Here is a 266,885-nt window from a genome sequence, read left to right on the forward strand (position 1 = left end):
GCTGATATCTATCCATCATTTCTACGCTTCCCGATAAAGTCACAGCAGATAAACGAAACTTACCATAATGGACAACCCACGTTCGACATGTGTTATATGTGCCACAAATACTTGAGCTAAATTTGTTCAGCATATATAGATTATAGCAAATGCAGTGCGCTTTATTTACAAATGTGGAACGTTGATTAATTTTGCTTATTGTAGAGTCATTTTAGGAGTACATTTGATTTAGCTCTCACAAGAGCGGTTGTATTTGGTAAAGAATGTTAGAGCACCTGGCACTATAGAGCTACTAAATGGAAGTATCTGCAATAGAGCACAGTAAAGCACACATATAAATGCCTTTTATTACGATTTATCCTGCTACTTCAATGATTGTAATAGTTGTTTATGTAACTTGAGAACATCACAGTATTGTCATATTTTTTTTTTTGCTCTTTTAAATGACTGATTCACTGTCACTTGTGCCATACTAAATGCATAGCGACCCCAGGAAAGCGAGGATTTTACTTCACGAATGCCTAATGGAAAAAAGCGTGAGGCCGGAAATCTAGGTCACAGTAAATAGAATGCGTATTTTTTTCAGTCACGAGCTTGCTTCAAAGAAACTTGATGCCAGCCACAATTGGAACACTTCGTGAAGCAGGCGCACAAACGCGCGTCACACAGCGATGGCTGGGTTACAGGAGACATCCAGAGAATACGTGGGTGTCATGCAGAAATTAAACGGGCGATGAATCTGCTGTGTCAGCCCATCGCTGTGTTTGAGACTTGCATACTCTCCAGTGCATTCTGGTTCTCCCTCGTATGTAACATAAGATTATTGCTTTTCATGTAAAAAAGTGACAGCATTTTTAAACCAAATGCTTGTCTAGGAGATTCTGCATGATTTTTTAATGCAGGCCACCTTTTGTTTTAATGAAAATTATTTTCTGCATTTATTGAACGCAGAAATTAATTTTCATTAGAACAAGAGGGGGCCTGCTTCAAAAAAATTATAATAATAAAGAAATAAAGAAAGGCGTCAGGCAAGGAGATACGATCTCTCCAATGTTATTCACAGCGTGTTTACAGGAGGTATTCAGAGACCTGGATTGGGAAGAATTGGGGATAAGAGTTAATGGAGAATACCTTAGTAAGTTGCGATTCGCTGATGATATTGCCTTGCTTAGTAACTCAGGGGACCAGCTGCAATGCATGCTCACGGACCTGGAGAGGCAAAGCCGAAGGGTGGGTCTAAAAATTAAGTTGCAGAAAACTAAAGTAATGTTTAGCAGTCTCGGAAGAGAACAGCAGTTTACGATAGGTAGCGAGGCACTGCAAGTGATAAGGGAATGCATCTACTTAGGGCAGGTAGTGACTGCGGATCCGGATAATGAGACTGAAATAATCAGAAGAATTAGAATGGGCTAGGGCGCGTTTGGCAGGCATTATCAGATTATGAACAGCAGGTTGCCATTATCCCTCAGGATAAAAGTATATAATAGCTGCGTCTTACCAGTACTCACGTACGGGGCAGAAACCTGGAGGCTTACGAAAAGGGTTCTACTTAAATTGAGGACGACGCAACGACCTATGGAAAGAAGAATGATAGGTGTAACGTTAAGGGATAAGAAAAGAGCTGATTGGGTGAGGGAACAAACGCGAGTTAATGATATCTTAGTTGAAATCGAGAAAAAGAAATGGCTGTGGGCAGGATACGTAATGAGGAGGGAAGGTAACCGATGGTCATTAAGAGTTGCGGAATGGATTCCAAGGGAAGGGTAGCGTAGCAGAGGGCGGCAGAAAGTTAGGTGGGCGGATGAGATTAAGCAATTTTGCAGGGACAACATGGCCATAATTAGTACATGACCGGGGTAGTTGGAGAAGTATGGGAGAGGCCTTTGCCCTGCAGTGGGCGTAACTAGGCTGATGATGATGATGAATTTCTGCGTATGGCTTTAGAAATGAGAAAGAATTCGGGAGTGAAAGAACGTAGTGGAAGATATTACAGCCCACTAAACTTACAAATCTCAAACAACAGAAATATACATAAATATATGCATTGTAGCATACTGCATATGTTTGCGACAGGGTTTTCTCTTCAATGCCTAAACTTTTCAAATATAGGTTTTATTTTGTTGTTGCTTTACAACAAAATTCAGCGCCGTAGAGCACAAGAATGACACCTTCGAGCGAAAGTTCAAGCGCCAATATTTCCTTCTATAATAGGATTACCTTTTATGATTTTGAGGTTGAGAGCGCCAATGCTAAACATGGAGCACAAAAACTCTGTTTACTAGATTCTGACGTGCCCACAAGTTATCACTGCAAGAAATGGAAAGTACAGTCCTCGATTGTAACACGAACCTTGATTTTTGCGCTTCAAAAAATGAAAAATGCCACACACTTAATCATTCTTTAGGTGAGCAGCACAGGAGAGAGAGAGAGAGCAGGAGAGAGCGAGCAGGAGAGAGACAGCGAGAGTGAGAAATAGATAGATAGATAGATAGATAGATAGATAGATAGATAGATAGATAGATAGATAGATAGATAGATAGATAGATAGATAGATAGATAGATAGATAGATAGATAGATAGATAGATAGATAGATAGATAGATAGATAGATAGATAGATAGATAGATAGATAGATAGATAGATAGATAGATAGATAGATAGATAGATAGATAGATAGATAGATAGATAGATAGATAGATAGATAGATAGATAGATACGTAAGGAAGGCAGGGATGTTAACCAGTCCAGAATCCGGTTGGCTACCCTACGCTGCGGGAAGGGAGAAGAGGAAGAGAGAGAAGAGAGAGAAGAGAGAGGTTATAAAGACGTGCAAGGCTGGTACTTGAGTCATAGCCGCTCGTACAAGCTAGGCGTTCTCAGAAAGCACAAGGTTATCAATGTTATCCTCGCATCCGCAAACGTCACACGCAGGACTATCAGCCATTCCAATTAGTGCTGAATAAGCTTTCGTGAAGGTAACTGCCAGCCACAACCGACGCATAAGAGACGCTTCGCGTCGGTGCAGTCCGGCCGGAGGTCTGAGTTGCAGCGAAGGGTTTATAGTCTGCGCAGCCTTGTGTGCCTTGCATGTGCGGCGTCTGCTAAGGAGAGCGTGCGTGCTGATGGTCGCTGTCCAAGGCCTCCAATGATGACGAACTTCTGGCGCTCGCAGAATCTCTCACGCATTGCGGCGAAGCATGTCTTCCCAAATTGGGAAGTCGGTATACTGCATGTTGCAGTTTTGGCTTCGTAAGCGGATTTGAGAGCATATTTAATATTTTAGTAAAACTTTTTCCCGGAAAATCAGTGCGCGTAACAATCGAGTAATTATGGTATGGTTTTGGGCCAGTAGCTCACATAGGAGTAAGAGATGAAGTGCGCTTGCTGAAGTAAAGGAACACAGCGGCGAGAAGAGTCGACTGGCGGCTCAAGTAAGCTGGAGCCATCCATCATACAGTTGGAAAAGTGGTGACAACGGAAAACACTCAAGCTCGCCTGAAGTTTTCGAACCGGGCAGGAATGGGGCAGCCCTTGTTTTTGGTTGGCGCCTGGCGCTCGTCAACCGCTGTTCAATTTTATTTCCGTTCGTGTTTTCTCGCTTCCAGTCTCTTGTCCATAGCGACCTACATAAGGTGTCGCCAGGGATAAAAAATCTCTCCATCAGACATCGGAGTCAGAATAGAACTTCACAAACTTGGTTTCTGAAGAACAAGAATTATTTCTTTGTCTTTCCTGCCCGGGGGCAGCTGTTATTCGTCATAAGATTGAGGCGCTAGTGCAGCCGCAGTTTCGCACGAGGGTCACGAGAAAGAAATATGGCCTTTGTGTTTTTTCAGGCACACCCAGTTTGCTGTCTCAGTCATGTTTGGTATTATAGGAAACCAATCTTGCCCTACTCCTTTACGTTTTAGATGTCTGTAGCTAAACAACAATTATATTAACCTTCTAAAAGTGTACTTACAAGTACGTACCGTATCTTGAACTGTGCGTTATGTTATCCGTGCTAGACGGCTTTACAGCTACCCACAAAGCAGACTGCGAATTCGTTGAGATGATAATGTTCGAAATATCGAGGCAATCTTTATTGTTATATATTGTCCGATTATAGCGATGCATCTCAAACGCCCGTTAGCTGTTTTACTAAAGTGACAATTCTGTTAATGCACATCAAGTACTATGTTCTGGTTGAAAAAGAAAGAAAAGTTGTGTAACCTGAAAAGAGAGCCTGAATAAGATGTGTAAAGGAACTTTTCAGTCGAGCCGTCGTTTAGTAAATTAAGGCTCAGGGAAGCTTCAAAGCTTCCCGAGTGGTTTTCAGTTATAGATGTGTTTGAGTAGGATATGACTTTATGAAAGAAAAAATGCTGTAACCGAAACTTGGGGGTTCAACTTCTCCTGTAAAAAAAAGGCAATTTTGTGAGTATGGCAGAAATATTTCTGGTCGTACGTGACACTAATGCACAGTGTGCAGGGATAAGTAGATTTTAATGAAAAGAAAGGAGATGTCGGCCTGGAAAGCGTGTCTCTAGCCTGCTACTCTTTGTTGAGACAGTGCGAGAAAAAAGAGAGAAATATAAAGTAGGTCAAGCCGACTTGCATCCTGTTTGCTACCCTACACAGGATGAAGGTAAACGTACTGATAGCAACCTGCACAATAACTAATAAAGTGCCTCTCCTCACCTCAGTACACGCTGTTCTCATGTTTGTGCAAGCGATCCTCGCTATGCTCTATGGCCCAAATAGCAACTATTGCCCACTAATTAATTGTTTTTCAGGGCTATGAAGCATACTGAGACGATTAATACTCGTGCGTTATATCACATCTCATAGCGGAGTTAGTGAATGTCGCCTGAAACGTGAATGCTTGTCTTCGTATGCCTAGTTCTGCTGAGTGGCGAGCTTATTGAGCGCACCAGACAATGCATGTGCGAGCTGACAAGCCATGGCCTTTAGATTTCCACAGTGCTCCACTAATTACAGAACTCATTAACCAAGGCCAGTTCGTTTTGGAGCGAAGCTGAAAAGAGCACGTTGTTCGTGTCTTCCCAGCTGAGCCAATTTTTTGAATATGCTCTTCTTATCTTTATTATACGCTTTCAAAAGCCGCATGTACTTCAATGAAGAGCTAAGCTTCAAACTGCGCTTCGAAATAAAAAGGAGCGATGTTACCAAGCAAGACAATGTTCGAGGCGTAGCGTTTGTAATAGAAAAAATTGAAAGACCAAGGGACAATGTCCAAGCATGCTCATGAAGTTTTCCAACTATAAGTTATACTGATTAGGTAATCGAGCCTAGCTTCACGGTTCCCTACCGAAATCTAACGGCAATTTTCCGAGCACAGGACCTTAATGAGAGACCATCGAGGGGCGCGCTAGTTTGCAGCATTGATGGAAACGTCAAGACGCCTGAAGGCTTGAAGAACGAGCTTTAAAAACAAGTGGTCGTTATGTTCGGAATACTAGACGGAGCGCTCACTTTATCGTTCGTAATCGTACTCGTCTTTCGTGTGCTGGACGTTTTCGGTCCAAAATGAACGATAACCACCTGCCTCATACTTCCATATTACTTTTCTGGATCTGCAGTGTGTCTGGATCTGTGCTATTGCCTAAAGCTTGCGTCGCTACCATCTAGCCTAGTAACATTCTTTTTGAAGATCTAGTTTGCTACTTGCACAGCTTGCCGAGAGCATGTCCATAGATTTGTACATCTGTAGATGTGGACGGCCTCGTTTGCAAAGTAACATTCAGTGACAAGAAAAAAAAAGTTATTGGCGAAACTCGGCTACGGGGAGCCATTTCCACTGAAGTGACAGGTGGGTCTTTTCAACTAGGATACATGCCGGTTACAGAAAGCAACGGCCTTTAAATATCTAGCTAATCAATATCCACGACTATATGCAGCAACTCGTGTACGTGTGGCTGTGCTGAAGACAGAGATAAAATATGTGGAGACCTGGAGTAGTGTCAAATATTTATTTGATCGCGCTACGAACCTTCACTTGCGGTTCGACATTGCTGCGCGCAGCTTGCGCGTAAATTTGGGCACATGTCAAATCCGGCTACCTGATTCAAGGCTAAACGAGTTCGATTGGGCGCTCCCTGAAAAAAAGAAGTCAAGCAAGCTCAATTTTTTACAGACTTCGGCTGCCGCGTTATTTATCGAAACATTCTGGCGTTACTTTACTATCACCTGAGGCAACGTCATGATCGGTGCGTCAGTGTACGTTAGCGGTCGGCCTTTGTTGCCATGACGACGTTTAGGCTGCACTTCCCATAGTAGACCGGTCATAATTTTGCTTCCGTGTTTACAGTGTCTGCCATGAACGCATAAGCCTACTTTAAAAGCACGATCCATCAATGTACTTAAAGCAACCCTTTCTTTGCACGTTGCTTTCATGCCTGCTGGAGATGTTTGCGTGGTTATATCTAGCATGATACTACATATGACAAGAAAGGTGTATCAAAGGACGCATTCTTACCTATAGTACGCATGCACACAGCACGCGCAAGTACCAAACGCACAGGGTTTCGAAGGTGAATAAAAGAAAAAAAAACAACTCAGGGTAAGAGACATCTAGAGTGTGTTTTTCAGGCCCGTATAGTGTTCCGGAGAAAAGACACGAGCTTTCAAGAGAAAGCGAATGAAGCACAGCATGTTCTATTTTTTTTTTGTTCCTGAAATAAGGAAGTCACCCTAGTGCAAGACGAGCCTGGTCGTCACAATACAGTTCATTCCATTCATCCACGGGACATTTCGAGATGATCGATCCACGCAGTGCAAGCTAAAGCTCGCACCCAGTGGCTACGGCGTCCCGCACCCGAAAACGGGTTCGATTCCCTGCCGACGAGGCCACACTCCGATGTTATACAGAAGCTATTCTATACATCGCTTTGAGGGGTGTTCATTGAAGGATTACAGGTAATCAAAATTAATCAGGATTATTTCAGGTTGTACTTATGAGCGTCCGTTTGTCCTGTTTAGGTGCGCTGCAACATTTAGATCGTTAATGCTGTTTAAGCCTCAGTTACAAGTAACCAATTATTTTACACCACAGTGACAGCATAAATAAACTCGTCTCGTGAGTTTCCTATTTAAAGCGAGCCTGCTCAGATAAAACAGCCTCCCAGGTGAATTATTGTAGTGAGCATCATTGCAGGCATCGCTAGGCATGATAGGTAAGGAACTCTGATCCTGTAGCTTATAGAATGCTGCACGCGTTCACTGCCAGCCAATGCAAGGCCACTTTCGAACGCAGGCTGAGAAAGAATGTCTTCGCGTTCTGGCCGTGAACCCAACGACGTGCGCACAGAAGGACTATTGGGCACTTCCGGCGGGGGAGGACGTTAGTTCCGGTCTGCAGCGCATACGGCGGCCATTCGATGCGCCAGGATGGGCACAGGCAAGTGCTTGCCTCGAGCTTTTGCCGATGCTTATTTCATAGTGCTGTATGGCTAGGAAGTACTCTCGTTTTTGGCTTTCTTTATCTTTCATTCATGGATGGAAAGAATTGTGCAGTTACTTCTCGTTGCACTTGCGACACAGCGAGCAATAGACGAGAGGCTCATTGCCTCCTTAATAGGACTCTCTATAGGTGGATCGACGACGTAAGAGCCCAGCTCTTGATGGTGGCCTGCTGCTGCAGCTATTGCACGACAAACGGAAATGCCATTAGGGAGGCGTTCCTCGTCTGTCTGCAATATCGAGCGCATTGTGTAGCAGCATGTGTGTCTAATCGACGTAATGCCTGTTCGTGTAGTGGTTGCTTAAGATGTAAGGTGCAGCACGTATATCAGGTCACTGACCCGCCGCAGTGGAAGATTTAGAGGAATTTACTGATTACAACGGTTCTCTAGGGCTGGATCTGTGCGAATAAGAGAATCTTATAGTAGCTAGCAGAGAGACTAAGTGTCATGGACAGGTTACATGGCAATGCGGAAATAGGCAGGTATGTATCGATTACGCCTTATTTTCAGAAAGAATCTTCGAGCGACTGGACCAAATGACGGTAGATTAATATGGACAAGATAGCCTAAGTTGCGATCATAACCGTTCAACCTCAAAACCTTGGAAAGATACTAATACAAAACGCGAATCAACAGCATCAAAATTTCTAAAAATGAATGAAAATCAAACAACAGATATTGCAAAAGAAAAAAAAAAACAGAAGGAAATGTAGGCGCTTTCTACGAGAGACTGGAAATATAAGTAACAGGTAGACGTTATGCAGGAGGAGATAAGATAGACACGGCAAAATAATTGCTGGATTGGAAAGAGGAAACCACGGAAGTGGAGGAAAAGGAAATAAAGCAAGGTATATAAGAGCGTAAGCAGGCGTCTTGGGATCATGAGAAGCCAAAAAGTTTGCGTTACACGAAGCAGAGGTGCTCCTTAGATGGAACAAATACCGAGAAAAGATAAGCGTGGCAAGTAAGCTAGTGCAAGAGAACATTAAATGCCTAAGTGAACGTCGAGTGCATAACGTTCGCAAAAGATTCAAAGGCGCACCGGAAAGGTTTTTTAACCATGTAAGAGCACTCGCCCCTTTAAGTCAAGATTAGCAAACAGCTATGAGGGATGAAGATGGTAGCATCTTCGAAGAAGACGATGCGCTGCCGTATATTATAAACGTTAGTAGCGATAAATTCGGCTCAAAAGAAAGCGCAGTTCTGAATCAGACAGATCCACGAACAACAGAGAGAGCAAAATTTAGCATAGAGAACGTTTACTGAAAAAAAAAAAGAAAAACACGTCCCTAATAACAGGTCCACACGACCAGATGAAATGACGATACAGTTAAACAAAGACCTCGGTTGAAGGAACACGGCACTGCTGACTAATGCCGTTGAGCAAGGGATGAAAACGAAGGAAATTCTTGTTGGATGGCGCGAAAGCAAGACGAACTCCATCTGGAAAGGCAAACGGGATAAGGATAGGACGAGCTCGTGCAGGCCCGTTACAGTAACGCCGCCCTGATGCACGGGGTGTTTCACTTGAGCCAAACTTTAAAATTATACACAATAATGTTACGCAGCTGGGAAGAATCAAGGTAATGTTGTTTGCCGTCGCTTGGAGATACTCAAATCAATTTTCATCTCATCTAATTAGATATATAATCTTAATTATGTAATTAACGCTTCAAATATTATAATTAGATGAAAAGTTTCCATGACAAAAATGTAGATCAACGTGAAAAACTCCCGATACCGCTTTCTGGCGCTCAATACGTGCTACGTGTAAGTGTTCTTTCTAGCGTGAAAGAACCTCGCGAATACACGGAAAGTGCCTCGAGCGGCCAGTCGCGCGATTTTGCCTGCATTCGCGCGCTTCGTGGTTATGTGGCATGGCGCAGTGGGGTACTCCGAATTATTTTCGACCACTCGGAGTTCTTTAACATGCACCCAATGCGCGGTACACGGCCGTTTTCGCAATCGTCTCCCATCGAGACGCCTTGAGGTCGAGGCGTAAACATCCACGCGTTGGGATGCCGGCACTGCGAACAGCGGGCCCGCGGTTTCGCTCGGAGTCACGTTTTCCGTCTTTGTGCACTCGTTCGAGGCACGATGCTCAGAGGAACGTCTTGCGTTGCCGCCATCATCGCGAGTCTATCGATATTGCTGGTAATAATGATTAGCTATCGGGAAGTAGCCTTAACGACGTTTTTTGCAGCAACTTGCAGCTTACGAATGGATTGGGCAGATGCGAAGAAAAGTTTATGTATGTGTGAAAGATAAAGTTAATTTGTGAGAATGCCTCTGTCCTAATGAAGTTGGCTTAGCTTCCACGCGTAGACAGCAGCCGAGTTGGCAAATGTTTCTTTTCCTTCGAGTAATTAATACAGAACTGGCGGTGAGCCAAATGTTACAAAGCGGCGCAATCTCATTCTATTACATATATTACAACTCCAAACGTCTAGTCTGTAAGAAGCCAGCAAGTTACACTTCGCTCAGTGTTCAGCTTTTATTTTAATAAAGTAGATAGGGACATTGGTGCTTCCAACTGATGAACAAGGACAGTTTACGCTGAACAGTGCGACGATATTCCTTGCACAAGTGCACGTGGCGCACAATCTTGTGCTAACTAAGCGCAGACAAAAAAAAAAGGTCAAATCTTTATATTGTGCTCCGAGAATGATTTGCATCAATGGAAGAGCACTGCATTCTGCCCGGTGGTTCTAAACGTGCGCCGAGCCATGTCACGAAAAAAAAAGTGCATTTGCGAAACTACCGTTTCCGCGCACTGAGAAGGTGACGGCATCCTTTAGCGACCGCAGTGTTATTCTTAGAAGGGGTCTTGCTGGCGAACTCGATTTTCTCTTCTCTAAGACGCCGTCGTTTCTTGTGCTCCGCGTGTGTGAGCATCTTGCGACTTCTCCAGTAATAGTAGCGAGCTAGCCTGACGGCCGAAGTGGGGGATTCAACAGAAACGGTGATTGTGCGGTGCCCCTGAAACAACGCTTCGGCGACGGAATTCAAGTGGCACGGCTGAGTTGATAAGTGCAAGCGTCTCGCATTGTTACCAGCTCATATATAGCGATCGTCTATCCTCGTTCTCCTACATAGCGCAACTCGTGACACGTAACGATGTTCTCGGGGGGTGCGCAGACTGAAAAATAATTATTTCGAAGAATCGCTTATGTATGAACACCCGTTTTAGCCCTACATGTTTGAAGCGTTTGAAGCCAAACTGGTAACTATAGTTATTATTATTTTTGTTTCAGTTTTGGTTCGGGTTTAGGCACGTTCTAAGCATATTTTGCGTTCGATTTCATTTACGGCTAGAATACCGGTTCGGGTACGGTTTTCTGTTCGGATTTGGTTCGACACCCTGAGGCTAACATCACTAGAGAAAATTAAGGGGGATGACAGGCAATATCTTTCGAGGAAACGTTCTCCTATATTGTTGCCAAAACTACTTCATTTATGGGAGAATATGTCCTCCAAGTTTCTTGCCGAAACGAGAGCTAAAAGTGCTTCAAACGCGTTGCGAGTGTTACCCCTCCTCTTCTGCCCCCCCCCCCCGCCTTGCTAGAAAGGTAGGATTGACTACATGGCGACTTGCGCAACTCCTTCAAGAAAGCTGGAAAAGAGCAAACAACAGTTTTATTGATTTTACAATTGAGAGTTGGGGTTTTATAACGTTGCGCTCACGAGGGCAAACCCTATGAAGATCGCTAGCATCTCGCTCAGTTTCTCAACAGAAATCCCTATATAGAGAGGCTAGAGTAACTGACAGTAATAATTATGCATAGGAATTATTGGTAACTGACTGGTTATTTAGTGTCCGTGATCAAATTTTGGCTTGATAAATCAGGACGGAACACATAAACGCAATTTAAAGGGCCCCTCACCAAGCCCTATAGCAAGTTTTAGTTATACGCTGAAAGTTGTTACATGTCCTGTAGGGAGCGTTGTGCCGCAAAAATTTCTTCAAGTCGGCTCATTAATAGCCGAGATAGAAATATTTCAGTGCCGCGAACCTATGATTTCAGGAGGCTAGCTTCACTGCATAGTGAGACACTCTCTCCACTCGCCCCGTCTAGCCTCCGCGATCGAAATTCCTTCACTGCGTTCTCCCATTCTCGTTCGCTTTATTATGCATTGCAAAAGAAAGCCGCTATGTTATTGCTGTTCGTATAGTTGGCATCGAAAGTGAGGCAACTTCAACACTTTTCAGCGCTCTGAGGGGAGCGAAGAAAGAGAGAAAAATGGCACGAGAATGAGAGTCTGGAGGTGAATAAAGTAAGAATTATTTTAATTTCCTGCTTTCCTCAGCTTTCGTCATTGGCTGTTATGCCGCGAAGCCTTCATTAGCTACTTTTGGCCACTCGCTGCGACGGATTATTAGAAACGAATATAATTTTTAAGAATGCTGACATAATCCGCCTTTGTTACTGTAATGAACGACATCGAACGTCGATGAACCCTTTCTTGAGCACATTATAGAGAAACGCCTCGCAGTATGGTGACAATCCTGAAAAGAACAAATCGAGTTTTATACCACCTCCTTCCCGTAAAAAAAAATAAATTAAGTAATGAGAAATGTAAGCGAATCTTATATGCTGTTTGCTTTGATTGATGATAATTAGTGGTGAGGTTGACGACAAATGTGTCATTTCTTCAGCGTTTAGTCTAACACGAGGGTGGTGAGTTGATGTTAAACGTTACCTTGCGTGCACCTCTGCTGTCTGTCTATGTATTACAGAGAACACGCAGGGAGGCGTGCTTGCTTGAGGCTGTAAAATAATTAAATTATGGAAGGGACTCCGGAAATTTGCACCACCAGGGGAGGGGTTCTTTACCGTGCAGCTAAACCTAAGTACACTGGTGCTTTCGCCCCCATGGAGATGCGGCCATGGTGGCCGGGATTCAATTCCGCGACCTCGTGCTTAGCAGCCCAACACCATAGCCACTAAGCAACCACGGCGGGTACCTGAGGCGTTGTTGTGCGTCATTCTTCATAATCTCTCAGAGTGTTGAGCATTGTCATCGCCTCACATGGTGCATTGCATCGTGGCAGCAGTGTTAAACTTTAATTGAATTATGGCGCTCTACGTGCCAAAACCACGATCGGATTATTAGGCACTCCATAGTGGCGGACTCCGGCTTAATTTCGACATCTTGGCGTTATCTAACGTGCATTTAAGTCTAAGGGCAGTAGCATTTTAGTATTTCACTTCCGTCGAAATGCGGCTGTCATAGTCTGGATTGAACATGCGACCTACGCCAATGCCATAGCCATTAAACTACCGTGGTGGGCACAGAAGGGTTGAATTGACGTGCGACCGTTTCCGTAGTGTCGCCTGACCCTACGGTGTTTTAATGCGGCTTTGCGCCTGCATACCCTGCGCAAGCTGTCCGCTTGTCAAATTTGCATGATGTTTATTTTGCAGAAATAGAAAAAGCTTAAATTATGGGACTTGACGTGCCAATACCACTACCTGATTATGAGGCACGTCATAAGAGGACTACAGATTAATTTTGACTACCTGGGGTTCTTTAACGTTCACCTAAATCTAAGTACACGGTTCTTTTTGCATTTAGCCCCCATCGAAACAAGATAGCAGAAGCGTACTGTACCATACCGTACCTTCAGCTTGCCCGATACCGCGGTTTCCTTAAGGGTCTTCTCATGTCATTTTTTCTCTCTCCCGCCCTCTACCCCTGCATGGGAAAGGCGTCGGTTCTATTCGTTCTCTGCATCCCCCCCCTTTCTCTCTACAGTTCTGTCTGTGGACTTGCACGTTTGTAGAAAAGTGTCCGTGTCCGTCCGCCTTACCTCTCTTTCCCGATGGAAAGGTAAGCGCTGTAGTTTCCGCAATGCTTTCGAGGAAGGTCACGGATAATGACAGCTGTCAAAAGATGAACGTGGCAAGCTGCAGGAGCTCTCTGGGCTTTGTGCGCATGCGATGTGGTGGAAAGGTCGAAACGAGTTTCTCGCTTGGACTTTCCTCTCTGCCACGCTCCTGCCATGTATATGCACGCTGTGAACAACTCCCCGACGTGGCCTGCAGAAACACGGCAGCGCAAAAGTCGAAGGAAGCGGCAAAGAAATCTTCGCTTTAATCTAAAGCTTCACGCTGAGCCTGCTTCGCGAACGTTGCAATTGACTGGATGCCTAACGGACCGTGATGGGCCAATTGAGCCTTTTCGCTGACTCCCTATTTACAGGCTTACTTGAAGCAAAGGTTGAGGCACGTCTAGACCCGGGAACGTGTGGTGCGAGGGAAATGGAAGAGACAGAGAGTAAAGCGGCTTATACTGTCTTTCGCAGAGACCCTAAGACTAGATGGGCAGTTGGGGTACGGCTGTCTTCCTAAGACGGCCTCCGAAAGCTGCAGTTCACTTTCGGTTAATCAAGAGTGCGAACTTAGCGTTTGCTGTGTTGCTCTGCGGGCACGTTTTCTTTTTTTTGAAGAAAAGAATCCAGTAGGGAACGCAGCAATATATTCAGTCGTTTGAAACATCATAGTTTGATTCTTTGCTTTGAAGCGAAAGAAATAGGCGCTCACACAGACACTCAAGTGCAATGCATGGTCCTTTTTTTTTCTCTTTTTCTTGGAATGGGAGCGACACCTGCGGCGATGTTGTGCACCCTCACCGCGTTCTTGGTGCACGAGAGTTTTCCAGCTACACCGCAATGCAGCCGTCACCGCTTCGTGGTGTCCACATAACGCGTTTCGCAAAGCTTCGTGTTCTGTTCTGGAGCAGAAAGTTAGAGCACGCGATTCAAACTATGCGCGTTCGAATTAAAGCGAAAAAGACAGTAGGCAAGTTCAGCGATTCTTTCTGCTCTGTACTCGCTTACTGCGAGAGCAGCATTTTCTTTCGCTCAAAACCACCATGCTGTTTGCTCTTGCTTGCTTGTTCCTCAAGTATTGCGCACAACCACTTCGGCTAAGAAAACAGCGGTTATAGATTTGTTGGTTGGGAAGCGGGAGTCCTGCCGAAAAGTAATATAAGAGCTAGCTAAAAGTTATACTTTGAAAGAATAGATTATTCCATGTATTATTTAAATCATAGACATAAATTTTATTTTTAGAGAAAGAAAAGTCTTTTTTTATAGATCAATCATTTTTTACTTTCCGGTGAATGCTCCACACAGACTTTGAGACCGGTGGTAGGTACGCTTCCATATCGAAGGTCACATGACGTGATACAGTACCGCACAAGAATTATATCATGTGTATAGCCTAAAATGTGCGTTTGACAAGATGGCGATCGGTTGGCGAACAGTTCTTCGTCGTGTTGCTCGTGAAAACGGCATCGAGGACACATGACAATGATGATGATAAACAACAAACATGGCACGAACTCAGAATTGAGGAGGCTTCAAGAATCACGCAGTTGGTGGAAAGTAGTATCGCAACCAAGAGCAACGTCGCCATTGGTACATGCAAAGTTGCTGATTTGTAACCTGTGCCATCGATTATCTTTAGTTTGTTTTCGAACAGCTGTGTGACTCTTGGCGCATCCTCCATTGTGGTTACGTGCTATGTTTGAGAGTCGTTATCATAATTTCCACACGTCCACCTCCTTTGTGCCGTTGACGCTGTTTTAACCGGCATTATGAAGGGTAATTGCACGCCAACGCACTGCCATCTTGTCAAAAAGGTCACAGGCCTGTTTTAATCCTTACCCACCGTGGATGCTTAGTGGCTTTCATGTTGCGCTGCAGAACACTAGGTTACTGAAGTACTAAAGCGCCAAACAGACGACACAAGAAAAGACACGGACGAGCGCTTCGTCCGTGTCTCTGCTTGTGTCGTCTGTTTGGCGTTTTGGTACTTCAGTAACATGCACCAATTAGCCCAACAAAACGTTCTGCTAGAACACTAGGTCGCGGGATCAAACACCGGTCACGGTGGCTACATTTCGGTGGGGGCGAAACGCAAAAAACACCCATGTACTTAGATTTAGGCGCATGTGAAAGAACCCCAGTAGGTTCAAATTATTACGGAGTCTCCCCCTACGGCGTGCCTCAAAATCAGATCGTGGCTTTGGTGCGTAGAACCCCATAATTTAATTTATATTTTTTTCTAATAATTATTCTCATCGCATGTTCTAATCTCTGTTTAAGACGGCCGTGGTCAAAATTTTGTTTTTATTAGTCATCTTGTGGTGGCAAAGCTCAGCGTTAGGCGGCGGCCAGGCGGCGAAAATATAATGTCGATGGCGGTAACGGCCGTCGTCTGTCAGCGTAACAGAACGGACAGAGAAGGCAAACGACATTCCAAGAACTGGACTGCTGCTGCAACAAGATTTTCTCTAAAATAGCAGCTTGGGCTCGTTGGTTTTCCATCCTGGTGTTAACAGCGCAAAACGTTGACGGTACACGAGACGAGAAGACGACACCACAGCGATTGTGGTGTCGTCTTCTCGTCTCCTGTCCGCGTCTACGTTTTGCGCTGTTAACACCAGGATAAGATTTTCGCCGTGTCTGGTCAGGCTTGCTGATGAACAACATCGTGGTACCTTCCCCAAGATTAAAGACAGCTGCAGGAAAAACACACTGCAAAGTGTATGGGGGGCTTTACTCGGGACAAACGAATAACAGCGTGGTGTACAGCCTGATCCCAGCGTATAAGGAGAACGAATTTCTCCTGCTATTGTTAAAATTTTACAGGCTACTGCCGCGCGTGAAGCTTTCTCTAGAAGACATTCACGAAAACAAGATCTACGATGCTGCACTTTCTTATTACATACTTTCACGCTGTTGTGCGCGCTCACTGAAATATACATGGACTCGCTCACTTTCGTAAAAAATAAAAAATGAAATAAATAAAAATAACTCCTGTCTGTGAAAAAAAAATTCCACGGTAGACATGGCTGCATCAGGTCACCATTAAAATCTGATATGCCTAAATGTGAGTATCTTTGTTGAGCACAGAAGAAGACGTTAGCTACTCATGAACAGAATAACAGTAACTTCTGTACGTAAGAACAGAACGTACTTTGCAGGACTCAAGTCCATGCATACGTCATCCGTTGCTATGAGCAGCCGTGAAACCATGTCAGCCAATTATAGTTCACTCTTGGTTCTGAATAGGTCTGCAAATTCTACCTCGAAACCTGCCATGCAAGCTCCAGCTTTGGCTATATATTCTACATATATTTAGTGCAGCAAAGCGTTGTAACCCTTTGACGGAGCTGCCAAATTATGCAAGAGGTAGCCAAGGAAGAATCCCTTGTGGTAGTGGAAACGGCAAGGGAACGGGTGCCTTTATTCTAGTCTTCCGAGACATTTTGCGAGATGGGCTTGGTTCCTATGCAGAAAGCTCGTTATTTCCTAGCAAGGCTTTCTTCCCTGCACGAAACGCTCCGGAATCTTATCCAAAAATATTTGACCAAAGTTGGTAACTTCATTTTTCAAAACAGAACCCTTGCTTTGTGCCGTTAAAGCCCAAAGCTTCCCTGAGTCTGCAAGAACACCAGCACTCCAAGTGCGCTGCATGCATTGCCTGTCCACTCGTCGTAACCACTCTTCGTCTGCTGTTGAGGTTAACAAGCAGACGAGAGTGCAAGCACTCACTCTGAGGCGTCCCTTTATCTGGGGTTTCCATACAGGTCGTTCCAATTCTACATGTCAAACTACGTTTCTCTAGATGATGTAAAAAAGAACTACACATTCACTCTGTGGGAATTGTGCTTGACATCTCACAGAAATTGGAGGCATTTACTGAGCTCCGGCATAGTAAAACAAGCTCAATATTTTTTTATGTTTTCATTGATTCGAAAAGGCTAAACAGCTGTCAATGGCCGCGTAATCCCGCAGTTAGTTTATTGGTGAACCCGCCTGTTGCGACATCTCTTTGATAATACTTCCGCTGTCAATAAGAAGTGTAGACACTAGGAAAACACGGCACTGCGTTTTCTCGTAGATCCTACGCAATCACGTGGATCCTATGCAGCAGAATAAGTTTATTGATGCCAAACTATGTAGCCACAGCCGGTAGTTATCATGTGGCTCATTTTGTGTTTCACCCCACGAAGAAATGCGACGCACGCGTCTTTTATAATGCGACGATCTGCGTTTTTGTATGCCATTTAGCCTAAGTGCAAGCGGGTGTTTCCGAACTTCTGCCTTTGCATTAGGTATCACTCGGTGAATTCATGCTAGACGTCAGCACCAAACTGTCACGTACCATCACCTAGAGAGCATGACACATCACGGTAGGGGTAGGTTGTATAAGACACAAGGAATAATAAGAAAACGAGTAAAGAAACTGAGACGAAATGGGCGTGAATATAGCGGCGTCGAAGATCCGTTGTGCATCGCTCCAGAGTACATTTTAATTATTTTTAATTATGGGGCTTTACGTGGCGAAACGACTTCCTGATTATGAGGCACGCCATAGTGGAGGACTCCGGTAATTTTGACCACCTGGGGTTCTTTAACGTGCACCTAAATCTAAGTACACCGGTGTTTTCGCATTTCGCTCCGATCGAAATGCGGCCGCCGTGGCCGGGATTCGATCCCGCGAACTCATGCTCAGCAGCCCAACACCATAGCCACTGAGCAACAATGGCGGGTCCAGAGTACATTGTGCTATTTGAACCAACTTTATACGTGTTCCTTAAGTGGAAGCTTAGCTAGGGAGTTCCTGCCTAAGCACACGAGAACGGAGAATCGTATTTAGTCGTTATCCACCGCACCAAATTTCCCGAGGTTTGTTGCATCTAACCTCTGTCGAAAGCGCAAATTTAATTTATGTGCTTTACCTGTTTTAGATCGGCTAAATAAGCGCTGTTTTTGGGAGATCTAAAACGGGCAAAAGGGATGTAATTTACACCACTCTTCATTATACGAATAAATTGTGAGTAGTCATATCATAAGAAGCCAACAAGCACACCAAGGAGAACATAGGGGAAATTACTTGTGCTTGATAAATGAAATAAACAAACTATAATTTAACGGAAATGAAAGTGCATGAAAAAAACAAGTTGCCGCAGATGAGAAACGATCCCACAGCCTTCGTATGTGGCTTGCGGTGCTCTACCAATTGAGCTACCGTGGCGCTGTTTTCCCATCCACTTTCTTGAGTATTTATGCTTCCTAGTAGAACCCCGGGAGTGTTAGCCAGCCCCTCCACTCACAGACCTTGGCGGCTGACGTGGAACATCCTTTCTGTCTCAGGCGTCACGAGAACGTGATCTTTTGGGGTGAAGGCAATCAGTCACTAAACTCCCGCATGCTACCTGAAAGCATTATTGTTGCCGGATTCGAGACCCTGCTATATGTAATAAACGAGAAGAAAAGGGGTTAACCGAGGGGGCCCAATTTTTACTAGTCATATGAGAAGAAGCCAACAAACACTGACACCAAGGAAAACATATGGAAAATTACTTGCACTTAATAAATGAAATAAAGAAACCATGAATAAACGGAAATGAAAGTATATGAAAAAACAACTTGACGCAGGTGGGGAACGATCCCACAAACTTCGCATTTCACGTGCGATGCTCTACCGATTGAGCTACCACGGCGCCGTTTTCCCATCCGCTTTCTTGGGTATTTATATTTCCTAGTAGAACCCTGGGAGTGTTAGCCAGCGCCATTGTGGGTAGGGCCTTTCAAAACCCAGGTAAGCGTCAAAACAGTTTCTCCTATGTACTCGTATCAAGAATATCGCATGATAGTCCGCTTCAGATGTTCCAGCAGATGCAAGTTGCAGAACTTCGATATCTGCTTTTTTGTTACGGGTTTGTAAAGGTAGTGCTTAAATTTCTTAACTTACCAATTCGCAGCACTTTTCGTAAAAAAAAAACACGAGGTCCTAAATCAAAATTCGGATTTCTACAGTTGCTAGAATTTAGCGTTCTCTTTAAAATGGATGGATGGATGGATGCGAAACTTTAATGAATGTCCTGAGGTGCACGACTCAGCGCGCTGCGGGCGGCTCCCACGTTGGGTCAGTCAGGCCATGCCCGACCGCCGCATCGTGGGCCCTCCGGACAGCCCATAGTTGCGCCCCGGCATCGGGGCTCTTGATGGCGGAGAGCCACTTCTCCTCATTGATTTGTTCTGTGCCTCGTAACGAGGGGCAACGCCAGAGCAAATGGTCTAGGCTAGCGATGTCATTGCAGTGCCTGCAAGAACTAGTGGCACAGGTGTCGGGATAAAGCTTGTGGTATAAAGCCGGGCTGGGATACGAGTCTGTTTGCAATAATCTGAGGGTTAATGCCTGCGCTCTATTTAACTTCTTGTGTGGAATGGGAAAGTCACTCCTGCCGAGATAAAAGTGCTGAGCGATTTCATTGTATGTGCTCGGTTGATCTGTGTTCTCCACCACTGCGGGCTGGCGTTGGAGTTCTCCGTGGTCGTGGAAAGCGAGACCTCGCGCCTTGGAATGGGCCAGCTGGTTGAGCTTTGTGGGGCCTCCCATGATGGATCCCATGTGAGCGTGGAACCACGTGAGAGTGTGGGTGGCGATGCTTTTGCCGTCGAGGATGCGACAGGCTTCCTTGCACACAGCGCCAACGCTGAAGGCGCAGATGGCTGCGCTGGAATCGCTGAAGGTATTGGCAGGCTCGTCGTCGAGGAGGGCCAAGGCAACGGCCACTTGCTCGGCCGCACGCGACGACGTGCCTCGTAACGAAGCGGCGTTAACGGTCGAACCCCTGTGGTTGATCGACACTACCGTGAAATTGTTGCTGTTGCCATACTGGGCCGCGTCAACGAAGCAGCGGCCGCCAGGGAGTGCAAAAACATTTTATAAGATGAATTCAACGGTTGCCTCGCGAGAGCGTATCTGCGTTTTACACGTATTTGAATTGTAAAATCAGAGTTGATTCCTAGATAAGGTTCCCTCCTAATCTTTTGGCCTCGCATTTATTCATGCCACAAAACGACTCTTCGCTTGTGTGTCGCCGGAAGAAAGCCAGGACTTTCTTTTCTCGCTTGTGTGATCCGCAAGCAGTAGCGCAGTATGCGAAGAAAGCGCACCAAGTGTCGTTGTTATGCGCACGTGACTGAGTCGCCGTGCAGGTCGACGCAACGGCGTCCACCACCAGCAGCACCCGCCGCGGTGCCCGAGGCTTCCTGCTGTTGCTGTGCGCGAGGTCGTGGCTTCGATTCCCGCCCTCGGCGGCCACATTTCGCCGAGGGCGTGGTGCGAACGCACTCGCGAGCCAAGTTTGTCTTCTCGGATTTAGGAACATCGTCATTTATTAAGAAATGCAAACTGTGAAGCAGCCGGCCATCTTTGGCCAATGACATGACGCGAACGACGCAGGCTACCATCCCCCCCCCCCCCTATTTTTTCTGGTGGCTTTCGAGCGGAATCTCATCTGTACTTTGTAGCACCTGAATAACCTTTCTACGGCTCGATATCTCTCGAAAAGAAAATACAGCAAAGACACGGTATGTACTTAGTTCTCCATCTTGCTCGGGATAATTTCTAGATATGTAGTAAAAAAAGAGAGAAAAAGAACTTTGGCGAGCTGAGTTCAAAGCCCGATAACTTGTGGACGATACGTAACAAATCAGGTAACAGCGTGCGGAGAAAAATTAGGAGAGAAGATGTCAGGCAATTATTTGTGTATTTAAACCTAAAATATTCATCTGCACACACATCATAATTGTTTGCAAATGCAAGACCGACCTCCTTTATTCATTGAGATTGTATTCTATATTCTACGCCTTAACGATGCTATTCTTGGCCGCCTAACACGGCGGTGCACCGGGCTTCTCGACTATGAACCCTTCCGAAATAATGACGAGTGTCGTCTCTCGCTGGTCGTCTACACTGCACACCGGGGTTTCCAGCCTCCTCGAAGTCGTCCGCTCCTGCTCGCCTTTTGTTCTCCCACGAGTGTCGTCTGCGGCGTTCTTTTGTTCTTCGCACGAACGCGACCGTTGAAGGAGCAGCGTATGCCGATCTTGTCTGCAGGACATTAGCAATGCAGATCTCTCTTCCAGCGACACCACCGGACACGCTACTGATTCTATTACCATCTTTCGTGCTGCTGCTTCTCGTGGAGTTCCACTCTCCTTTCTCACTCCCAATTTTATCAGCGCAATCCGCGCGTTACCCCCCGCATAGGGTTGTCTCAGTTCTTTTCTTTTAATTATTGCTATTTTTATTTTATCCCCTGCGAGTGGCGCAATAAAAAGCGTGATATTTTTTTTTGTTCCTTTTGCCTCCATGAGGCCGTAATACGAGAGAGATCTTGTACACTACGCTTTAATGCGCACTCTAAGAGCGCTTAGTTTCACATCTTTCAAATTCGGGAAGTATCCGAACGAAGACAGATGTATCGGACATTCTCTGTCAGGCGGAAGGTCGACTTCGAGAGGAGTAAAATTTACAGCAGCGAACTCTAGCGCCAGGCGTCATGGTAAGGCAAGTGTAACACGAAGCATATAGGGCTGACGTTAACTGTATACTCACATTATCCCTCAAGTGAACCCTCAAGTGCGCTACTAAGGACTGCAAATGAACAGCTTATAAATTCCTCGTCAGACCATTACTAGAGTACGCCTCAGTGGTATGGGCACCATACACTGCACTTGACATTAGTAAGCTTAAAGCCATACAAAAGAAAGGAGTTCGGTTCATTTTTTGCCGATATGACCTCAACTTTTCTCCCTCATCACACGCATGCGCATTGTCGATAGAATCCTTGGCTCATCGACGCACACTTGAAAGTATCACTTCGCTACATCAGATTGTACACGGCCAAAGTTGCATTCCTGCACCGATTTCCTTCAGTCGTCCCACTGGGCCTGCCACGTGTCGTTCCCACCAACTTATTATTGTTCCTTTCCAGTTTTTTGTAAATTGTTTTAGGTATTCCTTTTTTCCAAGCGCTGTTGAAATTTAGAAAAACAATTTGCGGAAAAAACCCAATGAAGGGTTTTTGAAAGGATTCTCTAACCACATTTTGTAATAATGCTTCAATTCGTTGTACGTTGTTTTAATGTAGTATCTGGTGTATCCACTCCTGCTATGTCTCATGTATCGAGGCAGCAGTATCTGTAAATAAAGAAATAAATAAATAACTAAATAAATAAATAATATAAGATCGATGGTACATTCGGACCTAACAAAAGTTAACTAGATTTCATCTTGAAGAGGCAGCACTAATGGAACGGTCGTCAAGAAAGTAAGACGAAAAAAGACAGATCGCGGCATGTAGTTCCAAGATGATGAATCACCGATTCGCCCAGTTATTGACCTGGTCTAAGCAAGAGATCGAAGCCCGTGTGGTTTACGATTACTCAACATATAGGTGTGACAGTTGTCTGTAATAATAATAAAAATAAAATAATAATAATAATAATAATAATAATAATAATAATATTTATTGACACACATCCAAACACAATACAAAGAAACGGGCCTGTCTAAGTCTACGAGGACTTGTGCGACTAGGCCCGGCAGAGTCGGTACAGCGATGTGGTTACATATTTACATAAAAACTGAAAAGGTAGACATATACATAATAACACGTTTTTTTTTCTACTTTGAGAAGAATGTTTGGTAGTATTACCCGTTAAGAGACAATGACATAAAAGAGAAACACATCAACAACTTAAGTAAAGATCAGGAGTAAATTTCACCGTTTCATCAATAATTTCCTCAACTGTTTTTTCGAAGTTGCCAAGAAGAATTCATCGGCCAAATCGTTAAATATTTTTGGGATATATACACTTCTTCTCGCTTCACCATACTTAGTAGTGGAATAGGGTACCTTAAAACGTTTTTTATTTCTTAACAAACGAGGTGTATCGTATGCCTCTTTGAATTCATCGCTCCAATTATGCCGCATAATAACAGTTCTGGTAAATAAACCCTCCAATGTGCAAAATCCTAATTCCTCAAAAATATTATTGTCGTTAAGTTTACTACCATAAGCCACATTTCTTAATATATTTTTTAGTAGTTTATCAATCCGATTTTTCCAGTGTTCTGTACAAAAGGCGAAGATCGTTATCCCATACCTCAGCACACTGTACGCAAGTGCATGCACTATCATTTTCTTGACTGGTAGAGGTACTAAACCCTTTATGTTGAAAAGTAAATATGCAACACTACGTAGTTTCCCACACAAAAATGCCATGTGATGTTGCCAAGACATGCCGCTGTTGAACGTTATACCCAGGTATTTGAATGTCTCCACATATTCTACAGCAGTACATTTACATGAAATACAATGTTCATTATGCAGAAATATTGGCAAGTTCATTTTTTGAGTTTTTAATGGACTACGAAAGCACATGATTTTGCTTTTCTTAGCATTGATATAAACACAGTTTTCTTCAAACCATTGCATAGCATTATGGACCGCATTTTGTAGGGCGCTAATTGCTTCTTCATAATGCATATGACGAGTGAGTAGAACTGTATCATCTGCATATTGATACACAGTAGCCTTTGTAATTATCGTGGGAAAGTCGTTCATAAATAAATTGAATAAAAGAGGGGACAAGACGGATCCCCGTGGAACACCAGCTGTAATATATTTTCTAGCGCTAAAAATTTCTTTACTGCCCATGACCACCTGTGATCTATCCTGTAAATAATTGCAAATAATATCAAAAAAGGGTCCCCTGAAACCCAAACGAAACAACTTTTCCAATAAAATATCGTGATTTACAGTTTCGAACGCTTTTGCTAAATCTAAAAACAAGGCACAACTATACAGGTTCTTATCTAGAGCAGAATATAATTCATCTGTGAACTCTTCTAACAGTGTAATAGTGCCTCGCTCAGCAACAAATCCAAACTGTCTTGGTGTTAGGATTGAAAATTTCTTTAAGAAGGAAGTCATGCAATCAAACAGAAACTTTTCCAGTATTTGAGAGAGTATAGGCAAAACAGAAATAGGTCTATAGTTTTCAACTTCATCTTTTTTTCCTGCTTTATACAGTGGCTTAACAATCGCCGTTTTTAAGGTCTCCGGAATTGATGCGGTGCTTATAAAACCATTAATCATAAAAAGCACTATGTCTGCTAATGTATCAAAATTTCTTCTTAGTGTGGCCACAGCCAACCCATCTATGCCCGGCTGTTTATTAGGTCGGAAACTAAAAATTATTCGCCTCAGATCTTCCTTCGACAACGTGGGCAAAAAAGCAGATGCTTGAACAGTATGTTTGAGTGAGCAAGTGTGTCTCTGCGACTGCGTAGTGTTAGAAAAACGCGTGAAAAAATTATTGAAATTATCTACAACTACATCTGGCTTCTCTGAAAAAGATTCCAAGAAATTCGCAGGTGCCGCAGTACTGCCTCGGAGCGTATTTATTAAAGCCCAAGTTTTTGCAGAATTTTTGTGTGCTTGATTAAATCTGTCTACGAAATACCGCCGTTTTGCTGATCTCAAGAGGGCAACGACCCTATTCCTCGCAATCTTATATTCAGTTTTCAAATCTTGATTTTTCGGCGCACGCCTGCTCCTTTTCCACAACCAGTCTCTGTTGGAAATAGCTCTCATTATGTCGGCTGTGAACCAGGGGTAACTTTTCCTTTGTTTTTTAGTTATTGTGTACATAGTAGAAAGCTCAAATTTTTTCAGCTGCTCACAAAATTTTTCATAAACTTTAGCATAATTACAATCCTTAATCATTTCCGCCCAGTTAAACTGTGCGATCAAATGATCAAATGTTCTCTTGTTTAAAATCTGCACTTTTAATTGATTACCGTCATGTTTTTCTTCTGATTTGTCCTTTCCGGGCAGGGGTAAAAGTGTCTTAAGGCGACATGCGACAAAATAGTGATCCGCTATCTTTTGCCTTATGATAGATGACTCTAAAGAATAATTCGGTGCTCTTATTGCTATATGGTCTAGACAGGAGGATACTAGTCTATTTTGTAAAAGTTCTTCTCTTGTAGGTTGATTTATAGTCACTTGTAAGCCATAGGTTGATAAGATGGAGAGGTAATCCGACACAGTAGTCGAACTGATGTTCAATATATTAATGTTTAGGTCACCCGCCAAACAAATCTGCTCTGCTGCTTTGTGGCCTTCTAAAATTTCCTCAAGTTCACGCAAGAACCGTGTGACACTGATTAGGTGGACGATAAATAGCTATCAACAATAATTCTGTGTTCGTAAGCGTAATTTTTACTGTCAAACTTTCGGCGTGGTTTAAAGAAATGTCTGTAACCACAGTGTCATATCTTATCTTAACAAACACTGCTAAGTCCCCTCCTCGTCGTTTCTGTCGTGACATGAAATGGGCTTTGTAACCCTTTAATTTGTAAATGTTAGTGCAGTCCTCTGGTACATTTGTTTCCACTATTATAAATGCATCTACTACATCTGCGACTGATTCCGCTACCTGTCTAAATTCCTCCCAATATTTTCGTAGACTTCTGATATTAATACTAATTACTGTGAAACCGTGTTTACAGCTGGTAGCAAATATATCTTTGAACGCATTGAAATTTGAGACAGGAAAAATTCGTTGCCATGTTGCTTATGAAATTTTAAGAATATCGGCTAGACTTAATTCGAATCAGGGGTGCATCTTCATTCTTCTTCACGAAAATACTTCCGCCCTTGACCCATGCAAATTTGTAGTTCTTTTCTTTTGCTGTAGTTCTAGCTCGCCAAAACAGATTTCGGTTCATTCTTGTCAGATTATCATTGATGAAAAGCCTCGGCAGTTCACCAATTTGATGCAAGCGTCTTAGCTTGCCCCGCGCATCAAACCACGCATTCCTTGCGGTCACGGAAGAAAAACGTACTAGAACTGTTGGGTTCACCTTATGTTTGTTTGGTAAGCGATGCACCGCCTCGATATCAGAGCTACAGAAATCTGATAGCTCCAGTTTGCTGGCTATGCTCGATAAGACTTCTTTTAGGTTTTCCTCGTGTTTGACAGGTAGCCCTTCGATTTCCATATTTACTTTTCTGCCATACTGTTCGCTCTCATTTAGATCCTGTTGCAGCTGCTGCAGCTGTTCCGCCTGTGTTTCCAGTTGCGTTTTCATGTCAGTAATTTGTGCTTCACGCGCAGCTTCCCGTTCTTTACTGGCGGAAAGCTGTGCTAACACCATGTCGTATTGTTTAGACAAAAAGGAGACTGTTTCTTCTAGGTCTTTCATTGTTATGCTCAAGTTTGTGAATTCTGCCTTGAGGAGGAGCAGAGAATCTACTTTTCCATGTAAAGTCAGCAAAGAGGTCAAAGTTTGCTTAATACCTGCCAGCTCTGACATTAATGTGGCTTCTGAAGTGACTTCGTCTGGTAGAGTCGTACTCGCAGACTGTGAGCCCGCCCCCCCTCGTTGCTTTACCGCGCGACACGTTTTGCACACCCATGATTCACGTTTACTTTGACTCTTCGCTGCGAAAGTATTTTGAGCTACACCTGAGCAATGTTGACCCAAATGATATGGGTTCCCGCACTCCGAACAAGTAATGAAACGACCATCGTCGGGTAGTAGTTTGTTACAAGCAATACAATTGTCCATAATAACACTCAACAAGATACACTCTGCAGTCGGCGGCCAACACCCTTAGTTAGATTCACAAGGTAAGCACAGTACCTGTAAAATATGTGCGTTAATGTCCGGTCGTTGAATCGCCGCCGACTGCAGAGCGTCCCGTGCTGCAGGCTGTTTAAGTAGGCGTTTCTGCCAGGGTTTCCAGAGGCTGGTGTGATTTTGCAAAGGCCTTCTGCGATGACGTTTGCGAAGTGGTGATGGCTTGAAAACCGGATGAAGGTCCAATCCAGCAGGAAAATGTTCTCGGATGATAACACGTGCGAGCCTGTAAAATATGTGCGTTAATGTCCGGTCGTTGAATCGCCGCCGACTGCAGAGCGTCCCGTGCTGCAGGCTGTTTAAGTAGGCGTTTCTGCCAGGGTTTCCAGAGGCTGGTGTGATTTTGCAAAGGCCTTCTGCGATGACGTTTGCGAAGTGGTGATGGCTTGAAAACCGGATGAAGGTCCAATCCAGCAGGAAAATGTTCTCGGATGATAACACGTGCGAGTCTGTAAAATATGTGCGTTAATGTCCGGTCGTTGAATCGCCGCCGACTGCAGAGCGTCCCGTGCTGCAGGCTGTTTAAGTAGGCGTTTCTGCCAGGGTTTCCAGAGGCTGGTGTGATTTTGCAAAGGCCTTCTGCGATGACGTTTGCGAAGTGGTGATGGCTTGAAAACCGGATGAAGGTCCAATCCAGCAGGAAAATGTTCTCGGATGATAACACGTGCGAGCCTGTAAAATATGTGCGTTAATGTCCGGTCGTTGAATCGCCGCCGACTGCAGAGCGTCCCGTGCTGCAGGCTGTTTAAGTAGGCGTTTCTGCCAGGGTTTCCAGAGGCTGGTGTGATAATAATAATAATAATAATAATAATAATAATAATAATAATAATAATAATAATAATAATAATAATAATAATAATAATAATAATAATAATAATAATAATCACCAGCCTATCTTTATGTCCACTGCAGGAAGAAGGCCTCTCCCTGCGATATCGAATTATCTCTGTCCTGCGCCAACCGATTCCACCTAGCACCTGCTAATTTCTTAATTTCATCAACCCACGTAGTCTTCTGCCGTCCTCGACTGCGCTTCCCTTATCTTGGCACCCATTCTGTAACTCTAATGGTCCACCGGTTATCTATCGTGGGCATTACATGGCCTGCCTAGCTCCATTTTTTATTTACCTAATCCCTGTTTGCTCTCTGATCCACACCGTTCTTTTTCTGTCTTAACGTTACGCCTAACATTTTTCGTTCCATCGCTCTTTGCACAGTCTTTAAACTTCTTTTCGAGCTTTCTTGTCATTCTCCATGTTTCTGCCCCATATGTCAGCACCTTTCTTTTTAATGATAGTGGTAAGCATCCAGTCAGGATCGGGTAATGTCTGTCGAATGCGCTCCAACTCATTTTCATTCTTCTGTAAGTTTCCTTCCTGACTCGGAGTGGCGCCTGACAGCGGCAAAAACGCCGAGAGCAAGTGGGGCTATACTAATGCTGGTACACCCAAATTAGGAAGACCCACTAAGCTTCACCAACACGACACTCCCTCACCAGAACGGCAATTGACCTCCCTGGTGCAGTATTCGGTGACTCCCTCCCAAATGACTCTATGAATTGTCTGTAATGGTGAATAACTATGAAAAAAAAACTATTAATGTTTTAGAGCGCAGGAGTGTTTATCGCGAGTACACCACATAAGTCAAGTGAAGGTCACTGTCAGTCACTTGAGAAAAATATTTACTTATTCGTATATTTATTTCTTAAGTACCATCGAAACACATAGTGTAGTACATTATAACGGGGAATGAACGAAAAGTAAATATATAATACAATTTGAAGAGCACAATGTTGTTAAACGAAATGCAGCTTTCACAACATCGGTGTAGTAAATATATAAGCTATCTATGGCGATTATAATATGGGTGATTTGTTAGGCGGTACTAATGCAAATAGCAATAAAACAGCGGAATTGCAGTTCTAGTTGATATAAACGAAATCACCGGGATTACAGATACTGTATTTCCTAATGACGCAAGTTGGTTGTATAATTCGATAGAAGTTCTGAGGAGGAACGAACCTGATCACGTGACAGCGTTACTTCAGTATACGTTAGCCTCCTGTTTGGGATTACCGCCTCCCACGCGCGAAGGGCACCTTTTGCCGCGATCTTGTGTCGAGCGTGACGGTGTTGTGATGCGGTCTTCTCGTCGGAAGGGGTCAGTGAGGCTGCTCGGCAGTGTGAACATTTTTCTGTGGGTATATTTGCCTACAAGGTAACGTGAAGAGGCTGGAAGCACGAGCTTGCTGCTGCTTCAGTTAATTTTTATGTGGCGCTACGAGCGATGAACATTCCTTTTTAAAAATTCTGATAGACAGCAAAAACAACATAAGCAAATAGGGGATAGCGTAATACCAAACTCAAACACAAGGTTTAAGCTAACCCTCAAACAAAACAACATTCGTACACATGCACATTGTCAGTACGTTGAGGCTAGGTGGCACGTGTAGGAAACAAATTCCGAACAACGTGTACCGTCCCGATTCCCCGTCCGTCCTACGCTTTCCGTTCCCCCGTGCCTACGGAGTTTCACTACGGCGTGGCCACCTTTTCAGGCGGTGTGTCACAATAGATGTCGCCGAAAGCAAAAATAACAGTGAACAAAAAAAGAAAACATGGAGGACGCGTCCTCTTAAATTTTTGACCAAATACTTTGTTTCTTTCGTTCACGTATTATGATGTCATTTCAAATTTTTTTTATTCACAATAAACAAATGAGCACAGCCATTTAAAACCTGACAATTATTTCTCAGTGAAAATCTTGTATTGATTAGATTAAGGCGTGTTTTACGTCATGAAGACATCACCATTTATCTCTGTATGCGTGAAAGCTTTCCGCCCGGAAACGTGAAGAACTACGTGAATAAGAAAATACGTAGAATTGTTTGCGCTTTTAGGCAGTTTCGTCCCTTTGTGCGGCAGACGCGACAAACTTCGATTCGGATGGACTGGCCCTCTGCAAAACAGGGCAGCTGTCGCTTCCCCTCCCCTTGTCCTCCACTGCCCTTCTCTGTCCCGCCACTTCCCCTAGCGGACCTTCGATTTCCTATGGACTCGCACTTCGCCACTCTTCTGTCAGGGTAGAGGCCAATCTTTGGTCCATTTTTTTTACCCATGTATGATTCACCCCTGTTTTGTTTAGGCTTCTCGAATGCATTTTTATTTTCGTCCCGAATGGCTGAATTTCTTTTTCTTTTCTTTTTTACGTGGTTTTATTGCACCACCCTGCTCGTTCGCTAAACGCCGCTGCCCTGCTGAGACAACATAGGTAAGGGGACGTGAACAGAAAGAGACAGCACGGTTCCTCTTTACTTTGTTTTCTGCTCAGAATTTGCTATCTCCATCGGCGGCGGCGTCTGCGCCGCTTTTACCTTCTGTCGTCTGCTTCGCTTCTATAGCACGTCGGCTGCGTAACTTTTGTCTCCACTCGCTTGCTTCGTTCTATAGTACGCCGTCTGCGTCGCTTCTGTAGTTTGTCGTTCGCATTGCGTTTTGCTCGTTTGTCGTGTGCTTCCACCGTGAGGCCTCGTCTGCAGTGGGCGATGGCGGGAAGCTTCGCCGGTGCGAGTAGGAATCAATTCGGAGCCCTCGGTGATTGGTTCGCCAGTTAAAACCCTGCCAGGTCAGTTCTTTTCTTCTTTTTTTCTTTGTGTCTTTTTTTTAATGTGCCGGTACTTCCCTAATGCCCGGGAATCGAAACCGGCTCTGCATAATGGCTTGGGTCTTCATCGCTAAGGCAATGAGTTCGACCGTTTTCGCTTTTCACCCGCCCTTCGCCATGCGGTGCCGAATGCGCTGATATGGGCCCTGCCTGTATTGGTGCGCCTCATAGACGAAGCCTCGCTATCTACTACTCCGTCTGGCGATTCTATCGAGATTCACAAGTCAATATATGTGAAGCATTTATTTATATGTTTTTGAATAATCATTTCAAGATGTGTATTACAGATGTAGAGAAAGGTAGTGCTTCAAAGTCTGACAACGCTTGTGCGTCCAAAAAATGCACTGTAGACAAAGAGCTAGATGGCGGTCCTATCGCATTAAATGTCGTCGTTCGAAACAGTTGTGCGGTTTCAATTTTATGAATGCGATGGAAGCAGAACGCAAATGCGAGAAAGGAGGTCGCGCTGAGCTCGGAACGACAGACGGAGCGATTCATACAGGGACACGAGAAAGTATTTAACATATGCCCAGCAAGAACCACGGCTGTTGCACAGACTTGGTGAAGTACATATTTTTCTTTAGTACAGCAGACGAAACCTGGTGGTGACTTAAACGACCAAACACAACGGTTTACTTTCCCTTCTAGAGCGGAGCGGAAACCTTTAATTTCGATGTATCTTATTCCATCTTTCTTAACTCATCAGTCAATTTTGACGCAAACTTCTATTTACATACTATGTCAAACTTCAGCATCTAATGACGTACTTAGCAAATATTTTCGTCTTTTTTAGAGCGCAGCTCTTTGGTGTCCGTTCCTGGGTTTCGCGTCGTCGTCGGCGTTGTCGTCGGCCTCGTAACCAGCTCCGCCCCCCTTTCATCCCCCCAGCGCTAGCAGCGACCGACTGATACCGCTGGATGCCGCTGACGCCGCTAGAGAGTCAAGATAACGTGACTGCATAGAACACCGTCGCCGCCATGCAGAAAGAGGAGGAAAGGGTCCCCCCCCCCCCCCCCCCCCTGTTCTTGTGTGGCGGATAGGGTGCTCTTCAGTTGCCGACGCGCCGGTTATTTCACGTAGGCCCCGGCACGTCGACGAATACGTGACCACCTTCCCACGGCTAGACCTGGTTCTTAGCGCTGCGGAAGCGAGGGTATCATATTGTTTGTGTCGGCATCGGCGGCGTTGTCCCTGAAACCAACTCCGCAGCTGGGGTTGACTCACTATCGGCGTCAGCGGCATCAGTCAGTCGCTGCTATCTCTTCCCTCCTCCCTTTATCGTGTTGTCCGCTTGCTGCGCGCGCTTCTGCCCCCATCGTTTGCCGCTGGGTGTACACGCCGCCCCCCTCCCCCCTCTTCCTGCGAGTCTCCGGTTGTCAAAGCGCCGGCTCGAACTTAATTCCTTTCTTAGCTCCTCCTCCAATGCAACCCCTGTGCGGTGGCAATCAGAGAGCCAGATCGGTGGCGGCGGATCTGTATATGTGCACCGCCCGAGCCGAAATTGCCGCTGCCGTTCGCCCTGTGTGGTGGCTATTTTGCTGCGCTCAAATTTCGCATTAGGAAGTAACGTAATCGTCGATAATTTTTTTTCTTTTCTTTCCGTATCCCCTTTATATTATCAGATTTCTTCCTGTCATACATTTCTGGCAGCAGATGTTGTGGCTCTGCTCATCGCTTGATCATATTGCTGCGCAGATAGCGCAACACTTATTTACAAGGTAAACACCAGAAGAAACTGCGAAAGAGACAAAGTTGGAGCATGCCAATTCGTCGCCGTCATTCTGGTCGTCTGACCAGCAGCACTGGCGCGACGATACGATAGTCAGCTCCCTATAGAGACGTCAACTGGCGTTGCAAAGGCGGCTTCGAAAGGGCAAGTGCTCAGAGTGAGCTTGTGGGCCCGTGAAAAACCGCAGCACGACGTGGCCGGTGTCGCACGTGCAGTGGCACTGGAGATTGAGGAGAGGTCCCGTCGGCGGATCCAGAAGGAGCAGGGAAGATGTGCTGTCAACTTTCGGGAGGCCAACGACGGTCGGAAGGACCCTGTCAGGCCGCAAACGCACGAAGGCACTTCAAGGCAACTCGTCCTCCGCTGCCGTCGCTCGGCAGACTAGAAATAAAACACAATAATAACTTCCCTTTGGCCTTCAGAAGAAATTCATTCATATTTAGCCTCTTTCATGCTTGAACAGCTAAAAACCTAGAAACAAGTGATTTTTCACGACGTGGAACTATTTTGTACTGACCACCATGCTTAATTTCCTTCTTACGTCATTAACTTCGATTGCCTCGAGACCCTCATGCTTTTGTTTTCAGTTATAATATACAGGGTGTCCACATAAAACCTTCCTGATTTCAAAATGAAATAAAAAAAAATAAATTATTATACCTAGAAACCTGCGGTTTGTGGCATCATGTAAAGCAATTCAAAAAGGTTTTCATTTATTTTTTCTAACCTCTTGCTCTGTTTCAGGTGCTGAATAAATCTCAAAAATGACAACACCTCAACCGTGTGCCCAATGTGTGATGTGGTACGCGGAAACGAAGTCACCCATTGGTGTCTGGTGGTTTCCGTACAAGTTCACGTCGAAAATTACGTTGGACTGCAATGTGTGACTTTGTTTCCACCTACTACACCACACATTAGGCTCTCTTGAGGTTCTGTCATTTTTTGTATGCATTCAGCACCTGAAACAAAACAAGAGGAATTGTTTCGAAAAAATTGCCACACATGATGCCACAAACCGCAGATTAGTATGTGTCATAGTTTTTTTTACATTCATTTTGAAATCAGGGAGATTTCGTGTGTGACACCGTGCACATCGTTCTTGTGTTCAACGTATTGTGTACAGTTTATATAAATGTGTTGCTTGTATAAATTTAACAGGATAGCTGTACGGTGCGTAGCTCGGTTTGTCTTTCTAGCATTGTGATATTTTTGTGTTAACTAATTGTTTTAGTATGTGACATGTCATATTATTTGCCTATGCTCGAATGTATCCCAAGTAGCCTTAGGCTGCGGATTCATTAATATTTATTTATTTATTTATTTATTTATTTATTTATTTATTTATTTATTTATTTATTTATTTATTTATTAGATACCTCCATCACCCATGCTGGCATTACAGCAGGGGGGATTACATAATAAAGGAAGGAACAAGTAATCACATACATAAAGCGTGATAAAACGCATCATTGTTTACAATATTAACAATGTCAGGCGAAAGAGCATTCCATTCTCTGATAGTCCGAACAAAAAAAGAATACCTAAAGACGTCACCCTTGAAAGGATACTCGCAGACTTTCAGCGCATGGTCGCATCTCAACGACGTATAAGTAGGCGACTTAATATATCTTTCTCTCTGAATCCCTGTTTTTGAATAATAAACAGCGTGGAAAAATTTCAACCTCAGGTTTTTTCGCCGGTCTTTTAATGCCTGCCACGATAATTTAATTTTACTTTCTGTCATACTTAATTTTCTACTATAGTCATTAAGAACAAACCTAGTTGCTATGTTCTGCACTCTTTCAAGCTGTTCTGTGAGATCGGCCGTGTACGGATCCCAACAAATACAACCGTAATCAAGTAAACTACGGACATAAGTGAAATACAATTGCTCTTTTAATTTATTCGGTATTTGACTGAAGTTACGGCGGAGGAAACGCAATGAACGTATTGCCTTATTTTTAATATGCGCAATGTGCCTGTTCAATCTTAAGTCAGACGTCATTAAAATTCCTAAATATTTGTATTCGTCAAGTTTCTTTACTGCCATATTACTCAAGGTATAAGTGCATGGCTCAAATGCGCGCTTCCTTGAAAAGGTGATGTGAACACATTTTTCAACATTTAGTGACATTTCCCACGTATTCCACCACGTTCCTATAAGGTCTAAGTCAGTCTGTAATAATGAATTGTCATTTGCGTTATCTCTGACTCTATAAATGACACAGTCATCTGCAAACATTCTAAATGAAGACGTAAGATCGCTTTCAGTATCATTAATAAAGAGTAGAAATAAAAGGGGACCTAAAACTGATCCCTGAGGAACACCTGAGGTAACTGGAACATATACAGAAGAAAAACCGTTGAGCACCACAAACTGCTCTCCTGCACGAAGATATTCGGCAATCCAAGCTATGACACTATTGTCCAATTTGTAGGCCTTAAGTTTTGAGATGAGAAGATCATGTGCAACGACATCAAAGGCTTTTTTTGAAATCTAGAAATATGCAGTCTATTATTTTGGTTTTGTCTATTGCCGAGGCCAGATCATGAAAGAGTTCTACTAACTGTGTAGAGCATGAAAAACCTTGTCGAAAACCATGTTGACTAGAGCTTAGAATATTGTGCTTAACTAAGTGCGACATGATTGAAGTATAAATTATGTGTCCCATTAACTTGCATGGGATACTTGTTAAAGATATCGGTCTGTAGTTTTCAACGGCACTTCTCGATCCGCCTTTGTGAATGGGTACAACCTGTGCCAGCTTCCAATCACACGGTAAACAAGACTCAGATAAACACTTTGTAAATAACCGAGAAAAGTAAAAACAGAATATTCCAGAACAGTTTTTAAGAATCGCTGCCGGAATATCATCAGGGCCACAAGCGGTCGTCGGCTTCATCTCCTGCAGTAATTTACGCAAACCTTCTACACCAAATATAACCTCAGGCATTTGTTTAATGTCCATTTGGCAGATCACATTAACACTACGAGAACGCCTTGGTCTAAATACTGACAAGAAAAAATCACTAAAAAGTTTCACTTTGTCTTCATCAGCGTCAATTATGGTTTCAGAGCTCTTTAAAGGGGGGATAGAATTGTTTTCTTTACCGTTGCACCTAACAAATCTCCAGAACTCTCTGGAATTTTTGAGCAACTTCACACCAAGGTTTTCGAAATACGTATGCTTGGCTTGCTCCGCGAGATTCTGAAAGCTTTTTTTCAAACATTTCAGTTCTAACCAAGTATTCGGGGACTTCGCTCTCCGAAACTTGAGATAAGCTCTCCTAATTTTTTGTATTAGCGTGCGCAGCTGGTGATTAAACCAAGGCTTATCCTTTTTCCGTTTAGATGAGATAACATGAGTAGGAACAAATGTATTGCGCAATTCAAACAGCTTGTCTTTAAACAGCTTCCATAACTCTTCAATGCTCAATTCATCAACTAATGCATCAAAGGTAGGAAAATATGACTCAAACGCCGAAATTATAGCCGCGATATCAGCCCTCTTATACACGTAAATCTTTCTGTGTTCCTTCTTCGGCACGGACACATATTGAACGTTTATATCAGCAGTAAAAACACAATGGTCACTTAAGCCGGGAAGTACATTCACATTTGTTAAAATGTTAGGGACATTACATAAGAGCAAATAAAGTACGTGACCTGTGCTGCCGCTCCGTGACGCATCACGAATGTACTGTTGAAACGAAAAATCACAGACGAGATCAAAAAAAGCAGAGTACACATGGCCAGTGACCGACGCTACCGGGTCATCGCACGACCAGTCTATACCCGGAAGATTAAAATCTCCCCCTAGTATTATGATATCGTTTCTCAAGCGTATCAAGGAAAGCAGATAGCTGAAGAAACTGGTCGTATGACGTTCCGGGGGGACGGTAATATGATCCAATAACTAGACTTTTCCCATTAGATAGCCTCACTTTGCAAAAAACAGACTCAAGATCGGCTTTAGAACCTTCCAGTGGAACACACGATAAGCTTGAGCGAACTAGAATAAATACCCCTCCCCCTCTTGCTCCTCGATCGCGTCTGAAACAATGATAGCCATCTGGAAAAACTTCAGAATTTAAATATGTCAGTGCAATGCATTTTGTAAAGTGTTTATTGTGAATAAAAATTAATCAATCGGTAATTCAGTCTGCGGGGTCCTCCGGTCCAGTGCCGAACAGTGTGGGCCCCCGTGCGACGCATCGCCGGCTGGCCACGAATGTGCACTGGGGTGAACTAACGGGCGATTTCTAGAGGTGAATTGTAATAATTAGAAGATGCACCACTGCCGGGTGAAACTTGACTTCTGTCCACTTTGTCTTTATATATGCTTTTGTGTGCCGGTGTATGTCATCTCCCTCTCTCTCTACCTCTTGTTGCCCTCGGGGGCGTCTCTGACTCTGTGCACTAGGCTTGTTCTTCGAACGGATTCCCATTAACCCGTGCCTCTGCTTTTCAGCGACAATGTCTTGTCTCGCTAGAAGAGAAAATTCTTATAAATACACACGTAAAAGCTGTGCCAAACAAGCAGAAATTATCATATACGTTGGTTTATAAAATAAAAAACTGCCAGGAATACTGCTTTTGTTTTATTAATGAGACATCGATCATATATGGTATAGAAATGGGAATGTTTGCCCTTGCAGCTGAAGGTGGGAGTAGATTTTAATGAAGAGAAAAGAGGAGAGGTTGGCCTGGAGGGCGTGTCTCTAGCCCGCTACTCCGCGCTGGAGAAAGGGGAAGTGGGAAATAGAGGGAAAGGTAGGTGCCAGGTGATTATGTTATGGTACAATGAGTTACTGTATACAACTTGTCCAAGATGCGGACCGCACTCTAGATACAATGCACGCAAGAGTAATCTTGTCCATACAAAAAGTTATCGCGCAAACGCATTTCGCATTGTCTGCACGTCTCACAGGTTCTAGAGGCGATCGTCTAAACCAGTTCCACGTAGAAAGTTCAAGATTGACTGCATGGCACGTTGGACATAGTCTACTTTTCTCCACATGCCTAAAATCTTTTCTTCCGAAAAGGGGCGGGAATGCAAGCAGTCAACACTAGACTTAAGTGTTCTTTGTTCGGCCGCATATTGAGGGTACATGCAAAGTACTATTGTCTTGGGAGTGTGACAGAAGCTACAGTCAGGGTCCCGTGCTTGTCCAATCTTGTGAAGGTATCGGTGAGTGTGCGCCACACCCAGCCGTAATCGATGGATAAGTGTTTCCTGGCCTCTCCGCAGCCGAACTGGAAACAGGAATCGTAAACCACCCTCAAGTCTATGGAGTTGGTCTTGCTGATGTTTCGGATTGTCCCATTGTGGCGCCATAGAGGTTTTGATGGAGTTATGAAGCAAGACGTTGATGTCACATCGAGATAAAATAATTGTTTTAATGTTTCAGTCAGTGTGCGCCTTTTTTGCTTCCGCGTCAGCCTGTTCATTTCCAGCTATTCGACAATGGCTAGTAATCCACTGCAGCACGATGGTATGCCTGGATCGAGACGTTTCAGCTAGCAGAGACATCATATCATAAACCAGTTGACGATATGCGGTTCTGTGACTCATATAATTGCTAATGAGTTGCAGTGCTGGTTTTGAGTCACAGAACATTGTCCACTTCTCGAGGCTTTGTTGCAGTATGCAGCGAATTGCTTCTCGAACGCCGGTCAACTCAGCTGCTGTAATAATAATAATAATATTTGGGGTTTTACGTGCCAAAACCACTTTCTGATTATGAGGCACGCCGTAGTGGAGGACTCCGGAAATTTTGACCACCTGGGGTTCTTTAACGTGCACCTAAATCTAAGCACACGGGTGTTTTCGCATTTCGCCCCCATCGAAATGCGGCCGCCGTGGCCGGGATTCGATCCCGCGACCTCGTGCTCAGCAGCCCAACACCATAGCCACTGAGCAACCACGGCGGGTTTCAGCTGCTGTAGGCGACGTTGTGTCATATCTTGTGCGATCCCCATTCCAGGTACCGTGTAAGCCGCCGCGGAGAAGGTGTGTGTCACAGAACCATCTGCAAAAACATGTTCGGTATATCCAAACATGTAAGCAATGTAAGGTAACGCGAAATGCTTGAGCCCAACAAGCGGCATATTTTATTCCATCGATCGAGAGTCTCACTGCTGGCTTTTCTATTGTCCAGAGTGGAACTTCTGGTATGTCATGTGGTTCGAAGCCCGACGGCAATAAGTCTTGCTGCGACAACACGGCTTCTGAGTAGGCGGCGACAGGCCGTATGCTTGTGACGTTCGTCAGTGGATGATTCCTGTGTCTACTCAGTAGCCTTAGATGCACTGCCTCATGTTACAGATCAACTCGATCTGGGCACGCGCGTGCCTCTGCAATAGTGCCCCAAGTAGACGCACATGGTGGTAGTTCAAGGAAAATTCTCAGTGCGCGAGCTTGAGCACATTTAAGTGTGCGTACAGCAATTGTACTAACCCCAGAAAGTACAAACGCACTGTAGCGGAGGTCGCCAACAAAACGTACCTGTTAGAGCTGCAGAAGAGATGGTTTGGATGGCCCCCACGATTTTCCAGGCATACGTCGAATTGTTTGAGTAAAGCTGTTGAGCTTTTTGCCTGATGCAGAGATGTGCTTCGACCAAGATAGGTCGCGGTCGATGATGACTCCGAGAAACTTGTAGTGGGTTGCTGAGGGTATAAACTTCTTATCAGTCAGAACGAGGAAGCAGGCCATTGACATCCGTGTGAATGCCATAGTTACACTTTCTGTCGGTGAGAGCTGCAGTACTCGGCTGTTAAGGTATGTCGACGTTATTGACACCGCACGCTGAAGGTTCGTTTGCATTTGAAAGCGTGTTAAGCTCGTCGTCCACATATAGATGTCATCTGCGTACACAGAGAAAGAGGCTGGGCTTGCGAGTTCTTTGACGAGTCCAACGAGAACAACATTAAATAATGTTGGGCTCAGTACACCTCCTTGAGGCACTCCAAGATAGATGGGGTGGTTCCTGGTTTCACCGTCTAGAGTTGTTATCAATATCATGCTCTTTTAAAGATAGCTGGCTATCCACTGATGCATACGTCCCCCGATACCGTATTCTTCAAGGCCATTTAAAATTGCAGCGCGTAGAACACTAAAATCACCTTTAATATCAAGGACGAAAGCAGCCGACAATCGACGATGACGTTCCTGATGTTCAATATTTGTTACTAGGTCAATAACGCTGTCGATTGACGACCAACCCTTTGGGAAACCTGTCATTGCGCCTGGATACATGTTACGCTTCTCCAAAAACCACCGTAAGAAGAGGACGGTCGGAATCCCATCGATTATTACCCCTGCCACAGAAGGAGCCGACCTGAAAAAAGTAAATTCCATTGTTCTGTCTACAGAAATTGAAAAAATTCTTGGCGCATCGCCAGTTAGGAGCCGATTTACTGCTCAGGGAGCCCTGCTTCTAGATGTACACACAGAGGAGCACGTGAATTCCGTTCTCAGCTGCAAGTCAATCTCAGGGACTGCAATCTCAGCACGAGTGCCCAATTCGTACCTACAAAACACGTGCATTATTAGAGGAGTACCGAAGTGGTACACTGACGAGGAACTGTTGGTATACCTAAAGCCACAAGGTGTTTACCATGCAAGGAGAGTTACGCGACGCGTTCAAATTTCCAAATCTGATTGGGAGTCCAGGCGAACCAGCTCCGTGGATCCTACGTTCGCTCCAAATAAAGACCGTCCAGAGAAGATCAACTTCTGCTTCACAAGACACGAGCCCATTGACTACCTTGAGACACCACTTGGGTGCTTAAGGTGTCAGCGCTGTGGACATGTGGCCAAGTACTGCCGTGGTGAGCAGCGGTGTAAGAGATGTGGGTGGAGGACCACACGATTTCAAAACATGCGCGTGCAGCGAGAACTTTCTATGTGCAAACTGTAGTGATGGTCATCCAGCTAGTTATAGCAAGTGTCCTACGCGGGCAGCGGCAATAAAGCATAAGAAAACGTTTATCTTGGGGCCAACAGGAAAGGATGAGAAAAATACGACGAAGAAAAAGAGAAAGTCACAGAGAGTCAGACGAAATCAAATGGAGCTCAAAGAGTGAAACTGATTTTCCAAGCCTGGAGCCTCCTACGGGAATCCAGGACACAGTGGTGCCATCGCGCAGCGGACTGGCTAAAGCAGTCAAATCAACGAACAGAGGCCCCGTAGACGAGAAGACTGCTGAACAACCGGAACAGCGAAGTTACGTGTCTGCACTGCAGCGGCCCCAATCGCGTTGCGCTGATAAAACACCACAGGAGGACTGTCAGCAGATGCTACGTGCTCCCTTCAAGGCCTTGCGATCACACATAGAGAAGATGCCGGCGAGCTCGATGAAGGAAATGCTCGAAGTAGTCCTGGCTCTCGAGTCAGTGATTCCAAGCTCTGCCTATTTTTAGAGCACCTAACAATATGGATGCGGTCAGGACACAATGTTCACCATCTCGTCCACAGGTGCCACTTATTATGCAATGGAACTGTGCGGGTCTTGCGTGCCATTTACCTGAACTGTCGCTTTTCTTACGCAACATGGCTGTGCCTATATTGGCCCTGTCCGAGGCTGGTCCTCCAAGTTCCAGATCAATTGCTGGTTATGTCGAACATGAAAACCAAAGTATTCCGACATTTCCGAATGAAAGCGCCAAGTTATATATGAGACGTGAAATACCACATTAGGTTCTACCAGTTCAAGACCTTTGCGGCAGTGCTTTGGAAGTCACTGCTGTACAAGTGCGGCTGGGAAACCGAAGCCTCAGGGTGGCCTTCGTATATGTGAGCTCTTGCCTGAAGGTCTCGATGGGAGAAATCATAAGAGAACTCTACAGCCGCTGCGCAGCTCCGAGGATTATATGTGGGGATTTTAACAAGCACCATACTCTCTGGGGCGACAAGGTGAGTGATGCACGTGGAAAGGAAATTGTTAGTCCTTTAAGCACCGAGGGACTCTGCGTGGCAAATGACAAACAGCCAACGTTTTTTCGACCACCGGCCTCCTATAGTGTCATTGACTTGACGTTACATTCAATGGACATCCTCGCATCGTCAACGACTAGCAAAGATAGAATGGGCAGTGATAATTTTCCTGTCTTCGTTAACATTGCTGGATATAGAACCAATGGCCGAAGATCCTGTCCTGTGACGCCTTGGGATACGTAAAGGGACGGCCTAAGCGAATCATCTGGAGACCTGTTCGCGGACATGCTACGTAGTAAGAGATTGGCTACCACTGAGCTAAGGTTCCCCGACCACTTCCCCGCTCCGGATCTAAAGCTCAAAAATCCATGCGCTGCCCGTAGAAGAGCGGAACGGAGGCTGATGAGGACGAAGGGCGACCCACCAATATAACAGGATTAACGCAGTGGTTCGACGTTATACAAGAAAACTAAGAAGAGATCAATGGGCATCATTTTTTGCAGGCCTATTGGTCTTCACGACAGTTCCAAGGATATGGTGGGTCGTTAATAACATTGCGGGAAACTTTCGACCAAACAAGCCATTTGAAGCCCTAGCATTGAAGTTAGGCAAGACACTCGCTCGTCTTGCGAATGCCTTCGCTGAAATTTACACTTCCGGCAGGTCAGCCGGCACAACCAACCCGCCTCCGCCCCTATCGTCGTCTCTAATGGATGCTCCTTTCACACTCAGAGAGCTGGAACTAGCTATGAGCAGCCTCCGACGTCGCTGTGCGGTGGGACCTAACCTTATCAGTAATCAGACGCTGACTAACCTACCGGTTGAAAGACGACGTGATTTACTGGCATTTTTTAACCGAATCTGGGCCAGTGGGGCTGTCCCACATTTATGGAAGGTAGCATGGGTAGTACCGGTTTTGAAGCCTGGAAAGAATTCTGCAGCTCTGGACTCATTACAGACCGGTATCACTGACCTCGTGTGCAGCGAAGCTAGTGGAGAAGATGGCGTGCACAATACTCACTTGGTATGTCGAGCATGGTCGAAAACTACCATTGTGCATGACTGGGTTTCGGCAGCGTCTAAGCGCTCAAGACAATGTGCTGGACCTACTAAGCCACATAGAACATTACAGAGCGGATGGCCTGTCGACACTTGCTCTTTTCATGGATGTTTCTAAGGCTTACGACTACGTGTCTCAAAGAGCCATCATCAGCCAGTTACAATTTATAGGCGTAACGGGTCATCTCTTGCACTTCATGCGTACGTTCATCAATGATCGTCGCATCAGAGTTCGTCTCGGCGACACCTTGAGTGATGAAATACGTATATTTCGCGCCGTGCCACAGGGGAGTGTTTTATCTCCCTTATTACTTAACATTGCCATGAGTAGCCTCCCAAGAGTACTAAACCATCGAACCCCAGTGAAGATATCCATATATGCCGATGATATCTGCATATGGGTCTCCGGCTACCAGCATCGCCGCCTCGCACGGATAGCCCAGGGAGAAGTAAAAGCCATTCAGGGCCACTTGGCAACGATTGGATTATCATTATCAGCAGAGAAATAATCATTCGTACTATTTCCTGGAGTGAAAATAAAATCTACATGCTTGACGCTGAATTTGGATGGATACCAGATTCGACAAGTCACCAAAGACCGATTTCTGGGCGTTACCTTAGACCACAGGCTACTCTGGCGCCGCGGTGTTGACCACGTTGTGGCGGCATCGTCACCCAAGCTACATGTGCTTAAGCGAGTCGCTGCATACGCTGGGGCAACCACCCGACGTCGATGCTACGGCTACATACAGCGTTGGTTACCAGTCGAATCCTGTATCAGCTACCTCTGATGTCACCCTCAGACAGCCAATACGAGCGCTTAGAAGCCATCCACAGAAAAGGTATCCGACTTTGCTTTGGAGTCCCTCAGCCAGCGTCAAACGAGAAAGTGCTCTACGAAGCTGAGTCACGCCCTCTACGACTTCAGGCTTACCAGGCGTTCATGATGCAGCTACTACGATTGAGTGAGTCTACGCCCGGTAGAGCCCTCTTACGATGTACAGGTAACAGGCCGCACTCACATTGTTATGCAGCACTGAACACGCTTCGTGTATTAGGATTGCGCTGTTCGAGACAGAGGCAAAGGATAGAACCACCCTGGACATTCGAGGACATCACATGCAACTTAAGTTTACCAGAATTGCAATCAAAGAGCTGCATTCTATCTGCAGAAGCCAAGTCATTAGTCCTGGAACACCTGAACACGACTTACCCGAATCACCTACAAGTATACACAGATGGCTCTGTCAAGGCAGACGAAGACCGCTGCGCAGCTGCATTCTATATTCCCTCTCTAAGATATACGTGGTCTGGCCGTCTGGACTGTATAGCCTCGTCGACAGTTGTGGAAGGCGTAGCAATAGCTTCTGCACTGCGCAAACTAAATACTTTGCCTCCGCAGAATGTGGTTGCCCTTAAGGACTCAAAGGCCGCATTACAAGTACACCGTGGTTTGCCATCCCTCAAGTTCGTACGCAAATCACTAGCCATCGTGAAAGAACTCAACAACAAAGGCTTCACAGTAAAATTTCAGTGTATTCCCTCCCACATTGGTATCTCAGGAAACGAAAAAGCTGATGCGCTTGCATACGCAGCGCTCTATCATCCTCCCAAGATCAAGGCTCCAAAGAGTAATCAAGTGCAAAAATCTGACATTCGAAATCACATTGCGTCGCTTTGGATTCCACCGCATAGGCCCTGCGTAACCAAGAGATTGCACCGAGAGGAAGCCTCGCTTCTATGTCGAATAAGGACAGGGTCTGCTAATACACCGGCCTGGTTATTTAAAACGGGGCGAATCAATTCTCCGAACTGTACAGCATGCAACGAGACAGGAGACATTGAGTATTTTTTATGGTCCTGCCAGCAATTTCAAGATGAGACATCCTCCTGAAGAATCTGAAAACAAAGACCTTCCGCATGCGCGCCTGCAGCACCTTATTATTCCCGAGGGATTTCCTCTGTTTTCCTCGAATATTTGTGACCCTACTACCCCAAGGATGGTGGTGCGCGTTGAAGTTACCCACAATTTTATGAGGTCCTTGGCTGGAGTCAAGAACAAGTATCAGGTGTCCAGAGTCAAATCTTCCTTTGGGAGAAATATAGCCACCAATGATCGAGATTGTTCGGTGCTTTAGCTTCAGTGTCATAGAAACGTACTCGTTGCTATTATGCACCAGAACTTGGTTTAGCGAATACGTGAGGTCACATCGCACGCACAGTAAAGCTTTGCTAGGATTTCCACTTGTCTCAGACTCGAGTTGTTCGTATCCAGAGAGTCTAAATGGCGATGTCATATTCGACTCGCATTTACCAATAAGTGGAAATTGATGCTTGAGCACTCTCTGTTTAAAATATCCTATAGGCGACTCCGCAGACTTCATGCGTTCCACTGATATATTACGGCACAGCTTATCCTTTCCTGCAGTGATAACCTTGAAGTTGATGATGCCATGGGGTTTGCTAGCTTTTATATAGCAGTATGCACTCGTTCTAGGACGTCGAGAATTTAGAGCACAGCGTTGGCAAAGGGCGTCTTAACTCCTATAAGCAGCAATCGCAAGCAACGAACTGACTGTACAAGCATTGGCTTGATTTGCCCATCCGACGATGAAGGTTCATTTTCATGCTGGCGTTCCGGCTGCACTTCTGTACTTCGAGATGGAAGGCCATATAGTAGTGTCCTCGGTTTTCAGAACAGTAGACGTGGCTAAAGGTGGTCCTGCCGTTTGAGGAATAGCAGGAGCGCGCGACGACTTTTCAGGGAGTACAGGTTGTCGATGCTGATCACCTTCTGCGATTACGTGAGCGCCTCTGGCGGCGGTGTACCTTGGTAGCCACTTCTCTCTGTGTAGATCGATCTTATACCATTTTCCTTAACACGGACATTTAAGCCTTTAATTTTGGACAATCCTTCGACTTTGCCGCGTGTGGCCCATCGCACTTAGGGCATTTCAAGTCAGAGCCAGCATACGTCAACTCATCGTAATCACCACCACAGCGGGGACATGTCGTCTCGTTCACGCGCACAGCACTTACGTGCCCGAGTTTCTGGCATTTACGGCACTGTAATGGCCTAGGGACGTATTGACGGACAGTATGGAATGCCTCACATAACCTACTTTTACATGTGCTGGTAAGTTGTCTCCCTCAAAAATGAGCTTTATGCACCTGGACTTTCCAAGGCGGTGTATGTCTGCGGTATGGGCAGTTCAGGAGATTAGCGTTGGTAGATCGCCATTATCAATATCTGTATCTACATCGTAGATCCCACCGGCGGTGGTTCTGCTTCCATGTACGATGAATGAGCGAACAAGTAGGCCATAGTTTCAAAGTGGCGGCGCCAACATTGTTCTGACTTTACGTATCTCTCGTTATCGCGGTTAAAGAAACGCACACACGCACACACACAGAGCTCAACTCCTAGTAAAGTAGACGGCGAAATGCTTTGTTTTTCTTTTATTTTTCCTCCTTGCCGAGTCCAAGCAACTGAAATGTGCGCAATTTTGTAGAAAGGGCTTGAAAATGAGAGATTGTATGTCTTTATTTTCTGTTGTCCTTGCTTAATACTGTGCTGTAACGGCGACGCAGCGATGCTTGCCCGCTCAACCCTCGTGTCCAGTTTGCGTAGCCAGCTGCCGGCCATCTTTTGCCCCGGCCCGTTATTCCTCCTCCTCATCATCGTTCCTAATTTTCTCTTTGCTTTTGTGCAAAGGCCTCTCTCCTAGGGAATGCGAGAAGCGCGCAAGCATGAACGCACCGCCGTAGCGTTGTTGCTATGAGCGCTTCTTTATTCGCTACTTTTAGATGCAGAGTTTCTTCATCATCTCGTAGGCTTCTTTGCCTTTGTTTTCAGGTTGGTTCAACTAAGCCTTCCGAGCAGCATCCACACTCTGTCATGCGACTTCCGAAAGGTTGACCAAATTGCCTCTGGCCGTTGACGAACGGTAAGTTCGATTACTATGCTCTAAGAACGAAAAAAAGCGTGGGAGAAAGTAATAAATAAGGTCAAAATGGTTAACCTAATGAAAAACGAACAGTTTTCTACCCCTGCCATAGAGAAGGAAAACTGAGAAATAGAAATAGGTGTGTGTTGTCATCGGTCGAGTGCGTCGTCGAGCAGTAGCTAAAATATTTGCATGCCGCTGCTGATGGAGATGAATGAACCAAAAGGCATCGCTTCGTATATTGCACCTAATCATTCTGAACTGTTGTTTTACCACATAACTGTGCTCTAGTTTGTGTGTCGTCTGCGAATGTAGTCTCTTTCACTGGCCCATTCCTTCAACCTGCTTCTAAGGAAGAGAGACATGCTGGCTTTAATAACAAGCTGAATATGTTGTTAATCACATCGCGTGCTCCATACTCTAGGTGCAGTGCTATAAATATGGTATGCACAGAGACTACACGCACACCAAAGACAACCACAGACACAAAGCAAAGCTATTCACAAAATTTCGTAGGACCCGACGTGGTTGCTTAGTGGCTATGGTGCTGTGCTGGCAAGCACGAAGTCGCGGGATCGAATCCCGGCCACGGCGGCCGCACTTGGATGGGGGTGAAATGCGAAAACCCCCGAGGTACTTAGATTTAGGTGCACGTTAAAGAACCCCAGGTGGTCTAAATTTCCGCAGTGCCTCGTAACGGCGCGCCGCATAATAACAAAGTGGTTTTGGCACGTAAGACCCCATAATTTAATTTAATTATAAGTTCGTAGGGCAGCCAAATTAACAAAGCCTAGTTAACCTCAATCCCTACCATTATTGCCTGCCCTCTGGCTCTCTTGCTCCCCACGCACCACTCACTTCTCTATTTTTCGCATGACTGCAAACTGTGCTGTTGAAGGGAGAAGAACAGTAGCATTGATGTGAAAGGGAAGCTCAACTTGCGCCTCCAGTGGCAGTATACGTGACTGCATAGCCACGTGTGTGCAGGCTATCTTTCCCGTCATCAGCATCCGCCATAGCGCTCTTTCCCCGGTGCAGTTTGCTAAAATTAGTTGTCACAGGCCGACTTGTTTGCCTTGCTACAGATAAATTATCTGCCTTGTCTCCCTGAGTTCACTTGCTCGCTGGAGTTCCAGCATTTTTATTTTATTTTACTGTCATTCTCCCGCTGGTTAAAAGCTTACCTTTGTTTTTGTTTTTAACGAAAATATATCTTTCTTTTTTATTCGGTTATTGATAGATGCAATAGTGTGCTATCATATGGGTATACACCAATAATTGCGGCCACAGACTGTCACGGTCATCTGTAGTGTTCGTCACGCGTTAGCTATTTATTTAGTATAAAACTAAGTAAACTGATGAAGAGGACTCTGCAGTAGGCACACGCCCTCATTCTTGCCGCAAAATGCTTATTGCCATCTGGGCACTACACATAAACTTTGATTACGCCTTCCCATCGTAGAATGGTACTCTGGACAGAGGATCACAACAAGCGATTTTTTCGTTTGTTCTTCTACTACTGCTATTTGGTGAAGGAACACCCATTACTGTTCACCGTATATTCATGACTATCTGAGGCTACTTTGTTTATTCCTTCTTTGTATTGTCCTTTATGTATATTATAAGGATAAATATTCTTTTAGTTTCCCTGCTGCTGGTGAAGCACGATTTGGCGCCATACTTAAAGCACAGACGAATAAAGTGATGCCATGTCTCACGACTGAGTTTCTATGTTTGAAAACGTCTTGATTGTGTCTTTTCGAAAGGGTCATTTCACTTTGGGCAATTCATCCTCCACCGGAATGGAATGTGAAATTAGGCATGTCAGCGTTGTGTACCTAGGTGGTACTGAGGTGGTGCACCACCCGATGGCGATGGGGCTACCGTCTTCACTGGAAATCTGAAAAGTATACCCGCATGGAAATCAGGATCCTGGGTCAAGCTTAAAGGGCCAGTCGTGTCTCAGTGGGTTTTGGGGGGAATCGTTATAGATATGTGTTCAATTTTTCGACAGTATTGTTGCCACCTGCCCACAGCGTTCGAAAATGATGCAGTGGCATAATATGTGTCGTGTAGTGTCGCAGATCGGCTTGCAGAAATAGTCTTCAATTTCTACAAAAGCCTAAGGAGATGGTGTGCGCGGGCCGTGTCACTTTGGAAGCGGCTAGCGATCGCGTGTTGGGTTCGATTGAATGACGGAGGCGGTGCCCAGAAATAATAATAATAATAATAATAATAATAATAATCTTTATTTTCATCGGGATGATGGAAGAGGTTGTGGGTAAAAGCTGCTCATAAATAGCTTGACAAAAAGCCCACAGCCCCCTTCTACAGGGCAACAACAGCAAAGCAGTGAAAGACACACGCAAGTACACATACAATCTCTTCGTAATTTGGCAGAGACAAAAATAACAGGATCATAGAAACAAAGAAAATGGAACAACAATCAATACAATAAGTGCAGAGGGTCTAAAGCTGTACAATAAACACAGGATTAAGTATGCACATTATAGGAATACAGGTGGAGTTACTAAGAATGTGTGCAGTGAATCTGTCGTAATTCCCATTTAGATAGTTTAAGTAGGTCAGTCCCGGATTTTTTGCAGTTGTTTAATAGAGTTGGAAGTGTGAAGGATAATTTTTACATTGTGTGATTGGTTCTAGGAGTTGGTACAATCCACTCCTCTTTATGACGGGTAGTGTAAAACACAGTGCTCTTTTTCAGTAATGACAACTCATGCAGATATTTAAGATGATTTTTTAGTTCGCGCTGGAATGCAAGCGCTAGCTTATAATTGTAAAGATTGAATACTGGTATTATGCATGCTTTGGAGAAAAGACCTTGCGAGTGACTGTTGCATGGTAGATTAAAAAGTACTCTGATAAGCTTTTTTTGAAGTATAAAGATCCTTTGCAAATTTTTATACGTGGTTGTGCCCCAGACCAAGAAACAGTAATTAAGATGACAGAAAAATAGGGAATTATAAAGCAGGATCTTTACTTGATACGGGAGATATGATCTGTAATGGGAAATAATGCCTACTGCTCGAGCTAACTTAGTTAGAACAGCATCAATGTGACTATCCCATAGCATGTTCTGAGAAAATGTAACACCCAGAATTTTAATATTATTTGTGATTTCTATTGGTGCGCCCCCATAACTTAAGCTTACATGAGAATTTAGCTGCCTCAATTTAGTTCTAAATATTACAGCTTTCGTCTTATTAACGTTTATGTTCAGATGGTTTACTACTGACCACGTTTTAAGCTTAGTAAGGAGAGAATTCGCATCATTGTGTAAGATATGACAGTCTGGAGCAGATAGAAATACACTAGCGTCGTCGGCATACAAAACAAATTTAGGATTAGTAGAGGGGTTAGTGAGATCATTTATGTAAATGTTAAAGAGAAGCGGACCAAAAATGCTGTCCTGAGGAACACCTTTAACTATAGATTTTAAATCAGAACGATACGTTTCGATTTGAACGAACTGCTGTCGAAAACTGAGATATGATTTAATAAGTTCAAGAAAATGACCTCGGATTCCATACATTTCCAGTGTCTTCAGCAAAGTTAAGTGATGAATACAATCAAATGCTTTAGAAAAGTCGACATAAGTACCTAGTACACAGTCCTTTTTTCCAAATTCAGACAAAATAAATTGCTTCTGTTCCAGCAAAGCTAATTCGGTCGATTTGTTCTTCCTAAATCCATATTGAGCATCTGAAATAATTTGTGTAAATCAAAGAACGAGCAAAGCTGATAATGGATAAGCTTCTCCAAGCCTTTGGAAAATATGGGTAAGACAGAGATGGGTCGGTAATTATTCATATCATTAGGATCACCCTTTTTGAAGAGCATAGTTACTTTAGCGATTTGCATTCGCTTTGGAAAGCATGCACTTGCTAGGCAAAGGTTAAAAATATGGGTTAAATATGGACATAAGATATCCAACACATATTTCACCGGGCGTGTCTGAATTCCTTCAGCGTCGCAACTTGAACTATTATTTAAAGAAGAAAAAACTGAGGTAACTTGATCCTCTATCACAGGGCTTAGAAAAGCAGATGAATTATTTCTAGCGGGCATAAAATTGTGAAAATCTACAAGTATACCTTGATCAGAATAATGAAGTAAATACTGATTAAAGGAATCTGCAAGGGCGCAGCCAGACACTTCACAGTCATTTATTGACAGCTTCTCGATTCTAGGTGAAAGTTTCGTGCGTTTAAAAACAGTGTTCAACTTTTTCCATACGAGGTCACTTTTCTTTAGGTAGCTATGGAATTCAGAGTAAATGTAACTAGATCTGCTTTTTTTAACCTCCTTGTTTAATTTATTTCGACACGCCTTGAATTGCTTTGAGATATCAGGATCTTTTGTTTGAATAAACTGATGGTAAAGCATATTTTTTTCATTGATTTTTCGGCGCAATTCTGGAGTTATCCAAGGTTTGCGGATTTTTTTACCTAGCTTAAAAGTTTTCATTGGAAAATGTCGCTTGTAAACCTGCAGGAACTGGTTGATAAATTTTTCATACCCTTCGTCGGCATTTTTTATCTTCATTACTGCCTTCTTGTGGAATTCATTTTCTCTCGAGCATGTGCCAAAGGAGATCTTCCTCTACGTCACAACATTTCTGTACTCCTTGGCACCGGCGCTCGCTTTCATCAGCCCATTGACGACTCACCCACGCCTACAACGTTATTATTCTTTGCACATAATAAAAAATCCTTTTATTGCCACCGCATTAAAACAATGCAAAAGTCTAAAAGTTAAGCGAACTATAAATACTTCGTTTAGGGCAATACAATGGACACAAGAAAGGCGACAGGACAAGGCGCTATTGCGCTATGTATTGCGCTAAACGAAGTATTTATGAATCCGCACCAACTAGACCGGCAACGCATTAAGGGTAGTAAGACATCGCTAGGTAATCAATATGCATTGTGGGCAATGTTCACGAAGAAATAGTTATTCGGAAATTAGGGGCCCCAAGTACCTGATTTCTAGATAAAGATACCTAGATAAGCCGAGTATTTGGAAAATAAGCCTCCTAAATTTTAACGTATATGTAGCAACGTTAAATTGGGGTCTGCCATCCAACCTTTTATCTAAAACTGCGGCTCACTTCATACCGACCGCGTCATCGCTTTGCATACGTACGGTGTATGTCACTTCTTATGAGTATTGCAATTCGTTGTTTCTCCTACGTTCCCCGGACAGTCATAGATCACGTGCTTTGACTCGCGTTCATGTGAGGCCAAGTGTAAATTTTGCTGTTTAGCTGTGTCAGTAAGCCCCGCAGTCCCATATCTCTGGCATTCCACGAGCATCTGCAAAGAGAAAAATTAATCAGTAAGAATAAGCCAAAAGAGGAGCAAGGAACAGGCCATTCAGAGGCCTGCTGAAGGCCACGCGAAACAAAAGCGAGCACAAATCAGAGGTAGCAACCCGCGTGTACGGTAGAGCTCTGCCCCCTAGACGCTAGCGAAGTCACTCTTTCGCACAGTTGCTAGCAGATGGCGCCACGTTCCAGCAGTTTGTAGCACCCAAAAGCAAGGGATGCTCGCTCTAACGCAGCAGATGTGTGCCACCCTCAGCGAGCCAGGCGCGTCTGCGTTACGAAAAATAATTTTTCTAAAAAGTGGCAGGAAGGAGGGGAAAGGGAGAAGCGCTCCCGTTTTAGTTAGGGAAGATTCTCTACGCTGATCCCCGTTGCCTCTTTCCTCCTGTGGAACTTTTCCCTCGTTTCCCTCACCGCCGCTTCCTGCCTGCGCCATTCATTCAGCTCTACCGCAGGGGCGCGTCAGCTTTGCTCCTTGAGGAACAGCGTCGCAGTTTTTGTTAATTAAGCCGCCTGGTTCTTTCAGCACCTTCGTTGGGCAGTTATGCTTGCGCCGCCACGAGTGTAGAATATTACATTACTTAAGAAAAGCCTGAACTGTACGTGCCATTAGCCTGTTGCCGGCATGGGTAGAGACAATTGGCTCAACACAACAACAACAACAACAACAACAACCGCGCTTTAGTGAGTTCCAATTATTCATTGGATGACCAAATTCTGTCGCCCGCTATCTGTGTAAATTTGCTGCCCACCTAAATGATGCTATTAAATGTACAAATTGTCGAATTGTTGCAATCGCAACACTATTTTCAGAAAATTATCTTTTGGACTCCTAGGAGAAGACGGTCATGGGGCAATTTAGAACAAGGAGCCTTAAAACGTTGCAGCACAATTTAAGAGAAGGCTTTGCTCTGTCCCTCGATATTCGACAACAATGTGAAACGCGCATTTTTTTTTATGCAGTGGATATATTTACTTGAAATAAGCTTGTTGCTGTTAAAAGGAAGATTCTGATTGTAGGGACTGATCTTCGTTAAATTCAACCTCCTCAGAAGTACATTATTAAGTTAGCAGATACCAGCATAACAATATTAATATTAATATTGATTAATGTTACTAATGATTATAAACTACAGCTTTATAACAGAACGAAACTTCTAAAATTAACAGAAGTAAGACATACACGTTGCAGTACAGTTATTGCTGTCTATGGTATCATTTATTTATTATATTTAAGGACATGCTGTTGCCTGTAAGTCACGTCTGCTGCTCCAAGATAATTCTTCTGAAAACGAAGAACATAAAGCGACGAATACAGAGAGAAAGAAAAAAAAAGAACGGAGACACCAGTTCCGAAAAAAAAAACAGAGAAAACAAAGAGGAAGGCAAGGAGGTCAACCATAGGAAAGTCCCATTGGCTCCTATACACTGGTGATAAGGGAAAGGAGGAATAGAAAGTTTATGAACAAAACAAGTGTCCTACTAGCCTTATCGACAAAGCTAACAAATATATCGCCTTGCATTAGGTTCGGACGCATTAGTTACTTAGATACATCTCAAAAGTTACGTTCAGACAGTAACGGAAGATTTATCGCCATACATAAACGCGCTCGTGTAAGTGCCATGTTCTGTTAAGTTTTCAGACCTGCGGTATTGTTGGCGTGGGTGCTTCATAGCTGTGGGGTGGCTAAAGGTAAGCAGAGACCCGATATTATAAATTACAGTTATCATGGCAACTAAATGAGAAAAGAACAGAATATAAGAAAAGTCTTTAGAGGCACTGTCAGAGTTGTTTGATTACGTTGCTTTAAACACACTGGGTGCTTCTAGCGTGAACATGTGTAGGGAAGGAAGCTTATCTTAGTGCCGACAAATGGATATCTGCTGTAAACCTAAATTCATTATGGGATTTAATTGTGAATTTCACCAACTAACTTGTAATTTGCTTTTACGGAAACAATAAATTGCTAATATGTTAGATGTTCTTGTCAATACTGGTCATACATTACGATTCTAACAACTACTTCTCACCGCTCGTCAAGTGTGACCTGAAGCGATGACCCACGGCGTCTGTGCGGACACCACGGCCCCTGAAATTGAAGCCGCGAACAGGGTCGCGGGTTATATTACCGGCTGCATTAAAGAAAATAATGGAACCATGGTCGTTCACCGAGCATTCAGCTTCAGCGCTCGCCAAATAATCTCGAGGGGAGCCCTTGACCACGACATTTCTCACATCCCGTGTGCGACTTTCAACAACGGCCGACGTCCACCAGAGTTACTCGGAACACTTTGCACACGCCGTATCTTCACAAAATACAACGCACGGCCTCTGTCTGCGGTCGTCGCAGTGGACAACGCGGAGCCTGGTTTTGCTTGAGACAGGCAAGCAAATATACTTCACCATGTTGTACGTTGTCTGCAACATGGCAGCCAATGTCGTCTCAATGTAGCGATCGCAGGGACCCTCAACGAGCCCTTCACATGCGCATGTATGTTATAACTTGCCATCATTTACATTTCGGTACGAACGGTACCGCCTTTGTGTGTCGCCTAACTACTGAGTTCGTCTCCTCAAATACTATTGATATTGCAGAACTGGAAACTGGCCGAATTTGGCATTTGCTCCTGCTTAAACTGTAGCGAGCACAAGGAAGGACACAAGTAGTTTACACACAAGAGCTGACTCGTGAAACTTAGTCATTCTACTTCTTTTGTGTGTGTGATACGGTGGTTCTGTTAGGGCGTAAAAATAAACTAACGCGCCAAATAACTGAGGCCTTCAAAATCGGCAAGCTGTTGTATAGTCACTGATAAAGAATTTACCTTTTCGAATAACATGTGGCCTTTAGATATTTGTTGCAGTCTCTATTAATGTTCTGCCCATGCGCGTTGCGGTTAAGCGGGGTATATATATAGGTGTAATGTTTTCCTGAAATAAACTGACTTTGGGTAAGTCAGTGCTTGTTTCTAATTTACCTGTGTCGTTCGTTCTTTGAGTGCACTACAGTTTCACCATAAATATGCTAACATATAGCATATTATGCCTATATACTTATGCTATATAAGTTGTGTTGTATGCTTCATGCTATGTATGTACATATAATGCGTACATAGCGCATAATGCTTCACGTATTGTTAATTGAAGTCGAACAGCACAAAAAATTGAAATGGCCATGTAGCGAATTACAACCATGCACTAATTAACTTTGCTTTAGCTCTTAACCTGTACGCCGAAAGTGAAACCCAGAAGTGCCATATCTGCCTACCAGAAGTCCTGAGACTAGCATCACTGTCGAGATATCCATACGCAAACTATGCTTAATTTTGCACTGACATTCCGAACTCATCAAGGGAGGCTTTTCTAAAACCGTTATTTCGAACACCAACCTATTTCGGACCAGATTCTGGAGACACAGATGTAAAAATGCTTGCTATTCTTAGAATCTTCGTTAAGCAGGTATGACTTCACAAGTGATAAATTTCTCATGTCAACACGCCACATAAGTGAAGAAATAACATTTTTGTTAGTAACTTTTTTTTCAGTTATAGCTATCTGGACTTTGCGGGTTGCCGCGCAAGTAATGCACGCTTTCTTCGTATAACCGATCTGAACAAACCGGATAACGCTTTAAGGCAGTCTTGAAACTTAAAGAATTCTCAACTGAATAATACAAAAATAAAATAAAACACGGTATACTGCAAACGCGCCTGAACTAACGCTTGGTATACAGATTCATGCCCGAAAAAGAACGCGAAACGCGGTACCATTAGGAGCAGAGAAGACAAGGCGCTGTCCACTCTTGTCCTGTTTTGCATGGAATGTTTCTTTTTTACCATCACGAACAGGGCATACATATGCGTAACGCACGTATTTGAGCCATGCCGGGGGTATTGGGTCACAGCATCTGACAGGACAGAAGCAAACATGGTTGACGAACGCTTCTGAAGCTGTTGGAAAATACTTCCGCTCGGCAGCGTGAGACTTCGTCACCCCTGGGGACATGCGATATTTCCAACAAGGAAACAGATTATTTCCAACGAGAAACCGTTAGGAGAAAATAGGGTGTTCGTATGATAAGGGCACCAGCATGCTGTCATACTTGTTACGATATCGATCTCTTTCGAAATGCGAGAATCTGGGGTCGTCGAAGGACGGGAGTTACGAGAAGCAGAGGCGCTCATTGCATCGAAGACAGAGGACGGCGTCTGCTGCACGCTCGGACACCGCTTGTCAGGCGCGTGATTGTTGGGACTTGCCTATCGGACAAGTGTGCGCGTCGAAGCTATACTTAGCTAAGTCTCTTATATCGTTTAGATTTACGTGCACGTTAAACAATGCCAGGTGGGAAAATTTATACCCGTGTCCTCCATCACGGCTTGCCACATAATCAGATCGTAGTTTTGGCACGTAAAACCACAGAATTTCTTTCTTTTTTCTTGTCTTTATTTTTTGGTATGTTCGCCATGCGCGCTCCTACTTTCTTTCTTTTCCTCCCTTCCAAGTTCTCCCTTTCCTGAGGTGTGCATTAGCCCAGAGGCGATGTTCCTCCGACTAACCTCTCCTCCACCTTTCTCGCAATATTGCCGTCGAGGCGGTTTGTGTCTAGGTCTAACATTGGCGCTCTTTGGCCGCACCTGGCCCTTGCGCCAATAACATACAATAATAAGAATATTTCTCGGCCTTCCGCAGATTTCCAGTATCATCAGAATGGAACAGAAAGAAAGCGACTTGTCCCGACATGGCGGCGCCCAGTCTGGCCACTTGAAGGCCAAACGAGTTTCTGCCCCGTTTGCCACCTCCACGGGAAGTGATCGGTTTTAGTGATCGACATAGAGGTATGAAGGCCTTGCCAGCGACAGCACAATAGGCTGCTAGCTTGGACTGGCGTTCCTTCGCGCAGCATTATGTCTTTTTCGTTTGTGGTAAATTGCGTCTTGAAACGACTGAAACAATCACTGACACGCGCAAACACACGGACGGGGTAAAATGACAAATTTTAGTGGATACAATTGTAGCGAAATAAACGAGTATATAGAGACACGTGTGTAGGGCCGATCGCCGGTGGTCCATTAAGGCCAAACTAAATGCACGTTTGCCGGCGCATCAAAGCTCACCCCGCCCGCTTTGGATTTGCCGCACCTCGCGAAGAATGGCAGCATGAATGTGCAAGACGCCCGCCAGCGCACGCCAACTTAGCTCACTAGTTTTGCCGTTGTAGGCATAGTTTGGTATTGTTGTGATGCAGCAAGAGCACCGATATTTATCTGGAGAAAATATCCGTGCTCGCGCTGCGCTTCGACACGTATTATCTGTCCCGCACAATCTGCGCATGCGTAGGCGCGCAGGCGCGAGCTTTCGCCTGCCCTCAAGCGTACATGTTGTTCGCCTGTTACAGAATGGGTGCCAACGGAAGGGAAGCGCAGTAAAGGAGGAGGAGGAGGAGGAGGAGGAGGAGGAGGAGGAATGAACGTTTATTGTAAGAAACAGCGAGAAAGTGTTCTTTCTTCGCCCTAGGTGGGCGGCTCTCTTAGTCCAGAAAGCCGCTGGAGGACGGCAGAAAATTAGGTGGGTTGATGCAATTAGGAAATTTGCATGTGCAAGTTGGAATCGGCTAACGCAAGACAGCTAGGGGTAATTGGAGATCGTCATCATAAATCATAATCGACACTGGGAGAGGCCTTCGTTCTGCAGTGGACATAAAGACAGGCTGCTGCTGCTCCTGCTGCTGATAATGATGATGATGGTTATTAAGGCACATGGGCCCCTCGTTGTAAGCACCTTCAATATGCAGAGCGTCAATATGCAGAACGTCAATATGCAGAGGAACGTTCTGCAGGAGCATCCCGTGTCACTTCGCCTTCTTTTCTTATGACAGCTGGCGCTCTGATGCGCCGTGTTAGACTATACTATCTCCGGTACCGCCCAACTATTCTCAGCCGTTTCGTCGTGCCCGCTAGGTAGAAATTTTTAGATCTTGTACCGACTTCATGATGGCCCAAGTTAAACATACTGTAACATTTCTTCACTGGAGGCACATAGTCGCTTATGACGTCACAATCCGTGTTCCTCTCACATACTCCCTCGTCCACTACCTACGTAGAAACCAACAATTGCCGCGTCGTACGTCCGCGTCGAACGGCCCGCGTGGAAATCATGCCTCACGATCATCTTCAACGCGTTCGTCGTCGTGCTGTTATCATCACAGACGCGTACGTGCGCGAGCCACACACACAAGTACTGAATTTACACGTTGGTCCAGCTGGTATCTCTTTGCAGAACTACGAACAATGCAAAGTATCCAGGTCTCCGCAAAATGCTTCGCATAACGTGCATCCACACAGTGTGTGGGATGTGCACATTTCTTTCCCTCTCTGCAGCGCAGAGTTCTAGAGACAATTTTTGTTCACACCGGTGCCGAGAAATCTGCCGGCTCTTCGTTCTTTCAATCTGTTTGGAACTCCTTTTACTGTAATTCACTGATACCGAGATCATCAACTCACGACTGCTGCGAATGGAGTAAGCCAGGTATCGTATTGGGGTATGAAGGATGAAAACAGGGAAGCTAATTCCATGAAAGAAGAGGAGCCATGAAAGAGGCCATGACCTGAGTCGCGAAAGTTTCGGTTCAATCGCACTTCCCTGGCGACCTTCTGCCCTTGGCGTCACCATTACGACGGCAGCTGCTTCTGTTTTTACCCTCTTCACGATTATTTTACACATTACACAGCTAGGGACCAAGGGAGCGGCTCGCCCGCTCCACTCACCGCGTACTGTTAGGAAAACTACAGTATAGGGAAGCGCGCGACACGAGAAAGCGGGAAAGAGGGACACGGGCTGGTCTTCCGGCCGACGGGATCGCGGGAGAGGAGAGGAGCGTACACGCAGCGTCCTCTTTCGGGGGGTCGGGAAGCATCGCCGCTCGCGCCGGCGCTCGAAGGGCCAGAGCAGCGGGCTCTTCATCGGGCGCCCATCGCACGGCTAGCAGCCTCTCGCAATCAATGTGCTCCGGCATTGCGGCCGAACGCGGCGTGGCGGTGCCATGGCCACCGAGTCCGAGCCGGGATTGTTGCCGCAGCAGCAGCGCGTGGCGGTGCCGCAACAGGAACTAACTTCCGCTCTTCGCTCGCGCCGGAAGCAGACGCACGGACGAAGCCAGCGTGTCGTTGCGGTCGCTTCAGCGCACATCCGATGCTGTCGTCGATGAGCAGGTGTCGTTTCGCCGCAAGTGAACGCCAGGCCGAGGTTGTGTGGTGCACAGTCACTCGCGCCTTGCAGTGATCGGATTCGGACTCAGAAATAGTGGCAGGAATGCCGCACTTTTTTTACGAATGAGTTTTTAAGCCACTTCGGCGAGCGAAGGACATTATCCGGTGACATATTCCGGTCGTGGCGCAGCTCAAGCCTGCATTTACGTGTGGGACGTGTGACTGAACGCCGTGGTTTCTGCCAACGTAAGGAGTGCCTGTGATACCAGGAAAAGACGACTCCGGTGTTGTGGTCGGCGTCTGATGTGCTCGTGATCTGACGCAAAGGGACCCAAGACGCTGGCCGATTAACCAGGCTCCTCACGGAGGAATTATTCGTGCACATTGGCTGTTGGGCTACGTGTATTCCAGTCGACAATTAATGCACTAATACCCACTTGCGTGCCTGCCAAGGACGTGGTAGACCTTAATCGAAACTTTCGCTTTGCACCTTGCTCGCTTCAACTGCAGGTCGTTGTCAGCATTTTTGTTTTTACTTTCATCTAGTGCTCCGCGCCGTCGAACCTGCCGCCGGAGCAACAGTTGACGACTGCGAGCTCTTTCGGGGACTCTGTCCAACAGGTACGCTGCACGGGACGTCTCCAGCGACTGAGACAATCCGACTCTCATTTGGGAATTTATTTGCTTCGTGCATACGGAATCAGCTTTAATAGCTGGATACGTCTAGCGCTCTACGCTCACATAACTGCTCTTGCTCAAGTTATTTGGCCAGTTGAATAGGCATCTCGTGTGTGGCCGCAGCACCTTCTCAGCCTCGAGACAGCTGTCTGGTGGATTACTGCCGAAGCTTTCCCCGAAGATCACGGTGAGTTAAATATTTTTCTTTCATATTGTCTGTGTCATGTAAACAATATTATCAGTATTGCTGCAAAACTTCTCGTTTAGTTAAGTTTCGCCCTGCTCATTCTGCATGTTTGTGAGCTCCGAAACAAAAACACCCCTATTTAGTGTTGCTCACATGTCATGACCTATTTCGCGAGGTGTTTGCAAATGATGCCAAGCGTGTCAAAGGTGTTAGCGTTTACCGCATCATGCAATTTGAACCAATGAGGGCGGGAAAATTGCAGATTGCTGATTGGCAACGTTGTACGGATGGTGTTTGATCTCAGGTCTTCGCCTACTATTGCGCACATGCATTTCTGAGTAGACTTGTATTCTTGCCGTGCCTTCCTCGCATCAGTCTGTACTACGATAAGATCGGAAGAAACCAAAATCAAATCTACAAAAAAAAGTACAACAAGAAAAAAAATATCTGAAGTTGACCTTGCGCAAGATGTAATTAATCTGACAGGGTTTTACCCAAGAAAAACGAAATCGAGTAAGACTGATCTATGAACGCGAAGGCTTAGTTGAAGTTCCTGCAAGATCTTATGTTAAGAAAAGAGAACACGTTGATTTTGCGCAGAAATTTTGCGAAGCAGTCATGATGGATTCCGAATATTGCGAACGGGATCAGACAGAGATCTGCTTTAACAAAACATGCCATGTTTTCTGTGGAAATCAACCCAATTGCGTGGAACACTTCTGAGACGACTTCCGAAGGATCTTTTTGCAGCGACATCGCGTGTAGTCTTTTGTGACTTTGTGTTGAATGTACGTCGCGATGATATTAGTTATGTTCGTTCGAGGAATACAAAGAAACGCGATTGGATTTCTTAGCTTGTAGCAATGCTTTTGGGTGACTTACGCGCGAAATAAATTCAAGAACTGGCGAGATGCATCGCAATGACATGCATATAAAAAATAACGCTAATATTTAAGGTATGAAATTTAGTGCTAGGAAGAAAGTTCGAGTAAGCACACTTTTATCCAGATGTGAATTGTTTACATGCATGATCAGCCTTCCCTTGCCAATTTTGTGCATTAGCCTTTCCAGAACACTTGGAGATCTGGGATTTTCTGGCATTTATAAGTCTGTACCTTATTAGTATCATATGAACAAAAAAGAAAATTGTATTCGTTCCTTCACAAGAGCGAATTCTATGAAAAAAAAGCAAGGACTAAGATGACAAACGAATATGTACTATCTGTCTGCCATTAAGCGAATGAATCTCAACCAGTACTCGAAATATAGACGCATTTCTTGTCGACCTAGTTGAGGAAACTTAGCTGCGCTTGCCTTGTTTGGCCTTATCTACGCATATGTGCCAATTGGCGCCCGTCATCAGCTAGAAAGAGATGGTACAAGGGTGAGTTTTACTGGGTGTGGAGAAAATTGATATACATGACTTATGAACTCATGCTGGCCTAATGAGCCGTATAATATCGTTAATAAACGCGAAAATGAAACGGCAATGCGGTTATTTGATACGCTTAAGCAACTTGCCAATTATAGCGCTGATGACAAACTATTGCTTAACTGGTGAATTGTATATGTACACATTTCCTTTATAAGCGAATAAGCGCACATGAGAAAAGAAAAAAAAAATTCTCGATGTTTCTGCAGAAAATACATTTGGTTAATGCTCACCTTGCGGCACTATTCGCTGCCAGCTTTGCAAATGAAGCTTAGAGAACAAGTCCCTCATGTCTTTCTTGAAGAAAAAAAGGGTGGGAATTCGATCATCGAAAAAGGAGTAGTGTGTCGCATAAGATTTTAAATAGGCGCTACGTCTTCACCGATGTAGTCAGGCCTTCGCGATCTCCACTTAAGCCTCTATAGAAAACAGAGATCACCGACCATAGAACTGTTTAGCCTCGAGGCACCTATTCAAAAAAGCTGCCGAATAATTTCTTGCTTTCCAAACCTTACCTCGCTTTTGGAGGTGTAATATCACCCGTTTGTAATTGACGAATCAGATGCGATCTTAGACATAAAGTTAAAGGCATGACTAGTGACTCCGTGAGCACCAGTACGACTTAACAATACAGTTTTTTTCTTGAACAAGTTGGTCTCTAGATAAAATAAGAAAATGTTTGCGCAAAAAAGCGATGACAAGAACGCAGTGCAAACGGGGTTAGTGCTGCTCCTACTCTGGGCATTGTGTCCTTGCCATATTATATTAGCGCTGCGATTTTTTTAGGTGCTATTCATTTCTTTAATTTCTAAAGATAAGTGCTGGCGCTTATGTGCTAACCTCATTCGTATTATTGCGAGAAGGTATTTTACTCGCGCTGTGTTGTCCTCTTGCTATCCTTCTTCCTTCATCCGTTTTTGTTCTTCTTTCCGCACTTCAGTGCTTGGCGCTGCAGATTCCTATATTTATAGAAAATAGCTTTCGGTAAGCATCTTGTATGCCATACTTAAAAGCAGTGAAGTCAATTAATCGACCGTTGTTCGGTAGGAAGGACCTGGGCAACCTTCTGATGATGCTGTACTCATCCTCTGTGTTAGAGGAAACAGTCGGCTGTGCAATGCGAGACGCCACGCGCGCGTTCATTGTTTCGTCTTAGCATTTCAATGTAAGGCTGGCTGGTGTTGTGCATTGTGCTCAGCGGAAACATTGTCGGGACAGGCTGACAGAACAGAGCCCCACTAGCTGCTACATAGGGTCGGAACGACATCGTGCGCTCCGCCGCCGTGCGGAGTGTCGATACCGGCGTACAAAGTTCATCCATGACCTTAGAACAGACCAACGAATAAATAATAAAATCCGGCGTCGTACGAATAGATTATGAGCCCACAGTTGGACAAGCTTGTGCCAGCCGCTAGACACCCGGAAGCCACTGTCCAGCATATGAAGAACCGTACGCGAATCGCGTTCCCTCTCTGAACAACGCTTCACAGCGCTGGCGCTCTTCCAGAGGCGGCTGGATGTGGATGCTGCAGAAGACTTCTGTGCCAGGATCGCTGGCCAAGCAATCGATTCAAGCTCTTCAGCGCCCAGGCTCGACAGCCCCCGTTTCGCGCGACTGCCGCATGGATCTCCCTTTCACAATGGAGGGAGGAGCTTGATGAAACTCTTGCTCTGTGCGGGCCTTCTTTATCCCAAGGACCAGACGGAATATCCTATTAGGGTATAGAGGCTTGCGCGAGTAGGTCATGGTTCATAACGGCGGTGTTTGCGTAGCGCAGGGCAATCGTGGGCGCGTGAAGTAATCTGACTTATCAATGATGTGCTGGCTCTGCGTATCCTCTTTTTCTGTGTGTTTTCCCGTTTGCCGCGCATATATATTATGCTCGTCCACAAATGAGGATCAGTTGGATGTTAGCGCTCTTTACTAGTCCCTGTCCTTCCTTTCCTACTGTAGTGGGCTACGCAAACACCACCGTTAGGAATGTCCTGGCCTCAGTGAATGCGCACGAACGGAACTGTTGGATATCTACAACGTATATTTTGGCAAGATGGCATAGTTCCCGAAGAATATAAGACATGCCGCTTGCTCACACTCCTGAAGCACGGCCCACTGTAACGCTTCTCACACCCCACAATAGTGGTGGCCAGCTGTGTGGGAGTGGGAAATGACGATCTTTGCCCACTTGGAGCGGCGCCTATAGAGCACCACAACGTGTATAAACTTACATGGCTGGTTTCCGATGAGGCCACTCATCAAGAGAGAGCGATGTTGCGTTCGCTGCGCATGTCCAGCGTCAAAATTCACGTAAAAGATTATCTGAAACTTTGTTCTAAGATGTCAAGGGGGCATACGATAACGCATCTAGTGAATTTATTTTCGATGCTCTTGAGAGGGGTCGCCTTGGGGTCGCGTCTTTAATGGATTTCTGATTACCTATTTAAGAGGTCGTTCTTTGTGTGAACCGACGATGGCAAAACCGCACTACACGACACCTACCGAGCCGTTCTTCAAGCCGGCATGCTACGGCCTACCCTACTCAATCTCACATTCATTGGCCTCGTTGAACATCTGCCAGCATCGATCAAGATATCAATGTGCACAGAAGACATGCGTGTATGAACTTCAGGTGTGCGACGTCCTCATTTACGTGCAAGGCTTCAAAAAGCTGGTACTATTGACAGGGCCTGCATCCGCAACATAGGTCTCGAAATCTAATCAGACAAATATGCACTCGTTGCATTCACTCCCAAGCTAATGACAAACCACACCATTTCTATAAGCGATCAAATTATTTTTTATGAGAAGACTCACAGATATCTTGCCATAATAATTTACAGAGAGGTCTCATGTAGCCTGCCGGTTACCTAATTTGAAAAGCACCTGTCAGCAATGTATCAGCTTTTCAATTTCTGGGCGGGAATACTTAAGAATGTCAGTGCATGCATTGCTGGAATTTTACTGGGCAGTTTTTCTCAGCTTTTTGAGGTACAGTTTGCCGCTCTGACTAATAGTTGCAAAATTAATCTTCGTGCTCTACAAGCTATTCACTCTCGGAGCCTCAGAGTTTGTTTTGGTTCGGCAAAATGCGCGTGAACACCGGCGACTATTGCAATCGCCCGGGGCCAACCAATACAAACACACATAGCGGTGCAGGTGCTAAGAGTGTGCACAAGGCCCTTTGTTCGAGGCCGTTTCCACCGTCTTGCAGCACTGCCGCCAGAACGGCCACAAGCGTAATTTTGTGATACGATTTCCAATTATTACTTCAGCTTTCTATCAGGCTTCACCCCCGCTACTAAGCCATCGATTCCTCCATAGCGTTTGGTTCGACCTGAAGTGCGCCTCACCGTAACAATAACCAGAAAAATATTTGAGCTCACATCTCATCATATCAAACAACTACATCTGCTCTTTGAATGAGAGGTAAACCATTCACGTAAATATTTACACTGATGCATCAGCAACTCCACAGTGTTCGTCTGGAGCCGTGGTTTTCCCCGCGAGAGACACCAACATCCCTCTCAAGATGTGCCGTATTACGACATCAACCACCGCGGCACTTGCCGCTCTTCACGCTGCACTTCCTCTCGTCAGCCAAGAAAAACCTCGAATATAGTCAGCTACTTGAAGGCAGAACAGCAGTCTTTGCTATCAGCTCTGAGGTGTTGATCACATGAACAACTAGTATTTGAGATTAGATGACGAATCGATGCCTTAACTGAGAAAGGACACCACATGACATTTCAGTGGCTTCCAAGTCACGGCGGCGTTAAATGTAACAAACACGCCGATAACGCTGCTAGGTTGGCTCTTCAAGGCACGAAATAGGAGTCGACACCGTCATTAAGGGCAGATGCTGCTCGAAAACTTCAAATGTTCATGGGGATATCACGTTCTACGTGGGATACACCCAAAGTTTCCTGAGAAAGCGGCTGCACAACCTGGACTATTCTCTCCGCCTTCGCATTCCCGCAGGACTCTGCCGATGCGATGTTACCCTGCGTTGTCTAATGCGGCTAGGAGTGGCTTTTACGAAGTCTTTAGCTTTCCGAATGTGATAGGGCAATGATCCGATGGGTCTCGTGTGTTGACTGGCATATTGAGAAAGTTCTTCAACACCTTCTCTGTGGCTGTCATCGCTACAATTTGTCGAGACGATCACTTGCAATCGCGATAGTGCGCTTTGATCAAAGGCCTTAAACAGAGGAACTCATTTTGAAATATCGTAAACTTACGAGTGGTTTAACGGTAGGGAAGAATAAAAACAACAGGATTGACGCTTACTTAGACTTATGTTTTTTGGAAAGTTGTTTACAAAAGCAGTAATTTGCGCATGCGTAGTCAAGCACATCTTAAGGTGCGGTCATACAGGGCCAACAGGGCTGACGATGAAGAACCTTTCATATCAGATGTATCCAAAGACCGTAATGTGAACAGTTCAGAAAGCCTATATATTTATCCACGAACGCTATGGAGGGGACACTTACACATCTGGCCGAGTGTACGAAAATCTGGCCGACTTCTGTGGCCTGACTTGCCAGTCTGTCTTTTGAATTGCTAAGAGCAACCCGTACTACCAAACAACGGAATGCGCACGCATTTTTTACAGTGCGCAGACAAGTGCGCACCACCCGCCACGACCTTCAAAGACACTGAATGCCCCATGAGACTGTCTTTTAGACACCGGCCCGTCTGGCCAATGTAAAGTTTTCTGCAGCTCAGTGGGACTCAATACACCACCCCAAGAGCACAGGAAACAAAGTCCTTTGCATGTTTTTTTTTCTTTTTTTGTACAAGCTCGCTTGTTCACCTTACCTTTCCCATGGCCATTAACCAGGGAGCACAGCTCAGATAGCTTACTGGGAGCTGTGAACACGACATCCACTCCACACTTCCTACCAATCTTTTTAACATTGTGTGGAACAGTATGCACATACGGCTTAACAACAATCTTCCTTATTTTCCGCTTTTTATGAGTTTTTGTAGCCATTGTCCTCTTTAACTTCTTAAGCGACTTGCCCCCCACACCAATTAGCAGACTAGGTGGACGATTCGACCTGGTCAGGCGACTCACTTGCCCGCTAAGCTCTGCTCGATCGCGTGACTTTCCCAACGAACCAAGGCGTGACATAGCAATAGCTCGTTTTACTATCTAGTCTGTGGTTATTTATAAGGTAACAGACCTTTCTTAGACAGTGGGGAGAATTCCCGACACACATGATCGACCCTATCAAAAATACTAAGTAATTTCTAAAAACGACAAAGCATCATTATCTGGTTGATCATGTATAAATTATTTAAACACTCTAATATGCTGCTATGACCAATGTAGGCGAAATGTTAGTCGATATGTTCAAAAATACAAGGATGTCGTCAACATATCTGCAGAGTTTTGAGACAGGTTGTGCCACAAGCTCTGCTTGCAATTCGCAGTCCAGTTTGACTAAGAAAACTCATGGGCCATTCCGCTCTGTGAAGTTGGATGACCAGCGAAGCTGTTTAGCTCACGACACAGAGCGGACACAGAGTTTTGAACAAAGGCACGAACATATTTATTGTACTGATGGGCGGTCATTGTGACGACACGCACGCACACACATTCTCGCATCACGTCTGTTATTAAATGTCTCTGTCACATAAGACAATGACAGGCTCATAGACCATTAAGCAATGGTTCGTACCACAGTAAATAAAAAGAAAATTAGCGCGACCTCCCCATTACGACGACAGAAGAGAAATGAAATTTTACGCTCGAATGATGAGCTGCAACGGAACCAGTTGTGGAGGTAGAAGACGATGTTCAAACCAATAATTATGATAATAGTTCTTGTTGATGAAGATTATAGTTTTCTCTTGATAATGAATGGCTCATACCCGCGTAAACGCTGCTTCCTCATTACGGCAATATAAGAGAAGTGAAATTCTACGCTGGAACGATGAGCGGCAACGGAGCCAGCTGAGGAAGGAGTCGACGACGACGAACGCGTGAGCCGTGGCACGAGCGCCCTTCCGCGGTTGCGCCGAGAGGCGCCAACGAGCTAGTTCGCGGGTTGTTCACGAACGACGGACGTGTCCTAGCCATATACGGCTTCGCTGTAAAATATTTCACACAAAACTAGGGCTGCACGAGAACCAATGCATATGCCCTTCTTTAGCACAAAGGTTTAATTTCAAGTCTCACAATAGTCGACCACAAAGCTAAGGTTAGAATTAAGAAATTCCAAAACGTTATCTACATTGCTTGAAGAATGATTTTGAAAGGGCACTTCCCCATAAGAATCAATTGCCTCTCGAACACCTAAACACAAATCATCGTGGGGAACAGATTGAAATAAACCTTCAACGTTAGCTCCAGGTATGCCTGATAACAGGCCTTGTCGTCCGAATGCTTAAATCCGTGAAGGCGCGAAAAAAAGATTATGGGGTTTTACGTGCCAAAACCACTTTCCGATCATGAGGCGAGCCGTAGTGGAGAACTCCGGAAATTTCCCGTGAAGGCGTGTCCGAACACTTCAATCTCACGGGGTGAGTCGGTGCCAAAAATTTAGGTGTCGCTGCAGGTAGGAACTGACGTTACGCTGCCAGCAGCCCTTTTCAGTGACTATGACCCGAATGGGACTCACAGCTTTGTGCGTCTTTGCCGAAAAGAATACTTCGAGAACGTCACCCTTGCAAGACTTCCTTATATTGGAGAGACTTTCCAGTTTGATGTCGGAAAGGAACGCTACTGTCCTACATTTCGCCTTGGTTAGGGCCTAGTCATTTTAGAATGCCGACATCATAAGCCGTCGCAGCGGAGGTAGACGATGACACTCTTGCAGTTTTCAAAGACCAAAGATTTGCACAAACGGTTCTAGCCTTAATTGATGTTTAGAGTGCTACAGCTTGGTGATAATATACCGGGATACTGACCAGCTTTGCTTCCTTTCTTTTTCTCTCTCTACTTTTCTATATCTTTACCTCCTCCTCCCTTCTCTCCCCAGCGCAGGGAAGCAAAGTGGATTCTTCCTTCTTGTTAACCTCCCTGCCTTTCCCCTTTCTTCTGCCCTTTCTATTTCCATACAATATAGCTGTTTTTGGCGAATACCTTCCGACCAATAGGATGGATAGGTGAGCTATTTGGTAATGCATTATAATAAAAACTTAGAGCGTTGAAGAAATGTGTAGAAGAGCGCGTGTGGTGTGTTTCTACTTCTACGCCCTTTGTGTTTTTAGTGCTCTAATTATTTATTATAACCTTCCAACCCGCATAGAAATCATACACATCTGCTTTCTTTACTTTAAAATATTATTGCATATTATTCCAAGCCAACCTCAAACCCCGATTCATCTTACAACCAGTATTGATCATCGTTAGCAGGTTGCCCATGCAGATGACGCTATTTTTCGTGACGTGGCCGAACTGTCTGGGTATTTGACGAAACTTCGCAAAGCGTGACATCGTGTGAAAAATACTTAGATCTATGGTACTACCTTGCGTAATTTCCTAAATACCAGTCATCGGTATCACACGTAATTAGCTTCTCTTATTACCTTCTCAGACTCATCTTCCGACTATTGCAAGAAGACAGCGTTTCCGAGCTTTGTACCGAACACAGTAATTGATTAATCGTCTGCTTCATGTCCAAAGACGCCTAAGATATCAGCTTAGAATATAAATAATTAGACACGCGGTGTTTTTTTTATTTGTACCGAACACAGTAATTGATTAATCGTCTGCTTCATGTCCAAAGACGCCTAAGATATCAGCTTAGAATATAAATAATTAGACACGCGGTGTTTTTTTTATTTCTTTCTGAAGTAAACTTCACGAGCAATGAAAGTGTTGACTGCCAACTGGAAGTTTATTCACATGTTTGGAAGAAAGATTATAATGTTGTTGATTTGCAGATGTTTGTGCGACTGATGTGCGCATGCCTATGCTGAAAAAAGGTATAAATGTCCGATGAATTTCAAATAAACTTCCAGTGGGCAGTCAGCGCTTGTCTGTGTCCGTGGTGGTAGACAGGGCTTGTCTTTTTCGCGCTGTTTAATCCCAGTTCTAAGTATGAACCAACTACGAACCCTCATCAAGATCTTACTAATGAAAGTGTGAATGTTGCTTTTGTTCGAACGGAGAACCGTCTGGCATGCACGAATGCAACGCAGTCTGTTTTGCAATTCATGTTGTCTTTCTTCGCATTTAATGCATGTCTCATTTGACCTATCTAAGCAGGTCATCTGGCGATGTTGCGAAAATCCGGCTACCACTAAAGGACGTCGCGAAAATAGCTCTAGGCTGCGGGTTACCATATCACATGATGAAAGACACTGCGCTCACACGTCGGAATTCGAAACACTCCTCCGGGAGATATTGCCCGCAGCATAAAAGCAAAGTTCTAAGAGCTATCTCTTGACATTGATCTTGTTTTCGCAATGTTAAGAAAAGCGCTACCAGCCTGCTTACCGCTTGTTTTGGCAAGGACTTGAAACGTCTACTCGTTCAGTGGCAGTCTAGCAGGTTTGGCAATTCGCGACAACCCTCCGTCTGGATGGTCGTTATGGACACTCAATCTCTTGAGTAAGGGCCGTGAGAGTTGAAACGGTGCGTTGGGAAAAAAAGCGGACTCATTTCCTTGAACTTCTAGCAGAAAAAATTTGCATTCTGTCGAGTTATACTACTTTATGCGCAAGCAGTTATCAAAAGGCATTTGATTCTGTAGAGGTGCCAGCAGTCATGGAGGCATTCAGCAGTCAAGGAGTAAAGGAAGCATACGTCGATATCTTATCAAATATATGTACATACTCTACAGATACTTTAATCTTCTGCAGGAATAGCTGAAAAATGTCGATCAAGAAAGAGGTCATCTTGTATAAAGGGGGTATTGCGCTAAAAACACACGAACAACAGAAGTAGAAGTGGATAGGATTGCACTCCTCCTGTCCACTTCGACTTCTGTTGTCCGTGTGTTTTTAGCGCAATACCCCCTTTATACAAGATGACCTCTTTCTTGATCGACATTTTTCAGCTATTCCTGCAGAAGATTAAACAAGTTACAAGTTGAACATGCGCCAATTAGCCCAACTTGCCGTTCTACTGAAAGAAAGAGGTCAGACAAGGAGACAATCTCCAGTGTTAGTCACTGCAGGCTTAGAAGTCTTTAGTCCTTCTACAGGGAAGGATTAAGAGAGGATCAATGGCAAATATGTGAGCAACTAGCGTTTTGCAGGCGACACTGTCCTGTTCAGCAGGGCAGCAGATTACTTCCAAGAAATTATGGAGGACCTAAGTCAAGAAAGCGTAAGAATAGGGTAGAAGATTAGCTTGGATAAAGCAAAAACAATGATCAGGCTTGGCAAGAGAACCATAATTCGTGATTGGCAGCCAGCATTTAGAGTCTGTGCAAAAGTACATTTATTTAAGTCAATTACGCGCAGGGCACCCTTACTATAAGAAGGAAATCTACAAAAGGATAAAAATAAGTTGGAGCGCATACGGTAGGCACTACCAAATGATGACATGCAGCTTACCGCTATCATTGAAAAGCAAAGTCTACAGTCATCGCATCCTTCCAGTATGAGCATAAGCGTCAACCGAAAATTAACTTCCCGACAACCTACATCAGTAGGCCAGTTCGTGAACCATATGTTCCAGCACATTTTCTATGTATACTGAACTGCAGCCTTCTCGCCTTGTTCAGCAGCAATGCACGGCTTCAGTTTATAATTCAACTATGTTAACACATCTGAGATATACCCAGACACATTTCTGGATAACATCGCTGCCTTTTCCCTTTCTTTTCTCCTCCTCCTCCCGTGCGGCACTGTAGAAAAGTATCCGAGGGCACCTAAGCACTTCTTATGAGTTGTGAATGCGAAAGCCTCAATGTCCAACTTAACGCCGCCGCTGAGTGGTCCTTCGAGTTACGAACCTCTCGAGGGCAAGCCAGCGCGTTCAGTGGCTCGGTGCGTTTTGATTTGGCCTTACCGAGGTGCAGTTAAAACGCAGGCGAGAGCTTGGGCGGACAAGGAACGCGTGGATAACACAGGCTTCCGACAGCGAAGGGGACGTGGCGTCACGGCGATGCCCTCTCCCTTCACGCAACATCTGGCGGGCCAGCACGGCAGCAAGCGTTCCCTAGTGCCCGCTCGGCTCCGTTGAGTCACGCACGTGACGTGGCGTCGCAGCCAATGGGAATTTAGGTACCGTTTCACTGCTGCAGACGCCGGCTTTTCCTCTCTGTGCGACATTTGATGCTTTCGTATCAAAATAGTATACTCATAAATGGCATATGCAGTCGGTATGTAAAAAAAGCCCTTTGCATAACTTTTCGCTCTCTCTAATCTCCTCTTGTTAAGTTTGGAATGGAAGCTGAAAGTTTAGAACCGGTGCTTCTGAATGGCACTTCTTTCCCCATCTCTAATGGTTGCTTCACCATGACGCTCCCAAAGTGGGCGCGGCAAGCCTTACTTTTCGAAGAAGCCGCATATATCAAACGTTTCTATTTCCTCCGCAAGCCTCTGGATTTTGAGATCACTTCTGAAGTGCTTACCAAAGCTAAAACTTCAGCTGAAACCTCGCCCTGCGCTGAGTACCTCAAGCAGACGAAATGAAAGTCACGATGAACAAAACAAAGATAAATACCCTTCGGACTTCTTTTTGCATTAAGACAAGAGTAGCGTAACGGGATATGAGCTCCGCGCTCTGTCAGCAGAAAGAGGAGTAGATCAAAGAAGTGATAAAAATAAGGATAAGGAAAGCTTTTAAAGTAATGTTACCTTTGATATAAAAACGACACCACGGAAGATGGAAACAAGAGGAAATGGTATATAAATTCCACGCGAGTTCAGTGGATGCTGTAGCACTTGCGCCGTGTTTTATTTCAAGCTTCCTTATTGATTTCGTTTAGAACGTCGACGATAGAAATAATACTTTCGTTACTATTTATGAGGTATAAGTTGTTACCATGGTTTGTACTTTTTTTAGGCATCTTAACGGTCCAAGGGAATTTCCCAAGACAGGATGCCGTTTGAAAGGAATGGTATACAGGGAGATCTTGCGCTTGCAGGTAATGAAAGTTTACCGAAAAGTCAGACAGTTGTTTCGAATAATGCCCCTTTGTCAAGGGTAGGAAATTCATGTGTCCATTCATTAACTGGAATCAAAAAAGCATAGGTGTATCTGTGCGTTTGCGTTTTTTTTTCTTCTTGAATACTTAAACGTCCCGTATAGCTTGCCTATTTAAGTTTTCACTCTGATCTACTTTGCACTGCACATTGCGAATCACATGTTTTATCTGCTCGCCTCAGTACTATACACCTTTCGATTATTTCCTGAAAAATCTTTATTGTTGCTGCGACCAAGGAAAGGAGGGGAGGGGGCTTTTCTTTGCATTATCTCATTGTTATCTCCCTTTGTACAGGTTTCGTGCTCCTTTCGAGTTTGTTTGACATAGCCTGATATTTGACCATACTTTCCTATTTAACCTTGTGCCTTCCTACATGAATATACACGAAACTTGGAAGTACGTTTATCTGGCCACTACTGAACTAATTTTGGATTAACTTTGTCGCAATATCAAGAAAATGGTAAACATTTTATTTTACTTATAGGAAATTCTCTTACAACTGAAAATCATCATGTTCCCAATGACTGCATGTAGGCGTTTCACAGTTATTTAATTACGCAAGCTATGGCTCTCCTTAAGTTAGGTCGTCCTTTGATAGTACAATTGTTTCATTGTGGCCAATACAGGGACATACGCGCTGAAATTCTTGGCACCAGTATTTAGATAAGCTTGGACTGCTTGTGTCTTTACACTTACGAACCTATTACAGCGAAGCTGTATATGGCTCAGATCCCTGGTTTCGTCGCGTCTGTGTGTATTAACTCTCCTCATGTGGACTGATCCTGGTGATAGTACAGAAATGGTCCAAGCTCAATCGCACATATTTCTGTGCACTCGGGGACCTGTAACGCACCCTTGAAGTAGCCTTGTCACACCTGGGACCTAAAGAGGTCCCAAGCACAAGGGTAAGAACAGATGTTTTTGAAAGAAATGTTTTGTACAACTTATTCATAAAGGAGTGTTAGCAGGAAACGAAGCAGCACATGCTGTCGCCCGAGAGCATACCAGACGGGATTTACTGCCGCATGGTCTCCGGAAAGCGACGAGGGTGGAGGACATTCCCATCAACTACGCCGTAATATTGTAACATTACCGACTGGAAAGAAGACAATATCCGCCACCTCATCCAAAATTAAGCAAGGAAGAAGCCATCTCCCTCTACAGACTACAAACAAATACGTATGTACATGGAATTATCATGCACCGAATGCACCCCACCAAATTGTCATACCTATGCCGGTGTTGTGACGTACCAGACACGTTCCCACACATGGTGTTGGTGTGCCCGCACTGCGAGAAAAACAGTGAAGATGATGCCTCAGAACCGCTACAAGCGATCGAAGAAACGTGGGAGGCAATGTTAAAGGCACAGAGCCTGGAAGATCAGCGAAGTCTGGTGGACGGGGCCCGGGCTGCAGCATTAGCCAATGGCTTTCTGGACTAAGAGAGCCGCCCACCTAGGGCGAAGAAAGGACACTTTCTCGCTGTTTCTTACAATAAACGTTCATTCCTCCTCCTCCACTGCTGGCGAGTTTGTCCTCGTCGTCTTCTTCCTCAGCTGGCTCCGTTGCTGCTCGTGATTCCAGCGTAGAAATTCGCTTCTCTTCTGTGGTCGTAATAGGGAGGCCGCGTTTGCGGGAGTATGAGCCATTGCTTAAGGGTGTATGAGCCATTAATTGTCTTGCATGACGTGGCGGATACATTCAGTAGCAGAGGGGATACGTGAATACGTGTGGGTACCTGTTATCACGATGACCACTAATCAGGGCAATAGATATGTTCGTGCCTTTGTTCAAAATACTGTGTTACCTTCTTTCGTGCACTAAATAGCTTCACTGCTGATCCGCCTTCACAGAGTGGAATGGCTCATGAAATTTTATATAATATCCTGTTTGTTTGTTTGTTTGTTTGTTTGTTTGTTTGTTTGTTTGTTTGTTTGTTTGTTTGTTTGTTTGTTTGTTTGTTTGTTTGTTTGTAGATTCAAACTCTTCTAAGATAGCTATCTTCGTATGCCCATTTCTGATGAAGGGCGGGCCACCTGGTCTGTCATCTGAAGGTATGCGCAGTCTGGACAAATAATGTTCACTTTCCTTACAAGGCGTGTTGATGGGCTTGTTGGCGCAAGACGCTCTAGTAATGTGTAGTAGTAAGCAGATGTAGCCGAGCATGGTAAAGCAAGCCCTCTTGCTATATCGACCAAGCTAGGGCATATCTCTGAACGAAAGCAGGCCGTGCGCATGTTTTTATAGCCCTCCTTAGAACAGAGTGTACCTTTCATGACAAGTTTAGTCAGTATCATGTGGGACATGCAGTGATGGGACACGCATTGACCTGCGTATTCTTTATCAGTAATTTGAATCAAAGGGTTCTATTGTCACACCAATTACAGGGATGCATGAAGTGCGATCGCGCCGACAAGGAATCGACGGCGAACGCACGCCTCCTCAGGAGACGTGCGGTCGCGTTTGGCCGCTGAAAGGACGAAGCTAAGTGGATCCCGCTGCGCTCAGTCGGCTCTGTCGCAGCCAGGGCTGGCTTCCGGCATGAGTGTTGTGCGCTCAGGCATGAGCGTTCCCGAGCAGTTGTGTGCAAACCGCACCGTGGTTCATAGGCTGGTATCAGTGGAACGGACGGTAAACATCAAGCTACCGATGATCTAGGGCTGCACAACTCGAAACCTTTGATGACCAGAATCAACTTCTTTAGGAGCCTGGTGCTTTAGTGGGGAATCTTGCATGTTTTCCTGGCAGAAAGGTCAGTCTACGTCCGGTATTATCGCGCTCGTTGTTATCCTCAACACGTCTTTGAACCTAATGCATTCCGCCGCGGACCGTATGTTGTGCAGCCCTGGTTAACTTGCTTATTATTTTATGTTTGTTCCAATCATGTGATTTGCCTCGTGCACCATCGTGGAACGACACCCGCAACGCCGCCGTTCCCGCCGCGCGTGAGTCTCGCGTGCTGCGTGGCGCCATGTTCGCCTCTGCGTCTTGTCAGCACAAGGAGCTCGAGTGCGACGCGAAACCTTGCTATCGCTTTCCATGTTTCGGGCGATACCGCCTAGTTTTCTTTGTTACACCTTCTACTGTCGAAATTTTGCAGCAATTCCACATTATTATCTTTTGAGTTCTGTAACACACTCATCATCTTTACTTGACTGGTTTACCTCAGAACAATATGATAAGAAGAAAGAAAGCAGTGTTCCATCCGTACTTGACCATCATTACGCGTTTCACTACAAATCTGCATTTCGGTTTAGCCACCGCCGTCCAATCAAGCCAGACAGACAACGACGTGACAAACGTATTCATAAATTATGCGGGACCAAGGACCAACGCTGTTGCGGAATTTCAGCAGATACGCTGAAAATGTGCATTTAAGGCGTAAAATGTGCATTTAAAGTTGTGATAATAAAAAATCCGAGGGACACCTAAGAGCTTCGCATGAGTTGTCAGTGTGAAGACATCAATGTCCAACTGAACACCACGCAGCGGTCCTTCGAGTGTCGCGCTGCGAGTAATACTTCAGAGGCTTGCAGTGCTATGGCTATGTTATCGAGTGTTGTGATTAAATTGGTGCGGGTAATTATTTTATTGCACTGTTTCTACTTTACCATGTTGGCTGTAGAGCAGAATCACTTGGACGATACTGCTGATGGACGCCGCACGCCACTGATGTCCTGCGCCACGAGAGACCCCGCGTCGCCGTATGTGCTCCGTCCTGGCGAGCACGGAAAATTCGGCGCACTGTTGCCGCAGCAGGTTTTCCGATTCGCTGGCTCTGCTCCGTCGAGGCGCGCTGGTGACGGGGCGTTGCAGCCAATGGCAGTGTAGATGCCGTGTCGCTGCTACAGACCCTGCCGCATTTCTCGCTCAATGAGCCATTTCATGCTTTGGCATCAAAAACGCAGATGGATGGATGTATGAAAAACTTTATTAGGGTCCTTTAGGGCGCGCACCAGCGCGCAGCGGGCCGCTCCCACGTCGGGACAGAGAGGCCGAGTCTCTCCGCCGCGTCGCGGGCCCGTTGGACAGCCCATAACTGTTCTTCGAGGTTGGGGCTGTGTAGGACCGCATCCCAACGTGAAGAAGTGTTGTTTTCATCGCTGTGTGACGCGGGACATCGCCAGAGCATGTGAGGTAAATTCACTAAATCGTTGCATAGTGCACATGCATTTGTTGTCTGAATTTCGGGGTACACCTTGTGAACAAGTAGAGGGTTTGGTTAAGCCCCCGTCTCTAGAAGCCTTAGTGTCAAAGCCTGAGGTCTATTGAGTTTGCAATGTGGGAGGGGGTAGATCCTCCAAGCCAAGTAAAAGTACTTAGTAATTTCGGTGTACGAGGAAGGAGAGTCCCGATTGTCAGTACCCCCAGCATCACGCTGCCCGGTAGCTACGCAGTTGATGATCCCTCGCGCAGCTCCATGTGCCGACTCGTTGAGGTTGGACGGGGCACCCTCGATCTGTCCCATGTAGGCTGGAAACCAGATCAATGTGTGTGGCGTGACCTCCTTGCTTCCTAGTATCCTTAGGGCCAGCTCGGATCAAAAACGCAGATGACCATATAAAACACCTAGTTCGTCTACTCTTCGTTTACTGTAGCAGACGATTTATGTTACCGCGCGTTTCCTTACTACTCGGCGCACACCAGTGGACATATACCATCCCTCCTCCGATTTGCCTTTGCCAACCGTGCTTTCAACAGCACTGCACAGCTTTACTGAAGAGAAATACAATCTTTGCCGCGACTCACTTCCCGCATCGCTTCCACTCTTCGCCGCCTAATTTGGTTCGCCTGCGAAAACACCGAGCTAGAAGTCGGGCACCGCTAGCCGCGTCGCGCGCGATGCTTTCATAAGCACGCTGGTCGTCGGTTTCGTCCACGCAGGCGTAAACAACGCCGCGGTTGTCCACCCGCACCGCCCCTTCCCCACTGCGCCCTTTTGCTGGGCCGGCGTGCGCCCAAGCGGCTTGGCTCGCTTGAGCTTCGCAGTGACTGTGGCCACGCGCTCGGTTGGTGGCCGGGCTCGAAGCTTGAGGGAGCAGGTTAATTAAAGCCGAAACACAATCTTCTGGCCGGCGGAGCGAGAGCGCGGGACAAGTCACAAACACGGAACCAGAGCTCCTCCTCCTCTCGCATTCTTCTCTATTAGAACAACGCGCTATACATCCTTTCCCATGCGTCTCTGAAACCATAAACTGCTTCTATTCCTCGCGCAGTGTAGAGCCTTCCCAGATCGGCGAAGTTAGGATGGTTGAGGGTCGCGAGTTAGCCGTGAGCAATGAAAACAAAAAAGCGAAGTCACATTGTTGGGCGCAGTTGGCGAAGTTAGCAAGCAGGACGGAGCTGTTCGAGACGCTAGTGCAATTAAGGCTGATGATTTTTTTTATGTAATTCAGATGAATATGAAGCGAATATGGTCTAGGAGACACGTTTAAAAAAGCAGCTGGAGTTAAACCGTGCCAGACTCCACGGACGAAGATGAATCGTTACGTGCGAAAGATGCAGTTTGCTCATCCGATTATGCAAAAGTAGTCGAGGTGTAGGGAACGCCTTACGCAATGTTAGAGGATTGAACATTAAGCGTGGCCGGTGTACTTTGTAAAGGAAACAATAAAGGCAAGTGCTTGAGTTGCCCAGACATTTATGTTACTGTTCCAGTATTGCGTCGACATTTAACTTGTGGTAATCGGCGGGTGATTTGTCTGCCGTAACGACGCGTCTGTCCAAATTTCCCATTGTAATATCGCCCTGGATGAAACCAACGCGAGTTCGTTGTGCGACATCAAAAAATGCGTGGTTTCTATCTGTTGTGGTCTATATATCCTGCGAGAAGCGTTTAAACAATTTCACCACCATATCTAATGTTTTGTTCAGTGCTATCCTGAGCCTCCGCAGTATAAAGGCAATGTACGGCACCGCTTTATCTTATAAATCGTTTCTGTATACGTAACAAATGTCATTTCCTGTCACTTCCTGGATAAAAATAAGCGGAAGATAGTGATCATAGTGAACTTATAAAACCTATTTGTTCTTCTTTTTTTGTTGACCACCCCTGCAAAGTTGTATGTATATATATGTTTTTTTTAATATCAACCGCTTTCTTCTTTATTTCACGTCCATTTATATTAAAAAAGGAACTATACGTCACTCGTGATATATCGCATGTACAATTTTGTTACCCATTCATCTGGAATTCATCGTGTGCAATTTTGTTTTTTTGTTTTTTTGCAGCTACTAGAGTATGTCCCTTGTATTTGGCTTATCTACATGTCTGCAGTTGCAGTTGACCGCTGCAGCTGCTCACGTATATAACTTGCAGTTTATACGTAATGCTTTTGCTCCAGCTGTGAAAAAAAAAAGACGCTTCTGCTGCTTGTGTCTCGGCAGCGTTTTACAGTTACAGCAGTATCACTTTTTTATGCAAAAGCCACAAACGGACCATTGAGCGAGAAAGCCGGCGGCGTCTGTAGCAGCGAAAGAGCGGCACCTAACTTCCCGCTGGCTGCGACGCCAGGTGACGCGAGCGTGACGCTGGCTCGGCCTCGCGCTGCACGCACCGCCACGGGGCACGCAGCAGCCGCACCGTCGCCGGCCGCCACCGGGGGCCGTGGCGGAACGCGGCCGCCCACGCCAGCGAAACCGCGCAAAAGGAGCAAAGAAACAGGCAGCGCAATCCACCATCGTCGTCAACTCACCCAATACACGGTGAGCGGAAGGAGCCTTAACGAAAACATTACTCGCGGCGCAAAACTCGAAGGACCGCTCAGCGGCATTCAATTGGACATTAATGCTTTCGCATTCACAACTTGTGAGAAGTGCCTAGGTGTCTTCGGTTTTTAGTTTACCTTCTACAGCGAAGCTGTGAGCCTCCAGTTGGTCAAAAATGTTCGTGTCCGTCAGCAAAAAAAAAAAAAAAGTCAGCCGAAAGAAAGTGATATGTCCTTTGGGATCAGACAAACAACACGCAGCTCAGTATTCATTTCAATAAACAAAAGCACAAAACAAGCTTTAAAACCGCATGATGGATGATAAAGTGCCAGTGAACAATGGGAGGGACGTTCCTTCTCTCCGCGTGTGTTTCCCGGTAAAAATTACGGTTGCATAAGCTGCTCCGGTGGGCAAAGGGCAACAGCAGCATACGAATCAGTGAGTGACGTCACCAAACTTCGTATGTAAGAGAGCTGCCTAGCAACTCATTAAGTTCATTGCAAGACCGCTATGGGTAGACCATGCATTGTTAAGATTCCCGAAGAGCAGCGTGATTACGATGAGCGTCGAAGAGTGCAAAATCATAATGCCAACACAGTGGTGTCGTGCTATGACTAGGCAAAACAATAAAACATTTCATATCTCCGTCGACAGCATTTGAGTGGTTTTCTAACAGCTTTGCTGGCCATCAGTTTTTGCAGGATTGGGATGGCGAGTCAATTTTTTATGTTTATTTTTTTCATGCAAGTTGTCGTGCATATATTTGCACATGATTGCTTTGTATTTTCACCCCTATTGTTCGTTTTTTTTTCTTTTTTTTGCCCTGAGCAGCTTTGTCGTGTACGTGTTGCCCAGACTCTTCACATTCGGAGACAACACTTTTCATATGGTGCTCCTTCGTTGTATAGTAAATAAACCAATGCGTAAACAAATCAAATAAAGCAAAGAAATAAATGGAGGGTAAAGTGTAGATGCGCAACAACTTGTGGAAATGCTACTTTCAACATTTTTTCAGTACTTCTGATTCTTTTTTTTTTTGCCCTTTACCCGTTTTTTGTTTATATCCAGCACGGTCTGTGATGGGTTCAGAGTCATTTGACATGAATCAATTTATTTAGTTTTAGTTGCTGTCAACAGCCTTTCAGCCTCCGTGACAGCTCACTCCTCATATACACAACTTAGTTTCCGCAATGGGAGCACAATAGTGCAATCAAGGAAACATTTGTCAAATGACTAATAGTATAGCGGACAAGCAAGTAAACAATGACAAATCTGACTGTGAACAATACTATAAAATCACACAAGAATGCATGCAAACTTTCAGGCGAGATCAGAGAAAAAAATCACTGTTGTGAAAGATAGAATTGTGTGTTTCTTGCAGTCGTGACACTGGACACGGTAAACAAACTCAGGACAAAATGTACGCACACACTTAGTAGATTTCTGAGATGGTATGCGAAAGCGCAAGGACGTGAGCCAAGTGGCGCTGTCGAGGTCTCCTCGAACACCTTGGCGTAGCAATGTCATGTCACGATCAAGCCGTCGTTCACGCAGAGTCACAAGACCCAATTCCGCCAATATCGGTACATAACTATAAAGATGACATCGGTCAATGTATCTGTCGTGGACAATGCGCAAAAAATTACGCTGCACTTTTTCGGATGTGTTGCTGCCAGAAAGTGACACACAGTTCTAAACAACTCACACGAGCTCTAGTTGTGAACGAGCCAGCCCACAGTAGCGAGCAGCAATACATTGATGTCCCGAAATTTCTTTTGACTGCAAAGCTGCACCAAGGGAACGTCGGGCCAAGTGAACAATATTCGACGCACGTAGAGAAAAGTGCACCTTGCTGTCTATTTGAACTTCGAGAATCCTTGCACGCGATGCGCAAGGTATCTCTCCCGCCGAAGGCCAATAATTGAAGTTCACTGTCTGAATCTTCCTAGTGAACGGCATCCCTGAAGAAGGCTCAGATTAAACCTGTTGAGTAAGCAGCATTTTGTAGTGGAACTGATGTCACGCTGTAATGACTGGCATTCGCGTGAGCTTATCATATGCAATACAGTTCGAGGACATCGGCGAACAGTAAGGGCTAAGAATGCCCAAACACAACAGCAATTTGTTTACAAACACTAAGAAGATCATTGGGCCAAGGTTAGAGCCCTGGGACACTCCAACAGAAGAAACGGAAGGATGAGAAATGCAATCCAAAAGCTTTCAATCGGTTCTAGCGATTTGACAGGTAGGTAGCAAACCACCAAAAATAACGCGAACATAAGCCATAAACCTTTAATTTCGACAACGGAATCTGTTGAGAAATGGCATCAAATGCTTTGGTCCTGTAAAAATACATTGTGTAAACCTGATCGGAGTTTAATACTATTGATGCGCCATATCCAAGAAAAACACACAAGTTTGTTTCTATTGATCTTCCTTTGTAAAACCATGTTACCTGGGCGAGAACTTTTGCTTAAAGCAAAAATTTTGACGGTCGTAACTAAGCATATTCAAAACTGTCAAAAAACACAAAAACGAGAAGCAGAACAAAAGTTGTCGATATCACACGAGATGTCAGATTTAATTTCCAGAACAACCAATGCTAATTTACACTGGGACGGAAAGCCACCAGTTTCTAAGGATAGTTTGAAGAGCAAAGTCATAAGGGGAACGAAAATGTCAGTACAGCCCTTGATCATGAAGTTAGGAATGCCTTCACAGCCCCCAGATACTTTCAGCTTCAGTGCGCATATTGACTTGAATACTTCGTATTTTGTTATAGTTCAATGTGCTTAACAATCTGCATTGTCAAAAAGTGATATTTCTATGAAATTCGAACATCACTGCCATTTGATCTCTGCCACTCGCACTTTTTGTTTGAGTTCAAGGTTTCTGCTGTAAACGTCGTATGTTGCAATGCTTTTAACTTCTATCGCGAGATATAATCTTTGTCGACACTTGAAGACCCAGATATTTAGAGCGATCGTTTGCCTGACACTCCGAAGGACTGAAGTGTCTATTTCCGTCAGAAGCCTTGCAGCCAGTGTGGTCACTCGCGGAGTGGCTTTTGAGCATTTTATACGCATTACTATGACAGACAAAATCCGATTCTTGTCAGGAAGGCAAACCACTGTTGATACAAATTTAGACTTTGAAGTCAACTTTACACTTTTGATCTTGCTTCTCGGTGCATGCTAGCATTTGTGCGTAATTTTTTCAATAGTTAACCATCCCGACACCTCGCTAATTTTTTTTTCCCATTTTCAGCCGTATTCCTGTGATCAGGTAAGCATACACAGTGAATGCAGAGCAAATAGTATGTGGACACCATAAGTTCAGCCCGTTATAAAGTGACTCAGGGTCTTCGCCGCCTACTTCAGAGGAAAAAAAAGCAGCCTCTATGCAGGTGCATTCCATCCTTTTTAACTTCACACACCAGAGTAAAGTATTATACATGGCTGTAAATTGTGCTTCAATGCATGAATATGCGAATACTTCCACGTATCTTTCCAAATGTCCTTGCGCCCAGATAGATAAATTTGGAATACGGCTGGCTGCTCACATGTGCTGTTCATAAAGCGTAAGCAAAGGTTTTTAAAACGACTGCGAGTTGCTTTGAACAGAAAGTTTATTATGGCTGTCCGTGTTTTCTTGTTGAACAGATAATAAGCTTCTCGCAAAATTCGCTTACTGTGGACAAACCATAGTGTTACTTCACCTCAACCTCATAGTGCATGTGGTGGTGCACGCTTTACAGAGAACTAACGACCAGATGGCAATGCTTGGTCTGCGCGGCACAAGGTACCGAAAAATAGAAGGTAATGGTGTTTCACCTCGGGGAAAACAGCACGCCTGCTTGTGCATGTTTGTTACGCTATCTCCAACTGGTCGCCTTCATCCTCGAACAGAGAGTTGGGCATATCGCACGTGCCTTGCACTTGGAGGCAGAGGACCAACACGCGAGCCACACGCGTGACTCGCTCTCGGAAGAGGAAACTGCAGAGATGAAACCACGTGACCACAGCAAACGTCCGATCTCCCGGCGCTGCTGGGAGAAATGGCGAACGCGCCGGTGAGACGACCATTTGTTGAGGCGCCAGCATACAGTGGCCTATGTTACTGTGAAATGTTGCCAACAGTGGTGACGCTGTGTTGTGATAACATTGCAGGAAACGCTCTCAATCGCGACGACTGCTCCGACGACACGGCTCGTAACACGTGAGGGCGCTTGGCGAAGGAGGAGAGCGAGCGAAGAGGACCCACCGAACGCAAGGTGCATGCTCTCTTTCGACCACTCGAAAACAACGCTGTTCGCGAGAAGGGTCTAGAGCGCTTCGAAACGACCAGCCGAAGATGCCATTTTTGACCTCTTCGTGTTTCTAAGGTTTTAAAACATGTATGGCAATCAGAATTAGAGAAGACAACCGACGAACAGCTGTAACACAGGATTTCAAAGCACATAGTCACATTGTGGACACCTTAAGTGGTAAAAAGATGAGCCGAAGCAACGACGAATTTGACAGGAAAAAAGTTATTGAACCATCTGTCCGCATAAACAAAGGCGATATTTAGCGGCAGCGATAGCGCACGCTCCAGAAGTCGAAAATCGCATGTTCGGATAACGAATCTTTCACTCGGTGTCAGTTTATATGATTGAACATGCGTTTATAATTGGCCAGCGATCCCAATAAAAATTTTAGCAAAATTTTCACGACGACAACCTGAAACCTGACAGCCAGATTTTTAGAAGTGGCTACAACGTTTGTAACGTAGCAAAAAAGGAGTTACCGAAAGTGCATCCTGAGAGCATTGTCGCCATATCAAACAGGTTTTCATAATGAAAAGCGCTAGCAGCGATGGATAAACCATGAAATAGAAGGAGTACGTGCTACGCTACCTTACACAGCAAAGCTGGTTACTCCGCACAGTGAAGCAATTTTTTTTATTACCCATGGGAAATATTACGAGTCAAGAGAGTGATTTGAAGCCAATGAACATTCATCAACAAGCTTCTCAAGACTTTTTGAACTCTCAAATTCCAAACTGGTGTATTGACTATTTATATGAATATAAAACTAAGAGGTCAAAACCCTGTAATCTCGCATCCTGGTCGCGAAAATTCCGCCGGTTTCAGAATGCTAACTCATGAAACATATTTTCGTTTCTCGTCAAGCACCGCCAACTTACTCGGTGCATGCTCCTCTAAATGCGCTCCAGATTTGAACGGCAATAGGAAAATAAACATCTACAAGACAGACCATTTAAATGGCGTCCATGTGGCCTTGTTCACACCCAAATACGAAGCATGCAGTTCAGGCTGGCGTGGTACACGTCATGTATACGCACTGACGAAATGTAAAAAAATAGGAACAATAGTAATAACAAGAACGGCGTCAACTTTATTTTCCGCCGCATTTCTTCGTGCTTGGCGCGTGAACTCGATTGGAAGAGAACACGGGCGCAAGCTCGCGCTCTATATCCTAGCGCTTTCAGTGCCAGAGCTCTCTCAGCCATCTTTCGCTATTGATATATTCCCGCTCCAAATCGCGTTACCCTGGAAAAAAGTGGGTTGTTTCCCTTTAAATTCAACATCGACTATCGTGGCACCAAAGAAGCACCTGGCGCTATAGTGGCACTGAGCTAGCATAAAAGTAAAAATAATAAAGCCACCGTGAAAGTACGCACTATTGCTTGTACAGTTCGAAAAAGAACGTTTGGGAAATTGTAGTCAGATCGCCGCGAAGAATATACACAAAATGACACTAAATGAAGCTCGAAGGCCTCTTTGATCGCGAGATGTGTACCTTAAGATAAAGCTGGCAGCCAGCGAGGTACGCGAGCACGCAAGCTCCCCTGCTAGGCTCCGCAAATGTTGTAAAGAAGTTTAGAAGAGCGGTAGGAGAGGGGCTCACGCGGGGTGATGACTCAGGCGTGAGCCGCCGAAATAGGGTGGATAGGGTCACAAAGTATAAAGGATGAAACCGGAGAATGTTGAAGTGGCGAAAATGTGCTTGCTACAGAAACCCAGGAAGCATCCCTCGAGAGTCAGAGGCACGATGGAAGAGATATATTCTCATCTCGATCGCGCAGAGTTGCCAACATAGGAGGGGCTACCCTAGCAGACGCGCTAGCAACTCTGCAAGACTGCATCCCACGCAGCAGTATCGGTTTTGGTGCACCACGTCACTTTCGTCTCAAATATTGCGCCTCATGTGGTCTCCTTTCTTTTTTCCTTGTAAGTACAAATATTCTTTTGACTATTATATTTATTTTCATAAATTACCTGCTGATGTAGTGAACATCATTCGATTCTTTTTTTGCATCAGCCTATATCAGAGTTTCTGACGTTCAGTCTTCGTTTGAAACCCTTCGATTCTGGTTTCTTTGCTGCCAATGCATCCATTTCTTTCCCTGTGTGTGCCGCTGTCTTCCGGCTCCGGTTTGAGCAGACGATGGTGGTGACGGGCGCGCAGGAAGACGACATGCGTGTGAGTCTTACTTTGTGATTTTTTTTATTTGGGCGAAACTACTTTCTTGGAATTCTTTGAGCCGTGATTATTTCCTTTTCTCTCTCCCTCTCTCTCTCTGTTTTCGCCGCTGAAGCGAGACGTTTCCGTTTCCTAGTCTTAATGGACCCACGCCCTTTTTACAGTCTCGGAGGAGGTGTGAGTTCCCCGCTTGCTCCCAGCTGCGCTCCTCTGAACGGAGCCCGCCAAGGCTTATTCAAAGCTCGTCTGGACGGCGGCACAATGGAGCATTCTACGATTGTTCCCTTCGCATATACTGATGAGTTCATTGTCTCTATTGTACAGACTCGAAATGCTGGGGCGGTTGATGGAGTCAGCGGAATCTGTTTTAAACTGTCGCTTTCGCGGACTGATGAAATGGCAGAAGAAGAAATTGTGGCCGGTACTTTTTATTCTCAAAAATTCGGTAAAAAAATTCAAGAATGCTTGAAAAACTGTGCAGTTCGGAGGTAGAAGAGAATTTCCTCGAACCTGCCTTTGCCTGTAGATTCACTGTTCATTAATTTCCTTTACAGAAATCAAACCTACTTAGATATTTACGGAGAACTGAACTAATATACGAGTAACTAAATTACAAACGATGGAAATTATTCATAAGCAAGCGGGATCATGTACGCACAAATTGACAGTTTGCTATACATTTCATAAGTATAAATTATGGCGTCTTTATATTGAAGATATTATTTCACCAATTACGGCGCTATTCCTTATATAATAATAATAATAATAATAATAATAATAATAATAATAATAATAATAATAATAATAATAATAATAATAATAATAATAATAATAATAATAATAATAATAATAATAATAATAATAATTTTATTATTATTATTATTATTATTATTATTATTATTATTATTATTATTATTATTATTATTATTATTATTATTATTATTCAATGAATAAACCCCTCAATCAGTCAATGTTTATTGTACGGCCCAGGAACAGCCACGTAGCCTACGTACTGATGCGCTTAAGGACACTAAATAAAGAAAGAAGAAAAAACACATTTGAGCTGTGTTGGCGGATCACCATTCCTTGATGCCAACTTGCCGCTGGGATCTTAGGATTCGCGGAGATTGACTCGATGCTATCGCCGGCAGTAGCACGTTCGTTGACTACAGCTGTGCTTCAGGCGATGTGCTTGCTTCATCATCAGACTTGTCACTGGCTTCATCCTCCGATGCTTTGCGGTAGAAGTAGCCTTTTGTCCTCCGCAAGGGTTGGCGTTTCCGCCGTAGCAGCCTATCGCCTGCCGTCTGAGTGTAATATGACCTCGGCCCCGCTGATGCCACCACTGTGGCCTTGCGAGACCGTGAGCCCTTCTTAGCACGCACCACGTCATCCTTGCGGAGGTGCATTGCCATCGATCGTTGTCTGCCTGTGCTTCCAGAAGGAGACAAACGAGGGCACGTTTCCTTTTTTTCGTATATCCAGTGTTAAAAAAACACAAAAAACACATCGTTTTGTCGAACTGCAGACCAAGATTATAACAATAATCAATCAATCAATCAATCAATCAATCAATCAATCAATAGTTTAACTGGGTATCCTCAGGTCTAGGTAAAATGCACACAGATTAAACCCGAAAAGCAAATCAGCAAAAGAAAAAAAAAGAAGCAACAATTATAGGAGAATGTACATAAAAACACAATGAATAATAAGAAAAAGCAATATGAGAAGAAGAGGTTTAATTAAAAAAAGAAATATATATACAAAAGGAAAAAGATGCAAACAGCAGTTGAACAATGTGTGGAACTATGAAACAAATAAGCAAAGCTCGGAAAAGAACAGTGAGAGCTAGTTGTAAAGCATATCTAGATTAGGAAAATAAGCGTTATAATTACCCAGTATTCTGAAGACCGTTGAATGCTAGTGATGATAAGCAGAAACATGCAAAGATGGATGAAGCGTGGCAATCTTGCGCGGAGTGCGAAACGTAATAACGATAATATTACCGTTCTATACGGAAACACCTTAAGCGAGCGCTATTCCACAATATTGCATAACGATAAAATTGCCCTAACTAAAGACTGTATCACAATTGCACCGTCACGGCAGTGGACCAGAAAACGGAGCATACTTAGCGTCCTTATCCGCAGGTTCTCTGAAAAAAACATTTAAATAAGCCTAATGAACGCTCTTATTTGACAACACCTGCCGTCTCAGGCCGTAAGAACCTCTATCATGGACATGCGTCTTCTGGGTTGTGGAAAATTAATTTACAACTGCTTAGAAATGGAAAGGCGCACTCGACTATACGTACGACATCCATGCGTACCCGTATGTTTGCCTGGAACTTTTCATCCGCGCTCTCCGAAAGGAGCGCACTGTCCCATTACCGACAAACAGCTCCCAGTAACTGGTTTGTGGCGAGTTTTATTTTGTTATCGCTAAGGGAACTGCGCGGCAAACTGAACAAGCAACGCCCGCCGCATCTTCATCCGCCTGGAACATTATTTCTCCCTCTTTCAATCTTCCCTGGTGTTCAGCGCTGACTTTCGCTGTCGTCTGCTTTGAAGATCTCTGCTATTCGTATTATTTCTTCACATGTCGCCCGTGGATGGCTACGGTTTCGATAATGTTCAGAGCGGCCTGGCTTTTCGTGTGATTAGGTTTCATGAAGGGTGGCATGCACCGTTCTCCCTATTTCACACACTCCGCAATGTGATGGGCTAGGGGTGGGCACCAACATAGGTGTGTGTCTACGAGCGCGGGTGTGAGACAGAGCGGAGGCTGATGGGAAGGGCGCCATTTTGAATTCTGCAAGAGCGATAGAGTGTAAAGGAGGCTGTGGAGGCACGCCCAGCATACCACGCTTCATTCCAATTCATAACGCGTTGTCGCAAGCCACCGCACCTTTTCCTTAATACTTCATTTCTTTTTCCACGTCAAAGAACGCGCTATATGCCGTTCCGAATTGCATCTCGTAAGATTTGTGCAGCATTGTCGGAAGCTAAAGGTGATTCTCTCTGCGACTGCTTCTAATTAAAAGCGCCCTGCGATTGCGCTGTACACCATTTCGTAGACTACTAACACTGGTCATCTATACGTCAGCGAAACGCAGAGCCAATCACAAACGACCTGCCGTGCGCAAGGTGTTGCGGTGAACGCTCCAGGCTAGAAGGCAACCAGCGTAAGTTATTCACTGCTGCATGATTCTAAAAATCTGGTATGGTTGGGACTTTTTTTTTGTTTCTTTCTTTGCGTTATCCCAACGTGCCTCTCAGAAACCTCTTCATTATGTCGCAGAAATGGTTCGCGGTTGCTGGGTGGGAATACGTAACTAAATAAGGAAATGATGACGGAAATGAATTAAAGAAAAAACATATCTCACGACACTGCTGCTGCAGACGTCAAAGTGTGTTGCTGTAAACAGCGCCGCCGAGTGCTAGCAGCAAACAAATGGAACCTGGAAGCTGCAAAAAAGTAATAAAGTGGTGGGGAGCTTTTCTCTGCTTCTAAACAACATAGGAAAGCAAACGGCGAGGAAATTGCTGTTTTGTTTATTTTTTTCTGGCATGCGAGAGAAAAAAAAAGTGGAGGAGGAGAAAAAGCTTGCAGCTTTGTGGTTTAGAACGTCGCACCGCGTGCTTCAGATCTTTTGAGTGCACCTTCTCCGCTGAACAGACAAAGAGCAAGCGCGGTGTCGGCTGAGAATGTCAGCTATATGAGACAGCTGTGCAACAGCGAGAATACAATCAAAGCAGAAAAACAGAAACTTTCAAACCCGCAATGATTCGAAGGATTACTCCGCGCACTTGCGCATTTTCTTTGAGTCGTCAGAGTGCGGTAAGACGAATCGGCGAAATGAATTTTATTTTTATGTTGATATGTTGTCTGCCAGACTGACTACGTTTACCTTTTGTTTAACCGTTCATATACTTACCAGCAGGCAATGAGTAATGGTGCGCCGCAACCATAGCTATAATTGAATAATAAACTTGTCCTCTGTGTGACGCCTACGTTAAATATGGTCACCTTGGGTCAGAACGGCAATCAGGGAAAACTTAACAGCGTCGGTCGAAAGAGTCGCAAGCTAGCAGTTGTATCGTTAATTCCTCCTCCGACATCGGAAAATGTCGAGAATAAACAAAGTAACAGCTTCGCGAAACTTTTTCTCTGTGAAGTATTTGTGTGAAGCAATGAGCCTGCATAGTAAGCATTCAATAAGGTCTGCTTGTATATAGCGAATAATTACGTCTGTTATAATGGTTGTATAGACGCTAGTATAATGTGTATATAAGCACTTTTCGGCAATTGAAGCACAGGAACGCCTCGCCGGGGCGCTGTATCGGGACATCGGTTACGTTAACAGCATTCAGTTTCAGCATCGGTGCATTAAGCAAGTGCAGACCTTGCTCCAGCGGGACAGTGCGCACGGTGATTCAAGAGTCTGGAGCCCGAGAACTACTCTTCACGGAAGTTGACACCTGGGTTTCAAACACTCGTTATATTACGGGCCTTTTTCTACTTAAAGCGTTCGCGGATTATATGCGATGATGGCTGTTCAGGAGTTTAGGTTGGGATAGCACAAGCTAAATGAAACCTGGGTCAGAGGAAGGGAGCACGTGTCAAACGGCCGACGTACCGATTTGCTCAACTGCCGCCTAGTGGTCTAGAGGTGGTCAGAAATGGACGTATCCTGCTTCTCCTGCAGGCCTGCTGTGATCAAGAACAACGCCTACGCTCTTAAAGCAGTTGTACCCTTTAGAGTGTATATTTGTCCCAGAATAACAATTGTCAGCTGCCTGGCTTGCGTTTCTTTTCTTGAAAACTCGGCGCTCGCTACTTTCCTGTCGAGAATTCTGTGTCAGGATGATAACGCGCAAGCCGTTCTGGACTTGGAAGTACCAGGCTCGCAGCGATAAAGAACGGAAATGCAGGCAAGACAGATGACGATTGTTGTTGTGGAACAATATAAGCCCCAAAGTGTGTAAATATTTTTCAATGTGTACAGGAATCCAGGTTATGTCAACGTGCACCCCACTCTTCTGTGCCTCGTTTCTGAAGGGCGGTCACTGTCGTGCACACCATAGCCTGCAGCGCGAAGACGCCAGGTCATTGGGAAGTGCAGAGACAGCAGAGATCCCGGGTCCAAGCACCCGTCAAGCTCGCACCTCTGCGCCCTTCCTTGTGTTCCACTCGCCAGCATGTCTTCGTCGCTCTGGCTTGCTCTGTCCCTTCTTTTTATTCTCCATTTCAGCTTGCACCCCGCGTGGCTCACCAATTGGCGCTTCTGTTCTGTCGTTTGTTTCTGCTGCGACGCTTGGCGCGCTGTTACGGCGTCAGCGCATATGGTTCGCACCTGTACCAAGGGGGTTGGCGACACTTGGAGCGCTAGTGCCAAACTGACGCAGTATGTCGTCGTTCTCACCTTCCATTAATGCGTGGACATCTTTGACGAGGACCCCGGAGAAACCGTGTATGTCCCGTAACGCCTTCTAACTGGGAAATAAGTGTATAAGTGGTCAGGAAAATATATTTAATCGTTATGCTACGAGGCTTATTAAATGTTAGCGCAAATCCCAGTCATGTCGGGTCCAGTGGGCCAAGCGACAGCGCGAGAGAAAGCAGCGACGCCGACCCTTTGGTTTTCATCTTCCTCACTTCAGGAGCCATGCGGCCGCAGTTACGCTCGTGCCATCTTCGTCACTACAAGGACCCCACGAAAGGAGAGTAGCCATTCTGGCGACTCACGGTGACGGCACGATGTGAGGATCATAATACGCTTTAGGCTGGCTGACGTGCATTGTCTCACGACCGCGATGGCGCAGGTCGTCAGATGGCGTCAGAGGTTCGACGACATAGTTTGCAGCAGATGTATAGGCGACGATCCGATAAGGTCCGTGGCAGTGAGCCAGCAGCTTAGACGAAAGACCGGGAGCGTGAGGCGAAATCCATAACCCAACGAGGGAGCCGACATGAGAAGTGGTAGTGCTCAGGTCATTGTCATGCCAATTCCGCCGATGAGCTTGACCCTCCGCCGTGAAGGTGCGGGCAAGTTGGCGGTATTCTCCAGCGTACTATGTGGGTCGGCATGAAAAGCAGCGCAGATGTCGGATCGCATGTGACGTATTAAGGCTCAATTAACACCGGCGACTTGAGGAGGTCGCGCGACCATCTGCGACTGGCGACTCAAAAGCGACTGAGTGAGACTGATGCTCACGCCGGCAAACCCGGGCGAGCGCCACCTGCAAGCCTAAATCCCGCAGATGATCATTCTCGGCGAGAACTCTAGGGATTTACTCAGTTCGCGCGCACTTCGCTGGTTTCACGTTCAAGCAACAGCATGGATTTTTATTCGAGCAAAGAGAAAGACGTCATCACTGTGCTGATATGCTGTGCCGCGTCAGCTGGTGTCAGCTGTGGCTGCAGCGTGGAAGCCAACATGCTAAGCAAGATCTACCCCACGCAGTACGAGAGCAAGTGCCCATGGTGTGGAGACAAACCAACCCTATTCCATACCACATGGGCTTGCCAGAAAACAGAAGGGCTAGCCATAATAAAAAAAACTGAGTGCAGAACAGTGGGAGAGGTTGCTATCCAGCGACATCCTGAAAGTCCAACAAGGACTAGTAAGGCGTGCACGCAGGGCAGCTACCCTCAGCGGAGCCCTGGTCTAGGGGAACGGACCCTGGAGAGAAGATGGAAGACTCCATCTGAAGCCGCAAAACTCACTGCAAAATGGAGCAAATAAGCGTTTTTCATCATCATCATCCAAAGAAAAAGCGACGCTAGTAGCACGATGCGCCCGTGCCGCCGTTCGCCATAAGCGGCCGGCCACGCAAGCCGCCTCCTGCCCGTACTCCGCGCGCATGACGAGGAGTAATATCGAGAGTAAGTTGTAATTTCTAGTTTGCGTTGCGTGGAAATCGGGACGTAATTTTTTGCTTTCTTTCGCTGCTGTTTAGTTGCCTGCTGATGCTACCACGTAAATTCCACACGTTGCTGGAACTGCTGCGCCTTGCATGACAAGGCAAGACACCAATTACCTTCCTGTAGTCTGCCATGGTGGCGTGGACTTTGATACAACGCATGTGGACGCCGCATGAAAATGCGTGCTAACTTTCGCCGAGCCACTGGTTGGTTTAGTAGTTTCGCAACCACGGTCGCGCGTCTGAAAACTCGAGCAGTGAGCGAGCGGACCAGAATAGTCACTTTTCGAGAAAAGCGACTTGCGAATTTGCAACCAATTCGGTCGCGCGACCACTGTCAGTCGCTGGTGTGAATGAGCATTTACGAGAAGCCACTTGCGACCATCCGGTACATAGTTGCGGTGATAGAGCCAATTGTCTCGCACGATAAAGTCAGAGGCTTGACGGCGGAGCGCGCGGGAGGGCGTGATGATGGTAGAATCCGACAATATGTCGAGCAAGGTAACAATACACGGATACTTCCGTTGCTCCGAATGCGTGGACTCGACGTTGAGCGCTGAGACAGCGGTGCACTGCGCCGAAAGAGACGATGTATCATGGCGTACAGAAGGGCGAGAGAGGGCGTCCGCGTCGGAGTGCTTGTGGCCAGACCTGGGGCCCTATAACGTAAAACTATTCCAATATGTTTTCATTCCGGTCACCCAACGTCAAATTTGCGTAGCCACCGACGCAAGCATCGGGCGGTGACACACAGGGTTGTCTAAACAGACCAATCAAACGCTGTCCTCATTTATAGGAGGTCACTTTTATTTGCTTTAAAAACGAATAACATTGGCTACAGTGAGCAGCTTCCTTATTTAATTGGCTGACAAAAGGCGAGGAGCACGCTCATGTGGAGAGGGATTCAAGGGGCTGAGCCAGTGCACTGAAAATCGATAACCGCATGAAGGTGGTTGTGCCGGCGTCTGCGATTGGCTCGCTTTCCCTTACTTGACTTGAGGTGGCTGGTCGAAAATCGCAGTGGCATGCAACGAAAGGTTACGAATGCCATTAAAACGGATCCTCAGCACAGAAGAGTTCGCCGAGCGAGGTCATAAACGTGCCGAAAGTGCTCGATAACTTTACATGGCCACGCAAAGAGTTTTATTGTACGCAAATAAACCCATGCTCTCCGGCAGGTGTGAGTAGCCAGTGCTTCAGCGATCGGCGGCAGCCATCTCTTATTCCTTTCAGAACGGAGGAGCCTGCGGCTATTAAGAAAAAAAAATCAGTTTTGTTCGGCATATTAATGTAGCCTCAACACGTACACGTCACTTTGACGCGGTCAATTTTCCTGGTTTTTTGACGTCGCGTGACAGGCAGGTGAAGTGGGTGCAGCGCGAAAACCTTTGACCAATAGCCGAGGGCTAATGGCGAAAAGGCGTCGAGTCATAAATAGCTATTTTTCATTTGTTCGGTCCAGTCATGCATAATCAGTGTGCACGCGTCATATCAGATGGGGAGCTATCGCGGTTTCTGTGACGTCGCATGACAGGCAGGCGAAGGGGGGCTTATACCAAAAAGGTCTTTACCAATCGCGGAGGGCGGATTGCAGAATTGGAATATAAAAGTTTGGAATAGGTTTACGTTATAGCGCCCAAGATCTGGTCTTCAGGCCAACAAGGAGTTACTTTCGCGAATTCGTAAGCAGAATGGTTCAAGTCTATAAACTGCGAGGGCTAAACAGCCCCGCTTGCAAACGGCGAATATATCTGAACCATATGACTGTGTTGTGCTGCAGTGTGTGTGCTGTCGCGCCACACAGAGATAAGCTGTCAATGAGTTGATAAAGATGATTGAGTGATTTGGGATTATATGGGCCTGCTCGCGGTTGATAATGGCTTGGCGTGGAGGGATGAGGTGCTAAAGTATAAGGGCCTATAATGGTCGGATCAATTCTGATAACGTTGGTATAAACCGATAACGGTTGATAAGGGTCGGATCAAGTCCGATAAGGTTGTCTGTGTCCTTGCGTGCCTTCTTTTGTCCTCTATTTTAATCGCGCTACGGGAATACATATTCAAGATGCGTTACCAACAAGACCGCATTACAATCCTCGTAAGGTGGATAAGGACCGATAAGGGCTCATAAGGGTAAGATCACGTCCGATAAGATTGATAAGGACAGATAAGGATTGGTAAAGGTAGGATCGATTCCGATAAGCTTGATAACGACCGACAAGTGTTGATAAGGATCGGATCGAGTGCGATAAGGGTCGATGACGGTTTGACAGAGTCTGATAACGTGGATAACAACCGATGAGGGTTGATAAAGATTTATACTACATTAGTTTAGCAAAGCGCAAAAAAAAAAACACGAGCACAAGGAAAGGAAACGAAGACACAGCGCTGTGTCCTCGTTGCCTTCTCTTGTCCTCATGTTTATTTTGCCGCCTTAACTCAAGTTATGCTGTAGCAACTGGCCCACCAGTCAGTTCTCTTGGATTACAACTGGTCGGATCAAGAGCCGAAGCATATTAAAAGGCCACTAAAGCATATATTTATTCAACCGCCTAGTACTCTATTCTATATACTTCCCTGTACGTTTAAATTGATGTATGTTAATACAAGAAATCATGTCATTTTCTCAATATAATTTTGGTTCTGATTAAATGATGGAAGCATGAAGGAACAGTCGTAATCTACGTTCATTGAAATCTAGTACAAAAAGCACTAAAAGAAGAGCGACTGCGGGGCTCTAGTGATAGTCTTTATTATAAAGGTTTCAAGACAACTTATGTTCTGTTCTGTTTTCAAAGAACTAATCATTAGAATAAGTAAACAACGGTTCTAATAATGGGTCCCCTTTAAAGGCACTCACCATTTCAGTCACAAAAACGCTGATGAAATAAAATGATTTCTTGATCACACAGTATGTTAAGATTCATTGTTTGCAAAAGGCGAAGATGTTCCCAAAAGCATCCTTGATATAGCGATGCGAAGCGACAGCGTACAAAGCGAAATATTGACTTCCAAAACGAGATCAAGTGACTTAAATAATTTATTAAGCTTTCCAACCAAGCCCATCCAGCGATCTGAAAAATGGTTGTCTTATGTTTTCTCTCTCAAAAACGAAACCCGTGAGATATCCTGTGCTCTCTGTGCCCAGCTTCTAAAGAAAAAAGAAAGAGAGGCCGTCAGAAAGAACCAGCAACAAAGGATTGAGCGGCGCTAATAAAAGACTCGCAGCCGGCGCTCACGGAAAAAGGGAATTCGTCTGGAAACGAGAAATTCTCGAGCGGCCAAAAGTTTTAATCTGCCAAGAAGACGGAGTCAAGCTGATCATTGGCTATTGCTTTGCGTGTCCTTCTGCTCGGAGCTTTGTTTCGCAGTTCTGGACGACAAACACGAAGCGCCCTAGCTTCATTAAAAGGAAACTCGCTCTTTCCTCTCTTTTTCCCTCTCATTCTCCGGAATTAACGATTAGGCAGGAAGCCACGAAGGAATGCGCCAGCTTTGAAGCGGAGCGAGCTCTTTTTTTTCTCTCTCAAAAAGCACGAATAATAGATCGCATCGGCCGTGTCTCGCTCTGTGCTTGCCCAGTCTTTGACTCCAGCTGCTTTTTCATTCAGTTCCCATTTAAAAAAAGCTGGGTCTTGTGCACGCATGGTTTCGCTCTCAATTTGTGCAGCGCTCTGGACAGGACGCTCATGACAGGCAAAGCACTTAATTCTTGGCAGGACTTATAAACGCCTGAAAGCCATTTATTCACCATGAAAATATAACGAGTTGTATTTGTAATTTACCCCCGCATACAGGAATGCGCCTTAACTTGGTCAAGTCTCGATAACGACTGACGGGGACGCGCCGATGGAAGCGCAATGAGTGTCTTGGGTACCATCCAGTTAAGCATTCTCTTGTGCGGGACTTGACAAAGTCAACTCGCGACTTCAAGTTAAGGTGCGTTTCCCAACATATGGATTAACGACGAATCCAGTGAGAGTATGACATTGCATAATTACAGACAAAGGACAAAAGGCGGCACAAAATGGTGCCTGTAAGCTCAAAAGCGTTGCATTCCCGAGGCGTTCAGTACACTTCAATTCTTCGTAAACACTTGTACAAGCGCAAGTGTGTGCTTCCCTGCGCTATTTGGTAAACGAGAAGGAAGGGGGTTAACCAAGGGGCCCGATCCTTATTAGTCATATCATAAGAATCCAACAAACACTGATACCAAGGACAGCATACGGGGAAATTGTGCTTGATGAATGAAATTCCATAAATGAGTGCTTTAAAGAACAAGTGCAACAGTCGGCTTTTATTGACAGATGCGGTGTTTCCATGAAAGCTTTTCTAGAAATTCTTTCAAGAGAGAGAGAGACAAAGAGGAGGAAAGACAGGGAGGTTAGCCAGTGTAAGTACCGGCTGGCTACCCTGTGCTGGGGAAAGGGGTAAAGGGAATAAAAGGAGAAAGAAGAAGAAGAGGAGAAAAAAAATGAAGGAAATTCACGCAGTACCGCGATACTACGCGATAAAACACTCAAAGGCGATCACACAATTCGCATGTCCTTAAAAACTTCAGCAAAGCCCTTAAGGCCTTGAGTGCTGAAGCCCGTCTGGACCAGTGTCCTAGAGCCTTCTCATCTGTAAAGGGGCGATTGTCCAGTTTTTCGAGCGCGCTTACGAGCACTGTTCTTGGAACTTTGTAGCTGGGACAGTCACAAAGGACGTGCTGAATCGTCTCCTCGCAGCCGCAGGTGCCGCAAGTAGGGCTGTCGGCCATTCCAATGCGGAATGAATAAGAGTTCGTGAATGCCACGCCGAGCCACAGGCGGCACAGAAGTGTTGCTTCCGCTCGTGGTAACCCTGGTGGTAGGCGGAGTTGCAGACATGGATCCAATCTGTGGAGACGTTCGTTCGTGAACTCATTGATGTTCCACAGATTCTGCGTGAGCTCGCGGGCGAGGGAGCGAAGACTTGTGGCTGCGTCGGTTCGTGACAGTGGTAGTGGTACAATGTGGGCACCATCGTGGGCCGATCGGGTGGCATCATCCGCATGATGATTGCCCGCAATTCCGCAGTGACCCGGTATCCACTGGTAGATGACGTTGTACCCTTTGTTGATTGCTTGATGGTGGAGTAGTCGGATGTCTGCCACTAGTTGCATATTTCATCCGTGGTTGAAAGGGGACATCAGACACTGGAGAGCTGCCTTCGAGTCACATAAGAGGGACCATGACTGTGACGATTTGTGACAAATAAACTCTAAAGCAGCACGGATAGCTGCGAGTTCTGCAGCCGTCGATGATGTTACGTGAGACGTCTTGAACTTGAGGGTGACAGACTCCGCGGGAATAACCACTGCTCCAGCTGAGCTATTAGAGCAGACAGAACCATCCGTGTAAACGTGGATGCGTTCTTTGTGTTTGTCATGTAGGAATGAAAGCACGGTTTGTTTGAGGGCAAAATATGACATCTCCGTTTTCTTCTTGATACCGGGAATATCAAGAAGAGCCTGGAGTGGATGAAGGCACCACAGCGGTAGAGATGGTCGTGCTGCAGGCGTGAAGTTTGATGGTAAAGTTCCGTGGTTGGCGGCAATGATCCTGCTAAACGCTGAACGAGGTCGAGTGGCAGAAAGGGGGGCGAGATGATGCGATGGAAGTCGCGCGAAGTGCCTGATATGCATCCTTAAAGCGTCGACTTGAAGATACGTATCGATGGGGTGGTCATGCGCGATGGCTATTGTTGCTGCCGTGGATGCACATCTGGGAAGTCCAAGGCAAATTCGTAGAGCTTGAGCTTGTACAGACTGGAGGGCACGGAGGTTGGTCTTACTGGTCCCACCCAGTACAGGTAAGCTATAGCGCAGGAAACCGAGGAACAGTGCATTATAGACTTGGAGCATCGCACTCACAGACGCACCCCACGACTTTCCTGCAAGAAATCTGAGCACGTGAGTTATCATGAGTAATTTCCTTTTTAGGTACGAGACATGAGGACTCCAGGAGAGGTCTCGATCTATTATCACTCCTAGAAAGCGGTGCGTCTTCTCGTAGGCAATCGGATGTCCATTAATTTTGACAACGTACGGTTTCATTGCTTTGCGCGTGAAAGCGACCATAGAGCACTTCTCGGAGGACACCTCCAGGCCTCGCGCTCGAAGATAACCTGATGTTTGTGTGGCCGCTTTTTGAAGTCTGGCGCGCACCTGGGGACGCGTCGCTCCTGATGACCAGATGCATATATCGTCTGCATAGATCGACACATGGACGGACTGCGGAAGGATGTGAACCAGGTCGATGAGCACGAGGTTAAATAGAGTGGGGCTCAGGACTCCACCTTGTGGTACGCCACGGCAGGTGTTGTGTTGTGATGACGCACCATCCTCTGTTTGCACAAAGAATGACCTGTCCTTCAAGAAGCTGAGTATCCACCGAAAAACAAGGCCGCCTAGGCCGATATTGCCCAAAGCGTCTAGGATGGCTCGATGGGTTACGTTATCATAAGCGCCTTTAACATTCAGGAACATTGCCGCTGACAGCCTCCTTGGGCTTTTTTCGTGCTGAACAGACGAGACAAGGTCGATGACGTTGTCTAGAGAAGAGCGTCCGCGTCGAAAGCCTGCCATAGCGTCAGGGTATAACCGGTAGTGTTCTAGATACCACTCGAGCCGCGTCAGCACCATCCTCTCCATCACCTTTCCGAGACAACTGGCCAGAGCAATGGGACGATAAGACGCCACGTCTAGGGGTGATTTACCTGGTTTGAGCAGAGGCACAAGGCGGCTGGACTTCCATGAAGCAGGAACCACTCCTTCACGCCATGAATTATTGTACACGCCTAGAAGAGCATGCCGGGCTGTTTGACCGAGGTGTCCGAGAGCTGCGTATGTCACCCTGTGAGGCCCAGGCGATGAGGAACGTCTGCACGCTGCCAACGCCGCCTGCAATTCCTCGATGGAAAACGGATTGTCCATACGTGAATCCCGCGAGATTGGAACATCACAGGGATCACGTGTAACGAACGATGGCGGCAGACCAGCAACCTTGACACAGAAGTTCTCCGCTACGTCGATCTCTCTGCGACCTTGGTAGAGAGCCAGACATTTGAAGGGGTGGCGTTGTTGCGGTGACGTTCGAAGACCACGCACCGTTCTCCATATATGTGAAAGGGGTTTATGCGGATCAAGGGAATCGCAGAAGGTTTTCCATCTTAGAGACTGCAGGGAGTTGATCCGACGCTGGATCTTCTTCTGTATTCGTCTCGCCTCCCTTAGGTCGTAGATGGACTTGGTGCGCCTGTACCTTCGTTCCGCGCGACGGCGGATTGCTCGAAGCTGCTCCAATTCTGCCTCGAAATGAGAAAACTTAGGAATAGGCCTAAAAGCTCTTGTGGCTTCTTCAGCAGCGGCGTTAATTAGCTTTTCGATGTTGCCAGGTAGACAGTCCTGGATATCTTGGCAATTCTTCTCCATGAGCAGCGTGTATTGAGGCCAGTCAATGTGACGAAGAACTGTGGTCGACTGTGTCTTGCGTATGCCGTCAATTTTAACATATGTTGGGACGTGGTCACTACCATGCGTTTCGTTGTCCGTGAACCATTTCATACTGGCACTGAGACATCTTGAAACAAAAGTCAAGTCCAGGCAGCTGCGGTATGTCGATCCCCGCAGAAAAGTAGGACTGCCATCATTTAGGCAGCAGAGTTCATGGTCCGACGCGAAGGATAGTAGGCGTCTTCCTCGGCAATCCATCTTTAAGCTTCCCCATAGCGGATGATGCGCATTGAAGTCGCCGGTAATAATCCATGGTCCAGCTGTCGCTGTTAAAATTGCACTTAGTCTCGCGTTGTCAAATCGACTCGAAGGTGAAATGTAGGCACCTACGAGCGTGAGTGCAACGTTCTTGCATTTCTTTCAATGTACTCAAAGTTGACTCTGATTGGGTGGAGAGATGGCATGTTTCTGCAGAAAACAGGCATTTGTATTAGCTCAAAAGTTGCCCCTATTCTTAGCGATATTTACCTGAGTAAGGTTGACAGCTGCTTAGAGAAAACCTTAGGTGATTGCGTTATCGAGATATTTCGTTACATTGATGATTACCTGATTTTCTGCAAGAGGAAAGAATGTGATTCCGCTGCTACCTTAGTAAGTGAGCAATTTAAACTTTATAGAGGACGAATAAAGTTTACCAAGCAATTTCCCTCAGCGACGCGTAATTCAGTTTCTATACATTTCCTTGGTCTTCGAACAAGATCACGTTTGTTGGCAGTACTCTGCAAGATCTTCGAAGCTGTTGTTAAACTTTCTATCCAAGCATTCCGAAGTAGTAAAAAAAAATGGGTGTGGCTTAGGTAAGGTTAAGCCCAGGATGCGAAGCATACTAGCCTTTATTTTAGTTGTTGAACCACTGTTTAGCCTGGTGAACTGCTGTTGCTTGGCTATATTTGGTTCGGCTGGACGAAGAAACAACTCATGCGTTACTCTGCTTCGCCTTAGACGCCCCGCATTGGACGCGGTGAGCGTCGAGCAACGCAGCGTTCGGCGCGGCAACGAAATGTGCGCCTGAGCAAGCGACGCACGCCTGAGCCTTAGAAACAGCTCGTTTCTAAGGCAACACCGCATTCACTAGAGGCGCTTTTGTACCGCTTTGAAGCATCGTACTCGTGGCTCAGTGGTAGCGTCTCCGTCTCACACTCCGGAGACCCTGGTTCGATTCCCACCCAGCCCATCTTGCAAGAGTTGAGCCAAAAGCCACTTCTCCTCTGTCGTGACGTCACGGTGTCACGTGTTTTCAAGGCGACACCGCCGCGCCTGAGGAGCTGGGTTGAGCTCTCGTAATATGCTTCGCATAAAAAACGGAATTGCCATGTCGTGCCTTAATTCTTCTCTCACCGGATCGTGCACGCACAAAATGAGCGCTACGTTTGGTGCACAGTCCAGCGCCTTTTAGAAGCAGGTTATTCTAGCGTTACAGTGGCCACTGTGGTTGAACGCCTAAAGAAGTCGTTTTCGAGGGAGACGAACGTGATTACAGAAAGCAGTAATAGCAAAAAAAGAGTAGTGGCTATTCCGTTCATTCATTCAGTATCGCACGGGCTTAAAAAAGTTGCAAGTAGATATGATGTTGATGTTGTTTTCACTGCCGCCAATAAGCATGGTAAGATATGCGCTGCCATGCAGAGGAAAAAGGAGGAGGTAAAAGGCAAAAAAAGGAGCAGATATTCGTCCAGTGAAGCACAATAATAACAGTTTTACTGACTGTCGCATGGGTGTGGTTTATAAAATTCCCCTTAGCTGTGGCAAGTTCTGCGTAGGGCAAACGAGGTGGTGTATCAATCAGAGGCTAATGGAACATAAAAGGTCGTTAACTGATGGATCGCCTTCTAATATTTCGCTACATTGCCGAGATTGTAACTGCACGCCGGAGTTACATGAATGCACGATATTTTACAGACGCAAGAATGAAGATACGTGTCTTATGGTAGAGGCATGGCATATCTGTAATGGTGGAAGTGCATGCGTGAGTCAACCTTCGATTACTTTACATAAGGAAGAGATTAAGTGCCTTAACAGCTATTTCTCACGTAGATCGGCACATGTGCCCGACTGACACGGGGTGATACCATTGCAGAGCTTGCGCAGATGAGTTTTGTGTCTTCTTTCTTTTTTCGCCTCAGTGCTCCCTTCAGTTGATAGTAGGCGTTCATGTTGTCCACTTCTCTACTATTGTGTCCTGTCTGCACGCCTCACCTCTTTTGCTTTCTAACCTGATCAAAGTTCTCGAAATTTAAGAAAAACTGAAGGCCTTCATATCTGACGTCGACGAACGCAGAGAAGCAATGAAAATTTTTTGAAAAGACACAGGGGCGTGTTAATGCAACCTATCGTGTAAAATGATGAAAAGATTCGAACCGCAGATGATTTCCTTAGTTAAACCCACGAAGTGTGCACGAAGATCTTGTCCTCGGCTGCAAATACAAGTGCTTCCACTTGTATTTATTTTCCACTTGTATGTATTTTCCACTTGTATTGTATCCCACTTGCTATTGCATTCTATGGTTCAGTTCTTGACTCACTTTGTTGTAGAGTCAGGTCACTGATCCCTAATATTAATACTTGCGCAATTCTTCGATAATTCTGTGAGAATAATATTCGACCGTTACTTTAAACGCACTGAACTATTAAAGAAACATAGGAAAGAAACGTGATGATTTGCTAGAAACATCCCTTTATTAGTATTGCTTACGCCCCCTATCGGCGTGGTGGTGTTGTAATGATCCCACCAGCACCCATGTAAGACCATTTATTGTTTTCTTCACTGCCTATAAGCAAAACGTAATGGTGCTGTTCGTTGTGCGACAATAGCACAACGGCAGCTGAGCCATTATTACGGTCCCACTAAGCTACACATTCCGTATTCTGCCATAGTGCCGCAAAACATGGCTATTTCAGCCTGGAGTAATGGCCTGGAGTGGTGGAGTGGTGGAAATTTTGGAGTGGTGCTGACATTGAAGTAAGATTCCATGGGAAATATCAGTATGTTTTATTTGTTTTTTGTTTTTTTTGCATATTTATTATACCTTAGTTGTGCTAATAATCACGTATTACATGAGCGTTGTTATACTTCATACATCATGTCTACGACGGCTGTGTCGAAAATTAGCCAGGCTAAAGTACTGCATAAAGCTACTGGAAGGTCATTAACTAAAAAAAGAAAGTGTGCGGAATGAAACAAAAATATACAGGTGTTCAATAGAACAGTCGCCGTCAAAAAGTTTACGTGGCCGAGGTTCTGCGAACAAGTTTGATTCAAAGCAGTTAGGCCCGCAGCAAGTAAAACAATGCAAAATGTTGTTTAGTCTATACTGGCATGTGTTGTGAATTTGAATAGCACCCTGCGTCCCTAGAGTGCGGAATCATCAAATTTCTTTTTCAGATTCCGCGGTCCATGAGCTTTTGACGCTGAATGTGCGTTCCGAAGACGGTAAACTGCAGTTTGGCTGAGAAGGTGATAACAAGCGCCGAGCTCGATGATGGTATATTCGAGCGTCGATGTGTAGAACTTATGCAAGGTCAGGTGATTTCACGACGCAAACATAGCTATAAAGCTGAGCATACATTTTGTTTAGTAACACTGATGACGGATGAATAGTCAGAGTAAATGAATCGTACCACGTGATTATGGACAAACTTGAGTCTACTGCATAGGTTCTACGGGAAGATCAGTTTTAAGATTTGATGAATTTTTAAAATCACCTGTGGCGTAACATAATTCTTGTCCTTGAATTGCATTATTCGAAGAGGCAGACATTACTAGCACGAGAAATCGAAACGCATATTCAACTAATTAAAAAAAATACACATTAACCTCTTAATTAATTACGTCACGGCATGTATTCCAATTTACGAATTGTCGCCGGTGAGCTTCCAAGACGTACCCCTTTGAAATGACTTTCCGGGAGCAAACCCGTTCCGTGATAATATTTCCTAAAGTGTGGGACCAAATACGCGAGCATTCCAGTTACTTTTGTGCTTTAATTCGTAAAAGAGCATTGTTCTAAAAAAATACGTGGAACAGTGCATTTTTACGGAGATTTTCATGGCGCATTTCTCCAAAGTGCTGACATTCTGGAAATTCATTCCTAGTGGATACGCCTCGCAAGCTCACTGGCTACAATTTGCAAATTTCCATATGTGCCAATCAAGAAGGAAGGCAATTATTGAGTTGTTGGTAATTAGTTGAACACGCGTTTCAATTTCTCCTGCAAGTAATATCCGCCTCTGGGAATAATCCAGTTCAATAAGTAGAAATATATTAGCAACAGGCGATTCTTAAATATTCCGTAATACTTAAAAATGATCCCTCTATATATCGCTGAAGATTTCACACCAGTTCCATACTGCACATTCATGTTCTAACTTTGGCCTGTCTTGCGCCTACCAATTCTTTAAGCGAACAGAAATAGTAGGCGGTAGTTTCTTGGTATGTAGCCAAGGCCATGCTTGATGTGATTAGTGACGAAGAAAAGGAACGAAGAAAAGGTGGGGAGGTCAACCAGACGCACGTCCGGTTTAATACCCTAGATAGGGGAAGGGGTTTAAGGGAAGAAAAGAAAGGAAAGGGAGGGAAGAAAGTACTATCGGTGTGAATAACTGCGGATGTCCTTAACTTCACGTCCATAATCGGTCACTGAGGCCAGTTGATTTCATGAATTGTAGCATTGCCCGCGTCGCTTTGTAAGCTTGCGACGCGTGGGGCCATGGTCCGAGAATCTTAGTCTCTCCGTTATCTAATCGGTTTAACACCCTACGAAGAACGTCGCGTTCATTGTCATAGAGACTGCAAAAATGCAACACGTGCTCGATAGTCTCTTCACAGTTGCACGAGTCACAGACCGGTGTGTCCTACAGTCCAATAAGGAATGAGAAGGCTTTCGTAAAAGCCACCTTTGGCGGCAGAGGCGGCACGGTAAAGTTGCATCACGGCGGGAGAAGTTCAATGGAATCTGCAGCTTCAACGTATAGGATCCATCCGGTGGAGACGGCAGTTGAAGAAAATGGGAGTGTTCCACGAAGTTTCAGTCTTCGTTTGATCAAGTAAGCGAAGACTCCTCGCAGCGACTGCCCTGAATAAAGGCATATTAAGTGTCAGGGTTTCTTTATGGACTGAGTGGGCGGCATCATCAGCAAGGTCATTTCCGAGGATGCCACAGTGCTCCGGGAGCCATTGGAAAATGATGTCATGTCCGTTTATGAGTGCTTGATGAAGAACTTCTCTGGTCTCAAACACCAGTTGTTCATGAGTCTTGCGTTGTAAGGCTGACTGCCGACTCTGAAGGGCTGCCTTGGAGTCACAAAAAAACGATCCACTTTCGAGGTTTGGCTTGTGCGATGTAATTAAATGCGGCACGTAGAGCGGCAAGTTCTGTTGCCATAGAGATTGTTATACGGGACACATTGAACGTAATTGTGACTTGTAAGGCCGGGATGATAGCAGTGCATGCAGAGCTGCTGGCTGAGACAGATCCATCAGTGTAAATATGCGCAATTTGTTCATATATGCCTCGTTCAGTAATGACAGTGTGAACTGACGTAGAGCGACTGTTGATTGAAGGGTCTTCGTAATTCCTGGTACTGTGAAGCGTACTTGTGGTTGTCGTAGGAATCACAGGGATAAGAGTGGTATTGCTGCTGGTGTAAAGCCCGACGGAAGGTAGCCGTGTTGCGTCGGAACAGGTTTGGTAAAAGTGGCTTGAGGCCTTATTGCTGGCAAAGCAGCAATATAGTGACTGGGTACGCGACACACATGTTGGATTTGTGTTCTAAGGTTGTCAATCTTTATATACGCTGGAACCAAGTAGTCTCTAGCAGACTTGCTCCTTTAGCGTATTGCTATGTTCTTGCAGAAATATGACGATGTCTTGTACTTTCATGATTTTTCCTTCTTTATCTATTTATTTTGTCTAGCTTTTTTGGGGGACAGCCGGCTCTGCCTTTGGCCGAACTTGCCGTATATCCCACTTCGTAAAGATTTTTTTTAGAAAATGTAACTGCGTAAGCAATTAACAAAGACAGACGCATGACTAGCACAAAACGTTTGTCAGAAAGACGTGAGGTAGCACCTACACCACTCTCGTTGCACATACTTGGTTGCTACTTGAGGGACAGCGATAAAAATGCGAGCGCCTACTTCCGGGTCTGTACGCACACGAATCAAGCGATTCCGTTAATGAGCAACACGTGCCGTGACAAAAGCGTGTTCTCTTGAAACCCGGGGCCTTTTTGCTGCGGGTGCCCTCCCGCGCATTTACCGTCAAGCAGCGTTCGCGCTCGTTTACGTAACGAGCCTTGTGTCGCGGCATCGGACCGTCGCTGTGCAGAATCGCTTAGCGCAAACGGGCACATTTCTCTTTCACCTGTTATCATACGCGCAACACGAGGGGGCGAGAACGCGAAAGAAAACAAAATTTTAATGGCCAAGAAGCGTAGATCACATCCATAATGATTATTTCCTCCAAGCGAGGCAAAACTAACAACTCAATCCAGAAAAAAAGCACGGAACAAAAAATAAATAAAATAAGGTTGGGGTGAAGAAGGGGAGGGGGGGAGGTGCTGTACACGGCGAAGTAAGGGAGCGGTGGACGATGCAAGAACGTTAAGGAGCCGAGGCACTGCGCTCTTTTTAAATCTGTGCAGCACAATGGAAGCGGCGTCTATCGAGAGGCAGTGGAGAGCTGGGTCTACGCAAGGCTAGTGTCGATCCTTTACTCGCTGGTAAGTGACTTCGCCATACTGTATGGCTGATCATCACGACTAACCAGTTGATAGCAGCGTATACCAACCGCCGCTGTCGAACTTGAGAAGCGCTTTTCAATATTGCCTGCCTCAACTTGCGTGGCGAAAAGTGTCCCTAAGTAATAATTCGTTGAATATAGATTGTCTATACACTGCTTTGCGACGTTATACTAATTTGGTTGCGCATAACCCATGTATCTAACCTAAGTTAGCTTGACCATAGAGCGCAAGGCCATGAGCCACTTAGAACCATCCGTGGTTGCTCAGTGGCTATGGTGTGAGGCTGCTGAGCACGAGGTCGCGGGATCGAATCCCGGCCACGGTGGCCGCATTTCGATGGAGGTGAAATGCGAAAACACCCGTATACTTAGATTTAGGTGCACGTTAAAGATCCTCTGGTGGTCGAAATTTTCGGGATCCTCCACTACGGCGTGCCTCATAATCAGAAAGGGGTTTTGGCATGTAAAACCCCATAATTTAATTTTTTAAGTGAGCCACTTAGAGGCTACATGCAAATAACTACGTGGTACCTCAGCTCTCCTAGCTTAAAAGTTGCTTATAAGTTTACAAACTTGTACGGGCAGACAGTAGGACAGGTGCTTTCCTGGACAGAGTGTGGACTGCATTAAGCTCACAGATTGTTTATACGGCAAGAACTCGTTCTTAGAACTTCTAGCCTTGCAGAAAGACCCCACGGATCTCCCCATTTACGAATCACTGTTATCTTCGCGTGGTTATTTTCTTTTCTTCACACATTGGTTGTTATTATGCTATCTTATGGTTGGCGAAACGCATACGACTTTAAGCTTATATGTTTTTATAGATGCAAACGATATCTCGTTGAATGAATGGTACACAATTTTTTTAAAGGCAGCTAATAGGTCTGTGCAGTTTTCGAAATCTGTGCACTCTGTGTAGCACAAGTTGTTTTAAGAGTAGCGTTCATGACGCAGCGCGAGCGAAACAAGCCAAACAAGAGTTGAGCTGCAGGACAGGTGTAGACAGAGCTTTTAAATGACCTGAAAAGACAAGGAACTACAGATCTTCTACGGCCCTTAAAAACTTCCCTTTGCAAGAGCTAGCTTCGGCTGTGTTGCACATTTTTAGGGCGTCAGAGTTAAGCAATGGCAGGTGGCAAATTACGCGCGACCGGTAATTTGAGAAGTCGTTAAGAGGCAAAAACAACGAGTGCCCACTGCGCACGCGCCGGCCGCCTTTCGGGGCAGCCATAACTTTTCGGGGAAGCCTCGGCGGTGGAGGCAGACTGCTGTTGTCGCTGCTTTTCTTATCTCTCGCATTCGGGGGCCTCGGATCCGCTTTGACCGCGTAATGAACATAATTTTCTGGTTGCGGGAATGCGTCTCCGAGGGCGCGTAATTGCTTCGACAAAATGTTAAGCTCGGGGAACCGTGAGTTGAAGAGCGTATGTATATACAGGAAGGAGGCAAATAAGCACATCGGCTGATAAGCAGCAACGACCATCTAGACAGCTCTAATTGCCTAAAGTAAATTATTTGACGTCTTTTTTTTTTACTTTGCATTTGCCATTAGTCTGGGATACGCCTTAAAGAAACTCGCTTATAATAATTTCACACACACACATGCACACACGCATACGCACGCACACGCACTCACACCACGCACACACAAGCGCACACGCGCATACACACACACTGCGGGCACTAAGTAAAGAGTAATTTCGACAAATGCACATCCTCGAAGCATCTTTTTGGTTTTACGATGGAGATAAATCACAACGCAGCGCCCTCTGTAGCCGCAGAGGTGTCGACTAAACTCTGCCAAATTGATTTCCGAGAAAGGTGAGTGAGTGATTGACATAGACACAACAACTGTCAATGGATTTATATTTTCGCACTCAGAAACAAGAGATAGGCTTCGCTGCGTAAGATAAAACGAAGCGGCATTAGCTGAACGCGGTCCCAACAACTCCGCTACGCATTTACACGCTGTGGAACGGCCATATGTCGAGAGAAGACGCTCCATGTTTTCATCCACCAAAGAATAAAGATGAGCCGATAAGAGTGCACTCGAAAGCGTGTAAAATGTATGTGCAGTCTGTCTCCTCCAAGACATACCTCACTCGCACAACAGACAACTGGTCGTTCCGTTGTTGCCTTTCTGACTTCTTCACTCAGCATAGTACTCACTCATTTGTCGCTCACACCCGAGAATGACTCAGCTACTTTTTTCGCTGATATTCTTTACCCCATATGTCTTGGACGCCGGCTTAGCCGAAAGGAAAGAAAAACACGTCTCAGGCAGACCGGTGCTGCCCTTGAGGAACGCGTCGGGGTCTGCCGATCTCTCGCGAGGCGGGCGAACCTTCGCGCGGAAGGGGGCACGGCGTTGGCGAGCCTTTTCCAGCGAGCGAGACTTCCCCGTAATGATAACAGATGCGGTCGGGACGATGACAAGTCTTCGGGAACAGAAGAACGCAAACTCGGCCCCCGCCAGTGCAGGCTCGCCCGCGAGGACGCTCTGTAAATAAAGCGGCTTCCCGCGCGAACGCTCCCTGTGCGCCCTTCGCCTGAGCCCCCGAACAATGCGATAAGCAGGAAGGAACAAAAAAGTCGGCAAGTGGACGCAGATCGGAGTCTAGAAAGAAACGGGTGGCGGAAAGAAGAAGCGTGGAGCACGAGAGACAAACGATTCGAGCGGATGATAGAGAGAAAAAACGTAATCAGGGTGACGAGGCAACAAAGGCAAAGCAGAAGAAAGATAATCGCCCGAAAACGGCCCGGCCAACAGTTGGCCCGGACGGAAGAGGCACGCACCGAGTGAATCCCCGAAGAAAGGCAACGTGCGTGGCCTTTGCAAAACGGTGCAGCGCAGGAAACACTCGTGGAAGCGTGGCCGAACCAAAAGAACGAGCGCACAGAGGATTTTAGGTGATTCGAGTGTCCACTCATTCTACATACCGGTCTTAATTTACGAAGAGGTGGCCGAAGTTCTCAATCGCTTCTAATCATTTGCTCTTCGAACGATGCTGACAGGCTTTGCGTGTCTTGCGAACTATAGCTGAAGTCATCGTTAATACGTTTCTGAATGCTGCACATGTCAGTATGATTCACTCTTACACGAAGCAACTGATTAGCATTTGAATCTGCATAGCTGGAACATATGAATTTTTTTTTTAAATGGCTGCATTCGTTTATTTGTTCCTTCATGTTGTGCCCCCAAGTTTAACGAACTTGAAATAAAAAAAGTATGGTCCATAGACAATTACTGCAATATGTTATGTAGACCCATATCAATAAAAATATTTTGCCAAGCTGGTGGTGGTGGTGAAAAACGTTAATTTGGTCCTTCAAAAAGTAGAACAAGGTATGTTCGGGATGACCCTGAAGGGGCCGCACCTTACAAACATTAGATAGGGTGTGTAGTACGGGACTCAGACTTGGTGCCAAAACGGCGCCATAATGAGTCTAGAAATGCAAATAAAATGTTTTCTTAACCGCTCCGCCCTACTGCATGTACAATATGTTGTCATGTTCGCCATCTGCTCCGGCAAGCGTCAAGCAAACTGATTCAGTGGCGCGCAGAATTCAACACTGGGGTGCGTTCATGGGTGGCTATTCGTTTCCGCGGTAACCTTTACACTGCTCGAAATTACGCGACGTAGTTCGCAGGGACACTTTGTGAGGCCCTGCGTGGAGGCAGAATTCTAGAACGCTCGCATACCGTGCATTGGGCGCGCGTCAAAGAGCCGCACGTGGTTTAACGAACTCGCAGTCCCCCACTGCGGCGTGCCTGCGCCTCGTAATCAGGTCGTGGTTCTGGCACGTAGAGCCCCGAAATTTATTTTTTATTTGATTGAGGCAGTCAAACAAGCTGGTGTACTGACTGGCGTACGATTAATTCGTTCATATTATTCACCATTCCGAAGCAGTACACGCATAAACAGAGGTGCTCATTCACTTGTGCGACACAAGCCATCGCCTTAGGAAAGATAAGCTGTATCGAAAAAGCGCATTGCTGCACCAGTGGCGTAAAGCCGTTAGAGTGCTGAATTAGCACTTACTTCAGTTTTCTTTTTGTTTCCTACCTTCTTGACATGTGCAGTAATTTGTTGCACGAGCTCAAGAAAACATGTCGCTGCTTCTCAGTGGGGAGTACAACGCGTTGACCGTCATTGTCCTTTCGCGAAAAGAGATGCTGACACCGCGATTGGCGCTGAATGGCTCTTCTTCTTCCTCGAGCAAAAAATCTCTACCTCGGATGATCACAAAATCAAGTGCACTGTGAGCCCCCTCCTCCTCCTCCTCCTCCTCCCTCCGCCCACTACTCACTCAGGTGAACGCATTTCTAAGCAAATTATGCGATCTAACTCCCAGCAGCAGAACAGTGGGTTGTAAGGGATGGCGTATAGTGGACCGTTCTCGATTCATTTTGAACGCCTGTAGTTTTGTAAGGCAAACCCAAAGATCGGTACTCGAGCCGCCCTTACGGCCGCCACGGCAGCGACTCCTCGAGAATCGAATCCGCGACCTTGTGCTCAGGAACGCTAAGCTACCACGGCGGATTCTTATAACACGGCGTTCGCGTGCTTCGTCTGTCCTCATCCCTTTTTCCGCTATCAGAATACCTATAATGTTTGACCCGCAAATCCAAACTGCCTAAATGAGGGGCTCTCACATTTCCCTGCATGGATCTAGGGAAACTGGGCAGCACTACGGACGCATTCGTACCGGCGACCGGTTCGGCGGTGGAGCAGAGGGAGACGGGCGATAGCTCGCGAGCCTCCTCGGCTCCTGGGATCCCCTAATGGAAGCAGACGAGGCATCGTCCGGCCAGCTCCTCTCGTCGTCTCTTGGGAAGTGCTTCAGCCGAAGGAGCACCCGCCGTTTCGTACATTTCCTCATCCCTCTCGTTCCGCCGACCCACTCAAGCGATGGGCGAAGATGCGCGCCTGCGACGGTTCGCTTGCTCGTCGCCGTGCAGTGGTCGAGCTCGCTTCTCTTTCCGTACACGGCATCCTTTTGTGGTGCTTCCCCTCTACTCCGCGTCGAGCATCGCGCTCACTTTCTCGCTGCCCGTTTCATTTTCTCGGCACCCCGAGTTATTTCTCCTTACGTATCTCCTTTTTTACCTTTCGTCCTGCTGTATTTGTCTCTGTTGTTCCGACGTTAGTTTTTGGCGGATTCTTGGCCGTTCGAATGCAAATATCCTACAGGGATGGAGAGAAACGAGGCAATGCCGGAAAAGTCACGGAGGTTAACCAGACTGCACCTGATCTGCAACGCACCACCGGGGAGTAAAAAAACGAGAAGTGATCGATGCGCGCGTGTCAAATACGGCGTCTGCTGTGCTCAGACGCCGAGTCAAGCCGTCTCTAAAATTTGTAACCGGATTCCAGAAGTCAAGCGCTTGTACGCTCAACGGTGGGTGCCGTTTGATACAGACGCAACTGATACGAGTGCTATTTCTTAGTGATGTATTATGCATAACGAATGTTCACTAGAAATTGTGGCACTTAAGTGCATGGTAATAGCGTCAAATACATGCATTGAAAATGCATACCCTTTCAATATTTTTCACTACATTTTGACTGAATGCTCTGTCGAGGTTTATCTCCTGTGAGTCGTGCCAGTCAATCTTTCATTCGCGCAAACCTCTCAGCACAGCTGAAAACTTGTTTACCTGCCATACTTCTTGGAGCACGTTTTTATATCTTTTCATGGTTCCTATGAGATCTCTAGTACCGAAATTGTCCTTTGAATGTATCGTCAAACATACCCGTTTGGTGCACCTTAATTTGCCACAAAGTACCGCCTAATTAGATGTAAAATGCGGGCTTTTATCTAAATACATAGGGACGCTGAAATTATTTGACTTGACAATTACCCCACCTACGCTTATTAGCTTTATCGCACTTAAAGAATAAGTTAAACTATACATAATTTAGAAAATATTTCTTTATTCGGGTTATCAACCTTTTGTACAGCAGTTGTTGAAAGCCGTAGAATTTAGACGAGCAAGCATGAAGCTTACCACTAGGCAACTTAGAGAAAATGTTACCCGCCGTGGTTGCTCAGTGGCTATGGTGTTGGGCTGCTGAGCACGAGGTCGCGGGATCGAATCCCGGCCACGGCGGCCGCATTTCGATGGGGGCGAAATGCGAAAACACCCGTGTGCTTAGATTTAGGTGCACGTTAAAGAACCCCAGGTGGTCAAAATTTCCGGAGTCCTCCACTACGGCGTGCCTCATAATCAGAAAGTGGTTTTGGCACGTAAAACCTCAAATATTATTATTATTATTAGAGAAAATGTTATCGCAATTCGGTAGACTGAAGCTATAAAAACATGCAAACCGCATAAAAGTGGTGTTATATAGGCCTCTCTAAAATATACCTTAAACCCGTGCCTTCAGTTCATTTGCAAAATATTCTTAAACAATGGAACAAACTCAAGTAAACGTTAATCTTACATACAACAATTGTAAGCTTCAGGTTCTGTATCAGGTGCACTGTACAGAAATGCGTCTGTTTTTGTTGCAGACTTATCGAATGGTAAACTTCGAAACAGATTTGAGCGCAAACAGGGCGACACAATAAAAACGTCAGGACAAGGCCCTTCGTAAACTTTGTGCTTCCAAATTTTTTAAACCTTACAGATTTTCGAAAATTTCCGCAAAGATTGTGAGGTCTTATATCAAGATTTGGCTTTTCACAGTCATTAGGTTTCAGCTGTATTGGGATAGAGAACCGGGCGAACTGTCTTTGACGCATGCCATTAAACGGCATCGCCTGCCTTTTTTGAAGAGCCATTCAAAAATTATGTGTCGAATTCAGCCGTGTCTCTTCAATTCAGTCGTGTCTCTTGCGCGGAGTTGAATTTCGTTCAAATCCGTGCACTGGTTGCGTAATAAGAGTTTTTTTTTTTTTGCGTGTGTGTTTGAAGTGTCTTCAAACAGGGAGATCGTGTAAATGACCCCGAGCTAAAAGCTTTCACTTCGGCCTCTACTAAGGTTTCATGCAATAGCGCGTCGTTAGTGCGTGTGCGTGTGCTTATCTCAGCCCTTTTATTTTATCCCTCTCCATCTCACGTGGCGTAGCATGTCAAGCATTTCGCTAGGCTATCACTCCTTGGGTAACAGCTCCCGCTATCCCCGTGCGCGCAGCATCGAAAACTGGAGTGCATACCATAATGTTGTTCGGTGATCACTCCCTTTATGTCTTTATTTGCACATTTCGTCCATGTAAGTTACATGTCGCAAGCAGAGAAGTAGAGTTTGGATCAACCCTTTAATGCGGAGCCAACAAATAGGAAAGCGCGAAAGGAACAACTCGCGTGGGCTCGTATTTTCCAACAGCACGAGAATTGAAAATACTGTGCATGCTCTCCGGCACATGCTGTTAATGTCTTTACGGGAGTGCACTCCTTTGAAACAACAGGCATTGGCGCAGCTAAGCGTGATCCACTGGAAGCACATTGATGGGGCCACTTGAAGCGTAATGCGTTTGGAACATTCTTTCGCGCCCCTTCTTCATCTATAGATAAAAGTCGCTGAGAAGTTTCTTCCATTTCATTGTTTTCTGAGGCCGTTGTTTGTTCATTTCGAGCACGGGGCCTGTCTTCCCGAATGCGCTTCGCTGTGCATGTAAGCGATCATCCGCGCACTCTATCGGAGGAAGTAAATATCTCCAGTTTGAAGTGACGGGAGAAAGCTTAGTAAATATTTGCGTGAGGCAGTCGATCCGTAAGGGCGACCAAATGCAGAAATGCTCGTGGCACTCCGATTTAGCTGCACGTTAAAGTACCCCGGTGGACAACATTAATCCGGAATTCCACGCTACGGCGTGCCGCATAGTTAGCTCGTTGTTTTGGCGAGTAATACCAAAGAATATGTTTTTTTTTTACTTTTTCTGTTGCAATATTTTCGTACTTTTGCCGCAGTCGTCTTGTAATGTCGGAATACTGATTAGAGGTAATAACAACGGCATTTCTAAACTTGTAGGTTTTAGTCCGCGGCACCGGTAAACAAATATTACTTGATCGCGCTTCATCTATGCGGACTTCGCGCCAGGGTGGTGGACTCCTTTTCGATGGGGCAGAAATGGTGCGCGTGGAAGAACCTCAGGTGGTCCAAATTACTCCGGCGCCCTCCAACATGACGTCCCTGATTACCCACTATAAAGTTCCCAGGCTCCTTTTTTTTTGTTTGTTTAGGGGTAGTGGGGGTGGAGGGGGAAGACAGGTGGACGCTACGTTTCTTGCTTTCGAATGAATGATCAAGTTCAACAGCAAAAATCGACACCTATGCAATTTGAAAGACACCGCAGTAAAGGGCTCCCGTTTTCGTTTCAACGTTTCAGACTGTTCAACGTTCACCTAAATAAAAGTAGACGTTCATTCCTTGCACTTTTACTGGTGTGATAAAGCGGAGATGTTGGCGCACAGATGAAGTGTCAGCTGCTCTTCACCTCGCGAACAGGCACTAGTAATTGCGATAAGCACACGGACAAGAAAGACGACAAGACGTGCGCTTACTATCAACTCATTTTATTTCAGAAGAGCATGGTACTTATATCGACAAAACGAGTAAAAATCGTCGCGACACGCAAACCAACATTTTCCAGATAGGCAATTTCTTTTCTGCTCAGAGCAATCAACGGGGCGCTGACGCAGTTAGCAGCCTTTTGTACAATCAAGCTTGCTTCGACAATTGGCCGCGTATCCTAATTTCTAAACATGACTGAACATTCCATAAACAGTCGTTTACATCTGCAATCATCACAGTGCACGGAGTCGTGCCCATCTCGATAACTACGTTCCCTTAACACGTACACATTGCCGCACGAGGAAGGCAAGCCATGTACGACACCTTGCGCGCAGTGCACGAACGACGGCCGGTGGTTCTTCGTGCATCCTCAGCGAGCCTTTCTGAACCGATCGGTGGCCTTACAAGTGCTTGATATATCTTTCGTGTAGCTGAAAATGCAACATCCGCTTCCACTTGTCAGGCCACTTTCTTTAAACTATGTGATGCCCCATGTATGTAAGATACAACCACTTTCTTTCTACTTTCGTGAATGAACGTACCACCCGGCTCCCTTAGTTTTTTTCAGCGCATTTGTCACCACTGATAAATGTACGTGGACAGGGCACCCTGCTTGCAGCGGCCAATCTTCTTGTCTCAAAAAACTTCCAGGCATCCGGCGGAGGCATGATTTTCGAAGTGCATTCACCAAACGTAGGTTTGCGATTGTTCGCTTCACCAGCTTCGAATGTGAAGAGGCATGCGGAAGCAGCATCTTTATTTTTTTCGAGGGTAATATTCCCAAAGGCAATGACTGGTGGTCAAAATTAGTTTGATGTCTAAGAACTGGATGGCGTCATTGTTAAATAGCTCACGCGTAATAACCAAATTGTCAAGACATTCATTGAACAAGGCAGCCACGTCATTCACTGTTTCAGTGTTACTTGAATTGAACTAATACAACACTATGTAGTTGTCCCCGTACTTCAAGTTCTTAAGATCTGTAGCATCTCAAGTTTTTAAAGCGAAACTTTCTTTGCCTCTTCCTTCGACTTTCCCACTTCTGCTGCTGTGGCTGCTATGGCTGCTGCTGTCCGGCACACCACGTCGGGGTGGTGGTTGAAAGCTTCTATATACATGACAGGAGCAAGCCAGACAGAAAAGGCGACACGAGAAACTCGTTTTCACTCCAACGTGTCGAATGTGCACATGCCCTCTGGAGCTCTCTGGGCGTCGCCACATGAGCTTCTTGACAGCTCTAATTATCCGTGACTCCCCTCAGAAGCATTGCAGGAACTGCAGCGCTTCTCTTTCTAGTAATGTAGGAGGCCAGAGGGGGCGCAAATAGAACTGTCGAGAGGAAGGAGGAGAAGAGGCAGCTCCCATACAAGAGAGGGCGGAGAAGGTGACGTGAGATTAAGGCAAGCAAACCCTCCTACTATACAACAGCGGTTGCGAGGAAACCGTATAAGATTAATTTCAAGGTTCAAACACCATGCAAATACGTCAAGCGGACAAACTACTCACGGCGTGCAGAAGCAGAGCCGCATTAATTAAAGGGCACCGCAGGGGCCAGGCGACACTACGGAAGCGGTAAACCATCAAATGAACACTTCTATGCCCGCCGCGGCAGCTTTGCGGCTACGGCATTGCTAGAGGTCGTGGATTTGATCCCGACCGTGGCAGCCCCATTTTCACGGGGGCGAAATATAAAATGCACGTGCACTTAGATTTTGGGGCACGTTAAAGAACATCACGGGTCAAAATTAATCCGGAGTCCGCCACTACGGCGTGTCTCATAATTCGAATGTGGTTTTCGCACGTACAGCCCATTATCCAATTCAATTGTAATACTCCTGCCACGGTTGGATGCGCCATGTGAGGCAATGATAACGATCAACCCTCTCAGAGGTTATGAAATATGGCGCGCAACAGCGCCTCTAGGAAACACCTCTCCCTGTGTGTTCTACGTACGACGCAGACAAACAGCAGTGGTGCCCGCAAGGTACCCGCTTAGCATCAACTCACCACTGTCCTGTTCGACTAAACGTTGAAGAAATTAAGCTTTAGCCGTCAACATCAACGGGAATTATTGTCAGTCAAAGCATCCAGCACGGAAAGCTTCGCTTACATAGATTCAGAAAGTGCGCGGGTTCTGCATAATTTATTTTTAGACGTCTGTCAATTTGGGCAAGAAACAGGTCGCTCCAGGCAGGGGCTAAGTATGACCCGATACAAACTCCTTTCTACTGAAGTTAGATGAGCCCGTCACATTCAACATATGTTCACCATGGAGCTCTAGGAACCCACTGGATGAAATGTTCCTCTGAGTTTGAAACGCGATTGCGCCATAGTTATTTGTGCAGCCTTCAATACATCGCAGCCTGAAGCATGAAGTAGTACAGACCCTTAACATCGATAAAGGAGGTTGACATTTATTCGTCTTGATTGCTCCTTAGGTAGTCTACCACCTCAACTGAGCTTCTCACCAGGAAAGGGTCGTCAGTACGGAAGAAGCTAAGCCTATCTTGCAGAAAACTTGCCAGCGCATTCTGCCATGTACCTCTTTCGGAAAATGGCTATTCTAATTTGTGAGTCTTCAGAGGAAACTGACTTTTAAATGAAGGTGCTCACATTTTGCAGAACATTTCGCCAGGTATCAGAGTTGCACATAGGGTTTTGGGCACTTAATATGCTCATTGTTCGCGTTAAAGAAGGACGTTGCACCAGTTAATGCGCATACGACGACAGAGCGACATATAACAGTCAAAGCAGCTCAACAGCATTACAACGATATGTCCAAAGCAACTATGTGAATAAAATTCTGCTTTCATCGGAATACGGCCCTTCAGGCATGTATACGCATGTTATATATTTACTAGGAATTGAAGACCTTAGCCGAGGAAGTACAAGAGTACATTGACGATTAGCAGGCAACGTATAATGTTTCGTAAGTTCCCGGAGAGATACAAAGAATGCATGATCGGCAATCAGCCTTTTGAATTCATGCAGGAGCGTGTCTGTCATCGTAAATTACTTGCAGGGGTCCCTGATCATGAGAACCAAATTTACAAACGAAAGAAAATGAGTTGTAGTCTACACGGCAGATATTAGGAAGCCATGACCGGGAGCTTACGAAAAATTGTTCAATCATTACATTCTACCGGTACCAACATATAATACATACTTATCATTCTCTTATCATTCTAAGCTAGCACATATAAGAAATTGGAGGTTAAAAAGAAGCTCGAGAAGAAGTTAAGGACCGCGGAACGAGCAATGGAAAGAAACATATTAGGGCTAAAGTTGAAAGAAACGAAGAGAGCGGTGTGGATCAGAGAGCAAGCAAGCATGGCCGATATTATAGTCGACAATGACAGCAAAAAATGAGACGGGGCTGGTGGTGTAATGCGTAGGGCAGATAACCGGTGGTCTATTAGAACTACCGAATGGGTGCCAAGATAACGGAAGCACAGTAGAGGACGCCAGTGAAATAGGTAGCCTGATGAAATTAGAAAATTTGCAGGTAGAACTTGGAATGAGTTTCCGCAAGAGAATGGCGATTGGAAATCCCTGGGAGAGGCCTTCTTCCTTCAGTGGACATAAAAATAGGCTGATGGCGGTTATGGTGAAGGAGGAGGAGGAGACAAAGAGGAGGAAAGACAGGGAGGTTAGCCAGTGTAAGTACCGGCTGGCTATACCCTGTGCTGGCAAGGGGGTAAAGGGAATAAAAGGAGAAAGAAGAAGAGAAAAAAAGTGGAAACCAGGAAAAAAGGTTACACACATCATCGGTGCTAACTACAAGAATGTGTTCTCCCCTGCAAAGCGTGAGGTGATTTTCGGAAAACAAAACGCTCACAGCTGGCTCACAAATCAGCTGTATGATGCATTTCACCTATCAGTCTTCATTCATACAACAGTTTAACGCTGTGGTGAAGACTGTATAAGTCACCATCATTTATAATATCATATCAAGTAAATCAGTAATTTGGCAGTCTCAGAGACACACGTTCTTACAGCGTCCACTGCCTATTACAGAAAAGCGCGAGTTTAGCGCCACAATTTGTTGCGCGAATCGGACGACCCTGATGCAGAGGCCTGCGCGCTACTGAATGACCGTCGACTCCGCCCGCTTGGACGTCCGTTTTCTTGGAGTGCGCTCAGCCATGTGGATTCATTACAGAAGCAAAGATTTTGATTGGATTGCCTCATCAGCCGGAAAGCTACGTGTGCTCTATGACGACGTTCTTAACATTAACGGACCTGCAAAGACGTTTACAGACTGATACCATCTGCTACTGTGGTCGTGAACTCTCTTGCGCTCTCCTTTCGCATTTTCCTTCTTTCTTCGAATCCCTCATCTGAGAGGCTCTCTTGAGTAGATTCCCCGCTTTCTTTTACGCACTCGTCATGCATCGTTGTGTTTCACAGTCGAATATGTAGTTTGATCTGAATAGAATCCAGCTCGCCGTTCGCGCCTCCTCGTGTCAGTTTGTGTTCTTCCTGGTAGTGCGCACCGTACGACGCACAAGAACAAAGAACGTGGACCAAATGGCTCAGTTCATCCCCTTTGCCCACTCCAGGGTAGCCAACAAGACGTAGGCCAGGTCACATTGGTCTTCAGGAGAGCTCGGCCGGTTGGTATTGATTCATGGTATTGAAGCGCAGAAAGACAAGTGTATAGCTTTTCCGTGTCTTTCCGTTCGCACTTAAATACCATGAAACTGGCTGTCGTTGTTTCCTCTCCATCTCCTGAATGATCCGCATGTTCCTCAGAGCCACGCGTAATTGCGAGCTGTGTTAAAGCACGGCGGCTCCTTACTTGCTTCGCAGAGCCGTAGGCCCCGGTGCAGCCCAGACAACGGGGTGCAACGCAGTCGAGCGTACTCCACTAGCAGCGCATTAGGGGTGGGTCTCACCGCTTTCGGTTTGGGTTGCCCGCCTCACAGCTGTTCGGGGATTCCTTCCTCCCAGCGCGCGACTGTTTCGCCATTCCGGCTTCGCTTCCAGCTTGCGCGACTCGCTTCGGTGCTGGCAGCCAACTACGCACTTGTTCGGCACAGATATTTCTTTTTCTTTTATTCCGCCTCCTTGCTGAGCTTTCAGGCGCTATACCAGTACTTATGTACGCTTCCCGCTCGCTCCTGCTTTTCGTCTACAATTTCGTGGGTTATTTTGGTCCTCATTCTTTTTTACAGCGTTTGCTTTTTCTTAGCCCGTTGCTCAGTTTTTCGCCGTTGGCGTCGTCCAGCAGTCGTGGGCCGAGCCCGAAGCTAGTGCAGCCCACTGTCCGCACAAACACGCGCCACTGGGCATGCGCCACTGATTATGTGCCATCGTCATCACGCCGTCATCGTCATGGCATCTCACGCCATCGTTGTCATCCGATTCGCGTCATACAGTCTTGGTCACGCTAACTTTGTTATACAGTCGTCGTCATCCATTGTCGTCATACCGCCTTCGTGATTCGATCGACGTCATTCCTACTTCGCTATTCCGTCGTAATCGCCATCATCATTCAATCGCGATTATATCTACGTCGTGCCAACGCGTCGTCATTGTTTCGTCTTCCTACAGTCTTTGTCATGCAATTATTGTCATTTAAAAGGGCTCAAACGCGAGCTCGTTGGTATGAATCCATCGAAGAAAACAGTAAATTCAATAAAAACCAATAAAACTAATAACGCCGATTGCTGGCAGACACCGCTCGTTCTGTCTGCTTTCTTCACATCCGTGTTTCTATTTAGTGCTGTTTTCTTCGATAAATCATTGCCGTACCATCATCGTGCTACCAACGTGGTCGCTCCATTGTTGTCATACAGTCGCCGTCATCCCATTGTCCTCATGCGATCGTCGTCATGGCAGCCTTCGGCTGCGCCAGTGTATGTTTGTAGAGAAGTGGAGAGGAGCGTTGTAGTTTGAGTGAGAACGCTATACAACAGCCTTTATACTGAAACGTCAATTGAAATAATTGGGACCTGCAAACCCTCAATCGATTCGGCGAGCTCTAGATTGGTAGCCAAAATGCCTGGTCACCAGCGCAGCTTAAGCATTCTCGTTACACACTCGTAACTGTCCCAAATTAGCTACAAGACGACGTTGATGCCTGTAACGGCTACTCCTCTTCGCCATAATAGTAATCATAAGAAATATTGTATCATAAAAAAGAAACGTCAGACTTTCGTTATATATAGAGTGGTGTCATCTAAATATGGTAAATCAGGTCTGCATATGGTCCTGCACAGTCCTGAAGATATAGAGACCAAACGCAAAGACTCGTTGCACCACGCGCTATGCCGAGTCCTGATACACATGCGTGTACTGTGTTCGAATACGTACGCAAAGCCACGACGCAGTCGAAGATGAGCACGCGCACGTATGAGGAACGTTACATGGCTGACATGTTCCGCTCCCAGTGACACAACAGCTAAAACTTAGCTTCAAAACAGAAGACGCATGACAATGAGTACTACACACGTATCAGACAAATATACACAAATTGATGAAACCGATAGAAGCGGTGATTAAAAAAAAAGATAGTGACATCAGCTATGAAGTACGCATTCTAAAGAAATGCTTCTATGAGTTGACAAAATGCAGATGATCCTGAGTAAGTGCAAATTGTGGTGGTCGTGAGTGCCACATTCTGATCGCAACACGGCCGAACACGTGCTCGATAGCTATTGAAACATGCTGGCGCCGTAGAAAACACGGAATACTACAATCGCGTACAAATTCAGAAAAAAAAAGGGGAGGCCCCGCTCAGATGGGCGAAGCGCGACAGCCGATTGCCTCCGCGACTAAAATAGTCTCGCTCAAAAAAACCGCGCTTCTAAAACAGTAATTCTCGGTACAAATAAAGAGTTTTGTATTTTGATGAGTGGTTTTGTAGAGCTATCGTGATTGGACTGCTACAGCACATGCCAGAGCACGAGAAAAAAATAACCCTGTGCCTTCTACAATGCTGCGCTTCGTCTGCTTTTATAGCTTCATTGCCACAGGCAAAAGAAGAAAGAGCAGCTCTTCATGGATTCTGCGCTGGTTTACATGTACATGGCACATTTACAACTCGTTTTCCGCGCCTAAAATGAATCAGTTGCCATTTAGCGAGTGCTCTAAAAAATGCATTTATCGAAACCATTGAAAATCTGAGGTGAGAAGACGATCGAGGCAGAAAGATACAAAAATGCTTCATTCATAGTTTTAAATAAATACTCTTAGCTTTAAATAGCATAATTTATTGTTTATTTTATTAATCACAGTACCCACAGCGGCAGTTTCAGCATTACAGGGTGGGCTGTGGGGGGGGCGGAGAGAAGTACACATATCATTGACAAATAAAAGCAGTTAATATAGAATACATCAAGAGAAAAAATATAGGTAATAAAAAAAATTAACAAAGATAGAAAAATCGCCGACGCAAAATAAAAGATTTATATTTTTTGTTTTGTTTTCACAAACTTATTTTCAAGAATCTGATAGTTTTCTTTTTTTCGTTTCTTCTCGCGCTTTTTTTTTCTTTTTTTTTGCAAGCCTGCAGTGTAGCGCAGCGTCAGCGATGCTCGCTGCAATGTTTCGTCGCCGGATGGCGGCTCAGAATAAACGCGCGTGGCACAAATGCCGCATCGTAAGCTCGCAGTAATATTTCCGGCATGACAGACCGCCACACACAGTTTGGGAATTCACTCCGACGAGGGGCAGACGCACACGACTGACGCGATTTGGCCCAGTTCGAAGCGCGGGCGGCCATCTTCTCCATCGGCGGGGTCACCGGCCGTCCGGCTCGTGACGTCAGTCCAGAGTGTGCGCCCATTGGTGGATGCTCATGTGCATCCGCCTTGAAGGAGTAAACGCCGCATTTTTTTTTTCTAAAGTTATGCTCTACTACAGAAGATACGTGGTTCCAAAAGAGCGGGAGTTGCATCGACAAGGACTGGCCGAAAGTAAACCGTAATCAGGTTTACTAAAATCCCGATATTCCTGATTGCTCCCAAAACTTTACTGATGCGCTAGTGCCCCACTGTGCTTGCTATTCTTCTGATCCCAAGATCTTCTCTGATAATATGTACCCAGGGCACATAATTTTGCCGAAAGCGTCTTACGTGATTTTTAGATTTTTCGCAGCGTGCACTTGGCCATTTACTTTTATTTTGTGTAGGAAACGTCGGCATTTATTCTCACTTTTGCCTTGTATGACAACAAATATAAAGCTACTCTAAACGAAGAATTTAAAGATTAGTAAAAGTAATAAAGTCACATTATTAAAATTAATCATTAAATTGAACTGGAAATGCATTGCGCCTAAATCGCAAGGAGTGTACATAGGCCTGATTAACTTGCCAAGAAACCTCGGCAGGTGCACGTTTGCTGTGTTCTTCCGAGGTCTCACTAGGGTCACGGACGGTACGCTAGCCGGCGACTTCGAGCAATCATCAAAAATGCAATCTATATATATATATATATATATATATATATATATATATATATATATATATATATATATATATATATATATATATATATATATATATATATATATACATATATATATATATATATATATATATATATATATATATATAGAGAGAGAGAGAGAGAGGAGAAAGAGAAAGAGAGAGAGAAGTAACAAACAAACGCTATAATTCCAGAGAGTCGCCATGGCGGGTGGAATTTATGTAGCATTTTTAGCAAAGAATGCAAACAAAAACTTTTTGACTATTGTTTTTAGCACTTTTGCTTCATAGAAGAAAATTATTTCAAAAATTCGCATACGTACTTGAATTGTAGTAAGAGATGACAAGGATGACTGAACCCTTTCGTATATAGATGTTGTTCTTAAAGAATTAACAAATAAACATCTCATTATGAGGCGTGATTCCGCGTGACTGACGATGCGCATTCTGCTCTCACTCCTGCGTGTAACGCTGTAGATTCAACAATTCACGGCTCGATTTTAAAGCCGCCTGCGAAGCGCCACCCTACAACGCCTACACCAGTCTTTTCTCCCTCTCTTTACTTCCCGTGTTCCATCTGTGGCATAAGCATCCGTGTCGAATCAATCACAAAATTGGGGTTTAAAAAGCTGACGCTTCGGATTACTTCATTATTCACTACAAAGGCCGGAAGGCAAAAGAGTGACGTTCATGAACCGACGAATCCCGGCAAGTTGGTTCCTGTCGAGAAAGAACTACCAAGCGAGGAATTATAGGCGAGCCGGGAAAGAAACGCCGGGTGCCCGTCGACGCGGCTCGGAAAGGGATTAACCGAGCGGATTAGAAGGGCGCCCCGGGGAACCTGACTCGCTAATCCTCAGCAGCACGGAACGCTTTGCGCCACAGAGCGCGCGCTGTTTCCATCGCAACGCTTGGCGTGAACAAGAAGGAAATGGTTGCGCTGCTCGGCGCCGAAGATGCCTCCCGTGCAGTTCAGCGCTCGCACCGTTCCCCGAGAAGGTTCGTTTCAACTGACGCCAACGCGAGGCGAAAGTTTGCGTTAAGTGAATGAGCCTTGAAACCGCGTTGGCATTCTTTTTATCTTCAGGGCTCTGTTTTCAGACGATTAGCATTCTTGTGAGTGAACGAATCAATAATTGTGTAAACTAGAAAGCCTACTCACTTTTTGCTTTCATTTTAGTTGATATATACGACGTTGTTGTTGAGTAGGAATCCTTGGAAGTAGACTGAACGTTTACGTGGATGGTGTTAAGGTCGGGAGCGCAGAGAGAAGAAAAAGAATGACACTTTATCCGCCATGGTTGCTTAGCGGATATGGCGCTAGGCTGCTAAGCACGAGGTTACGGGATCGAATCCCGGCCATTTCGCATTTTGATGGGGGCGAAATGCGAAAACACTCGTGTATTTAGATTTAGGTGCACGTTAAAAAAACCCCAGGTGGTCCAAATTTCCGGAGTCCCCCACTACGGTGTGCATCATAATCAGAAAGGTATTTTGACACCCAAAGCCCTATAACTCTGAAAAAATATGACTCTTTATCACCAAGAAGAAATTATTTCCTGTCATTTGCGGTTGGCCCAGCGCTATGTTACCCATATAGCGAGTACAATTGTAGGCGGAAAGGTAGTCTCACGTTTTCTTTCCTTCTTTCCTTTTTTTCTTTTTTTTGGCTGTCCAAATGTTCTATGCAGAAATAGAAGACTAAGTCGACGCAATAATTGAGACGGATTTGAGGAAACATACATAACGCTTTAGGACATTTGAATGCACTTGCCACATTACAATAAGCTTATAGCAGATTATAGCAGCGTAAAAACCAAATTATTATAGTAAATTTTTCGTCCGACGTTTTCGCTTCTGCACTAGCTGTTGCCAGTACACGAGGTGTCATATAGATGAGCCCACTGGTTATGCCGAATAGCAAGGACATACTCCACAGAACGCAAGCATTAAACTTAAGCTCCCGGTTCAAGAGTAACCTGCTTCACTATTATTTTTCTTACCACTGGCTGCATGAAAGAACAGAACTAGCATATAAAATTTTGATACATCCGTGCATGGTGTGCTTGGACGGTCTGTAGGCAGTTTTACATGCTTGGATACGTCGGGTTCCATGCTATATTGTGCGGAATTCATTGTGAGGAGTCTCATATTTGGTGGCCTAATGCCATCATCCTGCCGCATTTCGTCACCTAAGCAAATGGAAAGCAAAGCCACTGCGAAGAACGGAAACCAGAATGAGGACGCCGATTGCACGAGCAATCGCAACTAAAGAAGAAAAGGTCGGCCTTTCATTGTGTCGAACACACGGGGCCGCACCAGGCGGAGAGAATGGCGCCTACGGTGTAAGCTGCAGCGTTCGGCGGTGCCGCGTCGCTGAGAAGCGTAAAAGTTGGGCGGCGCGTCGTTCCTGACGCTAATCCCGTAATCCCCTTAGCGCTGAACGCCAGGCGCCCTCATTGGTCGGCCGTTGCGTGGTCGCTGCCGCGGCTAGAGGGAACCTCCAGAGACAGGCTGCCGGCTACTACTAACCCGTCTTACGAAAACGGTGCAGCATTATGGAATATAGGCCGTGGCTCTACCTATCAAAAGAGCAACGGTGCGTTTTCTTATACTGTGTGGTGTAGGCTGTCATCGGCTGTTAAGGGCGGCGACTTATTGTATGTTGAACAGCTCTTGTTCTTATTTTGCCTAATGTCCTGCCTATCTTTTTAACCACGCACGCACACACACACTACGCACACACACGTGCGGGCGCACGCACGCACACCATAAACCAAACTTCCTATCATGTGAGCTCCGCACTACGCCCCCTTACGGTGTATTTTACACTGATGCTGTACAAGTTGTGTTTCCAAAGATTTCAGCTTTCACATCGCCAGAAAGCCAGGACGCTCGGCGGTCTGTGTTGATCTCTTGCTCTGGCTAATGTGTGTGTGTGTGCTTTGATCAGACGATGATGCTGAATTTGCTCGGCTTCGAATCTACGAGCAGACGACACCCAAAAAACATTGATGGCGAGCATTGAGTGTATCTACATTGTTGAGTTCGGTGGCAAAATGACTGTTAAAACAGGGTTCAACGAAAGCACAATCCTTAATCATATCGGGATGCTCTCTGTTATTCAACCAGCTTGTGTAACTTGAAGTAGCATGACGCAGCGCGCGGTTTTCACGAGTTGACAATAGCGCAAAGAAAGAAAGAATGAATGAATGAATGAATGAATGAATGAATGAATGAATGAATGAATGAATGAATGAATGAATGAATGAATGAATGAATATCTTTATTTCCAATAAATTGGGGGAGACAGGGAAGAAAAGCTGCAAGTGCAGCTTGAAAAAACACCCTGCCCCCTATGACCACAAGACATGGGCAGCGCGGAGCTGCCACGTGTTTTTAACAAAATATATATATATATATATATATATATATATATATATATATATATATATATATATATATATATATATATATATATATATATATATATATATATATATATATATATATATATATATATATATATATATATATATATATATATATATATATATACACAGTTTTGCAAGAATGCATAAAAAGTGAGTAGTTGTTTCACATATGACAGACAAAAAAAAAACATATATACACATATATATGTAATATAAATGTGAACAAAAAGCTGTAAAACTCATCTAATCTGCACTTCTGAAATATAAACATATATAGCTATATAAACATTAATATTAGTCACACTGAATTAGTAGAGAAAATTCTGATGGGGTAAGGGCATATATATCAATGCCAGATTTGTTGTAAGCATTTAAAAGCCTTGGTAAGTTGTTTTTAGCATTTGTGAGCTGTAATTAGTCCTAAAATGGTGCACAGTCCAGGGTTCTGTGTTTCTTGTGAAATGTAAGGGGACACGTTCTTCTAAGCATGATAATTTAACAAGGGATAGATCGTTTTTCCTGTTCATGTAATAAACATCCTGCAAAAGTCGACGCCTATAGATTTCGTGAGCTGTGATAATTTTAAACTTGTCAAATAAATGCTCAGTGTGTGAATCATACGGAACATTTGCTAGGACGCGTACTATCCTTTTCTGTAATAAAAATAATTTGTTTAAATTCGTATCAGTTGTAGTGCCCCATACGAGGTGACAATAATTGAGATGAGAGGCGAATAAGGTGTTGTATAATAATACTTTAACTGATGTAGGAAGAAGGTAACGGTTACGGCTTATTATACCTGTTATCTGACTCAGTTTTTGCGTTACAAAGTTTATATGGTCATTCCATAGCAGCGATGAAGAAAAATACACGCCTAGAATTTTGATGCGTTCTACAAATTCAATCGGAGCATTATTATAGGTTATGCCATGTAGTAAAGGGGAGGTGCTTCCCTTTGGACGAAAAATTATAGCTTTAGTTTTGGTTGACAATAGCGCAAAGACAGGGAAGGATAGCGGAAGGACACAAGGGGTGCGATCTTGTACGCGTTCCAAAATAGAACGGAGGCGGTTCGTTCCACCGAGCCAAATACGGTTCGTCAATTTGAACCGCGCCGAACGCCATGACGTCGATTGTGACGTGATATCTGCTGTCAATCATGCCGTGTCGTCTGCTATCGGAAGAACGGAACGGAACATACCGCCTATTTCGTGACGTAAAGAACGAACCGCCTCCGTTCTATTTTGGAACGCGTACAAGATCGCACCCAAGATGTCCTGATAGCCTGTCTTTGTAGTCTTCTGGAAACACGATGCCGCTACAACTAACTTATATCTGTATCTCATATCATCGTCTGATTCATGATTCTCTATAATTACAGAACACTCGATTTGCTTGCATATGCTCTCATGTCCACTTCATTTAAAGTACGCACTCGAACAGCTTACAAGGCCATGTCTCATATAAATAAAATACCTGTCGATGACAAATGTAGGTCCCCGGACATCATAAAGAAAGCCAGCGTCGGTGACATACGGTGCCATTTTATTGCGTGGTATTGTTGTTTGTCAAATGCAAACAAATAAGGAAATAGTTTATCTGGCAGCCGGCAAAATGGAGCCACAAGTTCAGAAACTAACCCGACACTCCGGAAAATAAATCAATATAAAATGACGAAGAATATGAAAACAATATACCGAAAAGCAACGATGCCCCAATACTGCAACCGCGTAAATGTGCTAACCCTAAACAAGCAAGAAACTACAAGAGAGAGAGAGAGAAAGATGAAGTTAACAAGGTGGGTGTGGCTCATGTTTTCACCCAAGGTGCTACTAAGCTTACAATGTAATGCTACGGCGCGATATGAGGGTCTACTACAACGCACCTTGAACGTCCTCGAATGCGCTGCACGCAATTGCCTAGGGCGCCATGTAGCAGCAGCCAGGAAGGAAGGTGCCGACGTGGCGGACCTCATTGTGCGCGTGGTGCATGGTCCGGTAAGGAATCAAATGAGAGCCGAGGACACACCGCGACGGCGCCTGGCTGGACAACATTGTCTCCGGTATAGCGAGCGCACGCAGGAAAGGAGAGGTGCTGCCGCCGAGGTCGCGTATACTTTTTGGGGAAATTAAAATTTGTTGTCAGGTGGAGCTGGTTTAGCATAAAGCTTCCTACTAAAATCAATAGAGGGAACTGTGGTGATGCGGCCATTCAGCCTCCATGGGAATGAAGCGGTTCATATCCGTAGATTTATTTCACCTCAGCGCTATCTTGCTGCGAACGTTCCTTTCGTTTCCTTTCGTTTTATTTACTGCGCTTTATCTTAATCGGTGCTCTAAAGTTGTGCTCAGCTCCTTTTGAGCACAACTGAGCAAGGAGCAAGGAGCACAGCAAGGAGCTGAGCACAAACCTTTTGTGCTCAGCTCCTTGCTGTTCGAGAAGCGCTGTGCTCTGTGGCCGCCTTTCCCATGGTCCCCACGGCCCGCATCGTCATCCGCGCTGATGCCCTACAAGTGACGCGGCTCCTGCGGCGCGTCAATCGCAGCCCTGAAATGCGTCAGCAGATCCGTCTACTTTCTCAGCTTCCAAAGCCAGTCGGATTCTGCGACCCGTCTAGCGACCTCTACTTCGTCACTGCTTCAGCTTCTTCACCAAGATGATGCGACCCTCCTTTTAACAAGGAAGGAGCACCTCCAGCGCCGCACACGTGCTTTCATATTTTCGTGTGCGGCAACCCTCCCCCGCGGTCTAACCCATGCAGAGGAGGTTGCGCTTAGCAGGATCCGGGTCGGGGTTGCCCTCACTTCTGCCGTGACTCGGAAGTGTCCGCGCTTTCGCCAGTTATATCCCCGCCATGGGTGTCCAGTCTGCAAGTCACGCATCGCTGAAGCCGACATCCACCACCTGCTGTGGTTTTTCCCTGCGTTGAAACCGACGAGGCTCCGGCACGTCGCATCATCGGGACTTTCACCGCATAATGCTAGCCATGGCAGTGCTTGGACGCTGGGACCACATTATCGACCCCTGATGGACTTTATTAGATGCGCAAATCTTTTTTCGTTCATTTATTCATCCTTATTTGCCCGCATCCGATAACCCTGTATGCCCCGAGGCATTAAAACTCGTATTAAAAGACAGTAATAACGTTGTAAAGATATTACTAAACTTTCCTACGTGTCATGGCGATAAGCGATGATGGGTTTTGTTTAACCTTTAATGTAAATATATTGATTCTGTCTTTTCCATTTTTTCTTATACTTACTTTCTGTTTTTTCTTATGGATCTTAAAAAGTGATCGTTATTTTATTGTAGATTACAAAAAAGTCGCAGTTTCGCCCGAAGCGAGAATCACCCATTGCGATAGAAAATTAGTAGATAGCTATACGAAGTAACGATAGTTGTTTTATCGGCCATGTAAACTTATAAACATTCGCTTACTAACTAAATTAACCAAAGCATAATATGTAAGCGTGACTGAACGAGGACGTAGGAAGAAACACACACACAGCGACAGCACTGTATCAGTGTGTCGGTTTCTTTCTACGTCCTCGTCCAGTCGCGCATATACATTCTATCATGGATTCAAACCAACTAGCCCATCAACGCGTTTTAAATAAATTAAGAAGCACGGTGTCAGGCGCGCACTGGTAAAATTAACACATCTCGCTCGATGAGCGGGGAAACTAGCTGTCGAAATGCTAGATTGAGGAATCGCGGCAGCAGCAGCGATTGAATTGACCTTCGCGCATCTCTCGCTTCAACGCGAACGAAATGTCGAAAACACAGCGCATACGAAGCTACCGGCACTACGCGCACTTTGCAAACATCGCAGATCGCTTCGACGATGAAGGTTGCGCGGGCGCGCGCTTTGGCCACACCGCAGATACGGCAGCAGCCGCCGGGAAATAACGCCGCCCCCCCCCCCCTCTCCCTCGCCTCACCCCCGTGTCTCGCGCGCGAAAGGAGAGGACGCGCTTCTTGGGAGATCAGATTAGCCGCGTGTGTCCACACGCGGCTAAATCTGATCTGGAGTGTCCATATATTCGCAATCAAGATAGCGCAGCCTGTTGAATTCGACATATCCGCACCACCCTATTCACACAAGAAAACAAAAATGATGAAGAGTTTGTAGAGTGATTGCCCCTACCTGTTAGACTTCACATATATGGCTCCCCTTGCGTCGAGTCTTGCATACATTTATTTACAGACTTGATTAACCGCTAAATTTGTAAAGGTGTTACCGAGCAATTTTTACCTATTAATTAGTACTTTCTTGCTTTTTTCGCACTTATTGTTCATGATCTTGTTCTTTTTAGTCAAATAATTATTCTTTTGATATTGTGAGGCATTTACTATATCATACTCCAACTATCTATGTCATCATCACCAGCAGCAGCAGCCTTTTTTATGTCCAGTGCAGGATGGAGGCCTCTCCCTGCGATCTGCAATTACCCCTGTGCTGCGCCAACCGAATCGAACTTGCGCCTGCGAATTTCTTAATTTCATCGCTCCACCTAGCCTTCTGCCGTCCTCGACTGCGTTTCCCTTCCCTTGGCACCCATTCCGTAAACCTAACGGTCCACCGGTTATCTAACCTACGCATTACATGACCTTCCCAGCTACATTTCTTTCTCTTAATGTCTATTAGAATATCGTCTACCGTTTGCTCTCCGATCCAAACCGATCTCTTTCTGTCTCTTAAAGTTATGCCTAGCATTCTTCGTTCCATCGCTTTGCGCGGTCTTTAACTTGTTATCGAGCTTTTTTGTCAGTCGCCAAGTCTCTGCGCCATATGTCGGCACCGGTAAAATGCACTGATTGTATACTTTCCTTTTCAATGATAACGGTAAGCTCCCAGTCAGAAGCTCACAATGTCTGCCGTATGCGATCCAACCCATTTTTATTCTTCTGAGAAGTGGCATACACCTGAATTCACCCAAAAACGATTGCATTCCCTCGACCCCTCTATGCAACTGCGGCTGTTACCAAGACTTCAGCGAAATGAGGCAACAATGCTGTGCCGCTTACGCTTGGGCGTCGCATTCACCAATGCGTATACGTTTTTGATTGGAATGACTGATAGCGCCGACTGTAATGCCTGCGGTGCCGAGGAAACTATAGAACATCTACTGTGCTACTGCCCATCTTTTCAAAACGAAAGACATGACCTCTGCACAGCTCTCAATCAGCTAGACAGAACACCGTTCACCTTGAAGAAGACCTTGGGACCATGGCCTCGCATATCGCAGCTACGAAAGGCCACAAAAGCTCTGCTGCGATATTTGAAGGCTACTGGACTGAGTCAGCGTCTGTGACCCGGACTGAGTGACCGAACGATATCCCCAGTGGACTTTCTCTTCTTCTTTAATTCTTTCAGTCCCCTTTTCCCTTTCCCCAGTGTAGGGTAGCCAACCGGGCTCAGTCCTGGTTAACCTCCCTACCTTTCCTTTATCATTTGCTCTCTCTCTCTCTCTCTCTTTATTCTTCTGCCAATTTCCTTCTCATGGTCAGGGTTTCCTGTGACTAGTTGACATAGGTAAACGTATTCTTTCGCAGACTCTAGAGGCTGACTTGCGATCTTGAACTCTTGTTCCCTTGCCCCCCAGTTATTTATCATTATCTATGTCTTTTGCATATTAATCTTCAGCCACACTCTTACACTCTTCCTGTTAAGGTCCTCAATCATATGTTCTAACTCGTCCGCAGTGTTGCGGAATAGAACAATGTCATCGGCAAACCGAAGGTTGCTGAGGTATTCGCCGTCGATCCTTACTCCTAAACCTTCTAAGTTTAATAGCTTAAATACTTCTTCCAAGCACGCAGTGAATAGCATCGGAGAGATTGTGTCTCGTTGTCTGACCCCTTTCTTTATAGGTATCTTCCTACTTTTCTTGTGCAGTATTAAGGTGGGTGTGGAATCTTTGCAGACATTTTCCACGGTATTTACGTAAGCGATCTATACTCATTGATTACGCAATGCTATATATATATATATGTATATATATATATATATATATATATATATATATATATATATATAAATGAGAAGAAAGGGGGTTAACCGAGGGACCCGATATTTATTAGTCATAATGAGAAGCCAACAAACACTGACACCAAAGCGGGTGTCAGTGTTTGTTGGCTTCTCATTATATGACTATATATATATATATATATATATATATATATATATATATATATATATATATATATATATATATATATATATATATATATATATATATATATATATACACTCTTCTAAGCTCTCACACCCCTCTCTACATCTACCACGCGACCGGCTTCCCACACGTCACACACATTCACTTTTTCCCACTTTGACACACCTAATGCCAACGCATTAAAAAAAAAAGGGGGGGGGGGGAAGTCCAGGCATGCCGATATAGCCTTGGGGGAATCGCCGGCCATTGCTTCGTCATCACGCCGTCTTTCACTGGTATTTAAGAACCTTCACATCTATAGATATTTTTTGAGCGCGTCATCATTCAAAGAGTAGCGCGGGGTGGACAAACAAGGCTAGCTTGAGTTTGACTAGTTTGCTCTCCTGCACGTGGGTAGCGGGTGTGTAGAGCTTAGGCTTAGTTTTGGGGCTACTGCCAAAGCGGACACTCCACTGTCCTCTCTAAAGGGGTTAACAGGTTGGTTTTGGTGGCACTTTGCAGGACTGTGTCTAAACAAAGCATGTTAGCTCCGTCAGACAAAACTTGTTTGCCGAATGCGCCCATGTTTCGCGGTGAAGTTTCTGAATATCGCTCGTTCACAACTATATCATATTGCCTAGTTGAGCACTCCCAGAAGTAACGTAGTCGGTATCACTAATGTAGGCACAAGAGCTGATCGCCTCTTGGTTCCAATAAGTATTTTACTGCTTCCTGTATTGTCCTTTTCGTGTGTGTGTTGTGAAAACGATTCAATAAGTACATCCACCAGACATCCTCCACCATATGCACAAAGCGTCCAGTCTTGTGGCCGTCTTTTCTCTCCTACCCGCTTTATCTCTCCACGGATATTCGCGCACGTGAAGCTTGTTTTCCCCCGAGATGGACAGATGGATAGACGACACGAACAACTCAGGGCTCGACGGAGAATGCGGACAAAGTTGGCGCGGGCGACGTTGCGAGAAAGAGGGGACCAGAAGGGCGAGGAAGAAAGGAAATGAGGAGTGAGACAGAGGGCAGATAGCCAGCAGGAAAACCCAATTTGTTCCGCGGAGAAGCGCACCCGGGGCAAAGAGGGAATAAAGCGACGCCCCGTCATGTCGCCGACCGGAGCCTGCACGCGTGGGAGAAGGCCGGAGAGAGCTTTGCGGCGTTCGTGTGCCACACCTTGTCGGCTTCAAGGTGGTTGTCGGCCGGAGTTATTCTCGTCGACGCGAAGGACGGACAACGCATCCACGGAGAGCGCAAATGAGATTAGGCTTATCAGCTCGGCCGCGAGTTCGGGAGCCATGAGTGGGCTGGAGGCAGCAGCCAGGGTCGGAGCACTGAGGAGTACAGCCAGGAGTGCGAGAGCTTCCACGAGGCGCAGCAATGAGGATACAGAGGAGCAGCATTGCTTCTCTCTCGCAGCAACCGCTGGGGTGTGGACGCTGTAGCGGTCTCTGGATTTTGTCTCCGTGGCAAACCCACACACGTCTGGCGGCTTCGTGGACCTGGTCGCTATTCCTCCGAAGCGTCAGGGACGATGCTGTCACCGTGCAGGCTGTTCGCCTATAGCACCCGAGACGGCTGGGTAGCGCGAGACGTGCGCGGACAAGTTCGTTGCTTTTCGACAGAGGCGGGTACCTGTGATCCTCATTGACAGCCCGCTGTTATCTTAACTCAAGATTAAGTTGTCGTATAAGTGTACCAAACCAACTTGCGGCACGTGCGAGGCGCCATATTGCATGGCACCGGAATAATTACGACCACGTGTGGTTGTCTAGTACGCAAGCGTTGTTGCATTCCACCGCCATAGGAATGAGGCAGGCCTCCGATGCCGAGAGTCGAGCCCATGGCTCAGCAATAGAATGTCGTAGCCTCTTTTCGAGTACTGTCAGATGCGTGGGAAAGCCTGCTTACGGAATTTTGCATACCATCCATTAGACGCAGGAAGAAACACACTGACATACATATATCAATAAACTTTTATCCCTCTCCCTCTGTGTTGCCTTCGTTGCAGGGTTTCCCTAGGCTGATACGCGTATGACGCTGTGTAAGATCAATGAGCGTGCTTTTCCAGGTTGTAACATAAAATATGAATGGCACACGGAAAAAATGACGAAAGCAACAGAAGCCGAATTTCCAAACATTTTCCTTCGGTCTTTGCTGTTGTGGCGGACTTTGCCATTGCCCGATTACCTTCGCTAATATTATGCCCAGCATCAATATTGGCTAGAATTCGCTCTTGCGAGCAACTTAAGAGCTTTTTTTTGAACATCGCTTATTGAGCACAAGTGAAGTGCACTGCTCAATTGTTTATTTATTCAGTCTGTTCTATACGCTTACATATCACCGACATGCGCAGCTGCCCTTTATCTAAATATCTACTCCGCAATGTCTAAATTTAGCAAAATGAACTAAAAAAATTTACTTGCCATCCAGGCCCTGCCTGCGAAAGTGGATGTCCAGCGAAATTGTGCGAAACCACCAAGAGAACTGCTGAGGAAGGTACGCGATGCTTTATTGCTTTAGAGTAATGGCAGTAACGGTAATTTTGACAGCACGCCGGTGCTCATAGCGCTGCTGCAACAACATTAAAATCAGTTCCTAGGCTGGCTCTCTTTTGCAGGGTGTCCCAGATAACTTGAGCCAAGAATTTAAAAATGACAGGCGCATCGGAAGCGAATTCAACCGAACGCATACTATTCGCTATAGCCTATAGTAACTAAGGCCCAAACAATGAAACGTTCCTTTCCTTCGAGCGCTTCCTAACCTTACGTGAGGCCTCCTTACAGCGAAGGACCGATGGAGGAAGCAAGCATACTCTGAAAGCTCCCTTCACCCGTCCTTACGTAAGGAGCGGTTGCCGCCTTGCCTGGGTTCGAGATTATCTCTTAAAAGCTTTAGGCGAACACCAGAACACCACTTTTCAATAAAAAAGGTTGTATCGTCGCACAATCTCTAAGTTGATGAGCTAATATAGAGAAGCGTGGGCGCAATTTTTTAGTTTTGTTTACTAAATCTAAAGAATTAGTGCATTACAGTGCGAAACTTGATGTGCTCCAGCAACGCTGGCACGCCGGCGTCGTGCAACGCCTAGCAACGCCTAGCAACGCTTCCATGCCGCACGCGTGACTGAAACGAGCGTGCCTGGCAAAACGTACCGTGATCGCGCTTCTCCGAAGGTGGGCGACAGCACGCACGCGCAAGCAAACGTCACGTGGTTAGGCAGTGAGGCGAAGCGCTCGTTCAGGGCCAGGAGCGGCGTAAGGACGCATGAAGGTAGCTTGGCCCAAACAATAAAACGTTCCTTTTAGGGGTGTGCGAATATTGAAATTTTCGATTACGAATCGAATACGAATAAGGCGAAGAACTCTCTTCGAATATCGAATCGAATATCGAATACATGTGTAGTATTAAAAAATTGCAAGAGAGGTAACAATAGCTTTATTACCCTTTTAAAAATAACATTGCATTTTACAAGGTTGCTTCAAATTAAAGAGGTACTCAATTATAGATAATGGACTCAGGTAATGCCCTCAGTCAGGTAAAACGCTTGTTACAGATTGTCGTGAAGGAAAATTAACTGCTCAATATGGCCAGAAAGTAAACGCTCTCTATGCACTGTCACATTTCTACCGGTAGAAAAGACTCTTTCACTAGGAACTGAAGTGGCAGGGATCGCCAAGTACTTCCGCGCGAGTGCACTTAAAAGCGGGTACCTGAAGCGGCCAATGGACTGCCACCACTCACAAGGATTCATGCCCCTTTCCAGAAGAGGTTTTTGCGCGTAGTCTGTAACTTCCCTCTCAAGGGCAGATGCCAATTGTGTCTTCTATTTGTTCATCACTAGATCGTCAAAAGCATTCCATACACTCGATGCCACCAGTGGACACGAAGCCGACGCTGGCACGGCGGTGTCCCCACGGTGTTCCACGACGGCTTCCTGGAGCTCCCTTGTCACAAGGTTTTTCAGCCAGATCATCTGACCAGATGCTTGATGAACTGTGGCCATAAAGCGCGGATCAAGAAACATGCCTAGGCTGGCCACTTCATCAAATTTCCACTCCGCACAAAGAGCCTTGATACATTTTGAATCAATGTTAGCAAACCCTGAGTTGCCTTTGCAACCTTCAAGGCAATGGGGCATTCCAAAATAATTGGGATTATAAAGCTTGGTGAAAAGAATGCCTCAAGCAGATAGACTGAAACAGAGCATACAGATAATGAGCGGATCATGCGAAGTTCTCAGTTAATAAACATGTTCTTAGGAGAATGCGGAGCAAGCATACAATTGGTTAATTGCTCAATTATTCGCAGTCTATCCGAATATTCGCCGTTTCCACCGTTATTCGGCCGTCCTCGGATATTCGTGAATTTCCGAGGACATTTCTCGGATCGAATACGCTTCGAATATGGAAAATATTCGATTCGTATTCGAAATTCCGAATATTCGCACACCCCTAGTTCCTTTCCTTCGAACGCTTCCTAACCTTACGTGAGGCCTCCTTACAGCGAAGGACCGATGGAGGAAGCAAGCGTACTCTGAAAGCTCCCTTCACCCGTCCTCACCTAAGGAGCGGTTGCCGCGTGCCTGGGTTCGAGATTATCTCTTCAAATCTTTCCGCGAACACCATTATTCTATTAAAAATGTTGTATCGTCGCACAATCTTTAAATTGAATAGCTAATATAGAGAAGTGTGGACGCTTTCTTCTAGTTTCGTTTACTAAAGTTAAAAAAAAGTTGCGCATTACAGTGCAAAACTTGATGTGCTCCAGCAACGCTGGCACGCCGGCGTCTTGCAACGCCTAGCAACGCCTAGCAATGCTTGCATGCCGCACGCGTGACTGAAACGAACATGCCTGGCAAGACGTACCGTGCTCGCGCTTCTCCGCAGGTGGGCGACAGTGCGCATGCGCAAGCGAATGACACGTGGTTAAGCAGTGAGGTGAAGCGCTCGTTCAGGGCCAGGAGCGGCGTAAGGACGCATGAAGGTAGCTTTGGAGCTACCTTATGCTGAGGAAGCACCAAGGAAGCCTTCACCGAGGGCCCCTCAGTAAGGAAGCTTTCAGAGTGACATAAGGTAGCCTTACCCCAATGAAGGCTTCCTTAGTGAGGTAAGGAAGATTTCATTGTTTGGCTTCTTATGCTGAGGAAGTACCAAGGAAGCACCAAGGAAGGACCAAGGAAGCCTTCGCCGAGGGCGCCTCAGTAAGGAACCTTTCAGAGTGACATAAGGTAGCCTCACTGCAATGAAGGCTTCCTTACTGAGGTAAGGAAGATTTCATTGTCTGGCCCTAAGATTAACTTTTGTTTTCCAATAACTCACTAATTATTTAATCTTAATTACCATACTCTTTAATTATTCGTTGAGGACCCCAAGTATGACACGCATATTTGTAGAACACCTTCAGAAAGCACCGATCGAGTTGTTTCCTTTACGATACGTCTCACGTAGTCCTTTTTTCCGGGTCGCAAAGAGGGCCCGCGAAATATGAAAAACGCCACGTGACCAAGCGCTTGCGCAGTGGTATCGTGCTGCACTCAAGCGTGCGTTCGGTGAACAAGGTATCTATCGTCACTTTCAGCGCATACATAGACGGAGGACAAAAAAGGACGACGTAGACAAGCGCTGACTTCCAACTGATTTTTATTTTCAGAAACAAACGTATATACCCTAAACACCAAGACAAAAGCGCCCTCTACAAGCAGCAACCCGACATGAGAATGCATTCAGAATTTGTTACCTAAGATGTACGAGAGCGCATGTGCGACCTCAGGAAAACCAGTTCTTTGTCTGTTAGTGCGATTGATGGCTTACTAACCGAGTCGCCATCGGCAATCGCTGCTGCTTCAATGATAATTCTGGTATGTTCATTGGAATGCCTAGCTAAGATTGTCGTCTCCTCAAAAACTGGGACGCAGCCGCATTGTGCGCAGCGAACACCTACGAAGCCTTCCCGCCCTTTGCGCACTTTATTGCTGTGTTCTTGTAACCTAACGTTAAGACATCTACCAGTCTGTCCTATAGAGGTATAGGCGGTAGGTAGGTGGTAGGTCTTATATAGGACAGACTGGTAGATGTCTTAACGTTAGGTTACAAGAACACAGCAATAAAGTGCGCAAAGGGCGGGAAGGCTTCGTAGGTGTTCGCTGCGCACAATGCGGCTGCGTCCCAGTTTTTGAGGAGACGACAATCTTAGCTAGGCATTCCAATGAACATACCAGAATTATCATTGAAGCAGCAGCGATTGCCGATGGCGACTCGGTTAGTAAGCCATCAATCGCACTAACAGACAAAGAACTGGTTTTCCTGAGGTCGCACATGCGCTCTCGTACATCTTAGGTAACAAATTCTGAATGCATTCTCATGTCGGGTTGCTGCTTGTAGAGGGCGCTTTTGTCTTGGTGTTTAGGGTATATACGTTTGTTTCTGAAAATAAAAATCAGTTGGAAGTCAGCGCTTGTCTACGTCGTCCTTTTTTGTCCTCCGTCTATGTATGCGCTGAAAGTGACGATAGATACCATGGAATACCAACTAGCCCGTACTCAAACCTTGCTTCGGTGAACAAGGTCGGCTCCCGTAGGATGACGGCGAAAATGCATGCTGCTGGCCGAATGCTGCTGATGAGATAAAGAACGCCCTGCCGCTTCCTCGTCGGCAGTCACGATGCAGCCGACCTTGTCCGCCGAACGCTCGCTTGATAGCACCTCGATACCACTGCGCAAGCGCTCCGTCACGTGGCCTTTTTCATATTTCAGGAGCTTTCTTTGCAAACCGGAAAAAAGGACTACTTGAGACGTATCGTAAAGGAAACAACTCGATCGGTGGTTTCTGAAGGTGCTCTACAAATATGCGTGTCATACTTGGGGTCCTCAGCCAATAATTAGAATATTTGGTAATTAAAATTAATTAGTTAGTGAGCTATGGGAAAACAAAAGATTGTCTCAGTTACTATAGGCTATTGCGAATAGTATGCGTTCGGTTCAATTCGCTTCCGACGCTCCTTTCATATTTAAATTCTTGGCTCAAGTTATGTGGGACAGCCTGTATACGGAAGGCTAGGGACGTCACTCCCCACGTGGCCAGCTTCCGTCGGCGCGGCAGCTTGCGCAACAGTAATCATTACCGGAAAACGTTTGCGGAGAGCGTTACGCGCTTCGCATCGTTATCAGGAGTGCGTATTTGGATGCTTGTTATTTGGATGCTTGTTTCGTGCTTGTTCTTTAAAGAAACGATTGCTGTTCTGTATATTGTAAGCGTGATTCCAAAGAATGTACGCACTTTTCGCTTCACTTTGCTCAGTGGTTGAAGCCTCTGCTTTACGGGGGTACGAGCTACTGCTCCTGTGTTGCCGCCGGGATCGGCCCACATTCTTGCTGACGGACGCGGACGCGAAAAATGCCGACTAACTAGAGCTTTAACACCTTGGTTGTAATATTGAACGCTAGCTCAGGCGAACCCTTCTGCTTGTCTCTGAATAAACTATTGTCTTCTTGACCCGAAAGAAGAGCGCAGCATTATTACGGTTTACTTTCGATGTTCCAATGACGTTCGTTGCAGAACTAAGCGCTTGAGCACGGACATGATCGAAGCAGAATCGCTGACACCAGTTCTATAAGATCGAGCATTGCAAGAAATTTACTTCGAGACATTACTCGGTTGTGGAGTGAAATATGGGCGACGCGGAATGTTTAGCCATTTAAAACCTGCAAGTGTGCTCCTCCTCACACCTCGTTCAGCCTAACCGAGGTGTCACAACTCAGGCTATAATCGTAATTAAGGTTTTCAAGAACTGTCTCGGCTTCAAAACTGCTTCTAGTGGGAACGTTGCCATCTCCTTTTGGGGAAGTTAAATGTGTGGGGAAGCCTGTTTATGGAACATTGCGCATCGCCCAAAGGACAAAGTCACTTCTAAACTTTTGGGTGTTTACGTACTGTGATATGATTGTGAGGCACGCCGTAGTGGGTGTAAAATTCTGGTCTGCCCTAGTGGGAGACTCTGGATGAATTTTAAGATCCAAATCTTCTTTAACGTGCATCCAAAGCGCTCCTGTTTTGGCAAGCTTGTGTGACACGCTTCAAGTTTACACAGCGCAAAAGGACGACGACAAAGAACTCTTACACACAGGACAGGCGCTATCTTGTGCCGTCTTCATTTCCCGCTGTTTAAACCCAAAGCACGTTGTTGCGTTCCGCCTTCATCGCTATGCGGCCGGGATCCGACCTCGGGCTCAGCAGCGCAATGCCGTAGCGTAGGAGGGGAGAGTGGCTTCTTCACTGTCTAAGTAATGGAGGGCCTTCCACGCGTGAGCTTCCAAACCGTATAGGTCCTAAAGGGCTCGGAGCCGGCCACGAAAGAAGTTCGCATGTTCTTTGCCTTCTTTTGAGGCACTCAGTTGATGAACGTTTGGAGAAACACCTGTGTTACGAACTTAAGAGTTATGATCAGGCCAGCTGGCGAAGGTCGCTAGGGTAACCTTGCCTATTTCGACATCATGATTTGCCACCCATCTCGGACCAGGCGATATACGGGGCAATGGACTGGCCGCTTCAGTGGGGATAGTGGCACTGAAAATTTCTGGTGCTCAAAGGAAATTCGCGTGTTAGCTCTTCATCAAAAGCAAGCTTCCGAGATTGCAGTGTGCGTAGAGTTACGATTTCAACTCCTAAGCAAATCGAGTTGTCAGGCAAGATAACGCTAAGAACTTCAATCACTCGCGTAGTGTGCACAGCGGAGCAGTCTTCCCCGCACCGCAAATTTCATTCCCCATTACTCCCGACTCCCCCTGCACGGTTCAAACAATCGGCGCAATTTACACCCCTGGCGGCGGCAAGCTGCAGCCGGCGTCAAAGCCGGAAGCCGCCGTCAAGATCACAAAGGAGGCTTAAACGCTTTTTCAATGGGCCAATCAGGACGGCTGATTTTCTCCCCCTGGTGGCACCTTCCGGTACGGCGGGTGAGATTCCTCAGGGACGCTGTTCGCCCATCCCCCTTTTCACACAATTTTCCCTGACAGCGTAAGAGAGGAAATAAACTCTCTTTTTCTACACTTCTCCGACACCTCTTCTGTGTCACACTGACGCCCCCTGCTTCTCTTTTGCCTTTGCTTACTGCGCGACAACGTCCCCACTATGGAAATAATAACTTTCTCTTTTTTTCGTCACTATTATTTTTATTCGCCATTTGTGACACAGCGCCAGCGGTATCGAGCCTGGTTATGGATGACCCGAATGGGATTTATTGCGACGGAGATAGGCGTTTATAACGCCGCCCCGCAGCAGTGCCTGCAGTGGCTTTTCTCGCTTACTTTTCTGTGTTCTTTGTTTCTTCGAAACCGGGTCTCACAGTCAACAATAGGCGGCGAACAATGCCCGATTCTCTTTTTCCATGCGTACGTTAAGCGGCCTATGTTTATTCATTCATTATTTTGTTTCCCTTATTCCTGATTTCTCTTCTTTCTTTTTTTTCGTTTACTTTCCGGATTCTGCCCTGACATACATACATCCCTTTTCTTTTCATCAAGGGTTCTCTTTGTCACGAAGCTTGCTTGAAAGTATATACCAGAATAAGTGTTTCTCGGCGGGTGTTGTGAGCCAGAGGAAGCGGGGAGTGCCAAGAACGCGGGAGAGTGCGAGTCCTTTGAAAAGACCGGAAGTCGACCATCAAAAGACCTGTCATTCGTATATACCCATCCCGGGAGTGTTCGCCCACCCGAATAGGGAGACGTGATTCTTTCATGCGAAGCCACCCCGGTCTGTTTAAGGCTGCCCATTTTATTCGAGCACGTCCTCTTCCACAACCTTGTTCCACCTTTGAAAACAGGACACTGCGTTAACAGGTGCGTCATCTGTACAATAGCAGTAGGACCTTCGTTATTATGTTCAAGGGGTGTTGTTGGTGGTGGGTTGTAGCAACAGGTGGGTTTAGCTTGTCGATCAAGGGTGGCGATTGCTTCGCTTGAGCATCTCATACAATATCACTGTGGTGTTTAACCACATGTCGATTGCTCAGGTGCTGAGATTCTTGTGCGGGAAAACATGGGGCCCATCTGTACGCTGCATGCTTCAGCTGTACAGAGCAGCCTTCCAGTGTTTTCCAGTGCACGCAAGTCAAATATTCGCTCATCGGAGAGCTTACATAGCCAAGCATAGCGCACGCGTTTAGGACTTACTCACTGTGCCTCAACAGCTGCAACAATCGTGCTCGCCAAAGATCATTCCATCCAAACATACGTTGCTGTGAAATGTCTCAGGACGCATATCCGTCATCTTTCCCGTCTCCCTGATCACCACCTGGTGTTCTTACCTATCGCAGAGACCGCTTGCAACGTTTTCTGAAGTTATAATCACCCATGCGCATTGTCTTTCGTTAGGATACATACTAGCAGCAAGTCCTTCATTTACCCTAGTGGTGTCTTCAACAGCCTCAGGCATGCCTAAGTATTCCGGGTGTAAAGAAGAAGGCTAATCACCCAACAATAGCTCTGAAACAGACGACGCTGCTATTAATCAATGAGACAAACGGGGACCGAATGTACATCTATACTGATGGTTTGGTCTCACTTACCAGCTCTTCTGGTGCCGTTGTCATTCAGGCTACGAAAACCACAATCAAATTCAAACTGTCCCACATGACAACATCAACAGCGGCAGAGCTTGCTGTCCTGCGTGTTGCTGTCTAATATCTACTGCAAGAGACACCTCAGCAATGCGTCATTTTTTGTGACTCTAAGGCAGCACTTCAGAGCCTGAATTTTACCCTGTATCATACGACTCATCAGCAGCTGAAATGAAATAAGGGAACACCATCAAGCTATCGCTAAAGGGCATAAAATTATATTCCAGTGGCTACCTGGACATGCCGGCATTGCTGGTAATGACCTCACCGACGAAACTGCCCGGTCTGCCCATCTGGAAGCCCAACCAGTTCCAATCCCGTTATCCGGAATCGATGCTGCAAGAAAGCTTCATACTATGACTAAAGCTGTGGCACACACATACTGTTCTTCTCCCACCCTCCCGAAGTTTCATCTTCCTAGGCTGGATCCATCCTTAAAGCTACAAGTGTCATCAAGAGTTTCCTTCTCTGAGGCGACAGTATTGTGCCTTAGAACGATAGAAAGCTGAGATAGCTGGTAAGGATTCATAATGCAAAGAAGGGGTAAGGCGTGCAGACACGGACACAAGAGAAGAGAAGTTGTCTTACATTGCCAAGACTGCCAAGATTGTAACTGCGCGCCTAATTTAGAGGAATTCGCGATATTGTACAGGCATAGGAATGAAGGTACACGTTGGTCGAGGCATAGCATATAAATAATGGTGGAAGGGCGTGAATGAGTCAGCCTTCAATTACCTTACATAAGGAAGAGATCAAATGCCTTAACAGCTACCTCTCACGTAGACCGGCAAATGTACCCGATTGACACGTGGTGTTACCTTTCCAGAGCATGCGCAGATGAGTTTTGTGTCTCATTTTTTGCCTCAGCGTTTCCTTCAGTTCATAGTCGGCGTTCGCGTTGTCCATTTCTCTTTTCTTGTGTCCGTGTCGGCACGTTTTACCCCTTTGCAGTATTCTGCGATCTCTGGCTCGGGAATCGGGATAGCATTTACGAAGGCCAACTCGTTCCGCATTGGAATGGGGGATACGCCCATCTGCGACTCTTGCGGAACCACAGAAATGACTGAACACATCATAGGTATCTGTCCACAATACGACGTCGAGCGCGAAGCTCTCCGGACAGCACTGAACTCTAAACCATTTTCGATAATGAAAATTCTCGGACCCTGGCCGTACGCGTCGATGGCACAGGAAGCCACGAAAGCGCTCTTGAAATACCTCAAGTCGATAGGTCTGGGGAACCGTGTGTAGACTCGGTGCGAACCTTCAGCTGTGCGTTAAACTGTGCTCTCTCTCTCTCTCATCTCTCTCTATCTCTCTCTTCATCCCCCTTTCCCCTGTGCAGGGAAGCAAACCGGACATGCGTCTCGTTAACTTCCCAGCCTTTCCTGTCTTCTATTTTCTCTCTTTCTCTCTCTCTTAGCCACATGCCCATCAAACCAGTTTCTGTTAATGCGACAAGGCGACGTGAAGTTTCTTTGAAGGCTATAACTGATCTTTCGGGGAACACAAGGTGTCGCAGGCACGCATGCGGAAAGTCCTTTTTCTTGCAGATTTTTCAATAGAGCGTCCCTTTCACCTTGGAATTTCGGGCACGGCTACAGAAAGTGTTCGATATCTCCTGCCCCATCGCATGCCTTTGGGTTCCACCACATATGTCACGCGTAGCCAAGATATTTCGTCGAGAGGAAGCCTCATTTCTATATCGAATACACACAGGATTGGCTAGTACACCAGCATGGTTACTTAAGGTGGGGCGTATCAATTCTTGGCGTATCAATTCTCGGTAATTGATCAATACGCAAGGATTGGTAAGCTGATCCTTGCGTATTCGATATAGAAGTGAGGCTTCCTTTCTACAAAATCTCTTGGTTACGCAGGACATATGTGGTGGAGCCCAAAGTGACCCAAAGTGATGGCGAACAGATTTCTTAACTTGATTACTCTTTGGGTCCTTGGCTTTGCGAGGATGATGGAGCGCTGCGTATGCAAGAGCATCAACTTTTTCGTTGCCAGCAATGCCAATGTGGCAGGGAATCCGCTGAAAATTTACTGCGAAGCCTTTGCTGCCGGGTTCTTTCCCGAGGGCTACAGATTCGTTCGGGAAGTTGATCGAAGGTAGGCCACGGTAGAGTTGCTGCAGCGCGGCCATTGAGTCCGTAAGGAGGACCACATTCTGTGGAGGCAATGTCTCTAGTTTGCGCAGAGCAACAGCTATTGACACACCTTGCACAACTGTCGACGAAGCTATACAGTCCAGACGGCCAGACCACGCATGTGTTAGGGAAGGAATATAGAATGCAGCTGCGCAGTGGTCTGTGTATGCTTGTAGGTCATTCGAGTAAGCCGTGTTCAAATGTTCCAGAACTAGTGACTTGTCTTTTGCACATGCAATGCAGATCTTTGACTGCAATCGTGGTACACTTAAGTTACATGGAATATATGCGAACGTCATGGGCCACGATTCATGGGGGAACCACAGAGTCAAAACGCTCTTTGACATATTTTCATAATAAGAACAGTGTTTGCTAACGATGTTGCAAAATTGCAGCAGCCTTGCTAAGCACATATTCGGTCGCAATGAAGGGTCGATTTGTAAACATCGATCCTGCGAATCAGTGTAGTGTATATACGTGCTCAAAACAAGATGTCTGCATATGCGTGCCTCCTATCTCAAAGAAATCACTCTTACGTCTTGCCCCTCAGGTCCAAGAAATGCGTGTATTTGATGAAACTAAAGTGACACACACTCTACCACACATTTGGTCTGCTTCATTCAACTGTTGCAATAAGTAGTTATGAGGAACAAAGCGTTTTCTCTGTCCATCGCGCCAACTTGACCTCACCGGCTGAGCATGTTGGCCATGACGGCGGCAGAAGTGTGCCAATTGTGGCAGCTTCAGAAGAGCTCACCATAGCCGAAGGAAAAGTAAAAGCCAGCGGGCCACGTTCTGAGACTCGCACAGAGCACTATCATAATTGTCAGCAAGGGTGTGTTGCCTGACGTTGATCAACTCCGTGTCCGGAACTGTTGATTGCCTTTCTTCAGGCATGGATTTAATTCATCCGTATAGTCAGCTTTGTTTTCTGCTTTGTAGACTTTCTCCGATTTGGCATCGTAGCCTCCATTTAGCGTTATTTGTCGCCTGCTTGGACGCCAGCCTCGCAGTCTGCTTTTGGACTGCTTGCTAGTTAACACTGCTGAGTAATTTCACCGATTGATAGTTTACACAGACCAGGTGATTCTGCATACTTGTAGATATGAACTTTTTCTTTCCGAGGAGTATTGCATGAAATTTGAGATTATTTACCTTTCAAAGGGATAACAAAATGCATTTCTACTCGTCCTACTCGCAACAACACTTAAAGAAGTGCTGCATCAAAAAGCAGTGGAGGTCGCATGAAGTTGAGGGAGGTCGCGGGTTTGATCCCGGCCATGGCGGATGCATTGCAATTGGAGCAGGATGTGAGAACGTTTGTTGACGGTGCTGCATTGAGTGCACTTCATAGAACTTCAATTGGTCAACACTATACCGCAGCTATGCACTACGGCGTCGCTATATATATATATATACACACACATATATATATATATATATATATATATATATATATATATATATATATATATATATATATATATATATATATATATATATATATATATATATATATATATATAATGCACGCGAGACTATACTCGAAAAACTGCATGCTGGTCGCACGATCATTTGCGTTGGCCAGAGCATTTGCAAAGTCCCGGCGCCCGCTGGTGATGGCACCTCGCAGAGATTTCGTGACTGGATTTCTTAAATGGATGACACCATCTACCGCTTTTCCTTGGAAAGTGCTGGTGCTACGTACTCCAGAGTGCCGTGTAAAGTCGTCCGCCGACCATGTACTGCCCTCAAACATTAAAGCTCGCCTCGAGAGCTCCTTCGAATCGTTGCAGAGGCATGCGCATGCATATTCATAGCGGACCCTATGTGCTTAGGGAGACAGGCACGCCATTTATTTCATTATTGCGTCTCCGTCTTGTTGGATCGCCGGGTACCTTACTGCAGCTCCATCGTTGCGCTTCTCCGCTTGTCTGTGAAGTACTAGAACTGCAACGAATTCGCCACAGTGCTCGTTAAATAATTCTTGCCAACGGAAACCACTGAACATGTTCACAACTGCGAGGCGCTCGTGCAAAGCTCATATTATTCTTGGCTAGAATTAATGCTGTTAAAACGTAATAACTGTAATTGATTCTATGTTGCTCCAGCTTTCCCGAACCGTGCATGCCATTCGCATGCACAGCTGAAGAAGCTACTGATGACGATCTTTGTATGGTCTTTTGTTGTTTATGTTCATGTTGATGTTGAGTCGTTTTGAATATGGAGGCATGCCCAGTAAGGGCATTAGCCGAACAAGTCCCAATTAGGTAAGCCCATACAAAAATGCTTCCTTACTTTCTTTAGAACTTTTATCAACATCCTATCAACTTTAGCAACATCCTATTGACTTTTACTTTTTAGTAACGTTTGTCAAAAGAAAGTTGGTTACTTCTTTTCTAACTTCAGTATGTAAAAAGAAAGTTACTAGAAAGTTAAGACACACTATTTTAACTTTTTAGAAACACGATTCAATAGGAAGGTAATAAAAATAATTATGTTCTTAAAGTACATAACCCAAGTTGCAAAACATGCATGAATATTATTCAATAAGGTTATAATTATTCAGTGAACATGGCTAGTGCAAGACAGCGTTGTTTCATGGACAGGTGTAACTTTCCACAATTTGCAATCAACTTTCTAGTAACCCTGGTTACTACAAAGTTGTTAAAAATGATTTAGTGAAAAATGAACATATAACAGCATCTGAACTATAAATGAATATGCAAAGACTGGCTGCATTAAAAAAAATGTTTTTTTGCACAGTAACTGTTTTCCTAATTTTTAATCAACTTCCTAGTAACAGATTATAGTAGAATGTTCATAGAAAAAAATTGCTTCTAATACCGGACGCTAAGAGGAAATATGGTCTCACCAATTCAAGATGTGGGCACGTATTCTCGAAAACACGACAGCTAGTGCCATGGGAAGCGTGTATATGAGTGGTGATCATGAATTTGTGCTCAGTAGGTGTCAAAGAAGCCCGTAGGCCATGCACCATCGCACTAGACGGCGCGCTGATCGGCTCGTGTTCGCCAACTAAAGCGGGAGACACACGGTCCGATTTGGTGTCCGATCCGGCGTCTGACGCGCCGAAACTGCAGCCCGAATCGAGGTGTTTTGCCGTGCCGAAGCGCCGGATCGGACGTCCGGCGTGCGACAAACCGGGCAGATTTTCATCGTTCGACGTGTCCGACAACTGCACCGTCGTCTGGCCGCAGCCATTGGCAGCGCGGCTGGCATGTGACGTTCTCTGACGTTCCCTCCACGGAGGCGGTGCTGGCTTTCCGGTTTCTCGCAGTTATTCTTTTTCCTTGCCTGCTGCAGTTTGTTTCTGACATGAAATAGTTACCAGTTCAGTAAAATTATCTCCAACGTGTGCCTGTTATGCAAACCAGTGCCTTGTACACTAGCACTAAGCTACTGGTGAGATCGGGAGCCGCGACGCGAGGGCATTTCGCGAGCAGACATCACACACCGACCGTCTGAGCGAGGCCGCTTGCTTCGCTTGCACGTTTGCCCTTCGCAACGACTGCGTCGAGTAAACCAATTGTATTTAATTACGGCCGACCTAAGTGTACAGTGTTCATTGTTTTGGCAAAAATAAGCACTCTTCGACGAGCTCGGACTGGATCGCAAGCGCCGTCGGCTGCACCGTCCGCCTAGCTATGCCTACCGGCCCTATCATCGCTGGCTATAGCGGAGCCGTCAGTGGACAACGCGCCGTCGTGAAGTGTTCTGTCACTCACAGGGGCATAATTTTATCGACAGCCTTTGGGTAAAGCGAAGCAGTGTTGTGCAGAGTTGTTTATATTGCGTTTCTCGACGTGGATATGAACTCAAGCTGGGGAGTTGGATGTGGGCGGAGCTTACGCGCCGCTCATGCCGTAGCATGCAGCGCCGCACGTCGGATCGGACACCGAATCGTACAGCGTGCGTCTGTATAGCTCGCTCATGGTTCGGCTGAAGTCCCCGTATACACTTTATAAATAAGGAAGCCTACCTAGGCACTGTAAACTCAATGATTGGGGCCTAAATGCCTCTCCGCCTCCTACTACGGCTTCCTTTGAGTGACAGTCTGATCTCGAAGGCCATGCTTTTGCAACCTGCATGCACCTGAAGCAATTGCGAATCTTGAAGGCAACATCCGCTTAGTTTTTATTATACATACATTTCCTTAAACTTCGTAACACAAAGTACAAAGTACACACTTCTGGACCAAATACATTTATTAAAAGACTCTATCAAATGTTATTAGGAAAAAACACACAATTTTTTCATTTAAGATACATTTTTCTAAAAAATCGCAGAGAGGCGCTACTGTAGCATTTGTTTGGTCGACACACCACGTTGGTTGTCGTCAGTGCTCCCTGCAGTAAGCTGGTATTTGAGTTAAATTTTAGAAGTGCCTAGACAAAACGTGCTCCTTGTTGTGTGCAGTGACCATCCCAAACCCTCCGGACTCGTGTAACGCCGTTAGTTCGCCGTGTGTTTCGAGCGATCCACCAGTGTCGTCAGTGAGTGCCCTAGTACAGCTCCCGTCCGAGCTGCCTTTGTTGTGCCGAGCTGCCGGCCCGCGCTCTCGTGAAAAGTCTGGTACTGGGGCTTCGAATTGTAGTGTTTGAAATACTGTTGAAGGCTGTGCTTTTGTGGAGCTGGAGTTCATCGGCAGTTCTACAGTGCTTGCGCCAGAGAAACGTCGGTGCTTCTGTACCTGTTAGACGAAGGAGCGTTTGCCAAGTCTTGAAAGGTAAGCAAGTTTGGCGCTTGCGCGCATTCTTGAAGCTTATGATTTACGTAATGAGCGTTGTGTAACTAGCTAGAGCAAAGCGCTTTCCTATCGTATGTTAGCCATGTTGCTGTGCACATTTAGCAAGCAATTTCACGAAAGCTTCCTCTGATGTTACAGCGTACTTGCATTCTGCTACCCGCCTTGATTGCTATGCCTGAATGGGCACACAATTATGAAAACACATTGAAAGTTTGTGTTCGTTCGGCAGTGCGTAATAATTTGAAGACTGCGATTTTGTAGCGATACTTACCCCTCGATTCTATATCACTCTTCTCGCCCACCGCTAACGGCCGGCAGCTGCAGTACGTAGCACGGCCCGGGGCGTCGGTCAGCCTACTAACGAATAGCGCAAAGGAATACCATCGCTACAAAATCGCGGTCTTTAAATTATTACGCAAATTTTGTGCACAATGAGATGTTATAAACACACCTTGCATGTACATGAAAAAAAGGTTTACAACAGAGATGACATATATGCATGGGCACATATATGTGTCAATAAAATACTCGAGCCTCTTTCTGCCTACAGAAAAAGAAGTTATGTCTTCTCGAGGGCATGGCTGCTTGTAATAATGAACCTCTAAGGGAAGGTTTTCTCTAATCCCTATTTTTGATATCTAAATGCTTATGTGGCATGTACAAACTGCTTGCATCAATTTCTCATTGGGATGAGCTGTCTGAAATTTAATTTTCAGTAATAATTGCAATAATTAACTCCTTTCACCTGTCTTCTAATGACTAAAGTTCTATGCTTCTACCTTGACAAACCTTTTGTGAAATTAGTTTGATGAGGCCCAATATACAGGGTTTTCTAAATTGAAGGTATCAGTACCTATTAAAGACTATGCTAACTATGAAAATGCTGCTTGTGTATATTGTTTATTCACTCTGTCAGACAAAATCTTTACACCCAAGTGCAGTCAGTAAATTTAAAAGTGCATGTCTGCAAAGGGAAGTCAGAATTGTATTTGAAGACAATTGCATCTTGTTTGATAGTTCTCGAGCACTTGTGCGCCACTAATCGAGCACAGCTTTGCCCAATGCTCGATGAGGCTTGAAGCTTTCAATGTCTGCTAATCACTAAAACAGCACCAGATCTCACTCTGTGTCAAGGGGTGGCACACATTTGCTTAGTTCTAGGCAGATGCATGTCTATCTTTCGCATTGAAGTTCCCAATACTTTCTAGTCTTACGTAAAAGTACACAGCTCAGTACAATGCATGTATGGTATACGTAAAGCTGCTTTGTTCTTTAAACCGAATCAACAAGAAGCAGCGACTTCCGTTTTTGCAAACCTTACCCTACTTCCTAACCATTCCTTGATCAAATGCGTATAAAATGAATCTTTGGTTGTTGTATTCTTTCACAGGTAGACATCGGTGACGGTGTATACGTTGAAAAGGGCCTGCTGAAGAGGGTGTGCCTGGATGCTAACAACTCAGGCTTTCACTTCGCGGAGGGCCTCCTTAAAGCTCCTTTTTCAATAGAAGACGTTGAAGGGAGGTCCTTCTTTGGGCGGCTGTCAAATGCCTTCCACAGAAGGATCCGTTGGATTCCAAGAAGGTCAACACCATAGTAGGTATGTGTGTCACAAAGAAGCATCTTAATATTCTTTGTGCAGTTTTCAACAAAACTCCTTTCATGGCAATTTCAGTGCTATCTTAGGGTATACTCCTTTCTTTCCTGCTAAAATAGCTATTAACCTGATTATAATAGCATATTATAATGGAAGCTTTGCCACCATAACTAGAAAGTTGTCATTACTGTTGGCATATGTATTTTTGTGATAGAGGCCCTGGTCATATGAATGCACTGATAATATAATATCCTGTCTTGTGGAAAGCTAAAATGTTTAGTAACAAGCTCACTTTGACAATGTCTGCCTGCACATTAAAGGCATTTTCTAATCTTGCTGTAGAACGTCCGTAATGCCTCTTCAACTGCTTACATGTTGCTTGTATCATTTCGTGGTTCTTAAGTGCAACATAAAAATCAACTCTTCTATGTACCTGTGCCCAAGCAAAGCTGCAGCATAGTTATGACTGACACCTTGCCTTTCCTAAGATAATTCACACATGAAACTTCCATGTACTAGTCACAATACGAATATCGAAGTTCATTAAACTGAAGTTGATTTACAGCTTTTGTTTGTAGATGACAATTGGTACGATAGAGTTTATGTGTCGTGCATCTGTTGGTGTTACGCACATCCATCACGCTCCCAGCTTTAATGCACGAATTCAGTCATTTCATGCATTTTTAGGACTTTGCACAAAACAGGTGGAGATGTTTATAGCTCACAGGATTGAAAGCTTGTCTCTTGTGCACTTCCTTTTTAAGAAACAGATGCATGATGTGTTGCAATGTCACTGTAGCAAAACTAATATATTGCCTTTTTTCTTCTCGTTTCTAGACTACACAACACAACATTTCAGCCTACTTCCAGGGCAGCTGGAGAACTCATCCTCCTTACTAGCCTGGGGATATTAAATGGATGTGTTCAAGCACAAATGGAAACCCGTCTTCTTCTGTTGCATGCCACACCTAGCCACTTGGCAATCACTATTCGCCAAAGACAGATTGTTAACAGGATGTTACTAGCAAGTCCTTAGGATATATAAAGGTGGTTAATAAATAGTCATTGCACAGTTTTTAGGAAGCAAATAAAAATTTTATTCAGAGATAATCAAAGCTTACTTTTGCAATATATAATTGCAAAAGTAATTACCTCTTTCTAAAACTTTCTAAAAACTGTGAAGCGACTATTTATTAACCACCTTTATACATCCTAACGACTTCCTAGTAACATCCTGTCAACTATCTGTGGTGAATAGTCGACAGGATGTTACTAGCAAGTTGTTAGGATGTATAAAGGTGGTCAATAAATAGTCGCTTCACAGTTGATACTTTCTAACGACATAAGATAATAAGCAGTCGGTAAGAATTCTATCGACATTTTATATCTATACTTTCAATTCAATATCGGTGGCCAATAGTCGGTAGGAGGTTACTAGGAAGTTGTTACGGTGTCTAAAGACGTTTTATAGTATGTCGATAGGTTATAGTAACATTTGTCTAAAGACGGTTTATAAAATGTTACTAAAATTTTTTGTATGGGAGGTGAGTAAATGAGAAATAAATTACATACACTCGAATGAAAATAATAATAATCAAAAGATAATAAGCTCATTTATCGAGAAGGTATAGCAACCTTTGCAAAATAGAACTTGGAACATTGTGACAAAATCTCAGTAGATATAAAGAATCCCTAGCAACGTATCCGGCTGTTGGCGTGGTGGAAAATGACAACAGACGACCCAATACTTTTGACTTCCTTCTCCTATAAGTTCCGTCTTAAACTCTTCCACGAGATGACGTAGCTGGTTTAAACATTTACTTTTTGTTATTTTATTTTATCTCGTCCATTTTTCAGTGCTGTTTGATGTTCTTTACCCTTTCCCACAGCACAGGGTAGCCAATCTGTCTTTACACTGGCTGACCTCCTTGTAAAGCCCTCCCTTTCTTTCTTTCTTTTCTTTTTTCCTTTTTTTTTGTTCCTACTTTCTTTACCAAAGGAGAGGTTTCAAAGCCATTATTGGCCCATGCAGTGGAAGGATCATTTGAGCTGGCCCTAAAAGCGGAGGGCCCGGCCACCGTTTGATGACGACGTGTCGACAGGGCGATGGGGACGTACACGACGTGGTCGATAATCTAATTATGGTCGAGAAGGGTAATTGATGACGCACACAGGGAGCAAGTGAGTTGAAAGCAGCAGTGTTTACACGATACAAAAAACAGTATGAACAGTGCAGGCGTTTGTAAATGGGGAAGAGCTGAGAGCTGGCTGAAGTTGCGAAGAGGAAAATGACGATTATTCGTTCACCACAGCCATCGAAGCACCAAAAAAAAAAGCATACAAAGAAGAAGTGGTTGTCGTATCCCCGAAGAAAAATTAGCTTTGCAGTCGACGGCGCGCGGCAGATTATGACCGAGACGACTCAATTGTCGAATGCCCGAGTGGGCGGTTCTCCTCGAGCAGCTTGCGCGCATTTACTCCGAGCGCTCGCGTGCTTCATCAGAGGATTGTGGAGTTCGAGCACAACCGGCGCCTCTCGAAGTAAAAGCGTCAGCAGTTCTGCCGGGGAACCTCAACGAAGCTTCTGCTTGGTTCACTGGACCGGTAAAACAATACCCGAAGTCTGTTTGACGATGCTTCAGAGGTTTGCTGATATTCGTGCCACACTTCGCAAAATTTATCAATGACAGCCTAATTATCAGCGTACTGGAAAGATTTTGCGCCAAAAAAACACAACACACACAAGAAAGACGACAACACCACGGGCGCTACTTCAACTGTTTAATGAGAGTGAAAGCACTCGACATATATAGCCATCCAAAACACCGCGCATGAGTACAAGGCAACAAGGAGTACATAGTTTTATCAAAGTAGGCGTGATAGAAACTTCAGCTCAGCCTCGTAAAGAAAAACCGATGTATCACTAACACAGTTAGGACCCGCTTTCTTGATGTAGAATGCTTCCAGTGTTTCACGCGATGTCTGATGTTTGCCTCTACCCAGAATCCTCGCTTCGCGGAACCGTGGAACGCAATCGGTGCAAGCCCTGCAGTGATCAACAAGTCGCTCACCTTCATTATTTTTTATACCTTTAGCATGTTCCCTAAGCCGGTCGTTGACACAACGCCCCGTCTGTCCAATGTAGGATTTTCCGCAGGACAGAGGAATTTTATACACGACGTTTGTGGCACACTTTACGAAACGCTGGCCATGCTTCTTCTGACAGCCAGGCCTTTGGCTTTCGCAAGTTATGCGACGGCTTAGCTGGGCAAGCTTTTGGGGAGCGGAGAACACCACCGGTACATTAGACCGGTTCGCCACTTTTTTCAGGCTGTGCGTGACTTTATGGATGTATGGTACCACTACAGGCCACACTTTCTTCTTCGGCTCTACCCTGCTTACCCCAGCCTTCACCTTCTTCAAAAGCGTTTCTGCCACAGGGACCAAGACCGACTCAGGGAAGCCAGCTGCAACGAGCCTGCCCAATTGGTTGTCAAAACTTCCTTGCATCTCATGCACACACGACTTCCGGAGCGATGACTCCAGGCAGAGGTTGGCGATGCCTCTTTTTACTACCTTTGAGTGGGCCGAATTGTACGGCAGGAGCCCTTTTTGCGCACGAGGGGAGTAAGCCCAACAGATGTGCCCATCAGAAAACTTTAACTGTAAATCTAAAAACTGAAGTAAACCATTATCCGGTAGCTCATAAGTAAAACATAGCCCTTTCCCCAGGTTTCTAAAATCATCTAAAACACTGCTCACTATAGCCTCATTCGAAACGGAGCACTGCTTGTTTAAAACCACTAAGAAGTCGTCCATGTAACGAAACACTTTAAGGACTTTGTCATTAATAAAATGGTTAAAACGATCGTGTAGAGAGCGATCGATGGATGATAAAAAGATGTTGCAAAGTATGGGGGCTATGCAGGAGCCTATGCATATGCCTTTCTTCTGCAGGTAAGGTTGCTCGTCAAACAAGATAAAAGTACTTCTGAGGTAAAATTCTAAAAGGACTAAAAAGTTATCAACAGTGATACCAGCGGCATTTTGGAAGGCCACTGGGCCGCTCTCGTCTATGCAATCTTTAACAGAGGCAAACAGGTCCGGATAAGGCACTGAATAAAAAAGGTCTTCTACATCAACAGAAAAAGCATAATCTAGGTCATTCTTTTCTTCGAAAAAATGGTAGAAGTGAGTGCTCTGTTTGGCCCTGTGGCACCTTCTAGGGGCCATGTGAAACGTGTATGCAAGATCTGGCGATCTGAACTGTGGCTGCAAGTTCGTTTATATACAGATTGGCTTCATGTTGTCTGCTGTGCCCAGTACCCGGAATGGATTGCTCTGAGACGTTTCTATTACCTTAGAAGCGAAGCTGCCCGTTTGACCGAGATATGGTGGAATTGGAACTTGAAATTCATCCTTAGAGCCATGGGAAAACCAAAAGCACCGGAACGTGTAAATGGAAATCTTACAGTCATGGGAAGTGCCTCCATTCCGTCCAACATTTCAAATGTTCTTCAGAAAGGCCCTAAGTTTGGACTTGAGCCTTTGGTCCCACCCCACGAACTGATGGCCTTAAACAGGGCTATGGCGAAAAAGGCCCCACAAGAAGATCGGGAGCGCTGCCGTTTGGACGGAGTGAACTGCCTTACCAAGAGTGTCACGCGGACTGAACAGAACTGCTCTAAAGACCCTTTGCGTTTTCTAGTTAATTTCTTTAAGGATAATGAACTCAGCCTTTTGCAAGCAGATAAGATAGGCGGCTTTGTAGTATTGCCTAGAACCATGTATAGAGAGAAAGCAGCACAGGCGGTGAACAAAAACTTCGTGGTTGTGAAGAAAGCTCAAACGAGAATTAAGAGCAAAGCGATTGAACTTTGTAAGCGCCTCGATCTGCAAGGACTAGCTAAAGATGTAACTAAGAGTGAGAGGGGGGCGTTAAATGTTTTCTTTTCCGTTAAAACGCACAAACCCGAAGCTCCCTTCCGTACCATTGTGAGTGAAGCTGGCACCTGGCAACATTGCGTGAGTAAGTTCCTTCAGAAAAGTTTGAATAGCCTAGTAATAACTGATCCCTTCCTTACAAAAAGTTCAGGGGAAGTAGCCCATTTTTTCGAAGAAAAGAATGACCTAGATTATGCTTTTTCTGTTGATGTAGAAGACCTTTTTTATTCAGTGCCTTATCCGGACCTGTTTGCCTCTGTTAAAGATTGCATAGACAAGAGCGGCCCAGTGGCCTTCCAAAATGCCGCTGGTATCACTGTTGATAACTTTTTAGTCCTTTTAGAATTTTACCTCAGAAGTACTTTTATCTTGTTTGACGAGCAACCTTACCTGCAGAAGAAAGGCATATGCATAGGCTCCTGCATAGCCCCCATACTTTGCAACATCTTTTTATCATCCATCGATCGCTCTCTACACGATCGTTTTAACCATTTTATTAATGACAAAGTCCTTAAAGTGTTTCGTTACATGGACGACTTCTTAGTGGTTTTAAACAAGCAGTGCTCCGTTTCGAATGAGGCTATAGTGAGCAGTGTTTTAGATGATTTTAGAAACCTGGGGAAAGGGCTATGTTTTACTTATGAGCTACCGGATAATGGTTTACTTCAGTTTTTAGATTTACAGTTAAAGTTTTCTGATGGGCACATCTGTTGGGCTTACTCCCCTCGTGCGCAAAAAGGGCTCCTGCCGTACAATTCGGCCCACTCAAAGGTAGTAAAAAGAGGCATCGCCAACCTCTGCCTGGAGTCATCGCTCCGGAAGTCGTGTGTGCATGAGATGCAAGGAAGTTTTGACAACCAATTGGGCAGGCTCGTTGCAGCTGGCTTCCCTGAGTCGGTCTTGGTCCCTGTGGCAGAAACGCTTTTGAAGAAGGTGAAGGCTGGGGTAAGCAGGGTAGAGCCGAAGAAGAAAGTGTGGCCTGTAGTGGTACCATACATCCATAAAGTCACGCACAGCCTGAAAAAAGTGGCGAACCGGTCTAATGTACCGGTGGTGTTCTCCGCTCCCCAAAAGCTTGCCCAGCTAAGCCGTCGCATAACTTGCGAAAGCCAAAGGCCTGGCTGTCAGAAGAAGCATGGCCAGCGTTTCGTAAAGTGTGCCACAAACGTCGTGTATAAAATTCCTCTGTCCTGCGGAAAATCCTACATTGGACAGACGGGGCGTTGTGTCAACGACCGGCTTAGGGATCATGCTAAAGGTATAAAAAATAATGAAGGTGAGCGACTTGTTGATCACTGCAGGGCTTGCACCGATTGCGTTCCACGGTTCCGCGAAGCGAGGATTCTGGGTAGAGGCAAACATCAGACATCGCGTGAAACACTGGAAGCATTCTACATCAAGAAAGCGGGTCCTAACTGTGTTAGTGATACATCGGTTTTTCTTTACGAGGCTGAGCTGAAGTTTCTATCACGCCTACTTTGATAAAACTATGTACTCCTTGTTGCCTTGTACGCATGCGCGGTGTTTTGGATGGCTATATATGTCGAGTGCTTTCACTCTCATTAAACAGTTGAAGTAGCGCCCATGGTGTTGTCGTCTTTCTTGTGCGTGTTGTGTTTTTTGGCGCAAAATCTTTCCAGTATGCAAGAACACCAACTAGCCCAGCAGTTAACTCTTCTAATTATCAGCGTTTTGTTTTAAATGATTATACCCTAACTTATTAAAAAGAGGCACGTCATGCAGTGAACACTGTAAAAACAAAAGGTTGCTTCGGTATCCATACGTATCCCTTATTCACACTCTTATTGTGAACTTATTTGTCTAAATGGCCTGAAGAAATACATGTGACTCGCACGATAAATGTTTCAACGAGTGGCAAAAGCACCCAAAGATACCTCCAACTATATGCTGCTGAGGATAACATTTGGAAGCTTGCAACGGAATATCATCCATATGCACTAACTGCAAAACAAGTACCTTTACATAGTCTCGTTCTCAACAATGCCTTCTTTAACTCGTATCTCTTTCCTTGCGGGAGTTTTAATGCGGGCTAGTGTTGCTGAAGGGCGGTTCGTTTTTGCGTAGATTTAGATTCGAGCTAATTGGTTTCATATAGAATTCAGCCAAATTATAATTGCTGTTGGTGGAGCTTAATAGTTCATTTGCTTTTGTCTTGCTATTCTGTCTCCTACACACCCGGCTTTGTGTCAGTATGGCGTTCAGCTTTAATTTAAAAACTTAGAATCGTGGTTAGAGTCTAGAATGTCAGTGTTTGTGGCAATTATCTTTCATTCATATTAGCTAACCAGCGCAGAAACTCAAACGAGGACGAAAACGTCGACTATCTTTGTGTTAGGTAAAATGGATTCACAATTTCAAAACTTTAATAGATTTAATCGATATTTGAGAAATGCCATCTAGGCTCGAGGATTTTTACATTCAGAAATTTCTTTTTATTGTAATGGTTTGGGTTCTTCTAGTTGCGGCACGGCTTTTGGAGCAATCTTACGGTCATACTATGCGACAAAACAATAAAATAATAACTTGACTCTCGCACATGGAGCGGCACTAATATATTATGGTAGAACGATTTCTTCCAAGGCACTCGGCTCATTCTCCTTTCCACCTTAAAAATAAGAAACTTCGCATTATGAGCTGCACAACGTCGTGCGCCAGTGTGTCTCATTCGTGCGCTTGACTCGTTGTGCCTCAGGAATGCGCGTACTTTGTTTCAACTTAAACTTTCGGGCGATACTCAGTTCCACCACATTTTATTCCATTTCATTTAGAAATTGCATAGTGCAAGAATGCTTATAGTTTTCCTAATTTACTTGTCTTACATTATTAACCCAGTGAAAAGGAGCAGCTGTCGCAAACTGAAGGCGACCACTCCTAGATTTATTTTCATTTAAAGAAGAAGAAAACAAAAAAGGAAGCAGCTAGCAGCAGCTAGCAGCCAATAATGAAGTGCCGCTAGAGAGACAGTATATCTTGTAATTTTACGTGGAAGCTTTACCTTCAGAGATCCTTACCAAAATAAGAGGGGACAGAGAAACCGGGCGTAGAAAAGCTATTCCAATCCTGTGAGCACAGCAAGAGCAGTGCGCTTGTGGAAATGGTGCCACAGTGACTGCGAAAACCGTGCGCGACAATAAAGCTAGCAGTGCCTTCTCGCACACAACTTCTCTTCGACAACCAATCACTCCTGTCTGCAAAAAATTAGCATCTAAGATTTTTTTTCTGAATTTCTTCCATGTCGTCGCAACCAAGTTCCGTTGAACATTTTTCAGGCGCAATGCTTATTGTGAGCAATTGCTAAGCCCTGTGGAGTTTGTACTGCGCCATAACCCTCCACTGCATTCTAAAAGACATTGAAGCTTTGTTCTGTTCACATCATCCTGAAGTTATGCAGATGTGTCTGCGTTTAGTACTACTCAAGAAATATGTCCGTTTTCACACTTCTTTGCAGAAGGGCTGAAATCTGGGCCAGTTGGTACATACTTGAACGAAAAAACCAGTCAAAAACACAAAGGACAAGAGGAGAAGTTCAGTCAGTTCAGTTCAGCCGGCCAGTCGTTGTGATGTGAACTTCTCCTCTTGTCCTTTGTGTTTTTGACTGGTTTTTTCGTTCACACTTCTTGTCATGCAACACAAACTCACGCTACGCGATCTATGGGAAAAAGTTGGCGTACATGCAAATGGGTGTCGCGTAAAGAAAACGAAAGGTATAATAATACATTTATTTGGGCCGCAAAATTTTTTACAGGAATGATTGATATCGCCAAATTAACAAGAAGAAAAAATTAGAAAATCAAATTCACACATCTCTGTAACTGAGCAATAGAAGTCGGCATGGCGTTTTTGTAAGCTGCAATTTTTTTGAGACAGCTAAAGCGAACAAATTGTGCGCAATTTATACGCCTCTATATACGTATGTCACTGCTGCGTGAGCGCAAATTTCGCGAAAGCATTCTGGACATTGTGACAATATCACGTAAGCTGCAAAACCATGAAAAAAAAATCCACCTCCATTCGACCCTGTGTAAGTGGATGTCCATCGAAGCCGGTGCGGACGTTAGGCGAGTGCGACCGCCGCCTGCAACCGACGCCAGACGGCGACGCTGCGGAGGCACTGCCGCCCCGAGTGACGGACGCCACGCGCGCACGTGCGGGATCGCAGCGCTCTTTCTGGGCTGTCCGCCAAGCGCAAGGGCCGTATATTATGCGAAGCATATTAACGTAGGTTTCGGGCCTTCGCGCGACGCCCGGCGGTGGCCACCATTGACCCTGAAGTGGGGTCACGTGACATGACGTCACGTGATGACGTCACACCGGCTGCAGATGGGGCCTCATATCGCGCCGTCGGACGTCGCCCGGCGGAGGCCTCCACGCATTGTGATTCGAATATACGAGGAAGCACGATTCTGCTACGCGGAAACTCAAACACAAACCCCTTTTCCAGCTGCCTCGTTTTGGATGAGCACGCCACGAAAAATTCAGACCAACTAGAGGCTAACAGCTTCGCTGTGAAATGTATCTGCTACAGATACTTTAGCACGTGCAGTTAATAGAAATGTGATAGCTCTTTCTGGAGCACAAATGCAGATTTCTAATTTTCGTGCTTCAGTTTTTTTTTCTTGCCAATTTACGGCTATTGTTTTTCAAAATATAGGGCACTACGTTCTGCTTCCCATGGTCGGTAAAATTGATCCTTTCCTTAAGAGCAACAACCTTTAGTCCAATAGCTTCAGCGGTTGTCTACTAATGAAAGCATTTACACGTTTCACATGTATTTGAAGGAAAATCGATGACGGCCTCGAACTAAACCTCTTACCACAATTTTTGACGGTCATCCTTTACACAGAGGCACAGCGTCACACAGTTGCAAGTATTCCAGCAAAACGTAAATCATGAACTCTTTTGGTGCGAACCTGGCTCAGTTTGCACTCGTGTTCTCATCGCAAAACCCCGCTAGTTCGAAAATCCTATAATCGAAGTAACGAGTGTACTTCTAATTGTTTGTGTGTGCTTCAGCCGCGGTCACATTTCTCACGCTCAACCTTTCGACTTTTTCTTATTTCTTTGGCACATAGATCAAAGGTAAACTAAAATACAAACTAGAAAAACGCAGTGCTACGTGCAAATTAAAGATGTTCTTGCAATAAAAAGACGAATAGAGTGCGCCCGCGACCACACGTGGCAAAAGTACATTAAGGTAGGTACGGGGACATCAGAACTGAGGGTCGTTACTCATTGTTTGCTTCTGACCGTGTATCTGGCGTCTAACGAGGAGGAGGAGGAATAAAGAGAGAAGGCGTGGATGTTAACCAGAAATGCGTCCGGTTGCATTTGCACGATTACACGCTCCGTCGCGCGCTTTTATTGAGTTGCCTCTGCCAAACTGCCTTGTAAATGGAAGCCGATGTTTGTTGAAGGAGCGTGGAGCACCTCTTTGTACCTGTCTTGTGCGGTCTTTCTGATTAGGCACACAATGCGTCTATTCTGCGTGGCGGTCCTCGCTGCAGTGCACCGAGAGCCGACTGTGCGCTTTGATCACAGAGGAAGCCCTCTTGGAAAGCCGACCTCATAAGCCATCGCAGTGAGTGGTCGCGGTGCTCGCGTCTTCAAGGACAACGGACGTGCGCTTCGCGGGATCCTCGGTCACGACGGTGTGCCGCGAGCGCCTCGTGCGCACGTGCTTCGTCTCTGTGTCCTTCGACCTCGAGTACCTTCTTCTAATATTTCTAGCTCCCCCAGTGTATGGAGTAGCGAAGCAAATTTGATGCACTGGTTGACATGCCTGCCTTTCTCTTTTCTTTCGTTTCTTTCGCTCTCTCTCTCTCTCATTATACGAAAAATATCGAACTGGAACTAATGTTCAAGGTGAGACTGGAATTATTTCGGCAATATCATTGCCGCTGCAAACCGCACTTGCTAAGTGGAAAAGGGTATTCGGGGCCATAGAGAAAATTGCAGTGCCGTTCTTAGGGCCAGACAATGGAATCTTCCTTACCTCAGTGAGGAAGCCTTCATTGCAGTGAGGCTACTTTATGTCACTCTGAAAGCTTCCTTACTGAGGCGCCCTCGGTTGAGGCTTCCTTGGTACTTCCTCAGCATAAGGAGCCAAACAATGAAATCTTCCTTACCTCACTAAGGAAGCCTTCATTGCGGTGAGGCTACCTTATGTCACTCTGAAAGCTTCCTTACTGAGGGGCCCTTGGTGAAGGCATCCTTGGTGCTTCCTCAGCATAAGGTAGCTCCAAAGCTACCTTCATGCGTCCTTACGCCGCTCCTGGCCCTGAACGAGCGCTTCGCCTCACTGCTTAACCACGTGACGTTTGCTTGCGCATGCGCGCTGTCGCCCACCTTCAGAGAAGCGCGAGCACGGTACGTTTTGGCAGGCACGTTCGTTTCAGTCACGCGTGCGGCATGGAAGCGTTGCTAGGCGTTGCTAGGCGTTGCAAGACGCCGGCATGCCAGCGTTGCTGGAGCACATCAAGTTTCGCACTGTAATGCGCTACTTCTTTAGGTTTCGTAAACAAAACTAAAAAAAAGCGTCCACGCTTCTCTATATTAGCTCATCAACTTAAAGATTGTGCGACGATACAACCTTTTTCAGTGAATAGTGGTGTTCTGGTGTTCGCCTAAAGCTTTGAAGAGATAATCTCGAACCCAGGCATGGAGGCAACCGCTCCTTACGTGAGGACGGGTGAAGGGAGCTTTCAGAGTATGCTTGCTTCCTCCATCGGTCCTTCGCTGTAAGGAGGCCTCACGTAAGGTTAGGAAGCGCTCGAAGGAAAGGAACGTTTCATTGTTTGGGCCTTAGATGTGAGGGAAGAGGTATACCACGGAAAAACTTGTATGCGCTTATACCTGAACAAACGCGAAGCGTAGCAGCTTTGAACTGTTTACAAGTCATACTGAATGATTTCAGATTGTGCAAGGGCTTCAACAACACCAGAAGTAAAGAAAAAGGGAGAAAACTGTTTTTTGCGTCTTAGAAATCCGACAGAGATCATGCACCAACGCTTGTGATTTGCGTAACGATCGGAGCTCAGCTACGCCTGTCCTCAGCGCTGACGTCTCGTTTCCTTTTTTTTTTTTATGTCGCTTCTCCCCCCTGCGATGGTAATTGTCTCGGTGCTCTAGAAGATGGTGAGGTGGAAAAGAACAACGTGACTGCGCAAAAAGTGCACGTTAGTTCGGGTTCATTCCAAACCGAGCGCTATACGCACCGTGCAATTCCCGGTTGAACTCCGGTAGGCGGTTCTGTGCGTAAAAGAAAAAAAAAGGGCACTCGCATAAGCAGAAGAGGAAGAAGAAATCGTCCGTGAAGCTCGTACATCTGCCGTCGGTAGGCTGAACAGCATGCTTAATTTGTCCCGCCAGTGGAATGCTTAGTGCCGGAGAAGCCTTTCATGACCACCGCGTATGGTGGGTCTCGCCCCAAGTCTGACGCAGTGAAATTCCTTTTGTGCGCCGGTGTGCGGGCAGAACAATTAGCAGCACTGAGTCAGATACAATCCTTTGTGCGGGGCTCAGCCGGCACGCACAATACGCAAGTGCTTCGTATTCGAAGCTGCAGGCGCGCGAGCCTTACTGAAGGGAGGCGGAAGGGATTAGCCGACCGTGAACATCTTTCAGCGGGGTTTGAGAACTGCTAGTCTGCTACCGCTGAACAATGGGAACGCACTCATTTCGTTTCGCGAGAGGACTCTAAGCCTAATGTGGTGTTGCAACGATTTGTCGTTGCAATCTTTGTTTCTATCTGTTGTCTTGTGTCCCTCTATGCGTGCTATAGAGTTCAAATGGCGATGCCTGACGAAAGAAAATGATGGAGGTGGGGATTGAACGCGATTCAAACAGTTTGCATCTGATCCTTCGGCCGCAGTCTAGTGTAAGTTCGTCGCACGAGTGCTAAGCCTAATGCTGTGAAGAAAGGCAGTGTAGCTGCAATCTTTAGCCCATTAATGACATGCCTTCCTGGAGCGTCTGCGATTGCGTGAGCTTTCCAGATTAGTGGTTGAAGTCAGCTGGAACGACAGTTTTCAGGATGTTCCATTCGCAACAGTGAGTTTCGTCAGACAGCGCCAGTCTTTCGGGGACATAACGATAGGCCTCACGGGTTTTCGATGCAATTAGTTCTTTTAAATGTCATTTGCAATAGTAAGCTCTTGGGCGCAGTTTAAACCAGTGTTTCTACCAAGTGCGTACACAACATTAACTGAAGTTGTTCAGAAAGCACGAGGTGACAATATCAACCGCTCGCGTGGCGAGAAAGGGTTCAGCTCTATAGGGGTAGCCGTATGTCAGGAGCTGGTGTGGTATTTGCTCCTAACAGTGTGCATCTACGCTGCATGTACGCAGAATTTAGGGGAGTATTCATCAATCATTGGCTCTAGTTTTAAGTGTAGCTTTAAATTCCACCCATTCTTTCCTTGTTTTCCCTTTCTTTATTACTCGTTACTCTGCTTACAGAGAAACCTGGTATTCTTTAATCGGTGCTTAATCGTCCACTGAATCGACGTTAGAGAATACAAGCGTGCAGTGTGTGTGAACGGCATTGGCAAAAGTAATATGCGTATTATTTGTTATATGCGTAGTCGTTTGTGATTTTCTCTAGACCTCTTCCACAATTCACTAAGATTGCGTCGTATTTCCGTCACAGGCTAAGGCATGTTCCGGCCTTCTATGATACCATGACCAGTTTTACTCATAAAGAAATGCGCGCTTTAATTTGCTTTTTAAGATAATTCCCCGACGATTACGATGCTCCGTAATGCGAAATCTCAGCATAGCTCTATACGTGTTTTCGTTTCGCGATATCCTGAGGCATCGCACCGATCACCGCGCCGACTGGCGGAGCCGCGACATGTGGCGCTATATAGAAGCCGGCAACTGCAGCTTATGAAAGCATAATCTTTACGGGGAAACGCTTGCAGCGAACGCTATGCGCGAAGGCGAGCTTTCTGGTTATTCTTTCTTTCTTTCCCCTGCATGGCCTGTGCCGCCACTGCCGCGCCATCTGGTGGTGCTTCGAGGTGGCTTCCTCCTCCACTTCCCTCCTCGCGCTCTCTTTGCTCTCGGCGTCTTTCACCCGCCGCTGCGTTCCGCGTTCGATCGTTCATGGTTCGCTGTGCTCGTTCACTCGGTTACGCTGAGGGAGGACGAGGCACGCCGACGCTCAACGCAGCAACGGAGGCGTAAAAGCTGCGCTCTAAAAACAGTTTTTTTTTTCTGATATCTGATAATAAAGCTCTGATTGGTGCAATTTCAGTATTTTACAGACTCGTTGGCTAGAAGTCCTTTGATAACGCTGGTGGTGTCGGGTCGGGTCAGGTTGGTCGGTCGGTGATGAGCTCGCCTCCAGTACATATGTCACCAAAATTACCCCCCGCCCCCCTTTCGCCCAGCCAGTGCACAAACAACCCACTCAATTGCTTGTTGTGTGTTATGTCCCCACTTCTGCACGCAAAAACTGATTGCGGATCCCCACCAGGAACCCCGCACTTACGCCTTTGAGCAATCGATAGCATTTCTAATTGAAATCAGGTTTAACTAATTGAACAAGGAAGCCATGAGAAACCAAACCTGTGGAATCATTTTTATTCTCAGTGGTTGGCGTGGCTTGTGCTGCTTTGCACTTTATGCTACTTTTACACAGCCCTGTTCATTTCGATTAGAATGAGAACTATAATTATCTAGTTATTTCAGTTTTCGAGAATATTGTGCAGCACCAAGTGCAGCATTGTTTTTCACCAGTAGCTAAGCTAAACTACTCTTTTTTTCTACATTTTTTTTTAAGCGAGTGTTTTACTCCTTCACTAAACGAGTCTTGTGTTCAGGTAACGCTTTTGTTAAACGCAGATATTTGCCCTTCGAAGGCTCAATTCTAGCGATGCTCATAATTTGATGCCCCGTAGCCGGCAATGAGCCTTTGCCTCAAAACTAGGTCATTTTAAAGTGCTAGCTACGTAGGCTGGCAAGTCGTTTCCCGGTCAAATAAAAGCCGATGCGTCTGGAACGAAACACTTGTCTCGAGAGAAATATAACCTTTCCTGCAGTATACGAGACATTGCAGTCCTTCCTACATTCTTTTTTTTTCTTTCTTTCACAATATCCAAGCGGTGCCACGAACCAGTCGGACGCTATGCAAGACAATGGATGGCCAGAGCGACGCGTGGATGAAAACTATTGTTGAACACGCGCCGAATTAGTTCCTATGGGACCCCACTCGTGATTGTCGAATTAATAGTCCGCAGCAGGGACGTGTGTATGGCGTCACGCAGACGACACTGCGACAGCAAACGACTTTCTAGTCTTAGTGCACGCAGACGACAATGCGAGAGAAGACGGTCAGTCGCTGTGGTACTCTAGAAGCATGCAGTGGTACCACGTAAAAGACATTGCGAAAGCAGACTGCTTAGTGCTCTAGTCAGTGCAGGCAGTGTCGCCTAGGCAAACGACGTAGACTCTCTAAATCTATGCACTATAATGGATGCTATGATGTGTGACCATGCGGTTGCTGACGACCCTTTCTACGCTGCACAAGCTTTAACGTTAATAAACACGCGCTCGTGAACGCCATTCCCAGGCCACCCGTCATAGCACTTCGTCTTTAACATGCATCACCTCCAGGAGTTTCGTAGGCTGTCGTTAAGGGTGTAGAAAGTGATTGTAGTACATTGCTTTTATAGCTTTATCCATAGAGCTGCACTTTGGGAACATTTTTCGAGAAATGGCACACACATACGCACATGTGGGCCTCAAAAATGCACGCTAATTTGTCGAAGCGTCATTGATTCAGCAGCCGCCGCTCTTTTGTTCACCGCATGTAGATACCAGAATGGAGGATCAGATGATAGCATGCTTATTGTGTACGCGCACGCTTGCAAAACTGTTTTCTTGTCGGAATACGCTTGCAGCACTATGCGTTACCAACTCTAATAATTTATTATTATGCGGTTTGTACAAGATTTGGCGACGTATAGCTGCCAATATTTCCGAGTGCATTCAAATAAGTTCACCAAATGATCAGAACGCGACATCTGTTAGGCAATCAGTTTGATTCCTGAGGAAAAATGAAGGGCCTATTAGTGCTCAGCTAAAAAAAAATGCAAGTTATCACCTCGCGTTAGTTTCCAATTCATAAACCAACGCTCCATCGTCAATGGCACTGCATGCTTTTAGTAAGACAACGAATAACCCTAACTAGTGCAGACGACACTGAGAATGCAGACGACGCTTCTCGAGAACGCGAGCGACGTGCATTTTAGATTGCGAAAACAGTGGTGGAGCCGACGGTTAATTTAAAAGGGGCTCTCTTACACACGCTCGAAGCAAATTTGGGACCTCAAAAAGAACTTTTTTTTTAAACTCGTTCGTTTGCTCTGCAATACGGAAGCATCCCGGGTCCTTGAGCATTTTTGAACAATGTGCATGCGTTACTGTCTCTTTTAGAGGGGAAGGAAAAAGGAGGCGGAAATGATTTTGTGGCTAAATCGTCGTGTTGTCTGGAGAGTTAAACTACGGCACGTGGGCCAGACGAGGCTGTACACGGCACCAATTCCGGGAGCCTGGCTGTTATGATGAAACATTATTCTGAAGCCCTCGTTTGTTACTAGATTTCTGCAGTGTTCTTCAGTACGCAAAGAAAAGTTTCGTTAGCACTAAGGCACTGGATTTATTTATGGTGAGGTTGTCAGGCTAGTCAGCTGGTAACATAAAGTGCTTGAGAACTCAGGACATCGCTTTGCTCCCTCGGTATAAGTGGTGTAAAGTTATAGCAACCACAATTACTATATTATTTTTGTTAACTATATTCAAAAATGTTGGTTCCTGTAGGTAGAGCGGGCTAACTTTCTTCTTATAAATGATAACTGCGCTCTAAACGATGATCATAATTGAAGAAACAATTAGAAAAATGCAATGAAATTGTTTCTAGAGTTCACGCAAGAAATACTTCGTTTTCTACTTACGGATAAGTTTGAATTTTTTTCTGGATATTGGATGTGAATAATAATTAGCAAGCAAGCCATGATGTACTGTCGTGTACAAATAAAAGCTGCACAAGGCTGGTTATAACGCGTTCTTTCTTTTGGTCTTTCGCTACTTGGTGTGGTGTGGTCATCACCTTTGTTTTATGCGTTTATTTATGGGTGTCGATCACCTTTGGCAACCTGATAACGGTGGTGTGAAATATCGCTTTCTAGTTATCGCCTATAAGCGGAATTCTACATTATAATGCGCTGACACCTCATTTTATCTCGATAGCAAAGTCAATCGGACGGTATACGCCGCCCATGGAATGTATTACTGATTTCTTCATGGTACCTTCAAAACCTGCATGTTACCTAATGTGCAATATAGAAGATCTTCCTTACCCGCTTTAGATTCTCCAATGGTTTCTTCCGTGTTACGTAACGGGGATATTTTGGTAATGCGAAGTTACAGGCTTGTGAGCTCCGGACCTCAATTTAGTTTTCTAAGTGCCACGAGTTGAGCAGGTTGGTAAAGTTGCACAATAAACAGCGCAAGAAAAGGGGGAAATAAGAAATGAAGTGAACGTGACAGGCGTTGTCACAGGCGCTCTCAAGCTAGAGCACCTGCCTGGATCATTTTTTTTTCTTAGCCCCCGTCTTTCTTGCGCTGCTCATTAGTTCTTCACAAAATTGTGGCGTTCAGGCCTAAAATCATAATTATGGCAGCAACAGTGGATACCTTCTGACATTCTCTGCAAAGGCAGCAAGTTTCATGAAAATCGATTCCGAAAGTTTCGGTTCAATCTCTTTCTCATTTGCTATGTGTTTTTAATAGAATCTTCTTTAGAATCTGAACGGTAATCTTGAAAAGCGAGGAACAATGCCCTCTCTGCAATTTGATTCGCCGAGAATATTGAGAAGAAACCATATGCGCATTCCGAATAAACGTTTCAGCGCTATTTTCTTTGGCTTAGAATCAACGGCTTCGCCGAAGATACCGTAATAATTGTCGCACTGACCAGTAGTGGCCGTCAAGCTTGGACGGAAAAGTGGAGATGGCTAAATATAGTGCATATATCTGTGCATTAGTTTTTAACCTCTGGATATGATGCGGTTAGGTGTCTCGGGGTTTATTACCCCAGTACAAAGACTGCATGCTGGCAGATTCGCGAAAACAAATATATACTTCCATCACGTCTGCATGTTTCAAAAAAATATTCCCGTCAAGTACTCGGGCCAGGGCTGAATTTTTTAGCTGGTGTCCACATCCGTATTCTTATTGAAAGGAAAAAGAAACAAATAGAGGAACGGTTCTGCACTGGCCCGGCGATGGACTGACTGTCCATCGATGGGATGGACTGACCGATGGCTGTAATGAGACGGGGGATCAGTAAGTGTTATACTTTCAAACTTTACATCAACAGCTGTTGCGGTATGCCTTCCCTGGTCGTTTTGATGTCGTCCTGCAGTGGTGCTGGTGTCTGCCGGTCTGTCCCCGAAGAAGTCCAAAGTGCTTCGCGAGAAAGAAATACTCCGGGCATGGAGAGGCGCAGTCGGAGGTTTTTCCTCGCTGCTAAAGAGAGAAGGGTGCGGCGCCTGGACAGTGCGGTGATGCAGACAGCTTCTATGATTGGCTGATACCACGCTCTTGCATGCCTGCCATATAATTTGTGAAGCAGCACCCAATGAAAGAACTCAAACGATGCCATCGGTATTGTGTGAAAGGCGTAATAGAAGAGAGGAGTAGATAGCCCTGTCTGTCTACCTCACCGCCGCTGGCGCAGACTCCCCAAAGAAATAAGTTTTCAATAAATCGGCAGGAGATTGCGCATGTGTATCTGCTAGTGCTTACTCTAACTGACAGCGCGCAAAACTGGGCAATATTTACTGCGCATAATGTTGCGCTTTTACTGATGCTGCCACCGAAGAGAGTAATGCACCGGGACAGCTATGATACGACGCTTGGCAGCTGACTTATAAACGAGTAGCGAGCTGAGAGAACTTAAAGTGACCGGCAGGATGAGAAAGGAAGGCAGAATAGGAAAGGTCAAGCACTGCCGTGTCTCTCCAATTCGCCACCTCTACAAATGAACATCAAATGCAATAGACAATAACGATAATTGTCTCCTTCTCGAAAAAAAGAACGCTCGCACACACCCGAGAATGTTTATTCCAACCTGTACATGAGAACAGAATCCAAGATTTACGGGGCCTAGTAATGCGCGAGATATTATGCACTGCATCACTCTATGGATGGTATTTCAATTTTCCTAGAGCGCTGCAGAACTTCGTAACACTACGACGACGTTCTCAGTATGTGTCGGGTGTTTCTTGAACCCCCGTGATTGCTCCGTACCACTGTTACATTAACGCTTCCCGCAAAAACCTTGAAGACCGTGCTTTTATCGCACTGCGATGCCGACACTCGTCCTCATCCAAAGTGAACGCGCCCAGCAGGAGCTTCAATGCATGTCAAGTGCGCGTTTCGGAGATCGGGCGGGGTCGTGTGATTGAGGGGAAGAGACACCACCTAATAACTATGCAGCGACACTTGACGCAATGCCACTTCCGCTAAGCGTTTTTGTTTTGTTCCTGCGAAAACCAGCGGCTTGCTGTTGCACTTTGCCATGTGCTGGTCGAACTGTCATTCCGGAAGGCCCCACACCATGTTGGTCCAAATGCACTACAGATTGCGCGCATAGCTCTCTCCTTGGGAGCAGAGACAGCGGTTGCTGTGACTCATCGAAATGAGAGCAGTCCGCTTGGAAACGGTACGCATCTGAGCTCGATCATCTCCTGCGTGCTTCTCGCTCGCGTAATCCGCGCGCGAGCCCTTTGCGACGGTTCTTCATCGCTTTCGTTATTCTTTTTTTTTTACTTCCTCCAGGCACGCTGCTGTTTGCGCGACGTCCAGATTGCGTGCTGCGAGTTGTCTGCATAGAGCACATTCACAGAGGGGGAAAAAACGCTAGGGAAGCGCAGAAGGGTTGTAAAGGAAGGGGGAGAACACGTCCCGAATATCCCGACGCCACCATCAATCAGCCACACGACGCTTTGCAGCCGCTGCCTCCCGAAATTTCAAATCGTTTTCGCCTCCCCCTTACATCTCCCCCTCCCTTGCTTCTCCCTGTCCTGTCTAGACCGCGTTCCTGTCTGTCCGTGTGGAACATTCGGGGGGACATTCGGGCGCCGGCTGAGCAAACAGAGCAGAAACAAAAACCAAACTATAATAACTGGAAAGAAGGGCTTGTGAAGTGAACGGCATGGCCCTGAAGAAGGCTTTAAGACAGTTCCAAGTCGTAGCAGGGAGGGTGAGAATGATTAGGAGCTTCGAATGACGGGTGAATAAGTGAAAACGAAAAAAAAGAGGAGATTCTCGCAGTGGGGAGGTGATTGAAGGACGTGAAGCTTAATGTGCGAGACGCCGCTGATTGAAGGGACGTGCAAGGTTGAGGTTTGTTGCGAAGTTGTACGAATGAATGTTAATGAGAATGAACTGCTCTCGCACGAAAGGGTCAGGGAGATAAAAGCAAAAGGTTGATTCAATTATTGTGGCAGGGATTGTATTACCTGTTCCCCGTCAATTATCGCTATGGGCAGCCGAGCAATGCTTTTGCAAATCTTGAAAGAAGGAGATTGAGCGGGAATGATTGGAACACTGTCGACACTTCTATGCACTCTCATAGTAATCATGGGTTGTAGTTTCTGCTCATTTCCCCAACAATACCTGGCACTTTCCGTGCGTGGGGGTCCAAGGTGGTCACCTGATGAGCACAAGGTCATGATTATGGCAAATTTTCTGTCCCTCTTCTTTTCCCCATCAACGCAATACAACCAACCTTCCTTTCCTGAACACACCTTGCTTGGCTGTAAGTAATATGCAGGGTGCTGCAGCGCTCTGAAATGAAACAATAGAGGAACGATTTTTAGGATTAACAAAGAAAAAAGTAACAAAGAAGCACTGGTGTAAATTAAAGAAGTCAAGCAAGAGGGTGCCTCCGATGTGCGTAAGTTCCCGTATGAATGAAAAAAGAAAAGATGTGAATAATTGTGGAAATAAAGTGTCGGGCGAATGGAAAATCTGAGAAAGAAATAATTTGAAGTGGCATTCAAGTGCCGGGTGTGTGACACATTGATTGCGTAGAACAACGTGTCGGCGAAATTTTGGGCTCTTTGCACAGATGTGGTAGGCATTTCTCCTTGCCTGTTGGTTGCCATTGTTTCACGTTTTTGGCGCTGAATATATATGAGCGTAACGCAGTGTTTCTTGCGAACTGAAGTCTCTGGCGAATATGCAAGAAAACGAGTCAAGGGCAGGAACCCGATTTTAGTAAAACATTATCGCGGGCGGAGTTACTGCGCCTGCAGCGCTTCCAGATGTTTTCGAAAGAAGTAACATTGCTTCATTAAAGCCACCGACGTGGCTGCGTTGCAGACGGCCATGTTCTGTTCGTGTGCGTCTTTTCTCCGTCTTTGTCTTTCCTGATATCTTCAGCAAGGGCTGCCTAGTGGGAAAAATCGCAGGCTTCAGTGTCGTACTTCAGTTGCTACGAATCTGTTGGGGAGCCCCAAATCATCGCTTCAGCGCTGAGGCTTCAGCTTAACATAGATGGCGTGCGAAAAAGCCCATGTACACGATAAGTGATAGCACTGGCCAAATTTACGTCCAAGTCTTTCTCTTTCCCCTTACCCTGTCCTCCATCTGCATGATGTTTGATCTCCCGCCCGAGTTTCAACATAATTGTTCAGGATTTGAGGTCTCCTATACGTACACAAACGAAGGATAATTTTAGATATATCTAAAGTCGCAACATGTGCCACGTGTTACCTTTATTGCCGAGAACTGTCTAATGAAGAAGTATAGTTAGACACTGACGAAGGTCATGATTACGGATCATGGCGAGGGAACTTCCATACGAGTATAGGATGGCTTGCAGTGTATATGGCAGGCACTCCGATGCCATGAACAAAAGAAAGCTGAGCTAGTTGGTAAAGATTCATTATGCAAAAAAGAAGTGAGACGTGCAGACAGGACACAAGAGTAGAAAAGTGGACAACACGAACGCCGACTATCAACTGAAGGCAGCACTGGGGCGAAAAAAGAAAGAAGACACAAAACTCATCTGCGCATGCTCAGAAATGGTAACACCACGTGTCAGTCTGGTACACGTGCCGGTCTACGTGAGATATAACTGTTAAGGCACTTAATCTCCTCCTTATGTAAAGTAATCGAAGGTTGACTCACGCATGCACTTCCACCATTATAGATATGCCATGCCTCTACCATAAGACGCGTATCTTCATTCTTATGCCTGTACGATATTGCGCATTCATCTAACTCTGGCGTGCAGTTACAGTCTCGGCAATGTAGCGAAAGATTAGAAGGCGATCCACTGGTTAACGACCTTTTATGTTCCATGAGCCTCGGATTGCAACACCGTTCCGGTTGGCCTACGTAGAACTGGCCACAGGTAAGGGGAATTTTATAAACCACACCCATACGACAGTCAGTATAACTGTTGTGCCGTGAAGCACAATAAGAACAGCAATAAGAGCAACAACAGGTAGAGGCATGGCATATCTATAATGGTGGAAGTACGTGCGTGAGTCAACCTTCGATTACTTTACATAAGGAAAAAATTAAGTGCCTTAACAGTTATCTCTCATGTAGACCGGCACGTGTACCAGACTGACACGTGGTGTTACCATTCCTGAGCATGCGCAGGTAAGTTTTGTGCCTTTCTTTTTTCGCCTCAGTGCTCCCTTCAGTTGATAGTCGGCGTTCGTGTTGTCCACTTTTCTACTCTTGTGTCCTGTCTGCACGCCTCATTTCTTCTTTGCATAATGACTCCGATGCCATAGGCGGCAGCTTGGCGATACCCTAAGCATAAGCATAAGAAAAGCATACAATCAGTGAGAGACATTTAGTACGATAGAAAAGCCGATAGAAAAGGCCGGCCTGGATCAGCGTTCTGACCAGCTGCTCGGCATCGGGGAAGGGAGACGGGAGTAAAAAACGAGAGGAAGACAGGTGTTGCCGATGATGGTGAAGATGGTGATGAGTGAACTTGAACAATTAATTACAGAACCTGTGCAGCGAAAAGTTAGATGATAATAAAGGAACGTGAGAACAAGCTAAGGCCCAGGCAACGAGCCATCGAACGGGAAATGGCAGGTGTAAACAGACAGGTAGAGTAGACAGCAGCCAGGTGTAGCTGCTGTGCTAATTGAAATTAAGATGAAGTGGAGTCGGGCAGGTAGCGTGATGGCCGAGAGCAGGTAACCGGTAGTGTATTAAGGTAAAAAAAATTAATGGAAGATAAATATTGTGGCGCTGCTTACGACGACGATTATCAGTTCAAGTGATCAGGACTGTTAATTGGCCTAGTTAGAATGTTGTATTCATGGTTACGATCCTTCAGCACACAGACAAGGTGCACAACAGAGGAAGTGCTCAACACGAGCGCTGTCTCACAGCTGAATTGTTTATAGGGATCTACCTAAATTGTATACGCATGCAAAAAGGAAAAAAGAAAACAAAGTGAAGACCGCATTTATTTTCTGCGGCCACTTTCTTTTTTTTCTCTCTCTTTGTATGCGCATACGTTCTGGGTAGATCCCAATAGAAATTCAGCTGTGAGACAGCGCTCGCGTTGTGCACTTCCTTTCTTTTGTGCCTTCAATGTGTGCCGAAGTACGGTAACCGTGCATCACTTCAGTTATCACGAAAACAGCATCGTTCGCGATGGCAGTCATCTCGTTTATTACCGCCCACTGTTATATCGAGGCCCCTCCGAGGTGTGCTTCGCTGTTTGCGTAGCTGAGCACGCGGCGCCGCCGCACTGCGCAGGTGTTGGCGCAGTCAGCGCCAGGACGAATCACTTTGCCGGCCCTTTCTCGAGCAGACCCGCATTTATCATTCAACGTTGGTTCATTTTCGCTAGAGTCGCGAGGCGAAGGGCGGCCTAAAGCAGTATTTATTCTCCTCAGACCTGTCCGGAACGGAGGAGTTGCACCGGCATACTTTTTCGCCGTCCGCTTTCTATTTTTAACCCGTCTCACTCGCTCCGCTAACTTAGACAAATGGAGGATCCGAGGTGCGCTCTCGAAACTGCGCTAGACCCCCCTTGAGGGGCCGGCGTTGCGCGAGAATAAAAGAAAAAAAAATAATCAAATTTACCCGCTTCAAATGTTTTTCCTTCGCGCAATAGAGACTATTAACTTTTATTATTCGCCCCCTAGATCACTGCTTCTCCTTCTAAAAAAGGGGGCCATGATAAGGCTTCGCTGTTATTTATCCTTTCTTTTCTTCGTTCAGCCAGTCTCGCCTCCGTACGTTGTGTAGCGAAAGCAGCCGGCGGCGTATTTGCGCAGTTGAATCCACCGTTCGCTCCGAGGCCCGCACCGTCGAAGCGCAGCTCACGGTTCGCAGCGCGCCAAATGATTCTCGAGCGACCGGCCGCGCGCGTGGATTATCAAGCAGCTGCCGCGCGGGGCACGAAGAGCCGAACGAGCGAGCGGATCCGCGAAAAGCAAACAGCGCGTCGAAGAGCCGCATCGCGGCGCTCGGGAGGTGGCGCGCCCGCCTCGAAAAAGGACGAACGGGTGCGACCAGAACGATGGGCCGAACGTCGGGAAGGTCATCGAAGCGTAATAATGATTACTGTTTCGGAGCGATGGCGTTATTACGGGGCGCCTCCTCTGCGGGGCTCTTTGTCCCGACGCGCAGCTTCGCGAATCGGCCATCGCGGAGGGCGGCGCCACCTAGCGGTAAGCAGAAAGTGACGGCGTGCGAAGGGTGTGACGAGGACGCATTAAGAGCAAGCTTTAGCTCGGGCCCAACTCCGACGCGGCCCATTCGAATACGTGTAAAACGAAAAAATGTTCTTCTGAGATAACCCCTGACCAGATTTTAATGAAATTAATTGCATTTGAGAGAGAGATAGTTAAATTCTAGTGAATACCGGAAGCGAAACTTCGATTTGGGTCCTGTATTTTGTTAAAAAGATTTTCAAAAATTTGAAAGCTTGAAGAAATTATAAGCACGAAGTATACAAATTCATAGCTCTGTATCAAGGACAGGTATCGCGGTTCTGTAAACGGCATTCATTAGATCATTGAAAGCGGACAAATTCGGTACGTGGTTTTATATGTTACGTGAATTTGTTACGTTGTTTACAAGGGTTCTGCAAAAACCGTATTTCCATATTACTAATTTTTTTCAGATTCATGTGTAACACATGAATTTGTCCGCTTTGGATGTACTATTAGATCCAATTATTAGTATTCACAGAATATAAAGTATTCACAGAACGTATTATCATTTTCCGTTGCTCAGTTAGAGTTCTAGACTTTACAGTTTCGTTTATTGAGAATTTTCTATTTTCGCCAATTTTTAATAAAAAGTTGACGAGCTAAATCATAAATTCGAAGCCAACATTCACTAGATATTAAGGTTGTCTTTTAAATGTAGTAAGCCTCGTCAAATTTGGTCCAGTGGTTGCAGAGAAAAACGAATTCTCCTTCAACATCTACTTAGGAACGCCGGAGCTAACGCTTCCTCTTCAGAGTGTCGAGAATGTATCGCTAGGGTGACGTCAAAATGTGGAACTATATGGAGAGGGGTGCAGCAATGATAAGAGTAATTTGTGACGGTGAATGTGGACCATTTCATCCCCCGTTCGAAGTTTATCTAGCGGAGTAGTTACGGCCACTACGGAATTCGTTCTTGTATGCGACGTCACTGGTGCTCTTGGATTATAAAAATCGGGAACAAACCCGCTTGCCGAGAGCGCAGTTCTGAGTTCTCCTGCCTGAACATTTGACATGCACAATCGTGCTCTTCTCGAAAGTTGCAGTTCAATGGAGGACGACCGTTACGACAAACTGGAGCTGTCTGCACTATTAGTACACTTCTAGACACGCTTTACAAAGACGTAAATGATAATATAGACAAACGTATTAACAAGGTAAGTGATGCACTTTAGTGTCAACTTATCGCCAGTGGTTTTAACTTGATCTCTAATTTATTCAAGAACACCACACGTTATCGTTTTGAATTACAGGAATAACACCACTCATCATATGCTACATTTCTTACTCTCAACCAGTGTCGTCATCACTCAGTTAAAACGGAATTTTTTGTATCTTGTATAACCTTCCGATATGCAGCTAAAGGGACACTATCGGCAAATATTAGTCTATCTAAAGTGATGGATTAGTGCTTGAGAATCTCTAAGGCGTCAATTTTATCGCGAACAGAGCCTCAATAATCGAGAAATAAGGTAAATGCAGGACATGATTAGAGACTCCCCCGGGACATTCAAGTACTTGCCCGATGACGAAAGCACTCCTCAGTTATATTCTGTCACTAGTATTCAACCACTCGTCGCAAAAAAAAATCCTTCTATTGTATTATAACACAAAATAAAATGCCACTTGTCCAGTTCTATTGCTTTTTAGAAAAAAGAACTCATTGAAATTACGCTTGACAACGACGCGTGGTCGTCGAAAGGTTTCGCTTTCATTTGACTCCACGCAGCCAACACTTTCGCGTTTCACTAATTTCGTCATCGCGTAGTGCTGCGCTGGTTTTGCTGGCTCACGAAACTCGCACAAACTGCAAGTAACCGAGAATTCAACTTCCATGTGATCTCGCGGGTTGTCCGAACGGTACACGCCACTTGACCAAAAAGCAGCTGCAGCGGCGAATCCACCACTCTCTGTTGTCCCGCTGTCTGTTGGGTGCTGTTTTAATCAGCAAAGGGTGGTGATGGCGTATGCAACGTCACGACTCCCCCTTGTTGGGTGGCGGGAGATTTGAATTTCGAAAAAGGTCTTCGGGTTCTTCAGAGGCAATTTCCTCGCAAACTAAGTATTTTCTTGGCACGAAACAAGCATTGCAAGGTTTGTGGAATTGTATTTAAACAGTCCACGTGGACCTAGTGTTTGCCTTTAATGTCCCTTTAAGCAGCACCAAAATGATCTGGCCAAGGTACACTCGAATGCGCTGGCCGAACACAACAAAAATAAATTACGTAGAAACTCCACTGGAGTTGTCTATGCATAAGCATTGAGTCACTTGCTCATCTCCACACAGCCCGATGTCATTACGAGTGTTATGAAACTTTATCCGATTAGTATAAATCCTTATCAACCGTTATCGGTCGATCGTTAGTTATTTATTTTTTTTATTTATGCTCATATCTCACAGGCTCCAACTGGAGTATTGCGTGATCGATGGCGGAGTAATAAAAACAACATGTTGTGAAAACAGGAGAAGATTACTAACAACAAATCAAACAACTGAAAGAAAGACGCCGTTTAGCATCAGGTAGACGAGGAACAACACTGGACGGTCAGAAACGCGCATGGCTCGATGAAACTCTTCGCAAGCTTATTGAACTCGGTCCGAGCCTTATCAACGCTTGTTAGTCGGCGTCAAGTTTTGTGGCAATAGATCCGGTCTTTATCCGCTCTTATCTGTCATTGTCAACCTTATCGGATATGATCCGACCTTTATCAACTTTTATCGGTTCTTATCAACCTTATCAGACTTGATCCAGCCATTTCAGCCCTTATAGGTCCTTACCAACCATGTGAGAATTGCTCCGACCATTTTAAGCCTTTATCGCTCTTTCTCGCCTCATCCATTCCCGTCGAACCATTATCAACCGTGCTGAGGTCCATATAACACCTAATCAGCCTTTATCATCCTTATGAACTTGTCGACTGGTCATCTATATTTCGCGATGCGAAGCTCATGAGCGCTTAGAGACCGGCGGCATTTCCGGTCGGTGAAGGGACGCCCCAACGTAACGCGCTTCACGCGACCATCGAAAAACATCGGCGATGTAGGGTATCTGGCATTAAATTTTGCAAAATCGGAATTTATTTAATGTCTATAATGCTTTAAGTCGGGTCTACATGTGGTCCTAGAGATAGCCTTTGTTCCATCATCTCCAAAGCTTTCAAGAAAGCCTTCATAGAAACTGCTCCCCTTTGACATTTGTTCTGCGCCGGCGGCACAAATAATTCATATGGTTCAGATATATCCACCTTCTGCAAGCTTGGGCGATGGCCCAGCTGGTAAGAGCGTGCGGCCGTAGGTTGGAAAGTCACCACTGCCAAAGTTTTTCTTTTCGAATTTATTCTGATTTTTAATACAACACTTTCTTTATAACGATTAGTCTTACGTGATGGGCGAACAGGTTTCCTCGTTGGGAAGGCATAGAAGTGATTACACATTTAAAAATGGCTGTGGCTTAGCTAAGGTTAAGCCCAGGATGCGAAGCATACTAGCCTTTATTTTAGTTGTTGAACCACTGTTTAGCCTGGTGAACTGCTGTTGCTTGGCCATATTTGGTTCGGCTAGACGAAGAAACAACTCATGCGTTACTCTGCTTCGCCTTCAAGAGTGGAACGCGACAGCGTTCCCGTCGACCCGCCAAGGGGTGTAAGACCATGGGCTACGACGCAGCGACTACGCGCCCCGCATTGGACGCGGTGAGCGTCGAGCAACGCAGCGTTCGGCGCGGCAACGAAATGTGCGCCTGAGCAAGCGACGCACGCCTGAGCCTTAGAAACAGCTCGTTTCTAAAGGCAACGCCGCATTCACTAGAGGCGCTTTTGTACCGCTTTGAAGCATCGAACTCGTGGCTCAGTGGTAGCGTCTCCGTCTCACACTCAGGAGACCCTGGTTCGATTCCCACCCAGCCCATCTTGCAAGAGTTGAGCCAAAGCCACCTAGAAACAAGCGCAACTGCTTATATACCGCCGCGACGCCGCGAGCGACGGCGCGAGTTGGAGCCCCGTTTCTCCTCTGTCGTGACGTCACGGTGTCACGTGGTATTGAAGGCGACACCGCCGCGCCTGAGGAGCTGGGTTGAGATCTAGTAATATGCTTCGCATAAAAACAAGCCATCAGATTAACTCGCAATCAGCCTCTATTATCGCCAAGGAGAAGAGCTTGTCATCCCGACTCCTGTTAGAATGATTGCACATTCAGCCTACTCCGTATGCCATAAAGAGAACGACGGGCTATCTCTATGATATCTATTCAAAGACGTTATGTCAAGCGTGTATATAATCACTGTTGCTGCTCATTTTCTTCGTAATCAAAGCACCCGTACGGGTGCTGTATCGTCAGTATGTATTTTCTTTGGTTTGGCGAGTGTGCGCTCCTTTCTACTACGACCTTCCCTCGCCAGACGGCTTTTCGCCAGGCCCTTGGATACACTACGTACCCGTCGAGGGGTGGTGAGCTCCTCTAAAAAAATTGATAGATTGATCAATTGACTGATCTATCGGCTTATGGCTTAACGTAGAAATTAAAAAGCGATTGCGATAGGCGCTCTGAAACAATTTTCACCCCATCGTGTTCTTTTATTCCGCACCGAACGCCAAGTACAGGAGCGCTTTCTGAATGGCGCCCGATTAACATATCCTAGCTGCGTCCCGGAATAGAGCCCACGACGTCTCATTGCTCAGCATCTAAGTGCCGTGTACCCATTCAGTCACTGTGGCACATCTTCGATTTTGTTTTACCCCTGATTAGATTTTGACGCCCCTTGTACCTATATCCCCCCCCCCCCCTAAACTCTGAGGACCATTAACCACGGTGAATAATAAGTGGACACAAAATTCCACGTCAGTTGGATGCGGCAAATGGTGAGTGCCCAGGACGAAGTCTTGAAAAGAAATTACGGAAAAACTCGTCTCACGATGAGTGTCGACAGTAATGCGATTAGCATAATTATTATTATTTGTTTTGAATACTTATATACATTAAACCGGAAAAGGAAAGCGAGGAGCAGGCTGGCAACTGTCACCGGAAGGGGCACAACGCCTGCCTACTCTTCAGAAGGGAGGTGACAGCAACACAGAAATGGAAGAAAGGAAGGAGGGGAGGAAAGAGGAAAAAAGGAGTAACAGAACAAATCTAGAAGAATAAAGTAGAGCACACTCAAGTACAACACACACTCAAAGTAGAACACACAGTAGGGCCAGTCACCACAGAATGTTAAATAGAAGTGTCTGAGCTACAAACATGAATCAAGTTACTTAATTTTAGAAAAGTAAGTAGAGCGCGATGAGCCTGATCGCGTTGAGACGCAGAGCCACTCTGGTACAAACATTAGTCGAATGTTGTACACCGCAGGCCAAGGAGATGATAGCCCCTCACTAGCGACATGCGCTGTGCACTGAAAGCGGTACACTCCAATATCACGTATTGAAGTGTATCGCACTAACCGCAAGACGTACACTATTTTCATTCGGTCGATGTAAGGATACACTGTCTTTCTGAAATGGCATTATTTAACATGTGTAATGGTCATTGTGACACTTCAGTTGCTTCAGGTATATGTGACGTACTCTGGTATCGTCTCACTCCACTTTGGACCTCGTTGGACAAGGCCACCCATCAGCATGGCGGCTCGACGACGACTGTATGACGCCGATGTAGGGATAACGATGTAATGACAAAAAAAAAAGAATGATGTCGATGGAGCGGCAAAGGCCGTATGACGACGAAAGCATGGAGACAATGAGATGACGATTCTTAAATGATTACGATGGCATAATGACGAAAGGTTGATGACGACGATGTGAAGACAATATGATCGTGACGAGTGTATCACGACGATGGCGTCACGACGACAGTATGGCGACAGCCAGATTATGGAGCTCTGTTGACGGCGATGACATGAACACGACCGAATGACGACGACGGTGTGGTAATGGCTGCAAGATAGCGACTTTCGGGCAACGACACAAATGACGGCAATATCGTGACAACGGTGCATAATCACCATTGAATGATGACAGCATGATTACGATAGAATGACGAAGAAGGAATGACGTCCATGGATCGATATCAGTATTATGACGATGGTATGATGACAATAGGATCATGTTACTGGAGTGCTGACGTTGGTTTGAGTGCTCACGTTGGTGAATGTGAATGACGGAGTGCTGACGTTGGTATTGCATGACAGCAATATTGTCATTATGACGTCGACTGTGTGACGGACAGAGATGGCATGACGACGACGGCATGATGAGAGTCAAGTGAGGAAGTTAGAATGGCGACGATGGAACGACCGCGATGGCATCACGACGACAGTATCGCCACAAATGCTTGCGACGGCTACGTAAGGACGATGCAATGACGACCATGGAATGACAACGGTATAAGAAAAATGGGATGACGAGAAGTTTTTGACTACAATGGCGTGACGATGACTGCATCACGAAGCCCATGTGGTGACAATATTGCGACAACGATGGCGTGATGATGATGGCGTGAGCATGACGGCATGACGATGAAGGTATGACAACGGAGGCATGATGTGTGTTTAGCGATTATACAAATACCACGACGACACATGACAACCACGGCATAATCCCGATTGAATGACGACAGCAGGACTACGATAGAATGACGAAGAATTTGCGTCGAAGGAACTACGAAGGTGGGATGACGACAACAAGGTTTGTGAGTGCTGGCGCTGGCTAACACTCCCACGATTCTACTAGGAAACATAAAATACCCTAGAAAGTGAATGCATGCTCACTGACCTGGAGAGGCAAAGCAGAAGAGTGGGTCTAAAAATAATCTGCAGAAAACTAAAGTAATGCTTAACAGTCTCGGAAGAGAACAGCAATTTACAATAGGCAGCGAGGCACTGGAAGTGGTAAAGGAATACATCTACTTAGGGCAGGGAGTGACGGCGGATCAGGATCATGAGACGGAAATAATCAGAAGAATAAGAATGGGCTGGGGGGCGTTTGGCAGGCGTTCTCAGATCATGAACAGCAGGTTGTCATTATCCAATCAAGAGAAAAGTGTATAATAGCGGTGTCTTAACAGTACTCACCTACGGGGCAGAAACCTGGAGGCTTACGAAAAGGGTTCTACTTAAATTGAGGACGACGCAACGAGCTATGGAAAGAAGACTGATGGGTGTAACGTTAAGGGATAAGAAAACAGCAGATCGGGTTAGGAAACAAACGCGAGTTGATGACATCTTAGTTGAAATCAAGAAAAAGAAATGGGCATGGGCAGGACATGTAATGAGGAGGGAAGATAACCTATGGTCATTGAGGTTTACGGACTGGATTACAAGGGAAGGAAAGCGTAACAGGGGGCGGCAGAAAGTTAGGTGAGCGGATGACAATAAGAAGTTTGCAGCGACAACATGGCCACAATTAGTACATGACCGGAGTAGTTGGAGAAGTATGGGAGAGGCCTTTGCCCTGCAGTGGGCGTAATCAGTATGATGATGATGATGATGATGAAAGGGAATGGGGAAACGCCGCCTCGGTAGCTCAATTGGTAGAGCATCGCATGCATAATTCGAAGGTTGTGGAATCGTTCCTCACTTGCGGCAAGTTGTTTTTTCATCCATTTTCGTTTCCATTAAATTATCGTTTCCTTATTTCATTTATTAAGCACAAGTAATTTCCCCCACGTTGTCCTTGGTGCCAGTATTTGTTGGCTTCTTGTGATATGACTAATAAAAATAGGGCCCCTCGGTTAACCTCACTTCTCGGTCGGCGTAGCTGGCATAACAACGACGGCATGACAAAATTCTGACCACGAAGATGTAATGGCAACAATAAACTACCAAGGCGGCATAACGACCACGTAGACAGACAGACAGAGAGAAAGACAAGACAAGAGAAGACAGGAGAAGACAAGACAAGACAAGACAAGACAAGACAGACAGACAAGACAGACAAGACAGACAGACAAGACAGACAGACAAGACAGACAAGACAGACAAGACAGACAAGACAGACAAGACAGGCAAGACAAGACAAGACAGACAGACAGACAGACAGACAGACAGACAGACAGACAGACAGACAGACAGACAGACAGACAGACAGACAGACAGACAAGACAAGACAAGACAAGACAAGACAAGACAAGACAAGACAAGACAAGACAGACAGACAGACAGACAGACAGACAGACAGACAGACAGACAGACAGACAGACAGACAGACACAGACAGACACAGACAGACAGACAGACAGACAGACAGACAGACAGACAGACAGACAGACAGACAGACAGACAGACAGACAGACAGACAGACAGACAGATAGATAGATAGATAGATAGATAGATAGATAGATAGATAGATAGATAGATAGATAGATAGATAGATAGATAGATAGATAGATAGATAGATAGATAGATAGATAGATAGATTCAGAAGGCCTGAAGTAGGCAAATAATGCTAATCGCATTAAAACTTATATTCTCAGTGTTCTGAGTTGTTCCAAGTGCGGCATAAAATACTTCATGCATGTGTCACAGTTCTCGAATCACTAGGAAAGGAGTGCGCATTCAAGATGCGCAAATTTCTTCGAGCAGGGGTGCTTGACCGCTGCCTTACAGTAGGCAACTATGGCTGTAAAGGCTGCCAGGCCGCGACAGAGGGAGCGCGTCGCCACGAGCCGAGCGGCGCGCATTTATTACGTTCACTGGAGCGAAAATGAGGGCGCCACACGCATCGCGAGAGAACGCGAACACAAAGCTGGCACCGGTGCGAATGCATTGAGAAGGAAAATTTTTTTAATCAGGTTGCGAACTACGAACGCCAGCGCATCGCTTCGGGGATTAAGTAGCAAACAAAAAGGGAGGCTAGATATAGCGTAAGCATTGATTGCGAACGAAATACGTCTTTTCCAATTGTTACGCGCTGTGGTACAGTGGAACGAACGCGGAAAGACAGACGAGCAGAGATTTGTAGATTAAACAGCGGCGCGAGGACGAGCGCATGTATGAGCCCACTCGCGCGTGGAATTAGGAGGCGGAAATGCGGACGTTGAAATGGAGGGCGCCAGAGACTAGAAGCGACACGCCTTTGCCACGCGTCGGATGGATATTGCGAATTCAACTTGCATTTACAGCCTCGAGGTGAAAGTACGGCGCATTCGTTGATGAAAATACGTGTACCATTTTTTTTTCTTCTTTTTGCTGCGCTTTACCGAATATCCTAGGAATGTTTTCTCGTGCGTCGGGCACTCTAGCTTGTGAGATTGAGCGAATCTACACTTTGTGAGCCTACGGCTGCTGATAAAGACGTATATGAATGAAAGCATAAGCGAGATAACGAGGGAGACGCCAATCTTGATTCATTCGTAACAGGACGGCAGACATGATATAAAGTTCAATTGCGGGAATGTTGAGAAAAAAGCAGATAAGTAAAATATTTGCCTCCATGAAATTTGCTGCAAGTAAACACTTACGTAAATACAAAAAAAGAGCCAATTCTGGTTGAATTTAGACAGTTCTTCAATAAAGTCCGTTATTACCGATTCCCGGTAACGTCCCATAAAGTTCAAGTGCAGTAAAGTTTGACGTGTTTAGGGCAATTCGCAGCAAATTGGCTTCCAGAAAACAAATGGAGATGTAAGATATTATGCGTCTCATCTTTGTCTAAAGGTTCGAGCTCGGTTCAGGAATCCAGGCCACGACATTGAGTTTGGCAACGGAAAGCCGTGGTCGTGAACGCGAAGAAGACTAAAGATGCTCTAATAAAAAATTGGGGAGCTAGCAGTAGGCTTAAGTACAGATTGAAGTGTGCGAAAGATGATGCGACGCGCGCTTCATAAACGCACGATAAAAGCCGGAGAAAAGGCGCGAATACTCATTTGTTATTGAAGTAAAATGGCGTAGGAATACGACAGTGCTTAACTCGGGCATGGCCTGCTATATATACTGCATAATCAGAGATATCTGTACAAGCTACGTCAAGTCAATGTGCGAATTACCAGGACAATCACTATCTGCATAGTCACTACAGAAAAAAAAACTGTTTACTTTGCACACAATAAATATTAAAGCACGCGACTACACATAGAATATTTCTACATTCATCCTGCATTGAATAGTCGTTGGACTATTCAATGCAGGATGAATTAATGTAAAGCATTCCTTGTCTACCCTCAGGAGATGTAGTTGCTGTGGACTTGTCGGCTGCTGCTGAGTTGATCGCTATCTCAGCAGATATGCTATTCGTAGACATACATGAGCGTTATACGTGCACTAAATAGAAGTAGCAGCCAATGGACTGGTACTTGCTATAACTCATGTAGCTGAAGTATCGCGTTGACGTGGGCAAGTTGTAACATTAAGACTTGTAACAGGGTGAAAGACACGACAATTAGGTACACGTCGTTCGTGTTTCGTACCAACTTGGCTCGTCCTTCGCTCTGTTAAAACGTCAAAATGTACGGTGGCCGACAAAGTAGGGCTGTGTTGCGCACCTCCGCCTTGCGTAACTAAAGAAAGAATTCCTCCGCAAAACCTGAATGTCGTATCATAAACATGTCTAAAGTACGCCAATTCATTATTTGCATGGCCCGTCCTACTCAAAGGACCATTCGTTGTACTCTTTTTTTCTTATTCAGCGATTAGGTATTTGTCACTCTGTGGGTGCTTGATCAGTCTTCCAGAATGCGTAGTGTGACAATGCGGCACAAGTGGTACACAATATTTAAATGTAGCTATATACACTTCGTACTCGACTGGACACACACCATGCGTCGCCACTCTTCCCTGCTCAGGCATCATACACTGCTTTCGTCCTAGTGCCATGACCGTGCATACGTCTCACGCCACCCATCCACCTAATTTTCTGTTATCATTTCGGCACACCTTGTCAGTTGTGTAGTGTGTCAACACAAAAATGGCAAGAGAAGAAGTTGTGTTCATTGAGGCGGATAAGCATGAACGTTGCATGAGACTACACGTTGCACGGAATCAAAGCCGGTAAACAGTGTTGTGCGGATCAAAGCAAGTTGCATAGTATTTAATTAGCCGCTGCTCTACAGCTTCGGCTTCCATAAAGTTTTGCGCTGTATCTATATTATTATTTTTAAAGATCGGTATAGTTGTCCATTCGGAGACCTATATACTCCCAGCAGCTTGTCGTTCAATAAACAGATAGTCCTGCAGCTGTTGGCAACGCTCAACGGCGGAGCTCCTCGACCAGGCCGAGTGCATTCACCACTTGTCCACCCCTCCCCGCCTTCCCTTTTCCTCGACACACTAACCAAACTATAGGAAGAGGACAGACAATTCCGCGATGCTCCGGCAGCGCCACTTATCTCACATCCTTATCGGTAAGGCGGGAACACATCGCCATGTGCAACGTGCATCACAAAATTGCATAGCATACACGGAGGAGGGCTGAGTCTTTACAACCATTGGCTCGAGATCCCAAAAAAAAAGAAAAGCTATAAAAAAAAACAAGGGCTCTCCCAAAGCGAGCTTCGTTTATGGCTTCCGGTGCAGCAGCATCGGCCATTGACTGAGAAAAGATAGACTTGATGGATGAACCCGTGCACGGTAATAGTGGGAGCTCTTATTCCATTTTCTTTCCCTTTTCCGCACTTATTTCTTGTCGTTAGACGTGCCATGCCCTGCGCGAAGGCGCTCTAGTGCGGGATCCGGCTTTGGACCAAACGGCTTTTCCATAGATTCCCCTGCAGACTTGGGCTCGACCCCGTATCGCTTAGGCAAAGGAAATCTTCATACCGTGAACAGAATCGGGCTGTACATCGCGGCTAAAAAAGAAAGGAACGTGGAAGAGCTCGCGGCGCCAGCAGGCTCCGGAGAAGTTCAAGATACTCCGCCTAAACGCAACGGGTCAGCATTGGGCGCTAAAAGGTTCGTGCCCTCAAGTATACATACTACACTATCGAGGTAAACAGAAACGACAGGAACGAAATATATATATATATATATATATATATATATATATATATATATATATATATATATATATATATATATATATATATATATATATGCGAATGGCAAAGATAAGCAGATATGAACGTGACCAAGCAAAGACAAGTGAGGTCGCTAAAAAAAAAAATTTTAAAAATGAGGAACCCTTGCCCGAACAGAGGGACACCTTGGCTCCATAAATGCCAGTCGAGACCGCCCAAGTCAATGACCTCAAGAGCCTTTGAAGATGCCTCCTGCGGCCATCAGTTTCTTTTTTCTTTCTCTTCGTATCTGAGCTAAAGGCGATGGTAGGAATGGAACTTTTGTGGAGCACAGAAGAGAAGATTTTGAGATGCTTCGTTCGTGGGTCGATATTCCTCTCTCGAGGATCACCGGCGCACACTTTCTTTTTTTCCCTCTTCTCCCTCCTCGTTTTGGGTCATCTATAGCGCAACGCATTTGTGCCCTGCGAGGAAGCTGGCCAACCAGACGTTGCGGTTTGCCCTTAGCGCAATCTCGAATCGCTGTGCATGGAAAAGCGCGCATTGCAAGTCGGAGCTCACGCTAGAGTGTGAAGTGAAGCTATCTTATATTCATTTCCCGCTCAAAGTAATGGAGAAGCACCCTATATGTCGCTGCTTGTAGAGAACCAACGCGTGGGTTTAGTGTCTTGGCACGTGAATGACATTAGAAGGGCCCTTCACAACCTTTGACCGCGTACACGTGATGGACAACGCCCGCCCCTACGTAAGCACGTTGGAGAACGCATGCGCGTGTGCGCTTTGCTCCGACTAAAAGAGCGCATATTCTCAGACTCGGCGCTTTTATTCACCCTAGCAGGTTGCGGAGATGCGAGTGTGCGCCGGAGCCCTCGATGACGGCGACGATCCTTCTCTCTCTCTTCCTTGAATGTTGCTATACGATGTGCTAGAACGAAAATTTTTTATAACCCTCACGTTGGCTGAGCGCATGACTTTAGGCTGCTAAAGAACAACCTCGCGCATTCGATTCTTGGCCTTTCTGGTCGCATACCGAAGAGGGCAGAAAGTAAAAAACGCTCCTGCATTGAGAATTGGGTACAATTAAAGAATAATAATAAGCGTAGGACCCGTGGACTCTGTCTTTATTACCTTCCTGACTGATTGCTTTATTGTGATGACATTGGAAATGTTGATAACTGTTGCGTCACCGGCTTCGTCACAAACAATAGATTGTCCAGTGAGCAAAGGACGATAGCATGAGGTGACATTGAGAAAAAAAAACGATCCGGGAATAAAGCACATTTTGTAAGCGTGCCTAAACAACAATCAACAGAGAAAAGAAGACAAACACGAATCAATATATAACCAATAGAGCATGCTGTGACATAACTATAACGCACAAGGACATACAAAGTGTTAATACATAGATGAAATGCCACTTTCAGTAAATAAGGTTATTAAAGCTTTGAGAGCCGAATGCTGAAATGATGCCTTACCCCATGACCCAAGCAACATTTCTATGCTGGAAGGACTATTAGCAAGGGCCCATAAAGTTGCCGACAAAGCAGATGTTTGGTGTTAAAACTTAGGACAGCCTAACTGAACACGTTCTACATTCTCGCATGAATGGCTGCAAGTACAACAAGGCATAGCTGAAATACTTGCACAAAAAAATCAGTACCCTTCCACTCTGTGAATAAGGATGACCAGCGAAGCTGTGAATGTGGGCCCTTTAATGGCGAACAGCACCTCCACCATGGGTCGGTCCGGCATTGCACTATCTTCGGGACCGGCCCACGTATGAAAAATTGTTGGTCTATGTTCACGGAGATGAGATCCGCAAGAACCTGGCCATAAACACCTTCGCTGTAAAAACTTTTTGTATGCGCCTTTTCTCGGAGATGATGAACGCTTGGAGCACCCATCTTATAAACATCAGAGTCCGAACAACGATTGGCCAAGCCCACCACGTTATACCCCACCTCAAATGAAAACTTACGGGACCTGCGTGGAAGCACGCCTAGCCTTCCGCTTAATACACATGCGATCACATATGCAATCACACACGCAGTATACACGACGCACTCATGAGACATACGCTCGGACACATGCAGAACTAATAAGATTTTTTCCTGCATGCCAGTGTCTCACCGGGAGGTGCTTGTACGAAGGACAATACGAACATTAATGAGATGTGCTCTTTAGTAGGCGGTGCATCCCACAGCTTCTTCGATACCTTACGCACCCTACTCCCTTCATGGCGTCCGCGAGCGTAGAGTGAATGAGCGAGGTACTTAATCGGGAGGGGGAGCGAGGGACTGAGCGCTAGAGTGAATCAGTAACTGCCGGCTAAAGTAATAAAACATGAATGAATGCCACTTAGTTGTGACCCTACCCTGGTCAGTATAGGCGCGTTAGTGAATTTACTAACTTAGCAAAATATATTCCAGCCATGTGGCTTGCGACACTGGTACTGTACATTGCCCGTGACAAATTTCTGCAAAAGCAGTGCAATAATTAATGAGGACACTTATAGCTTACTTTCCGACAACGTCCTTCCTTCTGGGTCAGAATTCTGCACCGCCTAAATCGACTCGATGAAGTCACAAATATTGATGCAGGTGCCATCGGGTACAAATGAAATCGAAACAAACACGTTCGTTCTCAGATCTCCCAACGTTGTCCGTGTGCAAAACAACGACACACAAATTATTGCAACGTAATGTGATCCTGAAAACAGTTTGCCGTGTTTTCAGCAACCGCTTTCCTCCCGGCATGGTCATTCACATTGCTAAGTTTATTTGTATTGATCAAATTTGTCCGAGGCATAAGACATCGAGTGTGGGCCGAATAACGAAATTTAGCAATTCATCGTGGAGTGCTTTCAAGATGAGACGTTCGCTCTTGCTTCTATTCCTTTCTCTCTCCATTTCAGCTTCCCCCAAGCATTCCAAACGACGTGATCAAGTTTCCATAATTAGTTTACGATAATAGAGTTTCCGGTGCCGGACGGCTGTTAGGCCGACACGAAAATGGCGTCTTGTTTGAAGTCGTCGTTTCGACGTAGGAACCCGTGGTGTACAATGCGTGACATCCGACACTTTCGTTTGGTGACGAGCTGTGGCGGGCGAGTCGACAGCGATTACAATGCTCACCGCCAAGTTTGTTCCAGAAAAGGAGGGCGCTGGTACCGGTCGCAAACGACTCTCGTTTCGAGCCCCTCCTCGGCCTCAAACCGTAGAGTGGTTTTTTAATAAGCGGCGGCGTCATTGCGCTTCCCCCTGCGCGACCGCTCGTGCAATTACGGCTCGAGTTACGCACGGTCGTTGCCTTGAGCTGCGCCGACTTCCTCGTCAACGCCCATTAGTCTAGAATGAAATTCAGGTAAAGTCAGGCATCGGTTTCTCTCGTAATTATTACGAATGCGAGCATCAGAAGGCCAGCCAACGTGCCGACATTTTCCCTGTCATTAATGGCAGTTAAAGTAGAACGAAGGATGGCAGTTCGAAGAAGAGAGAAGAAAGAATCCAGCAACACTTCGGTGGTGCGACCGTTGATCTCTGGTAATATCACTTTTGTTTTATTTGTTCTTTATAATCTTGCTTTAATTGGAAGATGGGAATTTGTATTTGGTCTTCCTTTTCATCTTTTGTTTTTCTTTTTTCTAACTGTGGGTTCTCGGACGGTGTGGCTACGCCTTGGAATGTCATGTTGTCTAACAGCCTGTTTCCACTTTGTCCCGTTTGTAGTTTCATTGTCAAATTTTCCTGACGAAGTTATCACTTTTCAATGCGCTGGTATACGCCCTTTGTCGTATATGAGTTACTAGGTTGCCTCAGCTTATTTTTGAGACGCATATATTTCTTTCGTCTGAGATTACAATTCTGCCGTGAAACAATGCTAGAAACTAATTTATAGAACCAACGAATATTTTACATGCTACATAGCACACAACTTCACTTTTGTGTTTTATTCTTGTAGACAGAAACACTTGCTAGACGGTTCAAATGGAAAGCGACCCCGCAAATAAAGCTTCCAAAGGCTCGCAACTCGCCGCTGTGGCGCAATGATTAGGACATCACAACGCCCAGCCCGAGATCCCGGATTCAATTTCCATTTTGACGGGGGCCAAATGCACAAACGTTTCGTTACATAAATTTAGCAGCACGTTAAAGAACCTCAGGTTGGTCAAAAGTTATGCGGAGCCTTCCACCATAGGCATCCCTCATAACCCACCGATGCCCTTTCAGCACGTTAAACCCCACAATTTAATTGAATGCTCACATATGATGAAAGTTTCGCACACAACTCATTCTTTGATCACCTGCATGCTATCCGCGAGGCACAGAGGACGAAAATCAGTAAGGAATTGGTAACTGCCGATGTTCCTAGACTTAGCGGAAAGTTTTCAGGGAGCCTGCTTAAGGCCGCAGCTAATCGGAGCTTCAATCTGCAACCAGCCAACAAGACACCGAGCTGCGCCGGCAAGACAGAAAGAGATAATGATGCACATTTGGCCCGCGCAATTTCTCTCTCTCTCTCTCTCACCAGATATCGATTTACTCATTTGACGGTGGCTGCGTTCTGCGAACCCTTAAGAACAAGAAAGATGAAAACAAATATAAAAAAGGGATGCAAAAAGAAAAAGAAACGCTACATTTGCGGGCGTTGCAAACGAAACGAGCAAATTAAAATTGTCTCCTGTAGGAGAGTGGAGAAGCAGACGAAACAAAAGGGACAGAACAGATGGCACCAGACGCCGAACCACGGAGACATAGAGTCCAGAAACCAGACAAAAAACAGGCAACATTGAAGCCAGAAAAAGAAAAAGAAAATCAGGAAGAGAGAACACAGAAGATCAGAAAGAAAAGATGGCATTCCTTCTTCGCAGATGCGGGACACGGACGGAAGCAGCAACAGCCACTTATCTATTTTCCTGCCGCGCTGCTTTCGCCCGTACCCCAGCTCTTGCTCGCCCATTTACTTACCGCGTTTCTTCTTGTTACAGAGCTAGGCCTAGACCTCAGGCGCAGTCCGCCCCCCATTTTCTTTACTTCATGGTCTGGTCTCTGTTCCCGCTGCATTCCTTCACTCATTTTCTCTTCTTCCTTTCTAATGTGCACCCGCGTCAGCCGTTTGAGCTGTATCGACAGATAACCCGTCTTCGTCGTCTGTCTTCTCTCCCTGCCGTGTCGGATAGTGTACCGGCTTCGCGTATACTACGTGTCTGTGGCTTCTCTTTTATGTCTTCTCTATTTTTTTTCCGTAGTCTGCTCTTCCTGTTTCTGACACTATCCCAGAGTCCAGAAGTTCGTCTGGTATGTTCTCCGGCCTTGGTGTTGGATGCGGTGCGCCATGTCAGGAATGTGCGTTGCTGGCGCAATGGTAGGGCAGTGATGGCAGTCGTTGGGTCGATCCTGTGTGTGCACTGGATATTGTGGTGGCATGCAAACACAGTGTTGGACATCGGAAGTACGTAGTTCTGCCTGATAACCTGTGAGCCCGAACATTCAGCACTTCTTTTTTAGAACAACCAAGTTGTAAACCTGCACTGGACGCTTCGAGACGAAGTCAGAATCGGTTGCAAACATTAACTATTGTTTTCTTTTGCCATTTTTTTTCACTACATTTTAGAAGTGCAGCCAATCCCCAGGAGAATCACTCAAATTGAGTGGGATATCTATAAAAAGTGTTGCCAAGACGATGTCTGTGCTCTCTGAAAATTTCAACAATCTTCCACATGCACAGGTTGTTCGTAAAACAAGCATTAACTAAAGAGTAGCTGTGATAAAGAGAAACAAATAAGAGAAATCTGCGGTTATCCTTAGTCTTAACACAAACAAAAAAGGGGAAAGAAAACTGGAAGAGCAAAGCAGATTCCTAAACATATTGAAATAAGTGGAGCCGGACGAATGTTGCACATGCTCGCAATATGTCCACACTATAATTGTACCGAGAAAATTCTAGAAAGCTAGTTAAACTGTATTTTAATGGTTCAGACGGTAATGAAATATTGCATTCGAGATATAAGCCATATGTGCGATCGTATATAGACTGGCATGGCTGAGTTTAGTTTGTTCACACTTGGTAACCCATGCATGCCGTGATTCGGGTTGCTATATAGAACATAGATGTTGTAGTAACAGCGTGAGCCTAATATTAGCGCGATTTAATTTTATTATCAACATAGATTAAGTCGCATTCCCATGTATGTTCATGAAACTAATTGGAAGATTACATGGTGTAATAACATGCAAAGGGCTTACGGTGGACAAGCATGTTCTTCGATTTTCGTCTTTTTCAGATAATAGGATATGAAATATAATAAAAATGAAGATATACCAACCGGTGCGTCTGATCCCGCAGAACCTTAAGTAGGCTGAGCTGGCGAGTCTTATGAAAGCCATACCATTTCTCCAATGACCAAAGCAATACCGTGGATTTAACATACTGATATGACTCAAGCCAGAATCATGGAAGATGAAAATGGCAAAAGAAGTACGTAGTGAAACATGGGCTATGTCAGTCCTCTAGAGGTGGATCAGCATACATAAAAAAAGGACAGACGAGTGAGACGCGTGACTTTAATCGGTGGGGCGGTGCCTATTTGCTTCAAGGAGACGTTAACAAGAAGGAACTCTGTAACGAAAATAATAATAAAGACGGGTCACCAAATACTTCGGCCCGAGCGTGCCCCTGCCAGGGTCAATGTTAACAGGGTGCTTGATTCGGCCGCTTTTCAGCTCGTGATAACGGCAGCAGCGCTTGTAACAGAAACTGCCACGTGGCGACAATGCGAACAAGAGAGAGATGGCGCCGGCTTCTTCCCTTTCTTCGAAAAACAAGTGATGCACACGAGTCCGATAATTAAGCATTTGCAAGAGGAAGTAAAAAAGGCCGCGGTATTTAATTAATCCGGCTTGAAAGAATGCGCTCTTACGGGGGAGCGCAAAGAAAGCCACAACCCACGGTAAGGCGCGTCCTCGTGTGGTGGCGAGGGTCAATTTTCCGCCACGAGGTTAAACGAATACGTTATTTCTCGTTGCTTATTTTGCACGCATGGGCTGGGAGCATTATGGTGGCGCCAAGCCCACAGAGGAAACACGAAAGCCGAGAACGCGTCACTTGATATCGGGGCCATTTTCGAGTCTTTTGTTGCGCCATTGCCGTCTCTATGGCCTCGCCGCTGACGTTTGCCGCTCTCCAGTGCGAACGACTTGTAGTGACGGCCCTCCCTCGCCTGGAGGGCGGTTGAGCGAAAAGAAAATTGTGCCGCACGTCAGACCGGTTGAGTGAAAGAAGAAAACAGAAAGAACGGAAGCACGCATTTCCGAGGCACACCACTGCCCGCGCAACGGGCACCACCAGACTGATGGGTTGCAGGAAAGCCAGCCTACAGTGTGCGCGCTGATGACTGCGGCTACCTCGTTTAATGGGCGTGGTGTTGCCGAGCGGCAAACGAGGAGACGACGATGGCGAGAGCGCGCAGCCAAGGCTCGCGGTTCCCCTGAAACGAGCGCCTGAGCATCGCAGGGGCGGAAGCGCGGCGTGGTGAAGGTTTCCTTTCCGGTTTCACTTGTACGTACCTACCGTCGAAATAGTACGTCGCGCGCTCAGCTGAGTGCGAAGCACGATGACTTCGAGCTGCTTGCTGAGGCAAGCCTGCGTGCTACACGATGAGTAAGATTATATTTCCTACAAACATTAAGGCGTTTATGCGTCTGGTAATATATTTGAGGTCCTGGAATTGGATTACTGTCACCAGTATACAATATGTCATACGTAACTTGTGCAGAAATTTGAAAACATGCACGTGCCACGTAGCTCCACAGAAACAAGTTAATGTTGTTCGCCATCGCTCGGACGAAGTCAGACTACTTAATACATTTCTCCTAATTACATAATTAGCTATTATTATTTAACCAACTTCTCAAATATTCTATTCAGAGCAAAAGCCTCAATGGAAAAAATGCTAGATCATCCTCAAAAATTCCCGATACAGCTTTTGTTTTTTGCTCAATACATGCTATATAAAAGTTTTTTCCAAGCCTGAAAGAAAGTCCGCGAAACACCAAAAAATGTGACTAGTCGGGTGTCACTGTTTTTGTGTTTGCTCGTGTTTTAGAAAAATAGAAAGCTTCGATGTAGAATAACATGGGTCAAGGCTCGGGAACTACGACGATGTTACATTATGTATTAGACGCCATTTGCAATTAGCGGGGTCTCAAGAAAGCAGACGATGGAACTAAGTACTTCTTAAGGCTAACTTCTTAAGGTTTTCATTCTCAAACAGGCCAAAGCTCCTATCTCTTGCTTTGCGCAGCTTCTTATTGTGGCTGCTGACGTATGCGAGCCTACAGTGTACGTTAGTAGATTGCAGTTTACATCGTGGACGATGTGGCGCGAGGGCGCGCTTGAACTATACGGCACCCAGGTAAGGGAACGGGCTACCCGGTGCACCATCTTATTATAATTCGCGACGCAGATCTCTTTGGGAAGCTCGTCTCTCACCCCTTGTCTTTGCCAAGTTCCGCGCTTCGAAATATACAAAGCGGGCTTTGTGAGATGTTGTTCTTGCATCCCTAAACATTGTCATCATAATTTTTATCAATTGTGTTAATTCCCTTTCTTGCGACAGCACTTAAACACTCCAGGCGTGTTATGCAGTTAAGAAGCTACGCGTTAAGAAGCTATGCAAACAAGTTAACTAAAAGTATAACAAGACGAAAGCTTGTTCTGCTCAGCATCGCAAACATTTTGTAACCTGCATTCATAACGATGTCTTTGCCATTCTGATTTCGTGCAAAGAAACCTATGTTGGCCAAATCAGCAGATGCATCAACCAAAGTCTAACGCAACACCAATATAATGTCACTAAAGTAACATCGGACCATTTGGGTATTCATTGCAGAGATTGTGGCTGCAAACTTAGGTTTGGAAGTACTTCTGTATTGTATAAGTCTAACTGTATGATGACAAGGAAAATCGTGGAATCTTATGAAATTGCGAATTTAAAAGAAAGTTGTGTAAGCAAGCCTTCACTGCCGCCATCTGTAAAAGAGATAAGATTCCGCGGTTTATCGCAATAACTCTCGCAGTGCGTGTTTTGATCGTGCCTTCGACACGTGTACATTTCTTATATATATGCACTACTGGGTGTTCTTTTTTTGTCTCTCTTGTTTCCACTCCATCGGTATATATTTATCGGTTCCTGCGAAAATAAAATCTATACTTGAAAGTAGGGCTGTCTCTGTGTGTCTGTTTATTTCTTCGTCCTCGTTCAGTCGCGCTTACACACTCTATCATGAATTCTAACCAACTAGCGCGCCAACGTGTTTCAACTAAGCAAGTGAAATGGAACCACAATGATTTCGTACAGGTTTGAAACGCAACGAAGCTCAATGTACGTAGTCGTGTTCTTGCCGCCACTGGACAGAAGTAGTGAAAACAAGTCTCCCACAGAAATGTGCGCTCCGGGACTCAAGGGAACATATCAACTAAAGCGCAGTGAGTGATGAGAATTATTGAAAAGAAAATGGCGATTAAGATTTAAAAAAAGAAAAGGATAGGCGAATAGTCTACGGCATAGTGTAACACTTAAGGGTGAGGTTAAAAAAAAAGTAGGGACGCATGCACACTTTCGTCGGCTTCCGTCGTATAGTAATCTTCGCACAAGTGATAGCTCTTAATTTCAAAGCAAGTTCTCGGGTAATCGTCCTGCTTTAGAAGATAGCTTTTCTTTTCTTTTTTTTCTCTGCATACCAGTAACCACACATGAAAAAAAAAACGCCACCATGGTATCGCAGTGGCTATGGCGTTACACTACTAAGCCCGAGCACGCGGGATCGAATCCCGGCCGCGGCAATTGCATTTCAATTGGAGTGAAACGTAAGAATGGCATGCGGACTGAGTGCATGGTAAAAACACCAGGTATTCAAAATGATTCCGGAGTCCCTCACTACCGTGTCCCGCATTATCAAATCGTAGTCTTGGCACGTAAAATTCCAAAATTTTACGTGCCAAGATTCCGAACCTTGAGCCCGCAAGATAGCAAGACAATTTTTGAACAGCCCATACGAGATACGCGCACTCTTTCTCTTTCTTTGTGCCAACTAGAAGTACACCTCAGGATTCCAGGACTTCAGAGAAAGTGATATCTACCACCGCCTGCACTCAAACAGTTGAGCTTACTCCTGTTGTACGAGAGATACAGTAGCTACGCACACATTTGCACTGACGGATCGACTACATCGACCAGTTCTGGCGATGCTGTGTTCATACCGTCGAGAATAATAACACTGCGACTTACGACGTCACATTTCACGACGTCCACGGCTGCAGAACTCACGGCTCTGCGCAATGCACTTAAATTTATTGACACAAGGAGTCTTGGCACAAGGGCCTCTTTTCCGACTCGGGACCGGTTTTACACAGCGTGCAGTCAGTTCTCCGACGTGGATCTCACGAATAGCTAACATAAAAAATTGTCAAACTCTACCAAGACATCAAATAGAAAGGCCACGAAATTATTTTACAGTGGCTAGCTACCTGGGCATTGCGGGATCAGTGGAAATGATTAAGCGGACAAAGCTGCCCGAGAGTCACATCAATAACAACCCAGCGTTCCCATTCATGTTTCCAGGACCAACGCTGCAAGGAGGCTTCGTCACCTGGCACGTAAGCTCTTTTCAACAGAGTGGAATAGCCTAAATATGAGGCGCACCATGTTGCACGCTCAACCCTTCGCTCCAAATCCGACCTCCACCCGGGCTTTTACACTAAGCACAGCGAGGCGTGCCACTCGGCAGGCGCCAGACGTTTGCACGCGTGCGCGAGCAAGAGCGCGTGCGAGAGAGAAAATACGGGGGCTTCAGAAAAATTAGTAGCGGGACAAGTCGCTGTCGAAATATGATGGTATCGCAAGGCTGTTACTGGAATTGGGCCTACTGTGTTGATTACAAGCCTCCGAAAGGGCTCAGTGATGATCGGCACTAGCTTCATCGGCGCTCTTGCCTTTTCACCCAGCTTCCCCAAGTGGACATGTGTCGCAAGCCCTTACAAATTGCTCTGCGTCGCGCAAACAGCCTGGCCAATAATACTCCTGTAATAGTCGGTCCTTAGTTTTCTTGACAGCGAAGTGACCCAAGAGCTTCCGTGCGACAAGCGCAAAAGATCCTGTCGATAAGCTTGGGGCACGACCAGCTGGTCAGATGCGGCACCCCTGCGATCTACGTACGTCCGGTACAGTAGGCCGCGTATGCCATAAAAATTCCCGTTTTTCCGTGCAACACCTTACTTTAGGTTGCTTAAGATGTTCCGCAGGCTGGGGTCGTTATTTTGCTCGGACTTCAAGGTTGAACTGTCTACCTCTAGTAGCCGCTGTAGGCCTTCCGACGTAGGCGCTACAAATAAATCTAGCGACTGCTCTTCCAATAACTCGGCTGCTGCCACTACCGGGGCCTCTGCCTGTGCGGATCCAAACTCCTGCTGTTGAAACGCGGCTGCATTCTCGATTTTTGCTTTTTCGGATTTCAAACAGCCATTCACCTCAGTTAGCGATGTTTCCGCGACTGCTTTTGCAATTAACTACCGAGCTTTCGATCTCGTTAGTGCCATCACGCTAGCCTCCCTGAACACAAGCACTTTATCGCGCAGAACCTGACCCGATCTATTTGAGAACAGGTGAGGGTACTGCAGAGCAAAGGGCAGGCGATACGGCAGCTTCCGTCTCAAGTGTGCCGAAAGGACCTTTGATCGATGCCTTTGCGACTGGAAGACATGCACTATGACCTTCCACAGCTGGGTTAATCCAGGCGCATTCACCGTGAACATGCACATAAGAGCTGCAAACCACGTCCTTAGTAGCCGCGAAGTCGCGCAGTACGCGACATGGTTTACCGTTTGCTTCAAGGTAGCGCGTGTATGGTTCGAGCAGCTTCCTGCTCTCGTTATTGTAACCGACAGATAAAACTTTGCCGTGTTATGCTATGTTCACACTACGGTCGTAACGCGCGTAACAGCTCTTTTGGCGTATCGAACGTAACGGCTGTAAAAAACGTTACGGCAGTTAAGCCGGCACCTTTGTTCACATTTACTGCTGCTTAAATTACGGCTTTTACAACAGGTCAATCAAATTTGGAGCTGCAGAATCGACGTCACCAGCGGTCCAATATGGCTCCTGCCAACATGCGAGCGCTGGCCGAGATCGAAGAAATTCACGCTCAAAACAAACTTATAGTCTTGTATTCAATCGCCCAAAGACGACGAAGGCGACGCAGAAGGGTTTGGGTGCGGCAAGTATTTCTCGACAGGGCCGTGGACGGCAATTTTCACAACCTTTTCGCCAAGCTCCGAGTTGGTGACGCTGCGATGTTTTATAACATCATGCGCATGTCGCCCCAGCAGTTCCGCTTTCTTGAAAACCTAATGAGACCACTCATCGAAGTTCGGAGCACGCATCTGCGGCCATCGATTTCCTCGGCGGATAAACCAGATGAACTGAAAACAGTCTCGCAAGGCGCACTGCAAAAATGTTCACGAACACAGCCAATCGTGCGCACGGAATGGCGGAATGGCACTTCCCGCGCCCGGAGCTGTCTGCAGACGGGAGGACGGAAGTGTCGTCACCGGTTGTTGAAAGCCGAAAGCTTATCGGTCATTGGCTGTGTCGCAACGGTCGTAACATAACAGTCGTAAATGTTGCCGACCCTTTAACACTCTCACCCACGATTTTTGCGAGAATTGCGCAAGTTGGTACCTTTACGTTCGCAGTCTGAACTAGACGCATACGCTTGTTGCGCTTCCGCTTACGTATGTTACGAAAAATCGGCGCCTTACGAACGTAGTCTGAACATAGCATAACACTGCGCAGCAATGTGCTCCGGTTTGTGACAGTTGTAGCAAAAAAAAAAAAAAAAACGTTTCCTCACTTTCAATTTCCTTTCTGGCTCTGCCTTATTTTTCGGGCTCCCTTTCGACCAGGAAGTATTACATTGTGAGGTACCCTCATTCATTGGCTTGTGTTCCTTTTATTTCGGCCTGGGCTTCGGCTTGGGCCTGGCGAGCCTCAAATTCGTATAGCCTTTTCGACCGCCGCTGACTTCACGAGCCCGGCGCGTCACAAGTTCCTCGGCTAGTTCAGCGGCTCTGGCTACCGTGCTAACTTCTGGCCTATCTTAAACTCACTACCCCACGTTCTCGGTTTACCGGTTATAAAATTGTTCAAGGCACTGAAGTACCTTCGCGTGATCACCATAGGCTTTTTGTGACTTGAGCCATTCCTCCATATTTGACATAAACTGAATGTAAATTCTGGATAGGACTCATTCCTAGCATTTCCCACTTTGCCGGAACGCTTCCGCTGACAGCCTATGCTTTCTCAGCAAACTTGGCTTTACCTTATCATAATCTCAGCTTCCTTTCTGGTTAAGCGGGCGATAACATCCGTTGCCTCGCCCGGTAACACTGAGCAGACGCTGTGGCCACGATTCACGGTAGATCCCTTGCTTCTCGCACGTCACCTCGAAGTTCCACTGGAATAAACCCGCATTAGCTCTGTCATCTTTGACAACACGCGTTCTCCGGCACTGTTTCTTTCGCTCCACTGCCCTACTGCTCGAGCGCGTTAGATTTCGAGCTTGAGACGCTCAATTCAAGTGCGTCTTTACGTTCCCATTCTTAACGTTCTGTTTTTTGTTTTCCCATTGTTCCCGATCTTCCCTGACTTCTTGCAGTCTCCCTCTCTCTAATGATCTCCAGGCATTCCGTAAGCTCATCACCCTCAACCTCTAGGGCAAGAATAGCCTCAATCAAGCGTGGTTTTTGGAGTGCATCTGTGACATACAGGTGCAACTCCTGCGCCAGCTCCCACAACTCCGGTTTACGCAATGACTTCAAATTCAAGGCTGTTTTCAGTGCTGCTCTCTCAGCTGCACATAACTATCTTGCCGCAACCTAACTAGGCGACAACAATAGTTCGAATTACCCGTTTTGTTCTAACCCTTCAACAAAACCTGGCAATCAAAACTCAGCAAAGAAAGTCCCACACTCACCACCTTGCAGCCAAGAATCCGGCGTAGACCATCGCAAAGGCTGCGTTCAATTGCGACTTGTTAGACGAGGCTCGTAGATCCACTCCCACTTCGCTGCTTACCAGTTGTTATGGCTGCCACCAGTTCTTACGGGGGCGGGGTTTCGTCGACCTTCAACAGCGTCTGCTTGGAGCTCGAGCCAGGTTGACCATGAGAGAGGGTTCGGCGGGGAAGACGAGATGATGTAAAAACTATAGCAGAAGTTTAGTACATCATTATGGGTGAGCGGTGCACTCCAGGCCAAAAAAAGAAAGCAATATGTTCGGCGTGCGTGCTCCTTCACGCAAGGTCAGAGAAGATGGTACTCCACGTGGCGGCTCTCCGGCTTTCTTGTAGCCTCCACCTTCCGGGCACCTCATTCTCTCTGGCTCCGTGGTAGCGGGCCTTGTAAGGACACATCGGGTCAACCCACACAAAGGAACACGGAGAGGAACCAGGCTTTGGCTTAGGAAACCATTCTTTGGCGTAGAAAGATCGAACGTAGGACAAGACAGAGTAGGATTTGCGCCAGTGCATAATCCCGTCGCACACACCCGACAGACAAGTCTTTTCATGTTCACGAGGGTTACAATTACGCACGTGGTGTCTCAGGCGTTTGGCAACCGTTCCATTCATTGCAGCAAAACGTGCACAGTGACACAACCCAGTTAAGAACAACGACAGTGAATAAAAATTTGTGTCGTAAGTCTGAGGTTCTCGCGTCGTTATGCTTTGTTCTTATAGATCTGGTCTCGTAGACGTGGCATGATGATCACGTTACAACAAATATTGACGTCGCCATAGGAATAAACCGAAAATTTTGTGACTATGCGATGTCAAGCTTTACTACAAAATGTACGTTGCTACAGCAAGAACTTCCGTCATTGAAATAGCATGATATAAAATATTTTAGTAGTTCGATTACCGTATAGACTCGAGTAAAGGCCGCACGAGTGTAAGGGCCGCACCTACAACTTGGCAGCCCAAAATTTGGAAAAAAAAAACAAGGTCGTTCCGTGGGCGAAGCAATCGCGTGCGCTGCCCCGATGCCGTGCATCGGCGAACGCACGCGCGCTGCCCGCTTCGGCTTGTCCCCGCCAGGGGGCGAGAGTTGCGCGGTAACCTCTGGTGCAATGTGGTACAACCGGGGATCCAGGGTGTGCAGTAGTCGCCGGCTGTGTCAACACCATTTTGACCGAAAGGTTGGGTCCCGTGTAAGGACCTCGTCAAAATGGTGAAAAGTAAGTGCGGCCCTTACATCCGTCTACATGGTAGTGACAACGATGGAAAACCCAAAAGCAAAGACCACTGCTTTCTTTTTTGTTCAAGTCCAGCTGTTACATATTAAACTTACATTTTGCATTTTACTTTTACTTACATTACATTTTAAACAACTTGCTCGGTATGATTTGACGTGACAATATGGATACGTCAAAAGATGCAATATATATTTCTGTTTGCTGCAGCAGTAAGAAATCTTATTGTCATATTTTGGGATGCATTCCTGTTGCTACGCCGAGAATTTAGGTGATAGCAAAATGAATTGTAATAGCCAAAAGTTCATATTCATTCAAACACACGGGCACGTCCGCAGTCTCGTATAGTAAGGCGCGTCGCATTCGCAGTGGCTGGGTGGGAGTCGCGGGCATTGCGTCCTACAAAAATATTTCGGTATGCTCGCTCTACACTAACAGAAAAATGCGTATAGCAGTATTATGTGAATCTACGAAAAAGTCATAGGGCTGAAATTTGGGTCAGTTTATTTTCACGTGGCGTTTCAAAGAAAGGGGTAAGCACATTACAATAATGATCCAAGCGGCCATTACCACCGGCGTGATGTTTACATTGGAGGCCACAGACAGCGCTCATCGCTCAAGGCAAGATAAAAGCCGGGCGAAAGACATATCTTTCCGGCTCCCTAAACACCTTTCACTGCACGCCCCATTAAGGCGGTGATTGAATATCGCTCTTAAAAACGGCCGTGACAAAACGCTCGTTGATCTTTCCGGCGGGCGCGCGAGCCCGAGAGCGCAGAATGAAAACGTAAACACACAAAAAGTGCTCCTCTCTCGCGCACGGTGATCGAAAGCGGCGATCAAAGGCCCCAAAGGGCCATATAACTTCACGCGGCCGCTCTCCAGCTCCGACAGGGAGAGGAGGCTCCGAGAAACAGAGAGGCGGGTCACGCGGGCAACGATGTTATCTTTCGAGAGAGGAGGAAGGGTCTGCGAGAAATAGTTAGGAAGGCTCCTGGACAACGTGCACGGGGGCAAAGGGTGTCCGCGCAGTAGGACAGGAAGTTCCCCTCCGCCTCGCCTTCGTTGACCTCGCTCCTCAACCTCTGACCCTGCCTCGTCCTGAACTCTGTTCTTTTATTTAATGGAAAAACCCGTACGAAAGGACAGCGAGGTGAAGAGCAGGAGCAGCAAGGACTTCCCGGATAGCGCGTGAGGTAGGTAGTCTCCCGATGCTGCGCTTTGATCCTGCCACCTTTAACCTTGCTGACGTCTTAATTCTGGACTGGCGGTGTCCAAAGCTTTTTCCAGTAAAAGGCGGGGTACGGTGATGCAGAGGGCCTTCTGTGGGACGAAGAGATGGCTGAAAGCCTGGAAGGCTCGTTTTCTTTTATTCCTGCTGTCTTCTTTCACCAGATTATCTGCCTGCGGAAGGTGTCTAACATGCAGGAAAAAGCGTGACCTATTACTGCGTACGAGGACGCTGGCATACGTAAATTAAATTTCCCAATTACACCGTCAACGCGACTGAGCTTCGTCTTTCTCTTTCTTTTGCCTGTGTTGTGCAATATTGGGCCTATTGGTCCGCAACAAAATTTGTCAAAGCTTAGGGGTTTTTTTTCTCAGGAATGCCGTCGAAGCTTCTGCGGCCGCTTTCTACGAGCGGTAATAATAATGATAACGATGATGCTCCTTCAAAATATTGCACGTGTCCACAATGGTGATATTCAAGATTCGGGTGGATGTAGGCACAGTCCTTCATAACACTAATTTGAAAAGACAAAACTGCAAATAAAAAGTATAGCTTAATTATGGCCTGTTTAATTGAGAAGTGAGACCAGATGAACGGACAACTATATTTTAAACAAAAATAAGAAGTACCTTCATTGAACAGTTTAATATGAAAGAAATTTAGAAAAGTTATAATAAGTACAGTAAATAAAATGGTCGGTATACGCTAAAAAAAAGGTATCCGTTCTGTTGCTAGAAGAAAATCACATGCAGCGTCAAACACGTCTGTGTGGCTAAAATCCAGTGCCGAGGTCTCAAGGGAGAGCGAAACTCCAGCGCTTACGAATTTCTTTGTATTACAAACCGGCGACAGAATAAACTAATGATCAAAATGTTCTATGTCCAGGCAGAATTTCTACAGGGATATATCACCAGACCGGAACTGCGCAAACATTGGTTTAGCTGGGGAATACGGCTCCTTATTCTAGTATTCATAACGTCTAATTGTCTTGATGGGTACCACTGATTTTTTCATGGAAACTTGAGATGTCGAAATGCTGCCAAACACAGTATTCCTAATCCGATGGAATCTCGGCGTACTGGAAATTTCTCGTAGGAAATCACTGTGACTGGCAGTGGTTCTTTCTTGCCTTCACCTCGGTTTCCACGGGGCTTGCTTTGTTCTCTGTTATCTCTTTTTAAACAAGGTTTGATGGCGGGGATGAAATAAGTACTCTTCAACCGATCAGATAGCGAAAAATGTTGCAGAATTTATTGTTTAGAAAACACAATCTCTATTTCCTTTATCCCTCTGGGCCCTTCAACACATCTTTATTCCACCAAGGAACGTGACGTTGTATAAAAAGGATAGCTTACGGACACGAAAGAAACCCATAAACGCATGAAAGAGTCAATACCGACGCTGTCTCACGTGAGGAAGTGTTTAGCGCTTGCTGCTTTGCGGCTTTACGTGTCTACTGAGACATAATTCTCTGCTTATCTTCTGCAAACAAAGTGCGAAAAGAAGCGGACTAGTGCTTAAGAAAGGCCAGGTCTACGCATTTCAAGCGAATTGGGCTCTATGCTGGAACGGCGAGCCTTACTATATGCCACTGCATGGCCAAGTAGAAAAGGCAGTTTCCAATCCTCTTTCCCTCAACCTTCGTCCTGCTGTCTCATCGTCTCACCGTGCTCTGTGCAGTCCGGCAACTTCCGAAGTCGCCGCATTTAATTAGGGTAGCACGGACAGAGCGCGCTAAAATTACTGCGCGCGCCACGCTTTTCTCCCCTCACTTCGCTTCCGTCTCAATCTCCCTTTTTCCTCCTCGCACCATTCTCATACTTCCCTAGTCATGCCCCGGAAACCTCCTTCCTCCCTTCTCCCAAAACTTCCGGGCCCGCTGCCGGAGAGCTAAATCAATTTGAAAAACGGCTCCAGCGGCGATGGGGCGAAGGCGCTTAGTCGTGAGGCCGGATTGAAGGGCGCCCGGAACACGCCGTGAGTGAGGGGGTCAAGAGTAGAAACTTGGGAAAAAGGAGTGTTTTCAAAAATGCGGTAGAGAAAGGAACAAAGAAGGAGGGCACTAGCCGCAGCGATGATTCTTGCCTGGAGGCGTGCCCGGTGCTAAAGCAGGCGCCCGTGAAGCCGATAGCCTCGCGTCGCCATAGATGTTGCGGGGATGACGAGACAATCTCCCGCCCCTTCCATATTGCCTGCTTGCCTCGTTTTTTTATAGGTGGGGGATTCGGAAGCTCCCTGGGTATCTAACGCGGGAAAGGTTGAGGGTTAAAACCACGACGTCAAATTTGGAGCGCGTGGGCGATGTGAAAGCAACGCCGGCAGCTGCGTCTAGTGATTCCGCTGCAGGCCTTGCCCCAAGGGGATACTGCTGGCATCGGGGAAGCCAGCTGAGAAAGGCAATCACCCGTCGAGATCAGCAACGCACGTATTGAACGGCGAGCGATGCAAGGCGGGTGACTGCCTAAAGTAAGCGGTGGTACCAGACGGGGGAGGGTGGTGTAGAGAACGAAAAGTTTGGCTTTGTAGGGGAGAGAAGGAAACTACTGTAAGACGGAGGGACTAGAGAGGTGATAGGGAACGCGCCGATAGCGAAGATTGTTGCAGCTTTGCCCGCCAACGACGCTTTGTGCGAAACGCCGCGCCAGCTTTGGCGTCGATAATGCGAGGGCTTGCGCGCTGGGCTGCCGAAACAAAAGCTGCGAGGGGGACGAAGAGGTGGCGAGGAGCGCTCGCTGCGCCGACTCGGGCGCCATTCTGGAGGCGCTGTGACGCGAGGTGGTGCCAGGATGCGTAACGCTGGCCGCTCGGGCGTCTGACGTCGATGAAGTCAAAAGCAGTGTCGTCGTGGCGCGCTCTTGACGGGGCGGAGGCGCCCCGAGAGCGAGGCGGGTAACAAAGGGGTCGTCGGGGGGAGGAGATTTTCATCGGTCTTATCGACGGAGAGCGCCCCGACTTTCTGCTATCGTCTCGTTAATGGGCAATCACGCAGCTACGAGCACAGTTTTGGGGGACAATTTTAATATGCCGCTGGCGAGCTTCCTGCGAGGTTTCGGTTATTATTAGACACACTCTGATGGAGCCAGCCGTGAAAATTTTGGTTGTTGCATCTTGCATGTAAAGTTTGCGAATCGATCATGCACCCGCGAGAATAAAAGGGGTGAATAGAAAGTGCTCACGGCACGAGGGGCACGTTTGAATGATTTGCAGGGCTTTAACGACCGAGAGCCGCACGGGGCATGCGTACAGACATGCCGTATCAGAGGGCTCCACAACTCCCGAGTTTCTTTTTTTTTTCTAACGTGCAAGTGCTGTACGAGAAAGCTCTTGCTCTGTCGCTTGCATCGAGTTACAGCCACCGCACGGCCGTGAGGCAAATCCGCAACATCTCGCTGGAGAGCACAACGCGACGTGGCAGGTAGCGTCTCGGCGAAGTGCCAGCATTTCGCGAAGGATTTGTCAAAAACATATGTCGCATAAGTTTGTTTTTAGTGTGAGGCGCGATAGGCGGGACAAAGAGGGCGAGACAAACACTTATGCATCACCAACAGGCCCAACATTCTACTATTGTAAATGTCACAGGAAATATTTTAACTGCGTAAGCATTTCTACGCCTAGCCAACTAGGAAACCCATCCGTCCGTATGTCGCGCAAGAGGATCGCTATAAAGAAATTAATGAATAAAACAAAATAAATTTTACAAGAAAAACGCTGTCGGTGGTGAGTGTCATACCTACTGAAGTGAACACCCACGCTTGCAGAAGGAACAGTTTCTATGAAGGCTTTCTTGAATGATTTGGTAATGGTGGAATAAAAAAACCATCTCTAAGACCACATGTACACTGTCGTCCTTTATGAAAGGGAACACGCGAGCGCGTGGCCTGCGCTCTACGACGGCTGCCTGCAGCGCCGTCAACCAACAGCTAAAGAAAGCACGTTCGCTTTTGGCGTCATCTGTTGGCAAACAAAATAACGAGTCATGGTCGGTGGACTAGCGCTGTTAGATTATGCTCCCCCTCGGCTGGCACAACGGGTGATGCCTGCAGCGCGCCGTCTGCTGCCAACAAATCGATCGAATCGAATCTGATCGAAGACTGATCGAATCGGGTTTAAGGTTGGCACCAGAAACACCTTCGATCTCTAAAAATTATACTGTTATCTTGAACCCAGGTACTTATTAATCTGGCACAGCCATCACAGAAAAACACGGTGTACTAGAATGTCCGAAATGTATTAGAATATACTAGAATGCTGAAAGACCATATGAATGACATCAGAAAGAAGAAAGTTGTCTCCAATGCACTTGCGGAACACGTGGCCATTTCTAATCACGAGGTTTACTGAGAAGGAAGGCACGACCACGAAAGAAAGAACCTGCTGGTATTCCAGCAAGTACCTGGAATCGCTTAATTGTTATCCGGACTACAAAAAAAGAAATACCGCCCAAGCACTCCGTACAGACGTTTAATCAGCGAAGCTGAAACGTGCGAACCCGGTGTTTATCACTGGGTTCATTCTGACAGTTCATTAAACAGCGGCGTGGTAGGCTGCCGGATCCTCGGTACGCAGTTGCCGCTTGCGCTCGGCTGCACGAGCCTGTTCCTGCACCCGGGCACGGCGTAGACGAGCTCGTTCCCGGTGCCGCTCCCGGCGCTGCTGATCGAAAGCTCGCTGCCCCTCAGGAGTACGTATGACGCGTGGCCGACCCATTTCGGAGCCAGACAGCAACTGCTGCGCGCGTGCTCGACTGCGACGGAGAGCAAAGACCTCGCTACTGGCGCAGCCAATCGCGCTTCTCGCTTTCTCGCTTTTTCTTTCGCACATGAGCATGAGGTTGCACCGGAGGAGTTTTCGGCTTATAGGCGACAGACGGACGGGTGGACGAATCGGCTAGCCAAATACAGCTTCGCGGTAAGAGGTATTTTGAATAATATTTGTCTAAAAGGAATAGTCCGGATTTTTGGTATCGCAACACGAGGGTATCGGTCGGATAACTCACTGTAACTTCCAACATGACGGGGATGGGGAGGTAATCAATTTTGGAACATGTTGCTGAATGTTCGGGCATACATAATAGGTAAAAGAAAAATATCTTGTGCGAAAAAAAAATGACGTTAGAAGGCGGCCTACCACCTTAATTCGTATCTTCTCACCCGTCCTCAAGAAAACCGATTTTGGTGGTAGCGGGTACGCAGCTTCGTGGCAGCTTCTGCCGCAGACCGAAAATATTTGAAAATGAAGATAATCTACAAGATATGTTACATGAGTATTCTCTTCTTTAAAAAAAAGATAAAATGAAATTCTAAGTTATGTGAGGCTGAGCTGTATCTTCGAATATACTTTCTGTTATTATACTGACAAATTACCTGGCATCACCTTAACATTTCCAACATTCATGACGTCACGAACTGACATATACGCTTTTCACGGCCTTAACGTGAAAAGCGTATATGTCAGTTCGTCTCCCTCCCCCCTTACCTGCGTGTAGGTTAAGAGGCGGGCACCCCAGCTCGGTAGAATAAAGTTTTCAATCAATCAATCAATCAATCAATCAATCAATCAATCAATCAATCAATCAATCAATCAATATATATACGCTTTTCGCGGTGAAGAAGACGAGGTCTGTTAGTTGTGATGTTGCTTCTGGTAATTTCTGGTGTCAAGGTTCAGGTTGCCAACGTGAACTTTCTGCGTTGTTCGTGCCGCTTGCGCCCGTAAAGAAGACATGTCCCAGCTTCGCCTTGAACAAAATAAGCTGTGAAATCAAATAACAATATGGCCTCACTGCCCTGTCTCCGGCGTCTTTTCCTTTACACCTTAGGCTTTAGTTTTTCATTATTCCAGGTATCTACTACATCACATGGCTGACGAGATGGGAAAGAAGCCGCTGTATCGCAGCTTGGCAAACCTCCCATCTATCATGAGTACACCAAGCCCTTTTCGGTGAATTTTGTAGTAACAGATCTGAAATCTAAATCTATACATTACCACGACAACTGCAGAAAGAAATCACAAGAACATTTTCTTAAGGTCTTTATCAGAAATGTTTTAATAGACAAATCATTTAAACTACATTTATTTAGAATTGACGTATGTAGAGTTGACCTATAGCCTCTTATCATGATAAATGTCCTGTGTTTGCTCCTTCAAACGTCCAATGTAGACGCTCACAGCCTAGATACTTCTGTAGCACGTTAAAGCGAACGAATAAATAAATAAATAAATAAATAAATAAATAAATAAATAAATAAATAATTTATTATTTATTAATTACTTGTTAAGCACATAAAAGCAAGTAATTGCGCGCCGAGTCAGTAGGGTCCACCATCGCAATCAGAGGATTCCAATGGACGTGAACACGGGTGAGGGCGCCCAGGTGATCTCTACATCCGCCCTTCTGATCCACCTTCTATAGCACGGCCAACACGAGCGAGAACTGCAGAACACGCTTCGTGGTCAAGAATGTACAGGCTTTTGCAAGCAGACCGTTGGCTATCTCAGGTGAACGAATGGCTCAACGAGGCAACCTTCACGAAGCATGCCGAGCAAATGTTTTTGCGTGCAGCGGGTGATGTTTTAGCAGGAACAGCATATTTTCTAAATAGCCAACGTATTAACTGATTGGAGCGAAAAAATTAAGTAAAAACACGAGGGTTCTTTTTTTCTCTTTTTTCCATTTTCGAAGGTGTTTTATTTTCCCCCTTAAAAAGTGTACATGCGTCCACATGAATGGCTTGCGGATTTGATTGGTTAACGAAGGTGGGTAGACAAACAAACGGTGAGGAAACTTGGCAACCACAGAGTACTATGATTGCACTGCATAAATGGTTAGAACGAAAAACAAGCAAACGTAAAGGACTTGTACGTTGTTCTTTATCACGATGTAAAAGTAAAAAAAAAAGAACTGAGCGATTAATGGGACAAAAAAGATTTCAGACCCTTCTTGTTCTGAATCAGCTTACGAATGAAATAAATAGCGAGGAGTTCTTTAGGAAAGATTTCACGTAATGAACTATGCGCTAGCGCCACAAACAAACAGAAATATTTTAGTCATGTCATGTTCCAAACTGCACGGCGAAATTTCAAAACATTAGTGTCATTCTGCTTTTAGATGTACGCTTTGCGCCAATATGAAGGGGAACACCTATTGTCTTTTAAGACAGATTCTTGCAAATTGAAAATTCAGAAACTAATTAACGGCTGTTTCCCATGTAGTTCCCATGTAGTTCCCATGTTGAAGAATCCATGTCATGGATTTTTATTTTAGTGCCGGAGCGAGGAAAATTACACAGTTTAACCACAAGTTGGGCTCACCTTTCATATTGGCATACCGTATATACGTCATACCCTACCTCGGTTTTCCTTGTTGATTAATTATTGATTAAGTATTTCAAATACTATTTATTTATTTATTTTACTTACTTAACTTCTGTGGTCAATACGGCCTCTAATGTGACTTACGGCCAAACAATGAGGTCTTCCTTACCTCAGTCAGGAAACCTTCATTGCGATGAGGCCGCCTGATGTCACTCTGAAAGCTTCCTTACTGAGGGGCTGTTGTAATGGAATGTATTCTTTTTTGCTTTGTTCCTTTGTGCATCTGCATATGCCTGGTATAGTTGTTATAAGATTCAGTTTTCGAGAAGCACACGTGACTAGGAAATCGCAGGCGCTTTTCAGTACAGCTGTGGGAGTCCAGTAACGAAGGGAGTAACGCGCCCGATAAGAACGGCTGGCATAAAAACAGGCGCCCTGGCGGCCTCATACACGCTTCATTTTTTATGCTCTGAAAAAGAAGAATGCATCTCATCTTACGAATTACCTAGGATACCCTTTCCTTATCGCTGCCAGTATCCATTAAAGAGAAGTAAGAATAATCTTCACGGAGCCTTATGAAGTTCGACTTTCCCGTATAGCACCTTTCGGTTCGCCTCGGCTGCCGGTTCGCCTCTCACAGGTTCGCCTCGTCAGCGCACGCGTGCAAGGAGGCGGCTCCTTCGCGGGAAGGGAGTACCACTCTTCGAGAAGGCGAAATCACTAAAGACTGTCCCCGGGGAGGCGGGTGAGCTATGGGCTTCAATAATGGCCCTGAAAGCCAACAAAGAACGCCACAGTTCATATAGAATTAAAATGGCAAAGATGGCGAAAACCGAAGATGCTAGGAGAGAACGGAAACCTAGCTAAGGACACATGAAAGAAAGAAAAAAGTATTTCGCTCGCCTCACAGCGTCTCCGCTTTTCAAGTCGCGGTTATCGAATTCTGCGCGCGCCAACGGAAGACAAATGGACGCTTTTCGAGTCTACGATGGCGGCCGACGTGGTGTCCGAGAAACCCAAAACGTCGCGACGGGAAGAGTAGCTCGAAAAGAAGTCGACAATGACGATAACTAAACAAAGATAAGACGAAGCGTTCAATAGGGAGGATGGGCTTATCGACTACACCGCGCACGAGGAGATATTGTCCCCTGCCGTGGAAGCATAAGAGGTTTTAGAATGAGAGAATGCAGTGTTCCGGTTAAGCCTGAATAAATTTATCCTAGAATTGAGACGGTATAACATGGCATACGTCACGCTCAGTTGGGTGTGCGCGCGTGCCTGTGTTTGTGGCGTTCGTTTCGTATACTGTCATATAAAGCACAAGCCGGTCAAACATACATAGCGCCGAATCTTTATTTGCTCGACCTCAACGTCTTTTTCATTCGCGATGCCCTTTCGTACATCCTCGAATCATCCAATACGCAAACATGGCTTTTGTGTCAATGTTCGCTAACGCCATTATGGGCATGCTCTCAGTACGTAAACAAGCTGTTTGCAGAATGTATTTTTATTTTGCGAAGTTCGACATAGCAACTAAGACTGATGCAGTTACAGCCAACTGAAAAACGGTATGTCGAAGTTATGAGCGCTGAACGCACCACCACGAGTAAAGGGGTAGGTATATTCACCGCCACAAGTTGTGGAACTTGCAAGAGCCAACTTCGGACAAAAAAATGAAGCCTGCGCTCTTGGTCGCACACACACAAACACACTTTGTAAATCTTCCCGGACACTGCACATTGACAGAATGGGAACTAGAAACACACTATATATAAAGTCACAAGCTAGTCCCCAAACAACGTAAATCAAACATCAAAGTGCACATGTCACCTTGGTTAGCGGTTGAGTGTCGGAACACATCAGAGGCTGGAATGATGCAGGTGGCTCTCCGTGGGTGACAGGCAGCCAGAAGACGAGGTAGGATTGGGAATGAGCGTGGGCCAGGAAGGTAGGCCACGATCGCGGAGGTTGCGGTCAATGCTTCACTGCATGCCCTGCTGACGCACATCAGCTCTGGGTGCCGAGTCGCAAGCTCGACAGCAGGCAGGAGCCGAGGCCTATCGCCCGACGGGCTGCTTCTTCCGCCGCTGCTGCTGCCTTCTTCTGTTCGCAATGGCGCCGCCGTTTTCTCATTTGTGGCGCTTACCTACTACGGGCGATTGGCCAAGAAGCCGGCAGCTAAAGGTAAATACAATAATTGTAATTACATATAAACAGCTTTTTTTTTGGTGTTATGTGTTCGAGCCACGAGGCTATTTGGAGATTGTTCTTTCTCTTCTTCAACTTCTTCCGGTGCCATTGCACGATCTTGTATTGGATTGGACTGGATTTCCTTCTACGATGGCGCGTAAAACTTGTGCCTTCGTGTTGTCGTCTTCGCCTTTCCTTTGCAACGCGGCACGTGATCCGTGTGACGCCAATGTCCTGGTGTCTGTTTCTTTGACATAAGTTGATCATTTTGTCATCATCACGATAGCAATCAAGGCCACCTTCAAAACTGAGATGGGACACACAATAGTGCAGTGAACAACAGGAAAATATGAGCACTGCCAGTCTGCTAATAACTCTGTTACCTCAGTGACGGCATGTTTCTTACGGAATCCCATTGCAGTTAGCTGCATTGCGCGACGCTTTTCCGAGCTTAACAGCTCAACGTGCTTATCGCAATGGGCGGCTCTAGCGCTTATTCGTCGGAGTGAGACATTCAGCGTTGCATACGATGAGTGCTAGAGGTGTTGTTAAGACGGAATCCGAAGTAACCAGAGCGTCAGCAAGACGCAGATAACAAATTAGAATATTCTGAGTTTGTATACATGAGAGACTATGAAGTTTACTTTAAAGGAAACAATCGTGGTCATTATGCGCGTGAAAGAGACGCTATTCGCGAAGAGTGCTCCAAATACATTCCACATGCGATACCGTATGCAACGAATGGCTAATATCACAAGTCTCCTCTCTTGCCCCTTTAATGTTCGGCGTCGGAACCCGCGAGAAGCTGTTTCACGCACTGCTAGAAGAAGTGGCTAGAAATGGTCCACGGCGCCTTTTCGTGCTCGGTCAACTTCGAGAGAAGGGGCTCCCGAGCGTTACGGCACCCACCCATTTCACGCCCCTGGGAAGCCGACAGGGGGATTGGCCACCTCGTCTCTCCACGGTCTCGGAGCTTCTCATCCCTGCGAGACTGAAGTGCGCTCTCAAACGAGGGCTGTGAGCAGAGTCGCGGCATCCAGCAGGAACCCAGCGGGAGGCCAGCATAATCCAGCCTTAATGACACCCATTTGCGATCTGGGCCCTGTCTGCCATTAGCGAGCCCAGAGGAATGACTTAAAAGTGGCTCTCGCGCGATGGGGCCCTCCTGCGCAAACGGAGGATGCGATGCGGCAGCGTCTCTCCGACGACGGTTAATCTAGCTCCCGTTTCCTACTTTCTGCTTGTCGCTCCTTTCACTTAGCACGGCCCGCCGAGGAAGAGCCGCTGCACCTTGCCGCTCGCGGAACAATGTGTGCGGAAACACGGTCCCTCGCTTCGTCGTGATACCAGTGCCACTCCTTGTTCAGAGGTTGGACGGAACGTCCTCTATGGGCCATCAATTCTAAGCGTCGCTCCTACTTCCCTTCACTACTCCAGTGCATCAACAAAAGCGGGTAATTAGTTCCAATTTTGGCGTTTTAGGCAATCGTTATTTCTTTTCTGTATCGCCATGCAGTTTACAACATGGAAAGTACTTTTTTAGAGAGCAGCGCTCGTTTGAGCGTCGGCGTCACCGCGCGAACGCGCTCGTGCCACAGCTCGCGCGTTCGTCGTCCGCAGCTGGATTCGATGCCGCTCACCAGCGTTGTTCCCTCCCTCTGCAAAAGCAGTGACGGCACTGGCCCAGTTGGTGCGGTGATTTCGGTCTCAAATTCTTTGCCTCAATGTATCGCCAAATGAAAACCCGTATTGAGTGGTGCTCAAATTTTGCCTCAGGAAGGATCGTAATCGTCGGGCACTTTTCTGCTTTTGTGCTTTTTTACCCTGGATAGCAAGAAGTAGGAAGCATACATTCCATTGCGCTTAAAAGCTCAGTCGCTGCTTTCACTTAATACGACACGTAGAAGGTGACGCTGAGAGCGGGCATGTAGGTATACTGCACTTTTACCCTTCAAACAACGTCAAGCTCTATATTTTATTTTTTCATTCTTTCAAATCGTTGATTTAACAGACAAGCTCTGGCATATCTACATCAGCTCCATTACATCTACCTCTCCTGTGCATAACATGATCACACATCTTCCGGCCTTCTTTATTGTTGTCTCCACCCTCCTCCTCTCAGGCCCTTTCTGTCATCGACCCCTTTCCCTATAAAGGTGCCTACGCACAAGCTGACAGAATTATCTTCCTTTTATTAAACAGCCTTCTCGGTATCCTTTTCTCTGGGTTGCCGAACAATGCCTTTCGAAACTCATTTCTGCAATTTTTTAAATGGCAGTGGCCTCATTCATTGGTTTATTCGAAAGGATCACTTCTTTTTCTTTTAGTTTGAAAGCATCGCTTCTATTTTTATAATGCGGCTCATCAGCATTACTCACTATTCGAAGTCGGTAATATTATATGCAATGCAGTCCATGACATGGACACTCTGTGCAAGTTCAGTTTCGTTTGTCTCGTTATTGAAATTGAAATTACAAAACAGGAGCCTCGGGCTGATGCGTCCATTAAGTCTACAAAGTGCCGAAATCTACAGATCACGGAACTACGCAGAACAGAAACTTGAAATCGACGCAAGAACAGCAGACATGCAGGGCACAGAGCCTTCAGTGGGACTCGCACAATTCAATAGGAAAAACAAGAACAAAAGGCCGTTTCGCTACTCACACGTCTTCTGGCAATACGCGGCGGTGGCATGGCGCGATGCACCTCGGGAGGCGACGCTGCTGCGCCCCAGAAACAGCGCCAGGAAGGCACCAGGCGTTCTCAACGCTGGTTTGATTAGGAGCTCCGGCGACCGTTTCGCACTTCAATGGTGCAAGGGATGTGAGACCAATGGCAAACCGTACGTCAGCGCCCAATGCGAGGATCACCGTCTCGCTGCGTGTTATAACTTGGCCGTGAATAGACTTAGTTTGACTTTTACCATGTATTGTGCAAAAACCAATATAGGGAACACGATGCTGTATGTAAGCTATAATGCTGCCCTGTCTCCGGCAGAGCCGATCCAGCAGTGCGTTCCCTTGGCTTCCTTATTTTTGCAGCCGAAAGCACAGCGTGTCACTAGAGGTCTTCGAACTCTTCACGTGCCGGCCGCGCATGCGCCATAGACGACAACGTCAGCACGAAGACATCGGTGACAGCGCGCCTCGAGTGTCCGTGTAATTGATATCGCAACAAGACGTAACTTCACCCGGGCTCCGCGATATACGCAAATAAGGGCGATTGCGAACGCGTTTCTGCGGGGTCAAAATACATCAATATTTCTTTAATTTATGAACACAGATATTCCTTGGTGGAAGGAGAAATGATGAGCAGGAACGTCCAGCTTTTGTGCGCGCAAAAATATAGCAAACTTCTCAAGTGTGAACAATTTTGCCTCCGAAGATGGAATATTTCTTTCCAAAGAATGGCAATAAAAAAGGAAAGGTTGGATTGCGCCACTAATTACTGTAATGTTATCTCCTTGTAAGGACGTAAAATGACACCAGCGTGCTCGTGAGCTCGCTAAGCTGATTACACACGACCGGACGGGTCGTCGACTGAGGCCGCAGGCGACCCTGATGTGGCCGTGCTGCAACGAGTAACACCGTGTCATGCCGCCTTATCTGCAGCGCATTTTGTGCGTGTGGCGCGTTTCAGTGGCACTGAGCTACGTCATGCTTACCCGCTGGCTGAATAGGCAAATCATACAAGTCAAGAAAGACAGCCTTCTTGCATAGACAAAAGAGTAGCTATTTCTGCTTCCCTCCAAGGAGCACTTTTATTGCCGATGAAAATCAATAACTTCAATAAAGCACGACCCAGTGCCTATCAATATGCGCCAAAAGAGTTGGCTACGGCAACTTGATGGGGTCCTCTGCGCCCATACTACGAACAGAAATTGGCAGGATGCATTCGCTTCTACTCTCTAGGCGTTAACAGCGTCCTGTAAAGCGTGCACCTCCTTGGGCATGTTTCTACTGCGGAGTAGTTGCATATAATGAAAAGAACGCAGTGGTTTGTGATTTTATGAGAAGAGGCCTAACTGTGCCATCAAACACAAAATGAAGAGTGAAGTGCGAGCTCCAACAGTACAGCGTCATATTTTTTGTCCGCATATAATTGTAGAATGTCTAGAAGCTGATCTAGAAGCTGAAACACAGAAAATAGGCAACGTCACTACATGTGATGACATAATCGTGCGGTGCTAATGAATCACAAGCTGCACACGAGTAATAAATGAAGGCTTGCGCTGTATTACGCGCTGCAGCAGAAAGCAGGATTTCAAGATGAACACGCGAACATATTTAACAACGCACACGTGGACAAAAAGCTGTATATTACGCATTATAAGTACCAAAACTTTCTATCGTCTCAAAACTGCCATAGTCACATTCGTAGCATCAGCCATCATGCGACCCGTGCTGCTTATGCCATAGCCATGGCTGCCTGCCGTCGGGCGCAAATCTAAACTTTCTGAACATAGAAAAACCTCGTAAGCACTCCCCATCGGCCCACTTATGGGGAGTGCTTAATGCCTCCTTCACCTCCGCCGCGGGTCGGCCGGGCATTGCACTATCATCGGAATCGGCCCACGTATGGGAAGTGCTTAACACCTGCTTCACCTCCGCCGCGGGACGGCGCGGCATTGCACTATCTTTGGAATCGGTCCACGTATGGCGAGTGCTTAATGCCTCCTTCACCTCCGCCACGGGTCGGCCCGGCATTACCCTATCTCCGGAATCGGCCCACGTATGGGGAGTGCTTAATGCCTCCTTCACTTCCGCCGCGGGTCGGCCCGGCATTGCCTTATATTCGGAATTGGCCCACGTATGGGGAGTGCTTAACACCTGCTTCACCTCCGCCGCGGGTAGGCCAGGCATTGCACTATCTTCGGAATAGGCCCACGTATGGGAAGTGCTTAACACCTGCTTCACGTCCGCCGTGGGTCGGCCAGGCATTGCACTATCATCAAAATCGGCCCACGTATGGGGAGTGCTTGATGCCTCCTTCACCTCCGCCGCAGGTCGGCCCGGCATTGCACTACCTTCGGAATAGGCCCACGTATAGGGAGTGCTTAACACCTGCTTCAACTCAGCCGTAGGTCGGCCCGGCATTGCACCCATCTTCGGAATCAGCTCACGTATGGGGAGTGCTTAACACCTGCTTCCCCTCCACCACGGGTCGGCCAGGCATTGCACTATCTTCGGAATAGGCCCACGTATGGGGAAGTGCTTAACACCTGCTTCACGTCCGCCGTGGGTCGGCCCGGCATTGCGCTATCTTCGGAATCGGCCCACGTATGGGGAGTGTTTAACGACTGCTTTCTTCACCTCCGCCACGGATCGGGACGGTATTGCACTGTCTTTGGGATCGGCCCAGGTATGGGGAGTGCTTAACGCCTGCTTCACCTACGCTGCGGGTCGGCCCGGCATTGCACTATCCCCAGGATTGGCCCACATATGGGAAGTCTTTTGCTTACAACGACAGGAAAATTTCCTCGGGAAATAGAGCTAAACAGCTTTGTTGTAAAAAAGTAAGTGGAACAATAATGCATTCTTACGACGAGCGCATATCTATATATATATATATAAATGATTTATTTATTTCGAAAATTACATACAAATACGAGCCTGCCCAAGCCAACAATGGGCTTGTGGGGCAGCGCTCGGCAGAATGGAGCAAGCCAGGGAGCGGCACAGTAAATCAGTTATGTACAAAACTCAAAAATAAAACTAAAGAAAGAAAGAAAGAAAGGAAGAAAAGAAACCAAATTACACATACAAATCAAAAATGTAAGATTTAACTTCTTTCCGTGTGCTGGAAGATAAAACTTTTTCTGGCAGGTCATTTAATACATCAGGTACATAGAAGGCACGGACACGTTTGCCATATCTTGTCCTTACTCTTGGTAAGGTAAAGCGGTCACGTGTACGTAATGCTCTGGCGGGGACATACGGGAGGCAGAACTCATTGTTCCATATATACAAAAGGATTACCGTTTCTTTGAATAACAGCCTGAACGAGGGCATGTGCGAGCATGAAAAAAGACTGGAATTGTTAGTAATGTGCACACCATACATCACCGCCCGAATTATGGATTTTAGTAAAGAATCAACTTTATTGCGCCAAAACACTGAACAGAAATAAAAAGAACAGATTCCATATCTTAGCACACTGTACGCTAATGCATGTGCTATTGTTTTCCTTACGTAAATTGGGCATAGTGCTTTAATAGAATGCAGTAGGCAGGCTATTTTGCGCAGCCTTTCACAAACGTTAGCCAAGTGAGTGTTCCAGGACATGTTAGAATCGAAATGAACACCGAGATAATTGACACTTGAGAGGTATGGAATAGGAGAGCAAGAGCAATTGTTACACAGAGGAGAATGAAGAAACAGTGGAGTGATGACAGGAATAGATTTCAGTGGATCGTGAAAACATACTAATTTAGTTTTATTCTGGTTAATAGAAATTAAGTTTTTACGGTACCAAGTGATACCATTTGTAGTGTCAGTTTGTAATTCCGCAACGGCTTGATGGTAATTAGTGTGACGAGATACTAAAAGCGTGTCATCTGCGTATTGAAACACCCGACAGCGAAAAATTGCTTGACTGAGATCATTAACGTACAAGTTGAATAAAAGGGGAGCTAAAATCGACCCTTGGGGAACTCCAGCGCTCAACTGTCTAGGTTTGCTTTTAATATTTCCGAGAACTACTACTTGAATTCGACCGTGCAAATAATTCTTAAGGAAAGTTAGAAAAGGCCCTCGGAAGCCATAGCTATGAAGTTTACAAAGTAAAATTTCATGGTTGACGGAGTCAAAAGCTTTTGATACGTCCAGAAATAATGCACAAGCGAATGCACTAATTTCAAGAGTACCATTAAGGAAATCGGTTAATTCATCTAATGCTAATCTAGTACCACGCCCACAAGTAAATCCGTACTGATTAGGCGACATTATGTTGTGCGCGTCAATGAAGCTCTGCATTACGTGAAAAATATGCTTTTCAAGTATAAGAGCAATGCACGAAAGTATCGAAATTGGCCTGTAGTTTGTGACAACATTGACCTGTCCGCTTTTGAAGAGAGGAACTACAAGCGCTTCCTTGAGGCCAGGCGGTATTTCTTTCGTGGTTATAATGTTATTTATAATTGCTAAAAGAACATTCTTTAGGGCCTCAAAATTTCTGCGAAGGACGTCCACAGATACACCATCTAATCCAACCGACTTGTGCTGTTTTAAGTTAAATAAGATGTAGCGAATATCATCCTCGGTACACTCAGGTAGAAATGCAGAGTCAACTACCGATTGCGGCATACAATAACTAGCCGTATTACCGGACAAGCTTGCTGCAGTAGACGAGAAAAAGGAATTAAATTGGTCTGCTAACGTTATAGATGGTGGACCGAAATTCTTCGCAATAGTTTGGTATGGGCCTCTCCGGGGACGACCCCTTAATTCGTTAACCACGGACCAAGTCTTGGACGGGTTTTTTCTAAATTCAGAAAATTTACCTTGGAAGTGCTGTCGCCTGGCACCTCTAAGCACAGCAGTGACTTTATTGCGAGCCATCTTATAAGCTTCACGAAGATACTGATTATTAGGTGAGCGCCGACAACGCGCCCAGGCTAGTTCTTTTTCAGCTAACGCGGTTAGAGCATTTCCATTTATCCACGGGCATTTCGGCTTTCGTTGCTTTAAGACGACTACGTTTTTGCAAGAGTGCACTGCCTGCGTATAAACGGCAATAAAAGATTTATACAGGTGACTGGCAGGAACTTCTGCTAGGAAAGATTTCCAGTCGTAGCCTTGCAACAACGAGTCCAGCTTCCTTTTATCAATAACCTCTATCTGTGATACTGGGTTGTTAGCCGCAGCATGCTGAGACGATAGAAAGCTACACCCAACATAGAAGTGATCGGATAGCTTTTGCTCAATAATAAACGGAAGTACCTGGTCGTTCTCAGTGCGAACGTTGACGTGATCTATGCATGAAGAAACAAGCGATGTACCCAAAATTTCGACACGTGTGGGAAGGTTGATAATAGAATCTATTCCAACGTCAGCAAGCGTGTTCAAGTAATCAGCTACAATGTGTCGTTCTTTCTTCAGCACGTCAACGTTAACATCACCTATCATACACACGTGACCAGATGGAAAAGCAATTAGATGCAATTCGTCCACAAACTTTCTAACACTTTGATTTGGCGGCCTATAAATAGCGAGCAATGTGATGGCAAAAGATCGTGTGTGAATACGAAGGGCTAGCGATTCAGCACTTGTGAAAATTATGTTCAGAGGACTTGAAATCCAACAATTTTTGATGAAAATGGCAATTCCACCGCCACGGCCGTCCTTGCGCGTCAAAAAATGATTGTGATAACCTTGGAGTTGAAAGAGACCAGTATGTTCCTGCCCAATATTAATTTCAGTTAAGACAAAAACATCAGCTATATCACGTACTGCACCAGCGTGGACACAAAATTCATTCCAGTGCTTGCGAATACTACGCACGTTTGCATGAAAAACAGTGAATGTGCCTTCACCTGGTTTTAAAAGAACAGAAAAAGAAGGAAAGTCTCGAAATTGTTCGCACGAAGCCATGAATCAGGAAAAAGATTACAACAGACAAAGCAGAGGATAAGAGGTCAGACTAGCCGAGACAAGTCACAAGGGCTCATTATGCGCACAACTGGGTCACCCTCCTTCTTACGGGCATAAATTTTGCCATGTTTCACCCATACGAACTTGAAATCGGCCTCTTTGGCCTTAGTCTTTGTCTCCCAGAACAGTTCTCTGTTGTATTTCGTCAAGTTTTCGACAAAGAAAACCGAGGGCTCATTTTCCTTCGCCAGAGATTTCAGTTTCTTTCGCTTTGCCAGCCAGCTGTCACGTATGCCCGCCGAAAGGAAGCGCACTAAAACTGGAGCTGTTTTGCTCTTCCTGGGCAACCGGTGCACAGCTACTACGTGACCTGACAGGAATGAATCAATGCCCAGTTGAGCGGCCAGTTCAGCAACAGTAGTAGTCAAGTTTTCACTAGGAAGTTGGGGTAAGTTATGAATTTCGAGGTTTGAGGACCTACTATACTGTTCAGAGGCATTTATTTCCCCTCTAAGGTCTTGAATGACAGCTGCCTGAGAAGCGACCTGATCCTCAAGTACCATCACCCTAGAAGACAATTCAGTGACCTGTTTCTCTCGTGTTGCTGATCCTTTCAGCAAGGAATCATATTTATTTGAAAGAAAGTCGACCGAGTCGTGTATTTCCTGCATTTTTGTTTTCACTACTTCGATCTCGGACTTGAGGCACAACAGTTCGTCTATTTTCGACGGAACCAGGGAAAGAGATTCAACTTTCGCACGAATAGAATCCAGCAACGACAGCTTTTCAGCAATAGCTGTTAACTGGCTAGAACTGCCTTGGGAAGAATCCGCTGATCTACATGTTTTACACCGCCACTTTTCCCTCTTTTTCGGGCCCATCGACAAGAATGTGCCTTCAGCCACACCTGAGCACTCTTGACCGAGGTGATACAACGATGCACAGTTAGAGCATTCCATACATCGGTCTTCGCCGGCAAAATCAACCCCACATTGAGCACAATCTTTTCCTTCCATCACACATGCGCACAAGAGAACACACGCGGTAGATCAAGCAAATGACAGTTTTGCAGTTGGCGGCATGGAATGTACAGAAAAGTTGCTACAGTGAAACCAGCTCACCTGCAGGAACAGAACAAATCGTTTTAGGGCCGGCTCTGGACTTGCCGCCAACTGCGCTTGCTGCTTGCAAGCGATGCGTTTTTATGGGGACGATGACGGCGCTTGTTGATCAGAGCACCATCTTGTGACGCGAACCGAAGTCAAGAAGAACTGGAAAAGTTCCACGTTTTTCAGCAGAGCTGCCACACCGTCGAAGCCATCCGTGCAAAAGAGCATCCGACGTCCGATGAACCACTTGAAACTCTTGTGACGTAGTTGCGCACCTGCAGGAACAGAACAAATCGTTTTAGGGCCGGCTCTGGACTTGCCGCCAACTGCGCTTGCTGCTTGCAAGCGATGCGTTTTTATGGGGACGATGACGGCGCTTGTTGATCAGAGCACCATCTTGTGACGCGAACCGAAGTCAAGAAGAACTGGAAAAGTTCCACGTTTTTCAGCAGAGCTGCCACACCGTCGAAGCCATCCGTGCAAAAGAGCATCCGACGTCCGATGAACCACTTGAAACTCTTGTGACGTAGTTGCGCACCTGCAGGAACAGAACAAATCGTTTTAGGGCCGGCTCTGGACTTGCCGCCAAACTGGTGTCATTCTCGAAATTATTTCCAGCTGGATACACCTGGCAACCTCGCCGGATACAATTCGTGAATTGCAATATGCGCCGTAAAGTAAATAATTGAGTAGTTAATTAGGGGAATTTTGTTTCTTAGTTTAATATGGGTTTCGATTTCTCGTGCAAGTAACGTCCACCTTTCCGAAGAATCCAGCTCAATGGCTATAACTATGTTACGTGCGACAGGTGATTTTTGAAAATTCTGGGAAACCTTAAAAAATATCACCCCGTTTTATGTGCAACCGCAAATTTTAATCAATTTATCATGAGTGGGACTTTTCAAGAACAAGCGTGAACGTTGTAACAGTTCGACGTAAGCTTTAAGCTACTGCATTGTTTTTGTCTGCTGTACGCCATGCAACCGACGCAGTCCCGAGAAATATCAATTTCTATTCAAGAGAGTACCCGCCGTGATTGCTCAGTGGCTATGGTGTTGGGCTGCTGAGCACGAGGTCGCGGGATCGAATCCCGGCCACGGCGGCCACATTCCGATGGGGGCGAAATGCGAAAACACCCGTGTACTTAGATTTAGGTGCACGTTAAAGAACCCCATGTGGTCGAAATTTCCGGAGTCCGCCACTACGGCGTGCCTCATAATCGGAAAGCGGTTTTGGCACGTAAAACCTCATAATTAAAAAAAAATTCGAGAGAGTGCAGAGATATCTCTCTAATATGGTACAAATTACATTCAATACCTTGTAGCGCTCATTCGATGAGATTATTAATGCATTTGACGCATAATTGAACACGGAAATCTAATTGGCTCCGATGTGAAGCTACGTGTTAATGATTGTGGCTAACAAGCTTCATCGAAACTCCAGTTTAGCTGTCTGGGATACTTGAACTCTGCACCGCTGATTGCAAGCATGAATGTCTGCGGTATACTGTGGGACAGGTTTACATTGCGTTGATCCGGTGAATGCCCGCGATAGTCCGCCAGCCATAAGTATCCATGCCACGCTCTCTTATGCCGCTTTTTTTCTTGCTCGAGGACCTGTAATTTATATATATATATATATATATATATATATATATATATATATATATATATATATATATATATATATATATATATATATATATATACATATATATATATATATATAAAAAGAAAGCTTGCCCATGAATGCGTCGACACCCTGTATTGCCAGGGTTAATCCGCGTTCGAGTCTTTATGAATTGCATATCGCTTCTCTTGCGTGCTCATTGCCCGCAGCGCCGCACAATAGATTAGCGAATACGCCCTGTTCTATATATATATATATATATACATATATATATATATATATATATATATATATATATATATTTTCCACAGTCGATCCCATCAGGGATCATAACAGGGGGGGGGGAGGGGGGTGTATATACATATTCTACATATTCTCTACAAGGTAACAATATTATTTACCACAATATTCAGATTACACTCAATCATAGCCAATTAGCAGAGAGATACAATATAGTACGCAGAAAAGTAACCTAATCCATTTTAATAATGTTACGAAAAACAAGAGGCAATCAAAAAGGCAGACAATTTGCAAAGGTGAACAAAATGGTAGGTTTCTATTAGGCAATAATTCATGGCAGCAAACTTAAGAGTAATAAGAGGTAATGAGATGGGCTGTCATATAGATGGTATGTAATAATTACAACAGGAAAAAAGGCAAGCAATTTGTATAAATAAAATATGGTACTCAGTAATGGCAAGTAATACAGGTTATAAAAGCCACGTATACACACACAAGAGGCAGTAATCTGTAAAATACGTTTCACGTGTCGTTAAGTAAACTGGGATTATGCGCACAATATAATGAAATAAAATAAAAAGGCACAGAAAAAAATAGTGACACAGGCACGTCATAGTTGTGAAGGATGCAATTCATATTCGGCTAATGTTAAAAAGGTAGACAAGGTTGGGCTGTTTCTAATACTAAGGTCCAGCTTATTCCATTCCCGCGTCATTAAAGGCAAAACCGAACGTTCATGACTTTCCTTATGAAAATGAGTGTTCATTTAGCGATAGTTTAATGATGATATATGTATAATAGGTGTATGCAACAAACTGTTCTATTGTCTTTCTTGCAATTTTTTTTCCTCTGTGACATTCTTTATATGCTTGAATATTTTATTTCCAAAATACAATTCTTTCTGTTGTAACTTCCTCTGCTCTGAGAATCGTCTTTCTTTCCTTCTCTTTCTAGGCGAACCCGGCATTTTGTGCTCCCAGGTGACCTGTTCGTTCTGTCGCGGTAACCAAGACAGCCGAGTCAACAAAGGTGCCCAATCGAAAGACGCATCGGAAGCAAAGTCGCCGCCGCAGCCTAAGGAATGGGATGGCTCGTCTCTACCGGCTGGCGGCACACCGTCACGGTGTCCTGGGCGCTGGCGGTGATCCTAGCGACGTTCGTCGGCAAATGCTTGGCGACGTCGACGCCGCCCGCAGCGTGGGAGGTGACGACGACCGACGGGCCGCCGACGTTCGTGCCGTGCCGCCTGTCCGAGCTGACGTGCGACAACAGCCGCTGCGTGGCGCTGTCCCGGTTCTGCGACGGCTCCGACGACTGTGGAGACGGCTCGGACGAACCGCTCGGTTGCTCCAGTAAGGCCGGGAGGGGGAGGTCTGCTCGTGGTCTTCGCATAGTTGTAGCTAGGGTGGAGTGTGCGGAACCACTAATCCAAAGCCACGCATATTGGGCGCAAGGACCATCAGTGTAGATGCGGGCGCTGCAATCGTGTTGACGATTGGTTAGGTTGGTTTGACGATTGACGTCTATACGTTTCTTAATCAGGTTACGCACACGTTCAGCTGCGATGGAGAGGACGACGTCGCTGACGGTAGCATGCCCGCAGTCCGCCGTTGTAGCTTGCGTCGATGTCTCGAGATTGCTCGGTGGCGTGTTTGGCAGCATCCACCCGGCATTGTCGCTTGCGATTCTTCAAAATTAAATTGCTTCTAAGTTAAATCTTTCCGTCACGTAAAACAACGAATGGCTTATTGGGTACCCCTTTAACCAATGGCTCATACCCCCGTAAACGCGGCCTCCCCATTACGACGGCAGAAAGAAAGTGAAATTCTATGCTGGAATGACCAGCGGCAACGGAGCTGGCTGCGGCAGAATACGACGACGCTCGGGCCATTGCTGATGATGACAGTTTTAGCGAAGTCAGACAACGGCGGCATAGGGTCCGCATAATTAAACAGCTTCGCTGTAGAAAGCGCGTGACATGCTCGCTTGCGCGCCGCGATTGCAGTGCTCCCAAACGTGCTGCGTATGAGCGAACAGTGCACTTAGCCTAGTCTAACGCCTCGTCTGCTTATCGCTATCATGTAGCACCACGAGAGGAGCACATCACTGGCTTAAATCGCGATTCCAAGTCACTGCACCGTCACTTCTTAAACGGCGGCACACTGCAGGCTCGAAATGCACTGTTGGTTCATGCTCGGCACGTTTGAGAGCCCTGAAATCGTGGCGTGCAAGCGGGCGTGTCACGTGCTTTTTCTCATATCTTGTGTCCCTTGTTTAGGACGCGGAAAAGGTGATCGCATAATAACTAAGAAGCCCAAAACGGCCGAATTAGCTGTTTTCTGGAGCGCCATAGAACTTAGTACGGTTAAAGATTGGGCCAGTTGGTTTTGCGTGAAGTCATAGCGGCGGGAACTAAAACGTGTATTCCAGCAGAAGTTCTTGCTGGGCTAGTTGGTGCATGCTACTGAAGTATTAAAGTGCCAAACAGACGACACAAGAAAAGATACGGACGAGCACTTTTGCGTGTCTCTTCTTGTGTCATCTGTTTGGCGCTTTAGTACTTCAGTAAAACATGTATATTTTATTTTCCTCAGTGTACGTAAATCCGGCCAATAAAAAGAAAGCCGATAGCTGGAAGTTAGCGCTTGTTGCTGTGTGCCTCTTTCTTTGTGTGTATCCTTTAGTTCGCGCTAGTACGACCTCGTGAAGCAATACAACTTTCTCAGTGGATGTTTTGCTCTGAAGTTAATATTTGCTAAATTGGCTAATTTATTTTGACCAATTACACAATTAAGCAGAATACAAAAATATTGTGGCTTGCTTAGGCCCATTTTAAAGCCTTGGCTAAAGTTGGTGAGGCATCTTGCATAGGGTATATAGGGCAACACAATGGGTGCCAAAGGAAGGGAAGCGCTGTCGAGCACGGCATATGAGTTTTGTGTTTACACAATAGAAGTTTGAAGGCATACGTTGAAGTCGGCTGACGAGAGACAGGGGTAAACAAAAATCACTAAGGCAGGCTTTCTTCATGTGGGAGCAATAAATAAGCTTACGATGATCATGACCATGGGGGCAATGATGATCGTGATGTTGATAAAAATCTTTAGCAGCTGCTGAGAGGAGTGTAGCGGTTACATAGCAGTAAAATACGCGCGCTAAAATGTTTGACATGCAAAAATAACTATTCATGTGCGAGAACAGTCACTTTCTCATTGCATGTAATGTTGCCCTTCTGATCACACACTGCGACAGCAGTGAGAAAGGCAAGAAGGAGCTTCGGCAAGAATAAAAGAAAGTATTAAATGTTATTTTCAGGGCACCTCTGGATGTTGCTACCGTACAAAAAAGGTCGAGGAAGCAATTCTCAAATGTTCATGTCGAACTAAAATCAGTGAAGACAGTACAAGTACTTTAAAGAACACTCTAAAACGCTAAGCGCCAAGTTTTGCAACCGTCTAAGCGGTACAACGAACGAGACTCGAATCACTGAGCTTTTACTGTCGTGTCACATCTGTTGGTTATTGATGCGATGTGACACTTTTATTGAACAAAGCATAGTAAACTTTTTTTGTGTGGGGGGGAATAGAGGCTATAGACTCAATGGGGGGATTCCGCGGTGATCATGTCGTCCGTCGCACGCAGACTGCAACCGCACCCTGTTCGGCGAAGTGGGCGCCAAGAACCCGCTGCGCATCGCGGAGCCCTTTCAGCGGAACCTGCCCTTCATCTGCACGCTGTACTTCATCGCGGCCGGCGGAGAGTTCGGTGACATCGTCGAGCTCACATTCCTCAACTTTCAAGTGGGCTCACTCGAGATGGACAGGTGAGCGAGGAGTCTGCTGAGAACGTCTGGCTGCCTGCGATGCATAGCTCGCACTGACGCACGCACTTCTCACCTGAGCTCTACTTTCGCGCCAAACAAATATTGGTATGGCGAATAACGTGTTGCCCCTCTTCGACATTGCAAGAGGACTGGATAAAGCAGCATTATTGTGGTGTAGCCCTCCCTTTTGCACCATCACGTAAGCTAACGGTAGTCTAGTTCTCTTTACAATTAAATATTTCATGAAAAGTCCTAATGTTATTTTTGCTGTTTTATGATCCGTCACTAAAGCGTGCGCAATACATATTGCGTGCGTGGAAGTGTGCATGCGTGTGTCTCGTTTCTCGTGCGCTCACAACTGGCAACCAGTAAGTCCTACCCCTGTCCTTCAGGGCTGCCCGGATTTCACGTGTCTGACCTCTGAAACCGACAATAATGTGCGCGAATACATGAGCGACAAATCGACGCGATAGGTAAATCTGTTCCGTAGGGCTCTGCCTCTAAACCTGACGGTTACACGGCGCTGTAGAGAAATGTAAATCAATGCGTTTTATGGCAACAATTGCTTCTCCTCAGCTCCTGCAATGGCCTTGGGTGTAGATTCCTTGCAGGACCTGGGGCGGCTTGCACGAACATTTAATAACAAAAATAATAACAAATTTCAGAACGCGTTCTCGAATGTTCCATAGACAACGCCTAGTCGGCACAAGTACGCGTTCTTAAATCCGTTATGATTTCCGCTATTAAATGTTCATGCGAGCCGTCCCCGAAGACAAGAAATTGATGCAATAGGATAGGATGGCATTGGGGCGCTATATCAACTGATGAGTATTTTGGCCGATTTCTGAAGCGAGGTGTCACGCTTGCAAATTAGCTGTTAAGCCTTCGTTTTTAGCGCTTAGGTTATGAAAACTTTTGGCTATTATTCTTCCTTTAACTAACCATGCAGGAACCAGTCGGCGACCTGCTTCAATGGCCATCTCCAAGTCATCGAGCCTGCAACGTCAGCGCCCGTCGTGCGAACCCCGCAGACCCGAGGCTTCAGCCAGATCCTGTCCGCGGTGCGCGGCGAACCGGCCACCCCGCACCTGACGTCCCTCTACGATGGCTCCGGCGGGGAGCCGGAGTTCGGCCACTTCTGCGGCGACATGGCCACCAATGGCGGTGGCGCAACCTTCTTCTCGGACCGCAACAATGTCACGCTGGTCGTGTCCGTGCCCAGCCGCGCCTCCCTGCATGCGTTCAGCTTCAGCTTGTATCTGACATTTCGGTTTCACCCTAAGAGGCCCTCCCGCACGCGCTACGGCACATCCGACAGCCCCTACGACGTCGGCATCGCGACTGCAGGGACGTACTGCGACCGCATCTTCGAGCATTGCGACCGCAAGCAGTGCAAAATCCGCTCGCCAAACTTCCCGGGATTTTACCTGCGCAATTTCACCTGCACGTTCACCGTTCGTCAAATGGTGGCTCCACCTGGGAAGCAAGCGCAGATCGTCCTCTACCAAGACAACGAATACAAGATCTCCATTTACACTGGCCGCAGTACCGCGACGACCTTCTCCCAGAGGGCGCTCACCATTGACTGTCTCGGGGACGTTGTCAAAATCTACGACGGGCCCAGCGCGGACAATTCCCCGCTGCTGAGTGAGTTCTGTGGCACTGGTGTGCTGCCGGAAGTGGTATCCAGTGGACCGGAAGTGACGGTGGTGCTCCGCAGCGTGACCGCGCAGCAGTTGCACGGCTCGCGGCTTGAGCTCAATGTGAAGGTGCGCTTCGTGGACGTGGAGGAATTCAGGCTCGGTCAGGGCAGGTGTGATTTCCACATCGACGGCAAGGTGGAGCGCCAAGGCCTTGTCCACACGCCGGCACACACGGTCCCGCCCAACACTACTTGCCGGTACCGCTTTCACGGCAGGTCGCCCACCGATCGCGTCTGGGTCTACTTCCTCTCGTACTTCGTCGAAGACAAGCACCGCTGGTCGAGCGAAGAGAAGTGTGACGTGTCTAGCATCGAAGTCCTGGACGTTCCTCTGCAAAGTTCCAGGCCCGGAAACAACAGTTCGAGCGAAGCCTCTAACGCCAGCGCTGCCGTGGACCTTCCCGGAATGTCGTACCGCTTCTGTGAAAAGAACTCTCCTCGCATATGCGCGAGAGCTGCAGAATATCCTCAGTTCATACCACTTCGTCCATGTAGGCACCCTGATGAGTCCTACCTGTCTAGCGGACCCGAGCTGCTTCTCCAGCAAAACTTCTACAAAACCGTGGAGCTGCCTGTTCGCAGAAGCTCCTTCTCGGCTCGGTACGAGTTTGTGGACACCGAGCAACAGGGCGCGGACATGGGACCGCGGCATGGGCCTTGCCATAGGCACTTTCAGAGCAGCAACTCCAAATTTGGCATGGTGGCCTCACCGAAAAACGTCTTTCTGTATGGTCGCGGAGGCCGCGAGAACGTCACCTGCTCGTACTACTACTCCGGCATGTCCTCTGAGAAGCTGAGGCTTTACCTCGTCACCTTGAACCTACCGACATCGGGATGCGAACACTACTACGACGAAGTAACGCAGAGGTACAATTGCCGCGTTACCGGTCGCCAGTCGAGTCGCATCTCGCTTTTGCATGTCATGGACCACTGGGGTGACACTTACACTCCAATCGGCTGTTTCTGCAACGTCACCTCGCAACCCCGCAAGCCCATTCTCATCGAGTCGGTGGGCAACAACGTCACGCTGACGTTCACCATAAGCGGCATGACTTCGTTGGAGGATTTCAACAACTACGGCTTCGAGGCGACGTACGAGTTCCGGCCTGCGACTTCATGCGACACCAGCACGGAGCTGAGGAACGGCTCGCAGGGCGAGCTGACGTTCACGGCTCCCGCCAGCGTGGCCGACCAGGAACTCCCGCTGCGGTGCCGGTGGTTCATCGAGGCCTCGCCCCGCAAGTACCTCTACCTGAAGTTCCAGGGCCGCGACGGGTCCCGCGGGTGCCCCGACTCGGGAAACAGGTGGGCCCTTCGTTTCGTGCGTTGCGTGGCGCGGCATTACTCTCTCCCCGAGAGTAGCCATACTAAAGCGAAAGACGGCCGAGGACGCCACCTTAATTTCTCGCACCCGCCTGCCTACGACGTCATGGATTTCAGCAGCGTGCTTGTTTATCAGTAAAAAGAACTGTATTGCTATTTGAAGGAGTAAAAACATCAAGCTAGAAAGTTCGAAGAAACGCTCATGTGCCAATGCAACCTAAGTATGAGGATATATGTTAATGCCCATGAGGTCACACAAATGTAACAGCTCTGAGGATTTGGCAAACAGTGAAAAAAAAAACTGAGCTTTATTTTCTTCGCAATAATAGGCTAATATACGACAATATCCGACTATATTGTTACCACTCCTGTATTGGTCCTGATGTGGACCGACAGTACCTGTAAATAAAAACAAACATGAGCATTGGCTTTGGAAGAATACGTTGACAGTATAAAGTAGATATTTGTATTTATAGTCACTTTATTTTTGAAATCTTTCTATATACGTTATTTTCAGTAAACTGCTAGTTACAGATTGATGAATTGCAGCGCAGGTATAAGGCACAAGGCCAGAAGAAGCGAGACGACAGACGAGGGCTATCTTCAAAAAAAGATAACTCGATTTTCGGCGACCCGTGTTTATACCCGTCACTCATCACATCGCGCATTCGTAATTCACACCCTTAGCAAGGTTAACTCCTTATCTGACAAGTGCACAGATGGAGTGTTGACACATCCAGTCAAGTCGCGACATAATCTGCTAGAATCATGCTAGATACAGCTTCCCAATGCAGCCAGAAGCCGCGTAGGAGTTTGGAGCCTAAACAAAACGTATTGCTTCGCTGTTTTAGTGGGCAGCAGTGATATCATCGGTTTTATTTCTTGTCATTATCGCTGATGACGAAAGTATTACGCACTAGGCCTAATCTTAATGTCACCCAATGCGTGTTACAAGCCGTAAGTCGGTGCAGCTGTCCCACAGAGTGTAAATGAACACGTTGTAGAACAAGTGTTCCCAGTTGAGAGGATGTCTGAGGTTATCATCTCTTCTATGAAAAATATGCCTCAAGATATTTAGCCACTCTGGGCCTCGGCTGTCTGTTCTTATGTAGTAATTGTATATTTAGCTTTGTACATTATTTCAATTCAATTTCATTTGTCTTTCCTTTTCGATGAGAAGGAGGAAGGAGGAATCTTGGGAATCAGCTTGACCGCTTAGAGGGTGATAACAGCAGTAGCAACGTGAATTGCTCTCAGACATAGTAAAGCAGGTAACACTTTGACGGACAGTATACATATTCACACACCTTTATACAATAAATAAATATACGTAAATAAATAACACATTTGTACATATGTACACATATATCTACACCACAAAATAACACAATGGAGCATTTGTATCCCCGTACTTTGCATTCGTGCGTAGAGAACACATATTAAACAAACAAGCATGTAACTCATTGTTTTTCAGACGGATATTGCTTCCTATAATGAAATTAAAACCACATAATACAATTATTAACCTCAATCAACTACGGAATGCATTCTTATATCAAAGTCTATTGCCAGCACCTTAAGGTAGTGCCGTTCACCCATGACCAATACTAAATAGCGAGAATCCAAACTTTTTATGCATTACATATTGCTAATAAGAAATTTCAACCCGCATCCAACGGCATTCACAGGATAAAGAAACCACATAATATTTGCCCTTTGCAGAGCACATTTCACAGATATAAATGATTTTATCTGCATTCAACTTTTCAAAAAAGTACGCTTAACGAAAAGAAAAAGAACAAAAAGACAATAGATGAATGCAGGCAAACAATACATCACAATAGATGTCTTGAGTGTCGACAGCGGGCTCTGGCGGGACGTGAAAGTTTTGCTTACTTAACTTATTTAACAGTACGGGCGTAGTGCAAGGTAACGACAGGGAACGATAATATGCTCTACATATGTTGACTGCACCGACCTCTTCGTGCCGTGTCTGCCACAGACCTCTTCGTGCTGTGCCATGTCTGTACACTTGACAACAGTATGACTTTTAAATTGTTAGAATTTGTGTGATATTTACACTAGAAACCAACCTAATAGGAGGCGGTAATTATGTAATGAGAGCACCGGAACAATGTCACAAAGCGTAAACAAGCATTTTGTCCGGTGATCCAATGGTACGTTAGCTATGCCAACGTACTGCCATTTGGTTGTAGGATTCGATTCCGCAACCTCTTGCGTAGCAGCAGAACGCCACAGCCACTAGGCAACCACGGCGGGCCGCTGTGTGGCTAAGCTGAGCACAAAGCGCGCAGTCCTTGTTTATGCCGTGGATGAACTGCCGTGAACGTGTGTGGGCAGATGTGCACCGCCGTCGTGACGCCTCTTCCATTTTCGTTTTTGTATGTAGAAACCAGCATTTAATGAACTCTACTGAGCTGTCTAGATTTTCCGTCAATAAATGGCACTAATAAATGCTGCATCTGCATGCTTTTGCTAAGCTTTCAACGCGCATATTTCTTTCTTTCCCTTTTTCATTTTCAGGGGGAATCAAAATACAAATTTTGTTATCATCGCGCTTTGTTCTCAGAAGCTTTCTTCATTTTTATTGTGTGGAAAATATTTAGAGCAAAATGTGTGCGGCAATGACCCGTGAGGCGTTTTTCAATCCTTTTGTGAAATTATTTTTTTATCCTTCTAAGTTCTTTAAAATACTTAAATACATCTAAGTGCGTTGTATATAAAACAGCAGCGCCCACGCATACAAACCTATCTAGAATAGTAGCACTTTTATAGGCTAAACAGTCATTCGCATTCCGAAACAATTATTCGTACGGAAGCAACATTTGCCCTTGATAGCTAATTTAAACGAAACTGATGTGGTGAAAAAATAATTAGAAAAATCAAGGGTTGAGCGGAACACGTCGCCGACACGGGGGAACAAACACGCAGACAAACAGACATTGGGAAACGATATGGAAAACGTCGTTTCACATGCGTACTATTTTTTATTCGCCATTTCTTTTGCCTATCGTTGAAGAAAACAAGCCCAGCGGGTTACCCCTGCCGCCGTGAGCCCCTTGCTTCGCATATAGCAAGGAATAGCAGTAGGAAGACGTCTGAACACCTTCGCGAAAGTAGCAGCTATGTAGGCAAATACGTTGTCAAACGAATAGTTTCGTTTTGCCGTGCCCTCGACAAAATGGCGGATGGCGCTTTGCTGCAAGTCAATAGATGGCGCTTGATATTTTCAATATTCCCTGTTATCCTCGCATTGCTAGTCGCTTGTATTATTAGTTATTTATGAGCCACAAGTGCTGTTTCGATTGAGTGGCTCCTTCTAAATCTGTGCTGGAAATAGCGGAAACCATGCATACATTACCAGTAATAGGTAATATTTCGGCCTACTTTCTACCTTTACTGAATTTTGTCACTATGGCAAATACAGCGAGCAATATTACCATTCCAATGCATAAGCTACTACTTGCAGAGAAGAACCAACTTTAAGTTGGTTTGCATTTTGTCGTAAGTTGAAAGGGTAAAGTTCTGGCATGCATTTTTTTTTCTTCTTCCATTTAATTGATAAGAATCTATACTGCACTTCGCGTCAGAAGCCATTCAGTCAGAAGACAAAAACAAAGGAATCAGACAATTGCTTAAGTCAAAGCTTTTTCCTTTTGCGGTATAAATCATTTGAAAAATAGCAACTTCCTTTTCAGTCCCCGTATTCACGTGAAATAAAGGTTGCAAGACCACATGGGAAGATTGAGAAATCAGTCTAAAGAGATCCAGATGTGGCACACGAACCTGCGACCTAGCGCTTGTGCTCATCTATCCCTGCCTAAAAGGCACTTATGTAACGCCACCACACAACACGCCGTCATCCCGGCCGAATGTATGACGTCCCCGTGCTGAAACGTCGCCTTCTGCTTTTTCAGGTTCGTGGTGTACGCAGACGGCATCATGCAGCCCGTGGCTGTCGTCTGCTCCGGCGGCATCCACGAGGAGACGTCGCTGTCCTCGTCCACGGACTTCGACATCTTCTCGGCTTCGTGGTACAATGACTCTACCGAGCGGCAGCACCACGCCCTGGCAGACCGCGTGGTGATCGAGGTGGTCGCGTTTCGCGCCGCGCAGTTCCGGTTGCGGTGGCTGGAGGTGACCAGGCCTTTCCTGAAGACCTCGTCGGGGCTCACGCTGCGAAACGTGAACTGCCTCTACGAGTGTCCAGAGCTCAGCGCGTGCATATCGCCTGAGCTCTGGTGCGATGGCACCGTCCACTGTCCCTCGGGACATGACGAGAAGCCCGAGCACTGCCGGCGCTTCCCGACCTTCTACGTCGCGCTGGGAGCCGGCGCAGGCTTCGTCGTCATCTGCGCCGGACTCGCGGCCGCCCTGCTGTGGTGTCGGGGCAAGGACAAAACCAAGGAGGAACCGCGCATGCGCCCCGCCGACGAAATGCAGCTGGAGAGCCCGGACAGCTGACCCTGGCATTCGATTCTGGACCCCGCGGTCGACGGTCCAGAATCGCAGGAGACGGCTGTGGCTTCCACGGGCACGCCCGTGGTACGCCCCATCGACGTGGTTATGTCCATGATGCCCGCTTCTGGTGGCATACCGGCGGCACTGCAGGGGACGCTCTCTTCGTCCAGGGCTCGGCGCACGGACGTGTCCCCGCCACCGGCGTACACGGCCGCCGACGCAGCGGCGGACATCTACGTCATCAAGACGATGAGGTCGCCCTGCCTTTAGTACGACGACGTTTGTGCTTGCTGTGCAAGTGAAAACTACTGCATTGCCTTGAAACTAACCGAATGAACGGTAGGTGCGTGGTGGTGGTGAATCTGGGCCACCGCTTTGTCCACATTAAACGTCGGACACGTCCTGGTAGCGCGTGGTGCCACGGCTGCAGCGTAAAAGGATTGAAGCCTTTGCCTCGTGAGCCACCTAAACCAAGGTGCGTCGGTACTGAGCGTGCTCATCGTGTTTTTTGTGATCTTCGATGTCGTCCAGGGAGTTCTGACTCTTTTAAGTGTAGCGTTCTATATTGTGAAAACATACCACCGTTAAAGAAAAAAAAAAGAAACGAGAAACGAATGTGTTATCGACTGTTCTGTATATACTGATGGCGTCTTGCGAAAGACAAACAAAATGCTCACACTTGTGATGTAGTGTCTTAAAGGGTGCATGCATCGTGGCAGAGTTTATATTTCTCCTTAAAATGATAAGGGGGCATATTCCGTATATATGACAATTCGTTCGGCCTCGGAGTAAAGTATTAGCCAAGTATATGTACGTGACAGGAGTTCAATGTGTTTTATGTGGTTCCAGCACTTCTCTTTGACAACGTCTCTTAAGTGTCCGTCTACGTCTACCTAAGATTTCTTCACCACTTTATACTCCAGCTTACGTCAAGTATTTGGTGCCGCTTAATCACATTCGGCTTAATAATTCACTCGGCCATACTGTTACCAAATGGCAGAGGTATACATCCAGTTGCGCAAGAAAAGAAAGAAAAAAGAATTCGGCATTATGACAAAATAATTTTTGCATCAGTAATGAATCGTTTACATAATTTTTCCTAACTTTATGAGTATATCGAAGTGACCGAGTTGCTTCATTTTCTCATAAAACATATGTAATTAATTGCATCACTTGCTCGATAAAATTACAATATTAAAAAGCATTATTACTGTGGTCTCCAGAGAAACATTTATGCTCTCCCTTGCCTTATTACCAAATAGACAAACAAGATTTCTAAGTTTCAGGATGCGAAGTGCTTGATTGTAAGTGTATGTCACGGAAAGAGCTGTCCAAGCGAGTTTGTTCACAGCGTGATGAGCTGATAATTAAGTGTGAAGTGCCCGTTTCGTTCATGTCAATCTTCCTTGAAACTTCAACAATGCCCAGTAACACAATTACCTTTCCAGTCAATCCTCATAACGACTAGTACGCTACAAACAAAGAAAACCTACTTCGACTTTATGTTTGTTAGTTTGCGTGTACAAAGCAGGATTTTCCTGTACAGGTGGATAAACTGGCCGCGTCTTGTTCGTTTTGCTAAAGACGCCTTTGTCCCAACTAACGAGGTAAATATATGACGTAGAAAATCAGTTCTGAGGAAGCACACAAGTTGGAGGAAAATTATTGAAAGGGAAAAAGTATGATCATGCGCTGATAAAGCATCGTGTGGCCTGTTGGTATGTTGGTGCTGCAACCTGAATTGCAGCACGCTAGAACGAGATCACGGGTTCCATTCTCAGCCATAGCAGCCGCATATGGGGCGGGGGGTTATAGGGGAGTGCTAAACGCCAAATGCATTCGTGTACTTAGATTGCGGTGCACCTTAAGGAACCCTGTGCGGCTAAAATTATACCGGAGCCCTTATCCCTACACCCCTTATCTCATAGTCGCAGTGGTATTTGGGACATTAAACCCCTCGAATTAATCAATAAATCCGTCGAAAATAAAATATTACGTTGGCGTACTTGGTTGTCTGTGACGGCAGAATTATATCGCACAAGATAGCGTAAATTTTATCTAAGGCTGATAGCTAGAGTGTAAATTTCTACTTACAAATGGTGCCGCGCGACTGTGATCCGATGGCTGGGTAGAATGTATTTTGGTTAACACTCCTGATTTAAATTTGAGAAGGATTAAATCCAGTGTTCATCCCAATGTGCAAAAGATCTCAGGAGGATATGGGTATATACGCCGGGAACATCTATGACCCCATTTTATGGTCGCAATTCAGCACTGAACAGGCATTTTGCTAGCATAACTGGCAGAAATTTATTGTAAAAGTTTAGTATGCTATTGATAGTACTGTACTCAGCAATCATGGCAAGACATAAATAATTGATTTATACACAGTGTGTTTTTTCTCAAAAGTACAAAATTTTTATAAAGAATGCTATGAGCGTCGAGAGCGTGGAGCTTTGGCTGAGGAGTTTTTAGGCGAGGAAGATTTAGAAGAGTGATTAGCCAAAATTTGTTAATTGCCTCTTTATTAAAACCTTGGACGCAGTTGCTTGCATGAAACATCTGGAAACAGCAATATTTTAATGCATTACCATTCTTTAAATATTGTAAATGTCACCTAATTCTAGATACTTCTAATGGAATTGCAATGCTCAATCCAGGCAATGGCGCAATTTGTTCTGAGAAACCGACAGCATATAGACATAGACTCATTAGTCGTGGAAGACCGCACTGTGCTGCCGGAATGGTTTTTTTAGTGGATTCCATGCAGTTGTGGCGTCTGCAGCGGTGCAACTTTATTTGTCGAGGGTAATACGTATGCGGCTGTGAAAGAATATACGAATATGAAATACTTTATACGATAGTTTGGATGTAGTGTCAAATAATGCTGGTTTCTCATTTCACGTTTGTGCAGATAAAGCAATGAATGAAACTGTATAAGACGCTGAGCTGTTTGAATGCGTTTTTATTTTCCTTTCAATCAAAAGAACATTAAAATGCTGGATTTTAGGCTTGTGTCTTGTGTCTTTTCAATCCGGTTCATCGCTAGTAATGGGGCTCTCAACGCATGAACACGAAAAGCCTGGGACTTTTACAGATTCCTCGCTACGACGTCCAACGCCTCTCTGTCCGGATAATTTTAATCTAACTGGACTCGAGACCGTTCTCTGAGTCAAACGTACTCGTACCGTGGCCACATGCATCACTGGCACCCAAAAAGCGGTTCGTGCACTAGTGCAGTACTTGAAGTACACCGTTTCCAGAGACCGCTTCTAGTACTCCTCTGAAATTCTCCCACATGCACTCAGTGCTCCCTCTTTCTGTTCTCCTTTCGCTTATCCCCCGTGTACTCTAGCAAACCGAACGCTCGTCTGGTGTAACTCCCTACCTGTTCTCCTCATGTTTTCTCTTTCTCTTTAAGCGTTGAACAAAACATGTAATAAAATAATTATGTTGGGCTGCTTGAAGAGACCTGTGGTTGAAATATATCCCAGAACAATCATTTGCACACAAGTGAGGGGAAAGGCAGGGAGTTAACGTGAATGAAAAATCCTGTTTACTACCCCACACTAGGGAAGGGGGGAAGAGGAGGTAAAGAGATAATAAATTAGAAAGAGAGAAAGGGAGCACAGACACACACTCACAGCCGATCCCTATCACCGCATACTCTCACAGCACAAGATCGCATGTAGCGCAACAAGCACAATTTCAAGCTGCAGTCGCTCATGCAAGTCTGTTTATTTTATTTACAGAATATATCTGCAGGCCTGAGAGAGGGCCCAAGCAGGAGGGTCACAAAAATGTATCCAAGCAACTCGTACAAATATTAGTATATAACAAGATCATATACCTAGCAACAAAGAGGAGCAATAATTGTAAAACCAGAAAAATGAAAAGAAAAAAGGCACGAACCGCACAACTATTAGCAATAGCAACAACTACAGGGTAATGAAGCGTAGCAGCACAATGATACATAAAGTTGTTTACGAACTTGAAACAACGCTAAGTTGTCAAAAGCATGTCACACGCAGATACAAACACACACACAAAAAAAAAAACAATTTACGAGGCCATCACTGCAGCTAACGAGACACAGGATAATCGAACACAAGAAAACTGATAAGTGTACGTATAAATTCGCAGTACATTACTGCCAGTGAGGTCAAGGACTACTAAGAAGTTCTATGTTCTAAAGAATCAACATTAAATAACTGCAAAAAAGGCAGGTTGTTCCAATCTGTAATGGTACGTAGAAAGAAAGAATATTTAAAAAGGTTATTTCGGGTGTTACAAGGTAATAAAGAGTCATCATGACGATGCCGTGTTCGACGTGCTGTTAGAGGTTTTAAATAAGGATCTGGATTTATGAACAAGAAATTATTCTTGAGCGAAAACAGAAATTTTAGTCTTTGTATTTTTCTTCGTAATTGTAGAGTCTGAATGCTATGCTGCGTCATTAGACTATATAGGGAGAGTCATTTGTACGATATTTAGAATAAATGAGCCTGACAGCTTTACGCTGTATCATTTCAAGAGCATCAAGGTTAGTTTCTGTATAGGAATCCCAGACAATGCTGGCGTAAAGCAAAAGGATAGACAGTTGGGCGAGTTGGTACGGTAACATGATTTTGGCTTCTAGCGCGAAGTGAAACACGGACACAGAAAGGAGCGGACAGGACGAGCGCTAACTCTCAACTAAATTTTTAGTTGAGAGTTAGCGCTCGTCCTGTCCGCTCCTTTCTGTGTCCGTGTTAGTTAGCGCTCGTCCTGTCCGCTCCTTTCTGTGTCCGTGTTTCACTTCGCGCTAGAAGCCAAAATAATGCTGGCGTACTCGAGTTTAGGTCGAATTAGAGATGTATAAGCCATTAACCTAGGTTTTAACTTATGTCTGAGAAAGCAGTTTCCTGACCGAAGAGTTACATATGTTAGAGATGTGAGTATTCCAACAGAGGTTATTGGCTATTGTGATTCCCTAGTACTTGTACTCGCTGACTTCCGCAAGCAGTTCAGAACCTAGAACGACACTTTTTAAAATTTTCTTTTTACTTATTGACATGTACACTGTTTTACTGGTATTTAATTTCATGCTCCGCTGACTACACCATGAAAGAATGCTTTGGATATTAAAGTTTAGTACTAATTGATCTTCATGACAGTTAATTTCCTAATATAGTACACAATCGTCCGCAAGTAATATAATTTGAACATGCGGGTATAATTTAATTCGTAATGCCATTAATATATATCAACAATAGCAAAGGGCCGAGTACACTGCCCTTGGGCACTCCAGATTGTAAGGGTTGAAGGTCGAAGAGAGGAACTTCGGAGGAATAAGGTGAACAGGGTTTATTTACAGTACTTACATTTTAAACATAGGATACATTTACACAGTCTAGCGTAACTGTCAATTGGAGCCCGCAAAACGAAGCATACAGCAAACGAGAACACAGCTCACGAGTACATTGACGAGCACAGGGCACGACGATGAGCACACTCTAGCAGCCGACAACAGCCGCTTATAAGCACTTCGTGTTCCCTTGATACCTAGGTGAGGCAAACCTTTGTCCAGTCATCGTATTCAAGTCGCCTCTGTGCGGGACGGTTTACACACACACACTCACACAAAAACACTTCTTTGCCCGAGCTTCACGGTCCGGAGCCGACATCAGACGGACTTCGTACAACTCGGGGCTTGTGTCAGGAAAGGTGCCTTTTATTCCCCGAGCTGACCCCTGCAGCGCGGCTGGGTGCCCATTGTCTTGTTTCTTGGAGGGTGCGTGGGTTCCCCGAGCTGACCCCCGCAGCGTGGCCGTCGTGGTGTCCATTGTCTTGCGTCTTCGCAGTCAGGCGGTCACGCCCGACCTCAGCTGGCACCTCTAAATTCCAGAGCTGCCGTAGTCCGCAGTTCACTGAAGTAAGTTCATGGTTGGTTATCACGGTCCTCGCTGGTTCTCTGTAGGGCACCCCCACCGCGGATCGATCGACGCACCTGCAGCGGGCTGAAATAGCTTTGCAGAGCAGTACCGCTGCAGGCCGATCCTAACAAGGTGATGCTGGAACTTCGTTAGATGAGTGATCATTAATTGAAACAGACTACATGCGGGTAGTCAGATAAGCAGCCACCCAATTCACTAAGTAGGTTGGAAGGTTAATTGATTCTAGTTTATTATTAAGCTTGCTATGTGATACAAAATCAAACGCTTTTCTAAAATCTAAACATATTACATCAATTTGAGCGATCCTATCGAGAACACTAGCAAAATTGTGAATAACTGTTGTTAATTCTGTCACAGTAGAAAAACCCTTGCGAAAATCGTGTTGGCAAGAAGAAGGCATGTTTTTATCCCCTATAAACTTAATAATTTCCTTAGCTATAATATGTGCGAGTAGTTTGCAACATGATGAAGTTAGCGATATAGGACGATAACTGGTTACTACTCTGGGCGTCACCTTTTTTCGCCTCAAGCCTGTTGTGTTGCTGAGTGCCTCAGAAGCCCTCAGCTTCCATTGCTTGTAAGGTCGGCATTCAATGGTTTGCTTTAATAATGAGTTTTATACAAAGCGAGCTAGCGCAACAGCGAGCGACCCTCACCGTATCATGTGGCGAGGACGGTCCTACAGAGCGTGTTGACGGGTTTCCTCGCGACCACAGCTACAGTGAACGAGAAAGGGGCAGTGCAGGGTGCGCGGAGGCCGAAACGAATAGTAGCACCTGACGCCGCCTATGGCGAACGAAACCGCTGCGCTGCAATCGCTCCCTCCTGCATGCGGTGCCTGTTGTGTGGATCGAAAGCGCTTGTTAGGTGGTGTTTTGCCCGCTTTCTATGAATGTGTGCTGCTTTTAATTTGTGAACATTGAAGCTCACGTCAAAAGGAACGAGGCCGGCTGATCATGTGTGACATTATTCGTTTGCGCAGTTTTTTATTTTCCAGGGCGGCACTTGATGTGTTGTTGGAATGTGCGCCAAGGAGAGAACCATCGTAGAGTGTACCTGCCTATTTTCAGCTTACTTTCGCTGTTACGGGGACTAGGATTTACTAAAGTAGAGCAAGCAGCAGTACTTTTGTAATGCAGTTCATTTGTTTTTGTGCCCACTACCATAGCAATTTTTTGTGAATACATTAGTGTGGGAAACTGTTCCAGACCTCAATATTAAGTGCACTACCAGCTCTTGTGTATGTCACATACTCTGTGATGCCTGTATATATTGAACACTTAGATACAGATTACATAGGCCATGAGCGTGTGTCCCTTTTGTGAAATGCTGTACTTCCCCAGTGACAACAATGGTGTCCTATGGATATCCAAGGACATCCCCTGCCAGGACATGGATATCCTAGGGATGTGTCGACCGTTTCCTGCGACTCTCTCTCACATGACCTTTTGGACGTACTTTCTGCGTCCTGCGGACGTCCGTTGCATGTCCACGAGGGACATTATGTGGACATGCTGCGAACATGTTACGGACGTATGCCAGCGTCTTTTGCATAGTGTTCGCAATAATGTAAATTGCGGTCGCAGCACAAGTGGTCTGATGGATGCAACGGGCTCCCACGCATCCAGAACAGATACGTTGTGTGCAAATGTTACGCGCGCACGCACGTGTGTTGAAGTGCAGCATATACTCCTTATTCTTCTAGGCCGTCCGCCAAGCGTAATTGCCTTAATGAACTATTTGACCTTTTCATAGTAAATTGCGTCAGAAAGTTCATAGTACGACGTAAACACGAGTTGCAGACGTGATGGCTTCGGATTGTAATTTGGACCTGCGCTAAAACATCATTTTGTTACGGAAAACTCATGAGACATAGCTTCAAATGAAGGATAAATATTCACTCACATGCAAAAAAAGGTTCATGTAAGATATCCTTGGGACATTCGTTATAGAGTATCCGAGACTGACGTTCAGCAGATGTCCTATTTGTATCCTAAATGCTTAATGTACATTGGGACATGATTCGGATGTCGTAAGGACGAAATATTATCACTGGGTCGTTAAGCTGCTTGCCAAAGCATGGTCACCACAAATACAATTAGGTATATTGTCAGTTCAGCGAAGCTGCCACTTAGCTTTTTTTCTATAGTTCTCTCTTTCTGCTTATTCATGTTTACTTTGCGGGCGCGACATGAATTTCAGTGACTTTTCCAGAATAAGTGTCTTCTGTGGGCTTGTGGGAATTCTTCATTCCGTGCATGCACGTTTCCTCTGCTGATTCTCAATTCGTGTTCGCGTCAGGAGCAAAAAGTCTGGCTGTTCGACGTTCTTCATACACGCAGTTTCTGTTTTCATCCAGGGCGTCACCTATAATGCGTTGTTGAAAGATGTGCCAAGGACAGAGCGAACGTGCAACGTAACAGTTTCATTAACCCGTATTTTCCACGTTGCGGGGACAAATTCCTCTGTCACGCCGTCACTCAGTTGTGATTATTTGCGATGCGAATCTGCTCACCCGAGTTGGTATAGACTGTCGTCTGCGCACTCAAGCCCTGTAAGCTCTGCGTTGCTGGACGTAGAGCAGTGGTCATTTTCTATCGTGTTGAAGACGTTCATCTGGATGAGGCTCAATTAAGAACGGCAGTGCCCGTGTTCTCGACAGTGTGGCTAGGTTCTAGTGGTAAGGATAGACGCGCGCTATAGTGATTTCAGAAACAGCTTTTGCATCTGTGACAATACGCATTTCATTTTATGATCGTAAGCAGAGATTACAGACCAAACAAAGGAAGTGCGTCTAGCAAAAATGTGGTGGTGGTGAAAAACATTAAGTGCTCTCAAGAGAAGCACATGGAGGTACGCATATGGGCCTGTCCTTAAGGGCCCGGCCATTAAAATACTAGGTGGAATCCCTAGTACGGAACCCCAGTGGCGTCGGCCGCTGCCCGGGTGCGCTCGACCAAGGCCCTTTGGGCCTGCAGGTCATAGCAGCCAAGCAGGGTCGCCTCCATGTCCTCCCGAGTGGGGCTTGGGTGAGGGGCAATAGCTGGGTTAGATGGGCAGGCCCACACCATGCGGTAGATGTCCTGAACAAAATTCGAGGGCACTTAGGCATGCCAACGTGGATGAATGCGAAAGCATTGCGACGTCTCTCCGGCGACGCCTCGGTCTCGTTCGCGTACTTTTGTGGACGTCCGAAGGAGCCGGGCTCGGCTACTTCCTAATAGAAGTCGAAGGTTCGACCATCGGAGCGCAGTACATAACCCACCGAAGTCGCCGCCCCAACTGGCAGCGCCGCCGGATTTTCCCCTTCATGAGCCATAAAGTACTTTCGCATTAATATCTCCTGCGCTCGCAAAGAATGTAGGTGCGTCACAGTGGAGGCAAGTGCTTCGACTGCTGCTTTTCAAGGGTTCCGTTTATGCACCTCATTAGATAATAAATGTTCTCTGTCACTCTCTCCGTGCATTTTTCAAGTCCGCCAACAAATGTGTGTGAGCAAAAACTATCATCATCAACAATGGCTCGTGCCAATTCTCGCGCGTTCATCGTCATCGTCTTCTTCTTCCACCGCTGACTCCGATGCATCGTGCCAGCGTTCCCATACTGCCCCTCCCTCTGCGAAGGTGCTGACGGCACTGGCCCATTGCCAGTCGGTGCGGTAATTTCGGTCTCAAATTCTTTCCCTTAATATATCGCGAAATGAAAACTCGAATGTTTAACGAATGTATCATAGGAATAAAGCGGATGCATAAAAATAAATGTGTGCGCGTACATTTCGTCAAGAAGACCAGCGATCAAGACAGTAAATGTGTTCGCGCTTGTGTTCCGAATCCTGTGTCACCTCTTTGTCGTGTGTTACAAAGCTTCGCTGGTCATCCACCACCACGGAATGTAATGGCTAACAATTTTTACAGCGAAGCTAGTAAAGGGCTACCTTTCCCACTATCCTGACCCCGTGTAGGAAAAAAAACCCGAAGATAGTGCTATGACAGGCCGACGCGCGGTGGAGGTGAAGCAAACGTTAAGCAGTCCCCATACGTGGGCCGATCCCGAAGACGGTGCAATGTCGGGCCGACCCACGGCGGAGGTGAAGCAGGCGTTAAACGCTCCCGATACATGGGGCGATCCCGAATATAGTGCAATGCCGGACCGACCCGCGGCAGAGGTGCAGTTCGCCATTAAGGGGCCCGCATACGCAGCTTCGCTGGTCACCTTTCTTCACAGAGTGGAAGGGCACTGAGATATCTACATTTTTACACTTTGTGTTATATCACAAAGTCTAAATTCACATCGTGTTTGCAATGCCTAAATAGCGTATTTTTCTTCTAGAAATGCACCCCTCTATGGTTGTAGTTATCTACAACAACACGCATCACGAATTGCAACTGCAGGAAGTAAACCATTTGCACTGACGCACACCCTAAGCAAACACAAAAGCACTCAAAAGACAAGTAATATGAAACCTAAATACAGCTCCTTTTCTTAGTACGGTTGCGAAGAACGTTTTTCTCTGCTGTTGCATTCTGAAAGAAAATTTTCCTGTTGCTTGACACGCATCGTTAGTGACCGTATAACCATTTTCACTGCCCATGTATGACACAGATGAAGCTCATTTGCGATGTTCTTGGCGTCAGGCTTAGTTGAATGCTTGGTTCTCATACGTGATGAGTCCCTGGTTGCGACAAAGTTTGTCGCTATTAAACAGCAGCAATTTCACCACACTAATCATATCGGTAAAGGGAAATGTAGTCTGAAAAAAGGGCCACTCTCCGGTAACGATGCATATTTATGATGCCACCCATTAAGCACGTTTTTGAAAAGCGCACAACCGAGAACGACGTCTGTTGCAAAGAGGCCCGCAGAAGCTATAAGCAACAACAGGGGGGAAAAAATCGGGTCACACGTGGGAAGTTCTCCGCACGCCGTCATTTGCCAGACGTCGTGAAAAGGGGGTGATAGCGTAAACAGTATGATAATCCTTCAGATAAGGACGGCGTGTGCACCTTCAAAAGGGGGCTTTTTCAGTTGACCAGCAAAAAGGGCGCTAGCTAGCGTTAGCTTTTCGAGAAGTGACGGCGATGCAAGGAGCCGGAGTTTCGTGACCAAAAGCGCGGAAGTAAGATCCGCTTGTTCTTCCGCCCTGAACCGGAAGTGGGCGCGACTCGCGATCCGAAGGCCGCGGAGCTGGAGTCTAGAGAAACCAAAGGAGCGTGCCGCTCAAAGGCGTGCGAGAGGCTCAGCCGCTGAAACACATCATCAACGCGAAGACGGGCGAAGGCATAAACAAACGCTTCTTTTTTTCTTTTTATGCGGACGTGCTATCTAAGCGATACTGTGCTCCTCTAAAACCATGCACTATTCAAAGTCTCTGCGGAGAGTGCTGAGACGATCGCTTTTCCACAGGGAAATGTAGCGGCACGTTTGATCGAAGCCCGTTTCCTAATCGTACCACGCGCGAAAGTTTATGTGCGATTCCGCGTATGGAGGTATACAACTGCTTACCTTACCACGTCCCGTGAAATGCCGTGCATATGAAGTCTGCCGCAAGTTTCAGGGAAAAAATAGCCACATACACACACAAGAAAATTACCTTCGTGAGAACGTACGCTTCTTATATGCGTTTCGCAATTTGTGATGCGTTGGCGCTACGTCGCAAACTCCTGCAGTAACCCACGAAGTGTATTATTGCTTATTTTTGACATGGGCATGCGCTTTGCACAGCAGGTTCCACAGCCATGCATGTGCATCGTCGTTGCGTGGCTTTCTCTTTCCTGAAATTGACTTAAGGGCGTCTCAATATTTCAGCATGGTCGCTTTGCGTGGCGCCGTCTGCTTGTCGTTCTCGACACCAGACGACAACTTATACGGACCGGCGTATATACACCGCGTCCAGGAGTGGCACGGATATGGCGGGTGTTCTGGATTGGCTAGAGATTGCTGCCGCTTTGAAATCACTGCACGCATTTAATGAGGCGGTGCATGCGAGAACCGCGCATAGGGATGCAGTCGCGGGTTCCAAGCTATCGCGCACGCTAAATAAAAATGAAAATAAGAAAGCAAAATAGATTTCGCAGAAAAAAGGGCAGGCTGGCAGTCTTAACGGAGGACTTTGGGGGCTTCGAGGATGTAGTGGAAGGAACGGGGTGAGAAGGCGAGCATTAGGACACAAAGGAAGAGGCGGAAAAATCCCCCCCCCCCTACCCTCCGGTTCGTGAAAACGAGTTCGCATCAATGAAAGGATGCTGCTGCTCGATTCCTTTGGACGACACCCCGAGCTTTTTGAGGCAGAGAGCGGCAAAAAAAGAAGGGACGAGAGAGACCGGAGCTCTCAGGCCGCCATCTTTGATGCACAGCCATTCATCTTCCTTTGTCCTTTCGCTTCCGCGTTAGTGTCGCACACTCTTTCCTATCCGTTGCGCCTTCGTTTTCCGCTGTCTGTCGCTGTTGTTGTTTTCCTGACGCACTGTAGCTATGTATTTTCTTTTTTTCTCGTCTAGCAGCTACATCGCTTCTTTTGTCGACTTTGTAGCTGTCGGATGGTGAGAACGCGCACACCCGCTAGTCTTACACCCACTGAGAATGCAAGTTTTTTTTTTCCCCTGCTCTGGAGGGAAATTAAAGTAGAAACGATGGCGCATAGCGGCGACCCCTTTATGCGCTAGTGCTTCCCCGCGAATAACCGGTCTTTGTGGTGGGGGGCTGTAACGAGGCCCATGACGGAAAACATGTACTTGTGGGGAACGTATTCGACCACGAACACCCGTCGTCTATCCTGTTTATTATCCCGCAATATACGTACGAATATATGCATAGAAAAGGTATTAAAATGTCCTTGTCGTAAACCCGCGTCGATCACTCAAAGGTTAGTTACAGCGTATTCAGAGAGTGTTTTATTCAACTTCTTTGTATTGTTTCTCCTGGTGACCATAACAAAACCACATTGTTTAGGCCATTCTCTTCAGACTATGGTGTCTCACGCATGGATGAAAGACACAGATAAAAATAGAGTTAAAGGTAACGGAGGTTAACGAGAGGAAATGCTCTGTTAGCTACCGTGTTCTGCGAAATGAGAAAATGGGCACGAAACGTGAAAGAAAAAGGAAAAGCTAAGAATAAGTGAAATACTAATATAAGGAACCCTATGTGGACTTTGTCCCGAAGTGTGTGACACATAGTCTGTCACATACAGTGTTACTGTGTGCGTCGAAGACCGCGACAAGCGTCACAAAGTGCAATGTAACAATCGTGACGTACCGAAAAATGCGGTATCATGCTGACCGCAGATCATCATTAGAGCGTGAATTCCGTATATATTGAGTTCTTTGAAGTAGTTGCCTGTCTTAATGTACAGTCTTTCTCAAGAAGTTGAAGTCCAGGAACGCGTGAACATGGCTGAATAAGCCGGCTGCTCCTTCTATTTTAGATAACAGGATATTACAGTAGTGCAATAGCTCGATGAAATGAAAGATAATAGTGAGAGGACCGAGAAGAAGAGAAAGACGAGGGCTACACTCAGAACAGTTTACTTTGAAACGGCATCACACGCACACACACACACATGTATATATATATATATATATATATATCGCGAACACATAAAAACGCACAGATGGCGGCCAGTCAGACGAAAATTGTGCCACCACTTCCAAATGCTTAGGAATCTCAATTCCGAATCATACAGCGTAACAGTGGTTGCACTCACGCAGGCTGAACCTGTGATTTGGGTATGATAGGCTTAACACTTCACGTGTGGTTTTGTCCTTGTTTCTGCCTAGCATCTTGACATTACAAAACAGCGTTTCACACTCGGGACAAGACCTGCAATGCGCAGACAGTTGCGCACTCGCATACTATTTCTAAAATATTCGCGCGCTCTCTCATTCGGTCGTTGACGCAGCGCGATTTGCGCGATTTGCGCGATGTACCGCTTTTCACAGCTGAGCAGCATTTTAAAATTATCGGGTTTTACGCGCCAAAACCACGATTTTATTATTAGGCACGCTATAGTGGGGTGCTTCGGAATAACTTGCACCACCTGGGGTTCTTTAACGTGCGCCTGAATCTAAGAACACGGGTGTTTTCCTAAGCGCCCGTTCCTGGGTTGTGCCTCGGTGGCCCTCGGCGTAACCGCGCGAACGCTGCTCGCGCGTTCGTTGTCGTCGTATTCTTCCACAGCTGGCTTCGATGCCGCTCATCGTACCAGCGTGACCACACTGCCCCTCCGCCTGCGAAGGCGCTGAACGGCGCTGACCCACTTGTAGTCGACGCGATGATTTCAGTTTCAAATGCTTTGCCTCAATATCTGCCGCAATAAAAACAGTTCTAGAGCTGCGCTCACATTTAGCATTAGGGAGTATTGTAATCGTCGGACGCGTTTTGAAATTGCAAGCCTTGAGGAGAGATCGTGTCCTTCGAGCGCGCAAGATTCCCGCTGTGTGCGACTCAGAATAAGCTCTTGTCATGTCAGCTCTGACTTGAGGCTTTGCTAAAGGTTATCATTTTTATGTGCTAACTTTATCAGTAATAATTATTAATCTCTGTAAAAGATAGATAAATGGAGTAACCGAGCTACCTTCTATTTGAATCTCTCCACGTTAATGAATTTATGAAAATTATGAAGGCTGGCAACCATACTTGATGGGACACCGCGGCTATAAGGGTGCTGCTAAAGTAATACTTTTATTTATTACTTACATTAGTATATAGGAATATGTTGAAACAAAGGATAATGCTAGCTACTACTTACCCACCTTAAGTTGCACGAATGTGTTAGCATTTAACTTTACTAGTGCCACTCAAGGTGCCCAAAATTATATTTCTTCGCCTTAAAGCAACACTAATGCGCATGTCCTGTGAACATAGTACACGAGTCTCTCATGTCTTAGTCAATTTTCTGTGTTCTTTTTGTCTTTGCCTAAAGAGCACGTCATCAACAATAAAATCGCTGTGAACTACTTCTCTACGTACCCCATGTATTCTTAGCCGAGATTTCTTACCCGTTCTGTTGTGATAATGCAAGTAATTATGTGTTAACTGACGTCGTGTCATTGTGTCCCTGTTATTTCTCTTTATCGCTTCTCTTGAACCCTAGGCGACGAAGGCACAGTCCTTGAATATTCCTATTGCAACGAATGAATAACAAATGAGGATAACATAAAGTGTTTTTTGTACATTTCGTTACATTTATATATGCTCATTGCATCAATAAAACTATTGTTCCAACAAATGCAGGCTCAAGAAACACTAACAGAAGAAACCAGTTTTGCCTTTGTTCCGCTAGCAGACGTATTTTAGAGCACGACTAGAAAGTGTTGGAATACGCCTCGCAGCAAATAAAAATTCCCGGTTCTTCCTTTTCGTCGATCGGGAAAGCTCAGCGAACGAATATAAGGAAAACGGTGGCCGTTTGCACCCGCGCTCTACGGTTTTCCTTTCCTCTTATTTTTCCCCTATTTTTCTTTTTTAAGGAAACGCTATTTTCCAAGGTCGTAAAGGGTACGAGGCGTCGTTAGGCATCGCTCCGAGTGAGCCGATATCGTAGCCGATCCGCCATGAGCCCGAAAGACCCGTTCTAAGCCGAGAAAAGGCATCGCGACTTGCTGTCATTAGCGCTACCAAGAGTTAATTTGAGGGCACTTATCATTTGCGACCGTTCTAGCGCACGGACGAGAACTCATTTTGTAATCACAGACACCGGGTAATTTTTTGTTTCCTTCGCATTCCTGTTTCCAAAACCGTCGATTTTGCTTCTGAAGTGCACAGTTTTCGAGCTTAATTACCCCGAAAAGCGCCTGGCTCTTTGATAGCTGCCGGCGTCGGAGCTTATTAGCCTCTTCTGCACTCGTGCTTCGTGGAAATGAACTTGGAGGCACCTACCTACCCGATCGAGCAGTCAAATTTAATCGCCATCCAACGTATTTACGACTCCGATATTTGGTGTTTGACCACGCTCTCCGAAAAGGAGCCGTAACAGCTTAAAACCAGATGTAATGTGCCTCTCCTCAACCACCGTGGTTGTCATCTATTCGTTATGCTTATTCGTAACTAACTTTATTTTTATTCGTTTACTTTGATCTGTTTATATTGATTTTGAGCACGGTCGAACGCAACGAGCTAATGTTTGAAATGCTCCTTTGATGGTGTTAGTAGCTTCATCGCTTTCTGGCTTTGTGTAATTGCGTAGACTACATGTCCTCACTGTCAGTATGTATAAGTGACACTTAATCACAAACGCCAGCATATGAGCTGCCGTAAAAAAAAATAAAGTGCGCATATGGTTCTCAATATAACACGGTCAGCAATATTGGACCTTCGACTCATGAGGTCTGTAGACAACGAAACTAAAAGAACAGTTTTTAGAACCAAACACACAAGAAAGTCATCTGAAAGCCTTGAAGCCTCAGCATACCTTGAGAAGAAAATTTAATGTACCTTTTCATTGACCATTTTAATAAGCACTATTTACCCTACTTTAGTACACTCACTTCCCTTTATTTCTGCCAATGAGTATACGATATACTAAGAAAGGAAGCGCAAGCAGGCATTTCTTATACTGATGCAGGCATAAATGAAATCCGGCCAATTCATCAGCAAGCCAGGCTATGATCAAGAATAGTGCTTGCCTGAGCTCGTTGGTTGTACATAGAATTGGTTTCCAGCAGAACTTTCTGACACGGACAGGAAGAGACGACAACACATGCTGGACTATTAACTGAATTTTTATTATTGATTTCCTACACTTTTTCATAGCACAAGCTACCCGATGCCTCTTTTTTGTGTGTGTCATGTCGATTACCCGACTCCTTATGTTGAAATATGGTCTTTGCGCAAGTAGCCCTTTTCTTTTTCCGTTAGTGATATTGGTGGTGTACTGATGCAAGATTTCCCGCTTCTGTCAATTGCCATGGCTTCTAAAACCTGGCACATCAGCTTGTCTTTACTTTTTTTTCTAGAGCTTTGATACCATGAAATTTACCGGTGCATTGGTGCTGGCGATAATGAAAAGCGAGATGTCCAACGGAGATTCCTTCCAGAGATGCTGCATGTTCTCTTGTCCTGTCATTTGGGTGATATATGATATACCGTTATCATGTGGCCGACGATATATAGGACAAACAGGCAGGTGTATCAGTGACAGGACAAGAGAGCATGCGGCATCTTTGGAATGAATCTCCGCTGGGAATATCGCTTTTCATTATCGTCAGCACCATCGCAACGTTCAATTTCACGGCATCAAAGTTGCAGGAAAAGGTAAAGACAAGCAGACGCGCGAGATTTTAGTAGCCATGGCAATTGACAGGAGCGGGCAATCTTGCATCAGTACACCATCAATACCACTAACGGGAAAAGATAAGGGCTAAAGAGCACACACACACACACACACACACACACACACACACACACGCGCGCGCACACACACACACACACGCACACGCACACACACACACGCACGCACGCACGCACACACACACGCACGCACGCACGCACGCACACACACACACACACACACACAAAGCGCGCACGCACGCACGCACAAAAAAGGCATTGGCTATCTTGTGCTATGAAAAGTGTAAGAAATCAATAATAAACATTCAGTTGATGGTACAGCGTGTGTTGTCGTCTCTTCCTGTCCGTGTCAGAACGTTCTGCTGGAAACCAATTCTGCTATGACCAAGTGGTTATGTCACCAGCTGCATGCACCGCGTTTAAAAATCTGTATAAAATAGAATCGGAAGTGCTTCCTTTCATTTAATGCGATCTGTTACAACGTTGAAAGGTGACATATCTGAAAAAAAAAATATGACATTCAGGGATTCAGCTCCAGAGATTTCTGGACTACTGCCCCGCTCGCATTTCGCTGCCTAATACACGAGTATGTTTTCTTCTGAAATGCATGAGGCGAACAGCTTAAAAAGGTATGAATCCGAGCTAGTTGGTACGGATCCATCCGTGAAAAAACAGCGCGAAATAAACACGGACAAGCAAAGAAGTCAGCGCTGGACAAGCGCTGTCCTGTGTTCCTCCCTTGCCAATGTTCATTTTGCACATAACAGCCCGAACATTATTTTTCTTCGAACACAAACATAGCTTCCAATGTGTTTAGACGTCGGCCGGTATGCTCGACCAACAAACTCGGCATTCACCGTCAAGAGTAAACCGACACGAAATGTTGACGACAGCACGATATTTAGTGCCCCATAGTGAAGGACTTCGGCACCGAGTAAATCGAGACAGAAGTAAAGATTTACTCGGCATGCGTCTGTCGTGTCATACAGCGACAAGTTTCCGCTGCAGTCTCCGCGCTGTAGTTCGGGCAAACGAAACGACGGGCGAAGGAGGCAGCGAGTGGCGCCGAAGGCCACAAAAAAGCGGCGCGAGCGTTTCAAGCGAGAGCACAAGAAAACAGAGACAGCGTCTGATTCTTGGTAAACGCGACGAAAACTGGCCTCAGTTAACGAAAACCATGAACAAGAGACGCTGTAGTTGGGAATTGCTGGCGTGTGTTACGAGCGGCTCAAACAAAAGGCAACAGAGCTAACAAGAAACACATGGAGGCCCTACAGTGACAACTAAACCTGCCACCGAATCTCGCGAGCTAAACGAACAGGAAACAAATAGAGAGCAAAGATGCATCGCAAAGGGGTGAAATTGCCTGCGCATCTCATGAGTTTCGAGCGCTCTAAAGGGCATCAATCATGGGCCCAGTTCGGGAGCAGGACGACATGCCAGACGGGAACCCGAGACGGCTTGACGCCCCAGCGCTACCAAAAAGTCGGCCCGGCTGCTTTGTTGGTGGAGAGACTGAGAGAGCGAAACAAAAGATCTGGCCTCGAAGACTACACGACGGTCTGTTGTGTTTCCCGTCCCTGAACTTGTATTTTGCATTCTTTCTTTCTTTTTCACTGCCAACAGAAACAAGGCAAAGAAGTGTAAAGTGGCCCAGGGATCAAACGAAATTAGACAGCTCTGAAGGTGCTGGAGACAGCGGCCACCATCAAGAAGGATAAATTGGACGCCGGGTGCGAGGCCGAAGAAAGATGCATTCACTTTCACAAGGGTCCAGGACAGCGCTCGAGAAAAGGTAGACAGCAGGTTTTCTGTTGAGTCGTTGACAGCGAGCAAAGTCTCCGAGACACTCCCTCAGTCTTCTCAATGAACTTAAAAAGCGCCGTAAAAAAAGGGGGGGGGGGGAAGCGATGAACTCATTACAACTTACCACGTGCCACTGCTGAAGTCAGAAGAATCGGGAAAGGAAAGCATTTTAGCACTGAACTATAAGGCAGTTCTTGCTTTAGGTGCGCTGACACTTAAATGCTGATGGTGGAAATTTAAATGGTGACACTTGAATGCTGGTGGTGGAAACAGCATAGGTGCGAGGAAAAAAAGAAAGTCAAGAATGAATGAAGATGACGTTCAGCCACGTATGTGTTTGCAGTTCATTTGCTGGAGCACCTTGCTTAATAAAGTGAATGCTTATTAGATGAACGCAATCCCGTTAGCTTTAACAACATGCTTTACTAAAGGGAGCTGCTTTATGTATGGCGATGGTGACATTGTCATCCTCGGCATCCTCGTGACCGATATTTATTAGGTTCATTGTATTAAATAAAAAGAAAGTTAATCTGGCGATCGATGCAAGCGTATTTAGGCCATCTAGTTTAGAAAAATTGCCAAAAATACCCTTTTACGGATGCATGTGAAGTGATCAACAATGACAACTACACTGACGATCGTAAGAAAATCGCTTGCACTTAAAGGAGGCGCACATTCAAGGACTTATGATCCATTAAAGTTTTGTTCGGCTTGTCAAATATTTCTTTTAAATTACCAGGCGAGAAATGGTTCACATGTGCAAACAATTTCAGCGGCATTTAAATCTGCCTGGATGCCTCTGACCCTTGTTTAGGCGTCGTGCGTATTAACCATTAGAAGTGTCGTGATCACGGAGAACCTGTACCTAGAAATAATACGGTGTGGCGTATTATCTCCAGCATGCAAAAATATGTCAAAGCTTCGTAAATGCCTCGAGTCAGATTAGTGGTTCTTATCAAATGACCGCTGCCTTCCGCATGGGCAAGCACCCGACGCCATCTTGACCCCTCTGCCTCGCAGTCCTGACCGCATGGACCGCAGACTGGCATGTTTGCCTTGCGAAGGCCACTTTTATGATCCGTTTATTCCATCGACTCCCTTTCCGCACACCATTTCGTTTCTTCATTCGGTCTTTCTTTGACCGCGAGGGCGGCAGATTATGGTTTCCGAGCACGGCCGAGGGCTTACCGTCAGCTGGCTGTAATGGCAGTCCCGAGCCTATCACGCCATCTTATCGCACGAGCAGCACTCTATCTGTTCGCGCCATTTCTCGTCTGAACTGTTCCGAGTCTTCCGGGTGGTTAGCGTCACTAGTGTAATGATTGTGCTTACGAGTGGACCTCCCATAAATAACCCGCTAACGAAGCACGGAGGCTACAGCGGAGTTCTTTCGTGCAAGTGTGTAGGAACGATGATAATGGTCACCGGCTGTTATTAAGTAGCAAAGAAAGGAAAACGGTGTGAATCGTTTCACCCGGCGAAGGCATGCAGCTGGTCGTTAAACATAGTTTTGTGCCTCAAGTGCGCAGGAGAGCTGCAGAAAAAGCTTAGTCTGGAAACAGCAGATGCAGATCACCGTGAGGGGGCTCAGGGCTGACCTAGTAGACGACAGTGTTCCAGTGCAAACACTTTAAATGCCAAATTTTTATCGACTAATGCATTGCCTAGGAAACTGAATGCACAGGTTAACTCTGAAACTTATATTTCTTGTCAGTTCGTGTGATGAACCGAAATATTGTCGAACAATGTGGTCGCATGCGACAATCGTGTACAATAATATCATTCGGTTACCCCCGTATTCTGAATTGCGCCTTAATATAAGCTTGGTTGAGATAACGCCTACCGTGAACGTGTCAAAGATGCTCGTTGCTTTTCCTTTGGCGAGTTCTTGTCAGGCGTTATCTTGACCGAGTCAAGCATGGATTAAGGTAGAGTGTACAAGCGCGACTGGACGAGGACGAAGAACGTTGTCTATATATATATAACGTTGTCTATGCCATCCCACTTTCATGCGGAAGTACGTATATTGGTCAAACCGGCAGATGCATCAATGAGAGATTAAGGGAGCATCAATATAACGTCACTAAGGTAATCTCGGGTCATTTGGGTATTCACTGCCGAGATTGTTCCTGCAAGCCCATGTTTGAAAGCACTTCCGTTCTGTATGCGGCTCATAGCAGGATGACGAGGGAGATTGTAGAGGCCTACGAGATAGCAAAATTAGAGCAAAAGTGCGTAAGCAAGCCTTCAGTGTCACTATCGGAAAAGGAGATACGATTCCTTGGTTTGTCTTTGTGACAATTGTAGTACATGTTCTTTCTTTTTTTCCCTTGCCTTGCACACGTGTCCGGTGCAACGAAATGTACCACTCAATGTTCTTTTTGGCTGTTACGTTTGTTTCCGCTCGCACGGTATATATTTATCGATGCGTGCGAAAATAAAATCTATAGTTGAAAGCGAAGCGCTGTGTCTGTGTTTCTTTCTTCGTCCTCGTCTAGTCGCTCTTATACACTCTACCATGGATTCTAACCAACTAGCCCGCCAACGTGTTTTAACCATGGATTAATGCGCATTACAGAATACGGGGGTCAGTCTGAACTTTTGGCTACGTCGCACCATAAATATTACATCGTTGTTTTAGTTGCACATGGAGGCAGCACCATATCCGAAGTATAATTTAAGGTGGTTTAATTAGCAGTATCACTTGTCTCGATCGTAATGCTAGATGTCTTTTTAATGATCTCAAAATCTTCTCTGTGAATGTTCACGACACACACAAAAAAAAAAACTGTGTGCTTGTGTTGAGCTGGTATGAAGGCTATCCTGTGTACGGATCTCTAAGGATCCTTCAAGCTGTTGGTGACCACTTTTCTCGCCTGGAAGACCCCCATCAATTTGTTGGAAAATAGACAGGTATGAAGCTTAAGCTGAAGTAATGTGAATTACAGCGTATAGTTCACAGGTTATGTATTCGCTCATCACCTTCAGTGCAGTGATACGTTCTTGAAAAAGAACTATGATAGTTTCACTAAGAAAAGAAAAAAGAGAAGGCGAGAAAAGGAATCGAATGCTTAAAGGAACTCGAGCCAAACTGTTAGGCCTAAATAGATGAAAATAATGGTTTGTTAATTATTTCTTTAGTTCATTCTTTCCAAGAAATCATAGCCCTCCTCCTCGTCAAGGGCAAATATTTGGTAAGTAGGTAGGCTTATATGACGTTTGAAAGAGGGGGTCGCGTGCTTGTACATATTCGACTGCGAACCAGAAATACTGTCCTGGCACGCTATAATCGTCACGGTTGCCGCGCAAAATTGTGCAGTCAGTTTTACTTGACCAGAAACACCATGTGAGCTGAGCTCCACTAGACTTCACTCGTGACTTTATGTACATGTGAGTGAATATTCACCTTTGTGCGTGCACAAACTGACCCTCCTTCTCATGTATATTTCCCCTTTCGCCAAGTATAGGGCAGCCGACAGGGTGCGACTTTGATACTCACTCTCTGTGAGTAGAGAAAACAAAATAGTCTGCACTGACTGCTCACAAGTAAATTCAGCAACATGATAAATTAGGCTTTAACTCGTGTACTTTTGCGTATATTTATGTTTGTCTTAACAGAATTTCAATCAATAGATGGTGTGAAGTTGCTGCACAGACAAAAGGTCGAAGTTATAAAATACTAATAAAAGAAAACACTGCAGCCCCAACTCGACGATTCGAGCAGACGTTCGTGTAATGATATGTCATGCCGACGCTTGGTACACCCAGAAAAATAAAAACTACTTCAGCCATGACAACCGCTAAATACATGACAAAATTAGGTCCCCAACTTTTTTTTATGTATTTGTCTCTTCTTCCTAGGCTCACTGTTCACGACCATCCGCGCAAACAAACTCTATATAGTGCTAAGGCACAGGAAGTGTTCCGAGCTACCCCTGCTTCCGGTCACTCAATCTAGCTGAATCGGGCCGTTTTTGTTTCCGCTTCCGGACTTCCTCCCTGTTTATTTTTCTGTCATCGCAGGCGGAACTCAAGCAAAGACAAAACCATCGCCTCTGTCCCATGTTCTCTGGTCCTCGCTCACTCGCCGTCTGCATGGTTTCGTTCCGGTTTCAACAAGCTGCCCGTTGCTATCGTCTGCTAAAGTCTTACGCTCATCTTCTTGATGTGTGTTTATCCGTGAATGTGCATTCATTTGTATGTTAATTTCGGTGTGCCGGTATGTTTGTGTTATCTGCGTGTGTGCGCGAATGCGTGCGTTATCGATGTCGTCCGTGTCCGCTCGAGTCGCTTGGTCCAGATAGTGCTTGCTAGAGAAAGTAATGCTTATACGCGAAGTGCAGCAAAAGAGAAAAAAAGATATCTTGCTGTGGATAAATAAAACACTCCAGGATAAACAGGCGAAACCAAACTGCGCTGAAGCACCGATCGAAACGGATGGCCAGAAGCAAACTGCAACAAATATAAATATATGTAAAGAACAGAAGAGAAGATGTCCTAGAGGATGTCGCAGAAATTAAGACTAACGACCAACGTCTGGAAGCTCCGGTCGTCTGCTAGTGATTGAGTGCCTTCACTGCGCATGCGCTGAGTTGCTTCGGGGACCCCGAAGTAGCACAAAGTGGGTCTGAGGGGAAGAGACGTCAAAAACACTGCATTTGCTCCGACTCTATTTTGCCGCTGACACCCAGAAAACTTCGACGTACATCGCGCAAAGCTAATGGTAGCGTAGTCTAAACAAGCAAACCACGAACTTTGGCTATCGCTAGGGATATTTTGAACACGGGTACTATCTAAAATCCAGGAATCAAATGAGGGCCAGCATTAGTGAAGGCAAGTGTCGCAGAGTGGTCGAAAGTCTTCTACAGTTTTTTCTCCAGTTCTCTCATAGGCTTTATCTAGGCCTTTCGCTACCTCCTTGTAAGAGCAAAAAAGACACAGCAGAAGATGGTATGCTCTGTGAAGATATGGCATCATGACACGGAAAGAGTGGGATTGCTCATGCATTCTAGCCTCTGAAATCAAGAGTTTCACGGAAAACCATCTGGTCTGAAGGAGACACTGGAAATAGTTGAAAGTCGGACGCCAGCAATATAAATTAGAAAAAAGGTAAGCAAAAATAAGAAGACGTTGCGGCTCTCGCGTGGTAGCCCAGACGTCTTCTCAGCGTGCTTCATTCGAGTCACTCCGGTCATTCGCTTTGGAAACAGGTATTCGCCGGTAGCTATCCTAGTAACAATCCTAGTACCCCTTGCCAAACCAGACCCAAGTGCCAGCCCTTCCTTTAAATAATACGTTCGTTCAATAATGCTTTAGAGCGCAGCTTTTTGGTGAAGAAGGAGGCTACAGTGAAATCGTGAGGAGGAACGCGGAGGATGAGAGTATAGCGCAATGGCGAGCCGAAAAGCGTAGTGCCGCGCACGGTGTAAGAACAGGCAAGGTGTCCGGACGAGGTTGCCGTGCCGACAATTTTTTCGTTCGTGGTTTACGTCTCTCTCAGCAGATGGCGTGTTTATTGGGCGGGTCTGGTATCTTTGAAGCCCCGGGTTCAGCGAGAGCAGGGGGAAAGTAAACATGTCCGCAGTAGTGATTAGTAAGAGGCGCTTGGAAGATTGGTGGAAGGAAAGTAGGGAAACAATAAACAGCGGAGGCGTACAAAAACCAAGTTCAGAAATAGGGGTTCAGAAACTTTGGTTATGGGAATTCATTGTGTTTTTTTCTTTCCTTTTTAACATAGGTCGGACATTAGGCAATAATATAACAAGAGCTTGGGGCGCACCACACCGGGCCGTTCCAAATGGGACGCTCATAACATCCATCCATCCATCAGTGCAGACTTTTGGGCTAGTTGGTTCGTTGCATCGATTGAAGTCGTAGCGCTGCACTGGTTTAAGAACTGACGTTGAACAGCGCTAATAAGACAAGGACACGAGGAAACAAATACCACAGACAAGCGCTGACTGCCAGCTGGAGGTTTATTTGAAATTCTCCAGCGATTTCGTACCTTTTCCAGCATAGTCATGCGTACACGAGTAGCAAATACATGGGCAAAATCAGCTACATCATTATGTTTCATGCAAGAAAGCTATTTCTTTTTCCGACAAGGCAAGTGGGGGAGTGCTTACATATATATCTCCTTCCTTTCTATATGTAGTAAGCCTCTATAATTTCCATTTCCCTCTTACGTTTAGCGTTCGCTGTGATTTTTTTTTCAAATATGGGAGCGCAAGGACACTTGCTGCAGTGTCCGCTAAATGACTTCCATAGCCATTCTTTAGGTTAGTACTGTGCTGACGAGCTCTGTCCTTGAAACAATGTCCCTTCTGCCCTATCCAAGTTTTTCCACAACTCAGCAGTATCTGATAGATAACGTTGCGTCTGCACTCAGTGAAACGAGATCTATGATTTGTGGTGCACAGGGGCCACCATTTACCGCCAGTTGGCAGCCAGCGCTAGTCTGTGGTATTCGTTGCCTCATGTCCCTGTCTTATTCGCGTTCTTTATCCTCGGTTCTAAATATGAACCAACTAGCCCCTATCAAGATATTACGATTGGTATAAGTACCATGCTTTTCTGAAATAAAATTCAGTTGATAGTTAGACCATGTCCTGTCGTCTTTCTTCTCCGTGCCAATGCAGCGCTATGGCTTCAATTGATCCACCTATCAACCACAGCAGCTGCCGCGGTTCGCGGGGCTCCTGAAACATGGTGCTGCTCCTCAACAGAATCGCTAGTAAATAGTCCTATACATGGCTGTGTACCAGTATAAGCGTCTGGCGAGCCTTTGGGAAGCAAGCTTAGTTATTGTCAGGAGTGACAAGCGTGGACAAGGAAAGAAGACGAGGAAGAAAGAGCGGAGCGAGCGCGTGGAGCCGCCATCTTGGAGAAGGGGCGCGCGCAGAGGAGGACGTGGTGACCGGGCGCAGCGTTCCAAGAGAAGACGGCCGGAGATCGCCTGTCTGGGTCCTGCCCCAGATCTTAGACGGCACATCGACGTCCCGCCCGAGTACCAGGCTCGGCGAGCAGATGTCCGACGTCCCTGGAACCACCGCTGGCCCGGACCTACCTGCTAGGACACGTCAGCGTTGCTGCCGCTGAACGTAGACGCGCGGAGGCTGGCTACAGCCAGTCACCATCCCGTCCGGAGAACCAAGCTGGGCCGGCGCGCACCGGGAGCGCCAGCCGGCATGAGCCCCGCTCTGCCGGAGCGCGACAGCGCCTCAGGGACCGTGCCGTCGTCACGTCGGCTGGGGCATCGGTGACGCCGGACACTAACAACGACTGACGACGACCAGATCGCATCGACGGACCACAGACCGGGGGACGCCGATACTCGCGCCGAACAGTACCGGTACCGTAAGCGCTCCTACTACAGTGAATAGACAATCGCCGCACAGACGTTTGTAAACGCGGTAGTGTGAGCGGTAAACTTAGTAAGGGAGGACGCATGCCGTGTGCGATAAGTCGAATGTTACCGTGTTTTCCTGTTCTTAAGAGTCCATATTGAATGAATGTTGTGTGTGCCGCACCTTGCGTTCGTGTGTTCCTTCCGCTCGCTCAAGCAAGCGTACCAGTCGTTAACCTACGCGTGACAACATTGGCGAGCCTGCCAGGATCCCTTTAACTTCGTCACGTGCCTCGGGGTGTATTGAGCAGCGGAATGGACCTTGAACGTTTGATGACGGCTGGGAATGCCGCGGGCATGTCGGCCGAAGCCATAATAGCACTGTATCACGAAGAACAGAAGCGATTAAGAGAAGAACGCGCAGAGGCGCGAGAGGCTGCTAAAGAAGAGGAGGAGAGAGCGAAAGCTGCGGACGAGCGTGCATATAGGAACTTGATGTTGGAAAAAGAGCTTACGGAAAAGAAGTTGCAGCTGCGCATGAGTAACAGTGGAGAAGAGGCAGGAAATAGGAGCTCAGACGCAGTACGTCAGAGAATAGCGACAGTGTGTCCGCAAAAGCTAATCGCCCACTTTGACGAAAGGCGAGATGACCTAGATGCCTATATACAGCGTTTTGAGCGAATAGCAACTGGACAAGGCTGGCCGAAGAGTGACTGGGCGACGGGCTTGAGTATGTGTCTCGTGGGGGAAGCATTGGCCGTGTACAGCCGGATGTCAGAGACTGACGCACTAGATTATGACAAGGTAAAGAGGGCTCTCCTACAACGCTTCAGACTAACGGCCGAAGGTTTCCGGGATAAATTCCGAAGCTCCAAGCCAGACGATAACGAGACAGGCCAGCAATTCGCCGCTCGAATCTCCAACTACTTTGATCGTTGGTTGGAGATGGCTAACATAGAGAAGACATTTGAAGACTTGAGGGACAAGATGATTGCAGAACAGTTCCTAGGATCATGTCATCAGGGCGTGGCAATATTCCTGAAAGAGCGCAACTTGAGGACGGTGGCTGAACTATCTGAACACGCCGACCGGTATTTAGAAGCCCAAGGCCAAAGGCACTTAGGAAAGGGGAAGGAAGATAAGAAGATACCAGATGAGAGAGAAAATACTCGGAGTACAATCAAATGTTTTATGTGTGACAGGATAGGGCATCGGGCTATGAATTGTCCCTTGGGTCGCACTCGCAGTTCGACCTTGAAGCGCGAGGGATGCGGACGGCAGGGACATACAATACAAACCTGTCGAGCTAATTCAGAAAATAAGACTGCATGTGTTGTTGCGAGCAAAAGTCACATTTATGGTGAGAGGACGCAAATGGAGCCGGAGTACAGCGACAAGGCAGGCGCTGTCATGACAGTTCCGAGGTCAGAAGACCCGGAAACCTCGATGCCAGTAGTAGTGGGAGTGCTGCAAGGACGAAAAGTGTCGGTACTCAGAGACACTGGATCCAACATTGTTCTGGTGAGGCAATCTATGGTGTCGGACAGAGATATCACCAGTACAGAAACACCAGTGCGATTGGCGGATGGTACAGTAAGGCGAATGCCTATGGCTCGTGTGTTGCTTTTGACGCCTTATTATTGCGGTTGGATTGAAGCCCGGTGCGTCAAAGAACCGCTTTATGACGTCATTCTTGGGAATGTGCCAGGAGTCAGAAGAGTGGATGATCCAGATCCCCTCTGGAGTTTTCCCAATATCCAGATTACAAGTAGGACGGAGCATGAATCCACCAAAGCCGGGCCAGAGATAACGAAAGAAGCTCGGATCCATATACCGGAGAAGCTAGCATTTTGTCAGTAGAGAAAAGCACAAGGAACCAGGATAGGAAAGATGTCGGTATAAAGAAGACTTCAGGCACCGGCATCGATATAACCGCGACAGAAATGAAGAAAAGGCAAGAAGCGGATAGTACGTTGCGACATTATTTTGAAATGTTAGGGAAATGGATTCAGAATAAGAAGAGCCGGGTCGTACATAAGTTTGAGAAGGTTGGAGAATTACTGTACCGAATAGCCAGAACCCACGATGGAAGAGAAACACGACAGTTAGTAGTGCCAGTGAGTTTACGAAGAGCAGTCCTCGAGTTGGCGCACGACACTATAATGGCTGGCCATCAAGGAGTAAGGAAGACGACCAGCCGAGTATCAGAACAATTTTTTTGGCCGTGCATGCAAAGTGACACTAAACGGTTTGTGAGATTTTGCGAGATATGTCAGAGAACCACACCAAAAAGGTTGATATCGAAGGTATCTCTAGGGACTACGCCTTTTATTGGGCAACCATTTCAAAAGGACGCCGGAATGGTCATGACAGAGTCGGTTGCTGAAAGCACCTACCAAACAGACATCCCAGCAACAGAAACTACGCCTCAGAAGGCGAAGATAAGAAGCATGATGTCTAAACCGAGGGTATTTGAGAAAAGACGGACTCAAGAATTGAAGAGCAATGGA

At 45.8% G+C, this 266,885-nt stretch overlaps 2 protein-coding genes across 19 annotated transcripts; one reads left to right on the plus strand and one right to left on the minus strand.

Annotated features, from left to right (window-relative positions):
* The first annotated feature begins 30,488 nt into the window (after window positions 1-30,488).
* On the plus strand, window positions 30,489-241,011 carry LOC135905854 (uncharacterized). Of its 13 annotated transcripts, XM_070524511.1 has the most exons (9): window positions 58,647-59,344; window positions 59,432-59,750; window positions 78,721-78,998; window positions 83,171-83,274; window positions 106,594-106,671; window positions 227,627-228,024; window positions 230,315-230,495; window positions 231,445-233,502; window positions 237,459-241,011. In XM_070524511.1, the coding sequence occupies exons 6-9, from the start codon at window positions 227,754-227,756 to the stop codon at window positions 238,003-238,005; spliced, it is 3,057 nt and encodes a 1,018-aa protein (XP_070380612.1). In that variant the 5' UTR covers window positions 58,647-59,344; window positions 59,432-59,750; window positions 78,721-78,998; window positions 83,171-83,274; window positions 106,594-106,671; window positions 227,627-227,753; the 3' UTR covers window positions 238,006-241,011. The 13 variants fall into 13 exon arrangements, with proteins under 13 accessions (XP_065293034.2, XP_065293035.2, XP_070380612.1 ...); XM_070524506.1 differs by having other exon boundaries at window positions 58,647-59,750; XM_065436962.2 differs by lacking the exons at window positions 58,647-59,344; window positions 59,432-59,750; window positions 78,721-78,998; window positions 83,171-83,274 and adding exons at window positions 30,489-30,612; window positions 46,239-46,329.
* LOC135905855 (uncharacterized) lies at window positions 51,299-214,921 on the minus strand. Of its 6 annotated transcripts, none has more exons than XM_065436966.2 (5): window positions 214,744-214,921; window positions 173,168-173,207; window positions 164,564-164,597; window positions 53,708-53,766; window positions 51,299-51,665 (listed from the first exon to the last, which is right to left on the minus strand). In XM_065436966.2, exons 1-5 carry the CDS (start codon window positions 214,919-214,921, stop codon window positions 51,563-51,565), a joined length of 414 nt encoding a protein of 137 aa, XP_065293038.1. In that variant the 3' UTR covers window positions 51,299-51,562. The 6 variants fall into 6 exon arrangements, 5 of the variants coding, with proteins under 5 accessions (XP_065293038.1, XP_065293041.1, XP_065293042.1 ...); XM_065436969.2 differs by having other exon boundaries at window positions 173,149-173,207; window positions 214,744-214,872; XM_065436970.2 differs by lacking the exon at window positions 214,744-214,921 and adding an exon at window positions 194,032-194,124.
* Window positions 241,012-266,885: the final 25,874 nt, after the last annotated feature.

Source organism: Dermacentor albipictus, chromosome 8 (assembly GCF_038994185.2).
Source record: "Dermacentor albipictus isolate Rhodes 1998 colony chromosome 8, USDA_Dalb.pri_finalv2, whole genome shotgun sequence".
NCBI classification, from domain to species: Eukaryota; Metazoa; Arthropoda; class Arachnida; order Ixodida; family Ixodidae; genus Dermacentor; species Dermacentor albipictus.

Excerpts from the sequence above, each read along its gene's own strand:
- LOC135905855 (XM_065436966.2), bottom strand. The coding sequence starts at position 214,921 with ATGTGCGTCAGCAGGGCATGCAGTGAAGCATTGACCGCAACCTCCGCG. Across the intron at positions 173,208-214,743 it reads ACACTCAACCGCTAACCAAG|AGCGCTGCAGCACCCTGCAT; the intron begins GTGACATGTGCA and ends GTTTCATTTCAG. Across the intron at positions 53,767-164,563 it reads GTTCAACCGGGAATTGCACG|GGGCCGTGGTGTCCGCACAG; the intron begins GTGCGTATAGCG and ends CTTCAATTTCAG.
- LOC135905854 (XM_065436962.2), top strand. The coding sequence starts at position 227,754 with ATGGGATGGCTCGTCTCTACCGGCTGGCGGCACACCGTCACGGTGTCC. Across the intron at positions 228,025-230,314 it reads CGAACCGCTCGGTTGCTCCA|ACTGCAACCGCACCCTGTTC; the intron begins GTAAGGCCGGGA and ends CGTCGCACGCAG. Across the intron at positions 233,503-237,458 it reads TGCCCCGACTCGGGAAACAG|GTTCGTGGTGTACGCAGACG; the intron begins GTGGGCCCTTCG and ends CTGCTTTTTCAG.